This window comes from Polypterus senegalus, chromosome 17 (genome assembly GCF_016835505.1).
Source record: "Polypterus senegalus isolate Bchr_013 chromosome 17, ASM1683550v1, whole genome shotgun sequence".
Lineage (NCBI taxonomy): Eukaryota > Metazoa > Chordata > Cladistia > Polypteriformes > Polypteridae > Polypterus > Polypterus senegalus.
In genome coordinates, this window is record NC_053170.1 from 5,455,674 (window position 1) to 5,744,031 (window position 288,358).

The window sequence follows — 288,358 nt, forward strand, 5'->3', positions numbered from 1 at the left end:
TGAGGGAGGGTGTGGCCTACAGAGAGCAAACGAGGGAGAGCGTGGCCAAAGGAGCTCAAACGAGGGAGGGCGTGGTCTACGGAGAGCAAACGAGGGAGGGCGTGGCCTACGGAGAGCAAACGAGGGAGGGTGTGGCCTACAGAGAGCAAATGAGGAAGGGCGTGGCCTACAGAGCTCAAATGAGGGAGGGTGTGGCCTAAGGAGCTCAACACCCTGTATCAAGGTGTGCAGAATTATTAGGCTGCTTGTTATGCTCAGGTGTTTTGAGAGATTTAACTGACACAAAAAGTCAAAAATCATAAAAAGTCTTTCAGGGGGACGCAGCACTATTGAAATTGCTCAGATATTGGGGTCTGATCACAGAACCATCAAACGTTTTCTTGCAAATAGTCAACAGGGCCACAGGAAATGACTGCCAAAGATTTGAGAGAAGAATCAAAGGTGAAGTTAGCAGGAAGCCATTATCCTCCAGTGCTGTCATTTTCCAGAACTGCAACCTACATGGAGTGCCTAGAAGTACAAGGTATGACATGGCCAAGGTAAGGAGGGCTGAAACCCGACCACCACTGAACAAGTCACTTAAGTTGAAATGTCAAGTCTGGGCCATGAAGTATCTGAAGACAGATTTTTTTCAAAGGTGTTATGGACTGATGAGATGAGAGGGACTGAGAGGCCCATGGCTGGATCAGTAATGGGCACAGAGCTCCACTTTGACTCAGACACCAGTAAGATGAAGGTGGGGTACTGGTATGGTCTGGTAATATAAAGGATGAGCTAGTTGGACCTGTTCAGGTTTAAAATGGACTTAAAATCAACTCCCAAACCTACAGTTTTTAGAAGACAGCTTATTCAAGCAGGGGTAAAAGAAAAAGTCTGCATCTTTCTAGAAGACCATGATTTTGTATGCAGACTAACACTTCATCACATGCAAAGAACTCCACTGTGTGGTTACCCAGTAAAGGCCTTAAAGATAACATACAAACGACATGGCTGCCTTCCTCACCTGACCTAAAGCCCTTTTTAAATGGCAGATTTACAGGGAAGGAAAAAGAGAACATCACTCTGAACAGCGTCTGCACAAAAAGCTGTCAACAGATCAGGAAACTGACAGACTCCATGAATGGAAGGCTTATGACTGTTACTGAGCAGAAGGATGGCTGTACTGGGCGCTGTACACGTGGCGAGTTCTTTGTTTTCATCTGTTAACGGGAGAACAACAAACAAGTGAGATGGGAAAATTTAGGGTTTTCCTTTAGTTGCCTAATAATTGTGCACACATATGTATTCCCCTGCTGACGTTCACACTCACATTTCCTTTGTAAAACATTCAAGTTACAGGTTTATTAACATTTTGGATTGACCGATAGCACCGTCCATATTAAAATGAATCCTCAAAAATACAACTTGCTTAATAATTGTGCACACAGTGTAGAAGAGGTCCACCCACCACTGTGGTCTCCATTAACTGCTAACTAACCCTTCGTACTGTGTAGCATATGAAGGCCATGAGCCTGCAAGTAAAGCGGCGCGGGACGCCAGACCTGGCAAAGCGGCGCGGGACGCCAGACCTGGCAAAGCGGGCGCTGACGCCAGACCTGGCAAAGCGCGGACGCCAGACCTGGCAAAGCGGGCGGGACGCCAGACCTGGCAAAGCGGCGCGACGCCAGACCTGGCAAAGCGGCGCGGGACGCCAGACCTGGCAAAGCGGCGCGGGACGCCAGACCTGGCAAAGCGGCGCGGGACGCCAGACCTCAGGTATTTATAAAAGTCCTTGCATGTTCCACTCTGCACACAGCGCTGTAGCAGATCTAAAATGTTTCAGTACTCCATCCTCACTTTCCACACACCTAACATTAGCAGGGTAGGAGGAGTTTTGGTCTGACGCACTCGCGTCCCCAGGTCTTCCATCAGCTAATTTGAAACGTGCTCAGGAATTCGCCCAGAGGTTCCCCTTCTGTCAGCCACACGTCCGTCCAGAGATGGCGGCAGCACCCAAGTTGGGCCGCTGTATTCAAAAGGTGCAATGCCTTGCTGCTTCACTGAAGGTCCACTCCACCAGTCTAATGCCCGACCAGGCTGATCCCTCACCCTCGCAGCACTCGACTAATTCTCCGGTTGTACCAATCGTCACCAAATACCCAACTATGGATTTCAACTCTGAAAGGCCACAGTGAGGAACCTAACATTACAGCAGGTTTGGAAACAAATTGTGGATCATCTACCACCCACCTGCCTTGTGCCCGGTGTTGGCTGGGATTGGCTCCAGCAGACCCCTGTGACCCTGTAGTTAGGATCTAGCGGGTTGGGTGATGGATGGATGGATAGATCGATCTACCACCCAGCCTTTAGCTCTCTAATTTCTCGGATGTCCTCATTCTCGGCCAAAACGTGACTTATCAGTTGGAGTCGCCCATTTCGTGACGTTTTTTAGTTACTCCTAGACCTCTAAAACAAAATGGCTGCCATGGTTAAAAACCCACCAGCGTGTTGTGTTCTCCATTTCCAATATCCGGTTATCTACCCAATCCTATTTTTTTTTTTTTGAAGCCGTTTGTTCATCTGAGTGACAACAAGCAAAGCCGCGGTGGGTTTTCAGATTACGACCACATCAAGTGCATCCACAAACAACATTTTATTACCTTTGCCATTAATTTCCAATTAAACATTTGGGGTAAGGGGTGACCCCCCCCCCAAACCTACCACATGTCTCTTTATTTAACCACCCCACCCTTAGTGAGGTAATCTAACGACACCACATTTGAAATGCCCTGCAAAAACAAAAAAAAAACCCTAATGGGGGTCGGCCCTTTCAATCCCTCCTCCCCCCAGATGAGGTGCCCCATCATTATTAATATCCAATTAGTGTAAATAGAGACCCCCACCTGCTTCTCAGACCCCTTCTACTCACATTCTGAGCAAACAAACAGGCCAACGTGAAGTTTGCACAACCGAGTAGGAAGGGGCGGCCAACGTCACAGTAGCAGGGGCGGTTGTGAGCATTAAGGCCGGTGGTCCGACATATGGACCTGGTGGTCACCTCGTGAAGGATGTGCTCCCTCAGGGAGGAGCTGGCCAAGGGCTCAAGTGATGCAGCAGAGGCCAAACTGAACGACCAATGCATCGAAAATAACGAGAAAAGACGTCGAGTGATCGGAGGAGCATAATCAACAGGGAAATGTGAAACAGCAATAAATAAAAACGGAACGAGTGAAAACAAGATGGCAGGGCACTTCACAGCGTCAAACAAATGAGCTTATTCACAGTGATTGAAGGCCGTGACGAGCTACACAATGCGTTCTGAATTTTTTGTTTAAGTAACAAGGAAGAAAGTTGCAGGAACGTAGTTGGCGTCGAGCAGCCCTTCACCCAAAACATCCATCGAAACCTGCCAAGTGTCATGTGAATAAAAGTCCTAGGAAAACAACAAAAAAAATGGGTGACAAGACTGTGGCTGCAAAGTCTACGTTAAATCGAGGAAAACAAAGCAAGCAACAATGAAGACCACCCCCACCATGGGCCCCTGAGGTGGAGTCCCAAAATGCAGAGGACTCGCCTCATTACTTCGAAGGCGCACTGCTGGACATGTCCATGTTAGCGTTACTCCCACTTCTCCATCTACACTTCATGGTCTGCTTTCTTCACAAGTCTCGCATGCCTTCTGCTCACATGACTACTTTAGCTCCCATTTATAAAGGCAAATGATGTCCGTTCATTCAAGACATCTGTCCTGCAGCTTACTGGAAGAGGGGTCTCTTAATTCTTCAAATGGAGAAAGACGTGGATCTTCAGGATAGGATAGGCTGGTGCTCAGGTGACACACAACTGCAGTCAGACCCGAGGTTTGATCCTTTGAAGTGCTAGGTGGGCGACCACCAAACAAACGGCAGCCTCCGACTTTCCACATGCCCCTTTTCTCAATGAGAAGGTCGAACAGCATGTAGGGCTGACTAGATGAATAGGGAGAGGGTTGGACGACGGAGGAGCTCATCTGACTGATTTCAAATGGTACAACCTCCCACTGAAAGGGGGTTGGAGGAGATACAGGAAAACCCTGAGAACATCCAGAACTCCACTTGTCCACTGCACTTCTTATAAAGAGCACATCTGGGAAACTTGGGTCCTGAGGCGAATTAATCGGGGCAAGAAGGCAGAAGGTATACGACAGTCATCTTCTCGATTCAGCCTGCCCAGTAAGACGTCCATGAGCTCCTAAATATAACGACAGAAATGAGCAAAGTCACAGAATCAGGAAAGCAGTCGAGAGGCTGGAGACAGTCGAGCAAACAGACTTTCAACGATAACAAGCATGTAAGCATCATGGGGGACCTCTAAGTCTGAGAAGAAGAAGAAGTGCTTCAGGGTGGGACTGCAAAAGTAAAGAATCAGAGTTGCTTCTATCCGCTCAGCAATAAAACAACAAAGTGAGGTGGTCAGCTTGACAGCAGCACAACGTGCAAAACAAAAATGGACAGAACGGACATGGCCAGTCACTTGGCTTTACTTTTCACAGGTTTTGGAGCTCTCGCTCATAGTTCAGCTTCTGAAAGAAGGCTTTCCCAAACTCGTAAGTGCTGATCATAACCGCACAGGCCGGGGCCACTTTTATTACTCGGGGCATGAATCCTGGGGAAGGAGAGAAAAAAAAAAAAAAAAAAGTTAAAACACAAAGTTTTCCAGCCCGTCAACTGGGAAGACAAACACCTTGAATTTCCACAAGGAGGACTCCCAGGTCTTAACAAAACTTTACAATAAAAATCAAAACCTCACACACATTTTCATTTGAACTCGAGGCTCTTCAAAACAGCAACACAACACCCAGACATGAGCGTGAGCTGCAGCCTGTTAAGTATTACCAACGGGCCTCCCACCCGCCTCTCACTTTCATAGTCACTCGGTGACTTGTAATGCAATTTTCTTTGTCTTTAATGTTGTGGACCTCACCTCCTAATAAACCACTTGGTCTGACCCTACACCTGTCCAGCTGCTTTTCAATGTCTGAATCAAATTGAGATGGCCAGGAATTCTCTAAAGGAGAATTCACATCATGCAGGTTAGCTGCACTGGCGATCCTAAATTGTCCCTAGTGTGTGTGTGTGTGTGTGTGTGTGTGCCCTGCCCGGTGTTTGTTTCCTGCCTTGCACCCTGTGTTGGCTGGGATTGGCTCCAGCAGACCCCCGTGACCCTGTAGTTAGGATATAGCGGGTTGGATAATGAATAGATAACCCATTAAAATCCTTGCTTTATGTTCTTAAGTCTCTATTTTTATATAATATATTGGTCTGGGTGTGTAGGGGGCAAGTATAAAAAAAAAATTAAAGGAACACTTTGAAAACACATCAGATCTCAATGGGAAAAAGAAATCCTCCTGGATATCTATACTGATATAGACTGGGTAATGTGTTAGGAACGAAAGGATGCCACATCGTTTGATGGAAATGAAAATGATCAACCTACAGAGCCCTGAATTCAAAGACGCCCCAAAAATGATGTGGCAGGCTAGTCCATTTTGCCCAAATTGAATTGCAGCAACTCCAAATTGTACGCAGCACTTTGTATGGCCCCTGTGTTCTTGTATACATGCCTGACAACATCGGTGCATGCTTCTAATGAGATGACAGATGGTGTTGTGGGGGATTTCCTCCCAGATCTGGACCAGGGCATCACTGAGCTCCTGGACAGTCTGAGGTGCAACCTGGTGGCATTGGATGGACCAAAACATAATGTCCCAGAGGTGTTCTATTGGATTTAGGTCAGGAAAGTGTGGTGGCCAGTCAATGGTATCAATTCCTTCATCCTCCAGGAACTGCCTGCATACTCTCACCACATGAGGCCAGGAATTGTCGCGCACCAGGAGCCACTGTACCAGCATAGGGTCTGACAATGGGTCCAAGGATTTCATCCTGATACCTAATGGCAGCCAAGGTGCCTTTGTCAAGCCTGTAGCGGTCTGTGTGACCCTCCATGGATATGCCTCCCCAGACAATCATTAACCCACCACCAAACTGCTCATGCTGAATGATGTTACAGGCAGCATAATGTTCTCCATGGCTTCTCCAGACCCTTTCACTTCTGTCATGTGCTCAGGGTGAACCTGCTCTCATCTGTAAAAGCACAGGCACCAGTGGTGCATCTGCCAATTCTGGTATTCTATGGCGAATGCCAATCGAGCTGCATGCTGCTGGGCAGTGAGCTCAGGGCCCATTAGAGGACATGGGGCCCTTGGGTCACCCTCATGAAGTCTTTCTGGTTGTTTGGTCAGAGACATTCACACCAGTGGCCTGCTGGAGGTCATTTTGTAGGGCTCTGGCAGTGCTCATCCTGTTCCTCCTTGCCCAAAGGAGCAGATACTGGTCCTGCTGATGGGTTATGGACCTTCTATGGCCCTCTCCAGCTCTCCTAGAGTAACTGCTTGTCTCCTAGAATCTCCTCCATGCCCTTGAGACTGTGCAGGGAGACACAGCAAACCTTCTGGCAATGACACGTATTGATGTGCCATCCTGGAGAAGTTGGACTACCTGTGCAACCTCTGTAGGGTCCAGGTATCGCCTCATGCTACCAGTAGTGACACTGACTGTAGCCAAATGCAAAACTAGTGAAGAAACAGTCAGAAAAGATGAGGAGGGAAAAATGTCAGTGGCCTCCACCTGTTAAACCATTCCTGTTTTGGGGGTCATCTCATTGTTGCCCCTCTAGTGCATCTGTTGTTAATTTCATTAACAGTAAAGCAGCTGAAACTGATTAACAACCCCTCTGCTACTTAACTGACCAGATTAATATCCCAGAAGTTTCATTGACTTGATGCTATACTCTGATTAAAAAGTGTTCCTTTAATTCTTTTGAGCAGTATATACACAGGGGGTCCTCGGGTTACGACGTGTCGACATACGACGTTTCGAGTTTACAACACTCACTCCGATAAGAACATTCAAAAAACTGAGACGCGTGTGTTTCAGCTTACACGGTTAGCGTCGGACTTACAGACTACGTGGGCGAGCCAGTTTGGTTGCGCGCAGCGGAAGTACGCAGCGTACGAGTGATGGAATTGGCAAACTAGTTTGGTTGAGCGCTGAACAAGGGTCTCATTTGTGTTGCTTTGTTTGGCAACTTTTTGGACCCTCGAGTCTTCAGATGGTAGTGCTTCGAAGCAGAGGAAAGCCGTCACGATGGAAGTGAAACTGGACCTCATAAAGAGATCAGAAGGAATAAAAGGAATTTTTTTTTTTTTTTTTACACTCATTTTTTCTGTTACTACAGTACAGTATATTTATGTCCTTTTCTGTGGCTTGGTTGTGTTTTTATGTTCTAGATTACGATTTTGCAAATGTAATAGGATAGGTAAGTGACTTAGGCTAGGGTGTGTTTCGAGTTGCACCAAAATTCAGGTTACATCACCGTTGTAGGAACGGAACTGCGTCGTAACCCGAGGACCCCCTGTATAGTAATATGAAGAGAGCTGAAGAGTGGCCCGTATTTCTAATTTTCTAATCTGACAACCCAAGGCGAGGCTGCTGTGCAACACGACGCAACCCACCGAGCTGTACGTTCTTGTTTACTTGGGGAAGGGAAGTTTTGCGATTCCTCAACTGAATAAACCCCAGGCTTTCTGACTTGGGATGCCACGGGTTTATGGGCAGCCTCTCATGCAAGGACGATCAAATAAGAAAGGAGACCCTCTGAGCAAATCCTCACCAGTTTTATTGAAAGTGTCAAATGACAGTGACTTCTAGAATACCAATTTCATGCCACACCAACGTCAACTGGCAACTGAATTTGTCACCTGGATGGCACCATAGCATTAATAACTGGGTTTAACTCTTTCAGGGCTGATGTCGACTTTTGTCAAAAGGAGAAGTTGACGACGGTAAATCAACTGTAAACTGTGACACAGCCAACCGTTATGTTTTAGTTGGACTCTCGTTCCTAGAAGGAAAGTTAGCTTCGTTGGTTTTGACCGAGATTTCCTGCGCTCCCGTGAGTAGCAAAGCGCAAGCAACGGCACAAATAGCACCGACGTCTGGTGTCAGATCAAAGCGGACGTGTAAAGCAAAATACTCCGTGGACAACGCCTTGCCTGTTCTCTCTGAATTGGACTATGACTGATCGGACTCTGATTTTGATACAAGCGATCGAAAACAAATGCGAGGTTCCAGCTTCAGCTGACTGGTGCCCAGCTAATCGTGATACTGAGCAGGTTCAAGTAGCTGACACGCCTACGGCACTGTTCGCCAGGGAGGGCTGCCACTTAGCAATGATAAGAGGTAGAAACCAGACTGCAATAAACTGCGACAGAGAACGCTGCTGCTGCCCCAGCCACACGAAGACAACCTGGCAGCACGAGTGTCGAACGTTCTTGGCAAACTGGCAGCCACAGCATGCAGCAACAGACGTTTTATGTTGATTTCTATGTTAAACCATTGCTTTTCGGAAAACTTTTTTGTAGAAAATATTTAGCCCTCAAAGAGTTAAAGAGAAAAACTGCCTCTCAAAAGACAAGAGAGAATCTTTGAGGGTTTAATGAGCTACATGAATACATCTTTAGGATTCAATTACTGGACAACTTCTGACACTTCTACAGAGTCCAAGTATAGCTACCAGAGTTTCTTTATGGCTACAACACGAGCCAATAACATTAACTGTGGTGTATTTTGCACTTGATATTGAACATATTTAAAAGGTTGCCATTGTTTTTATATTAAAAAAAGAGGATATGTAAAGAAATGTAACTCATTCTAATGTAGCACAACAGCCACAGGAGGGGACATCGGTGTCACCACAGTCGCAGATTTATTATTTCTTTATGGTCTCTTAATCGCCTTTTTTGGGGCGCAGCGGTGGTGTGTTGAATAAACAGACCAGGCCACCCTGCTTCCTCTGGGGTTTTTCAAGGGATTTCTATGAGAGCCGACATTCTTTCTGATTTTATTCTGAACAAAACCAGTTCTGAAATAATCTGAAGGAGAAACTCTTAGCTGGTGATTTACTTTAATCCAACTCTCTCATAATCACACGGAAATGCAGTGCAAAAGTTAACGAATAGCAAGTACGGCATTTAAAACATCAGGAGACGACATCGCCAGCTCCTCCTGTCAAATCGCTTTGGTGGTTTTGGTGTGCATCTGTTTAGGAGAATAATGACAATGCAGCCAACCATAAGAGGGATGGGGTGATTAAACAAAGCCTTCTATATTTTCAAGCATTTACCAGTCTTTATGCCTGATCCTTACCAAAATAAAAGGATTTCAGAAATGAATTCAGTTTAAATTCGCCAACAGTACCTGCAAACAGGCCCCTGATCCCAGACTCTGTGCGGATTCTTTTCATTATGAGCCAAGTGGATGTAGGCTTCCTGGAAGACACTGACAAAAGGAAATGGACATAAAAGCATCAGCAGGTGTGGAGACTGGGGCTGTTATATAACAAAAGTTTCACTTATTTAGAAGCCCACAGATTCTATACATGGCATTAATAAGAGAACAGGGAACCAAGAATGGAGGAACAATAAGAGTAAAACAAACATATATACAGAATCAACAGAAACTAAAGAATGAAGGCAAGAAAAGTCCTGGCAGGAAAGCTGGCGCATGAGCAGTTTGGCTAGAATATACGCATTTGATGAGGATCTAAAAGCAACAGCCTGAAGGTACTGACAGCATCCTGGGACCCAAAACAGACTCACTAACTGCAACCCGCCTATAGGAGCCCATCAATAACGACAGACTGGCATCAAAATCAACCTTTTCTAGCCAAGTACGCCTCATGATATTTGCCCACATCTTTCACAAAAGCTCATAATATCTGTGAGATCTACAGCCACACGGGATTTCGGTCAAAAACTCCATTCAAGATCACGTAGCCTGTCACACAGCACAAGATGCACAGGAATGCTCTGAGGACCATGATCAAGGTGTTGCCCTCGCCACCAAGTTCCACAAGATCTCAATCCTACCAAGCATTTGTGGGATGTGTTGGAAAAACAAAGTTCAATCTGCAGTGTCTCCTCATAACTTACTAGAGTGAGAGGACATGTTGCTAATGTCTTGGTGCCAGATACCACAGGACACCTTCAAAGGTCTTGTACAGTCCATGCCTCAGCTGGTCCAAGTTGTTTTAGTGGCACATGGAGGAGCAACATTAGAAAGGTAGTCATAAAGATTTGGCTCATCTGTGTCTCTCTATAGATAAAATCCAATGTCTGTCTGTCTGCTTTTCACGAGAGAACTACGCTTATTTGCTTGAATATTCCGTTGATTTTGCGACTTCTCTCACTGCACTATGTATCATAGTTTGCTTGTGGTACCGATTTATTTGCGTGAATCGAGAGACACACACCTGGCCAAGCGGAGGGGGAAGACCTCCTCACGGGCCAGCTGCAGGGCGTACCTTACCTCCGCTTAGCTCGTGAACGAGGAAACTACTTAACAGATTTAGATCGGGTTTTTCTAGAATTTGCTCGAACATTCTGGTTGATTTTGCAACTTCTCTCATTGCGCTAAGTATCACAGTTTGCTTGCAGGAGCGATACACTCGTGCTAATCCGAGACGGAGGCTGCGGGCCGAGGGATGGGAAGCGTGACGCCAGGAGTAGGGAGATGGGCAGGGCCCTCCTCACTGTTCTTTTCAATTATACGCTGGCGGAGTCGCGGAGCATGGCTAGTACTGTATAAATGGAAATCTAAATGGTGCCCTTGCATAAAACATCTTGTGCTTCTCTAAAACGAACTACTATTTAGGTAACGCACACACGATCACTTAGAAATGACACGCCTGTTGCATCCTTGCTCTGCCACCCTTTTTCTCCGATGCTTCCTCTTTCCAGATACACACGATCCAAGATTCCGGATTTGCTTGACTATTTCACACAAAGCCCTGGGCTCAATTTGCCAGTCATCTCCTTTTTCAAAATATTGGCTCTGAAGTCGCTCAACTCACTATTTCCATAGTACTGGTTTGTGTGAGGAGTCCTCTGGCAAGTGGCTCACTTTTTAAATCTTTTGAGAATTTTCTCCACACTTAAACAACTCCACCAACGCCAGCTCAAAATTTGAATCATCAAATCAAGCAAGTCTGATTGCACCAACTTTTCGTAAATGTTAAAACATTAACAACGCTCCACCCACTACTCCACTGTCACATCTCTTAAGAATCAATTTGGTCTCCAACAATCCTAGCCAGCAACATATTTGCTCTGCCATGGGACTTGCCCCTACCACTCCCTATAAAACCTTTACTCTTAATGCCCTGGCACATTTATCCATATGCTGTGAGACCATCCAAAGAGATTTCTCTTTCAATATCGCCATTCCACCTCACACTTTTCCGCTTCTGGACCCAACTGCTTTACCTTCTTCTTATGGTCAAAATGAACTCTTACTTGGTAGGAAAACTCGCCTTAATCTCTCAATGGAAACCACCTAATTCTTTTCTTTCTAACTTCTGGGAACCCTTTGACAATTGAGGTTCACCCCCTTGTTTCCTTATATCGGCTAGGCACTGTACTGGAGAAAGGTTCTTTTTATGATTTATCTGTACCCCATTAGATATATCCGTTAACTCATTGTGACCAAACTTTCCTTACAAAAATAAGATGTTAAAATAGTTGGAAGAAAAGACAGAAGGAAGAGAACCCTTCAGATGATGCCCGTACCTTTCAGTGTCTCCATTTCCCCCAGCTCAATCTGCCTCTGGGTTTTCACTACATCAAATGGAAGAGTCATGATGGCTGCAATCTAGAAAGAAAAAGCAGAATCGAAGGTCATGGGAATGCTTCAGGTCCATCAATTTTACCCAGCGAGTCTGTATAAATCAAAAAAGCAACTTGGGTCCCCAGAGCCCAGCTATCAAACAGATCACAGAGGAGGTGCATTACGGGAGATGTCAAGATGAAGTAAGCAGCCCACTGTGATAAGAGGCACATGATTATTCTACCATCACATAATGAAGCCATCAATTAAAACGCATTTGTTCATCCAGCACACACTGCAGATTTGAGGTACTTCACTTCGCCAACTGAGCCATAGCTTTGCCTCCTCTACATATTCTGTATACAATGTATAATACAGTGGTCTCAAACTCCAGTCCTGGAGGGCAAGAGAGGCTGCAGGTTTTCATTCTAACCCTTTCCGTAATTAGTGACCCGTTTTTAATGCAAATTAAACTCTTTTGAATTCATTTTTAATTGACTTGCTCTTGAAGACTCAGACCCCTTAATTGTTTCCTTTTTCCTTAATTAATTAGCAGCCAAACAATAACGAGATACAAAATGAGCTAAAAAAACAACTGGTGTCCATCATACAATATCTGAAAATAAAGAAAGGTGAAGGTCTCAGGAATGTCGCTCTCCTCAGGTTCCCAAAAAAAAATGTAACAGAGCTCTTGGAAAGAGAAAATCAACAAATTTCCGAAAAGTCTGCTCATGCACCACGAGAGCAGCAACAAGCCTCGGAATTAAAGAACGGGTTTAAAAAACGACAAGAATCGGCACCTCATTAAGAAACCGGTTTTGGACTGCGGCCGTGACTTAGTTGGATTCCTATTGGCTCACTCACTTCACGTTTCATTTCTGTTTGGGTGTCATTAAAGAAAAGAAATGAAGCAATTCAGAGGAACGATGGACAAATTCAGGAAACAAATCTTAAAAAAAGAAGTCCTTTAACTCTTTTAGGGCGGATGTCGACTAAAGACAACACAAGGGGGTTGAGAGCGGATGTCGACTAAAATCCACATCCAGGGGCTGAGGTTGTAAAAAAAAAAACAGCTATAAACGTCCATAAAACATGCCATTGTGTTATAGGTAGACCCTCTTGACTAGGAGGACTGTTAGACTCTTTGACTTCACATTGAATCCTGGCATGTGCATGAGTAGCGTAAACAGTGTCTAGAATGGCATCAACATCTGGCAAGAGAGCAAACCGAATGTGCAAACTAAAATGCTCCTTGTGTACTTATTTACTGTGGATCATTGCTGAATCAGACTCTGACTTATTGAACTCCGATTTTGATGCAAGTGACCTGGAGATCGCAAATAAAAGTCAGGTACTTGCATCAGCTGATCAGTCCCCAGCTGATGGTTCAGTTGACGAACCTGCGGCAAAGTTCACCCTGGGAGAACCACCAGACATTGATCTGTGGGAGGCAAGCTGGCAACTGGTCTTCACCAAACGACATGGCGTTCTCTCTTTGAACTGCCTTTCCCGAGGTTTCTTCCATTTTTCCCTACAAGGTTTTTATTGGGAGTTTTTCCTTGTCTTCTCAGAGAGTCAAGGCTGGGGGGCTGTCAAAAGGCAGGGCCTGTTAAAGCCCATTGCGGCACTTCCTGTGTGATTTTGGGCTATACAAAAATAAACTGTATTGTATTGTATTGTTCTAGTGGACGCTACGGATTACCGGCCACCCAACTACGTCAAGCTGTTTATTTCCCAGAATGCGCTGTGCCTTTCAGCTTATGAACGATGATTCTTACGGAATGAGTATGTGAATTGACATATCGTAGGGGCTTATGGAACATAAAACAGTGACATTTGCCAAAAATAAGGATTTTATGCTGATTTACGGTAGGTATGTGTGTAACCACTGTTTGTGAGGTTTTTTTTTTTGAAAACAATATTCAGCCCTGGGACAAAAGAAAAACTAATTAGCCGTAAAAGACTTAAAATGAAAAGAAAAGGAGTTAATGAGCAGCAAAAACTGGTCACCAAATAAGAAAAGGATTGAATGAAAACCTTCAGCCACTGCGGCCCTCCAGGACTGGAGTTTGAGACCACTGGTCTAATACAGAACGTTACATCACGTGCTGTGCATCAGTCATTGTGAGATAACGGAAGTAAGTTTAGTTGGCCTGCTCTTTGCAAAATTGTTCTAATATTCTATATTAGCTTAAGCTTGCCTCATCATACATAAATCCTGTTTTTTTTCCCCCAATACTAAAATTCAACGGCTGTACATACCGCTCCAGAGATCGCTCCTGCTGTAAAACTCATCTTGAAAGTGGCTTCATGAACGCTGTACCTCTCGCACAGCTGGGCCTTCACCAGCTCATAGTTGAACCAGTACAGAGCTGCAAACAAAAACCAGAAAACAGAGATGGCAACGGGTACATAGCATGGTAGACAAATACACAACACGCCCTCAGCCATCAGGTGGGGGTGACCCAAGTACCTGAGAAGGGCACGTCCCTGAGTATTGTTGGTCCCCATCCCCGCCAGAGGGACAGCCAGCCGCCCTGTGCCACAGCCATCTGGATGCACGTGTGCAGCTCACGGTAAGACAGCTGTCTCGACTGCATTTTGGTACGGATGAGCTCCAGGGGGCTAATCACCGTCACTGCACCCACTGTGGAGAAGACAAATCAGGAGAGGATGAGAACAAGGCCATGGGAAAGAATAAGACAGACAGAACAGCACTAATTACAATGATTCATGCATATCTCCAAGTGATTAAAAGAGACTGAGACAACGTGGTAAGTTTAGATGCCAAACAAAGAAAAGAACTAACACTGAAACTGCAAGAATGAAGCCAATGGACCGTGAATGCCAGTCTGACATGAAGAGCTTAGTGGGCAGAGACCAACGACACAGTCTACATTAAAGCACCAATTACCATAATAATTAAAGCAGCTGCACATCCTACAAAGCATCTGAATGCAGCACAACACACACCACTATGGGGCGCTCAATCTCTACTCGTTTATTAGAGGGGGGCAAAGCCCAAGGACAGCACGGGGAAATATGGACTCAAGTTTATATCGCATTATAACACACACACCCAGCAGCACCAACGGCCAAGTGATCAACTGACAGTACATGCAGACTGGAAGAGAATGGCCACTGTTTTGGACTTTAATATTCAGTGGGTATAGAAAGAAATCACCTTTGGAAATATTCCCTTTTTTTTTTTTGCTTTGCACCCTTAAATGAAAACACACAAACAATATTTGTTCCCCACTTTACTTACTCAATGCAACATATAAAATCCAAATGAAAGATATCACAGCTACAGTTCAGAAAAATTATATATATAAAAAAAAAATCAAAAACAAGACCCACTGAGACTAATAAAGGATCACCCCCCCATGTCAATGTCATTTTGTTGACCCCCCTTTTGTTTTAATGACAGCCTGGAGTCAGTTGATTCTTCTCTATCAGCTTTGCCCACCTAGACTGAGCCCACTCAATATTTGCCCCCCACTCTCCTTTACAGTTTAACTGTCGGTCACATTGGCTGGTGAGTGTTGGTGGTCTGCTATCTTCAGATCTTTCCACAGATTTTCAGTGTGATTTCGGTCTGGGCTCTGACTGGCCACACCAGGACATTCACTTTTCTCCTCTTCAGCCGCTTTGTGTTCAATTTCGTCGTCATGTTGAAAGGTGAATATTCTGCCCATCTTCAACTTTCTGGCAGAGGGTAACAGGTTTTCCTCAAGAATTTGACTGTGTTTTGCCCCATCCATTTTTCCTTCTACCCTAACAACAGCCCCAGGCCTTTGGCAGAGAAACACCCCGCAACAACAGGATGCTGCCACCTTCATGCCTTGCTGTAGGTATGGTGTGTTGTAGATGGTGAGCTGCATTGGATTTCCGCCAGGTGTACCGTTTGGTATTGAGGCCAAATAATAAGACCTTTTCTCACTTGGCATCAGAATCTTCAAGGTGCATTCTGGCAAAGCTCAAACGAGTCTTAATGTGTCCTTTCTTGTGGCTTTTTCCTATCGACCCTCCCGAACAAGTCACAATTGTGGAACGCTTGTCAAATTGTCGTCACATCCACACCATTAATGACCACTCTGTGCCATAAAATCCTGTAACTCCGTCAAAGTGGCCACTGGCCTCTCGGTAGCCTCTCTTACCAGTTTTCTCCTTGCTCTTCCATCCAGTTTGGAGGATCCAGGGACGGTCCTTGTAGTACCAAAGACTTGCCACTTCTTTATGGTGGATTTTACTGAGCTCCTTGGGATTGATAAAGCCTTTGAGATTTTTTTGGTCTCCATCTCCTGCCTCATGTCTGTCCACAACTCCATCCCTGAGATCTTTTGAAAGTGTCTGGCCACCCATAGTCAGTTGTTTGCTGTCAGTTGCTCTACCAAGCAAGAGAATGAACCAGGAACAGCTTCACTAATCATACCAATTACAACTGATCACAGCTGGAAGGAAACCAGTAACCGCAATGGAAATGGTGGGCACTGACACCTGAGTGAGTTTGTGGTTCCTTTATTAATCTCAGGATTTCTTGTTTTTTCTTTATTTTTATTTTTAAATTCTAGTGAAATGTAGCTGTGATATCTTTCACTTGGATGTTATAGATTGCATTGAGTAAGTAAAGCTGGAACAAATATTGGTTTGTGTGTTTTCATGTGAGGCTGTAAAGCAAAAAAAATGGGAATATTTCTCAGGGGTGGGGAGCGATTCTTTTCTATACCCCACTGTGGCTGCTTCATAGCAATGGCTACAGTTCTCCCTGCACAGCAACTGCTGCTTCAAGCAAAGTAGTCTTGCAGGGCCAAACATGAATCGTGAACAAAAATTCACACCTGGGGGGACAGCCCGTTAAAATGTTTGTAGTGAAAAATGGCAAAAACTGCCACTGAAAATGTTATGCACACAGGATTGGTTCCCAAAAACATACCACGTTGCTCCAGTGCATACACCTTAGAAACATTCAGGGTTGCATCGTCTACGATATCTTTGTCCTTTTGACTACTGAATTACTAACAGGAGCAAAAAGGTAAGTGTTGTGGTCTGCGAATATGCTAGGTGTTAAAATGCTATATGACAGGTTTGCATTTCCAATTAGTAATGTTAACTTGCTTTATTCAATTAGATACCCGTTCGTATGCAGGAGTAGTGTCGGCGTCGTTACATCTCATGTTACTGTCTTACCAACTCTTTTGAAGGCAGCCATTCTCACCTCCTTTTGGATGGGGTGCGACACCCCATTTACTTTGAATGCATATTCCGAAAGCCAGTTTTTCACAAACAGAGTTGACAATTCTTTCGACACTTTTTCTTTTCATATAAACAATAAACCTTTACTGATAGAATATTCAACATAATGGGCTCCAGTATTCCCACAATCCTGTTCGGGATAAAGAGGTTTTAGAAACTAAACATCCAAACTTTGTACATATATACATCAGGACTACTTCTAACATCATCATCTTAATTTTGAACAACAGTGACCACATATTAATTACTTTTACCTCTAGTCCACTGATGTCTTTAAAATCAAAATGTATAATCTGATTTTACAGAAAGACTTATCCCTTGCAATGGGTTAGGTTTATTTTTAACACATGGGTTGTGTTCTTCACACAAGTGACAAATTATTTCTGTTTAATGGGAGTCTTTTTAGAAAACATTTCAGCTGTAGAAAGTTTACCGAGAACAGAAGCTTGCTCTCGGATGAGGTTAGCAAGCAGCACCAGTGCTTTTTGCCATTTAAAAAAATACTGCCCTTGCTTTCAGTGCTGCCTTCATGAGGTGTTGGATTGGTTTAGGAATGCAACTCTCAGGTAGACAAATTGTTCCCACTCACTTTTAAGCAAAATTTACTCATGGTTGTCTCCACACATATATATTATTATGTCGGATTCTGCAAGACTACAAGCAAAGAGACTAACTAGCTCCGTAAAAGCAGACCAGACAGTTGTCTTCATACTTGAGCTCTATACCTGTGCCAATCGCCCACGCAGGTGCCCACACACCACACTACTTTCTGTTGAAAGTGTCTTTTCTAAGCTGCTAACTCCAGTGGGAATATGGCAATCACTCACACCCTCAGTAGATTATCACTGAAACTCCGACACTCGTTTTGTTGGTTTAAAGTGGAATCTCCAGTTCAAAAGCTCAAACTGCTATAGAGTAGTTTCATAAAATGCTTTACAAAAAATATACATGTTTTCGAGATTGTGAGCATCTGAGCTTCAGAATTTGCCACACCCTTCCTACAGCACCTGCAAAATCAGACAGCATGCAGTCGGGGCCAGGAAAAAGGGGTGCACAATGTAATTGCTAAATTTGATGAGCCTAGCGATTTTCAGTTAGATAAATTGACAGGGTCCGACGGCAAGTTCAGCAAATGAATTTGGAGAAGTCAGATATACCCCACAAAGTCATGTAATGTGACATCAGTCTAGAGCAGGGGTCCTCAACCACAGTCCTGGAGGGCCGCAGTGGCTACGGGTTTTCATTCCAGCCAGCTTCCCAATTAGTCCTCAGTCCTTGCTGATAATGAAACTTGGTGTTTAACTATATGGCTTGTTAGCACTTTCATTTATCAAAGACAAATGTAATTACATTGTAGATCAGAGGTCCTCAATTACAGTCCTGGAGGGTCGCAGTGGCTGCAGGTTTCCACTTCAACCAATTTTTTTAATTAAAGCCCATTTACTTGCTACTAAAGCAATACATTTTTGGGCTTAATTTTAGTTTTCTTGCCTGTTAAAATTCAAAATTTAATTGTTATTCGTTTTGTTAATCAGACATTAGTTAATAATAAAATGCAGATAACCAATAAACCAGTAGCTCCCCAGCCAACATGCTTTCTTTGCACCATTAAAAGTGTCGGTTTAAAAAAAAATGTTTAGAAATAAATCAGAGAGGAATTGGAAGGAGCGTTAACTTTAATTCTGTTCTAGTCCACAAAACGCATGAATAATGCTCTCAGGTAAAGAAACTCTACAGCACAATTACAATTTCTCTTGGATGAATGAAAGCACTAACAAGGCATACAGTTAAATACTAAGTTTCATTATCACCAAGTACTGAGTTCTAATTGGAAAACAAGCTGGAAGAAAAACCTGCAGCCACTTCGGCCCTCCATGACCGTGATTGAGGTCCCCTGGTCAAGAAGCACAGACAAAATTGACATCAAATTGGAATACAGTGTACAACATCTCTTATTTAACCAGCCAACACACTCGCGTCACCAAAAGACACTGAATCAAGATTTGCACCTACATCGAGCAAGTGCTCCGGCCACCAGGGGTATCTGACTTCCTTGGTATCCCATTCCATATCGCAGGAAGTCACGCAGCTGGTCGTAGCAGGTGAAGTAGATGACTGTGGCTGGAACTGCCATAACCCTATACAGAAAAACAGCAAAGCCACGTTAGGTCTCCTGAACCACTGGCCCCCATTTCATATTAAATAGGAAATGGGAGTGCAGGGAAATCAAAAGCTGATTAAAAAAATATTTCAATGAGAAATGTAATGACAGCTTCATAGCACTAAAAAGAAATCTGTTCCATAACCCACATTTGGGCGTATATTCATTTGCCACACTGACCACCTTGAAGCCTCAGGACGAGACATGATGTAACAGTAGAATTACCAAAGCCTACAAAAAAACTTGTAGATCTGTCCCACCTTAAATCCCTTCGCACCTCTCCGTCAGCGTCTTTTGTCCTGTAAATGTGTCGATAAGCAGCAAGCAGCCTGCTATCAAATCCCCCACCTCCACACAGTTTTCTCAGCTCAAGTCTGTTTACCTGCGTGTCAGTTGCTTAGAGTTGTATAGAGTGAGAAGTCAAGCAAAATGACACCTTATATAAATACTACTGTTCCATGTCTACAACAATGTATGTAAACACATCGTTAAAACAAATGTTTATTATGTTTTAGTAATTAGTGACAAAATGTAGACATGAAGTGTATAATGTGTGAATCCTGAAGTCCAAATATCAAAGAAACACTTTCACAAAAGATACAAATATAACAGAACAAATCTGCTTCTATTCAAGAATATAACTGCTAAAAAAGAACCTGCGGTAGGGTGCGCCATTCACACCCATTTGCTACGACCGCTTCGGTGGCGCAACGGTATCAACTGCTGACTGGTAAACAAAACTTCATGGGTTTGACCCCAGCTGAGTCCATTCTGAGAAGTGAGCTGCTCTTATTCTTACTATCTTGGAATAAAAACATACATTTGATTCCAGTCGGTAACAGTCGGTGTAAATTTATGATACTTGTAAAGGTTAGCTTTTTGTTTTTTTTTTTTTCAGTCGCATTCACAATCCCAGCCCCACTCCCCCAGATCTGACTCTGCTGTTTTCACATAAAGAAGCGCTATAAGTGTTTGAGGGTTTTTTTGTTTTTCTAACTAGCTCAGTTACCCATCTAGAGCAAGCAGACTGCAACTTCAAAACTGTAGAAGAATTAACAGAATCTATTTTAATTTGTAGAACAAATGTTTTCTACTTTATAATGTATTCACTAGGTGGCTTCGCTCGGCTATCCCCAGGTTTGGTTAACCGGATATACAATTTAAACAGATTATTTTCATGAGAATTGTTACATATGCATTATTTTCACTTTTACTTTAAAACTTAAGTAAAAACAATATTCGGAATTAACTTTTCTTCAAGATCGCACTGAATTTTGATTCCGTGTTTGAACTTACATCGTGACAATGAAAACGTATAACTGCCTGTGAGTAAATATCGTTTCTCTAATAAATAAAATGACATTTTCGAATGGTTTGTCCATGCTGTCGTCTTCGCTTAGTTGTTAACGTGTCATGTAGTCTAGAACGTATAAAATTGTCCAGATAAAATTTATAAGAGCTGAGAGCACAGGAAGTGTGTCTGACAAAAGCGTTCACAAGACTGAGAGGTTAGATGATCGTGGTCTTGTTTGAAAATAGTTGTAAGTATGGCGTGACTTGAAAGAATCTCATGTTAAAAGTCTCTGTCTCATGGGACTGCATACTGCGCCAACGTTTTTAGAATCTTAATTCTCGCTGGCAATACGAATTAGACTATCTACAAGTCTCCGACTTAGTTTAAATCTGAACAACATATTCGATCTCTTTTCGCTGTTCCGTTATTTCACCGAGTAATAATTCCCGTTTGTTTGCGCTAATGCGATCTTTACTATCCTTTGAGACTTTAGAATTTTTACACTTACATTATCTCTAACCTGCTCTGCATGTGTACCGCGCCACATTTTTGATTTCTTTATGACATTCCACTTTGTCATCCACTCTGTCTTTTATTTCCAGCCCCAGACATGGTTAAATCTCCTGGCACAAAGACTCGTTTCACAGGACGTGAAAATGTCACTCTGAGAAAATCATGTCTCGTCTCCTTCCAAGATTTTTTTTAATATAAAGGTGAAATTTTTTTCATTTTCTGAAAATAACTCGTACATAAATAAGGGAGCATTTATTTGAGGGGAATAAATAAGACATTGACCGACTGCTTCTTTAAAAAAACTTTTTTTTTTTGTTCTTTTCATGGCGTGTATATAAGCAAAGACCTACCTTACTCATTCACAAGCAAAACAAAGCTGGCCATGACATAAGCAATCTGTTAAATCAATTAGTGTGTTAACATAAGCATCAACAACCCGATTTACAACAGAAACCCGGTTTCTAAAATGCCAGGTAACCTTTATTCTGATTAGAGAAATTGGGTTATTGGCTCCTGAGAAAACTGGTTAAGAAGAGGTAGATTTCCCTTCCTGATTTTGTGGCCACGTAAATCCATTACCGGGTTATTGTAAAGGATTTTGTAGTCTGCACATGTCCACTGCACTCAATCTGCTTGAGCATGTATTTGCTTTGCACACTCTTTCAGCAGCCATGGTTAGAAGTGTCCACAAAATATATTTCCAGAGGCAAATCTTTGGATAAATGTATTATTTCTTCTCCCAGCGGAAAGAAATCTGTCTCAGTATTTCAGAAATGACTAAACTTGTGTTGATGAGCTCAACGTACAGTGCTAAGCTCAACATCACCAGCTTGGGAGCGGAAGTACAACATGTTAAAAATAAATCGCGTTATGTAGTCTGATTACTTTTAAAATTAACGAGTAACCTAAGATAATAGTTAACCTTATTGAAGTAAAAATAGCACACATTATTAAAATTCCAGCAGCAGTGGGCGTAAAGCAAGAAGCATACGAGGTGTGGCAGAAAAGTAATGAGACTGGCAACACTGCAAGCGATCTGGCAACGCTGCGCTGTTGTCCTTGGTAGAGCACGTGTATCAGTACCCTCCCATAGTTTCAACTCCTTCCGTTAACTACGTGATTTTTTGTGACTGCTATTAGCAAAGTTGTGTTTTGGTTGTGCGTCACGCAAAATGGAACAGCGGAATTTGTAGCAACGTTGTGCCATTAAATTTTGTGCTAAGCTTGGAGAATTTTTATAAAGACTTCCTTGAAAGGTTCAGAAAAAGGGTCATTCACGCGAGACCAGACATTGCAGACAAATGGATGCTCCATCATGACAACGTCCCATGTCACACTGCCCTCTCCATAACAGAATTTTTGACGTCAAAAGGCATTCCTGTGGTTCCCCAGCCCCCTTATTCACCTGACCTCAATCCGTGTCCTCAAAGGACGTCATTTCTGGACTTTAGAAAACATCCAAAAGAGTGTAACGGACATGCTGAAGACCATACCGGTTGAAGACTTCCAGCGCTGCTACCAACAGTGGGAACAACGTCTCCATCGGTGTGTAGCTGCCCAAGGGAACTACTTTGAAGGGGATAACATTGATGTTTGAAAAAAATAAAAACTTTGGTAAAAAAAAATCAGTCTCATTACTTTTCTGCCACACCTCGTACATACCCAGTAACAGGGCTCAATTGCACAGCGCCAAGCACAAAAGAGTTTGCTGCGGCAACACAAACCTGTGAATAATGTGTCATAAGAAAAAATCACAGGTATCAAGCGTTACAATTATTTTTGAAATCACTGTGGTCAATGATGTTTAACTCTTTCCTGAGCAGTTTAATGACATTGGAACGTAAACGTGGATTACTAAGAAACTAGGTTTGTGCCTAAACTGGGTTATTTACCTTAACCCGATTATGTGTGTGCATGTAAATGCAATGAATGCCTACAAGTTTCAGTGTCTGACCTTGAGGAGTTTATGGTTATAGCAAAGCAGACATAAATAGCACATTGCAGACATTTATAAAGAAAAGGACAAAACTGCTGGGAATCCGAGGCACCCTTGGGATGTAAACAATTTCACCTGTTCTGTCGACTCTCAATATTTTCATTCTCTATTATTTGAAAACTAGCTGTGTAAGCCTGTGCTGTGAAAAGCCTAGGGTCCTACAAAGTATTGAAATCGTCAGGAAAAAAACTGAAATGTAGAGATGTCAGGTAATTGAAAGGAACCACTCTGGGCATCTCTACCCTAGGAGGTTTTGTTTTGTCAATGTGCTTGCATCGCTTGTGCATTAGAGGCGGGAGGAAAAGTAAAAGGGATACAGTTTTGCCGATGTGCTCGACACTCTTTTGTAATAACGGATAAGTGAGTGACTCTTCAGAGGTTTTGCTTCACCGATGTGCTCGCCTCACTTCTGTATTAGCAGCTAAGCGACTGTCTTCCTTCGAAGGTTAAGTTTTGCCAATGTGCTTGCCTCGCTTCGGTTGCGTCCTCAGAAGTGGAGCCCTTAACTCGACTCCACCTCTCACTTACGGGCCGGACAGACACACACACGTGCACAAACACTTCCACCCGTACACGTTTATATATAAGATGAATAGGAACTAGAAGTAGTAAATCATACTGGCTTTGTTCCCCAGAATGTAAATGGCTAGATCAGACAGAGTGACTCCTTTACTAAAATATTTAATTGTCAAAGTCTGTGAGCTCCACACACGGAGGTCATGCGTCTACAGCTTTATAAGCAGGCCTATTTTCAATTTATCCTTAAGCTTATATGAAAATCTGTTTTTTACCCAATCATGATTTGGGACTCGAAACTTAAGAATGTGTTATACAGAAAGATTTCTCGAAGAACGGAAAACAGTCTATACTCTGACCAGAACAAAGACGAATATATATACCAAATTTCATTTAAGTCGGTTGAGCCACTTGAGTGATGTCCAGACATTCACACATTCTGAATTTATTTTTCTATTCTTCATTATGTAAAGCACTTTGAGCTACTTTTTGTATGAAAATGTGCTATAGAAATAAATGTTCTTGTTGTTGCATTTGCGGAAACATTTAATATCCTGTTTAAGCTTTATCATTCTGGGGTATTGAGTGTTTGTTGCTTGATAAGGTGAAAAAATGAACGTAAGCGATTTTAGGTCAAGACTGCAACACAGTTCAATGTGTAACAAGTGAAGGGGTCTAAATTCTTTCTGGGGGGTACTGCATGTGCTTTCTAAATACCAATTTTTTTGTTTTAACAAAAGCCCGAAGTAACAATAATAGGTGGTCATCATGACACTCACAAGGTTGGTGGCAAGCCACTCCAGAGGGACCGCACTCCTTCATAGCGGGTGATCTTCACAAACGCATCCTTAAGGCAAAAAGAAACAAGAGCTTGAAACGGTTACCCCACATGCAGGTGCTAAACATGTCCCGCTTCTGGAAATTCACCTTGGGCAGTCACACTCACCACAGTGCCTCTGAAGTGATTGGGGGTCTTGTACCAGCTGGTGCACCCGCTGCCATTCTCACACACGTAAAGGTGGTCCATCAGCCCATTGCAGTACAGGAAACACTTCCCTATAAAAAACAAATCTTTGAATCATACAAAGCTCCAGCTGACAGATGCATGAGAAAGCTGATGACAACGACCTGGCAACACGGCTCTCCCACAATGCTCCACTCTGACCCATCAGCTTATTCTGATAAACAGTTTTGTTTGTTGCTGGGTACAGGTCAGGCTTAAGAAAGGCTCAAGAAGTCATCAAAATAAAATGAGCTGTGAAAATGTTAAGAGTGAGAAATGCGAGTGTGAGGATTAACTGTGGCAGCACGAGCTCAAGCTTAGAGATTAAGGTGTTGACTTTATTAATGAGGCCTGCAGGGACTCCAGCATGACGGTGTAACAAGCACTCCCGCTACAGGACTTTGAGACATCTGAGCTCTCAACAACTGATCCATCTTGCCATGTTTGATTATTAAATTATCCCAACATGCTTTACAAGCACAACCCATGGTGAACCTTAGCTGATTAAGAACCTTGTTCAGGGTCACACACCAAGTAACACCTCAACCAGAGAGGGCACTAAATGACCACAATACAAATACATGTCAGACATCTGTGACATTATCATCATACTAAGCTTTCCATGATTTCAGCCTTGCCTTGATTGCCAAAAACACCGTCAGAAATGGCAGACAGTAAGTTACGCTAACCCTACACACAAGCTGAGATAAATCCTTAACATAATCGACTACTACAACGAAAATGGGAACATTTGTTCCTGACACCAATGTAAAAATCAGTGTGTTATTTTAATACACTAAAGTAATTAATTTTGTTTATTGACAAAATTTCCAGTCACCTTGTAGTTGGCACAGAACAGAAATTCTTTTTAAATATGCCAGCTCAGTCGAGTCTAACAAGTTCGGTTTTCCACAATTTGCTCCAATCAAATGGCACAATTCCCATTTCAACTTCATAGTGGTGAGACGCTAATCATCAGGAGATGTTCAGGTGGTTGTGGTACTACATATGCAAATTATAAATTATGTGAAAAATTTCCCAAAAACATATTTTCCAATAACACAAACTGCTGAAAATAAAATATTTTGCTCTGTGACATCACACTGATTTATTAATATTTCGCAATCCCACTCTTCTGTACATCTGTTACCCACAAATCTGCTTATATTTAGATTATATCCCCACAGACTGTTTACAAGGTAACTCGTAAGTGGCGTCCACCTATAGGTCAACTACTAAATTAACTCTCACTTAGCGGTCAATGAGTTAAACTGATGAAAGACACGATGTTAGGACTTTTGATGAAAAGCTGGCAGAATCAATAAAAATGGATCTCTCTCTTAATAATGTGTGATGGGCCAGGCCACACTGCTGACTTTGGTTATTACTGTATATCCAGATGTTGTCTTTACCCAAGGTGACAATGCCAGGTATTTTGTTCTTTCCTAGAGATGGGGAATAGGAAAGCACAAGACTGATGGAGGGTAACACAGTGCAGAGGTTGAAACTGAACCGCAGCCTTGCGATTTCAGGTCCCCTAAGGTCTACTAACACCCCACACTGCCATACTTATTAACCAAATTATATAAGATGGTTGATTTTTCTAATCACCGTGCAACTCAATACGCTCAGCAGAGGATATTTACTCAGACACACAGGTATTCAAAATGGAGTGTGAAACGTTAAGGACTGGACCAGCCACTCTGTTCTAGCTGGGTGTTGTACCCTGTGGATCACAATCTCGAACCCAGTTAAGCTGAACTGCCCACATATATTCACACTAACCACTTTTTCAACAAGTTGGTTCTTACCACTTTTAAATGATATTATAAAAAAAAGAGACGTTCAGTATCTTTCAAGTCAAAATTGTTTTTTTTAATGATTATGGCAAACATTCATCTGCCAAGGGAAACTACGCTCTTAGGTGAAGCGTTTTTAATTAAAGTAAGAAAACATTGTTGAAAATGTCAGTCAGTCATTTTCCAACCCGCTCCTAACACAAGGTCACAGGGGTCTGCTGGAGCCAATCCCAGCCATAACAGGGCGCAAGGCAGGAATAAATCCCGGGCAGGGCACCAACCCACCAAGCTAAATTTAGGATCCCCAATGCACCTAACCTGCATGTCTTTGGACTGTGGGAGGAAACCCACGCAGACACGGGGAGAACATGCAAACTCCACACAGGGAGGACCTGGGAAGCGAACCCTTAAGGGTCTTCTTACTGCGAGGCAGCAGCGCTACCCACTGCGCCACCGTGCTGCCCTGTTGAGAATGCAAATATTAAAATTAAGAAAACGTTGAGAATGTAATGTTTAATGAGCAGAACAGTAGTCAAGTGGTGGAAGCATTTCAAAAATGACAAAAAGGAAGGAACTTTTCACTTGAAGAGGTACAACTACAAAGTCTAGAGAATGTGAAGGAAGGTACTTTAGAAGAGAAAAAGGTTTTATACACAAGGAAACTTTCAAAGGGGAACTCGCAGTACAGTTTCCAAACTTTTCAGTCAGAATGTTGGTTAAAAAGTACTTAAATATTTCAAGGCAGGTGTCGAGAGCAAGCAGTGAAAAGGCTCAAAATCATTTTAAACATTAACATGTGTCTGCAGTGGATTGTTTGGTTTTAACCAGTAGATGGCTGCAAAAAACAAGGCCTGCTCCGATCAGGTTTTCATTGAGGAAATACTGAGCACCAATTTCATGTTAACAGGATTGTACAACTCTGATTCACTTCTTTTTCATTTTTTTCACCTGCATAACCAGCTGTGCTAGAAGCCTTATGTTCTCTACAACAGTGCTATTTTTACAATTCAATTGCAGACCGCACAAATAACCTACATCATTTTTAGTGCCAAAATGAAACTCTGTAGGCTGACTGTTCAACCAACCCACTCAACTGCAACTCAAAAATCCTGTCCCGCCAAGCTGGCTGCCACTCAAGCATACCAGCCGAGGCCAAAACGTTTTCATCCACTTTGGCTAAAGACTTTCAAACTCCATGATTCCCCAACTATACACCTGTCATGTTATCATTAGATATTTTTGGCCTCGGCTGTAAACCTACTGTAACAGCCTTCTTCCTCCTCATAATTCCCGTTTAATTTACTGTATGTGATTATGATTAACATGTTCAGAGAGGGAGTTCTGCCCACTAATCTTGGTGGCAGAGAGTGGCAATATGTTGTATGTTGATTAGCACTTTCAAGTAAGTGTTTCACCGTACTCCGGACGTAGGGCAACAAGGACCCTATAAATACCAATGCCTCAGTCAGTGGTGGGTCGCACTAAATACAGTCCCTGACAAAAGTCTTGTCGCTTGTGTACAAATTGACCTGAAGTGCCGCTAAAATAGATTTCTAATCAAGATTTTGTTACAAGAAATGGCTCATTTCAATCCCATCAGCTTTTGTAATAATGTTTCAGTGCAAAACGAAACTGACAAAAAGTATTCTAATATTCACAGCTTGGTAAAGCCCATTGAGTCCATTTTTGGCAAGACGTAAGTCATATGAGCTTCACCTGTGACTAATAATGGATCAATTAGGTCTCAGGTGTGTATAACAAGAACCCCAGTACACTAGACCTTCACATCAACTGCAACTAGACCTCTGCAAACAGGCCTAAGATTCACCCTGAGACTAAAGTGTTGATTATCAAGAGGCTGATGTGGCAAACACCTTCAATGTGTCTCAGCGTCAAGTTCAGAGGTTAAAAAAAAGATTTGAAGAGACTGGAGACGTTTTTGACAAGCCCACGTCAGGAAGACCCCGCAAGACAACTGCTCAAGAGGACCGTTTGTTGGCTCGAAAATCCAAGGCAAGCCCATTTTCCACTGCAGCAGAGCTCCACGAGACCTGGTCACCTGAAGTCCCTGTGTCAACCAGAACAGTTTGTCGGATCCTGTCTCAAAATGGCCTCCATGGTCGAATCAGTGCCCATAAGCCAGCATTAAACAAAAGACAAACCGTGTGGCATTTGCCAAGGCCCAGAGCCTGCTAAAAGGATGGACGCTGGAAAAGTGGCACAAGGTGGATTTTTCAGATGAATCTTCTGTTGAATTACACCACAGTCACCGCAAATATTGCAGGAGACCTACTGGAACCCGCATGGAGCCGAGATTTACCCAGAAAACAGTGAAGTTTGGTGGAGGCAAAATCATGGTCTGGGGTTACATCCAGTATGGGGTATGCGAGGGATCTGCAGGGTGGAAGGCAACATCAATAGTCTAAAATCTTAGCTACCTCTTATATTCCCAACCATAAAAAAGGCCAAATTCGGCAGCAGGATGGTGCTCCATTGCATACTTCCATCTCCACATCAAAGTTCCTTAAAGCAAAGATGATCAAGATGCTCCAGGATTGGCCAGCCCAGTCACCAGACATGAACATCATTGAGCATATGTGGAGTAGGATGAAAGAGGAAGCATGGAAGACGAAACCAAAGAACATTGATGAACTCTGGGAGGCATGCAAGACTGTTGTCTTGGCTATTCCTGATGACTTCATCAATAAATTTGATGAATCCTTGCCAAACCGCATGGATGCTGTCCTTCAAGCTCATGGAAGTCATACAAGATATTAAATTTGGATCTCAGAGCACCACTACTTAATTTGCTGACATATTTTTGGATTTGCAGTAAAGTTGTTCATTTTCTGTATGGGCGACAAAACTTTTGTCTTGCCCAAATTTGACCTTTCTGTCTTGATTAAATGATAAATCTTTTTTCAGTGAAACTAATTTATTTCAGTGCATTAAACATCATTTGGGAGGGCTTTAGCTTTTCATAGGAGCGATTTCTAACACCAGTGGATTAATTAAAAGTCAGGTTAATAGCAGGAGTTTCTACAAAATAGAGAAGCGCCAAGACTTTTGTCAGGGACTGTACATTTATGCTTGACAAGAATGTGCTTAATATCAACAATAAAAATGCAGGAGGCTGCAGATGTTCCACTACTGCACATTCCCAAAAACGACATGAGTTACGTAAAGACAGGTAGGAGTGAATCATGTCCGGGCCAGAGTTGTGCTATTTTACAGCACCACTGCAATAACTTGCTAAATGTATGAATTCAGATGACTAACAAAACATTCCCAGGACAGAGGAGAGGATTTATGGGGCACATTCAAATAAAAGAACAAACTAAAAGCCACAAAGGAATACTTACACTTGGACTGCCGAATCACACTGCTCCATGGCACAGAGTCTACAGCCAAGGCTGCAACAAAGAAAAGCAGACAGCAGGGTGTGTGGCAGGGCAGTTAGTGGTCTGAAGCAGACAGCAAACACACAGATTCTATTCATTATTAAAGCTTTCCCACCAGCAAGGTTTTGTCCCCACATTCAAACAGATCCCCTACAATAAACTATATGAGAACACGACCGCCATTGACATAACAACCAACCTCCACACACACACACACATATAAGTAGCGCGTCTTTTGCTTCACATTCTCCAAAGCTCGCTGTTAAATTGTCAGCATAAGTGCTGAAGCTCCAAAAACGTGTGGAGGTTTTTGTTAACGTTGTCTTATATACTCACTTGACCTTCCCTCCACATTCCACGATCGAGCAGGTAAGCATCACTCAGTATAATTTCCTTAACTGCAATTGCTGGATCACATTGCCTTGAGGGTCTCGGATTACATGACTAGCAATAGCAGTCGATGACTGGCCACTCGGCTCCCTTGAGACTTATAAGCAGTTCCCAATTTTTGAAATATCACAAGCGTGTTGCATTTTGACAGCCAAGTGACGTGCTGCCCGACAGCCCGATGGGCTGACTGTAAGGTTTACCACGTGTGGGTACAACCTCATCCCACCTTCTTCCTTTATCTACAGTATTCTGATCCAGTACAAGAAACAGACGTCAGACAGAGGAGCCTCTCTTCCGTGTGGGTAGTCCAAAACACCACTTTAATGTGCTCTGACCGAGTTGCTGTGGAGGTCACACTACACGACTGGTGGTCGTTCAGTGTGCATGTTTGAACATCACTCGAAAGTGGAGGCTGTTCTGGAAGGAGTATCTGTAAACATTCACCCAAGGTGGTCCTTACACACAGACTCAACACAAGGACTTGCTGTGGGCATGACTTCCACTCATTGCGCTCATGCGGCATGCCAGCTCACAAAGTTCAGCTCCATGCAGCTTTCAGAAATTGTTTATGGCATGTGGGGTGAGGGTTAAATATGTGGGAATGTGAAGCAAATCAGCTGGTAAGTTGTTTAGCAGGAATGTCAGTGCATTACCACTACCCAGACCTCCCACCATCTCTCTCTTTAACGGCTACATGCAGAACAAGCATGCCCTGGAGTGGGCGACATACCTCTGTAGAACGGTGTCCTCTGTGCTTGCAGTCTTATCTTGACCACATCCAGTGGGGTAACTGCATAAAGAGAAAACAGGACCTCATCATGAAACTCAAAAAGCAGACAGGTGCCCTATTCAATATTAATTAAATGGGCCCATCGTATGCCTGTGGCAGTAGATGGGTCACTGGCTCACCACAGTGACACACCTCTAGGTCATGTGCTGTTCATGGTTACCAACTTTTTTTGGTAGGCATTTGAGTTAGATCAACAACACATCCCTAGTTAGTGTAATGGTTCCTTAAAGATCCTTTAATAATTTTAGTGATGTGTGGTTTATTTTGACTGGTGAATTAGTGCTGATCCCCTCACCACATTAATTGGATTTGACAATCCATAGTGCCAAAAGGCAATCGCCGTATTTGTCAAATTCCTTTTCGTTTGTAATAATGAAACCTGGAAATTAAAATCAATTAAAACTACATACAGAAATATTTACACACTGTTACCCGGAACATCAAAGTGTAAATGACATTTTAAAAAATTCTGAACAATGATTAAACTTTATTTCATGAAATACTCATTTGGATAGGATGGTGATCAGCCCCGTTAAAGCAACCTGTGTCAATTTGTTCAGATATAACCAATCACCTTCCAGGTAACACACCAGGCTAATTGATACCCATAATGGATCCACTGCAGGATAACGCTAATAGTATTTTCTGTTTGTGCTGAGTGCGTTTTGTTTTCATCGTCCCGTTTACTGTCCATTGTGTGCGTCAGTAAATGTTGTCCCCGCAAGTGCAGAGGGGAAGAATGATGGAGAGAGACCGCAGCCCCAAGATGGACATCACCTGTTTACACACTAGATACAACACAATACAATGTATTTCTGTATAGCCCAAAAATCACACAAGAAGTGCCGCAATGGGCTTTAACAGGCCCTACCACTTGACAGATCCCCTGCCTTGACTCTCTAGGAAGACAAGAAAAAAACTCCCAAAAAAAAAAAAAACACCCTTGTAGGGAAAAAATAGAAGAAACCTTGGGAAAGGCAGTTCAAAGAGAGACCCCCTAGGATGGGCATGCAGTGGGTGTCAAAAAGAAGGGGGTCAATACAATACAATACACAGACCACAAGTGATCCTCAATACAATCTAAAAATTTTACAAGTATGGAGCAGAATTTAACAGTAGATGATATCCCATAATATAATTTGGATTTGTTTGAAGTCCTGGAGACCTCAGCCATCAAGCTGCCTCCCTCATTTGGCCATTCCACAGCTGAAGCATTGCTTGGCCAGCCAATCCGATGAAAGGACCCCTCTACCCGACAATTCCTGCGATCCTCCATCAGAGATGACTTTACCTTAGGCAGGCAAAACAACTTGGCAGGTGGGCCGTGGCACCAAGTGCCACATTTGAGTACCGAGAAGAGAAACAGAGAACAGATACATCCAGGACATTTTACATTTAAAAAAAAGAGGAGCGAGAGGCGACAGACAACGCGAGAGATGAAGAGACGACAATTTAACCATCCATCTACAAACTTACCACTGCTATTTATTGCTTTATCCCACTGCCTGCTTTTTCAACTACCCATCCTACATCACAACAGCCAGAGCCCAGAAATCCCGAGGTTCAAATTCATTCCAACCATTGCCAGGACTTTTATGGTGAGGTCATTTTGTTGTCGGGAGGAAGCACAATATCGCCACAGCCAGTTTCAATACCGCCGGACTTTCTTTTGGGACACAGTTTTCAAACAACTGCTGTGTTTATCCAATCCATGTTTGTAGTTGTGTTGTGTGCTTTTGTTTATTGTTTAAGGGGCAAGGGAGGGTTTAATGTAAATATGTGTATTCTTATTTATATATAGTAATTAGTCACTGGTGTTTTTGGGATAAGTGGTGCTTTGCATGCACATATATATTTATTATTGAATATTTGTCTGTCTTTTCATTTTCCAATATATCAGTATTTAACTTTGCATATCTGTTTACTGTTTCTGGTTATTTCATCATGCTGGGAAAAATAAGACAACTTGTAATCCAAGGAATAAGTCTTGGTAGTGAAGTGGCCAGTCTGGGTCAGGGGTTGGCCGTTACAAAACCATGAATATTTTTAAACATTTTGCCACTCAATGGTAGCACAATATTCATGAGTGGAGTGCCAAAAAAGAAAAACACAATGGTGTAATAAATCAAAACCTGTAAATCCACTTTTACAACAAACTAAAACCGAACCATTAACTGAATCAAGTGATAGCAACGACAATGTGAATTGCTCAACAGACATTGCCATGAATAGTGAAACTGAAGCCAACGACACTGCGCAACAGAACGTCTGTGATACACCTGGTGAACTCAGTTGTGTTAAGATTCATTGTGGTGCAAGCAGCTGCATGCCAATAAGGCAAAACGATTGTGAACAAGTGGAAGGACTTTAGCGCCCGAAGCTCTGTTCACAATGTAACAGAATCAAGGGAAATGTGGAAAAGGCCGTTCCCGATCTTGTATTTGCTTGGCAACAGTAGGAGTGAGAGAGCAGCTGCACTTTCATCAGCTGAAGGTAGAGAGGCCAGTGAATCCATTGGAGTAGCGGAGTTTAAAACGGGCATTAAGACAGACAAAGATACACACCTGTGCATATAATTAATCCATCTGTTACTGATAAAAGTTCGTACAAATTCATTACACTGGTATCCTCCTGAAACTGTCAGAATTTTGAAATATACTAAAACATTATTTTTTATTTAAGCCATACCATCCAGTTTATACAATGGATAATCCTAGCTGGTTTTTAGAAGTCTGAACAAATAAGCAAAACCAAAATGGTGCGACTCACCAAAGAGGGATGTGAAGAGAGCCCCAGTGCCAGAAGCCAGCATCTGCTGCAATGGAGTGATGCCCCCTGACGAGTGCAGAGTCTGCTTTTCCACCATCCTGCCAACCTGAACAGACATAGAAAGACAACAAAGAAAAGGTCAATAACAACATGTAGTGAGGTCCCATTTTTTCCCCCCTTGTTTGGTACATTTCGGTTACATTATCAAATATTGACTGAGCAGATGTCTTGTCAGATTTTACTTTGTACCTTTACGCCTGCAGGTATGAAGAGGGGCTTTATGGGTAGTGTAGTTTTCTTTATGCACTATGCACGGTAGACCTGTATTGGGAAGATGCAGCAAAGACGTTCTAAATGCTGCTCCACCGTGGATCCGTTTTGAAAGACTTCGTGAACTCAAGTGTCAGGAACAGTGGGGAGCACCGACGCCATTCCTCTTTTGCGGGTCTCTGACGGCTACATGGAAATCCTGATGAGACGCTATTATTACAGCGTTAATCTTTTCAAGGAAGCCATTTTCCAAAAAAGGAATAAAAAATTTCCACTTCAGTCAACCTACGTCCAATCGCGTTCTAGACTTTCATTCCAGTTGCACTGAGGTATACAGAACTGCTCATATGAAACTGTCTTGTTTTCATTGTTTTATGCAATGCATAGGTTTGTCTTTTTTGTGTAACGTTGTTTTCTTGTGCTTGGGGTGTCTACTTAGATGAATGAAATGAAAAAGTGGTTACTATGTTGGGATTTTATTTTGGCCTAGGTTCCTTTAAAATGAAGAAGCAGGATCCTTAAGCAAATCTGTTGGTGACCTTGTCACCCCTTAAAATTCAGGGTTCACTGCAAACAAATGAGCACAAAACGCAGTGGCACGCGGTCATCTCCTCTGGCTTTACACAAAAACAAATCTAAAATTACTTCAGCTAGTACATTTCACTTACAAATGTGTTTAATATCGAAGAGTCACATTATTACTGCCATCATCAGCAGTCGCATCATGCATCTTGGTAGTGTCATTAATCATTTTCCAACCCGCTATATCCTAACACAGGGGCACGGGGGTCTGTTGGAGCCAATCCCGGGCAGGGCGCCAGCCCACCGCAGGGCACACACACATCCACAATTTAGGATCACCAATGCACCTCACCTGCATGTCTTTGGACTGTGGGAGGAAACCCTCAGGCACGGGGAGAGAACACGCAAACTCCACGCAGGGAGGACCCGGGAAGCAAACCCGGGTCTCCTAACTGTGAGGCAGCAGCGCTACCACTGCACCACCCACCGTGCTCCCCTCTTGGTAGTGTGATGTAGTAAACTTTACAACAAGACGTTTTGTGTTTATCCACACATCCACTCTCTGACACTTACCCCCAATCCCCTCCCGCCGCCAAGAGGTTACAGAGGCATTTCCAGGCCAGCTGAGAGATGTAATCTCTTCAAGGTATCCAAAGTTGATCCAAAGGTCTAACCTCCCCAAGAAGGCATCCTATTCAGATGCCCACACCAACTCAACTGGACTTATTTCGATGCAGAAGAACATCAGCTCTACAGCACTATAAGCTCCTCCCTCCGAATGCCCCAAAAAGGTGGAGCCCTGCAAAGAAAGTCAATTTCTGCCGCTTGAATTCACACACTAGCTCTTTCGGTCACTTCCCAAAGTTTGTGGCTATAGGCAAGGGCAGGAACGCTGATTAACCAGTAAATTGAAAGCTTTGCCTTTGGCTCATCTCCCTCTACACTACACGTAATTGGTACGGACTGCATGTTCTACCTGTCCGTCAAGAACAACACTGATATGCTTCAATTCCTCCGCTTGAGGCAGTAACTCGCCCCACACCCATTGAGGGTACTCCACCCTTTTCTGGCTGAGAAACAGGACCTCAAGAGATACTTACCCTAATCCTGACCGCTTCACACAATGCCAACACACATCTGAGGTCACAGCCCAATGACGCAGAGATGCTGCAATCCTGAGGGCATTCAACTGGACACCTTCTCATCCCTTGGCTGCTCCTAGAAATTCTGTCCATAAACATTATGAATAGAATCGGTGACGGTGGAAAGCTTTGGTGGAATCACATGCCCACTGGGAATGAGCCCGACTTAACAAACCAAGCTTTTATTCTAGTGTACGGGGACAGAACCACCCAGAACGGTAGGCTCGGGACCCCATACTCCCGATTCACCCACCACAGAAAACCCCCAAAAAACTTTGTTGAATGCTTTTTCCAGGTCCACAAATTGTTGTCCATACTCCCATGAACTCTCCAGGGTAAAAAGTCACTCTAGTATTCAGCAAACGGGATCAAATCCACAATGTCCCTTCTGAATCTGAGGCGCAACCAAAAGGCAGAACACCTTTTCTAAAACCCTCACACAGACCGTCCCAGGGGAGGCCAAGGAACACGGTCCCCTAAAGCTGAGACACACCCTAAGGCACCTTCCTCTTAGAGATAGGTGGGCCACAATAACTAAACCCACACTTGAGTGCAGCTCAAATAAACTTTTTCATAAAGTCTAATTAAGGACTTAATAACCTCGCCTGGCAAAATTGAAACTCATCGGTAGTCGGGTCTTTACCCACGGGGCAGGGCCGGGCACCAGCTTAAATGATTAATAATGTAGCTGTACCCCAATGAGCCCAAGAACAGCACGAGTGGGCTGCGGTTTGGGTGGCAGACAAAGGAAAGTGTCTGGGTGGACTCATCATTGGATTTGTGCTTATATGCACTTTCAGTATACACATATGTGCAAACACACGCGCACTTATCAACCCATCCATCTTTAACCTCTTTAGCAGTAGACCCAAGGGTCCCCTCGGGCTGTAAAATCAGAGCTAAAAGTGTTAGTCACGAGTGTCACTCGGGCAACAGTATAGATGCATCGCGCCTAAGCCCCGACAATTACTCGGGCTATAAAAATGCTAAGAGCATAAGTGCCGAGCGTTACTTGGACAATGGTGTATAGGTGTGTCTTGCAAGCATCAGGCCCAGGCGTTACCTGGGCAACGGTGTAGATGTGTCTTCCTTATAATGGCATCTCGTAAGAAATGCCTCTCATCAGCAATGGTGACAAAGTGAAAATAAACTGTTGCTTAAACCAAAAGTGATTCTGGTGAATCCAATTTTGACACTCAAATCACTCGAACATGTGCTGTTCATATTATTGTTAATCATTATTACTATTTGAATAACTACTATGCTTTCAACGCTTCTGACTTTGTACTTTTACTGTTTTGAGATTTCACAAAAATGTAATTTTTCAAGCCAAAGAAAAAGTTAACACTAAGGAGGTTAAAAACTCCATCCATCCATTTTCTAACCCGCTGAATCCAAACACAGGGTCACGGGGGTCTGCTGGAGCCAATCCCAGCCAACACAGGGCATAAGGCAGGAAACCAATCCAGGGCAGGGTGCCAACCCACCGCAGGACACACATTTAATCCAATTTGTAGTTGCAGGGGCTGGTGCCAAAAATGCTAACACTGGCAACTCCCATGATCACAAAGACGGTTATTCCAGGTAACGCTCATGTCCTGCGCTCCAGTTGTGTTGACAACTTCCCCAATTTATGAAACTTTGTTGCATGATTTGTGGTAAGTAATAATATTTTGGCCCAAAATCTTTTTCCGGTCCGCTGGAGTACTGCTGGTAAATGGTGCACCGTTCAAGACTGATGGGTATTTGTATGCGCTTCAAGTCAGACGGCAAGATTTTCTTCGTCCATCTATTTCTTATATTTCGGAACGTCTTACACCAGAGTTGGCGAACTCCAGGCCTAGAGAGCCACAGTGGCTGCAGGTTTTCATTCTTACCATCTTCTTAATTAGTGACCAGTTTTGCTGCGGGTGACGTCTTTTAATTAGCTTGACTCGGGCCCTATAGTTGTTTCTTTTTCTTTAATTAGCAGCCAAACAATAATGAGACATAAAACAAGCCACCACATGATCAGCGCCCCTGTGCCCATTACACAATACAGTAATCCCTCCTCGATCGCGGGGGTTGCGTTCCAGACCCCCCCGCGATAGGTGAAAATCCGCGAAGTAGAAACCATGTTTGTATGGTTATTTTTATATATTTTAAGCCCTTATAAACTCTCCCACCCTGTTAACATTATTAGAGCCCTCTAGACATGAAATAACACCCTTTAGTCAAACGTTTAAACTGTGCTCCGTGACAAGACAGAGATGACAGTTCTTTCTCACAATTAAAAGAAAGCAAATATATCTTATCTTCAAAGGAGCGCCATCAGGAGCAGAGAATGTCAGAGAGAGCGCTCTCTAAGTAAAGCAAACAATCAAAAAATCAATACGTGCTTTTAAGTATACAGAAGCACCGTGATAAAGCTGGCATTTTGGAGAGGAGCGTCCGTGTCCTCTGTGCAAACAGCCCCTCTGCTCACACCCCCTCCGTCAGGCAGAGAGAGTGAGAAAGACAGAGAGAAGCAAACAAGCACCGCGCGGGATGCATATATTATAGCATTGAGGAGTTTTAGTTAATATGTAATACATGCTCTGATTGGTTAGCTTCTAAGCCAACCGCCAATAGCATCCCTTGTATGAAATCAACTGGGCAATCAAACTGAGGAAGCATGTAACCTAAATTAAAAGACCCATTGTCCGCAGAAAGCGGTGAACCAGCGAAAAATCTGTGATATATATTTAGATGTGCTTACATTTAAAATCCGCGATAGAGTGAAGCCGCGAAAGTCGAAGCGCGATATAGCGAGGGATTACTGTATCTGAAATTAAAAAGAGACATGGTGGTCTCGGTAAGGTTGATCTCTCAGGTCACCAAAACCTTTTGACGGTGCTCTTAGAAAGAACAGGAAAACGACAAGTTTTCAGAACGAGAGCAGCAACAAGCCATGGAATTAAATAATGGGTTGGTTGGCTTCTCATTATTAGTTATTGGAGTGAAAATGGTTGGAGTCTGAAGCCCCAATTTAGCTGGTCATCTGTTAGCTCGTTTCACGTCTCATTTCTGCTTGTCTGTCATTTAATGAAGAAAGGAATCAATTCCAAGGGCTGAGCTCTTCTAACAGGGCTATTAAAGCGATGGGGGGAAAAGTTAACTACAAGTGAAAACTGGCCACTGATTAGGAAAAGGGTTAGAATGAAAACTTGTAGCCACAGCGGCCCGCCAGGCATGGAGTTCACCCCCCCTGTCTTACACCTTACACTCCAAATCGTAACCTTAGATCTTCAAATGAGGGTCTGCTTAGAATTCCAAGAGCTAAACTTAAAAGAAGCGGCGAGGCGGGTGGCCTTCTGCTGTTAGGCACCTAAAATCTGGAATAGCTGACCGATAGAAATTCACCAGGCTAATACGGTGGAGCACTTTAAAAAATTACTAAAAACTCATTACTTTAACATGGCTTATCTTATATTAGTTTAATCCTGATGCTCTGTATATTCAATTAATCATCATTATTATTCATGGTGGCTCCAAAATCCGTACTTACCCCTACTCTCTCTTCTGTTCTTTTTCCAGTTTTCTGTGGTGACAATCTGCGCCGCCACCACCACCTAATCAAAGCACCGTGATGTCCCTACATTGATGGATTAAAGGCCAGAAGTCCACATGACCGTCATCATCAAGTTCTTTCGTGTGAACCCTGAATACCATGGGCAGCAGTAGCTCAGTCGGTAGAGCAGGTGGTCCAGCAATCGGAGGGTCGCAGGTTCGATCCTGGCTCCCGGCATGAGAATGCAGCTGTTGTGTCCTTGGGCAAGACACTTAACCTACCTTGCCTGCTGGTGGTGGTGGTCGGAAGGATTGGTGGCGCCAGTGTTCGGCAGCCTCACTTCTGTCAGTGTGCCCCAGGGCAGCTGTGGCTACAAAGTAGCTTATCATCACCAGCATATGAATGTGTGTGTGAATGGGTGAATGACTGTTGTGTTGTAAAGCGCCTAGGGGGGTTCTTGAACTCTAGTTAGGCGCTATATCAAATACAGGCCATTTACCATTTACCATGAGGACTGATTGAGGTCATTTACGTTGGGTAGAAAGCCTAGATGGGGCTGGGTGGTCTCGTGGCCTGGAACCCCTGCAGATTGTATTTTTTTCTCCAGCTGACTGGAGTTTTTTTGTTTGTTTGTTTTTTCTGTCCTCCATAGACATCGGGCCTTACTTTTATGCTATGTTAATTAGTGTTCCCTAATTCTATTTTCTTATTTATTTTGTCTTTCTTCTCTTCATCTTGTAAAGCACTTTGAGCTCCATCGATTGTATGAAAATGTGCTCTAGAAATAAATATTGCTGTCAGTTACATCTGCCAAGAATAAAATGAATTTGAATTGAGTGTCCCTGCATCTAGCAGTTGCAAATAGCAGAGGGCCCTCAACCAAATTACTGGCCTGGAAATGCACTTCATCCCCTGCTGTAGACATTAAAAAGTTCAAACTGCTGCTCTTGATCTGTGCTATCTTTTATTATAAAAGAAACTTAACATGGGAGTGCAATTCCAGGTCTCCATTCTTCAACAGCTTGTGATGAGTCTCGAGCATGGGAAAGGTGCAATATACATAAAATGTATTATTATTTTTGTTATTAGAAAGTCAACTGCTTTCTAACAGAAAGGGGCGAGCGCACTGATCACAGTCCACAGCAGCCCAGTTTCTCCTTCACATTTGCCAAGGCACTCTGGCGTATAATTAACATGGACTTTGTAAGTCGCCTTTATGAACTGTAAAATGAGCCGTGCCCCATGCAGGCGGCAGAGCCCTCTGTGTATCCCTGCTTGGTCAGCGCTCTCCTTCCTTCGGAGGTGGGGGAAGAAAAGGCAAGAACATGCCTCTTCTCCAAATGCTGATAAGCGTTTATCAGTAACGTACGGCCCTGCACAGCCCAGGCGTGGTGGCTGCCACTCCTCTTCTCCATTCAAGAAGCCAAGAAAAAGCTTTTTAGGGCCTGCTATGTTGAAAGAAAATCGATGAGCGAGTGTTTTACAATATTAATAATGCACAATGGGCAGCTTGAGTAAGCTGAAGTGCAGGACAGCTCCACGTTTGAGGCCCCCCGGGGCTTTTCATTGGCATTCCCCTGCTGTATTATGGGACAGCCAGCTAGATGGGGCGCACAGTCGGCTAGGAGACTTTTCACCAAGGCGTCCATTACCGTCACACGACACTTTGCTTTAGTTGTGTGACTGTAGTACTCTTAAGCTTTTGCAAATGTCTTTAATTTTATTTTTATTTTTTTTTAAATGTGCAGCAGTACATAAAGTACAGCCTTGCTCCAAAGCACTGCCATTTTGTTTTAAGCTTTAGCTGTGTTATCAGTGTGCTCAAACCAGGGGTTGTCAAAGTCAGATCCTCTAGGGCTGGAGTGGCTGCACATTTTTCATTCCAGCTACAGTGGAACCTCAGTTCACGAACGTCTCTGATCACGTACAAATCGGGCGACGACCAGAAAGTTTTGCATCTGTTCACGACCGCACACGCTCAGGTGACGAACAAGCCAGTTTCCCTTCCTGGTTCGTATGCGCCGATGATTTCCGTACGTGTTCAGTTTCTCCCTGTACATTGTTCTCGGTGAGACGTGCGTGCATGCAAGGTTAGTTTTCTTGTTTGTTTATGGTTAGTTTTTGTATAAATTATAGATTTTTCAAATTTTCATTTTTTTCCCTGTGCTTAAAATTCATTAAAAAAAAAAATGTTTACAGCGAGCGGTTTGTAAGGCTGTAGCGTGAACTCTTGCAATGTTAGTTTTCTCTGTTATTCAATGTTTTTACATTTAGTTTAGCATTCTATGGTATAATTAACTATTTCTGTGCTTAAAAATCTTTAAAAATATATATATTTACATACAGCTCGTACGGTCCAGAACGGATTAATTGTATTTACATACAATCCTATTGGGGAAATAAGTTTGGATCACAACGAAATTGGGTTGAGACCAGAGTTTTGGAACGAATTACGGTCGTGAACTGAGGTACTTTTAAATTTTCAACGCTAATGGAACACGGTTTTGTGTTTTTTTTTTTTTTTTAACATGAGTTTTAAATCACTTATACGTTAAATAGTTCTTATACTAAAAAAATAAATAAATAAATAAATAAATAGCAGCCAGACCACGAGAGGCAAAATACAGTAAGCTTACAGATGGCCAGGCCAAGGCTTGATCCCATTTACATCTCATTAAGATATTTGGAAAGAAAGTAAAGATCACAGAACATTGGACCCTCTCCAGCTTACAAGACATCTGGATGGTGACCACAGTAAAGGAAATGGAAACCACAGCATAGACAAATCTCACTGGCCATCACAAGTGGCGTAGTATTTGTAGATGATGTCATTACGCATGTTAAAGTAATGTAGACTACAAAGAACAAAAGACTGCTCTGCCTTATCTTATGTAGTTTCTCAGTGTTCCAGTCCAATCTGTTATTGATGTCGACCCCTAAGGACTTGTAGCAGTGCACCCCTTTTACATCTACTCCTTGAACAGTGACAGGACCTTGAAGCCCTGTGGTGCAGTAAAAGTCAACTGGCAGCTCCTGGGTATTGTCCATTTTAAGTTGTATACAATTCTTTCTGCACCAAGAAACAAAAGTTCTCCACTGGACTCCTCGCCTCCATCTCATCCCCCTCATTGGCAACACCCATAAGTGCAGAATCAATTGAGAATTTTTGCAAGTGACACGACCTGCTGTTATATTTATAGTTTGTGGCGAGACCGGCCAGTTCCTTGACGTGCCCCCTCAGTGTTACTCATGTCCACATCAGAGGCGTACAGTAGTCCGAGTCTCACAGACTGGTCTGCTGGACACAAGGCCCACTACCTAGGACACCACAGGCTCAGCCACATGTATGTCTCAGCATCTCCCCTTAACAAGGATGGCCGGACCTCATGGTTCTTCTAGCTTTGTCCGGGAGAGAACGAGCCTTGTGGAGCACATAGGTATTTGCATCCTCCACTCGGTCTGATAGGCTAACTGCAGTGGATCCAGGAGGTCTACCATAAGAGTACCACAGGATTAAATTGCTCTAGTTGTGTAATGAGACGTCCTCCAGTGACAACATAATCAACTGCAGTCAAATTTGAAAACTCCTCCAACTAAAACTCCTGTAATGCGTCATCGGCTTTAGCTTACAATATCACATCTTTACTGTGACTTTTATAGAGTGACACTAATATTTACCTTTTACAAAGATCTTTACAAACTATTAATGTCATTCACCTTGAAATTGCTTTGTTACTTAAGCAGTTAGCTGCTATGGACTTCAGATTACTGAAACGGCATTTTCTCGTTAGCATTTAGTGCCTGTGACTTCTTTTTTCCAGTTGTCATTTAGATACAATTTACAGTTCAAGCTGCATAAAAGAGTGAAAATGAAAAATACGACAACTCTTTGCTGAAATCTAGTGGGGGAAATCACGTTGAATTGTCTTTTCAGTAAGAAAATGCCAGCTAATTACATGAGAAGTTGAACTCGAAGTGTCAGTTAAAGAGCAGACGCAGGTGTAACTGACAGCAGCAGCCACAGGCCGGCGTTAAAAGTGTTGTCGGTGAATCAGATGTATCAGAAGTTTTATGTAACTGCTTTTCTGTACACAATACTTGTACTTTTTTTAACCAATGGCTATTAATATTGGCAAGCAGTGTAGTGTAGTGTTTACGTTTAGGGCCTAGGACTTCAGACCCGAGGTTGTGGGATCAAATCCTATTACTGATACTGTCTGACCACAAGCGAGCAAGTCACTATAAACCGCCTGTGCTGCAAATTAAAGGAACCGTAACCAATTGTATCTCAAATGTTTTAACTCTGCTTGGAAAAAAGGGCATCAGTCAAATAAAAAGTAATAATTAAATCAGTAAGTCACTGGAGCTGCTTATTCTTGATTATGTTATTGCACAACTGTCCATTAGTAAAACATTCCTTCCACAGATCAATTCTTACTTTTCTTAGTGACTTAGCTGTTGTGGAAACACACACGCAGATGCAGTGCCATACCATACCACACACACACACAGGGCCGCCACCCCCATATCCCCCCCACACACACAAACAGGGCCATACTGTACATAAACACAGGGCCACACCCCCCCACACATAAAGAGGGCCACACACCCCCCACACACACACAAAGAGGGCCACACACCCCCCCACACACACAGGGCCATACTGTACACACACACACAAACAGGGCCACACACCCCCCACACACACACAAACAGGGCCACGCCACACCCCCCACACACGCACACACACACACAGGGCCATACTGTACACACACACCGGGCCACACCCCACAGGGCCATACTGTACACACACACAAACAGGGCCACACCCCCCACACACACACACACACAAACAGGGCCACACACCCCCCACACACACACACAAACAGGGCCACACCCCCACACACACACACAAACAGGGCCACACCCCCCCCACACACACACACAAACAGGGCCACACACCCCCCACCCCCACACACACACACAGGGCCATACTGTATACACACACACACACACACTTTTGAGCTTTCCTCCCAGTGACCTTCACTACAACAATCCCCACGAGGACTCGTACAGAAAAAATAAATAAATCAACATGGTTGACCTCGATTAACTACTAGAAAATCTCCCGCCCCAGAGGCGGCTTTGGTATTTTCTAGCACAAAATGTTAACTTGTTTGCTTATGTAACAGACAATTCTAGATTGCCCTGATAAAGGACTTTCACCCATCAAGTATCTGTAAATTATAGAAACTGAGAAAAGGTTTATAACTGCTGTCACCGTCCTGCTTCACTGACAGACTGAGGAGACCCCACACTATGTGATTCTTCAATTCCACCCGGGGGGGTAAACGTTAACATTATACAAAGTTATTGTCTGTCTGTTATACCTTCATTTTTATCACTCTTTAATATTGTTTAACATCAGTACGCTGCTGCTGGAGTATGTGAATTTCCCTTTGGGATTAATAAAGTGTCTGTCTGCCTATCTGTACTGCAAAAAAAAAAAGCTCTGAAAATTGTGCTTTTCTAATATGTAATACTCAAGTGACCCCAAAATGCCAATCTTCACCAACAGCTTCAGAGTTTAAATCGGTTTAAGAAGAATGGCATGTCGGGTGGGCAGGGGGTGGGGAACTGTGGGCCCAAGCAAGGGAAGAAGAAGAAGAAAAAAAAGAGAGATTATTAGGAGCACCCGCTAAACAAGTGCATTGTCGTAACCATCACATGATGAACCAACCAACTCGGGATCCCCGAGTGCAGCCATGCAACAGGCGATACCTCAGCACCACACAAATTCAGATGGAATGGATCCAGTGTGAGGTTTTTTTTTTTTTGGTGGCCGGAGTGCCAATTCTGCCACCAACCCCCAGGCTTTTCCCTGCAGGTTGGAGGGCCGACATGCAGGAGTGGATGCCTCAGAAACACGATCTGAAAATGAGATGGCAAACTGCATCACTGTGAGACCGCCCCAGAGAGGGGTGCGGATTATTTAAACACTCAAAATGAAGACAATGTGGGGTGGTTTGAACAGGTATAATCACTAGAAAGAGAACAGCTAAAAAGATCACCGCATACACCTATGCAAGGTCAGAGTGCGGGAGAAACACCTCAGTTAAAAAGCACACAGAGAGTAGTCAGGCCGACTCAAACCCTGATCGTCATAAATGCCAACACCATCAGGCCAGCTTTGGTAGAGCAGCCCTGACAGGACTCACTCTCATCAACCAGCATCTCCTTAATTTCTACACCTATTCTTGGCAAAGGAGGTGTCAACCTTCCTAACACATTCTTACTCTATTCTTAGTAAACTCCTAATTAGTCACTTGTCACTTTTGTCCTCTTGCATGTTAATCGCATTTACTCCGTGCTAAAAGCCAAAACCTAAAGCAACAAACAACTTCTAAAGTAAAATCAACAAACGCCAAGTAAACAAACCTGCCCGACAAGGTCACACAGAGGAGGAATGGATCCAGTGAAGTTGCATTTCAAAGGCTTTACCAAAAAGAAAGAAGAAACCTGAACTTGGGGATTCAACTACAAACAGATCAGAGCCAGGGTGGGAGCTGTCCTTCATGAGGTTTTTTGCTCTGCTGAGGCAGCGGGAGGTGTAAATGTCCATCAGTGAGGGGAGAGGGCAGCCGATGATCTTCTGTGCTGCCTTTACTACTCTCCGACGCCTCTCCCTGTCTGCCGTACCATACTGTGATACAATACGTCAGCAGGCACTCGATGGACAAGCGGTAGAAGGTCAGTAGCAGGTTGGAGTCCAGGTTGTGCTTTCTGAGGACCCTCAGGAAGTGTAACCGCTGCTGAGCCTTCTTGATGACTGCTGTGATGTTGTGGACCCAACACGCGAGTATCAGCACATGAAATAAACGGGCACTACACTTTTCAAGGACACACACCTACACATGTGCAAGTTTATTTTATAAAGAGAAAAGGGCTTCAGGTATAGTCTGGAATTTCACTCATAATCATCAACAGAAGGCACCTGTTAAAAGTAATTTGTTCAGGAGCAAAAACAGATCCACAAATACTAAACGTTCAGAAAGAATAATCTCCTAGTCATTTAGAGCCTGACTTCCCCTCTATTTCAATGGCTAACATTTTCTTTTTGTGGAGAATCTGTGAACCAATCAACTGGTCACCGTCCTGCTCCACTGACAGACTGAGGAGACCCCACACTATGCGACTCTTCAATTCCACCTGGGGTGGTAAATGTTAACATTATACAAAGATATTGTCTGTCTGTTATACCTTCATTGTTATTACTCTTTAATTTTGTTTTTTTTTTATCAATATGCTGCTGCTGCTGGAGTATGTGAATTTTCCCTTGGGATTAACAAAGTTTCTATCTATTAGTCAACCTGTGTGTTTACTTTCTGCAAGCTCTGTGTAACAGAAAAAAAAAAAATTACTCAGACCCCTTCACATCTCTCCCCCCCATATTCTTCTGTTTCAGCCTTGTGCTAAAATCACTTAGAACTCCACACCATGTACCACTCAATGCCCCAAAATGAGAAAGTAAAAACAAGGACGTTAGGAGTCCTTCTAATCTATTATTGCCTTGGTGAGGCAGACTAGGGAGACGAGACGTGATCTTCTCAGAAGACAATCTGAAGTCCTGCGAGAGACACTTCAACTTGCTCCCAGCTCTTAAAACAACAACAACAAGCGACAAGCAAAACACGCAGCTCGCAGCAGATGACCCGACCACTTCTTGCGTGCGTACAGCCACCTTAACCCTTCCCTCTTCACAACGCGAGCAGCAGAGACATGAAGTGGCAAAAAGGACAGCGGCTGTATAGGCTTTAAAATGATCGACGGGCAGCACGACAGCAGCTGCCCGCCCCCCTTCACAACGCGAGCACCGTTATACGTCCTGTGAGAAAGAGGTTTAACCACGCTCAGGGCCGGAAATAAGGAACAAGCATTGTTTTTACAACCTCACGTGAGACAAGGCAGTGAGCCATCATTTAAAACAAGTCCACGGACATCTAGCTGAGCAGTTGTTGGATTGCTTTGGGCAAACACGCATCCTGTGCTCCCAGCTCTTAAAACAATGACATGCGACAAGCAGAACAGGCAGCTCGCCAGCAGCAGAAAGCCAGCAGATGATCCGACGGCATCTCCTTAGCGTGCGTTCAGCCACCCCCTTCACAACGCGAGCAGCGTTATACGTCCTGCGAGAAAGAGATATAACCACACCCAGGGCCGGAAATAAAGGACAAGCACTGTTTTTACAAACTTTTTAAAGTAAAAGTGAAAATAATGCATATGTAACAAGTCCCTTGAAAATAATCTCTTTAAATTGTATATCTGGTAAACCAAACATGGGGGTGGGCGAGCGAAGCAAGCAGGGGGCGGAACCCTCTAGTTTATTAAAATTAGGCACACGCGTACGGGTGCCATTCTCATCCCTACCTCTTCATATCTTAAATCATTCTTGATGCAAATTATACTAGCCATGCTACAGGTAACAGCACATTTTTAAAAATGATTTTCTCTCTCTCTAGCCCTACGTGTACAGTCCTCTGGATTTGCGTGTGCTGGTGCTCCGTCACAAAAGCGTTCCCATAAAGCCCTCTTCTCAGATTCCATCATTACCTTGTTCACCTCAAGTCCAGGTCGAGATATATCATCTTCGAATGTGACTCAAACACCTTCCTCGTCCTCGTGCATCTTACGCTCGTACTTCCTCTTTCGACTGCATCACCAACGCTGGGCTGACCAGTCACACCAAAGCCAAACAGGCCAATCAGATTGCTTGGAGGATCCAGACATACAGAACTTAGCGTTTTATTATACAGTAGATAAAAACCTATCCTAATGAAACAAGTATTAGGCCTGTTGGCTCAGGTGCATCCCATTCTATGGATCACGGTTGAGATGTTTGGGATCCACTTGTGGTCAATTCAATGGATAGATTAGTAAAGGCACACACAAGGGGGGTTTAGGGTGCTTTCTGAAAGCACTCCAGTTTGCCTAGAATGGGATTTTATTCAGGGTAAAGAATTCAGAAATCTGAATACTAAAATAAATGAATGGCACAAGGGTGCAGTAGTTAGTGCTGCTGCCTCTCCAAGAGATTGGGTCTAAATGTATATGAAGTTTTACAAATTTTTTTGTGTAAAAAGTTTTTTTTTTGATCTCCCCCAACAACTGACACACCTGTTAGATTCACTGGTGACTTTGTATTCACCTGGTACGTATATGTAAGGGCCATGATGGACCGGCATCCTAAAATTGGCTGGTCCTTGCCTTGCATCGAATGTTATCAAGACCCCAATCCCCAGGGGTTCTAAACAGGATTCAAAAGGAAGGCGCCATAAGCTGCTTAATAGATTACCGCACATAGCTGGGCAAATTCTGAGCCAAATTATACACACAAGGTACTGTGGTACTCAGACGCACTTGCAAGACGAATAACAGCTTCTTTAGACGGTCAATGCCTGTCACTATGTGTGCACACACACACACACACACACATCATAGGCTCTGTTCCACATTCCTTCTCCATTGAAGGCTGTTTAATATAATGTCGATTTATGCAGACATTGTTCCTTGCTCTACATGCCCTCATGTAACCTCCCCCCCCAGTACTGTCATCTTGTCATATTTGTCTAAACATTACACCGTGGCACTGGAAAACAATTTTTTACCAGCACATTAACGTACCAACATGTGTACAGATGGAACAATAAAGCCCACCTGACTTCACATAACCTCCTCCAGATTCTTTACACTCTTTCATAGCTTCTTATATAAATAAGCTACCGTGGTTGTTCATTTGTCTGTCCAGGATTTTAAATCACCTGTAGCTCGCAAACCGTTTCACCCATTGACTTGAAATTTAGTACACATATACTATGTGACGTTTACTATCCGCTTTCAGGGTGATGATTTTTATTACGCTTTTTAATTTTATTGTGGAATCATCTCACAGTGGCGCACAGCCGTGCGGCACATGCATATGGGTGCCGTTCTCATTCCCTACCACCTCCGTTAATCATTCTTGAAGCAGATTGAAGACTTCAAGTGCCAGCTTAAGTGAAAAATGAAAGAAAACGTACTACATAATTGCAACACAAAAACTAACTTAATCAGTTTTAACGTGAAAAAGATGCCGACGAAAGAAGAGAAGCAGCGGGCCGCTAGGGTGGAGAACAGAAGAGCTACTCAGGAAGCAGCAAGCACATCAACCGCTGAGCGAACGAATGGTAAATAGAGACCGAGAAAGAGGAAGAAAACTAGGAACGCTCAAGTCAAGTGTATTCACTGCACGTCATCATGCATTGGTCTTTTTATATAATACGCTACTGTGGATGTTCATTGGTCTGTCCAGGATTTTAAATCACCTGTAGCTCGCAAACCGTTTTGAGCTATTGACTTGAAATTTGGTACAAATCTACTATTTGTTGTCTACGATCCGCTCTCGGGGTGACGATTAACCTCCAAGATTATTCCTTTATTTTTATTTTATTGCAGAATCAACTCTCAGCAGCGCGTAGCAGGGCGGCCGTGTGGCACATACGTACTAGCGCCGTTTTTATCGCTACTACCTTCGCCATCATGCCACCCCTACCTCTACATATCTTAAATCATTCTTGAAGCAGATTGAAGACTTAAGTGCCACCTTAAGTGAAAAATTAAAGAAAGCATACTAAGTAATTGCAACACAAACACTGACTTAATCAGTTTTAACTCAAACAAATGCTGACGAAAAAAGAAAAGCAGCAGGCTGCTAGGGGGGACGAAAGACAACCTCTGAGCAAACGAATATTAAACATACAGAGAAAGAGGATGAAGACTATGAATACTCAAGTCAAGTGGACTCACTGCACGTTATCGTTATAGCGCCGTTACTGGAATACATTTTATATATCTATCTCTAGCTAGATATAGAGATAGATATATCTATCTATATATAGACATAAATACAGATATATAAATATGGAAGTAAAGGTCTGTGATACGGTTTGCATATTTGCAGCTGGAGATCCACAAAGGGAGAATCTCTCATGTATCAAAAGTAGTTTTTTTATTCCTGAGCTTTCAACCCCTGCCAGAGGCCTTCATTAGAGGATAATGCTTAGACTTACAAGAATCAAAGGGAATATATAACAAAACTTACATGGCGGTGGGGCGGGGGTGGTGTTTGCTAAGTCAGTGTGATCGGGTTGTATTGGTTGTAAAGTTTTATTTATTATAATCATTTACTTCTTAAGTTGGTTTATGTCCAAATGTCTGTTGATGGTGTTCTCGGTTGACAATGTACAAGTAAAATTCAAGGCCAGTACTAAAAGTGCCAGAGAGCTGGCTGAATCTTGGCTATCAACCGAGAACGCCATCAACAGACACTTGGACATAAACCAACTTAAGAAGAAAATGATTATAATAAATAAAACTTTACAACCATTATAAAAGTATTCAGACCCCCTTCAATTTTTCATTCTGTTATATTGCAGCCATTTGCTCATTTCATCATTAATCATTTCAATTAATTTTTTCCCCTCATTAATGTACACACAGCACCCCATACTGACAGACAAAAAAAAAAAAAAAAAGAATTGCAGATTTATTAAAAAAAAAACTGAAATCTCACCTAGTCCTAAGTATTCAGAACCTTTGCTCAGTACTTAGTAGAAGCCCCCTTTTGAGCTCATACAGCCAGGAGTCTTCTTGGGAAAGATACAACAAGTTTTTCACACCTGGATTTGAGGATCCTCTGCCATTCCTCCTTGCAGATCCTCTCCAGTTCTGTCAGGTTGGATGGTAAACGTTGGTGGACAGCCATTTTTAGGTCTCTCCAGAGATGCTCAATTGGGTTTAAGTCAGGGCTCTGGCTGGGCCATTTAAGAACAGTCACAGAGTTGTTGTGAAGCCACTCCTTCGTTATTTTAGCTGTGTGCTTAGGGTCATTGTCTTGTTGGAAGGTCCCAGTCTGAGGTCCTTAGCACTCTGGAGAAGGTTTTTGTCCAGGATATTCCTGTACTTGGCCGCATTCATCTTTCCCTCGATTGCAACCAGTCGTCCTGTCCCTGCAGCTGAAAAACACCCCCACAGCATGATGCTGCCACCGCCATGCTTCACTGTGGGGACTGTATTGGACAAGTGAGGACCAGTGCCTGGTTGTCTCCACACATACCGCTTAGAATTAAAGCCAAAAAGTTCTATCTTGGTCTCATCAGACCAGAGAATCTTATTTCTCACCATCTCAGAGTCCTTCAGGTGTCTTTTAGCAAACTCCATGCGGGCTGTCATGTGTCTTGCATGGAGGAGAGGCTTCCGACAGGCCACTCTGCCATAAAGCCCTGACTGGTGGAGGGCTGCAGTGATGGTTGACTTTCTACAACTTTCTCCCATCTCCTGACTGCATCTCTGGAGCTCAGCCAAAGTGATCTTTGGGTTCTTCTTTACCTCTCTCAACCAAGGCTCTTCTCCCCGGGTAGCTCACCTTGGCCGGACGGCCAGTTCTAGGAAGGGTTCTGGTCATCCCAAACGTCTTCCATTTAAGGATTATGGAGGCCACTGTGCTCTTGGGAACCTTAAGTGCCGCAGAAATTTTTTTTGTAACCTTGGCCAGATCGGAGCCTTGCCACAATTCTGACTCTGAGCTCTTCAGGCAGTTCCTTTGACCTCCTGATTTTCATTTGCTCTGACGTGCATTGTGAGCTGTAAGGTCTTATATAGACAGACAGGTGTGTGGCTTTCCTAATCAAGTCCAATCAGTAGAATCAAACACAGCTGGACCCAAATGAAGGTGAGCTCAAGGATGATCAGAAGAAATGGAAAGCACCGGAGTTAAATATACGAGTGTCACAGCAAAGGGTCTGAATACTTAGGACCAGGTGAGATTTCAGTTTTTCTTTTAATAAATCTGCAACATTTTCAGAAATTCTTTTTTTTGTCTGTCAATATGGGGTGCTGTGTGTACATTAATGAGGGAAAAAATTAATTGAAATGATTTTAGGAAATGGCTGCAATATAACAAAGTGAAAAATTGAAGGGGGTCTGAATACTTTCCGTACCCACTGTGTGTGTATATAATATTATATATATATATATATTTTTTCAAGGCATTCGTAGTCTGAATCACAATCTGATTGTATGGGTGGTTACCTACCAGGTAGCGTTTGTGGTTGGTCAGCAAGTCGTCTAACGTCCACCATGGTGCCCTCTCATAGAATGGTCACTCTTATGAGGAAAAGACGATGCATCCTTCACAGTTTAGAGAGGGGGAGAGGTCGAGAGTATGCACTAATTATGTTGCTGCACCCACCACATGACGAACCACCTGGATTGAGATCCAAATGCAGCAATTCAAGGGGTGACACCTCAGTACCACACGGGATAGTGTGAGGTGTTTTTTTTAACAGTGGCTGGAGTGACCCCCGGGTTTTCCCTGCAAGTTGGAGGACCTGTTTACAGATTAACATCATACCCAGAACAGAGCAATTGCAGGTTAAGGGCCTTGCTCAGGGGCCCAACAGAGTAGAGTCGTCTTCTGGCATTTATGGCATTTGAACTGGGCAACCTTCCAATTACCAGCACAAATCCCTACTATCAGAGCCACCACTCAGCCCAGCTTTTCTATGCTGGTATCCTGAAGGTTGCCGGTTTGAATCCCCGTTACTGCCAAAAGAGATCCTACTCTGCTGGGCCCTTGAGCAAGGCCCTTAACATTCAATTGCTCCAGGGGTGTTGCACAATGGCTGAATCTGTGCTCTGACCCCAGGGGGCATGCGAAAACTAACAAATTCCTAATATGAGAAATTGTATAAGGCGAAATAAACAAAAAAAAAGGGAAAGCAGATGCATTTACACAGGATATGCATGGCTGTGAAAAATTAATTATTAACCGATTCTCATATACTGCAGCCGATGGCTATCAATGCACTATCACTGTTGCTCAAAAGTAGAGGCTTTTGGCTAAAAGGCGATTTTACATACCATGCACAACCCATTTTCATTAAAAACAGAATGTACTTCTAAAACATTAATGAGACTTTGAGATTCAAATAGCATGGAGACGAGTCCTCCCGAGGAAACGCAACTTCCCACTGCCTTGAGTTTTGTCCATTCTCAGTCATCAAAAATAAAAACGTCACACAAAATTAAAGAATCTGGGAACTGTAGTGTTGGACTCCAAACCCAATGATAAAAATATGTCTACACAAAAAAAAATGTAATAAATACAGTACGAGGCTCTTTTTGGGACATAATTAACAATACATACAATTCAAAACTCACAATTACATTTTATAATTAGACACATTTCACACTAAAACACACACCATATACTGAAATGCATACATACTACAAAGTAAACCGTACACATCTCTCTATTATAATAAAAAAAATCCTGAGATGACAAGATTTTTTAGCCTGGGACGAGACGTGATTTTCTCAGAGAGACACTCACGTTCCCGCGATGCAAGACTTTGTGCAAAGAGATTTAACCAGGCCTGGGGCCGGAAATAAAAGACAAAGAGTAGATGACCAAGCAGAATGTCGTAAAGAATTCAAAAACATTGGTGCAATAGAATTGCAAAGCAGGTTAAAGATAGTGGAAGTGCAAAAGTTCAAAACTCTCAAAAAAAATTAAAGATCGCATTAGATAGATAGATAGATAAGATAGATAAGATAGATAAGATAGATAAGATAGATAAGATAGATAAGATAGATAAGATAGATAGGAAAGGCACTATAGATGGACAGACAGACGGATAGATACTTTATTAATCCCAAGGGGAAATTCACATAATCCAGCAACAGTATACGGATACAAAAAACAATATTAAATTAAATAGTAATAAAAATGCATGTAAAAAGCAGACAATAACTTTGAGTAATGTTAGCATTTACTCCCCCTGGAGGAATTGAAGAGTCGCATAGTGTGGGGGAGGAACGATCTCCTCAGTCTGTTGTTGAAGCTACTCCTCTGCCCGGAGATGATCCTGTTCAGTGGATTCTTCATGATTGACAGGAGTTTGCTTAATGCCCGTCGCTCTGCCACAGATGTTAAACTGTCCAACTTTACGCCTACAATAGAGCCTGCCTTCTTAACAAGTTTGTCCAGGCGTGAGGCGTTCCTCTTCTTTATGCTGCCTCACCAGCACACCACAGCACAGAGGGCGCTCACCACAACCGTCTGATAGAACATCTGCAGCATCTTATCTCAAATGTTGAAGGACACCAACCTTCTAAGAAAATATAGTCTGCTCTGACCTTTCTTACACACAGAGCATCAGTATTGGCAGTCCAGTCCAATTTATCATCCAGCTGCACTGCCAGGTATTTATAGGTCTGCACCCTCTGCACAGTCACCTCTGATGATCACGGGGTCCATGAGGGGCCTGGGTCTCCTAAATTCCACCACCAGCTCCTTGGTTTTGCTGGTGTTAAGGTGTAAATGGTCTGAGTCGCACCATTTAACAAAGTCTTTGATTAGCTTCCTGTACTCCTCCTCCTGCCCACTCCTGATGCAGCCCACCACAACAGTGTCGTCAGCAAACTTTTGCACGTGGCAGGACTCCGAGTTGTATTGGAAGTCTGATGGATTACCGCAAACAAATGGAAATTACTCTGTGAAATAACGGAACAGTGAACAGAGATTGAATATATTGTTCGGATTTAAACTTTAAGTTGGAGACCTGTAGATCGTCTAATTCGAGTTGCCATCTGGGAAAAGTAGTGTTACCTCCCAACGAAGAGGCGAATCCGCGAGAAATAAGGGATTTGTTTGGTGAAAGTGAAATCCACATATGCGAGAGGCAGAGACACCAAGTGGTTGGCGTGCAAAGCGAGCTGGGGGCGAAACCCCCTAGTTTTATAACAACTTAAAAATATTGTAAGTGGGTGCTCACTTTCTTTGTGTAGCTAGTTTCAAAAATGCTTCACTCGGTGTCTGGACTATTTTTCAAAATTATTAGAAGCGTATTTTACAATAAAAATGCATTTGTCATGTAAACTGCCACTCTGCAAATGAATACGTTTACTTGAGGGCTCATTTATACAGCCAATAACTGAACTACATTTTAAAAATCTGAAAAAAGATAAAAAGGCCCGGGCCTTCCTAAGTGGCACACTTTATTCTCTTTTTAATCCCAAATTTATACTCCTGATATTGGCTTAGCAACCCCTTTTTGGACTTTGATGGTGAGAGCAAAATAAATTCTGGAGAAGACTTCACAAGTGTGCTCCACACCGTAAGGTATCATTCCTCGATTCCGAATTCTTCTTCGGTGCAGGTTACAGCTTGCAGCATCTTTTTTAACCTTTAATTACTTTTATTCAGCAATAAATGCACTGAAATGCTAGTCTACATCATAAATAACTTTTACAGCTACCTTTGCCTACATTGTAGGAATATACTTAAAATATACATTTACTGCACATAGTTTACAGTTAAAACCCATACGCACTTAAATGAAAAATAGACATTCCACAAATAAAACGGGGCGACAGTATACTGAACCCCATCATACTAAACGTGAGCAGAACCATAAACAAGGTGCTAATATTCAAGTCATAATTTAAAACGTGACTTTAAGTAACTTACAAGCCTATCCCTGCCTTTCATCCTATACTACCGACCGAACACACTCCATTCATCCATCCATCCAGTATCCAACATCCTAACAAGAGGGTCACGGGGGTCTGCTGGAGCCAACACAGGAAACAAACCACGGGCAGGGCCGCCAGCCCACCGCGGGGCGCTCACACACACACACACACTAGGGACAATGCACCCAACCTGCATCTCTTTGGACTGTGGGAGGAAACCCACGCACACAGCGCGGCAGCAGCGCTACCCACTGCGCCACCGAACGGCCTCTCGTCCGTCAAATCCAAAACCGCGACCACGAATTGGTTTAAGCGGGTTTTGAGAATGGAATGAGGAAAGTGGGATTGAAGCTCGCTTGTGTAATCTGTAAAATAATGAAGCAAGTGTTCTTCTTGGACAGACAATACAAGAGCGGAGTTTTTCTGGACAGTACAACATCGTGCCAGGAGAAGTGACTGCGCACACCTCAAAGCTCTGAAAAGTTAGAAGGTGCAAAATCGTACCCATAAAGTTTCAGCTTCCTCGATTTTTCAGCCCTTACCCAGATAGCCAGGCGTTGGCAATAAAGTAGTTTTTAAACCACATCAAAAGTCTTTTGCAATCAAAGTTCGTTAATTAAATACACGAAACCGAGCACTTCGCATTCTTAAAAAAATGAAGTGGTTAAAAATAGAAGTCACCTTTAAATATATCGTGTATAATTTTCACCACTGAGTATACACATCTCGATATTGTACGCGTGATTTATGTCCCTTAACAAATATAATAAATCACATCAAAGCCCCCGATCCCCATAATCTGACGTAACGCCCTCCCCGCTGCCTGTCACGTCGGAGCACGAGGCGTTAATGATACATTCTGCTCAGTTTCTGTTTATTAAGAGAGCGCTCTCCTCACCGCGTGCTGGAATGAAGTGCCGTGAAAGTTCTCACGCAAAATCCAATTATAAAAAGTTCACTTCGGCACTAGATTTGATTCGCGATAGCTGGATCAAATCGGGATTTGTGTAAACTGAGGTAGCAAGGCGGAACCCAGACGTACCTTTGAAACTGAAGGCACCAAAAACGTCGATTTTTGGCTACCATCAGCCCGGTGACTTTTACAAATACCCCAAACCCCCGCACTCTCCGCCTCACTTTCCGGACTTGCACGGTGCGAGATTCCGTCCGACTAACTCAAACCAGCTCGAGCACTGAACTGAAATGCAATTTACAGTTGAGGTCCAAAAAGAAGCCACACGCTTGTACTAGAATTTTACAAATAACACGCAAGGTGAAACACTTTTTACATGTGCATCTCTGTGTTTTAGCTCTACGGTATTTAGAGACACATGGCGGCTATGCCGGCAATTCAAATAATCTTTTAAAAAGTTATTGCAAACGGATACAATACGCACGTCCGAATTCATAACCAGGGGATGTTTATTTTAGGAAAATTAACATTTAAAAAATGAACAACACTGATAACTCCAGCTCACAAAAAACAATGAATTTGGTTTTGGAGTTCGGCTAACGTTCATCTTTCCATTAAAATACGGTACGGAGAACATGTTGGGTTCATCCGCTTCCAACTAATCAAGTGAACGTTAGATTCACAAAATGACATCCAGGGAACATTACAGAGTCAAACAACTGAAAATTCTGTAATGCAAGTAAGTTCAAAGACAGTACAGTGTTTCAGAAATATGAATGCGGGCAAAGATGATGTAACCTCGCAGTTGAGCGTGACCGGTGCATTCTATGGCGTTCGGTTGCGGTCTACTGCTTCATCCAACACGTTTTCGTTTTTGCTTAGATATCTTCATTGACAAAGAAAATTTCAATAACCTTGTCATTTATTGGTTTAAAAATACGACCAACAGCAGAAACAGTAACGTATTTAATATTGTCTTAAGGTGCTAATACACTCATAAGTTCACTCGCTAATCTTCGAAAAAAATGTAATACACAAAATTTTCAATCAAACGTTGACAAGCAGCCATGCGGGTCCCCACCACAACCCCAGAACGCGTGCGTTGTTTTCAAGTCTGACAGGGAGAAGGAACTAAATAAAAACAAATTACTAAGAGTGCTAACAAGCGGCTCCGCGTGGACTCGGTCCTCATGTGGCAATGCAGCGTTGGGTTCCCTCGACTCATTTCGAAAAACAACAGCAAGGTGGCTGTAAGCACAAACATACACGGGGAACTGGAGACAGCACAGGAGGTGGACAATGAAAAGGCCACTCTGACGGAGCAGACCTCGGTCCAGACACAAAGGCATTCTTACCTGCCCGCTGGCCCGTTTTAATGAAAGCTGCCTCTTGTGCTCTTCATCGAGCACCCCGACCACAGCGTGCTCAGGAGCCCGGGTCCCAGTACTGTTTTCCCATCTTGTTGCTGATCTCCCGTCTGCCTCCTCAGCTCTGCAATGCAAAACAAGGCGGTGCCGAGCCTAGAGTGCCTGGGCCTGGCCACGCCCATAACAACCCGCCCAAGCAAAAACTATCCCAGAGTTACAGTTGGGATCCCCGTTCTTCTTCTTCTTACTTATTCGTATGGTAGCATTTTTCATCAGATGCCTGTATTAGTAAGTATGTATCAAGTATGTATTATTTATAAGCTTATTAGTTTGCATATATTCTTAACGCGCTTTCCGTTAACGCTTAGCCGCTGCAGTGAGGGCCAACCACCAAATTACCAGGAGTTTCCTGAAGATTTCAGACACGTGACCAGATTTCGTAGGCTTTAAGGTGACCGGTCATGACTTAATGCTCTAAGAGTCCCTTAAAAACTGGTCAAAGACATGACGGGAGGAACAATGAGAAAGGCAGAAACCGGTCCTGGAAGTGGTGCCAGTCCAGCATCGAGCATACGCACCCCTCCTCCTTTAGTTAACGCTAATAATTTAAACTAGCAAATCAACCGACAAAACACAATTCTTTTGGTGCGGAGGAAAACTGGAACAACACCACGTAGGCAAACTATAAGCTTTCACCACCATCGCCACGACCAGACGCAGAAAATAACGACCTGGCTCTTTAATACAACTTAATGCCCGTGAGCATGCGCAGCAGCGTCCTACAGAGGCGGCGCATTTTATTGTCCACATCATTCTCTTTTCTGTTTCCATCTCATTTTCTATTAACTTGCTTTCAATCACAGTGAACTAAGACATAACAAGGTGACACATTGATAAGGGTTTTCATTGTTATAATATTAATATTTTTCATGAGCTTCTGGAAAGTTTTAATTTCCCGTTCTGGACAAATAAAGTCTATCTATCTATCCATCTATCTATCTTACATCAACAACTCCTACCACGTCAACTGGAATGGTCAGTGACAAGTCCACTTCTGACCATCAATGAGGAAGCTACACAAGGGAAAAGCTGTGGGATCAGATGGATTCACTCCTTGAGTTCTTAAGGCCTGTGCCAACCAACTTTATGGTGTCCTCTGTCGCCTGTTCAGTCTGTCACTAAGGCTCTGGAAAGTGCCACTGCTGTGGAAATCATCCTGCAATTTTCCTGTTCCAAAGAAGGCAAGGTGACTTTTCAGCTAATGACTACATCTCACATCATAAAGACCTTTGAGAGGTTGGTCCTGGACTATATGAGTCATCTTGTAGTAGACCACCAGGGCCCACTACAGTTTGCCTGTTGGACAAAGATTGGACTGGATGATGCAATTATCTTTCCAATCCACAAGGCTTATAATCACCTGGACAAAGCTGGTAACATGGTGAGGTTGATGTTCTTTGATTTCTCCAGTGCCTTCAATACTATACAGCCATTCCTGTTAAGGAGTACACTTAGAAATATACAGGTAGATGAGCCTATGGGGTGCTGGATAATGGACTGTCTGTCCAGCTGACCAAAGTTTGTGAGACTTGAGGACTGTGTTTCTGATACATATGTGAGCAACTCTGGTGCACCACAAGGACTAGTCCTGTCTGCCTTCCTCTTCAGTCTGTGCTATAAATAAACAGCAGGTCATGTCACTTGTAGAAATTCTCGGATGATTCTGCACTTATAGAGTGTGTTATACAAAGGAGAGGAGTCAGTTAGAAACATTTGTTTTTTGGTGCAAAGAGAATTATCTGCAATTTCACATCACCAAAACCAGAACTGCTTATTGACTTTCGACACACCAGAGGGCTTCAGTGTCCAGTCACTTTTCAAGGAGTGGATGTAGTGGTGGTCCACTCCTACAAGTGCTTGGGAGTCCACATTAATAAGAGGTTGGACCGGTCTCAGAATACAGTGGAACTGTAGAGGAAAGGACAGAGCAGGCTATTTTTCCTTAAGAAACTTTCTTTAATGTGGGAAGTGACATCCTTCACATTTTCTATAACTCATTGATGACCAGTGCGGTGTGCTGGGCTGGTAATATCACTTCAGGAATGGGCCACTGAATCAACAAGCTAATTAAAAAGACAGGCTCAGTTATGGCACATACTCTGAATCCCATGGAGGTCATAGCAAAGGACAGAGCTAAAACAAAACAGAGTGCCATTATGAACAATGCTGCACATCCCCTCTGTGACACAGCAACACTGAGGACCTTCAGTCAACAAATTATTCAGCAAAAGTGTGTTAAGGAACACGGCTGGGATCCTTTTCACCAACAGCAATATGCCTGTATTGTGTCTCACAGGGACTGGGACCACCAAGTCAGAACTTTTCTTTCTTTTGAATTTTTTGCTTTACACTCATTCAGGTGTGTGCTCAGAATGAAGTGTGTGTGTATTTATTTGAAGACCTTCTGTAAAAAGCCAAATTTTCCCCATGGGTATAACAAAAGTTCTATCTATCTATAATATAGTGCCTTTCACATCTATCTATCTATCTATCTATCTATCTATCTATCTATCTATCTATGGTATTCTGCCTCCTTTATTAAAATTAAGATCTATCTATCTATCTATTTATTATATAGTGCCTTTCACATCTATCTATCTGTTATATAGTGCCTTTCACATCTATCTATCTATCTATCTATCTATCTAATCCTGCCAACTATGCTAAAATATCTTTCTATTTATTATATAGTGCCTTTCACATCTATCTATCTATCTATCTATCTATCTATCTATCTATCTGTCTATCTATTATATAGTGCCTTTCACATCTATCTGTCTATCTATTATATAGTGCCTTTCACATCTATCTGTCTATCTATTATATAGTGCCTTTCACATCCATCTATCTATCTATCTATGGTATTCTGCCTCCTTTATTAAAATTAAGATCTATCTATCTATCTATCTATCTATCTATTAATTATATAGTGCCTTTCACATCTATCTATCTGTTATATAGTGCCTTTCACATCTATCTATCTATCTATCTATTTATTATATAGTGCCTTTCACATCTATCTATCTATCTATGGTATTCTGCCTCCTTTATTAAAATAAGATCTATCTATCTATCTATCTATCTATCTATCTATCTATTTATTATATAGTGCCTTTCACTCTATCTATCTATCTATTATATAGTGCCTTTCACATCTCTCTATCTATCTATCTGTTCTGCCTCCTTTATTAAAATTAAGATCTATCTATCTATTATATAGTGCCTTTTACTCTATCTATCTATCTTTCACATCTATCTATCTATCTATCTATGAGTGAGTCAGTGGTATTTGGCACTGCATTTAGAAGATTCACAGACTGCCGCAAAACACAAATGCCAGTCATTGGAAAAGCGGAGGAAATTGAGATATAAAAGACTTATAAAAGTGTGTCAAAGACTGCGTAGTCGGCTTGAGCCGCCACATCCTGGAGTTCAAGTCCGTTTCCAGGACATTTCTCGGGAGCCCTGAATCCACACTGACAGTACTACAGCCTTAAATTCAGACATGAGCTTGGCAGCCAAAAGGGCGAAAAGTGCATCTCAGAAATCCTACGTGGAAAACACCAAGGGCCGTCGTTTTGTTTCCACAGATGTCTCAGTTGCGCTGCTGCTGGGGGACCAGAAGGAATTATCTGCGCAGTGGAAGGCCATTGAGGACGCAGGGTAACAGAGTCAGCCCGCTTCGGGTTGCTAGGAAACGGCCGCTTTGTGAGGCTCTCTTGTTTACTTGGATGCCACAGTCTGAAGTCGGCATGAAGGCTGGCATGAGAAGGATCATTAGTGGAAAAAGAAAGAGAGAGGGAGAGACTGAGAGAGAGGGAACGCAAAGCCATTTAATGAGACGCTGCTACACCGCCGCTGATCTGCCGTCTCCAAGTAACCTGACTGGCTGGGTGGTGTGCACGGCTAAAAACAACATGTTTGGGGGGTCCAGGTAGTTGTCCATGCCTCAAAACAACTTGAACTGACCCTCAGACACAATCCATCCATCTTTGTACTCTAGGTGGCAGTAATCAGTGCCTAACGGAGAGACGTGAGTAAAAAGAAGAACCGGGATTCCTTGCCTGCTAAACTGGTTCCTGGTTTCTTTAAAGCAGGGGTGTCCAACTCTGGTCAATGTGGGCTGCAGTGGCTGCAGGTTTTCATTCTAACCATCTTCTTAATTAGTAAGACTTTTTGCTGCTGATTAACTTGTTTTGCCTTCATTTTAATTGACATGACGCAGACCCCTTAGTTCAGGGGTGTCCAGCTCCGGTCCTAGTGGGCTGCAGTGGCTGCAGGTTTTCATTCTAACCATCTTCTTAATTAGTAAGACGTTTTTGCAGCTGGTTAGCTTGTTTTGCCTTCATTTTAACGAGAGCCTTGTAAAACACCATATAGAATATCAGGGGTCTTTGACAACAACAATAACAACAAGATTTATTTCTAGAGCACATTTTCATACAAATAACGTAGCTCAAAGTGCTTTACATGATGAAGAAAGAGAAAAAAAGACAAAGTAAGAATTAAAATAAGAGAACACTGATTAACATAGAGTAAAAGTAAGGTCTGATGGCCAGGGAGGACAGAAAAAACAAAAAAAAAAAACTCCAGACAGCTGGAGAAAAAATAAAATCTGCAGGGGGTCCGAGACCATAAGACCACCCAGCCCCCTCTGGGCATTCTACCTAACATAAATGATCAGTCCTCATTGTATTCAGGGTTCTCATGTAAGTATAATTACAACACCACTAACAAAGAATTTTCTACCTGCCAGGTAGGATTCAAACCAATTTAAGACCCTGCCAGAGAGGCCCACCCATTGACTTAAGGCGATTTCTAACAATAGTCTTCAGTCTCTCTTCTCTCACCCACAAACTAGAAGACAAGCCCCACGATGGCCGGTCACGTCACCCTGAAGGTTCTGAAGCACAACATCACTGGAAGTTGGCGTTCATTTCTGGACTAACACCAGAAGCAAATGGTGCGCCACAGCAGAGAGCAAATCCAATGCTTAGCCTGTGAGACGGGCACTGGAGGACATCCCTGGCGGAGATGAGTTTTCTTTTCCAGCTCTTCTTTTACTTTTTTGTGGAAATGAAACAGGGTCCCACCTGGGTCTCTAACCTGAGATACTGCGCCTAATCAAATCATGATATTGGACTGGAGCCGCGTCTCGGGTTTGGGGTGCGAGAAACGTGGTTTCTATTAGAAACTTTGTTATCTCCATCCTCCAAAAGCATAAGATAAAAATGTCCTTTCGCTGCAAACTACATTGGGAAAATAACGTATAAAAAATATCATTTTGGAGTATTACTTTAAATCTCCGGTGGGGCTTAGGAATACCGAAGTACCTGGGACCACCAGGGAAAGCTCGAGGCCTGTGGATGACCGAAGCCACCCCCCGGGGTAGCTGACCCTACTTTGCGAGGCTCCTGCCCAACCTTGCAGTGTCCTGATTCTGGCATTAGTCCTGGGTCCGAAATAAAAGGGGGCACCACCATTCACTTGGGTAGAAAAGAGTCAGGGGGTGGAGGACAACATTCACCTGGAGGAAGAATGGAAGGAAAAGAAAAGGGAAGAAGAGAAAGGATTGCATTGTGTTGAAATAAAAGAAAAAAAAAAACAACAACAACATTTATTTCTAGAGCACATTTTCATACAAACAGTAGCTCAAAGTGCTTTACATAATAAAGAATAGAAAAATAAAAGACACAATAAGAAAACAAAATAAATCAACATTAATTAACATCGAATAAGAGTAAAGTTCAATGGCCGGGGGGACAGAAAAACCAAAAAATCTCCAGATGGCTGGAGAAAAAATAAAATCTGTAGGGATTCCAGACCACGAGACCACCCAGTCCCCTCTGGGCATTCTACCTAACATAAATGAAACAGTCCTCTTTGGATTTAGGGTTCTCACGGAAGGACTTGATGATGATGATGGTCACATAGAGTTCTGCCTTTTAATCCATCCATCATTGTTGGAGCCTCATGAAGCTTTGAGTAGGTGGAGGTGGCGCAGGCCACCACCACAAAGAAACCGGAAAAAGAAACAGAAAAGAGAGTAGGGGTCTCTATCCATCCATCCATCCATTTTCTAACCCGCTGAATCCGAATACAGGGTCATGGGGGTCTGCTGGAGCCAATCCCAGCCAACACAGGGCACAAGGCAGGAACCAATCCCGGGCAGGGTGCCAACCCACCGCAGGACTAGGGGTCTCTAATAACTAATAAAAACTAATAACATCGCTTAAATCCGGGACAGTCTGTGTGTCGTCATATCTGGCGTTTGGGGCTCAACAGCACCCCCTACTGTCCACAACGCACAATGGATACCATCATGAAAAATTCCCCTCCAACCCCTCCAGGAGGCGCAGTCTTGGAGCATTTTTAGCTGCAGGCTTATTCCACCAGGGTGTGCTAAGAAGCGACTATGGGGGTCTTTTCTGCCCACTGATATCAGTCAATTCAATGCTTCCACCTGATGTGGTCACGTTTAACTATTTATCAAAGGATTGGCCGCATATCTGTCCTTCCATCCATCCATCCATTTCCTAACCCGCTGAATCCGAACACAGGATCACGGGGGTCTGCTGGAGCCAATCCCAGCCAACACAGGGCAGGAACCAATCCCGGGCAGGACATATCTGTCCTTAGAGTCTGTATTCTTACTTTGTATGCTTCTGCTGCTGTATGCATTTGAATTTGCTCATGGGCTAAATAAAGTTTATCTAATCTAAATAAGAATTAAACAATTAAATCAAGTAGAAGGAAGAGTGTCCCACTGATCTGTGAAGATTTGGAAAATAAAAATCTGCGGCCAAAATGCACACCAGGACTAGAATGTGAGCCCCAGAAAGGTCTACAGCAGGGGTTCTCGACGTCGGTCCTGGGGACCCCCTGTGGCTGCTGGTTTTTGTTCCAACCAGAGTCCTAATCCGTGACAACACCTGATAACACTGATCTCATTTAATTAGCTGGTATTTTTTTTTTCTTTTATTCTACATTCAGAAAAGCACAGCAGCATGATTTTTACATTTATAAGACGTTTAGAAATATTTCTACTTTTGCTCTAGATTTAAATGCTTAACTCTCTTTTGTTGATTTCATTATACTTTGCCCTTTCTCTGTGCAGTTTTCCCCCTGTGTTGTATCTTAATAATAACAACTTAAAACGAGCAGATCAGACACGCTGGCAAACAACACGGAATAATCAAAGGCTGCAACTACTTTAGAGTCAGACCCACTAATTAGTAAATAATGGGTTAATTAAACAAGTAGAACATCTAGAATAGTAGAATGAAAATCAAGATGAAAATACTGTTAAAAAGAAAAAAAAAATACGTTATTCCTATATAACTGCTTGGTACATTTTAATATATTTTTTTTTAGCAAACTTAGTTTTCTAATTAATATATTGTTCCCTAAACACAGAACTTGGGAAATATCAGTTCACTTAATTAGCCCAGGAATTCAGTTAAAAACCTGCAGCGACGGGGGGTCCCCAGGACAGACGTTGAGAACCACTGGTCTACAGCTTCCTTTACCCATCTAAAGGTGTTTTAGGCCTTGTTCACACGGGCGTTAAAAATCGAGCGTTTTTTTTTACGTTCGTAGCGTCCGGTGAGCGCGGATCAAGCGCCGAGTGTTTTCTACACGTAGGAGTCAATGAGAGTGTTCACACGGGCTTTGGTGACGTGCGTTTGTCCGGCTGCGCGTTTATACGGCATCAAAAAAACGTCGCATGCAGCTTTTTCTTGGCGTTCAAAACCCAACGAACGCAAGGAAACCGCTTCTAGTTCGTTTTCTGCGCGTTTATTTTACGCTTCGGAGGACCGGATATATATAAGTTTACATGTTGTATATGAAAAAATATTAATATTTTTATGTTTTCATATACAACATATATTTTCATATTGCTTATTTTATTTTATTGTCTCGTGTAATTTGTAAACCATGAACCTATTAATTTATGTTCTAATATAATATTTGATAACGATTATGTAGGGGCAATCCATGGCGGGGGCATTTCAGTGCATAACACCGGTGTAAGCGCACACGCGACTACTGTTTCCTTACCTCAAAGTGACAAGTAGTCTCTCTTCGGGGCTAACACCAAGTCGCATATTGGTCGATCGGCGTGCAATGTGGCATTGCACCAGCTGTAGCAGACAATCAAAAGTGGAAACCGACATCCGACAGTAATTAAAAAACTTGCGCGGAAATTTTCGCATTTCTTCATAAAGCACAAAAAACTTCCTTTAACCCAGTGTTTCTCAAATAGTGGGGCGCGCCCCGTGGCTCCGTCAAGGAGGTCGCGTTTGACCTCGGGGAACATGCTTTTTTATTTTTCTTTTAAATTTTTTTTGAATTTAGAATGCACTTTAAATCTTTTCCGTTACATTTAATAAAGCTATTCTTTGTTGTAAATTGGTCCATATTTCTTTCTTTTTTTATTCTCTTATACGTTAATAAGGATACAGTGTTATGCAGAGGTGTACTTATAACAATTTTATAGACAAATGATACTATTTATAGTCGCGCGGGGGGCGCGAGATGTTTTCTTCTTCCTAGGGGGGCATGACAGAAAATAATTGAGAAGCACTGCTTTAACCCGACGTTGTGCAGTCAGAGGATGAACCCAGTAGCGGCGGCGATTTTTTCTCTCCCTACGTCGCCGTATTACGAGTATTTTTAAAACAAGAAGATTAATATCTAACATAGCAAAATGGTCCATATTAAAAGGAGGCACCTCAAATAAAACAAGGGCTTTCATATCCAGTTCCCGACACTGCCTCCACAGGTTAACACACAAACTACAATTTGGGCTGCAGGCTGGCGTTAGACTGAGACAAACGAACGCCGGTGTAGAAGTCAATCGATCGCCACCACAAAATGCAACATAAACGTCTAGGACGTTCAGAGCAAGTTCGTTTATCCAAAAACTTAACGCCCGTGTGAACAAGGCCTTAGCGAATTCGCGAGAAATACAAGAGGATCTGCAAAAATGTATAAAAAATGTCCAACAGAGGGCGTAAGAAATACACTAAATCCACACGATCGAGTTCACGTTAACCAGCAGAACACGGAAAACACCGTCTTCAAAAAGAAATCATTCAATCGCGATTAACGGCTAAAAATGTAGGTTCAAAAAATCGCCTCTCAGTACATCTGTTAAAATCAGAAGTCCGTAGCCTGATTTTCAAATAGTTTTTTTTTTCCCGAGATCGCATCTACTATAAATGTCAGCTACTCTTTCTCTTTTCTTTGGTTTACTTGCCTTCCTCACATTTTAAACCTGAACACACACCAATTCGGTGTATTATTACGGTGCGGGTTCAGCCTTTGCAATTATCTGGTGGGTGCCGTCTCTGATGACGTCATGCCGTGGCTCTCGTCGCACTTCGCATCCAAGGACGCTTTCTCGGTTGTCGCGTGTCGCCGCGCATGCGTCAATGCATCAGGGGTAAGAGGCCGGCTTGTTAAAAAGCCGTAGTTACCACAGCTTTGCCAGATAAATGTGAATCTAACTGTATAATTTTAAAAAAGCAGTTTACAGAGAGTGGAAAAACAGTTGGGAGAGTTGTAGAAAAGGAGGACATTTCTTTCAGGTTAAACCTTTAATAAGAGATAAGGATAAATTGAGTCCTGGAAGGGAAAGGGATGATATTATATATAATACAGTAAGGCTTGGACAGGTTGACCTGAATCAATACTATTTTTGTATTGGCAGGCATGAAAAAGGAAAATGTGAACAATGTGGGATTAAAGAAACATTATAGCATTACTTGGGTTGGTGCAAAAAATATGATTAAAAGTTGATTGAAAACATTGCTTAAAAGGGTCTCTCATTTTGCAATTTAAAATAAATAGCAATTACTATAACTGAAAACAGAAGTCTGTTTAAAGCCTTCATTAAGTATCTTAAAGACTTTCTAGAAGTTTGACAAATTGCAACAAAAATAGGTAATTGATGTTGAAACCTCCACCCAGTAGATGGCAGTATAGATGACCCACGAAATTTGCAGGGGGTTACGTTCCAAGAGCACCCGCGAATTATTAAAAACCACGAATTTTGGAAGTAGTCAATAAAATGCCTATAAATGCCTGTTTTTATTGTTTAAGCCCTAAATATGCCCCCAAAATACTTTACTTTCATTTCAAACTCAGCTTAATACACTACCCTAAAAAAAAAAGAATGTAAAGTTAAACCCGCCTACTGTCCAGTACTGTACTGCTGTGGTCTCCCACAGTGCTAGAATGTAAAATACAGATGTTACCGTTATGTACTGTAATTCATGCAAGCGTGATTTTTTTGGTATAAGTTGGGTAAATATGTAATAATTTAATAAAAATACAGTAAAATGTACGGGTATTTACCAATAATGAATGAGATTGATTGAAGATGATGATGATGATGAATTAGCTGTGCAGTACAATGAAGGTATTTAATGAAGATAATGACTGCACAGCAAAGGTGCAGGGTGTTTGGGCGACATCTTAGGGCTTTAAGAAGAACAAAATGAAAAACACGAGAACGTTCGGTGAAACAAACACGTGGTAAACTGTTATGATACGGGAATGCTGGGCTGCACCCGCTGGAAATGCATCACAGGGCAGCAGCCAATCAGCAACAAGGAGAAATGAATAAAGTTCTCGGATTGGCTACTTTCACCATCCCAAGCCACGTTTTCCTCTCCGGTTGCTTGGTGTTCTCTCTACAGTACAGTATTGCCACGAAAAAAGCCATCAAAAAATGTGCGCTTTCCGCTAACAATTATTAGTTAGGTTCTAAGGAAAAATCTGCAAATGACTGAGTCTGTGAACTCTGAACTGCGACTTCGTGGGGGGTCTACTGTAATGGATTATTGGATTTGATCCCAACCAGCCAATATTCGGAAGAAGAAGAAGAAAAAGAAGGGTTGCCAGAGGGTGCATTTTTTAGGCTAAATTGGACTATTTTTAAAAATAACAGCAAAAATTGTTGATTCGGTGGTCTTGAGCTATTTTTAAAAGTTATGTGTGGCTGCCCAAACAGCAAAACTCGAAATGGGGACTCGGATGTACTCTTGCATTTTGGTCTGTACTTATAATACTCGTATTGTACTGAGGATGACTTATGTTCTCTTCTGTGTATTGTGTTGTATTTACCCCCTATGTTTTTGACACCCACTGCACGCCCAACCTACCCGGAGATGGAGGATCGCAGGAATCGTGGGGTAGAGGGGTCCTTTCATCGGATTGGCTGGCCCAGCGCTGTTTCAGCTGTGCAATGGCCAATAGGGGGAGGCAGCTTGATGGCCGAGGTCTCCAGGGGCCTCATGTATAACGCCGTGCGTAGAACTCGCACTATAACATGGTGTAAGCACAAAAGCGAAATGTGCTTACACACAGAGAAATCCAGATGCAGGAATCTGTGCGTACTCCAACTTCCACGTTCTTTCGTTACATAAATCCCGACCAGCGTGAAAACTAACGCTCGTGCACGCGCATTATGTAACGCCCCAAATCCTCCCAGAATTACACCTATTTGAATATGCAAATCAATATAAATCGCCCTTAAGCGCAGCCTTCTGTGAAAAGACAATGGGAAAAGCACGGGGAAAATATAAGAATTTCAGCGAATACCAAGTGGAGGCAAAGGAAAAACATACTATTTGTTCAAATAAACCGTGGTATAATCAACAAAATGAAGTTGATCGAGTGACATAGCGTGTTGGAGAAACTTGAAAGCTCACATTCACAAAATCGCACAGTGCCGGAAATAAAAAAGAAGTCACATATCAAAGTCGCCGTGGAAAGCCGAGTTGTAAGCCCACCGTCTGAGTGTCATATGAAAGATTATTAGGGTACAGAGAAAAAAGGCACACAGTGGGGAAAAAGCACGAAATGTCAACTTTAATCTCGAATTTTCCACTTTAATCACGTAGTTTATTTTGTCATTTAGTAGAACAATATAAACTTCATCTTAAAATCGTTTAATTAACCAGTTTCTAAAATCACATCGTAATTAAAGTAGCACGTTAAATGCTTTGTTTTGTATTTGATCTTCTATGTGCTCTATGTGTGTGAATCACTACTTGCTTCTTAAACTGGCTCTCTTCCTCCAACTGGACACAGAGTCCATTACATTCGTGATATTACAGCTCTCTGAATAACTAAAATACTGAGATGTATACGTGATGTCATTTTCATGATGATAGGAGCTAAAGCACGTTATTAAACATGTGTTTCATGAGCCTCGTGCTCATGACAAGCATTTATCTTTTGTCGAAATTTGTCGCTGCGTTTTTAGCTGTGTTGTTATTTTCTCTTTCTGTTTTATATTCAATATATATTGGCGTAGCCGCCCTGCAGTCCTTGCTTTTTTTCCCCAAGTAACCGATCGCATACAATCAGCTCTGTAATAGAAGTTAAGCCATCTGTAAGCTTAGCGCCGATTCTTCAAAACGTTTAAGAACATTGAAATATCTTCGTAGTACATGTTTAATTATTCTATCCTTCACGACACTCCCAGTGAAGAATATAGATTATTTAAATGAAGTTAAAGTTTTATGTGTATAATTTAACAAACATATTTTGCTGCATTTCACCTTAAAAATGATATCGTCATCATATGTAAATACGCGCTTTATAAAGTGGCTCAGGTTGTGAGATATTATAACTGTAGTGCAAGTTTACAGTGGGGTGATTGTACTTATAAGTACAAACCGTTCTACAAGGAGCAATTGATTGAGTGCATTTAAAGTTCTTGGGATGAAACTGTTTCTGAACCGCGAGGTCCGTACAGGAAAGGCTTTAAAACATTTTGCAGTGGCAGAGACAGCGTGTGCTTAATGCCGTATACCGATAATTCTCTTTCCGATCAGCTGCTGCTGTGATTCACACTCAGATACAGTGATATAAATACTCTGAGTGGTGCAGTGAGAGTAATATGGAAAAAGATGATCCGCTGTGGCAACTCCTAACGGGAGGAGCTGAAAGAAGAAGAAGAAGGTGCAGTGAGAGTAACAACGCTAAAGCAGTTATGGTATTTGGAATACTATGGCTGTTCCCTGGACCATTATATTGTTACAAGTTAATTACAATCAGATGCATTACACTAATAAACAATATGCGGTTAGTTTCTGTGTATTTATAAAGCCGCGTCATGAAAATAATGAGTAATCACACAGGAACAGTAGCACTGCTTTGACGCTGGGTGCCGCCAGTCTGCAAAACCGAGCGGAGAACTTGCGTACGACAAGCATGAGGTACCGTGGAAAAGTGCGTGGCTTTACGCCAAGTGTAGGTTTTATACATCGCGATTTGAACGTGGAAAAGTTCTTACGCAACATTTCTGTGCGTACGCACCGTTTATACATGAGGCCCCAGGACTCTAAACAAATCCAAATCATCTACTGTTAAATTCTGCTCCGTACTTGTACATTTTTTAATTTTTATACTGTATTGAGGATTTGTTCTGTTCTGTGTATTGTATTGTATTGACCCCCTTCTTTTTGACACCCACTGCATGCCCAACCTACCTGCGAAGGGGTCTCTCTTTGAAACGACATTCCCAAGGTGGTTTCTTCCATTTTTTTCCCTACAAGGGTTTTTTTGGGGAGTCGTTTTCTTGCTTTCTTAGAGAGTCAAGGCTTTGTCAAAAGACAGCCCATTGTGACACTCCTTATGTGATTGTTGGGCTTTACAACAATAAATTGTAAATTGTATTGTATCTACATCCGTTTAGTAGTTCTCCCATGAAAAGTGGACAGACAGATAGAGAGACGTTGGATTTTGTATATTTAGAGACTAGCTGTCTCCCACGAGGACTTTAAAAATCAATTAAAGAAAAAATGTAATAATTTGTATTGAGAAGAATTGATATTGATAGCTTTCGGATCTTTTCCGGCTTTTTATATACAATATTTTTGGTTTTGCTATCAGAGGCGAGGATGTGGCTGTGATCTCTTTGGCAAAAATCTAAAATGTTGGGAAGGTATCTCTGGCCAAGCGGAAGGTTGGTACACTCAGACGTCAAGTGTTGGCACTGCATCTGATCGTGTTCGGCTCTGACGGGAGAGCGCCCCCCGCGTGGGGAGAAGAGCACGTGGCCGTGATATCTCTGCCAATGAGCGGGTACCCACTAAAACACACTTAAGCTCTGATTTCTCTTTTAAAAATGTCAAACGGTACTCCTTAACAATCGGAATTGATAATGTCTGCTGAACAAACAGGTATCACTAGCTAAGTGGAGGCGAGGTGCGCTCCAACACGTGGCGAGAGGTAGAGCGACTCGAACAGAGGCTGGCGTGTGAGTGAGGAGGGTCCCGCCCGCCCATCTCCCTACTCCTGAGGTCCCCCCTCCCTCTCCCCTCAGACGGCAGCCTCTCTGTCAGATTTGTGTCAAGACATTGCTGCCACAAGCCAACTCTGGTACTTAGCACGATGAGAGAAGTCGCAAAATCAACGGGAATGTTCAAGCAAATTCCAGAAAAAAAAATCCGATCTAATTGTGTTAAGTAGCTCTCTCGTGAAAAGTGGACAGACATAAAGACAGAAAGATGTTGGATTTTATATATAGAGATATACAGTGTCAGTCAATGCATATATTTTATTGTGGTTGGTTCGTTGGTTTACACCCAAATAACTTCTATAAAATAAAAGTCTGTTATATGAGATTCTGGTTCTTCTTATACATTTGAGCTGAGCCACCAGCCTTGACATGTCAGTCCATTCTGGTTGTTTTAGAGCACATCTGCTGATTTCTTAGTCATCTCTTAGTCATCCTTTAGTACATTTTGTCATTCACTTGACCTTTATCTCATTTCCTGATATGTCTGCAAAGGTTTCTGATATTTATTAACCCTTTATGTTGTTTCTTTAAGATTAATGCTATGCGACCCTAAAATTATTCTTCCACCGGTCCCAAAAGGGACCTTCACCAACTGAAGTGTACAATTGTCTCAAATGGCTTTGTCTGCTGTAGCGTTAACAGGACTTTTCAATGGAACTAAGGGGCCTTCCCCAAACCCTGCTATTATCCCTCTTCCTCCAAACTTTACAGTAGGCACTCTGCTCACTAGAAGGTGATGCTCTCCTGGCATCCACCCAGATTAGTCCATCATACTACCAGATAGTGAAGGGGAATTCATCACTTTGCACCACTCTGGCCAACATTTGGCGTTATACATAGTGATCTTAGACTCGGCCAAGGAAACCCATGTAGTGAAGTTCCTGATGCACAGTTTGTGTTCTGATGTTGCTTCCAGTGTGAGAGATGCCACAGATCAGATGATTGTCATGACCTTGGGGTTCCTAAGCACAAATGCACTGATGCAGCATGTTGCTGTATCCACCACAAGACGAATCACCTCAAGATCCCAAATTCAGACCCGAGCTCAGCCGTGCAATGGGTGACACCTCAGCAACACACTGGAACGGTGTAAGTTTTGTTTTGCAGTGGCTGGAGTGCCAGTCCTGCCACCAACCCCCAAATTTTCCCTGCAAGTTGGAGGACCTGCTTACAGGGCTGGATGCAGATTAACATCATACCCAGGACTGAGAAATTAAAGGTCCCCAAAAATACCCCAAAATGCCCACTGAAGAAGGAGAAAACCATACACCTTAGCTAGTAACAAAAGGGCAAACAGAAGGTATTTAAAAGTAAAAGATTTATTGATCAACGAGTAAAACAAAGTAATCAACTCAGGCCTCAGTGTATTCAGCGGTGATAACTTTTTGCAGTGCCGTATCTATTGGAACGTATTTTGTAATGCATGTGGTAATACATTTTCATTCCAACAGATGGCACATCACAAACTTTTGTGGTAATGCATTTTATTACCACAAATGTTTGTGGGGTGCAGTCTTTTGGAATGGAAATGGTGTTTTCCTTTATTTCTTTTCCTTTCTTTTTTTTACTTACCTTCGCACATTGTTTGTCTGCTATGTGTGCAGTAGCTTTAGTTTCATGAATTTCCCTTGGGATCAATAAATTATCTATCTATCTATCTATCTATCTATCTATCTATCTATCTATCTATTATATAGTGCCTTTCACTCTATCTATCTATCCATCTATCTATAATATAGTGCCTTTCACATCTATCTATTATATAGTGCCTTTCACTCTATCTATCTATCTATCTATCTATCTATCTATCTATCTATCTATCTATCTATCTATCTATCTATCTATCTATCTATCTATCTATTATATAGTGCCTTTAACTCTATCTATCTATCTATCTATCTATCTATCTATCTATCTATCTATCTATCTATCTATCTATTGTGGAACTGGCCCTGGACACAGATAGGCGGACATCGTTTGTTCACCCAACACACATTTATTTACAGGAAATATTTACAAATAGTATTCAGTGCACATTCCAGTGCCTCCAGCTCCGATCTCCCAAAGTCCAGGCCTCACAGTCTCTAGTGCCTTTCCTGGCCGCCGCCACTCCTCTCTCCGAGCTCCGTCCTCTTCCACCCGACTCTTGCTGATGACGGAAGGGAGGCAGCCCCTTAAATACCAGCCCAGATGGGCTCCAGCTGCTTCCCCGGCAATCCCCCATGGACACGCCCCATGTGGCAGAAGTGCCGGCTGCGCCCCTGGAAGCCCTCCGGGTGTCCCCAGTCCTCTTCCCCCCAGCACTTCTGGGTGTGGCAGAAGTGCTAAGGTCCAGGGTTCTTCAGGCACCCGGGCGCCGCCTGGTGGTGACCACGGGCCCCTACATGGTTGGGCTTCCATGCCCTCTACCCATGGCCCCCAACACAACCAGGGCGGTCGCCCCCTCATGGTCTGGAAGAGGCACAAGTCCTCCTCCGGTCCTCCTGGGTGTCCCCGCTGGGCTCCACCCCCAGCCACATGCCACACTATCTATCTATCTATTATATAGTGCCTTTCACATCTATCTGTCTATCTATTTATGTATCTATCTATCTAGACTGCTGTAACAGGATGCTCCCTCTTCATGAACAGAAATTACAGACACAATGAACAAGCTTCCTCCTACCTGGTTCCTGACTCAAAGACGTTCTTGTTTTGAACGCATTTCTTTTTTTAATATCCAATTTCCAATTTATTTCTTCCATATGGGGCAGGTTTGACTCTTCTCTCATGGCGTACATTCATTCTTTCTCTCCATTCATTTACTTCCAGTCTTCCTTTTACTTCACGCCATCTCCACATTTTTTGTTTTCTGTTTCTTTATTTTTCCCTCACTCTTTATATTTACACCAGACTCATCACCAGCCGACACCATAGGTGAAGAGTGTCAGTTAACGCACCGCGCTCGGCCGGCTATTGATCTCTCAGTAAGACTTCACATGCGTGCTAATCTATAATGGTGTCTTTCATGGTTAAAGGTAAGCACTAAATCATTAAAACCTGTTAAAATCTCTAATCAGTGACATAACGTGTCGCAGTGTACATTTTTCAATTAAACGCTAGCAACTTCTCACACATCTTTTGTTGATTGCTTTTGATTTGCTAATTTGGTTGTGACCTGTTCGCTGTTGGCTTTCTACTGTGACTTTGGCTTTGGTATTCCTCTGTTTTGTTCTTTACAAGTTTGAAGAAACACAAAGAGTTAGGCTCCATTGTGATCCCCGTATAATAGGTGTTGAAAAAATCACAAGCAGATTAAGTTTTTTGTCTTTGCAGACGGGAGTCTATCTTTAAATGACATCCAAGATGGCGGCAGAGCCGTTTTGTCAGTCGGGAGAACAGGAAGAAGTGGGTTTGTGTGGTCGGGAACCGGAAGTGGCGTCATTAGGGACGAGAGGGTCGATCACTGCTTCGGCAAAGGAAGGAAGAGAAAAGGCATTAGGCAGCAGCGCCAACCCTTGGTTGGGAGTGTAATTACATGTCTATGAGCCTTGAAGTTGCCGCGTAAGCACATGTGGGTGACACCGTTTTTGACATCGCTTGTTGCTTTTTTCCCAATCCTTTTAAGGACAAGCCTGTTGTTGTTTTTTTGATTTCCTCTGGATATGCATTATTTTGTTACTTTGGCCCTCTGCTCTTTATTCTTATTTCATTTTCTACTTCTTTGTGTCTTCTTCTTCTTCCCATTTTCAATTTTCTGAGTTCTTCTGAAGCCTCTTTTTCAGAATGACACCCTAACTTTTCCCCTTAGGCACCACGCTGTGTGCCCACTTATAGAATTCTGGGGGGATTCACAGTAAGCGTGGCATCTGCGTGAGTGCCTGCCGTTGTGTGAGAGTTTCTAAAGAGCAGAGTGTGTGTCTCACTGTCTGCACAGACGGCAAACTGACTTTTTAGATTCATATTCGCCGGCAGGTCATGCTGGGCTATCTTTATTTTTTTATGTTTTTATTTTTTTTTTTTTTCTTATTTCCTGCTGCTGGATGAAGCAAAGTCGTGCAGAATTTTCAGTACACTTGCAGAATGAAGAAGTGGTCATGGAGTCCGGTGGATTCCCACAGGTGTTTATCGCAGTTCCTCCACGTTGGAGTCACATCCTTTTTTTGGCAAGTCTTGTACTTCTGAAACACGCCTGTGCTTTATTTATTTATTTTGAATACTTTTAAATATTTACCAGATATGAACAATAAACCTGGTTTGTTAATCCAAATAACAATCCGCTGTTGTGCAACTAAAGAACTTTGACCGCCGTGCTGTGCATTTTCAATCAACATTATAAACTGTCAGAAGACTGTTGTCAATGTTCAGTGGAACCCAAAATGAAAGTGCCAAGAGGAAAGCCTAAATAATATTTAAAAAATAATGAAGGTTTTTATTGAAATATGTAAGGGAGGGATAAAGAGAAGAAACAGAAAAGTATCCAGTGGGCAAGAAAAACAAAATCAAGTTAGTCTGCCTCACTGCCCTCGACTGTACAGCCAGCAGGCTCACTGACTACACCACTTGACTACAAACTGTCTGGGCAGGCTGGGGGGCAGGCACTGGTACCACGCATTGTCGCACCCACCACATGACAACGGCTTGGCAGACACGCAGCCCAGTCCGTCCCTCCAGAAATGTCTGCCTATCTCCTACAGCCAGGTGTTATGCAGGCATCGGCCTGGTCCAGCCACTTGGGTTCTCAACAATGAACCAGATCACCCTCGGGTAATGGTGCCACACGGCCGTAGTGCCGTAACTGACGCTCCCTCACAATGCAGGTCATGTGCCTCATTCAGGTCCCCGTGAGCAACACAAAGTCAAACCAGCGGGACCCAAGGATTCTCCGGAGAGACACACATGAAGGAGTCGAGCCTCAGGTCACAGGATGGCGTCCATGTCTCACAAACAGGAAGCACCAGGACTCTCAAGACTTGGACCTTCGTCCTTGTGCAGATATCAGGAGCGCCACACACCCCTTTCCAGCGACCTCATGACCCCCTACCCCCAATGATCTTTCATTGACTTCACAGGAAGAGTCACCAGAGTCATGAATGTCACTGGCAAAGTAAGTAAGCCTCTCGACGAGGTCGACACTCTCTCTGCAGACAGACACACTGCTGTGCCCAAGAGGTCATTAAAGACCCGGCTCTTGGTTTTTATCAGGACTCCATGAACAGCACAAAGTCAAACCAGCGGTACCTAAGGACCCTCCAAAGAGACACACATGAAGGAGTCGAGTATTCATCTCAGGTCACTGGATAGCGTCCATGTCTCACAAACAAGGAGCACCAGGACTCTCAAGATCTGGACCTTTGTCCTTGTGCAGATATCAGGAGCACCACACACCCCTTTCCAGTGACCTCATGACCCTCATGCTCTCCCAATCCGTCCACTGACTTCATAGGAAGAGTCACCAGAGTCATGAATGTCACTGGCAAAGTAAGTAAACCTCTCAACGAGGTCGACACTCTCTCTGCAGACAGACACACTGCTGTGCCCAAGAGGTCATTAAAGACCCGGCTCTTGGTTTTTATCAGGACTCCATGAACAGCACAAAGTCAAACCAGCGGTACCTAAGGACCCTCCAAAGAGACACACATGAAGGAGTCGAGTATTCATCTCAGGTCACCTGATAGTGTCCATGTCTCACAAACAAGGAGCACCAGGACTCTAAAGACTTGGACCTTTGTCCTTTTGCAGAGACATCAGGAGCAACACACACCCCTTTCCAGTGACCTCATGACCCCCCCCATGCTCTTCCATTGACTTCACAGGAAGAATCACCGGAGTCATGAATGTCACTGCCAAAGTAAGTAAACCTCTCAACGAGGTCGACACTCTCTCCGCAGACAGACACACTGCTGTGCCCAAGAGGTCATTAAAGGCCTGGCCGTTGGTTTTTATCAGGACACTTGCAGGCCCAGACACTCAGACCCCTCACTCAGTCTCTCGAGACCCCCGATCAGAGCCTCCATTGACTCCATGAAGATCACAGCATCATCAGCAAAGTCGAGATCAGTGAGTCTCTATTCACCAACAGATGCCCTACAGCTGCTGTACCCCGCACGACCTTGCCCAACATCCAGTCCATGCAAGCATTGAAGAGAGTTGGAAATGGACAACACTCCTAGGGAAGGAGTGGAGGAGAAAAGATAGGAAAGGAACGATTTGTGCTTGGAGAATTGAAGATGAACCTGACAAGAAGGTATTTGCTTTAATTTAAAAAAACCCAGGTCTGTCTTTGGTCTTGTTATGTCAGGGATTTGGGGTCCTGAGATGCCCCCTATAGGCCATACCTTATGTTAAAAACCCCCCCACTCAGCTGGATCCATAGATCATTGAAATTCATGCAGGAATTCATACAAAAAATATCAGATATTGTTGATCACAACAGAATGGGACTGTTGGGCTCAGGGGCTCAACGACTGGTGGGGGCAACAGAGTGTAATTGCAGATCGCAGTACTTATGAGGTGTAAGAGTTGAATTTGAACCCTGGTCCAATGTGCACCTGGCATGTGTCTGAGTCTCCTTGTATCCTTCTGAGCTTATGCTTAAAAGCTGACGCTATTATTTTATTATTCACTATGATAAAATGTATTTCTTGTCCTTTATATAACCCCTTAAGAGAAGTGCTATATCAGGGACGTTCTTAGGCATACACGAACTACGCATCTGCGTAGGGCCCCGACCGTGAGGGGGGCCCCCAGCCTGGCCCCAACTTACAATTTAATTTTATTTTGTTGTCGGGCTGTGGGCCTGGGGCCTCTGTCATGCCCCTGGCACTGCAGCCATCTGTGCCAGTCCCTCACGTCGTGTGTCAAGATACACTCCTCATCATAAATTTTATCGTTCTTTTCCGGACGTTTTATTAGAACACCTTCCTGAGCTACGGGTTGGCTCTGCCCCTCCGGACTAACGACCCCCATCCAGGGCCTGCACATTTCTGAACTGCGTAGGGCCCACAAACTGCTAGAACGGACCTGGCTATATTTATGGCATAAGCTTTCATTTACAATACTGTTTCCTGTTTTGCACCAAGCTGGATCATAATCTATACTAATAAAAGGCAAAGCCCTTACTCACTGACTCACTCACTGACTCATCACTAATTCTCCAACTTCCCGTGTAGGTAGAAGGCTGACATTTGGCAGGCTCATTCCTTACAGCTTACTTACAAAAGTTAGGCAGGTTTCATTTTGAAATTCTACACGTAACAGTCATAACTGGAACCTATTTTTCTCCATATACTGTAATGGACTTCAGCTCATGGCCGTGGGGAGCGGAGTTGCGTCTGACATCATCACGCCTCCCACGTAATCACGTCAAATGACTGTGAACAGCTACTGCGGAAACAAAGCACGGTGTGAACCGTAAGTTTAAATTAAGTTTATAGACACACTAACGCTGCCGTTTGTCATGCCTACGACGAATGTGGTATTCGAGATACAAGTTTAATGAAAAGACACGAGGTATAAACGAGACTTTGGATCACTTTGTAACGGAGTTAAAATTGCTGTAGCAAGAAACTTTTAAGTGCTGGGTCTTAGCTAACATTAAGTAAACCCGTTGACATCGCGAGATCGCACGAGCACAGCTGAGAAGCTTCGATGCATGTACTCAGAGCGGCTCACGTCAAGTGACTTTGCAGGACTGGAAAAGATTAAATTAAGTTCATAGACACACTACCGCTAAATGTTCCCAGGCAATTTCCACAACTTAATACCAGGAATGCCTGTTGAACATCTTACATTGACGAGTACTGATTTGGGTGGTGAACACTTCAATGAATGAAACCTGTTATCTTTACAACGGTTGACAAACACGGAGTGTAACTTGAACACAACACATCCTCCAAATACAAACCTGATTGAAAGAAATAATGATAATGAAATCCTTGATGACAGCAACACTCATAATGGTCACAAAACTACTACTTTGACTTGACAATCATGTTACGTTATTTTTAAAATGTTTCCTTTTCTTAGCACAAGCACAGCTGAGAAGCTTCGATGCATGTACTCCATAACGCGTTAAAAAAAATAACGCATTTAATCACACTTTGCATTTCAAGCAAAAGGGAACTTTTGTCAGTGCATGATTTCCTGGTACACCGATTACATTGATGAACACATCAGAGCTACAAAAATGTTAGAGTCGGAATAAAGCGCATTGCTAGGACTGATTGGAGGAAAATTTCATTTCAAAAGACTACCTGATGGAAGCCTTGATAAAAGTGTGGTTTTGTGCAAACTGAAAAACAAACAAAATTAGATGCATTACAGAAAGAGGACTTTGTGGCTCTTACTGGGGATCATTGGACTTCCGTGACCGTTAGTAATTCTAATTACATCTAATTATAAAATGTTCAATGATCACACTGTCGTAGCCTAATGTACAAAATACTGTTGGCTAAGGTTACTCAGAGTTTAAAGGTGAAGCTGGTCAAATTAACTTATTTTTTAAGGAGAAAAACTGCACTTTATGTTGAAATTTTGGTTATTATTATTTAAAGACAATACCATTCTGAAAATGTACTTAAAGTAATTAAAATACCACTTTATTTTTAAGTCTGCCCAATTTTAGCCAGGGATGATATTTTTGTTTCTGGTTTGAATTGAAATGCAGTTTAAAAGCATTTTTTTTTCAGAAATTAAAAGAGCTTCAGTTTACAATATTCATGTCCATGTCTATTATTTGATTCTGTCGCCCACTAAAACCCTTTTAAATTAAAAAAAAACATTTTCATGTGTGATTACATACGATTAATCAAGATTAATTATTACACAGCCTCTAATTAATTAGATTAATTATTTTAATCGAGTCCCACCCCTAATATATATATGTGTTTGTGTGTATATATATATGTATATATATGTATATGTATATATATATTTATTTATATGTTTATATGTGTGTGTGTGTGTGTGTGTGGGGGGGGGTGTCTGTATTCATAATTTTCTTCCACAGAGGTCAGTCATGTAACGCCCCAACTCCATGAAGCTTCCTCAACGTCAGTCACGTAACACCCATCACATTAGACTACAGTTAACATTAGGGCCCCGTTACACTGGTAGTTAAGATTAGGGATGTGGGGAGGTTACCTGACTCAAAGAGTGTTTTGTGACTGACATTGTGGGCATCACCTGACCTATATCATACATATTGTGGGCTGCAGTTAGACCCTTCTCAGTGTGCGTGAGGGGGGAGCCCTCCCCTCATGAAAGTTAAACCAAATGAGTCCCAGAAGCTAAACCCAAGTGTGGTGGTAAGGACTTCAGGACCTGTGACAGGTCAGTCAGTATCCAACCCACTATATCCTAACACAGGGTCATGGAGGTCTGCTGGAGCCAATCCCAGCCAGCACAGGGTGCAAGGCAGGAACAAATCCCCGGGCAGGGCGACAGCCCACCACAGGGCGCACACAACCACACACCAAGCACATTTTAGGAGCACCCACTGGAAACCCACGCAGACACAGGGAGAACATGCAAACTCCACGTTGGGAAGATGCAGGAAGCGAACCCAGGTCTCCTTACTGCGAGGCAGCAGCGCTACCCACTGCGCCACCCACCGTGCTGCTCTCTTGGTAGTGTGATGTAGTAAATTTTACAACAAGACGTTCTGTGTTTATCCACCCATCCACTTTCAGACACTTACCTGGGTGTGGATTGCAGGGGCATCAGTCTAACCAAAGATCTCTCAGACATCCCTTTCACATATCCCCCCCACCACGAGGTTACACTGTGCCACCATTGTGACAGGTTAGTGTTTAGATAATGTCGCCAGTCTGGGGGTGGCCTGATTTATAAAGCTTGTGTATACACAAAAAGAGACTTGAAATGTGCGTACGTAACTCTCCATGCAATCGTCAGGATTTATAAAATTAAACTTGATGGGGGAGGACTTGTGTACATTTACTGTCTCTGAGCTCTGAACATTTCAAAGAAACTGGGAAATGATGACCCCCCCTCAATCAAGTAGGCAAATGTTGGCAAACCATCTGAATGACAAGTCACTCATAGAATATTTCATACCATTGATATTATACCGTTATTGTAACAAACATATCACACCTCAAATGTAATGAAGATGACGTCCAGACTGCATTTTAGCTCCCTTCTCAGAGGGTCAATGCTGCGTATTTGCACTGAAGAGCTTCTTTGGATATTTGTCAGTTTATATCGGCAACATGTTGTCACTTCTCAGAAATCTTGCTAACAGGTCGGGAATATCTCGGCCAAGTTTCACTCCGTCATGCCTGCAGTGCTGGAAGCCATTAACCGACTGGCGAGGTGTGACATCCATTTTTTTTACATGGTGTGACTGCACATATGTGAAGCACAACACATAAAAAACACAATTTGCAGCCGTGTCCGGTCCTCCTAACGTAATCGGAGAAGCTGACCGCACTCGTATTGCAATAAGGGCACCTACTGAGAATGGCTCTGCCTTTGTTAACTGTAAGCAAAGTAAATGACATTCTATTAACATGCAAGTTATCTGTAATGACAAAGATGAGTTGTTTGGTGGCCTGGTGGCCTGGGTCCACCTGTGATTCATTTCTTTTGAGGCAAAGTAGGTTAGGTAAGATGTGAAGATGCTGTATGTGATGAATTGCTTCTTAGTGAGGTATCTGGCTGACCCTTCTGTGTTTCACATGGCCTGTAATAGCAATCATGTCATTTCATATGCCAGGGTACCTGCTCACCAGCTGGCGCCTTATGCCCTTCCCAGACCCCCCAGATCATCAGAGGAGTGGTGCTGTAATGCTGCACATGATCTGTCTGAGCACAGCCAGACACTCTTAAATACAGGAGGCGGGGTCTCAAAGCGACAGGTGGCAGGCTGCATCTACCAGCCAATGAAGATCAGCGACAAAGTGATTGCATATGTATGAGGTTGATTAGCATGCTCTACAGGGCAGCGAGGCGCATTCACTTATTCTTATTTACAAGGTGATTGTTATTTATAAAGGGTACATTGCACAGTGTGGCATACCACGGCTGGGACGCCTCCACACTGAAAGGACCTGGGGAGGGAGCATATCCGGAGCATTACCTCCCCCGGAGCACTAGGTTGCAGACCCCCACTCCCCCCGGGTTGCAGCGGTGCCTCAGACCCCCACAGGGCCCCATGGGATTTGAAGCGTGCCACAGCCCTGTTGGGTTACGTGGGCGCCGCCAGGGGGTGCTGCAGCTGCTGGGCAGCTCTTCTGCCACACCCTGGAAAGTGCTGCCGGAAGTAGGTTAACGAGCACCTGGAGCACTTCCGGGTGCCTGATAAAAGGAGCCATCAGCCACTACTCCGGGTCGGGAGGAGGGAGACGAAATTTGCCCGGAGTAATGGAGGAAAACAAGAAGGAGAGAAAGAAGAAAAGAGCTTTGTGTTGTGCTTGGTGCCTGTGTTGTGCTTGTGGGAAACGGGGGAAGGCGTTTCCCACGAGGAAAAATAAAAATAAAAACGTGTGTGTGCTTGCATTTGTGCCTCTGCCTCTGTCTGTGTCGGGTTTGGGTGGCAGGAGCGCCCTCTGCAGGACACAGCAGGAATGTGCATACACCATGTGTTAGAAGCCTTATTTTTTTTTTTTTTTAATTTGGTGTGCGTGTTTTCCTGTGTTTTGCCATGTGCCTCGAATCCACACAAAGTTTTGTAAATGAGGACCCAGAGGTCTTTAAAGGCCCTTGTGAACACTGGGCACCTGGAATCATAAGGGCTTTCCTCGGTGAGGTAGGATCACAAATATTGTTCTTCTATATTTCTTCTCTTTTTGTGTTTTCTACTATATTTAGACCTGGTGACAGATGTTGGCCTGTTTTGGTTGGCTGGGTTGGGATATTAAACGGAGATAATGCTGATGGCTGCAGCGTTGGTGTTCATAGCTCTACAGCATCGGTCAGACACACCACACTGTCGACGTTTAGAGCGCAGCTTTCACTCTTCATTAACACCGAGAGCTGCATCGTTCTTTTGGTTTTAGTGAGGATGGTCTCACTTTGTAAAGACTAGAGATTGTAATCTCTTGCGGGTTAGGAAGGCAGCCAGAAGATGATTGCATTATTTCCCACTTCTTGCTATTGCGGTGTTTTACTACATTTGTGTTTTATTGAATACAGACAGTGCATAGCCGATTGTATTTGCTAGATCGCTCATTCCAACGCAAATTATTCGGGGGGGTATTTAATAGGGTGCATCATCTGTTTACCCTTCCAGTACAATACCAGTGCTTGCCATCTACAGAAGTTCTCAGGTGACTCCTCCATCATAGGCTTCATTAACATCAGAGACGAGTCCAAGCCCAGGAAGGTTGTGGTGGACTTTGTGTTGTGGTGCAGCTCAATGGCAGCAAGGCAACAGAGCTGGTGGTGGGCTTCATCATCCAGGGGGAGGACATTGAAGTGGTGCAGAGCTGCAAATACCAGGGGGGAGTCACATAAACAGCAAACTGGACTGGTCTGACAAAACACAGTGGGGTTGTACAAGAAGAACCACAGAAGACTGGACATCCTGAGAAGACTCAGGTCTTTTGATGTAGGCAGTAAGCTGCTGGAAAAGTTCCACCAGTCCATTAATAGCCAGTGTGGTGTTCTATGCTGTGGTCTCCTGAAGAAGCACCTTGAGTTCAAAGGATACACAATTCCTAAAGAAACTTATCAGGACAGCCTGCTTCATCACAGAGCTAATCCTGGACACACTGGAAGGTGTTGTAGAAAAGGGGATGATGGCAAAATTTGGATACCCTCAATCCCCTCCAGCAGGCTCTCTCGGAGCACTTTTAGCCACTGGCTTATTCTATGTGGTAAGAAGGGTCTCTGGGAGTTTTTTTGTGTCTACTGGTATCATACAATTCAATATTTTCTCCCAATGTCCCAGACTAAATATTTATACTCTTTAAGCTCATTTGAAAATTTATGCACAATGGACATGTATTATTTACTAATTAGCTGTGCTAACAATAGTGGCGGGCGGCTGGAGCCCTTACTTGGACGGGATGCCCTGAGTATGGAAGGACCCAAGGGAGAGAATATTTTCCCCGGAACCAACAGAGGGCAGCACCCTTGGCTTACAGAAGGGCACCTGGAATTGTACAGGGCCCTATTTGGCCACACCCAGAAATGCTTCCGAAAGAAGCTCATTGGGCACCTGGAGTCCTTCTGGGTGCCCTATAAAAAGAGCCAGTCACCAGCACTCAATGTCCGGAGTCAGGAGGAGGAAGACAAAGCTCTTGAGGAGGAGTGGAGGCGGAAGGACTAGCGGCAACAGAGACTGTGTTGTGCTGTGTGCCTCGTGTGCTGTAAATAAACCGTGTGCTGGGTTCTAAACCTGTCTCCTGCCTGTCTGTGTTGGGGTTAGGGCAGCTGTATGTGCCCTGTGTGTCACACCATCTAAGATGGCTTGTAACCTAAATAATCAATGCAGACCTCAGTGTTAATGTTTGCAGTGCACTATATAATGCATATGTCTCTGTCTCTCTGTTAAATGCCACTTGGTATGTGTTACTTTTACATGGCTTTCTCATAACTTAACCTTAATTTAATCCTGATACTCTGTATATTCAATTCATTATAATAACTATTCATGGTGGCTCTAAAATCTGTACTAACCCCTACTCTCTCTTCAGTTACTTTTCATGGTTTTCTGTGGTGGCAATCTGTGCCACCACCACCTAATCAAAGCACCATGATGTTCCTACATTGATGGATTAAAAGCCACAAGTCTACATGACCATCATCATCAAGTCCTTCCATGAGAACCCTAAATACAAAGAGGACTGTTTCATTTATGTTAGGTAGATTGCCCAGAGGGGACTGGGCGGTCTCATGGTCTGGAACTCCTTCAGATTTTATTTTTTCTCTCCGGCCGTCTGGAGTTTTTTTTTTTTTTTCTGTCCTCCCTGGCCATTGGATCCTACTCTTATTCTATGTTAATTAGCGTTGTCTTATTTTAATTCCTACTTTGTCTTTCATTTATCTTTTCTTCATCATGTAAAGCACTTTGAGCTACATTATTTGTATGAAAATGTGCTATATAAATAAATGTTGTTGTTGCACCATCTGTTGGAATGGAAAATGCAATGCATTCTATAACTATAAATATTTGTGATACATGATCTTTTGCAATGAAAAATGCTATAAATTTTATTACTATAAATACCTGTAATGCACCATTTCTTTGAATGACAAATTCAATACATATGTCTTTGTTATATGGACCTTGGATATTTTGAAATGTGTAGCGGAGGCGTCACTGAAGTAGATAAAGGTCCTTTCTAGGGCCACACCAGCTGTCTGGTGTAAGGTGGGATCAATCTATCTGTTATATAGTGCCTTTCATAACTATCTATTATACAGTGCCTATCTATCTATCTATTATATAGTGCCTTTCATAACTATCTATTAGATAGTGTCTTTCAAACCTGGCTATATATTTATCTATTATATAGTGCCTTTCATATCTATCTTTTATATAGTGCCTTTCATATCTATCTATCTATCTATCTATCTATCTATCTATCTATCTATCTATCTATCTATCATATAGTGCCTTTCATATCTATCTATCTATCTATCTATCTATCTATCTATCTATCTATCTATCTATCTATCTATCTATCTATCTATCTATCTATCTATCATATAGTGCCTTTCATATCTATCTATCTATCTATCATATAGTGCCTTTCATATCTATCTATCGAATAGTGTATCAGTTGGGTTGTCTCTGACCTCGGAAATTGTGAATTGTGTGGCAGAGGAGTCACTAAAGAAGATAAAGGTCCTTTCTAGGGCCACACCAGCTGTCTGGTGTAAGTTGGCTAATGTCTTCTTCTCGCATCCGGGTTGTTACGATATACTTTTTTTTAGTCAAATCCTTTCTCACTCTAATGTAACATCTACAGGAATGTGGTGGTTTCACAAGATACCGCGTGATCAACAGTCGTTCTTGCTTTCCTGTTGTTTTTGTTGTCCTGTTGTGTTCGGATATTACTCTTATTTATTTCTTCTTATTTCAGCAATAAATGTTGAAATTTCAGTCCGAAGATGAGAGACAAGCTTATTTTGTTTCGTCTATATATATAACGAATAACGGTTTTTAACCACCAGGTGCAGTGCCGGCTCTGTAATAAGGTCACTCCTGCCTGGACCCAAAACATGCAACTCCCTATCATTATTATTAATAAGAAAATGTTTTTGTATTACGGATAAACGACTTTAACATTACAATTCGGACTAGCCGCTGTTTACCGGTAACGCTTGTATAAACGCATGAGATTAAAAGTCAGCGAGTCTCAGACGTCAGTACGAATCACAGGATTGTTTCCGTCTCGTTTTGATTAGCAGTCAGTTACACCAATAGAAGTAGTGAAAGTTATTCTCATTCACCAATCTGGACTCGAGGGCGGTCCCAGACTGCCAGAGTGCTTCTTAGGGCTTCGCGGTGTTACTGTTTGGTTTGGCAGCACAGAGCAAAACAGGCGAACTGAGCGTGGAGGTAAGTTTTATTCAAGAATATACCTGTTTATGTTGTTGTATTTCTAACCCCTGTGTCGGGGTCACTGAAGTCTCGTAGGTAGCAGCGTGACGGCGTTTGCGTAAAACGTTTGTTTAAATTGTTTGTGGTTAAGATGAGGTTGAAACCCGCCGGTAAGTGGCCGGGAACTACTGCAGCGTATCCGTTTGTATCTATCAGACTCTTAACACTCCGTTTCTTGACATTAATGTTATCCGGAATATTTTTATTCACTTTGAGGAGTTGCCAGGCTCAGGTGTTGGTGCCAGTCCTTTCATGCTTTGTTTTGGTCTTCACTGACGGTAAAGTTGTGTTGGCAGCGCAGGGCGTCGGGTGTCTTTGTCGCCGACTGAGCTCACCTTCTTCTGTACTACATAGCCACATTCAGCACTCGGTGAGCCGACTATAAGAATATGAGAACCGACGGGACATTACAAGTAAAACATTGAGAAGAACCACTTTAAACCACTGATGTGTTACTTTGTAACTTGGAATTAGGTGAGAGCGGAGGCTGAGAGAAAAGGTATGCCAGGTGTCCGGGCCCGTTTCTGTTTCCTTTTAAACGTACTTATTTGACGTCTCCGCGAAGCAATCGCGTTTGGGTTCATTTTAAAGAAAACGTTTGATCCAAAAATACATCTTGGAAAAACGCCACTTCATCCCATTTTCCAGCCGAGTGTCATTGTGTACAAATTAGTTTCGATTTCTCGAAGTTAAGATGGCTGGCAGACTTCGGCACATGACTCTGGCAACTTCATTTATTGTCTCGTGAAATACTGTATCGATCTGATAAAAAAAAAAAGGCAGATCCTGATGCGTCATCCGCGTTCACTCCATGTTTTTTGTTTTCCTTTAAACTTCGGACTCGCTGTTTCTCAATTAAAACTTGATAAGGTGCCTGACAGGCTGGAGGTGGCGGGTGGGGTTGTGGCACCCGTAAAATCGCTCGAGACAAGGGGTGTACGGAGGTGGTCACGTGGGGCCCTGCTATCTGCTGGCCATGGCGACACCCAGTTTTTTAACTTAATGTTTATTTTGTCTCCTTGTTTAATGAGATGACTTGCTCAAGTTCTCATTCTGCAGTATCAGAATTAATAATCCAACTTTTACTTCTCTTTGAAATTTTGGGAGACAAGCAGTGTGGCTTCCAAACCCCAGACGCGAGTTTGAGATTTTGAGAATGAAATGAAAATATTAGAAATAAATAAGCAGGAGATGAAACACTTCGCCAACGGTACAATTCATATTACGATTCAGGCTTCATGATATATTTATCCCTGTGATATGAAATGTTCATAAAAGAAATGTACTCCATGTTTGCTAGCCGTTCATACATTAAAATAGTGTGTCATAAATTACAGTACACAAGGTTTAATGTACGTTTCTGTAAGCTTTTTGTTTTCATTGAAATGAAATGATCTTAATAAATAGACTTGAGACAAAACCTCGCAATGCGATTCCTACTGTGATTTAGAATTTGAACTATCCAGTTGCACAAATATAACAAGTTCTCATTCGGCAGTATCGGAATGAATAATTGGAACTTTTATTTTTCTTTGAAGTCTCTTTGAAATTTTGGCAGACAAGCAGTGTGGCTTCCAAACCCCAGACGCGAGTTTGAGATTTGAGAATGAAATGAAAATATTAGAAATAAATAAGCAGGAGACAAAACACTTCGCCAACGGTACAATTCATATTACGATTCAGGTTTCATGATACGTTTATCCCTCTGATCTGAAATGTTCATTAAAAAAAAAAAATAAAATGTACCCAGTGTTTGCTAGACGTTCATAAATGAAAAAGGTGCATAATAAATTTAAAATACGCAAGGTTTAACATATGTTTTTGTAATCTTTTTGTTTTCATTGAAGGGAAATAATCTTGATAAATAGGCTTGAGACAAAACCATCCATCCATCCATTTTCCAACCTGCTGAATCCGAACACAGGGTCACGGGGGTCTGCTGGAGCCAATCCCAGCCAACACAGGGCACAAGGCAGGAACCCACCGCAGGACGCACACAAACACACACTTAGGGCCAATTTAGAATCGCCAAACCTGCATGTCTTTGGACTGTGGGAGGAAACCCACGCAGACACGAGGAGAACATGCAAACTCCACGCAGGGAGGACCCGGGAAGCGAACCCTGGTCTCCTAACTGCGAGGCAGCAGCGCTACCCACTGCGCCACCCTGAGACAAAACCCCACAATAAAACAAAACATGAGCCTACAATACAATTGATATTGAGATTTAGAATTTGGACTATCCGGTTACAATTATAAAGTCCGCGACTTTGAGACTCTGGCAACACCTCTGCTCATCTTGTGATTGATTCTGTTATGAACATTTCATATAGGAATATTGTAATGTACTCCACGTTTAGTGTTACTGATCGCTAGACGTTGGTAAATTAAACATGCTGCATAATAAATTAAAATTGGTGCAGAAATCCACCAGGTTTAATGTACAGTTTTGTAAGCTTTTTCTTTTCCATTGAAATAAACGAATGTTAACTATTAGCATAAAATATTTGCACTGCAATGACTTAACCCGTGTCACATGTTGACTCTCAAGTGCAATTAAGAGTTTTAGTGTACAGTACTGTCCACGTGGTCATGTGATGCTCCATTTAAGTGAAAAGATCATTAAGGGGGTTCTTTGTAAACCGTTGTTCAGAACAGTAACACACAGACTACTAACACGTTTAAAGGCTTTGCGTCAATGCTCGGTGTGTAAATAAAGAAAGTATGGTATTTGTAACTGTCACCTTTTTTTTTTTTTTTGCTGCAAGAAAATCTGCCATGACAACACTCTCTTCAATGAAGTGTGCTTTTGTGGGGCTGCAGATGAGTCCTGATGGAGGTCAAATGTCAGAGCAGGGAATGATGGCACACCCAAATTGACCATGTTCCAGTAAAACATTCGAAAAACCAACATGGACTGCTTTTATTTTGCTTTGTTTGCTTTTTCTAAGAGCTGGAGGGCCGCAGTGGCAGCATGTTTTCATTCTAACCCTTTTCTGAATCGGTGACCAGTTTTCACTGCTAATTTTTCATCTTTTCTGTTCAGAAAAAAAAAAAGACATAAAACGAGCCAACAGATGACCGGTTAAATCCGGGCTTCAGTTAGTCTGGACCAGTGTTTCCCAAACTCGTTCCTGGGAGTCCACTGTGGCTGCAGGTTTTTGTTCCAACCATCATCTTAAGTAGTAAGGTGTTTTTGCTGCTGATTAACTTGTTTTGCCTTCATTTTAATTGACATGATTCTGACTCCTTTAGTTGTTTCTTTTTCCTTAATAAGGAGCCAAGTAATAATGAGATACAAAGAAAGGCGCCACGTGACCAGCTTAACCTGAAAAATAAAGAAAGGTGAGGGTCTCGGTCCTGTTGGTCTGCTTAGGTCATCATAACATCTTGACAGTGGTCTTAAAAAAAAAAAACAGAAAATCAACAGTCAGCTGTGGCACAATGAGAGCAGCAGCTACAAGTCCTGATATTCAATGATGGATTTAATTAAAAAAGGGCGGCATGGTGGCACAGTGGGTAGTGCTGCTCCTTGCATTTAGGAGACCTGGGTTCGCTTCCCGGGTCCTCCCTGTTCTCCCCGTATCTGAGTGGGTTTCCTCCCCCAGTTTAAAGACGTGCAGGTTAGGGGCATTGGCGATTCTAAATTGTCCCTAGTGTGTGTGTGTGTGTGTGTGTGCACCTGTGGTGAGCTGGCGCCCTGCCCAGGGTTTGTTTCTGCCTTGCACCCTGTGCTGGCTGGGATTGGCTCCAGTAGACCCCCATGATCCTGTAGTTGGGGTATAGCGGGGTCGGATGATGGATGGATGGATTTATTTAATTAGCAGCAAGAATTGGCTTCTCGTTAAGAGACTGGTTGGAGTGAAATTGGCTGGAGTTTGATGTTCCAGTTTAGCTGGTCATCTGTTGGCTCGTTTCACGTCTCATTTCTGTTTAATGAAGAAACTAATCAATTCAGAGGACAGAATCCTTAAAAACAGGGTTATTCAAATGAAGGGGAAAAGTTAATAAGCAGTGACAACTGCTCACTGATTAGGGAAAAGGGTGAGAATGAAAACCTGCAGCCACTGCGACCCACTAGGACCGGAGATGGACACCCCTGCTTTAAAGAAACCAGGAACCAACAACAACAACAACATTTATTTATATAGCACATTTTCATACAAACAGTAGCTCAAAGTGCTTTACATATTAAAGAATAGAAAAATGAAAGACATAATTATAAAAATAAATCAACATTAACATCGAATAAGAGTAAGGTTCAATGGCCAGGGGACAGAAAAACAAAAACTCCAGACGGCTGGAGAAAAATAAAATCTGTAGGGATTCCAGACCATTAGACTGCCCAGTCCCTCTGGGCAACCAGTTTAGATCTAGCTAGCTATCCATCTTTTATATAGTGCCTTTCATTCTATCTATCCATCTTTTATATAGTGCCTTTCATATCCATCTATTTATTATATAGTGCCTTTAATCTATCCATCTATAAGACATTTAGAAATATTCCTGGTTTTGCCATCGATTTAAATGCTTAACTCTCTTTTGTTGATTTCATTATATTTTGCCCTCTCTCTGTGCAGTTTTCCCCCTCAGTTGTATTTTATTAATGACCATTAAAAATGGAACACGGCATTATCAAAGGCTGCAACTACTTTAGAGTCAGATCAACTGGTTTGTAAATAATGAATTAATTAAACCGATAGACCACCTGGAAAAGTAGAATGAAAATATTAAGAAAAAAAAAATATTCCCATATAACTGCTTGGTACATTTTAATATATGTGTTTTTTTTGTGTTACCAAACTTATTTTTTCTAATTTCTGTATTGTTCCCAAAGCACAGAACTTGGGAAATAACACATCACTTAATTAGCCCAGGAGTCCAATTAAAAACAGACGCTGAATGGATTAAAAACCTGCAGCCAGTTTGGGAAGCACTGGTCTGGACTGGGGCTGTGGTCCTACCAGGGGTGGGCAATGTCGGTTCTGGAGAGCCGCAATGGCTACAGGTTTTCGTTCCAACCCGTTTGCATTAATTAGAAAGCAATCTCTTGCCAGTTGTAGACCTTATTTCATTTTATGGCTTGTTAGCCTGCAATGTAAGGTTATTATATAATAGATTTTTTTTTTTCCTTTCCAAGGACATCATCCAAATGATTTGAAGCCTAAAATGGATCGTTTTCAGTCTGTCAAATTTCCTATTAAGTGCTTTATTAAATCAAACCGAGCATGATGAACACAGAGATGTAAATGGAAACAAGTTAGATGGAGAACTGCTGGCTGCTTTGCCATTTACATCTTATTGCTAATAAGAAGCCATTAAAACACAGTGAATGCAGCCGTTTTAGATTGAAATGAGCAATTAAGGGTGGGGAACCTGAACAAAGCGAGACCACTAAAATGAAGCATCAAAAAACTGTCACTTAAGCAATAAGCGCTTCATCAGCAATAACTGACTTCTCATTAAGTAACAGGGTTGGAACAAAAACCTGCAGCCACTGCGGCTCTCAAGGCCTGACATTGTCCACCCCTGTCCTAGTCCATCAGATAGCTTTGGTTGGGAATGCAGGCTGATAAATCTGCAGGTCATTTCGGCTCACACGTCGGCCATCATGTCCACCTTGGCAGGTGTGTCCTATAAGTATAGTGAAGATTCTGGTGAAGTAAGGGGAGCAAGAGGACCGTTTAGACTCCGGCGTGGCTCGGCCTGTATTCTGTCAAACCACGCAACCTAACGGATTGTTTTTGTGCATGTGCGGCACACATTTCTACTAAAACAAGAGCCAATCAGTTTCTTTAATCAATAAATACAATACAATTAACTAAAACAAATCCTACTAAAATTATTTGTCGTTTAAGCCATTGGGAGCAAACGTATCCAATGCCTCAATCCAATGCCTTTCCCATTTTAATCTGTTTTGTTTTGTCCAGCACCCCAACTAATTTCACTCCAACCAGTTTCTTAATGAGAAGCCGATTGTTCTTGCTGTTAATTAAGCCCGTTATTTAATTCCATGGCTTTGTGTTGCTCTCATTCTGCCACTGCAGACATTTCTAAAACTGTTGATTTTCTATTTTTCCTAAGCACACCGTCAAAATGGTTTGGTGGAGTGAGAGATCAACCTTATCGTCACCTTTCCTTATTTTGAGATATTGTGTGATGGGCACAGGGGAGCTGCTCATGTTTCGTGTCTCGTTATTGTTTGGCTGCTAATTAAGGAAAAAGAGACAACTAAGGGGTCAGAGTCAAGTTAATTAAAACTAAAGAAAATGAAGTTAATTAGCAGCAATAACTGGTCTTTAAGTGGATGGTTAGAATGAAAACCTGCAGCCTTTGTGGCCCACCAGCCCCGGAGTTAGACACCCTTGTTTTAGAAAAATTACCAGTTAATAACAATGCGTATTCAAACACTGTAGCAACATTTCCACGGATTGAAGTTGAACAGTACTGTGTGTGCGGCTGATGTAATGAGACACAGAGTGCTAATAAACAGTATAATACTACAGCTTTCACTAAAGTTTGCATTGAACGTCGCCATTTTGGATTCATGTCATGATCTGAAGTCTGACCAACTCTGGCCTGCCAGAACAGTTTTAAGGTTTTGAGTAGGATATCCAACTCGTGGGGACGTTCCAGTTGAAAATTCTGACTTCCCAGTTCAAACAGAACGCAGCATAAACTCGCACTCTCTGAAGCACAGCTAGAAGTATATGAGCACATGCAGGAGTCGCACCACTGAGTCCTGAAAAGTTCTAGCATTCCTTGCGTTTATATAGTAAATGTGATGAAATATAATTTTAAAATGAACGCGTAATAAAATGAAACACTCCACTGAAGCACATTTTGCTGCAAACCGTTTGAAAATCGAGGAGGCGAAGCAGCCCCAGTGCTGAAGTCTGTTGCCCTTGAATAAACAGTGCAGAATGAAACCGGCCCACAGGTTGAAGTCAATGTAGACCCCATTTTTAATGTGTTAAATGTTTAACTGACTACAAAAAACACATTAACCTGTAAAAAAAAAAAAAAAAAATTACGTCACAGACTTATTTTTTTTGTATCCGTATACTGCTGCTGGATTATGTGAATTTCCCCTTGGGATTAATAAAGTATCTGTCTCTGTCTCTGTCTCTCTATCTATCTCTATCTATCTCTGTCTCTGTCTGTCTATCACTCTGTCTATCTCATCATACACAGTTTATAAGTTTATAGTTATTAATGTTTCCACAATTTAGAAAATGATACCTCTCGAAATTCTTTGTCTTGACATGCATGTCAGTCCTTTAAGCTGGACAGCCTATTGGCCGACACAGGCATCATGTGAGGGGTGCTGTTTAGGTAAGTTAGGGGGCACGTGCCCTGGACACTGAGTGGGGGACCTCGCCACCTCACCTCCCTGCTCCTTGATGTCTCGTCGTATTGGCTGCAGACTCCAGACCCCGACGGGCTCCAAAGCTACCTAAGCTGGCATATTAACCAGGGCTGTCTTAATGCATGGGTATGCTGGGCAGTTGCCTGGGGGGGCCCATGTTAATCTATGTGTGTTGTGACTTGCTGGGTGGTTGTGTAGGCAGGGGTCCCAGTGCACTAATTTACCCAGCGGCCTGTAATGCTGCTAAGGTGACGCCGATATGAACACCTGTGAGTGGGTGGAAACGAGATGGCGACTCTAGCCATGGGAAACTGGAAGTGCGTTTGTAATGCAGGCTGCAGAATCGGTACCATGAAAAATGAGTATTGGAGTAGTTTTAAAATGTTGAAGTTGAGGCTTATCAATATTGCACAATTTTTGACAACCCTGCTTGAGACCAATTAAGATTTTCTTCTTCTTCTATTCACTTCAGGATGCTAGCAGAGGAGTTTATGTGGCCACCGTTTGTTGTTTGACAAAAATCTCAGACAGCAACATTCAGAATCTGAGGTAACCTATTAGCAGTTTTTTCAGGAAGAAATTGGGGGGGGGAAAAAAATTAAAAATAAAACAGTAGACCAGCTATGCACTGATGAAGGCAACATATCTAAGCATTGAATGCAGAGAGGTTGTGCGGACTCCGACTGTGACTTTTCCATTCGTTTGAAGTTGAAACTGATCTTCCATTTTGCAACTCTAATAATTTTATTCTTGAGAGTTTTTGAAGATGGTGAGTTCTTAAATAACGCCGGCTTATTTCAGTGCCATATTTATAAAACGTGTAACATTAATTGCCTCTCTTGGACTTTAATTCCAAAGTAGAATCTTTTGGTTTACCCTTCCGGTGTTACGTGAGTGGCTTATAGTGTTATAGATTCACATGAAACATTTTGCCTCTGTAGCATTAAAGAATACATTTAAACTCTTGCTATAAAAATTCTGCTCTGCTTTGCTGCTTCTTAATTTTGTTTTTGCTGCCCTAAGAAGTTTCACTTCTCATTTGTCACAGTCGCATCACATTTTTAGTTGTTCACTGCTGTTTCATTTTTATATCTGACAAACTTAAAAAAAAAAAATTGGTTGAATTTAAATTCCGGGTTTGACGGAGACTCTAAATGGCGTCCGGCCATTAGCACTCGCACCAGTAGATTCACGCAGAGGTTTTGTCCTCTGGTCTTAATGTTGTTCAGCGGCCGCTTATCGTGTGTATCATGTGTGTTGTGTATGTACTTTTACCTCCCTATACTGTATTCTCTTTTGTGTGTTGTCCTTACCCCATTTTTAATACCCAGCACACCCATCTGGAAGGAGGGTCTCGCTCACTCCATTTTTTTTTTCCCCCTATGAGGTGGGAGAGTTTTTCCTTTTCTTCTTAGGAAGTCAAGGCTGTGCTGTCAAAAAAACAGGGACTGTTAAAGCCCATTGTGTGATTTGTGGGCTATACAATAAAGTTGTGGTGGGGTGTGTGTGTATATATCTTCTATAATACGCTACTCTGGCTGTTCGTTTGTCTGTCCAGGATTTTAAATCACCCGTAGCTTGTAAACTGTTTGACCGATTGACCTGAAATCTGGTACACATATACTACGTAACGTCTACTATCCACTTTTGGGGTGATGATTGACCTCCAAGGTTATTCCTCTTTTTATTTTTATTTTATTGTAGAATCAACTCTCTGCAGCGGGCAGGTGCCGTTCTCATCCCTACCACCTTCGCTGTCGTATCCCCTACATCTTCATATCTTAAATCATTCTTGACTTAAGTGAAAAATTAAGGAAAACATACTAAGTAATTGCATCACAAACACTGAATTAAATCGGGTTTAATGCGAAAAGATGCCAACGAAAGAAGAGAAGCAGCGGGCCGCTAGGGTGGAGAAAAGAAGAGCTGTTCAGGAAGCAGCAGGCGCATCAACCTCTGCGCAGACGAATGCTAAACATACAGAGCAAGAGGATGAAAACTAGAAATAATCAAGTCAAGTGTGTGCACTGCAGGTTATCGTTAGAGCAGTGCGCCATTACTGATCTTTATTCAAGAGGGGACCCAAAAATAACTGGAATTCTGTTGTTTTTAGGTTGTTACTCGTAGTACGTGGTTGGGCCGCTAGGGCGATCTGGTTACACTCCTCACAAGTCAGTCTGCCAAGTGCCATCAGTCTGGAAGGTTGTGCTTGTGTTCAGTGAATTTTTTTTGTAAAAGTAGTTTTGTGCAAGCGTCGTTTTTTTACGATGGCCGATTATCGTGAGCAGCGCGCGGCAGTAAAATTTTTGTTTTCTTCTTGAAAAAAGTGCTGCAGAAACTATTGTTATTGAAACGGTATGACAACCCTGAACCACCCACCCTACTCGCCGGATTTAGCTCCGGGTCATTTCTTTTTGTTCCCTCGGATGAAAAAGGACTTGAAAGGAAGGCGTTTTGCTGACGTCGAAGAGGTAAAACAAGAAACGACCAGAGCATTAATGGGGATTACTTCAGACGAATTTAAAAAATGTTTCGAACAATGGAACAAACGGTTAGATAAGTGTATTTCCGCCAATGGAGAGTACTTTGAAGGAGACTAATTGTAGTTTGTACAGAAAATTAAATTAAACCTGTTTTAAAAATATTTCCAAGTATTTTCGGGTCCCCCCTCGTATAATACGCTACCGTGGCTGTTCGTTTGTCTGTCCAGAATTTTAAATCACCCATTGCTCGCAAACTGTATGACCAATTGACCTGAAATTTGGTACACATATATTACGTGACGTCTCCTATCCGCTTTCGGGGTGATGATTGACCTCCAAGGTTATTCCTCTTTTTATTTTATTTTAAAGTAGAATCAACTCACGGCAGCGGCCATGCTGCGCATGCGTATGGGCACCATTCTCATTCCCTACCACCTTCACTGTCACGTCCTCTACCTCTTCATTTCTTAAATCATTCTGGAGGCAGATTGAAGACCTTAATGCCAGCCTGAGTGAAAATTTAAGAAAAACGAAACGTACCACGTACTTGCAACACAATATTGGACTTAATCAGTTTTAACGTGAAAAGATTCCCGACGAAAAAAAAGAGAAAAAGCGGGCCGCTAGGGTGGAAAAGAGAAGAGCTACTCCGGAAACAGCAAGCGTATCAACCTCTGAGCGAACAAATGGTAAACATACAGAGAAAGAGGATGAGAACTAGGAATGCTCAAGTCAAGTGGACTCACTGCATGGTATCGTGCAGTTGTGTGTTGTCCTTACCCCATTTTTAATACCCATTGCACACCCAGCCTGTCTGGAAAGAGGATCTCTCTCTGAATTGAGATTTTTCTTTTTTTTTTTTGGTGGGGGAAATTTTTCCTTGTTGTCTAAGGGAGTCGAAGCTTTGGGGGTGCTGTCAAAAAAAACGGGGACTGTTAAAGCCCATTGAGACATTCCTCGTGTGATTTTTGGGCTATACAATAAAGTTGTGGTGTCTGTCCGACTTGGAAGTGAGAGGTGGAGTTGGGGTAATGGTTCCACCTCAGGGGGATACACAAGTGAAGCCAGCACATCGGCAAAGCGAAACCTCCGAATAAAGACCAAGTTGCTTAGCCACTAATACAGAAGCAAAGCGGGCACATTGGCAAAATGGTATCCCTTTTACTTTTCCTCCCGTCGCTAAAAAACAAACGAGGTGAGCATGCTGGCAAGAGGAAACCTCCGAAGAAAGAGAGTCACTTAGCCGCTAATGCACAAACAATGCAAGCATGTCGACAACACAAAACCTCCTAGGAGAGAGACACCCAAAATAGTTCCTTTCAATTACCTGACATTTCTACATTTCAGTTTTTTTATGTGACAATTTCAATACTTTCTAGGACCCCGTTGTTTTTACAGCACGGGCTTACACAGCTAGTATTGCATACTGGTAGTCTTCCTTTTCTTTCTTTCTCTGTACGTTTATCGTTCGTCTGCTCAGAGGCTGATGCACTTGCTGCTTCCTTAGCAGCTCTTCTTTTCTCTGCCCTAGCTGCCCGCTGCTTCTCTTCTTTCACCGGGAATATTTTTGCTTTAAAACTGTTCAAGTCAGTGTTTGTGATGCAATTACTGAGTACTTTTTCCTTAATTGTTCACTTAAGCTGGCACTTAAGTCTTCAATCTGCCTCAAGAGTGATTTAAGATATGAAGAGGTAGAGGACGTGACAGCGAAGGTGGTAGGGATGAGAATGGCGTCTGTACGCATGCACCGCACTACCCCCCCTGCTGGCAGCTGCTGAGAGTTGATTCTACAATAAAATAAAATAAAAAGAGGAATAACCTTGGAGGTCAATCATCAACCCGAAAGCGGACAGTAGACGTCACGTAGTATATGTGTACTAACCACTTCCAGCCTCGCATGTCATGCAATCGATTACACAACCGTCACGGTATAGAGCAGATGTTTTTGGTGGTGTCTGATTCGCGACCTTGGTGGCCAAAGCCCCTTTGAAATGCCCCAGTTGTCGTAGAAAGGCTCTATTTCTGCCATGCCCCACGCTGATGTGTGACTTGTTGCCCCATCTTGCTGGAAGTCACCTTCTGTTATCTCACGATCATCCAGTTGATTCGGACATCGCTTAAACAAATTGGTGACCCAGTAGGTTCGCCCCATGAAGACTATGCTCTGCTCAATACTGTACACCACCATCCTGACTAAGTGAAGGGGTACGTGCGGGAGGCACCCACAAGTTGCAAACGGAGGTTAAACGTCACGACTGCTGTCCGGCGCCTACCTCATCGCTCCGACGCAGGGGCATCCCGGCTTGTTCAAAGCTCCATATATAGGGAGCACATTGCATGTTGCTTTGTCCTAGCGAGTGTTATTACAGAATATTCAGGGCATCTTTTCTCGATTGAATCTCCCTGTAAAATGTCATTGGTTATCCAGTCATTTTTCGGCATATGGGTAGAATTTCATCTGGTGTACGATTTCAACCAGTTTATTGCCCTCTCCTACTTCTGTTTGTGGTCTTTTCTCCTCTGTGTAGTATTGAGACTCAGAATATGAAGTTTTGGGGTCCTAAAAATTTGTTCCATTGCTATTTGGTCAAAGCAGACTTTGACTTCATTCCGAACATTGTGAATGATGATGAATATTTGAAGCTGAGGGTGATGCTGAGGACTTACAAAGTCAACACCTCAAACTCTAATGTTATGGTTATTGCCTAAGAAAACAGATTGATTTTGGCAGGTGGGTTTCTTGCCTCAAGTGAAGGAGCGGAGTTTTCGGATGGCAAGTGAGAGTGGAGGTCCTCTTTTGGCTGAGTGACGTGGCAGTGTAGCAGTAGCACTTGGTGAAAGTTCCACCAGTGGTGGTGAATCAGGAGTGGTGTCCTTGGGGGATTTCAGTTTGCTGGTGATTCTTTATCATCATCATCACCCTCACCAGTTGTCACAAGCTCTGTATAGACCTCAACAGAATGAAATTCTTGCTTCAGTTAACCAAAATATGGTTCCTGTTTATGGCTGCCTTTATCTGTACTGGGTGTGGAGCGGCACAATATTTCACAACAGTTTGAGTAGATCACCTGCTTCTCCAGATGAAGATGAGCCAGTTGGGCTGGTTTGGGTGGTAACGTCTCCGTCATTGAAGGTTTGTCAAGCAAAGCCCAGTGGGGGCAAAAAAAACGAGAACACATTGAGCTGACTGTATCATAATTCCTGTGTGTGGGCACTTGGGAGATCCCCCCAGAAGTCTGCAGAGACTGTTGCTAGGCGAAGACGGGCCTGGTGTGCGCCACCATGAACCTTCTGCAGGAATAGCAAATAGAGAAGTGAATTTGGTGGCCCTTGGAAATATTGATTTATTTGTCTGCGCTTGCACTTCCTTTAGCAGATTCGAAAGTGATCCACCTCATTTAGTTGCCTCTTAATTTTCAGAATTCCCCTGAACATTTCTGTTTGTTGTAAGTTTAACCAAGGTCACTAGAGCTGCAAAGTAGTTCCTTGTTCCTGATTTATGCACCCAAATTTCTGAGGCGGATAAATAGAACTTTATTTGTCCCTGGGAGAATTTTGTTTTTTAACAGAAGCTGTTTAAATAAATAAATACATAAGTAGTTAGATAAATATGCACACACACACACACACACACACACTTTTGTCTGAACAAAGAAGAAAACTTCTGACTTGGCAATTACAACAAGGCATTAAACAGACATATTGTTGTTACAAAGATATCCTAGTCATGTTTCTTGACACACTTCTGCTGAATGATTCGTTAGCTGAAAGGCCTGCATGTCGGTGTGTGAGAGAGAGGATGTGCAGCATTGTTCATAATGGCGCTCAGTTTTGTTTTAATTTGCTCTGTTTTGTTCCGACTGCCAGGGAGTCCGAGCCTGTCCTTTTCATTAACATGTTGATTCTGTGGGCCTCTCTTGATGTGATTTTACCAGCCCAGCACACCACAGTGGCCGTCACAGAGATGTAGAAGATGTGAAGGATGTCACTTCCTAGATAGATAGATAGATACTTTATTAATCCCAAGGGGAAATTCACATAATCCAGCAGCAGTATACTGATACAAAGAAACAATATTAAATTAAATAGTAATAAAAATGAAAAAAATTTTAATAAAATTAATGTTAGCATTTACTCCCCCGGGTAGAATTAAAGAGTCGCATAGTGTGGGGGAGGAACGATCGCCTCAGTCTGTCAGTGGAGCAGGACGGTGACAAAAGTCTGTCGCTGAAGCTGCTCCTCTGTCTGGAGATGATCCTGTTCAGTGGATTCTTCATGATTGACAGTAGTTTGCTTAGTGCCCGTCGCTCTGCCACAGATGTCAAACTGTCCAACTTTAATCCTACAATGGAGCCTGCCTTCTTAACAAGTTTGTCCAGGCGTGAGGCGTCTTTCATCTTTATGCTGCCACCCCAGCACACCACTGCGTAGAAGAGGGCACTCGCCACAACCGTCTGGTAGAACATCTGCGGCATCTTATTGCAGATGTTGAAGGACGCCAACCTTCTCAGAAAGTATAGTCTGCTCTGACCTTTCTTACATAGAGCATCAGTATTGGCAGTCCAGTCCAGTTTGTCATCCAGCTGCACTCCCAGGTATTTATAGGACCCTCTGTACCCTCTGCTCACAGTCACCTCTGATGATCACAGGGTCCATGAGGGGCCTAGGCCTCCTAAAATCCACCACCAGCTCCTTGGTCTTGCTGGTGTTAAGGTGTAAGTGGTTTGAGTCGCACCATTTAACAAAGTCTTTGATTAACTTTCTGTACTCTTCCTCCTGCCCACACCTGATGCAGCCCACAATAGCAGTGTCATCAGCGAACTTTTGCACGTGGCAGGACTCCGAGTCATATTGGAAGTCTGATGTATGTAGATTGAACAGGACCGGAGAAAGTCCAGTCCCTGCGGCGCCCCTGTATTGCTGAACACAATGTCAGACCTGCAGTTCCCAAGACGCACATTGAGGTCTGTCTGTAAGACAGCAGTGCCTTAAGGGTGGGGCCTGTTCTGCCTCTTCTTCTATAGTAGCTCACTGTGCAGAGAGCCAAGAACGGCCTTTGGGGGTATGGCAAGTGGGGCAACCGCCCCAGGCCCCGCGCTTAAGGGGGCCCTGCTTTTGAGGTCCATGTTTATATAAAACATTTTGAGATGCTTCTAAGAGGAACGGAGTGGTAGCTCTAAGGCTAGGGATTTGCACTGGTAATCGGAAGGATGCCAGTACGAATCCTGTAAATGGCAGACATGACTCTACTTCGTTGATCCCTTCAGCAAGGCCCTTAATTTGCAATTGCTCCATCCTGGGTATGATGTTACTCTGCATCCACCTCTAAATGTCGGCCCTCCAACCTGCTGGGAAAAACCTGGGGGTTGGTGGCAGAATTGGCACTCCGGCCACCATTTAAAACAAAAAAAAAAAAAAGCCTCACACTGGTTCCATTCCATCTGAACTTGTGTGGTGCCGAGGTGTCGCCCACTGCATGGCTACACTCGGGTCCCAGTCTGTGGTGGGTGCGGCAATGCACTGGATCAGCGTGTACTCCTAGCTTCTAAGAGGAACCCTTTCAAATCCCTCTTCAAGGTCTAATTCCGTACATGTACGTCTTTGAAAACATTCCATAGTCCACCTTCATCACCTGAATAGGGTCGCCAGTATAATGCCTTTCTAAAATAGGTATTGCCCATTAGTCGCTCGGTCGGCTTCTTCTATCTATAGAAAACGACATTGCAGATCCAGATTACATTACGAGATATCAACGACTTTTCCAATCATAAGGCAAGAAAAGTGGATTTTCGTGTCTGAAACCGGTAAGAGGTTTCATGATGATACTGCTACGTTAATTTCGGCTATATTCAATAAGGGCGTGCACAAAACGGCGAGCTTCAAAAGGACGACCTCAATTGAGCGCGGCGAATAAAGGCGTTCGTAGATAATTTAGTTCAAATGGCTCTGAATGATTTGAACAAAATTATCTACGAACGCCTTTATTCACTGCGCCCAATTGAGGTCGCCCTTTTGAAGCTCGCCTTTATTTACGCGCGACCTTATTGAAGGTTACCGTTAATTTCACACTTCCTGTCGAAACACTGAAACTCAACATTTTATATGTTAGGCCATAAACATGTCCGAATATTAATGCAGAAAAACATGGTAACTGGCTGACATGACATCACATCAATGTGAGTTATGACTGACATCCTGCATATCGAGACTACGAGTATATTTGCAATTTGGGTCCTTTTCTAAAAGAGGTCCTGCTAATTTCCGCATGAAACCGCATCGCAGTTCGCACTGTCATGAATTATGAATTGCTTTTTTTTAATAGATTACTAAGGGGTTTTGCCCCCCCTGTTTGCTTCGCTCGTCAACCCGCCTGCCTGTGCTACACGCCAGCAACTTTGTGTCTTTGCCGCTGTCGTGGGCAGGACTTTCCCAAATCTCTTTTCATAAAGTCCTGTCTTGCAGGGCTTAAAATGTAATCTCGTGGGATTTCACTTTCACCAAACAACAAATCTTTTAATTCTCGTGGATACACCTTTTCATTAAGACAAAACACTACTTTTCCCTGATGGCAACATGAATTAGATGATCTACAAGTTTTAAATCCAAACAATATATTTGATAACTTTTCGCTGTTCCGTTATTTCACTGAGTAATAATGTCCGTCCGTTTGCACTAATGCAATGTTTACTATAATTTTTTTGAGACTTTCGAATTTTTGTACTTTCATAATAACCTGCTCTGCATGTGTATCTTGTCAACGTTTTTAAACCTCTTTATGACGTCCTACTTTGTCATCTACTCTTTGTCTTTTATTTTCTGCGCTGGGCCTGGTTAAATGTCATGGCACAAAGTCTCATCTCGCGGGATGTAAAAATGTCTCTCTGGGAAAATCCTGTTGCGTTTGAAAGTTTTTTTTTTTTTATGTAACAGAGAGATGTCATTATATTTTGATAAAGTCCACGTGTTATCTTTCAAAAATTTAGCTGAATACTGTAATGAGAAAATCCGGTACATGTTAACATTTAGTTTTATTAAATACACAATATATAAGCCGTATACCACTGACTCAGTCATCACGAAATCTCCTGAACCGTGAGGATTTGGGACTTAAAATTTGGAGTGTAGGTTACCCTTGGCCCATAGGTGCTCGCTAAGAAACGATTTAAAAATTTTGTGGTCCAAGTGTGTTCGGTCTGTATGTCTGCCTGCTTTTCACAAGAAAATGACTTAATGGATTTAGATCTGGTTGTTTTCTATAATTTGCTTGAACTTTCCGGTTGATTTTGCGCAAAGTACCAGAGTTCGCTTGCAGTACTGATGTATTTATGCAAATCCAAGAGTGGCTGTGGCATCATTCACTTGCCAACCTCCGTTTTGAGGAGTTGGTCTATGTCTCGCCACATGTTGGAGCGCATCTTGCCTCTGCTTAGCTAGCGATACCTGTTTGTTCAGCAGACATTATCCTTTAGAGATTGTTAAGGAGTAGCATTTGACGTTTTTGAGAAAGAAATCGGAGCTCCATGTGTTTTAGAGAGTAGCTGCTGATTGCCACAGATATCACGGCCATGTGCTTTTCTCCTCACGCCGGGAACGCTCTCCCGTCAGCGCTGAGCACGATCAGATACAGTGCCAACGTCTATTGATTTTTAAAGTTTGTCCAGTTTCATTATGTGGGCAGCGCGACGGGGTCCAGCTAGTTTTCATACATGCTTATGATAAGAATATTCTCTTCTACACAGCGAAAGTCCACCTGTTCTTTGGTTTGGCTGATATTAAAGATGCAGACAATTCTCTTTGCACCAAGCAATAAAGTTCTCCACTTGACTCCTCTCCTCTCTCATCCCCCTTTTCAATACACCTCATAAGTGCAGAATCCTCTGGGAGTTTCTGTAAGTGACATGACCTGCCGTTCTATTTCTAGTCTGAGGTGTACAGAGTGAAGAGAACAGCAGACAGGCCTGTTCTGTGTGGTGGTGCACCAGTGTTGTTCACACAGTCCCCGAGTCTCCCAAACTACGGCCTACTCGACAAATAGTCCTTTATCCAGGACTCCATAGGCTCATCCACCTGCATGTGTCCGAGTTTACACCCCTTAATAGGGCGGGATGGATGGATGGTATTGAAAGTACTGGAGAAATCAAAGAACATCATCCTCACAGTGTTGCTAGCTTTGTCCAGCCTTGTGAAGGACGTACTGAAGGTAATTACGTCCTCCACTCCAATCTTTGTCTGATAGGCAAACTGCAGCATGTCCAGGTGGTCTACCACAAGAGGACTCCTGTAGTGCCGGATCAGCCTCTCAAAGGTCTTCATGATGCAAGACATAAGTGCCATTGGTGTGTAGTCTTTAGGTGAAGAGTCGGCTGCCTTCTTTGGAACAGTAACAGTGCAAGATTTTTTTCCCCCACAGCTCTGGCACTTTCTGAAGCCTTAAGGGACAGAGGACACCACAAAGTTGGTCAGCACAAGCCTTAAAAACCCGAGGACTGACTCTCTCTGGTCCTGTAGCTTGTCATGTATGTAGCTTCCTCAGATGTCTCCCTACTTGGTCTCCAGTAATGTACAATCCACACTGATGGTCAGAGGTGGACTTGTCACTCGCCATTCCACTTGATGTGGTAGGAGTTGTTGATGTAGTAGGGATGGTCTAGGGCAGGGGTTGCCAACTCGAGTCTTAGAGGACCACGTGGCTGCAGATTTTCATCCTAACCCTTTTTTTAATGAGTGCCCAGTTTGAGCTGCTAATTCACTTAACTTGTGAATTTATTTTATTTGCTTTTTTCAAGATTTGTTTCCCTGAATTTCTTCATCGTTCCTCTGAATTGCTTCATTTCCTTCCTTAAATGGCTCCCAAACAAAAATGAAATGTGAAGTGTTTAAGGCCAACAGAAGACCAACTAAGTCAGGGCCTCAAACTCCAACCAGTTGCACAATCAAGCGCCTTGCTAATTAAACCCATTCTTTAATTCCATGGCTTTTTGTTGCTCTCATTGTATAATAACAGACATTTCAGAAATTGTTGATTTTCTCTTTTCTAAGAGCACTGGGGACCTGAGCAGATCAACGTTCCTATACCCTTCATCTTTATTTATTTTCAGGTATTGTATGATGGACACCAGTTGTTTTGGCTCATTTTGTATCTCATGATTGATTGGTGCCAATTAAGGTAAAAGAAACTATTAAAGGGTCTGAGTCTTCAAGAACAAGTAAATTAAAATGAAAGGAAAAGAAGTTAATTAGCAGCAAAAACAGGACACTGATTAAGAAAAAGGTTAGAATGAAAACGTGCAGCCATGGTGGTCCACCAGAACCGGAGTTGGTGACCCCTGGTGTAGGGAGACTGGTCATTGGAAGAAGGTGAAGGTGGGAGAGAGAGAATCTGTTCAAATATTGGTTCAGGGCATTAGCTTTGTCCACAACCCCTCCTAGCACACGAACCCTGGATTGCTTGAGTCCAGTAGTTATACCTAGAAGATTAGTTTTTATAATAGATATTAGTATTCACAGATATGTGAGGGCGGTTGGTTAATCTATACTAATAAAAGGCAAAGCCTCTCTCTCTCTCTCTCTCTCTCTCTCTCTCTCTCTCTCTCTCTCTAACTTCCCGTGTAGGTAGAAGGCAGGCTCATTCCTTATAGCTTACTTACAAAAGGTTTCATTTCAAAATTCTACATGTAATGGTCAACAAACGTCCGCCATGTTGAACTTTCTTATTTATGGCCCCATCTTCATGAAATTTGGTAGGCGGCTTCCCTGCGCGAACTGAAACCGATGTAACTGTCTGCCGCCATATTGAACTTTCCAATAGTCTTTGTTACATATGGGCCCATCTTCAAGAAATTTGGTACGCGGGTTCCCAACGCTAACTGAATCCTACTTACGTACATATATACATCCATAGCCTGCGGCGTTGGGTCCCCCATTTCAACGCCTCCTACGTTGTTGGCTGCCTGCCTATATAAGGCTGTCTGTCGCTCCAGTCTCTTCATTCTCTTCCTTGCTTCACCACAGGATTCACGTCTCCCTGCTGATAACTACAGCCTTTTTATTTAATCCACGTCTTCTCCGCTGTTTTATTGTTCATTTATTACGATTATAGTTATTGTGTAGGTATTTTAGACTTACTTTACATTGTTCAGGTACCCATTTCCTTTATCATTCCAACTGTACCCCCATTAACATGTCTATCGAGGTGATCACCATCGATCAAAGAACTGTCACTTACCGAGTGGTTTCCATGCCCGGAGATGCCACCTACCTTTTCCATTCTCTTTGTTACATATTGCACGGCCATATCAGGCTCACTCTTGATATCCATTGTGTCTTATGTATTGAATGACTGGGACAGGTTCAAGGTGTGGACTGATGACGTACAGGAGATAATTAGACTACACAGGAGCACTAGAAGAGTGAAATGCTTAAGCCCTTCACCTATGGATCTGCATGTGAGTTGATGGCTGCTGCTGAATTGTTCGGTTGTCTCTTTCAAGTGTACCGAAATGGCCAAATATTTTACACCTTTCGACAACCGCCAATGCCTCTTAAACATCTTAGATTGACAGGTGACGATTTGAGTAGTGGACACTTTGATGTTTATGAATGTTTAAACTCTCAAAAGCTGGATGTGAAGTTATCAATGAAACCGGTTGTGTGCTTACAACGCTTGACAGATGCTGAATGTCACTTCAACACAAGTCCTACAAATACTGTCGTCATTGAAACAAACCATGAAACTCAAACCGATTATGACAGCAGCAATCCAAGCTGTGAGATTTGAGACAAGATTACTGTTCACATGGCCGACAGTACGTTACATGCTCAGAGTCAGCTCAGCGCACAGCTTGGTCATATTACAACCGGAGGGCCAAACTCACAATGTGGGATACAAAGAGATCCTTAACAAATAATTATTGGGATATTTACACTCAGTTTAAAAAGGTTTAATTTTCTTCTTAATAAAAATTTTAAGGCAGTACTTCGCCACTGCAAAGCGCGGGTATTTTGCTAGTCCATAAGAAAAAATATAATTGTGCGTTAATGTGAATTCCATTTTAAAAATCGCATGTAGTTTGCAAAGCTCTCATAGGCTGAAATTCCCGACAAATGGATGCCTTTACTTTGTAAGGGGAGCTGCTCTCTGACACGTGCTGACTTGAGAACTTGAAAGCAGAAGTTGCATCTTTAGGATGTGTCATGTGCCAGTGAGTCACAAGTACCGCGTCCTCAAACCTGGTTTGGATGATGCTTTGAATGATTCGTCTGAGAGTTTTAACTTGGATAGTCAGCAGTTTTAGGCAAGAGAGTATGAGAAAGCATTAACTGTAAGTATGCAATAGAGTGCAGAAGGAGTAAAGAAAAAAAAAAAGGTTTTATTTCTTGAGAGTGTGAAAAGTGATAAACAGTGTTTTACCTATGCAGGGTGTCTCAGGTTATGGTGGTCTCAAATTATGGCAAACCGAGCACACACAGCTCAATAAATGGTCTTTTCAGCTGCATTTCAATTAATTTTAAAATTAGTGACTAAAGCTGATGTCACATTAAGTGACAGGGTATGCCAGATATGCCTTTGCTGCAGCATGTCAAATTAAACGACTTAATATTGCAGCCCACTTCATGTTTGCTGACTTGAGCGCCCATCTTCCAGCACAGTTGTGCTCACTCCTTTTTCTGACAGCCAATGTCGTGTTGCCTGAAGAAGCTGGGGCTGCACCAGAGCTCTGTTAAGAGTGGTGGTGTGTTCTTGACGTGTTTTTTTTTTTTTTCTTCCCCCATCCCATTTTATTACCATATAAATTGGGTCTTGAAACCCGAAAAGTCAATCATTAAATCAGACCCTGACTTATGCGCCCGTTCAAAAATGTGACACTTACATTTTTTATTTATTTATTTATTTTTTTACATCTTCTTGCCTCCTCCAATCTCACACCAGTTTCTCAGACACATTGAATTTTGCTGCAGCAGCGCACCCACCAGTTTCTTTTGCCACTTCAACGACTTTTAATTTAAAACCAGCTTCCTATTTTCTTCTGATCGAACGCTTCATCGTAGATGAGGGATGTTCTTATGATAAAGGTTTATGAGGATGTGAGATACAAAAAACACAAATCCGTGCAAACGTCGCTTGGGAATAGTCCTGGTATTACTGTGTGGTCATGTAGGCACAATACATAGAGGAAAAAAAAAAAAAAGGCTGTGTGCTTCGTGGTTCCTCCCAGAAGGCCGTTAGTATATTGTAATCTCTTGGACCAGTAGTGTGAGTTTTCCACATTCGATTTATACGACTGACATTATAAAATACCAGAAATTATACGGCAAAATCAAGCCCTGACTTATTCACGAGAATGTACAGTACATAAAATACAAGACCACGGACAAACGTGCGGCTTTTAAACTAAAAAAAAGTGTCTTAGGAGTTTTTATAAAATGATCTTCAGCACCAGCCTGGCATGTTCTCCATCGGTAACCCATCACAAGGCTGTTGACTTGTACAGATACTTTGTAGAACAGTTCACATTCTTTTTATTTTATTTTATTTGTTGGAGCATAAGCAGTTCAACTGACCATCTTGGAGTCGCATGATGGCAGGAAGTGAATCGGCAGCCTTGCGGTTTACAGTCTTGTTCCTCTGCTACTATGCCGCGCTGCTTATTTGGTAAACTAATGAAAGTGGCAGGGAAATTAGCAGTGTGTTCAGATTTTAAAGCCAACAAAGATTCGACTGATTAAACTTTTATTTATTCATAAAACGCCATACGTTTGACACAGAAGTCTCTCAGCTTTTTCAGTGATACAAGGTTCTTGCATTTCATTCCGTATGTGGAAGAAAAAAGGCAAAAAGAGACAGCCTTGTATTCAGAAAAAAGGTACTGACGGAGTACACCTAGCAGCCAAGGACGCTCTCAAATGTTATTTATTTTTGAAATAAAAGAGGGTTCAGATTGCAGTTTGCAGCTGCATGATGCTACAGTCTGAAAGGCCATAGTGAGCTCACAAATCATTCAGTGCACCTTCAACACTGGGCAGGCTGCATGATGGACAAAAGTAATGTCAGGTTACTCGGAAAATATCCACATTTTCTTAATGAATTCAAACACCTTGATAGTGTACAGCTACATAATGACGTACTGTGTTTGGTTCTGCACACATTTTACTTTCCAACAACGGCAACAACATTTATTTCTGGAGCACATTTTCATTCAGATGGTGTCGCTCAAAGTGCTTTACATGATGAAGAAAGAGAAAAAAGACAAAATAATTAAAATTAGGGAGCACTAATTAACATAGAATAAAAGCAAGGTCTGCAGTGGAATGGCACCCTGCCCAACTTGCACCCAGTGTTGGCTGGGATTGACTCCAGCAGACCCCCCGTGACCCTGTACTTGGGATATAGCAGGTTGGAAGATGACTGACTGACTAAAAATAAATTTCAATGGCCAGGGAGGACAGAAAAAACAAAAAAAAAAATAAAACTCCAGGTGGTTAAGGAATAAAAAATAAAATCTGCAGGTGTTCCAGGCCCACCAGACCACCCAGCCCCCTCTAGGTATTCTACCTAACATCAGTGACCTCAATCAGTCCTCATGATATTCAGGGTTCTTATGGAAGAACTTGATGATGATGGTCATGTGGACTTCTGGCTTTTAATCCACCAATGTAGGGACATCACAGTGCTTTGATCAGGTGATTGTGGTGGCACAGATCGCCACCTCAGAAAACTGGAAAAAGAACAGAAGAGAAAGTAGGGGTTAGTACGGATTTTGGAGCCACCATAAAAAATAATAATTAATTGAATATACAGAGCATCAGGATAAAATGAAGATGAAACTCTAAGAAAGCCATGTTAATGTATTGAGTTTTTAGCAGTTGTTTAAAGTGCTCCACTGTATTAGCCTGGTTAATTCCTATTGGCAAGCCATTCCAGATTTTAGGTGAATAACAGCAGAAGGCCACCCGCCTCACCACTTTTAAGTTTAGCTCTTGGAATTCTAAGCAGACACTCATTTGAAGATCTAAGGTTACGATTTGGAGTGGTAAGGTGTAAGACATTCTGAGATATAAGATGGAGCAGATTATTCAAGGCTTTGTAAACTATAAGCAGTATCTTCAAGTCAATTCTAAATGACACAGGTAACCAGTGTAATGACGCCAAGACTGACGTGATGTGCTCGGATTTTCTTTTCCGAGTTAAGATTCTAGCGGCTGCATTCTGCACTCGTTGCAATTGATTGATGTCTTATTTTTTTTTTTTTTTTTAGTTGATCCTGAGAGGAGTGCGTTACAGTAATCTAGTCGACTGAAAACAAAGCGTGAACTAATTTATCGGCATCTTGCAATTTTATAAGAGGTCTAACTTTTCTTAAGTGGGGAAAAAAATACTGCCCTAGTGATCTGATTAATATGTGATTTAAAATTCAGGTCAGAGTCAATAGTTACCCCTAAATTCTTTACCTCGTCTTGACTTTTAATCCTAATGCATCAAATCTATATTACTAAACGAAGATTGTATATATGCACGGATGCCAGAGGCCAGCAGCACCTCAGCGCCCCAGAGTCGAACCCAGCCGCTTTCCAGAGTCAGTAGGTGGCTCCCAAACAACACAACCTGTAAACTAAACTTCAGGTCACAATAAAACCGCCGCTTGATTGCGAACGCCCAAACCACCGCATATACAACCTTCGTTTAGTAATGTTTGTATATATGCACGGATGGCAGAGGCCAGAAGCAAGCCGTGCCCAATACAGCCGCTGTCCGAACACGCACACCACTGCATATACAACCTGTTGTTGTTGACCAGATAAATAACCAAGTGATTGGATTGCTTCCTAAAGAAAGCCACATCTTTCTAAGTACTGACAGTGTTGATTCTGAACACGAAACTGAGCATCTTAATTTCCCCTTACAGTATTTAAACACTATTAACCCGACCAGATTACCACAACACAATCTTAAAGTAGGGACAATAGTCATGCTATTAGAAACCTTTATACTAAACAAGGTTTATGCAACGGCACATGGTTGGTCATGAGCAGCTTGAGAGAAAATGTTATTGAGGCACAAGTGCTTATGGGATCCCATACTGGCAACACTGTTTTGATTCCCAGAGTTGACCTTACAAGTTCTGACCTGGAATTACCTTTTAAACTTAAATGACGCCAATTTCCCATTAAGGCTACATTTGCCATGACGATCAACAAATCCCAAGGACAAACCATGGACAAAGTAGGGATTTCGCTATCTGAGCCTGTATTTGGCCATGGACAACTTTATGTTGCTTTTTCAAGAGTCCGGCGTTCCTGTGACATTAAAGTGAAGGTTTTAAATACTCCATACCAGGGAGAGCTAATTCAATGACAGGAAACCATCTTTACTAAAAATGTTGTTTATAAGGAAATTTTTGATGAACTATTTTGAATTTACCATTTTATGAATTTTTTGTTTCCAATTTACTTCATTTAAACCTTTGCATTCCGATATTTTGTTTTACTTATAAGTGCAGCAACTCAGACATTTTGGACTTAAATGATATAACAATTACATTTCAATTTTAGTTTTAATAAATTTGTTAATTTTTGTACAAATATATTTATTTAATAAAATGAAAACTTTCCCAGGATGCTCCCACCCTCCATTTTTCATCCCTCCAAAGATCAGAGGGAACAGAAAGTGCTTGCCATTCTTTGATTTGCGATTCTTTGGAAAATCGGGGGTTTACTTTTGTATTTTTAATAACCTCATTATAGCCATTAATACCAATCGCCTAAGATTTCTGTTTTCTCTCTATTTAGTGTGAGAAAATTACTACTCATCCATTCGGTAACACAAGTAAGACATTGTATCACTGAATCAAGAGAGTCGAGGTCGTCAGGCGCTATTGATAAATACAGCTGTGTGTCATCAGCATAGCTGTGGCAGCTAACGTTATGCCTTGAGATAATATGTCCTAACTCCATCCATCCATTATCCAAACCGTTATGTCCTAACTACAGGGTCACGGGGTCTTCTGGAGCCAATCCCAGCCAACACAGGCCGCAAGGCAGGAAACCAACCCCGGGCAGGGTGCCAGCACACCGCAGTGACTTAACTCCTTTATTTGATATTTTGACTTAATGTACTTCTGAAGGCTGCACACATCATTGAAGCTTGTCAGGTAAGGGGAAAGGTGAAACTGTGGCAATCGCGCGGACCAAGCTCTTATTTTATACAACTAGGGGGGCTTTGCCCCCTGCTCACTTCGCTTGCCAACCCCCATGTGGGCCCTACGCACTACTCTTTTTCCAGATCTGCTGCTTGTGACGAATTGCACTGTGCTTTTGGATAACACGAATATCAACTCTGTCTTTGATATCTCTGTCTTTTGAAACTATTATCACTAACAATTCATCACATGTTGGTTTATTATATTACTGTGCAAGTGTGATCTTTCAGATTCATATAGAAATCTAAGAAAACTTCTTTGGCCGTGTTTTTCAGATAAATTTCGTGTAAAGTGCAATATTTGTGGACATGTGGATTTGTATCCATTATTGGCTGTTGAATTTCTAATACGTCAGATCGTTTAACTCTTTTGATTCCATGTTGCATCGCTTCTCCGTGATCATAAATGTAAACCTGAGCGAATTGTGGTTTCTTTGAAATTAAACTTGTCATAGCTTTAATTGTTGCGGGACCACAGATTCTCATAGTGTATGGTCCTGAATCGTGTAAATCTACGTTTTGAACATTAAATGATGTGACGCGAACAGATTATTGTAGATTCGGATATTTTGCCTGTAGTGTTTGTGAATTCCACTTTCACCAAACAACCAATTTTTTATTTCTCGCGGATACGCCTCTTAATTGGTAAGAAACGCCACTTTTCCCTGATGGCAACACAAATTTGACAATCTACAAGTCTACGACTTAAAGTTTAAAGCCGAACAATATCTACATACTTCTGTCATATCACCCATGTCCATATATTCAATCTCTTTTGGCTGTTCCTTTATTTCACCGAGTAATAATTTCCGTCCGTTAGATGTAGAGGACAGGAAGATATGGAACAAGATTATCCGATGTGGCGCACTCTGACAGGAGAAGCCGAAAAAAGAAGAGGAGGAGCTAATGTGACCTTTACAATCATTTTTTTGAGCCTTTCGAATTTTAGTATTTTCAGAATCTCTAAACGTTTTTGGACCTCTTTACAACATTCTACTTTGTCTTCTACTCTTGGTCTTTTCTTCTTCTACTGTTTGTCTTTTATTTCCCTGCTAGGTTTTCAATTCATCTCTTGGCACAAAGTCTCATCTCGCAGGACTTGATATTACCTCTCTGAAAATGTCTCGTCTTTCTGAAAAAGTCTTGTCTCGTTTTATCTAATAGAGACACCCGGCCTCTACACTCTACATGGTGTGTGCTGCCCTTACTCTGACGATGTGTAAAGGTGTCGCCTTGTATTTACAGTATTATTAATTAAAGAACCATAACTTTACCATCATTCAGGTTGTCTCTTGCTTAGCTACTACTTGTGTTGTCCCGGTCCATGACTTGGTTGTGTGAATCTGGAACAAACCTCCCTTTTTATGTGAAGTTGTATATCTTAAGTTCTCTTACATTCATTACTTTTCTTTCTCTGCAGATGCCGCAGTTAGGTGTGCTGTTGCTTTGCCTGCTGGCCGTCTCCACGGCGCGCCGGTGTCCTGATGGTGGAAGGTGTGATGATGATGCCACTTGTTGTGCGAGCCCATCTGGAAAATATGGTTGCTGCCCGCTCCCAAATGTAAGTGACTCATTGTATGAAAGTCAGCCTCTCGTTTTCGTAAGTCAGGTAGGACTTCTTAGTAGCATACATACAAGTTTGTACGTTTTTCTAACTCATTTAATCCAGTTTAGATTTTTGAGTAACTGGAGCAGCTGCTATAGCGGTGGCTGAGTGCCAGGTCTGTGTACACTCGCTTACACTTTCCTCAACTGCCTATTACCATGCAAACACATCTTTGAAACATGGGAGGGAAAAACCAAGCAGAGCTATGAAAACTCCATACAGACAGCAGCTGGGCCTGGGGTTCTAACATAGGAGTTTGGAACCATGAGGCAGCAATGCTAATCTTTGCAACACTGTCTTGTTTGTGACCGCAGCAGTAAACTAGTTTTATTCATCTGCAGAGTGGAACTTCATAAGAAACATCAGAGGCTTTACAACGAAAGGAGACGATTCAGTCCATCAAGCCCGTTTGTTTAGCTAATACTGTAGCTGTCCCAATATCTTATCCAGGTTCTTCTTTAAAGGTGTTCCTTTGTTGGAATAAGGTCTTTTGTAATTGCAGCGTTTTAAGTAACCGAAAACTACCGTATTTACTCGTGTACCACGCGCCCTCGTGTAAGACGCGCACCCTAATTTTTACAAAGAAAATCATGAAAATTGTTTTGCCCCGTGTACGACGCGCGTTGTGATTGTATAGGAAGCGTTTAGGGAGAGAGCACGAGGCCAAGCAGAAGAAGTAAACATTACAGAATTACATTTCCTCGTGTATGACGCGCACCTGATTTTCTAATGCTAATTTTCGGGGAAAAAATGTGCACGTGGTACACGCGGAAATACGGTATATAGATATGATATTAAAAGGTGATACCTCTCCCATTGTGATACGGCAGTAAAAACCACATAAGAGGAAATAACTTGGCTTTCTTTAATGACGATTTATGCAGCATTACAGACGGGAAGCCATAGCAAGACATTACCAAGGCGGAATCTTGATCTGTACTGTCTGCCATTTTTTGTCACTGCGCTGGAAGGGTTCTCAGGACGGATGTCTATATTACCCATCCGTCGGCTTCAAAGTGTTTGGCTGTCCAAGCCTTTTATACTGGTTCCTCCACGTGCAGGCCCCAACATCGGCAAATAGTCCATTTCCAAACAAGGAAAAAAGATTTTGTGCTGACTTTTAACAGAGGGCAAAATAGTATACACCTGTCTTTAGGCTGACTATACGTTCCTCCAGCTGTCTTTGTTTATCTTGTCCTATACAAGATAGCAATTCTAAATGCTGAGAGCCCCTGTGTGCTAACTTTGGCCTGGCCTGTACATGTGAGTGGATTTATAAAATAAATTTTGTACAGAGCACAGTGACATTAAACTTGTATTCTGATTACAAAAGGCTGTCAAGGTTTCTGCTTTAACTCCATGTCTCAGTAGTTTTGTTTCAGAGTCCCACAACTCTTTGTGTAAAGAAGTGCATCCTGGCCTCAGTTTTAATTGACCTTCAATTTCCACTGATGTCAATTGAGTATGTGATTCACCCTTAAGCCTAAAGAATGTTGATGGATTTACTTTACCAATACCTGTGAGGATTTTATATACCTGGATTAGCTCCCCGCGCAGTTTACTTTGCTTGACTAAACACTTCTAATTTTCTGAGTCTGTCAGAGTAGGACATTCCTTAAGTCCTGTGATGCACTTGGTTGCTCTTCTCTGCAAAGCTTCAAATGTTGAAGTGTCTTACTTGTACTGTTGCGACCAAAGCTAGTAATCTCATTGTTTTCTTCTAATCTTTCCGGAAAGTTAGAATTGGCTGATGGTAATAACCACATTGAGTTGTTTTAGTGAAAAGTGTTCAAGCCACTATCCCCATCCCCAGAGGATTATTTTCTTGAGTTTTGACCATATTGAATGTGGAATTGTGTATTCTCACGAGATCTGTGAGACTTACCAAGTCAGTTGTAGACGCTAGGTGGCACTGTTGCCCCTTAACCCCAACAGACAGACACACACAGGACACAAGGTAAAAGCACTGAGAAGTATTTTAATTCTTTTTTTTTTTCTTCTATAAACAGGTCCTTAAGCACCAAAGCCGCACAATAAACGGGCAATGTGTGTATGTATGTATGTATATATATATATATATATGTATGTGTATGTGTATGTGTATGTGTATGTGTATGTATGTGTATGTGTATGTGTATGTGTATGTGTATGTGTATGTGTATGTGTATGTGTATGTGTATGTGTATGTGTATGTGTATGTGTATGTGTATGTGTATGTGTATGTGTATGTGTATGTGTATGTGTATGTGTATGTGTATATTCTTGACGGAGAATTAAAGTTCTTTAATCAGCCCAGAAGTACTTCAGTATGGGCTATAAGGGAAGCACGACTCCCCTAGTCCTTCCAGAGCACCCTCTGGTAGCACCCATCAGGGTTGAGATAGAGAACTCCAAGTCCCAGGATGCCCTGTGGGAATCTGGGGCACCGCTATACTCCAGGGAAGCTGCCATCTAGTGTCTTGGGGCAGGCAGTGTCCAAAAGTAGCTGCCTTCCCCCATCCTTCCATTCTCTGGGCATCCTGGGCTGGGTTGAGCTGTTTACTAGGTTGATCCTGCACGTTAAGATTACTATACACACATAGAGATCCTAGCCACAAAATTACATGAGTGATGCTCAACTGCCAGTCAGTTTGTAATATTCCACAAAATCACGAGTGGTCTCCCCTAGACTTTCTCGTGCACTCGGATATGGGGATGCAGTGATCCCTCCTCGATCGCGGGGGTTGCGTTCCAGAACCCCCCGCGAAAGGTGAAAATCTGCGAAGTAAAATCCATATGTTTATATGGTTATTTTTAGGTATTTTCAGCCCCTATAAACTCTCCCACACTCTATTATAAGCATTTCCAGCACAGTTATACAGCATAAACCCTTTATATTCTCTTAGATATTAGGTAAGATTTGTTGAAGTTATGCATGTCAGCACACTGTTTATATACAGTAAAACCTAAATGTTATTTTAAAGATATCGAGCATCTCCGATATCACATATGTTACAGCCATTACGATAGACTGGCCACCAGCAATAAATGCAAGAAAAATTGTATACAGTAAAATGTGTGTACAGTTACACTAAACGTACGCACATGTACTAAGTACATAGAAAATTAGTTATGGGTACTCCCCAACAATGACACAACAACTTGTCCGATAACGATGAGTTTAATTTTAACAAAGGAGAGCGTTACAGCTCATCTAAAGGAGCCTCTTCAGGCGACTGTGTAGCACCGCCGTTGTCATCTGGAGTTTCTTCTTCCACTGAAGGCGTACTAAGCGGTGTTTTGCGGGTAAGGAACATCGTGATGGGCAGTTGCTGGCGCTGCTTTTTCATTTGTGTAAGGAGGTTTTTATACACTTCCGTGGCGTCGTCAAGAGCATTTCTAAATTGCAAAGAACATATCATTTGCAGGTCCCATTCTTCAACCGATGTCCGGAGATCTTTTGCCATTCGTAGAATGGTCACGAAACGCTCGAGAGTTAGGCCGGCATAGTCTTCCTGTGCTGGGTCCTATTGTTCCTTATCTTCCACGCTCGCTGACTTGGTCATCTCAGCCAAATCTTCGTCGCTCAGCGTCTCGGAGTGGGCGTCGAGCAGCTCATTGATGAAACTTAACTCTTTACACAGCGAAACACGTTGATGCTGAATGAGCGAGACGAGACTTCTGAATTCTGCACTCTGTCGCTGAGCCAATCAGCACCCCGGAACTTAACTGCATGCTCTGACTGGGTAGCTTCTCAGCCATCCGCCAATAGCGTCCCTTGTATGAAATCAACTGGGCAAACCAACTGAGGAAGCATCTACCAGAAGTAAAAAGACCCATTGTCCGCAGAAACCCGCGAACCGGCAAAAAAATCTGCGATCTATATTTAAATATGCTTACTAATAAAATCCGCGATAGAGTGAAGCCGCGAAGCTCGATATAGTGAGGGATTACTGTAGATATTTGAGGAGTAAACTGCAAGACAACAATATTTTTATATTCTGTACATTAACGAACCATCGGCAACAAATCAAATAGATATATTGAACATTTATTATAAAAGTAAAGTTGAATAAACCAGACTCTGCAGCTGCATGAATAAAATGCAATTCTGTTGTTAAAACCCATCTGTTTAAAATGGCTTTTTCTCTATGATTACAGTGGCTTTGTTTTGTTTTAATTTGTATATTTTCTGATGTTTTAACTTTTGTTTATAATGTGCATTTTTTTATTTATTGTTTGTTCTGTGTCCTTGAGTGCTTAGAAAGGCACCTTTTTATATAAATGTATTATTAATAATAAAAGGTAAAGTACCATTTCCGGTTAATGGAAATACCCCAAAAGTTGATAAAAAAAAAAAAAAAAAAAAAAATCTACATTTTGTACCTAATGCTTGTATGCAAAATTTGGTTGACCGAAGTGAAAGCGTACTCAAGTTATCGTGTTCACATACAAACACCCACACAGACAGACAAAATGGTATTTTCGAACTCAGGAGGTCTAAAACATTGCGATTCATCGAAATTGAATTTTTAGAGGATTCCAATACTTTCCCTATCCTTCATATAGCCAGGGTGGTCTAAAACGTCAAGATTCAACAAAATCTCAACATCGAATCTTTGGACGATTGCAGTACTTCCCTAGTCTTTGTATAAGAGAAAGTAATAAGGACCTCTGTTAAATATAAATAAGTTCTATAACAGTGATGTCAAATGCCTGTCACTCTTAGTACTCATCACAGGGACTTGCTATCTCCATCTCTAAAAAACCAAACGGGTGTCCTTGCGGCACATGAAGGCCATCTTCCTGAACTAAGGGTGATTTACAGTCCGTGGAGTATAGCGGCAAGTTCTTAAAATAAAGAGGAAGTCATCATTCAGGTCAGCTGCTTCAGCCTCTTCCATCCTCAGATTTGCGTCCTCAAGCTACAGGAATTGTGTGGGACTTTCCATTTGTGGCTGGAGGGTGCATAAGATCATGCATTTGCTGTTAAAGTCGATAGCACTGTAAAGGACAGATGTAGTCTGCACAATTCAAATCACATTGTTAAACTTTCTACAAAGCCTTATATGTATGTTTCTTCTTTTTGAAATTTAGTTATAGAAGGGTTGCCAACACTCAAGCGTGTTCATCTCTTTGCTTGGCTGCACCCATGCCATTCTCGCACCTTTTGAGACGTCTTTGTTGGATAACAAGCTTTGATTCTCAGTTCCTGTAAACTTATCCTGCTGTACCCTGTAGCCATTATTTGAGCCTTGAAAGCTTTCAGTGTCTCATCTCTGCCATGGCAGGCCGTTGCTGTGTCCTCAGATTTTCAGTGAATTTCCTCTTGGGCATCATACTTGATATCTGAGCTTCTCATCCTCAGTCCTGGGTCACCACTATGGCTGCAGGTTTTCATTCCAGTGAGACACTCTTAAGTCTTATTGATTTAATGGTTTAACCAGGTGGCTTTTTTTTTTTTCTTCTCATTTTATATCCTGAAACTTGATGATGTGTGAAATTCATATTTACAAGAAGTTCAAAATTAAATTTCTGCAATATATAAAACCATTTTACAGTCTTTCCCTTTCAAAGATCCAAGAGGACAGTGGGAATCGGAACTTTCACTGAACCTCTCGGGAAAAGGAGTGGAAGGTAGCAATGCAGAGAATTCACTCAATCTCCTCATGTGTAAAGAATACAATTATTCAACTTAAAATTATGTCTAGCACATCTGTCTCGCTTAAAATTGTCCAAAATGTTTCCAGGGTGAAAGCCAATTTCTTTAAATACTGAACATTTTTTTTACCTTTTGTAATGAACGTTTTTTATGATAAACAGTGGTACCTTGAGATACGAGTGCCCCAACGTACAAGTTTTTTGAGATACGAGCTGTCACTAGGTTGATTTTTCTTTTTTTTTTGCCTTGAGTTACGGGCCAAAATTCGAAATACGAGCCATCAACGAGCTTGTCGCCACACATTCAGAGGAACTGACGACGGAGGAGTTGACGGAACTGCAGACACAGCAACATACGGAGGTTCTGCAGGAGATTGGTATCGCGGAGGAGGTTATCTCTTCAAGTGAGATAAAGGAATGTCGGCAATGTGTTAAAAAAAAAAAAAAAAAGTTTTGGACTTTATTGAAAACAAATACCCTGAAAAAGTTGCAACTGGTCGTGCAGCGGCGCTATTTAGTGACACTTGCCTAACTCATTTCAGAAACATTCTAAAGGGCAGGTAGAAACAAAGCTCCTTGGACAAGTTTCTATTAAAACGCCCTGCAAATGAAAGTGACGAAAGCGTGGCAAAAAAGAAAAAAAACTCGTGAAGAAGAAAATTAAGTTAAGCAAAAGTGAAGTGAAAGAAAAAACATCACAATTCGCTAATCCGCGCCGCCAACCTCTGTTTATTTCTCTTTTATGTATTAGGTTTTATTTTGTTTGTATACAATATTTGTTCATTATGAATACATGATTCTTATGTTGAAAACATTTAACAAAAAATTGGGCTGGTTTTTTGGGAGCTGGCATGAATTAATCTCATTTCAATTAATTTCAATGGGGAAAATTGATTTGAAATACAGGCATTTTGACTTACGAGTTCGGTCACGGAACGAATTAAACTCGTATTTCAAGGTATCACTGTACTGCCTTTCATTCCTCCAGTACAGTATATATATTATATAATTTGTGTGTCTATTCTTTGTCTATTACTGTTTTATACCGTGTCTATTATCTATCCCTGCTGTACTCAGTCATTCTACTAAACTTCATAAATCTTATTTTTTCCCCTCAATTAGGAAGTATCTTTGCCCTGCTTTACCTCTTGTTAGCTGGTCAGTTTTTATGCACAATTTCTGCCAAAATATTAAAGGAAGACTCCACCCAATTTTTTTTTTTTTTTTGTTACTTCCCTCACGTGTTTTGTAGTGACGACCAAAAAACATTTTTAATTTTCAAGGTTTTTTATGATCAATGCTGTACAATTGCAAACAGCGACTACCATCACATTTACCAGGCTGAAGTTACTCAAACCACTTATTTTTGCCTTAATGTGACACAAGTCTGTGTGGACACAGAAATTCAGTCTTTTAAAATCTTTCATGTGTGATCCTAGATTTGATTTGTTTCCGATTTGTGGCCATGCAACATGAATGACAACAGCCAGATTGGAATGTATGTATTTTTTTGCCTTTACGCATGGGCTGAGCTCTGTTGTCATCAGCCAGCACCATCAACGCTGAAAAATGATAATGGAGGGAGAACTACAGCTCGGATCCAGCAGCATCAATGGCTGTGAAAACAGCTAAGCTAACTGTCTGGCTTCTTCTCGTCTTCCCGACCCAATTATGTATAGGATGATAAACTGCCATTCTCCTGAGCAAAAGGTGATGCTTACATACAAATAGCTATTAGCATGTCCATTTTGTTGGTTTTAATACCATTAATAATGTCCTCTCACAAATGTGACCTATTTTGTAGTTGGTGATGCAGATGACTCGTGCACAAACGTGTGCCATTTTGGAGGTTGGTTGCGTTCACATTACAGTTGGATATTCAGAACATTCATACTTATGAATGAGAACCGTCAAGACCGGCAAATCCGATCTGAGCCAAAAATCTAAATTGAGCAATGAGGCTTGTAATGTGAATGCAGTGAATATGGAAAATGGCAAAAAATCTTTTGTTTTACTCTTGTCTCATAATCCACATGTAAGTTTATCCAGTCATATGCTCAATATGTGCAAAACATGTCATATTATTTGGTAAAATATTGTTAAATGGATACTTCGGGGGGAGGAGGGAATCAGTGTAAGTTATTAATAAAAAATGCAAATTGAAGACCGGACTCTTAACCACTGAATGAGGGGGAGAGATGGATCTTCAATTCAAAGACACATTCTTATGGGAATGTGTTTCTTGTTTATGAAGTGCATAGATATTTCCGGAAGTATCCATGTAACAGTTCTTCAGCAGAAAATACATGTGTTTTGCATGTTGTGAGTAAACGACTGGATAACCGGCCTATGGATTATGGTTATTCTTTAAGATTATCTAATTGACGGGCTATCTATTGATTTAATATTTATCACCTATTAGGAGAAAGTAGGGTGAATTGACACCTTTTATTGGCTAACTAAATAGATTACAAATGCAAGCTTTTGAGGCAGGGTGTCTATAAACCATAGATGAATTAACCCTGAGAGAACAATGAACTAATAAAATGTAGAGATAAGATAACCATCACTAGAGACAGTCCTGTAAGGTGGTTTTTTTTTTGGAAGTGTATTGTCTGTGAGAGAGGCCTCTGATGTAGTCAGCAGGTCAATCAGTCTGTTAGTCCACATATCTGGTCATAAAACTCTTGTCTCTATTCAGACCATTTTGTAGTATATTAAATTTAAGCATAATGCCTCGATGCATGCGCAGTAATCCAGGTAAGGAAATTCTAGAAAGTTGATTCTGTTCACCTGGACATTAGGGTTTTTTTTTTTTGATACGTTTCATCACTCATCCAAGTGACTTGGCCAGGACCCCACAGTCTATTTACATCTACAGGACAGTGGTCACTCTTTCAGTGATGAAGATGTGCACATCCTGGACAGGGAGGAATGCTGGTTTGAGCGAGGAGTCAAGAAGGTTGTTTACGTGAGAAAGGAACGACCATCTCTGAACAGAGGAGGGGGCCTAAGGGTACATCTCTCGCCATCTTACAATACGGTGATTGAAGCCATTCCCAAACTCTCTGTGAATGGTACTCATGGCCATTGATCAGTGGACAATTTGCATATCGTTGATCACATGGCCCATTGTTAGTCAATGGTGCTAGGTTCGGTCATTAGGCCAAGGTCCTGTTTATAAGGTTGGAGAAACCTGCAGTCAACTGAGACTGAAGCAGTCACTTGGATGAGTGATGAAACGGATCAGGGGGAAAAAAAAAAAAAACTACATCCAGATGAACAGAATCAACTTTCTAGAATTTACGCACAAGTTTGTATTCCCGTTCTCTCCGCTCCTGTTGGGTCTTGAAATTACCCATAAGCGCACTGACCCTCAGATCCTTTATGCTGTGGCCATTACTGTTAAATTGTGCTGCCATCAGAAGATCAACACTGTTCTGATTGATATGAAATTTATGTGAGTTCATTCGCTGGCGCAGTGTCTGACCCGTTTCCCCTATTAGGAAAACACCATTTTTCTTTTTTAATGGAAGTGTTTCATATTGTTTTCCATTGTACAGCATTGTTCACCTTTTGGTTTGTATAACAGTATATCTCTCTCTCTTTTTTTTTTTTTTATCTCTTCTTCATTATCATTTCTTGGTCATCACTACAAAGTGCACAGACATACGTCAGACCAATGAGGGAATAGAACACCTTCACACCTGCCACCCAAAACCATATGTTAAGGTAAAGCTTGGCAGGTAGGCAGCCTGGCTTTCCTGTGGGGGTTGAGAGAGAGACTTTAGCAGAGAAACACTCGCCAAACTGGTTTGAGGCGCTAATCCCAACCCTGTTGTAAAATTACCCTAAAAGGAGGGAAGGGTTTCTTAACCCATCAAACCATTGCTGCTGTTATAAATAATGTGACACTTGAATTCCATTGCTTTGTCTAAGTTACAATTAAAGACATACAAAATGTTTATCAACTTGTATGCAAAATTTCACATCACAACAATAGCGCAGCCTGTCTTGTCTTGAGTTATATCCTTGCATGTTTTGTGAAACGCTTTGTAACACCGAGGTCTGTGCAGGCAACTTATTACGTAATGCTTGATTGAAGTAGATTATGACGATCACCCTGATATGTTCTCCCTTTGAAAAACTGGTTTGGGTAGTCTTCCTAGAAGGGCAATCTTCCTCATCCTTAACACCTTGTGTACTCCTTATTTTAGGTAAAATTGCCTATTTTATAAAATACAAAGAAAAGTGAGCCCCCAGTTTGATCTGGAGATTTCTGGAATGGATTATTTCATTTAAAATGTGAATAAATGTGTTAATGTAATCCTTATTTCTGTATTTATTTATAAAGGCTGTTTGCTGTGAAGACCACATGCACTGCTGTTTTGAGGGTACGATCTGCGATCTGCAGCATTTAAAATGTATTAATAAAACCATCTCCCTGCCTTGGCTAAAGAAGCAGCCAGCCGTGTCCGAATTTCCTCAGGTAGGCCTGCAGGCATTGCTGTGTCTCAGTGGCTCCCTTGAAGTACCTGTGCTTTTCCTGAGCAACGTGCTATACGACATGTGGGCATTATGTGGGCATAGATCTTGCTTATATCTGCATGGTTCCCAGTCCTTGTTGCAGTGTTTTCTAATTATTGAGTGTTGATTCTATCTAATTTTATTTTTTTGTGATATTAATTGGAGGCCAGCTGCAGGTGACTACTATACAGGTCTTCGTAATGAAGATGAGTTACGTGGTAAGGTAGTTCAGCTCTCTAGTCATGGCGCTGGAGGGTGCCAAGTTGATTAGTACATGAAAGCAAGAGTCACACTGTACTGCGTACATCTGACAATACTGACCTTATGAACCTATGATTACAGTGGCATGCAAATGTTTGGGGCCCCCTTGCTTAAAAAGTCAGTTACTGTGATTAGCTTAGTGAGCAGAAGATGAACTGATCACCAAAAGGCATAAAGTTAAAGATGACACATTAATTTATATTTCCATTATTCATAGGTACAAAATACCAAAAAAAAAAAAAAAATGTAAAGGGCTTGAAGCAAACGTTTGTGTCCCTGACACGGCCAATACTTAGTAAGACAACCCCAACCTTTGGCAAGTAACGCAGCTTGTAAACAATTTTTATTCTTCTTTGGGGTCTTTTTGCCAATTTTTCCTTTTTAAAGGCTTCTAATTTTGCAAGATTCTTGGGCCCCTCTTGCATGCACTGCTCTTTTGAGAAGTCTTCACTGATTTTCAATCATGTTTAGGTCTGGTGGACAGTGAGGGCCATGGCAAAACCTTCAGTTGGTGCCTCTTGAGGTATTCAGTTGTAGATTTATTTTTATTTTTTTATGGTGTGTTTTGGATTATCTTGTCTGTCCTTACATTGATGGATTAAAGGCTAGAAATCCACGTGACTGTCACCATCAAGTTCTTTCATGTGAACCCTGAATACAATGAGGACTGATTGTGAGGTCATTTATGTTAGGTAGAATGCCTAGAGGGGGCTGGGTGGTCTTGTGGCCTAGGAACCCTTGCAGATTTTTTTTTTCTTTCTCCAGCCTTCTGGAGTTTGTTTTTTCTGTCCTCCCTGGCCATCGTACCTTACTTTTATTCTATGTTGGTGTTCCCTAATTCTATTTTCTTATTTATTTTGTTTTTTTCTCTTTTGTTATATATAGAGCTAGAAAGAGATATATAAAGAGATATACAGTGGTGTGAAAAACTATTTGCCCCCTTCCTGATTTCTTATTCTTCTGCATGTTTGTCACACAAAATGTTTCTGATCATCAAACACATTTAACCATTAGTCAAGTATAACACAAGTAAACACAAAATGCAGTTTTTAAATGATGGTTTTTATTATTTAGGGAGAAAAAATCCAAACCTACATGGCCCTGTGTGAAAAAGGCATTGCCCCCTTGTTCAAAAATCACCTAACTGTGGTGTATCACACCCGAGTTCAATTTCCGTAGCCACCCCCAGGCCTGATTACTGCCACACTTGTTTCAATCAAGAAATCACTTCAATAGGAGCTGCCTGACACAGAGAAGTAGACCAAAAGCACCTCAAAAGCTAGACATCATGCCAAGATCCAAAGAAATTCAGGAACAAATGAGAACAGAAGTAATTGAGATCTATCAGTCTGGTAAAGGTTATAAAGCCATTTCTAAAGCTTTGGGACTCCAGCGAACCACAGTGAGAGCCATTATCCACAAATGGCAAAAACATGGAACAGTGGTGAACCTTCCCAGGAGTGGCCGGCCGACCAAAATTACCCCAAGAGCGCAGAGATGACTCATCCGAGAGGTCACAAAAGACCCCAGGACAACGTCTAAAGAACTGCAGGCCTCACTTGCCTCAATTAAGGTCAGTGTTCACGACCCATAAGAAAGAGACTGGGCAAAAACGGCCTGCATGGCAGATTTCCAAGACGCAAACCACTGTTAAGCAAAAAGAACATTAGGGCTCGTCTCAATTTTGCTAAGAAACATCTCAATGATTGCCAAGACTTTTGGGAAAATACCTTGTGGACTGATGAGACAAAAGTTGAACTTTTTGGAAGGCAAATGTCCCGTTACATCTGGCGTAAAAGGAACACAGCATTTCAGAAAAAGAACATCATACCAACAGTAAAATATGGTGGTGGTAGTGTGATGGTCTGGGGTTGTTTTGCTGCTTCAGGACCTGGAAGGCTTGCTGTGATAGATGGAACCATGAATTCTACTGTCTACCAAAAAATCCTGAAGGAGAATGTCCGCCATCTGTTCGTCAACTCAAGCTGAAGCGATCTTGGGTGCTGCAACAGGACAATGACCCAAAACACACCAGCAAATCCACCTCTGAATGGCTGAAGAAAAACAAAATGAAGACTTTGGAGTGGCCTAGTCAAAGTCCTGACCTGAATCCAATTGAGATGCTATGGCATGACCTTAAAAAGGCGCTTCATGCTAGAAAACCCTCAAATAAAGCTGAATTACAACAATTCTGCAAAGATGAGTGGGCCAAAATTTCTCCAGAGCGCTGTAAAAGACTCATTACAAGTTATCGCAAACGCTTGATTGCAGTTATTGCTGCTAAGGGTGGCCCAACCAGTTATTAGGTTCAGGGGGCAATTACTTTTTCACACAGGGCCATGTAGGTTTGGATTTTTTTTCTCCCTAAATAATAAAAACCATCATTTAAAAACTGCATTGTGTTTACTTGTGTTATATTTGACTAATGGTTAAATGTGTTTGATGATCAGAAACATTTTGTGTGACAAACATGCAAAAGAATAAGAAATCAGGAAGGGGGCAAATAGTTTTTCACACCACTGTATATATAGAGAAGGAGAGATTATTGTTGTCGTAGAACCCATTCTCTTTTTAACGTTAACTTTTTTATAGATGATGGGATGTTTGCTTCCTGAATTTGCTGGTATTTATTTGAATCAATTGTTCTCTCTACCAATGACATGTTTCCTGTGTCACTGGCTGCAACACAAGCCCAAAGCCTGATTGATCCAATGCCATGCTTAATAGTTGGCGACATTTTATTTTACTGAAATTTTCCATACTGTTTTCTCCAAACATACCTTTGCATGTCGTGGCCAGAAAGTTCTATTTTGAGTTCATCAGTACGCAAGACTTGTTTCCAAAATGCATCAGGCTTGTTTAGATTTTTATTTGCTAACTTCAGGCACTGAAATTTGTAGCTTGGACACTTCTGCTGACTCTACCATGAAGGTCATATGTGTTCAGGTGTCGCTGCACAATAGTATGGTGCACCATCACTCCAGAGTTGGCTAAATCTTCCCAAATTCTTTTGCTATTTGCCTTCCATGTAACCCAACGAGCAGTTCTTTTTTTAGACCTCGACTTGTCCTCCACCGTTCCTGGTAACTGCCGTTTCTTAACATTGCAAACTGAGGAAATAACTACCTGAAAAAACTACTTGTTACCTTCTTGTGGCCGTCTCCTACTTTATCAGGATCAATTATTTTATTTTTCAGAGTGCTAGGGAGCTGCTTAGAGGAACCCATGGCTGCCGATTGTTAGGACAAGGTTTGAGAAGTTCGAGAATTTATACACCTTTGCACTGTGCATCTCTGAGGTTTCCTAACGATAACTCTAGACAAGCTAATGAAGCTCTGAGACTACCTTTGGTAAAGTTATCTGAGACCTGGTATATCTTGGCGTACCCAAACTTGGTGTTGCTTTTCCTTTTTTTTTTCCATCTGTACAGTAGTACTATGCACTAATCTTGCATAAAAGTGTCATCTTTAACTTTATGCCTTTTGGTGATCAGTTCATTTTCTGCTCATTTAACTATTCATAGTAACAGACATTTTAAGTAGGGGTGCCCAGAATTTGCTTGCCACAGTAAGTTTGGTGGTAATTAAGACTGATGCAAAACTTGCCCTGCACATCCTTACACTTTTTCACAGTGAACAAACATGCATTCTTTTCATTACGGTGGTTGGACAATCTCGTTGTGCTCTGTGCAATGAGTTAGTGGTATTATGACACAAAGTTATTGCGACTTATTCATATTTAAATAAAGGGTACCAACTGAGCCTAACAAGGCAGGTGTGGCTACATTTCTCCTGACGTCAAGCAATTTTCATTTGTTAAGGTCTCTCATTAAATAACAAATTCTCACAGCTCTTTCTAAGAGGATGTACTGGAAGTTAAGAACATTAGAACAGTCTAGATGAGAATGGGCCATTCAGTCCCACGATGCCCGCCAGTCCTATCCACTTAATTTGTCTAAAATAACATCAAGTGGAGTTTTGAAAGTCCCTAAAGTCTTACATGTCTACAACACTACTTGGTTGCTTATTCCAGGTGTCTGTGGTTCTCTGTGTAAAGAAAAACTTCCTAATGTTTGTGTCAAATTTCCCCTTCACAAGTTTCCAACTGTGTGTCCCGTGTTCTGGATGAACTCATTTTAAAGTCACCGTCTCGATCCACTGGACTGATTCACTTCATCATTTTAAACACTTCACTCAGGTCTCCTCTTAATCATCTTTTTCTTAAACTGTAAAGGCTCAGCTCTGTTAATCTTTCCTCATCACTCATCCCCTGTCGCCCCTGAATCAGCCTTGTCGCTCTACTTTGGACCTTTTCTTGTGCTGTTATGTCCTTTTTGTAGCCTGGAGACCAAAACTGCAAACAAGACTCCAAATGAGGCCTCATAAGTCTGTTATAATAAAAAGAAGAGCAGTTCTACATTGTGAATATAAGCTGTGATTTTTGGATGGATTTATTACAGTTTTAACATTAATTTTAAACCTCACAATTATTTGTTTGATGTAATTTGTCTGCAACCATTCAAAGCTGTTTAGAACTTCAAGGTAGACTGTAATGGACACACAGAGTCAATGAAGTCCACTCCATATGTGTCTCCTGCCTGGAGTTGACCCTCTTACAAGTCTACTTTTGTCTTGAGTGTAAATGAATAATAAACTTGGTGATTGATTGGTCGGAGTGTAGAGGATATCTGCAAGTGACATGCTTATTAAAATATATCTGGGATTGATTTAGAGGTTTGACTTTTTTTTTTTTAAATGTTTTACAATTTTTTTTTCTCAAATCAGGAAGTAAACTCCTTCCCAATGGTAGAAACGGGGACTGCCAATAATGTGATTCAGATTGTGTGTCCTGACAAAACTTCGTGCCCCTTGGAATACTCTTGTGCTGCCACCAACAAGGGCACCTATGGATGCTGCCCACTTCCTCAGGTAACAGCCAACTACCTTCTTCTGCTGGAGTATGTGAATTATCCCTTGGGGAGTAATAAAGTATTGATCTGGTGATCTATCACCTTTTACATATCTATCTATCTATCATCCATCCATTATCCAACCCGCTATATACCAACTACAGGGTAACGGCGGGTGGGGGGGGTCTGCTGGATCCATTCCCAGCCAACACAGGGTGCAAGGCAGGAAACAAGCCCTGGGCAGGGCGCCAGCCCACCGCAGATATGTCTATCATATATAGTGCCTTTTTACATCTATCCTCAAACTTGAAGAGTGGAACATGCTGGAAAGCCATTTTAATTTTCATGTTGTGTATTTGAAGAAACAAGATTAACACTTGGCATGCAGAAAGTTTTACGTAAATGAAACATTTGTTACGTGAACAGAGTCCATCAAACTCGAGTTGGTTTATTGCCGCTGCCTTCTTCCGGCTGCTCCCGTTAGTTTTTGCCACAGCAGATCATCATCTTCCATATCTTTCTGTCCTCATCCTCTTGCTCTGTCACTCCCATCACCTGCATGTCCTTTCTCACCACATCCATAAACCTTCTCTTAGGCCTTCCTTTATTCCTCTTGCCTGGCAGCTCTATCCTTCACATCCTTTTCCCAATATACTCAGCATCTCTTCTCTGCACAGGTCCAAACCAGAGTTGGTTTATTGCCATTCTAGAATAAACAAGCCACACCCTCTGTTTAGCAGTTTAAGTCAGGAAGCAATCTATTGATGCTCATGGCCTTGTGGAGAGCAGCAGCAGTGCAAAATTTGAGGGCTACGAGGAGGCATCCCCATCACAGAAATTTGTCCCAGCAGAATATGCAGTTTGGCTTGGCTTTAGGGTTACCTAATTGTCAGGCTCTCTATTGATTGATAATTCTCATTTATTAGGGCAATATGATTATTATTGTATGTTTGGTAATGCTCATTTTTGTATCTCTTCATCAAAGGGTTATTGGAGCAGAAACGTTTAAGTCTGGGGACCCTTTCTACTTTCAACATGTGAGGGAGACACCTTTATCTAAGACAACTTCTGATACATTACAACTATTTACTGGCAGGTTAAGTCGCACAATCCTTTAAGGATGGGCAATGAACTGGCAGCCTTGTTGTTGTAGTTTAGTGCCCTATAAACCTATTATGAGTTGGGTTAGTTCCTGCCATTCATCAGTTTCTGCCAGGGTAAGCTTGGACTCCTAACATATTTTAAAAAATTGACGGATGAGCAGGTGGTGATGGCATGAGTGCAGACAGTATTCAGGTTGGATTTCCTCCTCCAGACTGTTGGTAGAATTTACAGGGTTACCGATTACATCTTGCCTGAAGGGGTCTGAGTTGCCTCGAAAGCTTGCATGTTGTAATCTTTTTAGTTAGCCAATAAAATGTGCCATTTTGCTTGACTTTTCACTACAAGGTAACCACCTAAAGCTACGGCAGATTTAAATTGCTCTAATTTAAAATGCTTAATAAAACACACATTCTTATGTGAAATAGTTATTTATATTATGACAGAAACAAAGGATCACAAACTGAAAAGTCCTCCTGTGCCTGTGACAAAGTCTTTGTCTCCCTTTAGCCCTCAGATTTTTCACATTTGGCAGTTGCCCCGTTTCAGCCTGTCCAGCCGCCAGTCATTTTTTGGGTATTCCAACCAGTTTCTGGCACTTGGCATGATATTCCAAAAGAGCAAAAACATCAAACGGTTTTCCTGAAGGTGTCCATATTGGTTTTGCAAATGTTTTACTAGAATGAGGTCAAGTCGGGTGAGACGTCCCATTCAACTCCCGACATCAGCTTCCAAGGTAAATGAAGCACATCATTAAATCACTTCTGTCTTCATTAAAGAATATGTGTGCAAATAAGAGCAATCGCAGTCAGATCTGAATACGTGTTACACCATACAAAATTGAATGGGACGAGAAACACTAGTGTTTCCATAAAAAAAAATACAGCAAAAAAGCCTACAAGGGTATCTTAACATTTTATTTCAGTTTTTTTGTACATTTATGTTATTTAGGAGATACTGAGCCAGAATGAGCAATATAATCATTCTAATATCCTTTTTGAATAAAAAAAAAATGTCACTATCTTTAAAGCGGTCTTTTTCTTTTTATTGCTAAATGTAGTTTGTTTTTCATATCAGTGCCTCTCCCCTCTGTAGGGCGTCTCCTGTGGCGATGGGCAGCATTGCTGCCCCAGTGGCTACACGTGTAGCAAGGATGGAAGTTCTTGTATGCAGCATGGAGGTAGGTGTTCACAGTGAATGAGACATTTGGGGGTTAAAGTAATTGGTTTTTGGAATATCCTAATTGCCCCTTTGTATTCCCTTTGCATTTCCTCTTGAAGTTGGGGTTATTTTTGAGTGAAGTCTGCATATTTCAAGGTGGCATTTTAAAACAACACACTTGATTCTGTAGTTGCCTGTCAGTACTGAATGCATATTGTGAAAAAGAGACCAAAGAGACAGATTAAGGGTTGGGGAACTGTAGCTGAACTGAATACAGTACACCCCCAGAATTCATGGGGTTTATGTTTCTAGAGCCACCCACGAATTGTGAAAAACCGCGACTTTTGGATGTGGTTAAAAAATGCCTATGAATGCCTATTATTGTTTAAACTCTAAATACAGTGTGCCCCCATAGCACTTTAATTTCATTGCAAACTCAGCTTAATACATTACCTAAAAACAGAATGTAAAGGTAAACCCGTCTACTGTACAGTACCGTACTGCTATGTCTCCCGCGGTGCTAGAATGTAAAATACCGATGTTACCGCTATACGCACTTTAATTCACGCAATCGCGTTTTCTTTGGTATGCGCTGTCGTTTTCTTTGTTATAATTAGAGTAAATACATGATGATTTCAATTAATTAAAATACAGTAAAATGTACGGGTACTCGCCAATGGTGAATGATATTGATGATGATAATGATGAAGTAGCTGTGCAGTACGATGGAGAGGATTTATAACTCCTCGGTTGGTGCCTGGAGTCGTATCTTTGGACGGGTGGTCTTCTGGTGAGGTTTTCGTGCTGGCTTTTCTTTATAGGTTTCAGGAACATTGTGACGGGAAGTTGCTACATTGTCTCCTGTAGTGAACTGCTGGTACAATTTCCGTGCTTTCTCACGGATGATGTTGCTGTTCAAGGGGATGTTGTTCTTCCTGCAGTCGGTGGTCCACATCTGCTGGATTCACAGTTAGCACAACCCTGTCTTGATGTCTCCATCTGTGATTCTTATCTGGTACGTTTTGCACAGTGGAGTCCATGCTAAATGGCTGTATAGAGCCATCTGCTCGGCCTGAGACCACAAAGAACTCCAGAGGGTGGTGAAGGCAGAACAAAATGTTGCTGGCGAGCACCTCCCATCTGTTTTACATAACACATCCACCATTGCTATTTTAGTGGCCTTTTGTCTGGTTCACACTTGGACAAATTTGTATGTGGCAGCCACATTGAAAGTTGTTCTTCAATACTGTCCTTCCGTGGAAGGGTTGGTGGCAAGTGGGTCCTGTCTCCAAGCCTCATGGTCTTCTGTTGTAATTATTTGATCCCCTGCTGAATTTGTTAGTTTGCTCACTTACAAAGAAATGAACAGTCTCTAATTTTATGATATTTTCATTTTAATGGAGAGACAGAATATCAACCAAAATCCAAAAAAATACATTACGTAAAAGTTATAAATTGATTTGCATGTCATTGAGTGAAGTATTTGATCCCCTACAACCCAGCTCCCACAGATTGGCTGTGTACCGACGTTGCTCACAGATTATAATCAATCAGTCAATCACAGATACTCCGGATCTCAACTTCTGATGTGTATGAAGCACTCCTGTCCACAGAATACATTCCAACTTCTCCACCACCATGGGCAACACCAAAGAGCTGTCAAAGGATCTCGGGAACAAGGCCTGCACAAGGCTGGAATGGGCTACAAGACCATCAGCAAGAAGCTTGGTGAGAAGGTGACAACTGTTGGTGCGATTATTCGGAAATGGAAGAAATATAAAATGACCATCAATCACCTTCGGTCTGGAGCTCCATGCAAGATCTTACCTCATGGGATGCGGATGATCATGAGAAAGGTGAGGGATCAGCCCAAAACTACACAGGAGGAGCTTGTTAATGATCTTAAGGCAGTTGGGACCACCACAGTCACCAAGAACACCATTGGTAACACACTATGCCGTAATGGATTGAAATCTTGCAGATTCTACAAGGTCCTCCTGCTAAAGAAGGCACATGTACAGGCACCTGTTAAGTTTGCCAGTGAACATCTGGGCCTGTACAAGCCGAGGGCGACTGATAGTCATTTTATATGTCTTCCATTTCTGAATAATCACACCAACATTTGTCCCCTTCTCACCAAGCTTCTTGCTGATGGTCTTGTAGCCCATTCCAGCCTTGTGCAGGTCTTGTTCTTGACGGAATGGAAAAAATTGATTCTGTGGACTGGTGTGCTTTCTACACATAAGTTGAGTTCAGGAGTATCTGTGATTGATTGGCTGTGTGCCACAATCAATTAATCGGTGGGAGCCAGAATTCTGACGGGGTGGTAGGGGATTGAATCCTTATTTCACTCCATGACATGCAAATCAATTTATAACTTTTATGTAAAGTGTTCTTTTTTTCTTTATTTTTGGCTGATATTCTGGCTGTTTCTATTAAAATGAGACTACCATGAAAATTAGAGACTATTCATTTCTTTGTACCTGAGCAAACAAATAATAATTATCCCCCCTACTGCAAATAGTGTCATCTCCTCAGCAAGCTACCATGGAAAGTAATTTTTTTTTCTTGTTTTTTTAGAAAGCTCAATGTTTGGGGCCATTGTTTGTCCTGACAGTGAGGTTGAATGCCCTGATGATGCAACTTGCTGTAAACTGCCTGATGACTCCTGGGGTTGCTGTCCAATGGTTGAGGTACCATGCTTTTTATTGATTTGCTTCTCATATTTGTTTCATTTTTTTGAATTTTCCATTTACTTTGAAATGGCCTTTTTCCTTTTTCTTAGGCTGTGTGCTGTGAGGACAAGCTACACTGTTGTCCATCTGGCTCCAAGTGTGATGTTGCTCACTCAAAATGTTTGACGGCTGATGGAAAGTATACTCCCATGTGGAGCAAGTTTGCTGCTAGGCCGAGAGCCTCCTGGGAAAACGAGGAAGGTATTTATTTGGCCTGACATTGTTTCCATTCTTTCTATACAAGTGCAAAGCTTGGTGATAATTGCAGTCATTAACAGGCGCTTTCCCATATCTGGAATGTTTTGGGGGTTGATGTCACGTAATAGTGAGGGGAGGATGTGACAATGCAGGTTCTGCTCCATGCTCCCATCTTGCTTCTGGGAGCTCTGAACCGAACAAAAGTGGCCTTTTTGACTTGAGCTGTGGACCCACTACACCACAGAGGGTAATAAAACAATGCACGAGGGAAGTTCAAAAATTTTCCACACTTTTATATTTTAGGCATTAAAAAGGTGGTACGACGCTGGGAAAATTGCATTACAAAGGAAAGGTATCTATGTAGAAAAGTGACGTAATAATTTTTTAATTTTTAATAAATAGAGTTTAAGTTAAAAAAAAAAAAAAAAGTGCAGAAACTTTTTGAACATCCCTCGTAGAAAGAGGGCTTTTGAATATGCATTCCAATTTGGACATCCAGCATATTTTTTGTTTTTTTAGAAACTCTCTCGGTATACCATTTTTGAGAGCAGTTTTAGAGATTGTCAGATTAATGTGGAAAAATATACAATGAGGATCAAAGACACATTTTAACAATTCTTAATAACAGTAAATGTCTGGCCTTTGTATATTAATGTTTACTAATATTACTGAACAGTAGAAAGTTTCAGAAAATGTTCAGTTTCCTTAGGCCTCCCTAACAAATTAATACAGAAATGGGCTGAATGTAGAAGTAGATCTGTGCTTAGAGTTACCAAAAGCTGACGTAAATTAGACTTCATCACTTTAATAGGGATGGCTGGATGTTACTGAAGGCACTGGAAAAATCAAGAGACGTTCATTCTCACAGGTGTAGTCCAAGACCCCTTCTTGAAGGTCTGCCAGTCTGTAATTATTAGGAGAAGATTGGCATGAGAGCTTTAGATTTTGGGGCCCTTATGTTAGATTGACTGTTTAGCATAAATGAGATTTTTTGAAAACTGTGTTTCTGAGCAGTCATGCCAGTCCTTTAGTAGTGGTGTCACATCAGCAGAGCAGAATGAAGTTCTTACTTGCGTGTTCAACCAGCATGTAGCTTAGTGTATCCAGCAGGGGCATAAGCTCTCTAACAATATCTTTTTTTTTTTTTGAAATTGCAGCGTTACTAAGCCAAAAATTAATCTACTGATCCTATCGAGCTGTGTATTATATAGTGCCTTTCACATGTCTGTCTGTTCATCGATCCGTCCATCCAAGAATATTATACCCTTCCTTAGTGGTACAGCAGTGAGACATCATCCACACAGGTGGCCTTTCACAACAGGTGTAGTCCCAAGACTACCTTCTCGAAGGTCTTCATGAGGTGGGATGTAAGAGCTGTTGGTCTGTAGTTATCAGGTGAAGAGGTACCCACCTTACAATCCAGGATTGCAGTGCACACTTTCTGGTGCCACAGTGTCAAACTGAAAAGGTAGCAGAGGGCACCCCAAAGTTGGCCAACACATGCCACATAACACCAAAAAAGGCTTCTGTTTTAGGACCCTGTTACGTAGCAGTAAATGACTCGTACATGCAAAATTAGTAACCCCTATAGCGAGGGACTCCTACTTCAGTCCTGGAGGGCTTCTGGGGCTACAGGTTTTCATTCTAACCATTGTCTTAATTAGTGAGCAGTTTTTGCTTGTGATTAACAAATTGACTTGCTATTTAGGACTCGTACCTCTTATGTTTTTTTTTTTTTTCCCTTAATTATAATCCAAACAATAATAATATAATAAAACGAGCCAACACCTGACCAAACTAATGAGTGTCCATCCTACAGTATCTGAAAATTAAAGGTGAAGGTGTCCATAATGTGGATCTGCTCAGGTCCACAAAACATTTTGATGGTGTCTTTTGGAAATGTCTGCTGTGGCAGACTGAGAGCAGCAACACGCCATGGAGTTAAATAATGGATTTAATTAACAACAAGAATCTGATTCTGATTAAGAAATTGTTTGGAATTTGAGGCCCTGACTTAGCTGGTCATCTGTTGGCTCGCTTCACCTCACATCTCATTTTCAATTGGCTGCCATTTAAGGGAAAAATTAAAAACAAAACAGTCAAAGGGAAAGGAAATCAATTAACAGTAGAAACTGACCACTAGTTAAGAACAGGGTGAGAATGAAGACCTGCAGTCTCAGTAGCACTCCAGGACGAGAGCTGGGAACCCCTACCGTATAATAGTATCGTCCCTGGCACTTTTTAAACTTAGTAAAACAAAGTTTATGTACATTTCAGCAGTTGACTATTATATGCCCCTACCAGTAGGTACTGCACTACTTTGGGAGTGGACATGTGAATTTAAAAAAAGCGCAAGCAAAGCCTTGTCAGAATCTGCAGTTTGTAACCTGCTTAACCCAGGCCAGGGTTGATGTGGTAGGGGTGAAGCCTATCCCAGGTAGCATAGCATGTAAGGCAGGAACAAACCCCTGGACAAGGTTCCAGTTCATCACATGATGAACAGACGCACACACGTGGGCCAATTTTACGTTGTCAATTCATCTAGCTTGCATGTCTTTGGACAGTGGGAGGAAACCCATGCAGGGAGGACCTGGGACACGAAACCTGGTCTCCCTACTGCGAGGCAGCAGAGCTACCATCTGCTTTATTAAAAGTACTAAATCATTTTTATCTCTTAAACAACATGAGATGCAAATATACTTGGAGAAGGCCACATCCTCCTTCCATTTCTTTTCAAAGTTCTTTTAAAAAAGGCATTGCTGTTATTTCATACATTTGTCTTTCAAGTTATGTTTTTGTCCAATGCTCTTTTGATTTTGTACTCTTTTGAGTAGAACAGCTTCTTTTGATTGTTTAACTAGACTAGTATTATCCCATGCTCCATCTTTAAAACCTTCAGAGTGTTGCTTTGTTAAAAAAAAAAAAAAAGTAAATTTCCTAATATGCTTTAAGCACAAAATGCATACTACTTTTGATTAAATTCTACTTACTACATTCAGTCAAATTTTATAGGTTTTCTTAAGTGGCTTATTTAATTTTCTGTGCAGTACAGTTTGTGATCCTTTTAGAAGAATTAAGTACCATGCTGAAGGGTGAAATAGTGCTACCTACCATTGAGGAGACAAACTGTAATTTTCACTTTTCTTGATTCTTAAACATTACACCACTGCCACCCAGTGGTTTCTTCAGCCATCCTCATACAGTCCATTGTTATGGGCACAAATCAATATAATAAGCTTGGAATAGGATTTTTGATTCATTGTGTGCACACACTCATGTTGGATAATTTAGAATTAAATCAAGAAATCTGAATGATGGTATTCCAGATCTGTGATGGTAAACTTGTGTTTGTTTTTTTTTATTTTTATTTTTATTTAGATCAAGATGATTTGAAGAACACTAACCGTGATAAAGTTCATCTTGTTGAAGATGGTAATGTATCCGCATGCTGAAGTGTAGCTTAATGCTGTTTTGTACTCAAGCAGCATGATAGCTTTAGATTTTGGGGATCTTATGGTAGATAGACTATTTAGAACATAAATTAGATTTGAAAGCTGCATTTTTGAGCAGCTTTGCCAGTCCTTTAGTAGTGTTGTCACATCAACAGACTAGAATGAAGTTCTTTCTTGTGTGTTCAACCAGCATATAGCATGGTGTATCCAGCAGGGGGCATAAGCTCTCTTACAGTTTCTGTTCTTTTTGAAATTAGTATTACTAAACCAAATGTCAATTTACTGATCTGTTGATCAGTGTATTATATAGTGCCTTTCACATCTGTCTGTCCATCCACCTACCAACCAAGAATATTCTACCGTTCCTTAGTGCAAAGGCAGTAACTCTGAGATGAAAACATTGTTGTCCGCATATTGATTTTGAAAAATTTTACACCGGATGCCCTTACCGACGTAACCCTCCCTATTTATCCGGGCTTGGGACCTGCACAAAGAAACGCACTGGTTTGTGCATCCCCTGTGACTGGGTTTGTAACTCTGAGATGAAGAAAGAAAAAAAAAATCTAAGGATTAGATATACTTCGTTAAATTTAATACTGGGTTATGCTCTGTAAATAGAATCATACTTGACAATTTAAAAAGGTTTGGGGCAGCCACCCGTATATTATCCCTGGCTGCAAAAAGGTTTTGAAAGGAACAGAGATGTTCACAAGACAGAGTCCAAGACAGAACTGAACTTGAATTGCAGAGATGGTGGTTTTAAATCGTCAGACTGGAAGTGACGTAAGGGAACCGGAAATTACCATCTTCTGACGTCAGTCGAGGGACTGGAACCGGAAAGTGGCGTCTTCAAGGTCGAGTCACATGGGTTTTCCCACGGTTGGTCTGTAGAGGTAACAGAATATTTAGTGCACCCCGCCACCCCCTGGCCTGGCATGGAGTTAGCCGCACTTGGTCCATACAGGGTGGTCCAGATCTAATTATGCAGATCCAGATCATCTGGATGACTTTGATTTATGTGGGGACGATTCCAGTTCGGCGCAAAGACGATTCTTCATGTCATCAGTTCACACACTTCTCAATGGTCCAGGATTTTTTGGGTGATTTTCTATGTAATAAACTTAAGTTATAGTGTAATGAAAATTGCATAATTAGATTTGGACCACCCAATACAATGCCCTCTTACTCGCACGTGCGTGACAGCTGTTATAATAATTTGAAGGAAGCTTCTAGCAAAGCTTGATGCAGCAGTGGGTTTCCTGGCAGTCTCCTCTGTCCACGTCCAGAGAGTGGGATGCATTTTCTTAGACGTGGGCACGTCTTCATCCATCTGTAGGTCAGCTTATATTTTCATTGCAGTTGCTGGAGCTTTTGTGCTTTTCTCACAGCATCTTTGGCTCCAAAATAAGAGTGTGCACTTACCAAACATGGGATTCAATCTTTGCTATCATGGTTCAGTTTTAAATAGCACACAGTAACTGCTGGCCATATGTTAGAACATAAGAAATCTGACAAAATAGAGGAGACTATTCGGTCCGTCAAGCCTGTTTGTTTAATTAATAGCTAAGCTGTCCCCATATCTCGTTCAGATTCTTCTTAAAACTCCATGTCTCAGTAGTTTGTTCCAGAGTCTCACAACTCTTTGTGTCAAGTAATGCTTCTTGGCTTCAGTTTCAATACACTTCCCCTTACTAACTGACTTTCACCTAACAAGGGAACAACAGCTCTCTTTTAATAGCCTATCTGAGCTGCTCCATTCATCTCTTCTTATCTTTGTTCTCATCTCATTTGTGAAATTTCTTATGTGAAGGCAAGAAATGGTGAATTGGTGATCATCCATATTTAACTGATCTGGTCTGTTCATTGCTATCCAGCTGGCAGCCCACACTTGGTGTCCTTTCCTTGTCCTCAAATCTTTTCCACACCCATTCTCGGTACACCCCCTAGCATCAGTCCATATAAGACACATTAATCCAAACCTGATTCAGTCCTATAAGTGGGGAGTATCACTATGGCACACGTAACAAAAGCAAACACCAGTAAACCATAGCTATTTATGTCCAGCATCAACAAAGAGGAGGTGAGGTACTGTATGTGTAAAATAAAAGTAGAGCTGATATTCCATTGTCTGTTTTTATTTATTTTGTTTTGTTTACATGGTACAATTATTTTTGATTGGTTGATAACAATTGATTTTGTCTTTCAGTGATTTGCCCTGATGGGAAATCCAAATGCCCAAGTGAAACCACCTGCTGCTTGCTTCTCAATGGCACCTATGGCTGCTGCCCAATGCCTAACGTAAGTTATGTAGCATCTGCACAAGTGTTGGGAGGAATACCGGTTCATACCAAATACCTTTTTTTATTTTTATGATATGGATTTTTCTTATACCGCAACACGGGTTTAAATAGCTTAATTAACGTTTGGAAGCCTACGAAAAAACTCATAATCCCAGGCCACCTTCAATTCCTTCGCACCTCTCCATCAGTGTCTTTTGTTTTGTAAATGTCAGTCAGTTACTTGTTTAATAGCCAGATTGAATGCTATTTACCTTGATTTATTTACTTCCTACAGCCTATAGTCACAAGTAGACTGCAGAGCGTCCTATGTTTGATTGACACAGGCATGCTGACAAAGTACATGTGCAGTGCTACTTAAGTACGCAAATGACTTTAACTGCAGGTGGAAGCTGCTGTCGCACTTTTACGCAACTGTTAAGTATAAGTAACATATAAATGTTTTTCACATAAAGACCATCTCAAACAGAACTTTGCACGATACCTTGGCGAGCTCGGCATGCCCTGCTGTTTCGTTGAAGAACATGCATGTGACAGACTGACTTGCAGGATGATGCTGGACCTCTTGCTGCTTCCAAACCGTGCCATCTTTCACCTTTTATGTCTGGTCCAGCTGAGTTGTTGTGAGTGGGCGTTTGTGTCTTCTGTTCTTTCTCCGATGTAGAACCTTCATCTGAGTTCACCTCTGTTATAGCACGTCTTTATGTGAAAACTAGCAGTGTCAAATCGGGAGGAGTATGAACGTGACACTGAGAATAAAACTGAATAAAAAACAATACTCTAACCTTTACATGTAAGGTTACACCGGCTGTTGCTGAATCAAATCAAATGTATGTTTTTATTGTATAACTAGGCTGACCCGCCTTTTAAGGCGACTGACTTTTAAGTTGACCACTTCTTAAGGCAATTCAATATGTAGATCAATTTGATATTTTATACAAACTCATTAATTTGGTTATATTGCATTTGAGCGGTATTACTTTAATACTCATAGTTTGTTGTTTTTGTGATGAAATTTAAACTTTTTTCTATATTGAGGTCACCCTTTTGAACCCCCCTCATATTTACTACGCGGTGAGGCATTTGTACTCCATCAACATTAATTATTTCCAGAGACATAATTCTGTTTATTTTTCCAGCGCATCACGCACAAAAGCAAGGGAGCGATGGGAGCACCAGAACTCTGCTCCCATCATGTCGCTTCGTACCGCAAGCTACAAGTAGTAAGTCTGTGATAAGCGGAATACCGCTACGCTTTCCACTCACGGGACAGAAGGACAATCCCGACCGCTTTTATGTAGTAAGAAAAAAGAAGAGGATATCGCACAGTCTGGAGTAGAAAATCATCTTTTACCTGGAACAACGATATTACAAATCCCATCGTGCATTGCAAAATGGACGGGGCATGTGTGAAACTCCGCGCCTGCGTAGCACTCACGGGACGGAAGGACAATCCTGACCGCTTTTATATCGAAGCATAGTAACAAGAGCAGCTCAGTACTCAAAACGTTAATTCTGGGAAGCGCACAGAATGGAACCTGTGACATCTTGATTACAAGTCATCAGTTCCTATCGCCGGACCACCCAAGCCGTCGTGTCCGTGTTGTACTCTAGCCAGATTTCTTTTTCTTCGGTTATAGTGTTGAATAAAATGGCACTTGTTTTGTTATGTGTGTACCTTTTGTGAAAGTATTTGATATTTGGACTTCAGTCTTCACACTTTATACATTTCACGTCAAAATTTTGTCATTAGTGCTATAGCGTGAAAAATGTATGTTTTAACTATGTGTTAACATTTCTCGCATTTCCCGTCATCCAACATTTACATAGATCGTTGTAGACACGGAACACACATGAAATGCATGTGTTCCAAATGCATTAAAGCTAAAGAGCTTTGAGCTGGGAGAGCTTTTTACCCGAGTTAAGCTATGGCAATGGGGATGGGACGGCAGGCTGCTTGCTGCTTGTGCCGAGCGACACATTTACAAAACAAAAGATGCTAATAGAGAAGTGCGAAGGAATTTAAGGTGGTTCAGAATTGAGTTTTTTTTTTGGTAGGCTTTCGGGACTCTAGTGTTTAATAATAATGTTTGCCTTTCTGAGGCAATGCTGTTCTACAGTGACGAATGTGGTCCTGTTTGAGCTTTGAACTTGATATCATCACACTTGAGAGTTCTGTGTAGTCAATCCTTGGACTGCTTACTTAAAGAAGCCCACTACAGTACTTGGACCACTGACAACAGTCCTTCAGTCATCTCTGTTCTTGTGACTCCACGAATAGCCCAGTTGTTTTAATGTCTGCCTCCCAGTCTCGACACCAGTTACTCAATGGTCATTCTGTTTTCCTCTTGCCCGGAGGATTTCAGGCAAGGGCTTGCCCGGTGATATTTGTTACGGGCTTGCCCAGTGTATGGCCAATCCATCTCCAGTATCTTTCTTCCTCACTACTTTTGTCAATATACATGTTGACCAGAATTAGACCAAATATTCCCTTCAGGTTTTTTTTTTCCTTTGTATTAGTGAACATAAATATCGCAGTGGGTTAGGAATAAGCGCAGGCCACTTAATAATGCTGACAAAAGCTCTGCTTCGAGAGATAAGGGAGTTAAACTAAAGTGACACATCCTTTTTTTTTTTTTTTTTTTTAAATTCTGTACGGTTGTCTTAATGAGGTTGTGTACATTTCTTGTTACAGGCCGTGTGCTGTCTGGACCACATACACTGCTGTCCTGCAGACACTAAATGTGATCTGGCACACACTACGTGTGTTTCTGCTAACGGGGAGACACCACTAAGGAAGAAGATTCCAGCACTAACAAGGGGAGATGAGGACAAAGGTGAAATTCTACTATCCAGTCCTTGGAATGTGTGTTGCTGCCATTCCCTGACAGTAACAAGTGTTTGGTGTTCTTTTTGTGCAGTTTTTAATGTCCCATGTGATGATGTGACTGCCTGTCCCGACAGTACCACCTGCTGCAAAAACCAAAAAGGACAATGGGCCTGTTGTCCTCTACCAAAGGTAATTGTTCATGCATCTTTTTTGGGGTTGACTATCACTTTGTACTTTATTCTGGGATTAGGAGGGGCTTGTGGAGGTGTGGGATAATTTAATGAATAAAAAAAGGTTAGATAGAAATTTATTTTCCCTGGGGGAAATTTGGCTTTTGATAGGCAGATAGATATAAACACACGCACTCTCTCTCTGTGGTCTGAACACACACCAGACTGAGTGAAAAAGAACAGAAAATTAACACTAGAATTACCAGAGCCTACGAAAAAACTCGTAGATCCATCCCACCTTAAATCTCTTCGCGCCTTTCCGTCAACGTCTTTTGTCCTGTATATGTGTCGATAAACAGCAAGCAGCCTGCTGTCGCATGGCACAGTTTTCTCATTAGCTGCTGCCCAATGCCTAACATAAGTTATGTAGCATCTGCACAAGTGTTGGGAGGAATACCGGTTCATACCAAATACCTTTTTTTTATTTTTGTTATGATAGGGGTTTTTCTTAAACCGCAACACCGGTTTAAATAGCCTAAATAACGTTTGAAATGTGGCACAGCTGGAAACTGTTCAACACTAGAATTACCAGAGCCTGCGAAAAAAAACTCGTAGATCCGTCCCACCTTAATTCCATCAGCGTATTTTGTCCTTTAAAAGTGTTGATAAGCAGCAAGCATCCTGCTATCACAGCACAGTTTTCTCAGCTCAAGTCTGTTTATCTGCGTGTCAGTTGCTTAGAGTTGTATAGAGTGAGAAGTCCAAGCAAAGTTGCACCTTTTATAAATACTATATCGTTATTTGGAACACTTGCATTTCATGTGTGTTCTTTGTCTACAACGATATATGTAAACACATCGTTAAAACAGAAACGTTTTTCATGTTTTAGTAATAATTGACAAAATGTAGACATGAAGTGTATAATGTACGAACACTGAAGTCCAAATATCAAAGAAATACTTTCACAAAAGGTACAAATAAAACAGAACAAGTGCGCTTTTTTTTTAAAATATAACTGCAGAAAAAGAACGCACGTTAGGGTGCGACATCGACATGCATTTGCTACGACAGCTTTGGTGGCGCAATGGTATCAACTGTTGACTGGTAATCAAAACTTCATGGGTTCGATCCCGGACGAGTCCGTTTTGAGAAGTGAGCTGTTCGTATTCTTACTATTTTTAGAATAAAAACATACATTTGATTCCAGTCTGTAACAGCCGGTGTAATTTATGATACTTGTAAAGGTTAGCTTTGTTTTTTTTATTCAGTTTTATTCTCTCAGTTGCGTTCACGATCCCACCCTCCGATCTGACACGGCTATTTTCACATAAAGACACGCTATAACAGAGGTGAACTCTGATGATGACGACGGTTCTACAGCGGAGCAAGAATGCATGTCACATTTTTGCCGTCACTGTACTTTTGTTTATGTACATGGGAAGCTCTGCAGTCTACTTGTGATTTTACGCTGTAGGAAGTAAATAAATAAAGGTAAATAACATTCAATCTGGCTCTTACATACAAAGTACAGTGACGGCAGCTTCCACCTTCAGCTATAGACTCTTCAGTACGCGAGTGACTCTCCACGCTAGTGTTTAGATCTGGACGGTGTATGTGCCCCCAAGTCTAACTGCATTCTCGTACGATTGCTTGCGTACTAAAGTGTCAGCAGGCACTTTTTGTGGCATTACACATTTTTTGAGCATGCCCGTGTCGATCAAACACAGGAAGCTCTGCAGTCTACTTGTGAATTTACGCTCTAGTAAGTAAGTAAATAACTCAAGGTAAATCACATTTGATCTGGCTTATCAACATATTAACATATAAATGTTAATGTTTTGGGCTATGTGGCGGTGGGGGGATGTGATAGCAGGCTGCTTGCTGCTTATCGACATATTTACAGGACAAAAGACGCTGATGGAGAGGTGAGAAGAGATTTAAGGTGGGACAGATCTACAAGTTTTTTCGTAGGCTCTGGTAATCCTAGTGTTAAAAGGAAAGAAAAGCTTCTGACTTGGCAGTCACAGTTTAAGGCACCATACAGCCATATTGCTTTTGGTATTAAAGAGCCCCCGTCATGTTTCCTGAAACGCTGCTTCTAAATAATTTGTTGGTGGACAGTCCTCAATGTTAGTGTGTCCAAGAGAGAGGATGTAGTGGCACTCCAGTTGTTCTCATTCCCTCCTTTGCTACTATCCTCCAGGGTTTCCAGAGTGAGCTCCAGTACTGATCCTGCCCGTTTTAATTAGCTTATTAATTCTGTAGGCTTCTCTTTGGAAGGGATGATGTAGTGGTGCTACATGAATGGGGACATCTTAAATGTGTTTTGTGCTGAGTCGTGTCTACTGTCTCGTTTTATATAGTTTAGTGTGTCTGTTTAAATGTTGTCCCCCTGGAAACAACAAAGGGGGAAGGAGAACGCTGTAGAGCCGTGACCCCTCGAGGTAATTGTCCCTGTCAATCACATCCATTCCATCTAGGCCATTGCTATGTAAATAAAGAGAATGAAAAGAAATTGAGGATCAGTTACACCCTTTTCACGCTTGTTGCTCTCGATTGGCAAACATTCAACTGCTTCACCATCACTACGCAAACCCCAGGTTTCAGGATCATACCGACACGCAGAGGAGAGCACGTTTAGACTGTCTTTTTTTTGTCGTTTGGGGAAGTGATTTGGAAGAAGTACGGCTTGTCTAGTTTTAACGTTCCCTCAGGTTGACAGGCCAGGTGTCTTGGCGGTGTAGTTGCCGGTCCAGCCGTTACAACGTTACCAGCCCTGTACACCACACGGTTGCAGAAGATGTTAAGGATGTCACTATCCACATTAAAGGTAATGCAGTCCCCTACGTAAAGAGGCTTCACTGCCCATTATTGTATAGTTCCTCTATGTTAAGAGAACAGTCCAACCTACCACTGATGTGGAACCTGAAGGACTCGCAAGAATGCACCAACTCCACATCCACTCCCTGTATAGTGACTGGACATAGAGGCTCTTTGTTGTGGTGAAAGTCAATAACCAGTTTCTTGGTTTTGCTAATGTTAAGTTGCAGAATAGTTTTTTCTTACCCAAGAAACAAACTTTTCCACCAGACTCCTCATCTGTCTTGCCTCCTACCCTTGCCAACACACCCCATAGCTGCAGAATTATCAGAAAATATCTGAACGTGACCTGACTTGGTGGTGTACTTGTAGTCCAAGGTATGCAGAGTGATGAGAAAATGAAAATGGACTGTTTCATGTGGCATGGCATCCTAAATTCATTGACGGTGATTACGCCGGATTACACCTTTTGTTGGCTAACTATGCAAGCTTTCGAGGCAACTCCGATCCCTTCTCCAGGCAAGATGTAATTATAATTACAATTACATTGTGCCTGACGAAGTGGCTTTAAAAACCGGCATACTGTAATCTTTTTAGTTAGCCAATAAAAGGCGTCTTTTTTGCTTGACTTCTCATTACATCCATAATGGCTAACATGGTACGACACCCTAGTCCTAAACCTGATTACACGTAACTTTTTTTAATTAAGAATTCCAAATCCCATCTTGCTGTAGGCTGTATGCTGCGACGACCACTTGCATTGCTGTCCTGAAGGAACCACTTGTGACCCGACCACTTCACAATGCAATTCAAAAGCCGTTTATGTTCCCTGGTTGAAGAAACTGCCAGCTAAGAATATTGCTGTGAATGAAGTCAAATGCGACGACACAAAGAGCTGTCCAGATGGCAACACCTGCTGCAAAAAGAGCACTGGAGCCTGGGGCTGCTGTCCATTGCCTGATGTGAGTATCCCAAGGAAAGATATGCTCGCTGGGGGTTTCACACTGATATTGTAACTCTTGGAGTCTTTTTTTAATTTTACTGTTTTGATGTGAACTTGCCTTCTTTTCAAAGCTTTATGCTAATTTAATCAATTTTAAAAGAAAGATCTAAAAGAAACCTTGGAAGCAGGAGGTAAGTGTATTTTCAAAAACGGGTTCATTACCTTGTAGGCTTTGCTAAGTGTTCAATCATTTCGCACGCACCTTGGGGTCAGTGAAATTTTGTCATTGGTTGAGTGACTGCGAACACAGGCCTTCAATGCATAATTGGAAGTGCAGCAGTCAATGGGTTATTTGTCTAGTTGGTTAGTAGAAAAGTGATGAGCCACTCAGAACATTTCAACTCAAGGGACTTTATTTTGATATACTTTGTTAATCCCTGAAGGCAAATTTGTCTTTTCACATGACCTTTGGGGGTCAGGGTGCACCATGTACGGTGGAAGTGAGAATTTGATTTTTTCTGATTTCAAATAATATAAAACATCAGTTACCCTCTGACTTAAAAGAGGAGAGTTAGGATTCTTCCAGTTTAGCAAAATAAGTCTGCGTGCCAATAGTGTAGTGAAGGCAATCACAGTTTGTTTGTCCTTCCCCACTTTAAGCCCATCTGGAAGAACACCAAACACAGCTGTTAGTGGATTAGGATTGTGACACCAAGGCCGTCTGAAAGGCACTTAACATCACTATGGACAAAAATTTTTAATTTGGTGCAGGCCCAAAACATGTGACCTAGTGAGGCTGGAACTTGATTGCAGCGTTCGCAGGTTGGCTTTCACCCTGGAAACATTTTGGATAATTTCAAGTGAGACAGATGTGCACGATATATAATTTTGAGTTGAATAATTTTATGCTTTTTGCAGATTTGCAGTCCTACCCCACACTGCGACTCTTCAATTCCACTCAGGGTGGGGTAAACGTTAACATTATACAAAGTTATTGTCTGTTATACCTGCATTTTTATCACTCTTTAATATTTTTTACATTTTTTTTTTATCAGAATGCTGCTGCTGGAGTATGCAAATTTCCCCTTGGGATTACTAAAGTATCTATCGATGTATCGATCTATCATATAGTGCCTTTCATATCGATCTCTGTATCTCTCTTGCGAGCTTGAATGAATTCCTTCCACTCCTTTTCTGATATGTCAAGTGATAGATCTTTTTCCCATTTTCCTCTTGGATCTTTAAAACGGAGGGACTGTAAAATCATTTTATATATTGCAGAAATGCTGTCTGAGTCCTTGAGACTGAGCAATAATTTTTCCCCAGCATAGAGGAAGCTGAGAGATGGGAAAAATCAGGCAAGTTCTGTTTGACAAAGTTTCTGATTTGAAGATGGTGAAAAAAATGTGTTGCTGGAAAATAAAATTTGGAATGTAATTATTCGTAAGATACAAAGATGTTGTCTATATAAAGATCTCTAAGCAAGTTAATTCCAAATCTTTTCCAGATATTAAAAACTGCATATGTTTGTGAAGGTTGAAAAAGGTGGTTCTCATGCAGAGGTGCCACAGATAAGATTCTCCATCTTAAAATGCTTTCTACATTGGTTCCATATTCTGAGTGAGTGAAGCACAATTGGGTTATCAGTATATTGCCAATAACTTGCCTTTATTGGGGCACAAAGCAGGGACTATAGAGAAGTACTGCAGGATTTTATTTCTATTGTGGACCAGGCCTGTGTCTGTTCATCTATTTGTGTCCAGGTTTTTATAGCTTGTATGTTTGCTGCCCAGTAATAAAACTGAAAGTTTGGTAGAGCCATGCCACCTTCTGTCTTAGGTCTTTGTAGAGTCGCTCATTGGATATGTGGATGTTATAGGTTCCAAATAAATGAGGTTATGGTTGAATCTAATTGCTTAAAAAATTATTTATTGATAATACATCAACAAAACTAAATTCAAATCCACCCCGAACCTTGAGAAAGAGAGGAAGGCCAACATTGTGAGCCTCTAAGCAAGGATTTGATTCTTTCCAATTTCAAATAGAATAGAACATCGGTTACCCTCTGACTTGAAAGAGGTGGGCTAGGATTCTTCCAGTTGGGCAACATAAGCCAGTGTGCCAATAGTAAAGTGAAAGCAATTCCAGTTTTTGTCCTTCTCCACTTTAAGCCCATCAAACACGGCTGTTAATGGATTAGGAGTGATTGTGACACCAAGGCTGTCTGTTTTTAGTCCAGAATGTTGTTAATTTGGTGCAGGCCCAGTACATGTGGCCCAGTGAGGCTGGAGCTTGATTGCAACGTTTGCAGGTTGGCATTTGCCCCCAAAAACATTTTGGACAAGTTTAAGTGAGACAGATGCGCTCGATAAAAGATTTTGAGTTATAATAATTGAATGTTTTGCACATATGGAGCTCAAGTGAATTCTGTGCATGGCTGCCTTACACTCCGTTTCTGAAATGTTGAGTAAGAGATCCTTTTCCCACTGTACTGTGGGATCTTTGAAAGGGATGGACTTTAGACAGCATTTCTCTAATATATAAAAAGATTCTGAGTCCCCAAGATTGATCAATATATCTTCTGGAATAGAAAATCGGTAGGAGTTGAAGAAAATTGGGCAGATTTCGTTTAGCAAAGTTTCTAATTTGGAGATAATAGAAGAATTGTATTGTTCTGAAGAGTTGATTGGTGCTGTCTGGCGAAATTCACCAATACGTTTTTTTTGCAATGAATATGCTGTATTCAGCAAACAAGGTCATCAGTGAATATTTTCCTGTAAATTTGCCCTGTGGCTGGATTAGCTGAGCATGTCTTCCCCTGTGCCCCATGATACTTTTGTGAGGCCAGCGTGATACCACAGAACTGATGAAGCCATTAGCAGAACTTTAATGCATGTATAATGTAAGATCATTGCGGAGCTACTTCAGGCACATCACCACCCAATGAGCACCCCAGACTTCCACCCTGAATTTTATTTTTATTTTTTTAGTTCATTTCAGGGGTACATTAGCTGACCATCATGAGAATATTATGAGTACTGCCACTAGACATGGAACACTGATCTCTGTGGGCTTGCTGCACATGGCTGGATGGCTAATTTGTGTGCATAGTTAGTCTTGTGTCCAGCTGCAAGGCACGCCGTAAAGGAGCACCCCTTCTCCCCGAGAAAGAGAAAATAACATGCAACCCTATGATATATTAACAATAGCAAAAGATTTATTACTCTTTTTACTAGACATTTCTATCATCTTCATCCATCCATTATCCAACCCACTATATCAAAACTACGGGGTCACGGGGGGTCTGCTGGAGCCAATCCCAGCCAGCGCAAGGCAGGAAACAAACCCCAGGCAGGGCGCCAGCCAACCACAGGGAGCGCGCGCACACACACACACACACACACACACACACTAGGGACAATTTATAATCGGCAATGCACCTAACCTGCATGTCTTTGAACTGTGGGAGGAAACCCACGCAGATACGGGGAGAACATGCAAACTCCATGCAGGGAGGACCCAGGAAGCGAACCCGGGTCTCCTAACTGTGAGGCATCTGCGCCACCGTGCTGCCCATTTCTATCATCATCATGGGGTAAAATGCAAAACTTTTGCACAGAAAGTCAGAAATAAAAAAGATATTCACGTGCTGCAAGCTCAAATAGTGGAATGAGACTGTCCCGTACTGCAGCTTTGTTTCATGTCAATGTGTTCCCCAAGATTCAATCTCTGTAGGAGCAATCTTTTTTTTTTTTTTTTAGTTACAACTAATTTGTAGCCATTTGTTGTATTTTGTTTGTGATTATCCTTCTGAGTCTTTTGTTGTTTGAGGCACGGTGGGGCAGTGGATTACACTCCTACTTGACAGCTCAGATCACATTTTTGCCGCAATAATTAGTCCAACATAGTTAGCTGATGCTTGGCCCAGCTCTTAAAACACCACTGCACCATTATAAGTCACTCAAAAGTAGTTCAGTTCCTCATTCCCCATTTGCGAAGTTCACAAAATGCTTTGGAAGTTAAAGTTTCCGTGATTTTGTCTAACTTGCTGCAAAGCGAACTCTGCAGGGTGTGCTCAGCACTAATAGTGATCTTCCAGTCGGTCAGCCACCAATTTGGATTGGACGATTTTCACTTCAAATAACTTGATCGGTAAATTAGCCTGCTCTTATCTGCTTTTCTGAGCTCTGTGGTAATTTTAGTTGTGGTGCTCCTTCACGCAAGGTATTACTGACTTGAGGAGTCTCGCGTGTCATTTTGCTGCCAGAGAGTGAAGATCGGAATTTAGGCTTTTCCATTGAAGCAAGTGGGTTGATAAACTGAGAAGAGGGAGTCTGAGGAGACGTCCTGTGCATGGAGAGGAACGGCAGTCTAGCTGAAGTTGGTAGTTAAGATAAAGGCCTGTCTTCGGCAGATGTTAAAAGAGAATACATTCAGACCTTTTTAAATTGCAGGACAAAATTAACAGACCCTCGTTGATTGAGTGTGGATAGTGGGCAAGCTGGGGTTTTAGTACAGCAGCTCACATTTTTAATTGAAAGTTAAACCGATGAAGAATTTACCTTTGGTGTTTAGTAAACAGTTGGTTTTAACAGCTTACCGCCGATTTTAACGTTAAACTTTTTGAAGTTTTGTTGACCACGAACTCGGACATGTAATTATGGCAAGCATTTTATGTTGGTTTATTGGAAGTAATATTATAGATAGATCTTTTGTGTACATTTTTATTAGTTGAAACAAAAAAAGTGAATCTGAAGGGGATTTTATTTGTTTTAGAATACTCAAGACGAGAACAGGCCATTCAGCCCAACAAAGCTTGCCAGTCCTATCCACTTGTTTCTTCCAAAAAAACATCAAGTCGAGTTTTGAAAGACCCTAACGTCCCACTGTCTACCAGACTACTTGGTCGCTTATTCCAAGTGTCTATTCTTTGTGTAAAGAAAAACTTCATGTTTGTGCAAAATTTCCCCATCACAAGTTCCCGACTGGGTCCCCGTGTTCTTGATGAACTCATTTTAAAGTCACCGTCTCGATCCACTGCACTAATTCCCTTTATCATTTTAGATACCTAGATACTTTATTAATCCCAAGGGGAAATTCACATACTTCAGCATACTGATAAGAACAATATTAAATTAAAGAGTGATAACAATGCTGGTATAACAGACAATCACTTTGTATAATGTTAACGTTTACCCAGCCGGGTGGAATTGAAGAGTCGCATAGTGTGGGGTCTCCTCTCAGTCTGTCAGTGGAGCAGGATGGTGACAGCAGTCTGTCGCTGAAGCTGCTCTTCTGTCTGGAGATGATCCTGTTCAGTGGATGCAGTGGATTCTCCATGATTGACAGGAGTCTGCTCAGTGCCCGTCGCTCTGCCACGGATGTCAAACTGTCCAGCTCTGTGCCCACAATAGAGCCTGCCTTCCTCACCAGTTTGTCCCTCTTCTTTATGCTGCCTCCCCAGCACACCACCGCGTAGAAGAGGGCGCTCGCCACAACCGTCTGATAGAACATCTGCAGCATCTTATTGTAGATGTTGATGGACGCCAGCCTTCTAATGAAGTATAGTCACTTTAAACACTTCACTCAGGTCTCCTCTTAATCTCCTTAACACTCGGCTCTTTTAATCTTCCCTCATAACTCATCCCCTGTAGCCCTGAATCAGCCTAGTCACTCTTCTCTGGACCTTCTCTTGTTCTGTTATGTCCTCTGGACCTTCTCTTGTGCTGTTATGTCCTTTTTGTAGCCTGGAGACCAAAACTGCACACAGGACTCCAGATGAGGCCTCACCAGTGTGTTATAAAGCTTGAGCAGAACCTCCTGTGACTTGTACTCCACACGTCAAGATGCTATATAACCTGACAGTTCTGTTAGCCTTCATAATGGTTTCTGAACCCTGTCGGGACGTCAATAGCTTAGAGTCCACTATGACTCCTAAATCCACATCATAAGGTGTACACTCAATTTTCTGACTGCTCATTGTGTATTCAGAAAAATTTGTATTTAAGTATTTGAACTATAAATCTACAGATTTTTTTTTTGTGTAACATTCGAGATGTGCAGTTGAATTGTAAAAATACCCCTTCAGTAAAGAACATAAGGGACCGATTAGCCATCCATCCATCCATTATCCAACCCGCTATATCCTAACACAGGGTCACGGGGGTCTGCTGGAGCCAATCCCAGCCAACACAGGGCACAAGGCAGGAAACAAACCCGGGCAGGGCGCCAGCCACCCGCAGGCCGATTTAGCTATTAGCTAAACAAATGGGCTTGATGGACTGAATGGTCTCCTCTCGTTTGCCCAATTTCTTACATTCTTATGTTCTGAGGCTTTTACACAGATTGTAATGCAAGACCTTAGCGTAAATAAATAAATAAAAAATTTAAAAAGAGAAAACAAATCAGAATCCGTATTAAAATCGGCCAATTCTAGTCACATGAAATTGGTGATAAGTTACGGCCCTAAATGAACTCCGATCCGAGTGTCACAAGTTCTAAACTATGTCGTGTCCATGTGCTATGGGATGGAGAACAAATGCGTGGGAAATATCCCATGAGTGTCCTTCAAAGTGGTATCTCCGTGTGGTAATGTTGACCACTTACTACAGTAATATAAACAAAAAAAATATATAATTCGTTGGATACTGTTTGGAGTGATGCAGTACACTCATCAAGCATTTTAGTTTGCTTTTTATCTTTTGTAAAACCCTAGGGCTTATCTGTAATTGCTGTTTATGCGGACCAAGCTGCCAATAAACTGTGAGCTTGCATTCCTCTCAAAATTCCAGCCAGTAATTCTAATGAACACAAGTGATAACTTCCACAATTTCCATATCACGTGAACACAACGATTTTTCTAAAATGGTTGAACATCTAATGGGTGTGAAGGTGGGGAGGATTTATGACGTCCATCTCCCTTCAGTCTCAATATGTCGTGTGACGTGCTGCTTGCTTTTTCGTCAGGCTGTCTGCTGTGACGACCACGAGCACTGCTGTCCTGAAGGATATACCTGTGACACAGCAACCGGTATGTGTCTGTCTTCAAATAGTAATGTGCAAATAAAGCTCCTAGCACCAACATTAAGTGAGACCGCTAAAGGTGAGGATTTATTGTTTTTTGTATTTTTTTTTTCTTCATTTTAAAACTACTTTCAAATAACCTTTTATTTCTCTTTATTAGTTCGTAATGTGCCATGTGATGACACAGCTGCCTGTCCAGACAACACGACCTGCTGCAAGACTGCTAACGGAAGCTGGGCCTGCTGCCCATTGCCTAAGGTAGCTCATCCTGCTGCTTCTGTCAGCAGTTATGTCCTCAATAAATACCAGCGACTCACTAACATTGGCAGCTATGCATGATCAGGCCGTAACACGGCCTCCACCATGTTTCACAGATGATGTGGTGTTCATGAGCTGTTTCTTTTTCTTCTCCATACCCTTCTCTATCCTTCATTCCTTATTAATTTGATTTGTCTAAAGAAAACTGTTCAAAAACTGGACTGGTTTTTTAGACATTTTCTAGCAAACTCTAATCTGTCGTTCCTGTGCTTGAGGTTCTAGCAGTGGTTTACACCTTGTGGTAAGCCCTGTTGTCTTAACTTTCATGACGTCTTCGACTTTGGCAATGACAGGCCTACCTCCCAGAGAGTGTTTTTGGTTTGGCTAAATGTCATGGATTGGTTTTTCTTCACCAAGGACAGAATTCTGTAATCATCCAGCAAAGTTGTCTTCCATGGTTGTCCAGGCCTTCTGGTGTTGCTGAACTCACCAGTGTGTCCCTTCTCTTTAAGAATCGACCAAATGGTTGATTTGACCACTCCAAGTGTTTCTGCCATCTCTCTGATGGGTTTGTTTTGTTTTCTCTGTCTAATGATCCCCAGCTTTTACTTTCATGGACAGCTCTTTTGGGCCTCATATTGAGAGTTCACAGTGACAGCTTCCAAATGCAAATTCCACACTTGGGATCAACTGTAGACCTTCTACCCGCGTAATAGTTAATGAAATGAGGAACCTGCTGATACCTGACTATCGAACAGCTTGGCAGTCAAAAGTCCATATACAGTGGTACCTCGGTATACGTCCGCTTTGGAATAAGTCCAACTTGGTTTACGTCCTGTTTGGACGTTTTGGACCCGAAAAAGTTTGCTTGTTATACGACCTTTGTTTGTAGTACAACTCGCGTGCTAGAACACCGCGTGCTACCCTTATTTACCTCTCTCGAGAAAAAGCCACGACTGCTTACGAGCATCAGTACGGCAGTTGCTAGCATTCGGTGAACAACCCGCGCTATAACTTTATGTGAATTTTCACGTGATTTTGTGTTTTTCGCCTAAATTTGAATCGATTGTTGAAAAGTATGAAGGTGGCATGCGTATCCGGGACATGGCTGCTGCATACCGTATGCCGAGAACGACGGTATCTACGATTGTGAAAAACAAAGACGTTATTAAAAAGTAAAGTGAGGTTACATTTTCATTTATTTCTTCTGATTGCTTTTGTATTTATGTATTTTAGTACTAAGCAGTGTTTATTTTATACAACCCCATCAATGTATAATTTTCTAATAACAATAGGATTTTTTTTTTCCATTAATCATTTTCCCTTTATTTCTTATGGGAAAAATTCATTTGATTTACATTCTGTTTGGTATGTCAAAGGATCTGGAACGGATTAAGGACGTATACCGAGGTACCACTGTACTTTTGAGCCCCTGAACTGGGGGTTGGGGAGACCATGGGTAAAAATGGCTGTCATTCCTAAATTGCTCATACAATGTTTCTGTTAAACCGTTTGAATTAATGCTGAAAGCTCACGCTTCAATCCTGTGTAATTATTTCTTCTTTTCAAATCCATTATGGAGTCGTATAGAGCCAAAATTATGAAAGTTGTCACTGTAAAAATACTTGTGGAGCCAAGTGTATCTTTCATTTTCACAGTGCACGTTCTCTTTGTACTCGTATCTCATATAGCAACCTTTATTATCATTGTACTGCAACTTTGCAAAATGGAAGTTACAGTAATGTGTACTTGGCGAGTAACTGTGTGAAGTGGCCTGATCCACCTACTAAATGCATACGGATGTGCTGTTAAAGTGGGCTTGTGTTCAAATGGATGTGGCTCTGGCTGCCTGACATCTTTCCTGTCTGTCTGCTCACGAGTGATGTTGCCTCTTCGTCTTTCTGTCCTGCTTTAAGGCCGTATGCTGCAGTGACCATGAGCACTGCTGTCCGGAGGGCACCATCTGTGATGTTACCACTCTGACATGCAACCCGCCGGAGTTGAAGATGGAACAGGTTTCTGATGACGCTGCATTCAGCACTTCTGTGGGGCCCTGTAACTGCTCAGTGGGAATGACTTGCTGCTGGATGAAGAAGGTCTGGAGCTGCTGCCCGCTGCTAGGGGTAAGAGGCTCAGTGGATAAAATGACAACCATGGCAGACAGTGTGGATTAGCGGCTATGATTCATTGGCCTGCTGCTTACAAAGATAAAGCGTAAATGCCTGGAGTACAGTCTGACCGTGTAAGTAAAGTAAACCATAACACTGTCTCTGGTACATGACGACTTCTGACTGGAATATCATATAGTAGCTTTGATAAACGAGGTTAAGGTTGTAGTGGATATTAGTTGTCATAGTCGTCCTGTCAACTCACTGGAAGGAGATTTACTTCTGAGCCGGATCGGTTCATGACTGACCATCGGCTTGTTCACAAATCTCTCAACTGAGGTGCTCTGTGATATGCGTCCACAGCAGTTCACTATCACCCTAGGACCCTGCCACGACAAAACAAAGGGTATAGAAACAAGTCATTGAAAATTTAAATGAAAAGGTTCAAAGCTTTTAGAATTTATCAAGTACAAAAAAGATAGTGGGTCAAAATCAACCTTTGACATGTAGGATGAAATGTGGATGTGCGAGTGGGAATGATCCTACCCCCTTTGTGACCTCAAACTGGCAGTGCAGGATTTACGTATAAGCTACACAAGCTATAGCTTAGGGCCCTCGCCTTCTTGGGGGCCCCCAAAACAAATTTTCCGAGTGAGCAATTGTCATATATACTTGTAAAGGGCCCCATGTCTCAAATAGCTTAGGGCCTTATCAAGTCTAAATCCGGCACTGCATACTGGATAAGTCAATCTTGAAAAGTTATGAAAGGGAGTGGGATAGAAAAATGTAGAGCCAACCTAGGCAGAACATGTCACACACACGAGCTAATAAACCGTATAATACTACAGCTCTCACTAAAGTTTGCAGTGTATGTCGCCATTATGGGACTGACGTCATGATCTGAAGTCAGATAAACAGACTTGACAGAGCAGGCCAGAGTTTCCAAGCTGGTAATTCAAATTAAGTGACCGTTCCAGTTGGACATTCCATTCAACATCTTGCCTGAAGAAGGGGCCCCGAGTTGCCTCGAACGCTTGTATATTGTAATCTTTTTAGTTGGCCGATTTAAAAGGTGTCATTTTGCTTGAACTTCTCACTACAGCTAGGAACTCAAATTCCAAGCTCCCACTCCAAAATGCAGCATATACAGCAGGGAAAATAAGTATTGGACATTTTTCTCAGTAAATATATTTGTAATGGGGCAATTGACATGAACTTTTCATCAGATGTCGGTAACAACCCAAGTAATCCACACATACAAATAAGTCCATAAATCATGTATAATGACACAGGGAATGAGTATTGAACACACTTACTGAAATGAATTTAATACTTGGTAGAAAAGCCTCTGTTGGTAATGACAGCCTCAAGGTGCCTGCTGTATGGAGAAACTCCTCGCATGCATTGCTCAGGTGTTAAATATATATATTTTTTAATCATTCTTCCACATAATCAGTCTTCAAATCTTGAAGGTTCTGGGGGCCATTTCTGTAAACTCTGATCTTCAGTTTTTTCCATAGATTTTCAATTGGATTCAAGTTGGGTGATTGACTGGGCCATTCTAGCAGCTTCATTTTCTTTATTCTCTGAAACCAGTCAAAAGTTTCTTTGGCTGTGTGTTTGGGATCCTTGTCTTGCTGAAATGCCCCCCCCGTTTCATCTTCAGAAGATTCTTATCAAGAATGTCCCGCTACATCTCTCCATTCAGCCTTCCTTCAGTTATATGAAGTCTGCCAGTACCATATGCTGAAAAACAGCCTCACACCGTGATGTTCCCACATTCCAAACATGGCGTGTATAATGACATCAAGTCAAGTCAAGTTGGGGAGCATGCACTGGTACAGTGCATTGCTGCACCCACTACACAACAAAACATCTTGGGATCCCGAGTTTGTAACACCCCAGGCAGACATGCAGTCCAGCCCCACCCTCCAGAATGATGACATATTATATAGGCAGAGTGGTGGCTCTGAGGCTAGGGATCTGAACTGGCAATCGGAAGTTTGCTGGTTTGAATCCCATAAATGCCAAAAGGGACTCTCTGCTCTGTTGGGCCCTTGAGCAAGGCCCTTAACCTGCAATTGCTGAGCGCTTTGAAAAGTGCCATATAAATGCAAAGAATTTATTTTATTTATTTCAATATAATGACATCCAAAGAGTTCAATTTTTGGTCTCCTCTGACCGGACTCTAGTCTCCCAGTATTTCATTGGCTTGTCCAAATGTTGTGCAGCAAACTTCAAATGAGCTTCAACGTGCCTGTTCTTCACTAGTGGAGTCCTGCGTGGTAAGCGTCCTACAGAGAGGCCATGGCCCTTGTATGCATTACTTACTGGACCTGCTAATTCCAGGTCTTTCTGACGAGCGAGTGGTCCTTGGCTCTTGAACAACTCTTCTGATTATTCTTTTGGCTCCTCTGTCAGAAATCTTGCAAGGAGCACCTGCTTGTGGCCCGGTTTACGGTGACATGTTCTTTCCACTTCCGGCTTATGGCCCCCACAGTGCTCACTGGAACATTCAGAAGTTTAGAAATTACGTCCGTCACCGATGCCATCAGTATGTTTGGCAACGATGAGGTCTTGAGAGAGCTCTTTGCTTTTACTCATCATGAGATGCTTCTTGTGCGACACCTTGGGAATGAGAAACCTTTTTATAGGCCATCAATTAGGACTAAAGCAGCTGATATTCATTTGCACTGATAAGGGGGCAGGATTGTTTTCTAAATACGGACAGATTTCAGCTGGTTTCTTGACTTTTCATGCCTTTTTGCACCTCCTTTTCTTCATGTGTTCAATACTTACTCCCTGTGTCATTCCACTTAATTTATGGACTTTATTTGTTTTGATTTCTTTGTATGTGTGGATTACTTGGGTTGTTACCGACCTCTGGTGAACATGTCATGACAATAGCCCCATTAGAAATATATTTACTGAGAAAAACATTGACTCGTTCAGTACTTTTATTTCCCCGCTGTATTCAGGTTCAAGTGTGAGCTGCATTTCTAGAACAACTCATTCCCAGGGAGCCTGTGCCCCCTGCTGGACTCAGAGTGCAATATGAAGACTGGCCTGGCGTTCTGTTTGCGTCGAACATTGCTGCCCACGTTTTTGTGTGCACCAAGATTAATTCTGGTTGTTGAAAGCAATCAAATAAATGGATCCACCATCACGTCATTGAAAGCCACAGCTTTGTTACTTCTTAAAAGTGTAGAACTAGAAACACAAGATATTAAGTGCCTGGTGTAGAGCCGTCGTGAAATAATGTGATATTTGCTGAATTAACTGGAGCTGCTGGACAATTGCAGGCCCGATTCTTCTGCATTTTGAAGAAGTTGAGGGTTTAAGCAAAATAAACTTAACTTCTTATTTCCTTTTGCTTTTAGGCAGTCTGTTGTTCTGATGGGAAGCACTGCTGTCCCTCCGGTTACGTGTGTGACATGACTCATAATGCGTGCAAGAAGAGGGAGATAGTTGTGCCATGGCTGGAAAAGCTGCCCGCTAAGAGCGAGAATCCCAACAATGTAGCCAGTTCCCTGGATATCAGATGTGATGATGAAACAAGCTGTGCGGCTGGCAGCACTTGCTGTCGGCTTCCTACTGGGAAATGGGGCTGCTGCCCGCTGGTGAAGGTAAGGCATGGCACATTCGCTAGGATAAGAACAGTTGCAATTGTGATCATCTCAATGTGGATTCCTGTTCAATCAGCCTGCTCTATACTTTTTAACAAATTTGTCTCTGACCTGTTTGGAGTGCTCCTTGACCTTCCATGGCGATTGCTTAGTGGTGTTGGAGAGTTTGGGGGACCTTTCGGAGCAGGTCTATTCATACAGACATCATGTGACCCAACATTTAATTATATGATTTTTAAAGTTAATTGGTTGAACCAGTTCTTATTTAGGGGTTTCATAGTAAAAGATATGAATGCACATGCACTCCCAACTTTTCAGTTTTTACATAAGATATAGATAGAGAGAGAGAGAGAGAGAGAGAATAGGAGGCTTCACTCGCCAATCCCCAGGCAGGCACTAGCCTCTTTGCATTTCTGCCGCTCAGTCGCTCAGTTGTAGATATTCTTCGTGACATTGTAAGTTGATATTTTCATCTGCCGCACCATCACCACCAACTGTTTCAGCAAAGTCTACTGATACGCATTTGACGTGTAACCGATCGACAATTTTCTCGTTAATTCATCTGAATTAATCGTTTCTCAGTGCTAGGATTGCCCATGTACTCATTTCTTCTGTTGATAACCCTTTGGGATAAAATTCTTCAATAAGATTTGGACACAAGTCGTCTTTTATTGTGAACTTAAAGTGAGGAAAACTTAAAAACATATAAGGGCTGGAAGAGCAGGAGCCGAGTCTGACAAAAGCATTCACACCAATGAGAGGTGAGAGGACCACGGGCATGGGCCATGAACCAGAAATGGTGAATAGGTGGGGGGTACTTGAAAAAAAAATCTCATGGCAAAAGTCTCGTCTTGCAGGACTTGAAATAATCTCTTAGTAAAAGTCTTGTCTTGTCTCAGGATTTTCTTTTATAATAGAGAGAGATCTATAAAGCTATAGGGAGATGTCTGTAATGATGTCCGCTTTTCACGAGAGAAGTACTTAACCGATTTAGATTTTTTTTTTTCTTTTATAATTTGCTTTAAACGTTCGGATTAATTTTGCAACTTCTCTCATTGAGCTAAGTATTATAGTTTGCTTGTGGTACTGATTTTTATTTGTCTCAAACCCAAGAGAGAGGCTTTGGGCTGAGAAGTTGGGGAGGTGTGGTGGCGATGTGCCCTACTCACTCACTCACTCGCCCCCCAGCCTCCGTTGGAGTCGCTCTACCTCTCACCCCTTGTTGGAGCGTACGTAAATATACCTTACATTTTAATGGGTTATAATAAAAAGTAGAGTTTCATGAAATGAATAGGTAAAAACAAATCAAAATTCAAAACTGACAAAGCCAGCCTTAATAGTACACCCTCATCCCCGTGCCATTTATTGTCATTAATAAACACTGCGTATTTGACTGGGGACTTGTGTGTGTGTCGCCTTTTTGGCTGAGTGCCACCTGTCTTGTGAGAATAAACACAGATGTCTGCATGAGAACTGAACACAAAATGATATGAAAAGACAAATGCATGTAAGGTGAGGAACAGTAAAGGATTTGGGTAAAACCCTCAAGGAGCAGTTGTGGAAATGGAGGACCCTCAAAACCACCCAGAATCTTCTAAGGCTTGGCTGTCCTCCAAACCCAGCAACTGAGTGAGAAGAAAACCGGATAGGGAATCAAGAGGCCTTGATTTGTTCACATTTTGAGACAGGAGTACCTCGGACACCTGTCAACATATTCTCCGGTACTGTGCCATTCTGGATTGTATGGTAAACTGTCAAGGAAAGGCTTTCACAAATAAAGGATGTAGCAACTGGGGGACGAGTAATGTGAGAAAGATGAAACTGGAATTTTTTTTTTTTTTGACTATAATGCTAAGTGCTTGGTTTTCACTTCCAAGACCCAACTCCACATTGAAATGTCACGGTGGAGGTATCCGCATTATGTTGTGTGGTTGCTTCTCGTCGGTCGGGGATTGGTATGCCTGTCCAAATGGACAGAAGTAAAATAAAGCAAACAAAGTTCATCCAATCTGGAAAAGATCTGAAAATGCATAAAGTAGCAAATTATGAACAAATTCACCAGAAAAGCTGCATAAATTCCTTTTCATTCGCTGGTAGAAACTGGATGCGAGTATCCACACTGTACACTCCAATCAGAAAATGTTGAATACAGAAATGCAGGATTATTTGACGGGTAGCAAAATGTGACCAAACATCTGCAGCCTCTTCTCATTTTCATCTTATACCTTGAAGGAATTGGGCGAGGGTGTCAATATTTCCACTTTTTGCTGAATTTTATAAATTTTTTTTTAATATGGTAATTGTTATAACATTGAAGCATTTGATTGCAATCGAGTGTTTGTGATCCAAACACCAACTCTTGTGCTGTGCTTTTCTCTGCAGGCAGTTTGCTGTTCAGATGGCCAGCATTGTTGCCCACAGGGATACCACTGCAACATTCAGGTGGGCACTTGTGAGAAAGAAAGCAACGTGGCACCCCTGGTCACTCAGAAGGTTCCCATTACCCAGACCCCCAAGCAAGATGTGAAATGCGATGCAAGACATTACTGCCCAGAAGGACAGAAGTGCTGCATGAGCAAAACTTCCAATGAAACCTGGGAGTGCTGCCCTTATGCCAAGGTGAGGTACCTTTGGAGATTACCGGTGAGGGTAGGTAGAGATGGCTGGAGTTAACAACTGACCCTTGATTTGGAAACAAAATGGGTACCTGAAGTATACATTCATGGAAAGGCAAGAAAAATACAAAGTTAGGTTAAATGTGTGAAAACATAAAAACAAAACTGGCATAAATTCCTTACGCCATTAGAGGACCCCCATAATGTTAGTGAAAGAGCACAGCCAGGAGTATGATACTCGCAGGAATTCATGGAAGTCGTTACTTTGGAGTGGAATTATTTAATAAAATGTTAAAATAGGTGCAGTGGCCTGCAATGCTGCCTCATTGATCCAGCATTCTGGGTTTGAATCTTTGCACGTTGTCCCCATGTCCATGTGGGTTCCTCCCACCTCTGCAAAGATGTGCAAGTTAGGTTAACTGGTCATTTCAAATCGGCCCCTCACAGGAAATTCTCTTTGCGTATGACCTGTGGAGAAAATTTGAAGGCCCAACTGCAACCTTACGGATTATCAGGGCCACAGAGCCACCACTTTTTGCCATAAGATGGACTGTGAGATGTTAGGGTGGCCAGACATCTGTTATATCACTTTTATCTACAGAGGTGGAGAGCATGTGCCGATTACAGCGCGTTGCTGCATCCACCACACGACAAACCACCCGGATTGAGATCAAAGTGTAGCCGTGCAACGGGTGACACCTCAGCACCACACTGAAGAGCGTGAGGTTTTTTTTATTTATACAGTGGCTGAAGTGACAATCCTGCCACCGACCCCCAGGTTTTCCCCGCAAGTTGTAGGACCTGCTCGCAGATTAACGTCATAGCGAGGAAGGAGCAATTGCAGGTTAAGGGTCTTGTTCAAGGGCCCAGCGGAGTAGAGTCACTTCTGTTGTTTTTTTTTTTACGGGATTCGAAGCAGCTGTACAAAACCCTAGCCTTGGAGCCACCACTCCATCCAGATACTGTTTAAATACAATACAATACAATTTATTTGTTGTTTAGCCCAAAATCGCACAAGAAGTGCCGCAGTGTGCTTTGACAGCCCCTGTCTTTTGACAGCCCCCACGCCCCACCCACCGCCTTGACTCTCTAAGACACGGGTGTCGAACTCCAGTCCTGGAGGGCCGCAGTGGCTGCAGGTTTTCATTCTTGCCATCTTCTTAATTAGTGACCAGTTCTTTCTGCTAATTACTTCTTATAATTAACTTGACTCTGGCCCCTTAGTTGTTTGTTTTTCTTTAATTAGCAGCCAAACAATAATGAGACACAAAACAAGATGCTACCTGACTGACTCACCTGTGCCCATCGCACAATATCTGAAAATAAAGAAAGGTGAAGGTCTCAGTAAGGCTGGTCTCTCAGGTCACTGATGGCGTTTTTAGAAAAAATAGAAAATCAACAGTTTTGGAAATGTCTGATGTGGCAGAATGAGAGCAGCAACAAGCCATGGGATTAAAGAAGGAGTTTAATTAACATCAAAAACTGGCTTCTAATTAAGAAACTGGTTGGAGTGAAAGTGGTTGGACTTTGGGGATTCAATTTAGCTGGCCATCTATTGGCTCGTTTCACATTTCATTTTTGTTTGGCTGTCATTTAATGCAGAAAGGAATCAATTCAGAGGGCTGAACTCTTCTAACAGGGCTATTAAAGTGATGGGGAAAAAGTTAATTAGCAGTGAAAACTGGTCACTGATTAGGAAACGGGTTAGAATGAAAACCAGCAGCCCTCCAGGCCTGGAGTTAGACACCCCAGCTGTAAGAAGACAAAGAAAAATTCCCTTGTCGGGACAAAAAATGGAAGAATCCTTGGGGAAAGGAAGTTCAAAGAGAGACCCCTTTTCAGGTAGGTTGGGTGTGCAGTGGGTGTCAAAAAGAAGGGGGTCAATACAATACACAGAACACAACACAATCCTCAATGCAATATAAATATTACAAGTACAGAGTAGAATTCAACAGTAGATGAGATCACATAATACGATTTGGATTTTAAATGAAGATCAAATCTTTATGTTTCCTTGGGTGGGATGCACTTTTTCACCTGACCGTAGCTAAGGGAGCCAGCTGGTGAGGCAGTGTTCTAATGCTTTGTGTTGCTCCACCATTTTCATTTGACACTACGTTAGAACAACCCGACCATAGAGCTAAGCCTTTCCTTTTGGGTCTCAGAGGGTCCATCCCTGATTTCTCTTCCTTTTTTTTTTATTCTTCTTTATTCATTTTTTTTTTTTTTTTGTAGGGTGTTTGCTGTGATTCTCAATTCTGTTGCCCTGAAGGATACATGTGTTTCAATTTACTTCGAGTGTGCGTCAAGTTTCATGACAAGAAATGGGACGTCCTGCCCGGCCACAAAAAGAGGCTGACCACTTGGGTTTAGTTCATCTTTTTACTTTTCCACCTTCCTCTTAAGATCAGTGTGTGTGTGTGTGTGTGTGTGTGTGTGTGTGTGTGTTTTTATGCATTACCTACTGGGCAATCCCCTTTTTAGGTGGTACAACTGCTGTGTGCCTCTGCTATGTTGGAAGCAGCCAGGGTGGCTCGAAATGCAAGCGCAAAACGATGGCTTTACATCCTAAACCAAACTTGGCACTTATCCTTACCCTTTTACAAAACTAAGTCCATCTTAACATTCCCCCGAGTTTATATAATTAAATGTTGTCAAATTTGATATTGAACACGTCCCACCACCAGCCCCATCCGATTCATTAACTTATGCAGCACTGCTCTCTGCCCTCCTTTTATCTCCTTATCTTAACTACATTAAACACGGAAGCGGCATATTTTTATAACGTAGCACATTGATGGCTGCCATTGACACTCCAGTAATGTTTCAGTGTGACCTTGGGTTTTTTATTTTTGTAATAGGAGTGATGTCTCCTCATAAGGTTTGAGCAGCGGTTAGTCCTTCAGTGCTGTTGAACAATGCACTTTTTCCTTCTATACAAAGCGATGTCAATTTTGGTAAGATCCAGGAGAGGTTTTAACCGCCCTGAAGTGCTGATCCTCGGAGTTTTGTCATTTTTTTGCACAGTCCACAAGGCACCTGTTCTTGGGGGGTTTTAACTCTCTTTCTCCTTCCATGCGGGTACAAATTGCACTATTACATCCCTCGTGACTTGTCATTTTTGGGAATTTCATTTTGCCCCCTTTGATTGAATCGGTGGTGATGAGGGAGACTTTTCTGTGAATCATATGTAGCCCTGCTAAGCTTGTTTTGCTTAAAGTGACTGGGATGTGTGGGCAGTGGTTTGCCACATAACTCCTCTATCTTCACTCTCATTTAATATTTCAATAAAAATGGGATGTCTGCATGTGGTTTTTTTTTTTTTTCACTCCATTTCATTCTGTCTGTTCAGCAGTATTCAGCAAATCTGTTGAACCCTTGACCTGACTGACAATTGCAAACGTGTCTGCTTGTTCTGACTGGGAATCGCACCGCTGAGATTCATTTTACTGGCCCAGGGACCACAAAAGAGGCCCTCGCGTAGGCAGAGCTAGACCTCTGCAGGCCATGCCACTAATCAAACCTCTGCTTTTTGTAGGACTGAGTTGAAAAATCATCAATACTTGTGACCCTCTGAGAACAATTTCAAATAAAAATGATTTTTTTTTTTCTATTAGTCAGTTTTTTGTGCAATTTTTTTTCCATACCAAAATTTTATTCAGTTTTATATTAAAGTAATGAGGTTATGGGTGTTCATCCATGTGTCTAGCAGGGGGTGGCAAGTTCAACACTAGAATGGAATAACCCTGATCTCGCTGCTTTGGTGTGATTGTTGGCGACAGATGGGCTGGTTTGAGTAGGTCTGGGATGTTCACACACAGAGAAGCCAAAAAAAACATCCACTGAGTGGCAGTTCTGTGGATGGAAATGGCTTTCTGTTGAGAAAGGTCAGGGTCAAGCTGGGAGAAAGTCTACAATAACTCCGATAACCATTCTGTGCAACTGGGGTGAGCCGAGAAGCATCAGTGAATGCACAGCCCCTTTGAGGTGGTTGGGTTACAACAGCAAAAGACCACATCAGGGTCCACTCTGGTCAGCTAAAGCACTGTTAACGGAGTCCGCGGTGGGCACAGACTCGCCAAAACTGGAAAAATGTAGTCTGGTCTGAGGTATCTCGATTTCTGCTGTGGCCCCAGCAGGATCATCCCATGCAGCCCACCCTGCCTTGTGCCAACACAGCTTGGTGATGTGATGTGATGGCTTGGGCAATGTTTTCTTTGCACGCTTTGGGCCGCCTTAATACCCTGACCTATTTTATGGCTGTTGACCGTGTGCATCCCTTCGTGGCCACCGTGTAGCCCTCTTCTAGAGTCAAGGTTCTTTAGTTATACAGGACAACACGCCGTGAAATGCATGCTGATCCGCTCATCAAAGTTGTGCAAAGTTAAAAGAATATCAGTGAGATTAACAAAAAAAAATGTCCTAGATTGAAAGAATACAATAAATAAGTAAAATTAAGTGAATACAGTAGAATTAAGCGTTAAGGTGCAATAGTGCCTCGATTATTGTGCAAAACCAAAGTTAGACAGGTACATAGTTAAATGACAGACCAATTCCAAAACACGGTCAGGGTAGATGGCATACTAGTCTAAGTATGTGCAGGGTCATGGAGGAGATGGCATGTTCTGATTTAACGGTCTTATGCCTTGAGGATAGAAACTCCTCCTGAGTCTCTCTGTCCTGGCCGGGATCCTACAAAACCTTTTGCCTGATTTTAACAGATGAAACGGGCTATTGCTATATGGCAGAAGGTGGCATGGCTCTACCCAACTTGCAGTTTTATTACTGGGAAGCAAACATACAAGCTATAAAAACCTGGGCACAAAGAGATGAACATACACAGGCTTGGTCCGCAATAGAAATAAAATCCTGCAGTGCTTCTTTATATTCCCTGCTTTGTGCCCCAATAAATGCAAGTTATCGGCAATAACAACATTTTATTTTTATTTATATAGCACATTTTCATACAAACAGTAGCTCAAAGTGCTTTACATATTAAAGAATAGAAAAATGAAAGACACAATTATAAAACAAAATAAATCAACATTAACATCGAATAAGAGTAAGGTTCAATGGCCAATATACAAATAACCCAACTGTGCGTCACTCACTCAGAATATGGAACCAATGTAGAAAGCATTTTAAGATGGAGAATCTTTTATCTGTGGCACCTCTCCAAAAGAACTACCTCTTTCAACTCCCGCAAACATATGCAGTTTTAAATATCTGGAAAAGATTTTGGGATTAAATTGCTTAGAGATCTTTATATAGACAACATCTTTGCATCCTATGAGCAATTACATTCCAAATGTAATTTTCCGGCCACACATTTCTTTCAGTATCTTCAAATTAGGAACTTTGTTAAACAGAACCTGCCCAATTTTCCTCATCTTGCATCTTCCTCCATGCCGAAAAAAAAAATATCGCTCAATTTCAAGGAATTAGACACCATCTCTGCAATATATAAAATTATTTTGCAGTTCCTCCCTTTTAAAGATCCAAGAGGACACTGGGAAAAGATCTCTTAATCAATATATCAGAAAAGGAGTGGAAAGTAGCAATGCAGAGACTTCACTCGAGCTCCATATGCGCAAAGCATACGATTATTCAACTCAAAATTATATATCGAGCACATCTGTCTCGACTAAAGCTGTCCAAAATGTTTCCAGGGCGAGATCCAACCTGCAGTCGGGCTCCAGCCTCACAGGGCCTGCACCAAATCAACATCATTTTGCCTTTCTGACGGCCAGGGTCTCACAATCCCTCCTAACCCATTAACAGCTGTGTTTGGGGTTCTTCCAGATGGGCTTAAAGTGGAGAAGGACAAACAAACTGTGATTGCATTCACTACACTTCTGGCACGCAGACTTATTTTGCTAAACTGGAAGAATCCTAACTCTTCTCCTTTAAGTCAGTGGGAAACCGATGTTTTATACTATTTGAAATTGGAAAAAAATCAAATATTCAGTTAGAAAATCTGTACAGAATTTTTTCAGAACCTGGCAGGATCTAATCAATAATATTTTAGAATAAAATAAATTTCTTTTTAACTATTAAACTCGTCAATTTAGGTATGTTTACAAACCTTACGTTTTACTCCGTTGGCCATGCTCTCTCTCCGGGGTGGGAGGCGACTTGTTTTCAATCCTATTTTTTTTTTTAATATATTTTATTTGTATGGAATGATTACAATAAAATTAATAATATTTTAATATAAAAAAAAAACAGGCTGAGATGAGAAGAGTCTTTGACTTCTTCCAGTGATTAAGCCAGTGTGGCGATGCGCCATGTTAAAAGTCCTCTCCAGCTCTGAACACGACAGTAAGTTCAGTGTTCTTCAGTGCCTTTCCCATGCAGCAAATCTGAATCCCAACAGCACCCAAATCGCCAGAAACCTGGGGCAGAATTACTTAAAGGAACGTTTCCAACATCCACGCCACAAATGATTGAGGCTGTTTTGAGAGCAAAATGGGGGTCCGGCTCCATAGTGTGGAGCTAAGAATGTGTGCATGGAGAGTATTTTATGAGCACAGTGTGCCCGGTGTGAATATACAGTGGGGGGAATTAAGTATTTGATCCCCAGGTGAATTTGTACGTTTGCTCAGTGTCGAATTTTTATGGTAGTTTCATTTTAATGGAGAGAGAATATCAACCAAAAATCCAGAAAAAACATGACGTAAAAGTTATAAAGTGATTTGCATGTCATTGACAGAAGTACGTACAGTATTTGATCCCCTACAACCCAGCCAGGATTCTACCTCACAGATTACAATCAATCAATCAATTCCAGATACTCCTGATCTCACCTCGCCGTGTGTATAAAGCCGTCCTGTCCACAGAATCCATTTCTTCCATTCCAATCTCTCCACCACCATGGGCAACACCAAAGAGCTGTCAAGGGATGTCTGGGACAAGGCCGGAATGGACTACAAGACCACCAGCAAGAAGCTTGGTTTAAAGGTGAGGACTGTTGGTGCGATTATTCGGAAATGGAAGAAATATAAAATGACCATCAGTCTCCCTCGGTCCGGAGCTCCATGCAAGATCTTGCCTCAAGGCGTGAGGAGGAGGAGGAGGATGATGGGAAAGGTGAGGGATCAGCCCAAAACTACACAGGAGGGGATTGTTAATGATCTGAATGACCACCACAGTCCGCAAGAACATCAGTGGTAACGCACTATGCCATAATGGATTGAAATCTTGAAGTGCCCGCAAGGTCCCCCTGCTCAAGGGGGTACACATACGGGCCCAGACGTTCACTAGCAAACTTGAGACAGGCTTAGATAATTGCCTGAAAAGCCAATCCAAAAGATGAGTGTCTGTGTGCGCTCATCCCTGTCATTCCTAAAGATGGCACGTTACAAACATTTGTTGAAATAAAATGCATTTATCATTCTAACAGATGGTACACGACAAATATTAACAGTGCTTTCACAAATCTCATGCAACAGAGACATGGTGGACTGCAAACATCCTCACCGAAGTCTTCAATGATTACTTGCGATTTCAACCTGTCTTAGAGGGGTTATCAAAATAAAGTGTTAGGGTCAAAACCTCCGAGGCATTGTGATAGTCTCAAGTTGCAGGAATGTTGCTGTGTGTCTTTTTATTAAGAAGGGCTGCTATGAGGAGACATGTACACCCGTTTGTTTTCACAGGCGTTCTCCAATACTACCCTGATATCAGGCACTGTGTTGTCCCGTTTCTGCCATGATTTCAAAAGCACAACTTAAAATTTTATGAGCTCCAAATCTTGGAGACAAAACTTAACTTTGAGTCCTGGTGCTTGTGAGGATAGGCAAAGATTTGGGTGCCCCCCCCCCGGGGGACAGGATGACCACATGACACTTGGATTAGATTTATAAGGTTGGTGAAACAGTCCTAATCAGTTATCATCACTGAGATCTACGTGCATCGTAGTGAAGATGCCAACCAGAAATGCAAAAAGAGAGCCCAACTGGAAGACCGAACATCTGCCAATACCAGGTTGTATGGTGCTACATTTTACTTAAACCTTGGCATACGAGATTAGTTAACATCAGTATTATAAATTAAACTGGTAGCAATGTCAGGAGACCAGGGTTCATGTTAGGGCTGACAGATCAAAGGGCTCAATTTGGTTGGAAGGCCAACTCTAGAAACACTTGTGGTTGTTCCAAACTACTTCTACTTAAGAACTAAGGAGGGCACCGTGCTCTTGAGGACCTCAATGTTGCCGACATTAGCCTTTCAATGATCCATACCCCCACCCCCATCCCTTCAACCTCACAGCTTGGGTTTTGCTCACCTGCGTGCCTTTCCTAAAAAGAGTCCAAGCAATTCACTTGGTTGGAGTCCACCGGTGCACAAAGTGCAGAAACATCTCTCTGTCCAATAGACTGGGATACACCTGTGCCAAATTTGGAGTGTTACAGTAAAGATTAGAACAATCGAGACAGAGAACAGTTTTTGAATTTAAGATGGGACTCTTGACCAACAAATGAGGGGGGGAGTGGTGGGACTTCAGAATCACAGGAAGGACTTTTACTACTTGAGTTACTGGTTGATGTATAGGCTGATAATTCAGGAATTAACGATTTAACAACATTTTAGCCAACAAAAATATACAGTACATTTGCTAGCTGAAAACAAAAGACAAGATTAAGAGACACAAGAAATGTTTTTTTCCTTTGTTTTACGTGGACTTTTTCACAACACTTGTCACCCATCAATCCTGTTTATGAGAATCTCTCCTGTACTTTCCAAGAGAACAGGATTGTTTTTCTTGCCCCACATGAGGTTAGCCATTAAACAAAAAAATGTGGGTGGGGTATTCCTTTAATATTAAAACAACCAAATTAACAATACAAACTAATGATAAAAAAAAATATATATTACTTGGATACCCTAGTCAGGCACTCTAATGGTGTATGGTCATTGGTATAAAGGAGCCCCAGTGGCATTTCTTGAGACAATAGGTGCAGAATTGTTCAGCAAATGACCATCAGTTTGAACTTCAGTCTCTCCTCCACTTCTTACAGCAAATCCAGAGGGCTTCCTCTAACAGAGCCTGCCTGTTTAAACTCGCTTGTTGATTTGGTAGCATCTCTTGAAGCCGTGTTACCGGCCCAGCACACCATAGTGTCCATGACAGGGTTACAGAATACATAAAGCATGGCATTACTCACATTAAAAGAATGCAGTCTCCTAAGGGGGTGGGTATTAAAAAAAAAAAGTTGCTGTGTTATGAGGACTACAGTCCAACGTTAGCCTGACCTCAATCCAATAGAACATTATGTTTTGGTCCATCCAATGCCACCAGGTTGCACCTCAGACTGTCCAGGAGCTCAGTGATGCCCTAGTACAGATCTAGGAGAAGTTGCCAATTGATGTTAATTAACTGTACTGCTTTAATTTTAATTTATCTTGCCATATAAGGCTCAGGCCCCTTAATTATCAGGCAGTCACTTACTATTCCACTTAGTCCTGAACAGGGTCATGGTGCCAGGGCTGGAGTGGTTGGGGGTCTGCTGGAGTCTATCCCAACTAGCACTGGGTGCAAGGCAGGAACAAACCCTGGACATGGCACAAGTCCATCTCAGGGTGAACACAAACACCCCAACCACACCCTGGCAATTTACCTAACCTGCATGTCTTTGGATTGTGGGAGGAAACCCACACAGACCCGGGGTGAACCCTGGCCTCCTTACTACCAGGCAGCAGCCCTTGGCGCTGGGCTAACGTTCATGGAAAAATTAAGCACTTCAGAGAATTGAGTCTTAAAAGAACAACGCAATTACAATAAAGGAAAACAAGTCAGTTAACTGCAGAAATTGGTCACCGATTAAAAAAGGGGCAGTTACTGCGACCTCTCATTGCTGGAATTGGACACCCGTGGTCCCCCAAACTTGATTTCATTGCAGAACATTAATAAACTTTGTTCCTTTGAGATACAAGATGGGAGAGCAATAAGCCATCAACTGTATGTGTGTCTCTCTCTCTCTTCGGTAAATTTAAAACGGTAGTGTAATTAAATGTATTATTTAATCTTAAGTTAGCAGTAAATCTTACGTTTCCAATTAGTTTACTTTCACTTCAATACGAAGGCGACGTACAGCGCAGTCGAACTCGGCGGGTGTTAAAAAGCGGGAGTGACGTCATCGCCCCGCCCAAACATGAGTGATTACAGTTTCCCGGGCTTGTCACTCCGCCCCGCAGGGAGTTTAAAAAAAAGGTAATATCACGTGACATAGAGTCCCTTACGCCGGAAGTCAAGGGGCGGGAGTAAAAACAAAAATGTAAAAAAAAAAAAAGCGTCCGAGTGGCGCGCGAGTCGCCGCGCGTCTCCTGTGTGTCCAAATGGTCGCCTAGCGTGTCGGCCCCGTGTCTTCGTCTCTTACAGATCCTTCACTCCGCTCGCCTTTCTCTTCTCGACAATAGGTCTCTTATCCGCCCAAAGAGGGAGCATGCCTCGGAGAAAGGTACGCTTGGTTGCCATTGCATTTCGCGACGCGTCTTTTTTTTTTTTTAAATCGGTTTGGTGTTGTTCGGTGTCATTTCATTTCCTTTGAAAATGGTTGCAGATGTAAGCTTGACTTGGAATGAAACGATCAAATATTATGGGAGAAACGGGGAAGGTTATCGTACATTTCCAAGTACATTTTACAAGGACGGCATTTGCATTTTTCAAAGCATTAACATTCGCAGAAGTCCCCATGCATCTTTGTTTGAGGAGAATGGGTGGGCTGTGCTCCCACTCCCATTTGACTCCGCTACATGCTTGTTTTCTCCGCGGCTGTAGAATATGCGAGAAGCCGAGGCTGCAGCTCAGGCCTGGACTTTGCAAAACAAGTCGCGCTGGCTATTGGAGGACAGACGACTTTGGTCGATTCTCATTGGCTGAGACGTCTTGTCCATCTAATTGCTCACCTCCTTCTTGCCTCACTTGTGTTGCCGTGGCTCTGCGATTGGCGCCTGTGGATGGGGGCGTGGTAACGTAATAGGGAGGTGGACTGTTAAACGGCGGCGGTGTGTACCTCCGTGTGTGCAAACTGATTGGACTGATGTGGTGTCGCTCATAGATTGACCTGTTTGTTCCCGCCTATGGTGGTGTTTCTTAGCCAATGACTGGCCAATTTGTGTTCCCCCAGGTGCCCTTGCGGAATTCTACGGAAGATGCTTTCTACTTGTGTGTTTGTTTTGTTTTAGTTTAGTTCAGTTCTTGCGCTGCAGACATTCAGGATATAAAGGCAGCGCGTTTGCTGTTATTTTTCGCTTGCCGAACTTAGATTCGTGTATGTAATGATCAACTCGCTGCAGAAGGTAAATATTCCTGCCTGGGCCCGTGTTTTAAATATTATTGGTTCAAGTGTTGTTTATTGTGACCGTAAGTTCGTGTTCATGACCATAATCGATTGTTGTTACGATCGATAACTAATATCGACATAAGCTGTGATAGTTAATAACTTTGGTGTTATGTTTGGCTAGTAGTATCCAAGAAACTGAGGTGTAAACCACGGTTGCCGGTTGAATTGTCAAGTCCAGTAAAATGGCATTATTGTCATACCATCAATACAGCATACGGTAGCAGGAAATACCGCTCTCCAAAACCACGGTGTGGCATATTTATAAACACAGGACAAGATCAATGCAAGTGAAGAACTATAATTAAATTTATAAATAATTGATTGTTAAGTATAGATAAAAGCAAGTTGACATAAATCACAACTAAAATTAAAATCAACAGTAGTAACAAATGTGACAAAAATAATGCATATAAATAAACTAATAGCTGATCTGAACGGAGAGGGGCAGCACAGAGTTGAGTCCGAGGGGTAGAAGATCGTATAACAACATTTATTTATACTGCACTTCTTCATGCAAATAACGTAGCTCAGAGTGGTTTACAAATATCAACGAGAAAGTTAACAAGAAACAAAAATAAGATTACAGAAGAAGAATAACTGATAAGTAATAAAGGAAGAAATGCATATGATCCTATAAAACATAGATACATGAATAGTTCGAAAAAATGAGATTACAGAAGAAGAATAATTGGTAAGTAATAAAGGAAAAAATGCATATGATCTTATAAAACATAGATACATAAATAGTTGAAAAGTCTGTAAAGATGAGTTTGGTAATAATTTCATATGGCTGGGAGGACAGAAAAAACAAACTGCAGTTAAACTGGGGGAAAAAAAATCTGGACTTGCTCCATGGCCAAAAGAATTCCCAGCCCCCAGTGGGCATTCTTTCTTACATATATATGCTTAAAGGCCTTCCTTATTGTTTCCAATCTTCCTCTGAGAAGAGTTGATACAGCCAGTCTTGGGGACAGCTGCAAGGTCTGGCAGAACTGGTGTGGATGCTACAGAAACGTCTGCCAGTTTCAAGTGGGACAAGGTTTGAGTTTGCAGATGCAGCACTTAGTGAAGATGTATTTAATGGAAGGCAGAGAGGTCCCAGTGATCTTTTCTGCTGTGTGCAGTAGGTCCTTGTGGTCAGAGACGCTGCAGTTCTTAAACCAGACGGTGATGCAGCTGGTCAGAATGCTCATGATGGTATCCCTGCAAAAAAAGGGGCGAAAATAAGGTCAGGTAGTCTTGCTTTCCTCAGCTGCTGTAGTGGAGACATTGCTGCACCTTCTTGGCTATGGAGGTGGTGTTTATTGGCCCTGTTGCAGACAAAGGAATTTGGTGCTGTTGACCAGTTGAGGCAAACATGCTCTAAGTTTTATGGTTTGATACCAGACAGTGGCGATTTGTCACATGTTGATTGATTTTGCAAAAAAGAGTTTCATTCTACTGCATTGTAACAATAAGTGTATATACAGGGTGATTCAAAAAGATTCATCTGATTTCAAAGCGTCATGTTTTTACAACCGTGAGGCGCCTAGAAACCAATCACATATCAATTGAAAGAGGGGGTTCATAGAGTTTCTGACTGTCACCAGAAGCAGGATGGAGTGCCACCTCATTGGTACCAGGAAGTTCAAGCGTTTCTCAACAACAAGCTCCCTCATCACTGGATTGGCTGTAAAGGAGCCCTGATTTGGCACTTAACTTCTGGCCCCCAAGATCACCAGATCTCACGTTGTGTGACTTTTTTTTTTTTTTGTGAGGGTACGTTAAGGATTCTCCCAACAACACTGGATGATCTCCGAAATCGCATTTGCGTTCAGTCGAGTATGGGATGAATTTGACTATCGCGTGGATGTTGTCAGGACAGCTGGAGGAGGTCATATTGGGCGCTTGTAAGATTACATAATAAAGTTTATGCTCACCTAAACTATTTACAATTTACTGCATTGTTTTGTAGTGATTTACAAGTGAAATAAATCCTTTTGAAATTGGATGGATCTTTTTGAATCACCTTGTATTTCATAAAAGACATTTTTTGGATTAAATTAATATGCATGATTACACGTCAGAAGGCATTTTAAGGGGTTACATGTTAATAATGTATGGTGTTGATTTTTTAGAATTGGGGTAAGAATAAAAGATTAAGCTGCTTGGCACAAATTTCACTTTAATTATTTTGTGGATGAAGTGAGAGAGTTTTGTTTGGACCCATTTCCTTCTCTTTGGCTGTTCATTTATTCAGATTTCTTCTGAGATTTACCACTGCCAGGTTGTGCTGACGTCTTCAGCTATTCACAAGACGAACCTCCTTAACTCTTTTTGCTTCTTTTCAAGCGGAATGCCGGAAGCAGTTCTGATGGGACTGAAGATTCTGACTTCTCTGCTGACTTGGAGCACACTGACAGTTCAGAAAGTGACGTAAACACCCGGAAAAAGACTCGTCTTACTCGAGCCTCTGTGCGTCTCAGCCAGAGCTCACAAGGTTAGGGATATTGAAGATATACTTTTTATTTATCTGCTATTGGTAATTTCTCTTTGTTTCATGGTGAGGTATGGGTGGACACAATAAAAGATGCTAAATTCCTATTTGATTTTGTAGAAATGGTTATAGTTAAACAGTTGTATTTATTCTGATTGGAATATTGTTTAGGAATTCCTATTGGGCAATTTAGTTTCTTTGCAAATGTTATTCAGAGCCACTGTTTCATGACTGGGGCAGCACAAAGTTTTGATTTGACTGTGGTATTATTACAAAAAAAAAAAAACAACAATATTTTCCAGAGCTTAGGTATTTTGCAGACTAATTTTAGCATGTTACATTTAATTTTAACATTTTGATAGACTACTGCTGTCTTAATTTACTGAATACACATTTCCATTGTAAGGTCACTGAGAACTGAGCTTGAGGCAGGAACTAACCTTGGATGAGCCGTCGGTCTCTCAGAGCCACAGTTATTCATTTTGGGGCAAATTAAGGTCATGTTTTGTATGATTTGCAGTGCTTTCATGTGCCATTTTACACCATTGGGGCAACATGCTTTGATTACAGGTAACAAAACTGTGACATTTTTTCCTCACTGAGTATTAGATCCCTTTTTAAACCCTTAGAGGAATTGCAGAAAAAAGATTTGTATACCGTACATTTATTTATGTGGCTCATCAAGTTGCACATTTCTAAATTTAACTGTCCTGCAGTACATTGAATTCTATACCAATGTCTGAATTTGATGGCATCAAGAGGAGTTTTTTCACTTTTTAATTTTATTAGCAGAGGACCAAATCTTTCTGTCTTTCTAAGCATCCGGTGTCCATTTTCATTTGCTCTCTCTGTAGAAAGGCAGACAGTGATGTTGAAGGCGCAAAATTTGGTGTTTTTTTGGTGTTCTTAGAAGGAAGTCTCAACTCATCCAACAATCAAAGGGGAAATTCTACCACTCCTGTCCATTTTGAAGAACAGGACTATTAATTGGCAGCATTTGAGAGTGTAGGCCTTGGGTATGCAGCTTTGACACTTTAGAATAGAAGGTTTAACTGAACAAGAGACGATAGCTGGAAGATAGCATATCTGATTCAAATGAATGCTTGTGCAATGAAAAAATCAGTTAGAAAGCTATAAGTCAGAATGTGTACCATCCCAAAGAAATGCTTTGAGGACCTTTGAGTTTATACCTGTGGATTGTGGTCATCAGTCCAGTCCCTCTCTTTGTCTCCGGTACTCTATGGATTGATGTTCATTTTAAAGGAGTTTTAATGCATTGTTCACTTTTGTATGTAGTCAGAGTCCAATTATTTGATAAAATATAACGTTGCTAATTTAAACACATTTGCTAAATCATGCATTGTAAGAAATGGCAGTGTAGAATAGGCATGGAAAATATTGTGTAGCAGCCACAAAGCTGTAAAAGCCCCACTGCAGACTGACAAACAGCAATGTGAAAAGCACCACTGTACCCGGTGTGTGGTGGTGGTGTCTTTCTTTCATGTTGCTAATTTATTATCTTGTTTTGGCTGTGAATACATCTGTTAGGAACGTTAAGTGCCAACAACCTGTGCTTAATTGTAGATGGAAATATTAAGTTTAATTAGGAGCATAAATCGGCAAAAAAATCTGTTTGCTTACAATCCTTTTATTGATATGTCCAGTTTTTTCACATAAGTAAGTGTCTCATGAGCAGGAGTCGGCAACCTTAATGGAAGTGGTTTTCAAACTTTGTCCTGTGGACCCCTTGCATCTTCAAGGTGTTTGTTTCTTCTTTCAGTTCATGCAGTTAACACACATCATTTAAGTGGCCAATGTCTCCAGCTCCCTTTCTGCCTCATCATAAATATTGTGCAGTATGAACTTTATGTAAAGATGTATGTATTTTGGTGACAAGTTGCTGCTTTCTTTGCTCTTTTCTTTGTACCGCGGCTGAAGGCCCACAGCAGAGAGTGGCCTCCGCTTAAAATGTTTGTTAGGATGAAAACTTGAAGCAACGTGGGGGTCCTCAGAACAGAGTTTAAAAACCAGTGCTTTACCCACTCAGTCCTCTGATTAGTACATTGCTCATATGGTGCTATTAGTTGAGGGTCCTTGAGTTTTTTGTATTTAATAAAGTTTCTTTGTGACATATACTGAAAGTTCAAAAATATATTTGTACGTCGTTTTAGATATGCTTTTCCTAGCAATTAAAATTTGATGCTGTTGTTTCCATATTCAATGTTTGGATGTAGAACATTCTGTTAATGCGTTAAAAATGTTACAAAAGCTTATTCCTGATCTTTGAAGGAAGTAGGAATCATGATATACAACATTTGTGGCCATTCTACGTTTTACTTACGCCCATATTTAGTGTCATAGAGTTTATTATTTTCCTTTGGGTAAAGGCTGGGTATCTGCCTCAAGAGGAGCAGTTCATCTGCCTAGGGGATTTGCTCATAAGTGGGGTTAGAGGTGATTGAGAGTTGCACTAATTTTATTTTTTCCAACTCCAGTCCTAGAGAGCTACTGTGGCTGCAAGTTTTCTTTTTAACTTTTCTTAATTAGTGACTGGTTTTTGCTGCTAATTAACTATTTTCCCTTATTTTAATATTATATATTATATAACCTCAGATAAGTGGAAGTGGATGGATGGGTGGATCCTTTATTTTAATTTACGTTTCTTGAGACTCTGACTGCAGAATTGATTTTTTCCTTAAACGGCACCTAAACATAAATTTAATGTAAAATGAGCCAACAGATGACCAACCAAGTTGAGGCCTCAATCTCTAACCAACTTCACTTCATTCAGTTTCTTAATTTGAAGCCAATTCTCGTTGCTAATTAAACCCGTTATTTAATTCCATGGTGCTCATTCTGCCATGGCAGACTTTTCCAAAACTGTTGATTTTCTTTTTTTTAAGGGTGCTGTCAAAATGTTTTGTGGACCTGAGCCGATCAACATTACTGAGGCCTTCACCTTTCTTTATTTCCAGTTATTGTTTGATGGACACAGGTTGTTGTTTATGTTTTGGCTCATTTTGTTTCTTAATATTGTTTGGTTGCTAATTACGGAAAAAATAAATAATTAAGGGGGTCGAGTCTTAAAGTTGTGCATCAATTAAAATTAGGCAAAGAGTTAATTAGCAGCAAAATCTGTTCACTAATTAAGAACAGGGTTAAAATTAACCCTACAGCCACAGTAGCTCTCCAGGGGCCTCATGTATAAATGGTGCATACACACAAAAATGTTGCGTAATCCTGTTTCCACGCTCAAATCGCAATGTATAAAACCTAAACTTGGCGTAAAGCCATGCACATTTTCACGCTCGCTAAAACCCTGACGTTTTTCCTTTGCTTCCACTTGGTATTTTGTGAAATTCTACTATTTACCCCCGTGCTTTTGCCATTGCCTTTTCACAAAATGCTGAGCTTAAGGGCTGTTTATATTGATTTGCATATTCAAAGAGGCATAATTCTGGGAGGAATTTGGGGAGTGTCCGCAGGCGCGTGCATATGCGTTAGTTTTCATGAAGACCGGGATTTATGGAGCAGAAGAACGTGGAAGTTGGCGAACGCACAGATTTGTACATCTGGATTTTTTTGCGCATACGAATATTTCCGCTTTTGTCTTTGCGCCATGTTTTAGTGTGAATTCTACACACGGCGTTATGTATGAGGCCCCAGGACTGGAGATGGAGACACCTGGTCTAACTACTAGAGTTTTGCAGACATTGTACTGGACCATGGTATTGAAGCAGGAGCTTAGTTATACAAAGCTTTTGGTTTAATTAGCAATCTGCATGGTTAGTGACTGAAAGATTGATATCACGATTGCAAGTAGCCAAAATGTGGTTACTGTGCAGGGTTGGTGTGCTTAATCTGTGACCAGTTGTGGAGTTTGGCAGTACAGTGGAACCTTGTTTTACATCTGCTGATTCTCCAGATGAGACAGTTTTTGGTGATTTTGGGATGTAGTTTAGATATCTAATGTGTGCCCGACATTGTCTGCCCCCTCTCCACTAATACATTTATCTGAAGTGGTTTTAAAATCTTCTGTAGAGTGCAGCTGCTTACAAATTTGTAAAATTTCAATACAGACTGATGATGTGAATTTTTTTTAAAAGGAAAGTCCGTGATGAGGACTGGACTGCCTACCTTGTGATTTACATTCCAGACAGCTCGGACATTAGAGAAGCTTACACTTACATTTAATGTTAAAATTACAGTGAAAGCTCTTTGGACTCTTCATAGCCCAGGCTTAGTTTGTGGATCAGTCTTATTTTATGTACAGGTGTAATGTTGAAATTATATTTGTCTTCACTGTGCAAATACTGGCTGGTAAAGTGTCTTGCTCAAGGTCACAAAATGACCCAATGGTGGGGATCAAATTGGCATCCCTTTTGACTTACTGAACAATAAAGCCTACTAAAATCTTGCTTTGCCAGTTGTGTAAACTGCCTTAGTAGTGGGCAGTACAGCCAAAAACCAACATCATGTCATAATTAAGAATTCTAATATTTTAGAACAATTGTGAGAACAGGCCATTCATCCCCAAAAGCTTGTCCATCCTGTTCATAAAGGTTCTCCAAAATACTATTAAATGACGTGTTAAAGCTCCCTAAAGTTGTGCTCTCTATCACGCTGCTAGGCCATTTGATCCACATGTCTGTGGTTCTCTTTGTGAAGAAAAAAATAACTTTTGTGCGTAATTTACCCTTAAAGTAGTTACCCAAAAATGTTTATTTTTTTAATGTTACTGCCCCCATGCATTTTGTAGAGATCACTGACAAAAATATTAATCTCATGTTTTCATGGAGAGCAAAGATTAAGAGTTTATGATGTAATATACACCAGTGCTGACCGATGCTGCACAAAGGCAAATTATATGAAAAGTAGCCATGAGAAGAAAAAAAATCTCATTTTACTTGTGTTGTATGATCCACATGTTGGTTATCCCGTTATTTGCTGACAGCATACAAAACAACATTTTTTGCTAAATTATTGGTAATTAGATGTTTCTGGAAAAATCAGCACACTTCATAAAGAAGAAACACATTTACAAGATGCATAGCTTGTGAACTGAAGATTGGACACTTGGTTAATGAGTGAGGGAAAGAGGCAGATCTTCAGTTCAAAAGCTCAGCATTATGTGACTTGCACTTCCCATTTATGATGTGTGCTGATTTTTCCAGACATATGTATTACAGTATTTTAGCACAAAATGCATGCGTTTAGTATATTGTGTTAGCCATTATGGATGTAGTGAGAAGTTAAGCAAAATGACACCTTTTATTGGCTAACTAAAAAGACTACAATATGTGCGCTTTCAAGGCAACTCTGGCCTCTTCTTTAGGCGAGATGTTCAGTTAGCCAATTACAGATATAATTTGTGCATATTGTGAGCAAAATACTGGATAACTGGTACTGTATGTGGGTTATGTGAAGTGAGTAACATTGAATTTTTTTTTTTCTGGAAGTTTTTCATGTTATTTGCCTTTGTAGAGCATTGATTACCCTTAACATGTATCTTATATATAAATGCCTACGCATGTGTGTCTGTCTGTCTGTCCGACACGGAAGTGAGTGGTGGAGTCAGGGGTAATGGCTCTACCTCCAAGGAAACAAACTCGCTTAGCTGCTAATACACAAGCGAGACGAGCACGTCGGCAAAAAGAAACCTCAAAAGAAAGACTCGCTTGCTTAGCCGCAAATACAGAAGTGAGACAAACGTATCTGCAAAATGATATCCCTTTTACTTTTCCTCCTGATGCTAATAACACAAGCGATGCGAGCATGTCGGCAAAATGAATCCTCATAGGAGAGAGACGTCCAGAGTAGTTCCTTTCAATTACCTGACATCTCCCCATTTCAGTTTTTTTCTTACGATTTCAATAGTTTCTAGGACCCCAGGCTTTTTTCAGCATGGACTTAAACAGCTAGTTCTATCATAAACTATTTTGTCTTCAGTTCTCTAAGAAAACATGAGATTATAATTTTTTGTCAATCATCACTACAAACTGCTTGGGGTAAACAACATAAAACATTTGACTTTGGAATGGGCATTTTTTTTAGCCACCTTCCTAATTAGTAACCAATCACTGCTGCTAATAAAACAGACATCTATGGCCTTAATATTAACTGACTTAATTTTTAAGATTCAAAGCCTTTACATTTTTTTTTCTTTCTCTTTTTCTTAACTAACAGCTAAGGTTAATGGTATACAAAGTGCGGTGATCAGCTAATTCAGTGGTCTCAGACTCTGGTTCTCATGGATCACCAATTTCAAACCAACCAATTCTGCCAATTGTTGCTGTTAATAAAACATACTATTTAATTCTGTTGCGTACTAGTGTTCTGCCACATCAGACATTTCCAATACCGTTGATTTTCTTCTGAGATCACTATCGGAATGTTTTCTGGACCAGAGCAGATCACCATTTCTCATAGCTTTGCATTTTCTTTTCACTTATTTTATTGAAACAGATATTGCTTGATGAACATATCGATTTAAATGGGATTAAAATAGCTGGTCATCTGTTAGCTTGCTTTACATGTTATTATTGTTGGGATGCTGGTTAAGGAAAAAAGAAACAGAAACAAATATTTAAATGTAAAGAGGAAGTCAGTTAAAATTAAGACATTAAATTTTATTTTGGTAGTAATTTGTTACTAATTAAGAAAGGGGCTAGAAAGAAATCCTGAATGCAATGCAGCCATTGAGGATCTGAGTTTGAAACCCCCATTGTATGAGGGGGGAGTCAAGCTAAAGTTAGAAAGTGTGATTTTTTTTTTTTTTTTAGAAAATGGAATGACTCTTAACAAAACTGAGAATGTAATTTCTCATTGTAGTCTCCATTCTTCTCAATACACTTGCACCACCTGCCAGGAAGTGCCTGGATTCCAGCAGAATAAAAGGTTTTGTCTTGTCCTCTCCACCGCTTCTGTACCTGAGTTATTGTCAAACATTACATGCCGAGGGGTACTGCAGTCACTAGTGCAAGATACTGTCAATTGCTGGAGACCAATGTGAAGCCTGCTGTTCGATCCAAGCGACAAGGTCTGCTTTCTCAAGGAGTCCTTTTGATGCAAGACAATACCTGCCTGCCCACACACTGCTAAGAACACCAAGGCTTGTCTGGAGAAACAGAAGTTTGAGGTATTGCCACATCCTCCTTATTCACCAGGATTGGTCCCAGGTGATTTCCACCTTTTTTGGACCGCTAAAAAAAAAATCTGAGTGGTCGTCGATTCAAGACGGGTGACGACATGAAGAAAGAGGTGCACAGGTGGTGGCAAGGACAAGACAAAACCTTTTATTCTGCTGGAATCCCAGCACTTCCAGGCAGGTGGTGTAAGTGTGTTGAGAAGAATGGAGACTATACATTGAGAATATACAGTGTTTTTATCTACATTATCAGCTTTGTTAAAGTTTGTTCCATTTTATAATAAATCCTATTTTTTAACTTTAGCCTGACTCCCCCTCATACATGTAAAGCAAAACACATGGCTGTAGAGTCAGTGTTGGAGTCGGAAGCAACTATTGGGTTACTGAAGTCGAATTCAGAGTAGCAAAAATGTACTAACTCGGACTGAATGTAAAATGTAATGTGTTAAAATTTCCAATTTCACATGTTCTGATTCTATTGAACTAGGCTGATAAAAATATAGCTTCTTTTTTAATTTTGTAAGTTTAGTCTTGTGCTTAATGTTACTCTTTGTGAGCCATAACAACATTGCTGCAGCCTTTAAACAAGAACTTTAACAGGTTAGAGTGCTAAAAATATGGCCTGATGATTCATGCTGTCAGTGATGAAGCATCTTGTATATTGTGTGTTTTCAATCAGCATTGTAAATACAAGGTGAGACACAAAAATAACCAAACTGGGCTTGGTGCTTTCCTGGAAAACCGTTTGGAGGTTGGCCGGACGTGAATCATAGAACTACTGTATATACTCACGTTTAAGTTCTCCCGTGGATAAGTCGGGGCTTGATAATGTGTAATTTCTGGTATTTTATAATGTCGGTCGCATAAGTCGGACATGGAAAACTTGTGCTATTGGTCCAAGAAGATTGTGATGATATGCTAACGCCCACCTGAGAGAGTAGCCACGGAGCACACGGCGTTTTTTGTTTCTATGTATTGTACCTACGTGACCACACGATAATACCCAAACTATTCTGAAGCGACATTTGCACTGTTTTGTGTTTGTTTTTTTTTTTTTTGTATCTTGCACCCTCATACACCTTTATAATAAGAGCATCCCTTATCTACAATGGAGCGTTCGATCAGAACAAAATATGAAGCTGGTTTTAAATTAAAAGTCGTTGAAGTGGTGAAAGAAATTGGTAACTATGCTGCTGCAACAAAATTGCGATACGTCTGAAAAACTGGTGTGAGATTGGAGGAAGCAAAAAAAATAAGTGTTGCATTTTTCAATGGGCGTATATGTCGGGCCTGATTTTATGATCGATTTTTTTTGGGTTTCAAGACCTGACTTATATGTGAGTATATACGGTATATCCCCTCCTACACACCCTCTTAAACCATTGACCGGCTATGTATGTCCTGTGAATAGCGCAGTCAGTATTTGCACAACAATCGCTACACGAGTTGCTGCGATAATGTCAGGTGAAAAAAATCAAACGGTGAATCAACATCAAATTTCTCTCAAATTTTTTTTTTTTCTTTTTCTCTCTGTAAAGCAGTTTTTGATGAACAAAAACACTCCTGTCCTCGATCATCCTCACTATTCGCCCAATTTAGCTCCCTGTTATTTATTTATTTATTTTTTACTTGTTCCCGAAAATCAAAAGTGACCTGAAGGGAACATTTTTGTCTTCACTTCATCCACTGAAGAAAAATATGGCAAGCCTGTTGAAGAGCCTCAAACAAGAAGACTTCCAGCACAGTTTCAGTCAATGGAAGATACGTATGGAGCGGTGTAGAGATCGGGAGGTGGAGGATATAGAAGGTGACAATGTTTAGGATGCTGTAATTCATCAATAAATATATTTTTTTTCCTACCAATCCAGTTATTTTTGTGTCTCACCTCGTATATTCATCTAATTACAAATAGATGAATCGGAAGTTGGAGTCAAAGGTTTTGTGTACCAAATTCACAGCCCTGCCAACACGTTCAGTTCTCAGTAAGCTACAGTCGGTTGATAGCAGAACAAAAGCACTGTGTCATGTTTAGAATATGAGCCTGCCACTCTTAATGCTGAACTCGGTATTGACAGAGAGCTTCATAGACGTTAAGTTCTGAAGGTGTGCCATGGGTTGCCGACCCTTGCATTTTAGTTTCTGGTTCATTTTTATTATTTTTATGTCCTTAGTGAAGTGATAATGCAATGAAAAGCTCTGTCGGATGTTTGTAAAATGTAAAGGCTTTCTTTTTAGATTCCAGTCCAGTTCAGAATGTCCAGTCCATTGGTTCAGATGATGCCTCCTATTCCACCAGGCGGGTGACACGTAGCCAGCAGCAGGGGGCGCCAGTCACCCCCAAGAAATACCCGCTGCGCCAGACACGTTCCTCTGGATCAGAAACTGAGCAAGCCATCGACTTCTCTGACCGGGGTAGGAGACGGAGCTTCAGTGTGCTTTTAGGGAGACAGTTGTACATCTCATTGACATCCACCTTCTTTAATCTGCATACTGAACTTCCTTGCTCTTTAATCCCAGAACTCAGTTCTTCAAACCAAGTCAAATGTGCAAAAAGAATAATGTTTGCATTTTAATAAATGAAAAACGCAAAGGGGCAGATGCCTTTGCTAGGCTGGTGAAAGTGGCCCTTGCCTGTCCTCTCATCTGTGACACTGCAACTTTTTATTTAGGTCTATTTTTTAAGAACACATTTCCTCCTGTGTAGAGTAGGTGGAGGCTTGATTTAATGTGCGTGTGAGACCGTTAAATGGTCATGTAAAGCATGAATTGTGAAGACTACAGGAGGAATATATTTTAGAAGTTTCCTGTTTTCACTTTCAATGTCAAGTTGTAAACTGCTAGTCAGCCAAGGTTTTGGGTCATTCTGTGCCCCACCCTATAATTGAAGCTTCACTCATGGCCAGTATAAGGTCAGTGGCATCCCTATTTCATGCCAGACACAGTTGTTAGGATTGTTTGGAAATGCGGCTTGACATGGATAGCAGACTTCATCCAAGGCTAAATACTGTTATCCAATGAATAAAAAGTTAGGAAGAATTTCAAGCAACTTGTCCCTCTTTGTTCAGACAGACTGTTGAAATAATATTCTCAGCCTTTGTGTCACTTCCTGTCCAGTGGGTTATCACATGCACATGTGTAGAGTTTCCCTAGCTGTGACGATATTCACTGGTTTTGGTCATCTTCATTTCCTGTTGGCCGCAGACTCACACTGTTGTTCATTTGCGCTGAAGTGCTTAGTTTTACGTCCTTTTTCCCTGTTTTCCCTTGTGCCATTTTTTTTTTCCAGTTGGCCCACATTCCCAGTTCTGCCATCTGCAGTTTTTGGATTTGTTAGTGCAGATATGCCAGCCATCCTAAATTAGTCTGATTTCTGTTTTTTTGAAGCAAAATTATTCTCTATTCTAGAACTGAGTTCTTTATTCTGTCTTTTTAAATAGTTAATTTTGCTTTTGCTGTCCTCTCTAGTGCTTCTGCTTTGCTAAATCTTGTTTATGATGGTGAGATCTGGCCAGTTACACTGATAATATTTATTTTTAACAGACCAATGATCTTGTGTGTGTCTGTTTGTGTCTATTACTTTTATTTTTGAGCGAGTGGCATTCGTGTGACTGCTTTTATCCTTATTAAGGGGATTACTGCTGTTGGGGGTGGCCCAATGCTCCTATATTTACATTTACCATAATGCAAAATGTTAGTTTAAATTAATGCATCATTCTTCTTTTATATTTTGCTTTTGCTATTAAAATTCCCTGTTTGTATATTCAAATATTTTGGTCCCAGGCTTGGGAATTAACCTGGTTTAAGTTGGGCAAAAATGAGAGTTTTATTTAAAGTACTCTTTTGCTTGATGCTGCTGTCCAAAACTCTGACATGGGGTTGGTGGTAGGGATATGTTATTAAGTATTTTTCAAACAGTCCTCTGAGAAACTAAAGACATCATTTTTAGAGATCATGGGAGTTTTTTTGAAATTGGTAAGTCGTCTTCTTCTTGTAACTGCACTCGATTTTCACTGTGACATCTAGGCATATGCACAACACTATTCTTTAATAATTGATAAAGAACGCTTGGTGTGCTCCCTCCTGAAGTAGTGTGAAGCAAAACAGAGTTAGTTCTTCTGTATTAAAGCTGAGGGAGTAGCAGTAGATGTCATTAGATGACCTGCCCTTGTGGGTGCCCAAGACCAGAATGATGGGAATTATGAGATGCAGCTGACTAAATCAAGATAATAGGCACACTGTGTTTTATGTGATGCAATTTGTATTTTAAATCAAAAACTACAACATGAACCTGATATACATCTGTGGATAGTAATGTTTTATAAAGAGGACTAAAAAACATTCAAAGCTGATTTCAACTTGCTATGAATCATAACTCTGTGTTGGCATCAGAGCCTAAAAGCAGAACTGCTTTGTCATATTATGGACGTGAACTAATGTCTACTGGCAAACATTAAATGCTATTAAATTCTTTTACTCAGTTTTACATGTAGTTGTAAGTCATTCTGTTTTTCTCTACCAAATTCTCAGACAAAGCAGCTTAGCGTTATCATATCATTTGTTTTTCATTTTTTATTGTTTGCACACACGCACAAGTGTGTAATTCTGAGTTAAATGATATTTGGCATTGTGAAAATGACTTGGCTCTTTAGAAGACCCTAAGGTTTCAATTTACCAAAAATGAAATGTAGCATAATTGGATCAGTTCAGATGTACGCGTATAGAACCCAATGAAAATCTTATTTGCAGGCTTGTCCAAAATGCAGCACACTGTAAACTACAAAAGCACAGAATATAAAAGTAGGTCATGTGTGGTCCCTGGTGGGCATTGAGCTCTACAGTCCATGGACTGGAAGCTTCATTTGTGAAGCATTCATTATTGGTGGTAATACATTTTTTATTTATCTAGTGCCTTTCCCATGCTCAAAGTGTTTCTCAGATATTCAAAAAGAGTTCACAGTTTTTGTAAGCTTATATGTAGGAATATAAATATACAGTGGATTCATTGGCATGAAATCAGTTTTCAATTTAGCAACCTTTCTAAAACATTTTGGCATTCTGGGCTATTGAGGGTAGATTTATGAGCAAAATGGCAAATGTAGACTTCTTTTTAAACAAACACAACACAGTATAATGTGTAGAAAGTGAAGGGGTCTGAATACAAGTAAGAATTTGTTTTACTGTTAAGTCAAATGTGTTGCAAATTTCCTTCTGAAACATCTTTTATGCAGTTTGGAGCAGGTTGAAATGCTAGCTAGTAAGCCATGTTTATAATCTGTTAATTGTCGGGCCAGCAACTGAGAACAGCTACTCTTACACCGCTGATGTTCAAGTTTTACTCAAGTCTAATCCATCTTTGACTATTACTTGCATTGTATGAGTCAAAAATGTTACCCACGCTTGATTCTTTTGGGTTAGATAATAAACGACCAAGGTCTGTTGTGCATTATGATGAACACATGCGGCCACTCTTTACCCACGAGTTCCCATGTCTACAAGTCAGCAATTAGCTTCTTGACAATGCTGTCAGCTCCACATTTGACTGTAAAATTGCATGTTTGTGGGTCCATTGGTTTCACCTGCTATTCTTCATTTGTTTATCATGCACATTATTGTGATATGAACCCCGTTAGTCAGTGTGGTCTAAAAGTCAGTTGTAAATGTGAGGCTTATTAGCTTTGAAAAGCCGGTTTTCAACCTTTGTGTCTTGTTGGTAAAACAAGTGGCTCAAAATTAGCGAGTAACTACCAAATATATATGTCATCAACCACACTGATCAGATAACCCGTCTTATTCTATCATTGTTCATGCCTTCTGTCCGATTTCCTCTGATCATCTGTCATCAGGTTCTTATTGCTAGAGCTGGCAAGTGTGGTAGGTGCTGATTTTAGACATGCCATTTCAGTTTTGCATATGCTACTTTTTGTGAGCTCAGCTTAATATTAAATGAACGCAGTCTCTTGTGAACTTCAGCACCTTTTAACTTGGAATACACCAAAACTGAGCGTTATTTAGCACACTTCATTTTTTTGATTTTGTTCTGCATCAGGATGTAAAACTTTCTGAAGTGCAGCTTTAATACTGTCCTCGTGTGTCTGCTTAAACAAACATCTTATGTCACAGTAAGTCAATATCAAGAACTAAAATCCATCAAAGCACACTTACCAGTGCAAGTTTAAGTCCATGGTACGACATATGATTATTTGGTTTCACCATAAGCTAATCAAGCAATGGATAAGTGTTAATGTGCGTGCCTATTGCATGAAAAAATACACACTTGTGCTGTTGTGGGATCACAAACCTACAGGACGGGGATTTGAATGTCTCTGTTGAAATGATAGACAAAAACTAATAATAATGTTAAATGGTCAGTTATTTATCTTTTTACATTTTGATTGGAAAAGATTTCATAGAACATCCCCATCTGGATGTGCATTTGTTATGTTATAGGTCTTTCAGTTATAAATGAGGAGAAATGAAGGATATGTGCCTTAGGCCAAAGGGCACTATGTAAGAAAATGAATGATTAAAATAATATACTTTATTGAAGTGAAAGTCTCCAAGAGGGGAATAATATACATACACCTTAGCCCAGCAAGGGAAGGACAAGCTGCCAGCACTAATTTCTTTACAGATGACACCAAGAGAAAAGGTTAGGAGCCCCTACTTTTCTATAGAAAGCCAACGTTTCACAATGAGTAGTGTTTTATATTTCACTCTCTTTTGATGTAGTCTAGCCATTAGCGACCCAGCTTAGTTCAATTCAGCGTTAAAATACCAAGAGTCTATACCAAAAGCAGGGACCAGACCTGGATAGGGTGCTGGTCTTCTCTACGATGATATCATGCACACCCCACACAAGTTCAATTTAGTGCTAATAAGCACAAATTTTCAGATCTTGCAGAAAAACGGGAGTACCCACAAAATAACACATGGGGACAGAGGAGGAAGGTGCAAAATCTACACTGCAGGTTCTTGAGTTGTGAGCGCTGAATCGTTATTTCCTCTGATGCTTCCAGGGTGCGAATTTGACTACTGTACCTGTCATTCACAGTTCTACCATATAATATATCTTGTATGACTTGCATTACAATATTGTACAACAAGAAGATATTGATAATATTGGTCAAGTAGCTTGGGCACCCCTGCTATATAAATACTCTCTTCTCCCAAGAAAATGAAACAAAAACTGCTATTCTCTTAGATGCTTGTTGTTGTGTGGTGTTACTCCTTATTACCAGTAGCCATCCTGGGGTTTGGATAAGCAGTAAAGTTTGCCGGAATGGTGTGATAACATGAATAATTGTCCAGCTCATTCATACTGCTCAAGAGGCAACCATATTTAAATAACCTCTCTTAAATAGAACTGCAAAATTTAATAAAAACAAATGGATGAAACAGATGTGACCTACAGAGCCACTGTTAACACCAGCAGCGTGATGGCTGCTGTGCTACTCAGTGTTGTTTTCAGTTTAAGACATCTGTGAATCTATCAGCTCATGATGACAAGGAAGAAAAATATAAAACAGCAGATTGAGACCGTTGCTTCCAGTCAGTTTTTACTGTCATGCATGTATGTAGGAGCTTCTAGACACCATAGAGGAGCTAGGACTAGTGGGAGTGATGTAAAACCGTGCTTTGACAATTGCAGAATGTCGTGGGTAATGTTCACTTATATCAACACCCGTCTGCCAGGCCCTCTCAAAAAATATACAAGCTTGAGGCGCGCCACTAGTAGTGGTGGCTCTGAATTGAAGGATCTGCACTGCTATATGGAAGGTTGCCCATTCAAATCCTGTTACTGCCGGAAGGGATTCTACTTTGTTGGGGCCTTGAGATAGAGCTTTAATCTTAAAAATCTTAACCTTATTCACATGCTGGCAAGGATTAGTAAGTAATAGGCACCATATAGTGGACCTGTTGAACTAATGGGATGTTTTATGTGTTTGCAAGGCTCCTTGGGATCTAACCCACACAAACTGTTAGGCAGCCTTTATAAATAAGCATTCTTTATTTTAGAATCAGTGTGAAACATAAGAATTAACTGTTACATAAAAGCTCTGGCAAAGATGTAGTGCTTGGATTCCTGTATTTTCATGTATATTTGTCTGACGGACTTTTGCTTTGCCGCAGATTTGAAAAATGCAGTGGACCATGATGAGTCTCCCCCACGCACTCCAACTGGCAACGCTCCTTCCTCAGAGTCTGATATTGACATCTCCAGCCCTAATGCCTCCCATGATGAAAGTCTGGCTAAGGACCTGTCTATGAAGGATTCTGAAAGCGAGTTGTCCCATCGGCCTAAGCGTCGCCGCTTCCATGAAAGCTACAACTTCAACATGAAATGTCCGACGCCAGGCTGCAACTCATTAGGTAACACTATGGCTGACTATGCTACTCTGGTTTTGCTGGAGTTCCAAATTTATTTATTTTTCTTTTCTTTTTAAAGCTTGATTGAGCTTTATGTCATTATTATCCAATGTCTTGTTTAGAATGACTTTGTATTTTGTGCTCTTTGTCTCCACTTCTTCCTTATGCTATTTAGCCACTTCTCATGCTTGTACAGATTCTACTGTGTAAAACTTTCTTCATAAAATTTACTTTGAGGTGTTTCAACCTCTCAGCTGATAAATGTTTGTTTTATGTCCATTCTCTGCCTGTTATACAAGATTAAGTTGGCTCATCAAAGCCTTTTGGCTTGCATTCAAATGCAAAACTATTTGAGTATACTGTACAGTCTGAACTGTAGTACATGATATGTTTCATTCAAGCTGATGGTCACTTCAGCCACAACAAGAAAATAACTATAACTTATTAGTTGGCTTTTAATTTTTTTTAATAATAATCAATTGGTATTGATTCTTATTTTTTGTTTCTAATATTAATAGGCCACCTGACTGGGAAGCATGAAAGGCATTTCTCCATATCTGGTTGCCCACTCTACCATAATTTATCTGCAGATGAATGCAAGGTAAAGAAAAAATCAAATACAGTATGTTCTTTTGGTGCCTGGTTGTATTTGTTGTATGTTTGTTTCATGCACAATTCTGTTGTCTTTAATACCTAACCGTATTAAAATGGAAGAATGTTTTTGCTTGAATTATGGCAGAAAGATTAAATAATTTTGTAATTCTGTTTTAATTTCATCACAGGAATTCTGACCTTTCACCACTTCTCCCTATTGACAATGCCAAGAATAATAGAATTAATAACATGCCCTATTTCTCACCATTCTGTGTGGCTTACTTAACCAATGAAGGTGTTCCTGTTGTGTCAGATAGATGGCAGCATATTTGTAGTTTTTCAGATTTTGTCTATAGACAGTGCCATGCAGCTTTTCATAGTATGAAAAAATACAACACGAAATATAAACAGAGAAACATACTACAACATACAGTATATTTGTGTATGCAGTTTCATTTAAGTCCAAGTGCCAACTTACTCTCTCATCCACATTTTAAAATGGATCAGTCTGTAGGCAAATTAATTCTGTCAATTGTGATATCATGGATGCATCAAAAAGGGAAAGACAATGGGAACTTGGTTTTGATTTGCTCATATTACTTCAGCCTCTTAAAAACAAATATAACACAACCTCTACAACAGAGCCTACTAGAATATCCCACCAGAAAATAAGACTTCAGCCTTGATTTCATTGCTAAACTTGGGTTGCATTTCATATTAATTATTTGAGATGATCTTTGTACTGTTGTATGAACAAACATATGTTAATAAGAGTTTTTTATCATTAGATTATTTACTTACTGCATATGTAGTATAAGAAAAGGTATTCTAATGGGTTAAAATTCCAACAGGTTTTCCTTTTGTTTAAAGCAACTCTTGTTTTAAATGGGATCAACTACCCACAGTTGAAATTGTCACTCCTGTTACAATCGTCAAAAGGTAGAACGTCAACCAGAAATGTCCTTAAAGGTTGCCTTTAAGGGATAGTGTTGTAAACAAGAAATGCAGAAAAATTAAAGTTAATTTAAAGTATTTTCCAATGCTTCAATTTTTTATCTGCTGTGAATCACACAGACAGCCAAATTTTAGGTGTAAATTTGTCACATGTACAAAGTACAGTAAATTCTTACTTGTATGTCTGGTTATCATATCATACAACATGTTGGCATGAATTATTTTATTCATTTATTTGAGGTGTGACAATTTATTTCCCTGAACAGCTGTGTAATGTCACCCATCTGGGTAAAATTAGTGGTTTATTTTTTTAAAATGTTTTCCTTTTTTTTTTTTTTTTAAATCACAAAGGGATTGTCTGTCAAATTCTTTCGACAGGAACAAAATAGTCCACCATCAATTCTATTTAAAAGTCCCTAAAAAAGGTTACAGGATTCTTTTAGAAGGAAAAGACCTGAACTATGGCCTGACAAGTGTAATCTCGTCATAACAGTGCCCCAAGCCACAATGTGCTCAGTGTTCGGGACATCCTGACTAAGAAATCAGTTACCAAATACCGATCATCCACCCTGTTCACCTGACTTCGCTCCTGGTGATTTCTGGCTCTTTCTGAGCATAACAATTGCCATGAAAGGACAAAAGATTTTCAGACATTTCTGGCATCCAGCATAATGTGAGAACTCAAGGGTAATTCTAGTGACTTTGTCTAACTCAATGCGTAGCTGCAGACGGAGATTACTTCAAAGGTGACAATAGCCACTAGTGCACAGATATGCACAAATGTTTTCCTGCATGTTCATTCCGTGAATTAAATTGTCACACCTCATATTTATGTAGTGTCTGTGTGAGTATAAAATGAGGTCTGCCATGAAGCTAAAGCGAATTAATTTCATTACAGACCTCTTGTGTATCATATATGTATGTATGTGAGCATTGGTACAATATATACACATTTGAAATGTTAGTAGTTGGGAGTAAATTTAAAGCATGTGTTTGGTTTTTTGTTTCTTTTGGAGTTAGCAGCTGTTTTTGTACAGTGCAAGGAATCTACAAATCACCTGAGAGTATCTCACCTGTCCACATTTTCTAATAACCTTATTCACAGTTTCTTGGAGCCATTGGCTCTTTGTACAACATTTACTCGTGTCAAGTGCACAGCAATGTTAGTTTCAATCATGTAGGCCTGCTGACAAGAGTGATTAAGGTATGGAGAAAGCTGTCGGGCCAAATTTGTCGTGTTCTGTCCTGCACTGATCAATGCTACTTGGATACTGGAAGAGAAATACTCTGAAACTGAATTTGCTTTGTTAATGAAAGTTTATTACTATTTTGTCGTACATACAAAAAAATTAGTGTTCTTGTTAAAACTGAGTGGATACATTGAGGGGAAAATTATATCCTAGTTTTATCTTTAAAATAGTACAACTGTTTTATACATGCATGTACTTTGTTTAAATTATGAAAATTATATGCTGAAAATATTTTAATAAAAGCATTCTAAAATGATGATAAAGTTGTTAGCCCTATATCTGTATGAAGTTTCTGCATTTTCTGCCTGTTAGGGTTTTTCTTTCACGTTCTAAAGATGTCCGTGGTTCGTTAAGTTAGGCAGTTCTTAATTGGCCTTGTGTGGTTCTGTGCATAAATTGGCCTTTTGAATATTTTTCGTGGATATTAAAGAAAACTATTTGTAATTAATGATGACCTAGTATCGTTACCTCTTGAATCTAGGGTTTTGGGTTCAGAACACTCCCCTTGTTTGTGTCTAGCATGTACACACTTTTTTGTGAAATTTTCTTACCTGTTTATCTAGTTTTCCTCTAACGCTCTAAAGACATGCATGATAAGTTAATAGGAAGTTGGAAATTGGCCCTGTCAGGGTTTATGGTTGAGTGTTTCCCTTGATGGTTTAACACCCTGTCTGTTCTTAATGCCTACTCTCTCTGTTTTTGGGATTGGCTCCCCAGTTGCAGTTGAATTGGGCTTGAGAATGTCACATAGTAATAATCTATTCAGAGCAAGACACAGTTTTTAAAATCTAATTTAGAGTTAATTAGGAAAGAGCTTCTCCTGCTAACACTGAGTGCAAGGAGAGGAAACATCCCTGCAGAGAAGCCCTGGATTTGTATCACAATCGGGCCAATTTAGAGTTGTTGGATACCCTTGCATGCAGGTGTCTTTTTTTTTTTTTAAATATTGGAGGAGGACCTTCAATCAATGGGGTGGGAATGTGCTAACTCGACAAAACAGTCACCCAGGCCATGCCTAGCATTTGAACCCAGGGCCCTGGAGGCATGTTGACCTTTATATAATTCCTTGTTTGTTTTTTAAATGTGTAGAATATAAAAAATATTTTGAGTTTTTGCCCGTTATTCATTTTATTACAATCTATATCTCTCAAAGTTTTATATACACTATGAAGAGAAAAAAAAAATAGATATTAATGTATTTTTATATCAATCGTGTTCCTGTTAAATAAATTAGCATTGAATAACACATTATTGTAATCATCAAACTCATGACCCTTCCATTCAAATTCGATTGTTGGGAGTTTGGCGATTTCAACTAGATTTGTGAGATGTTTAGGAAAGATTGACACCTCTGTCAGTGTCCAGGGGAAAAAAATACTTTTTACCAAAAGAAGAAAGAAATTGTGCATTTTTTTTTAAACTCTTTGGCTGATGATAATTATTTTCTTGATCTGGGACAAAAATGTAAGGTATTCTATGTTTTTGGGCCAGTAAGACTTTATGCACCCAATATACATGAATGAAAGGTTATAGTTTCCATGCAACTCAAGCTAACATTTGTAGGATGTTCCTTCCAAATCTTTCAGCATCATTGAGTTTAACCAATAAAACCCTCCAGGTATTACAAAAGATGGCATCTGTTTGTTAAGTAACCCAAGATTCAGCATATAATATAGGAGAGCAGACTTAACCTGCTGTATAAGAGTTCATTGTTATTGGATGTAATTTACCGTTAGCTCTCCTAGGACACCTTTGAAAAATTGTACAGAAGCTGCAGGTAGAAAGTGTCAGGGTGAAGAGATGAGAACCAAGTAGATACTGAAAAATAAAAGCGGTAAAAGAATATCCAATCCGTGCACCTGAAGACTCAAATCCTTAATCCTTCCCGAAGCCCCAGCATTCTTGTACGGCCTCTTTGTTTTTGTTTTTATTTTTTTTTTGGTTTGTTTTTTTTGTTTTTCTCCGCATCTGTTTAGTGTTTTGCACTAGTTTTCTGCAGATGGGGACTTTTTTTTCTCTCTCTCACCTGCTGAGGATACGGAAAAAAATCTACAAGACTGACATAGTCAAATAATCTGTGTCTGCAGGTGAGGGCTCAGCATCGTGACAAGCAGGTTGAGGAGCGGACTCTTTCCCACCGACAAGATGAAAACAACCGGCATGCCACCCGGCACCAGGTACGAGCCAATCACAGGCTGCTGGGTTAGAATACCATAGCCTGCTAATGGACTGGCTGAAGTCTATACTAATAAATGCGTTTAATGGTTTGGCTAAGCCATATGTCGGGCTTTCCTTGCTCATTTGTGTAGGCCTTTTTTTGTGCATGTGTTGCCTTAAGGCTGAATTGTTGCTCTTGCCTAAAATCTGATTGGCTTTGTTTAGCAATACATAAAGAAAACACTTCTGCTCCTTATGCCTCTTGGAGAAAGAAGTTGGTGGTGTGCACCACTTTGACTCCGTGACTTACTTTGATCTTTCACTGGCTTTTGCTCTCTGCCCTGCCACTTTTCTTTTAGCTACTTGTGCTACACGTCTCTAATATGAATTGCTCGATCGTGTTTTCCCCAATATTCTCTTCCTGCACCACATAACCTCATGTTCTCCTGTCACATATGGCTTCATGTTTCTGAACATTTCAAAAGTAACAATGTAAAGTGTGGATGGCCAGTCCTCTGCACCAGGGTTACCTTGGGTTGCATAGAAACTGAAAGCTTGTGTGCTTGTCCTGCGTTGTCCTAAACTAATTCATGGTAAAGTCATTAAAATACCTTCATTGTTACCATTCCATTCTAACAGTACAAGATTAGAAAATATACTATACTAATGTTTACTGATGTCCATGTGTTTTTAGGTGGTGCTATGGTGGAGGGTGTTTCTGTATGTTTGAGGGTTGTGGGTATGTGCTTTCTAAAGTAAACAGGCATTTGTTGAGCAGTTGTGTGTCAGATGTCCGCTGGCTTGTGTGTGTACAAGTGAGGCTAGACATGAGTTCAAAAGTCTCATATTTCCCTTATAAATGGTGTTTTAGTGTAGCATTGAATGCATGCTCAGTGGTCTGTTTCTTGTGCTGAAGCAGGCCTCTTTCCTTAACTATTATTGCTGATTTTTAACCTTTGTTTTTCTTTATGTTTGGAGCTTTGATATGCAACAGGAAAATGGCCATGCAGTCATCCATTTCTTTTCCCCTTTATCACTGTAAAAATGTGTTTTTGTTTTTTTTTTCTGCCTTCCTTTCAGGCTCCAACTGAGCGGCAGATTAGGTATAAAGAGAAAGTGACAGAGATGCGAAAGAAAAGGGATTCCGGATTATTGAAAGAACAGAAAGATAAATACATGGTAAGGGTGATGAATACATTTAAGAATTGAAAAATGGCAACAACTTCTCTGCCTCTCTCCATCCCGCTTAAGAATACATTTTCTGCTTGATGTTTACGTGTCACACGGAACAAATCTGGAGAGGTTACAACAAACGTTTGTAGTCTGACTAACCTTGCCTGGTTTGTTTTTGCACAGGAGCACAGGCAGACCTATGGAAATACACGAGAGCCTCTCCTAGAGAATATCACTAGTGATTATGACCTGGAGCTCTTTCGCAAAGCCCAGGCACGTGCTTCCGAAGATCTTGTAAGTTTCTTCCCTTTTTAAATTTGCTTTTTTTTTTCTTTTTCGATGCACAGACATAATTTTGCAACAACACATTCACTCAGCCCAGTCTGGTCTTGCTACGTATAGTCTATAAAAATATTTAACACTAGAACTTTTGAAGCATTCGAAAAATCTTTTAATCCCGGGCCACCTTATATTTCTTCACACGTTAGTTCTGAACAGACATCAACCACAGCACTGACTGTGGTCATCGCTGCTCTTGTGAAAAGAATGGAGATAAACGGCATCAGCTCAGAGAGGGAGAGGCAAGTTTGTTGTACCACGTGAACATCACTGACAGGATAAACTGAATAATAATAAAAAGCACTAACTTTTACAAGTAGCCAAAATTTACATTAGGTGTTACATTTGATTCAAGTCTGTATGATTTTTTTTTTAAATATTATAGTAATAATAATAGCAGCTTACTGCTTAAAACGCAGATCCCCTATTCTCGAACCCGCAACCATCTGGTTATAAGGCAGCAGTTCTTAACTCTGCACTACCTAGGAATACACCTCAACTTTCTGTCGATTAACATTTCAGCTTGGGTTTTCAACTCATTAACAGCAACATGTAAATTGAATGATTTTTTTTTCTTTGGTTATATTTTTGAATAAACGCTCATGTGTTTAGTTGATATTTGGACTAAAGTCTTCACACATTGGTCGATTTCGTTGCCTGCGCAGTGTAGTGTCCCTCGGGCGGTTTCACTGCCCGCCCACCACACACAGCTGCCCCGTTTGTTCTCGGTGGGCGGCTGGTAATGCTGCAAGCGCTGGCTGGAGGGAGGTGATTTCGCTGCTTGCGCAGTGTAGTGTCCCTCGGACGGCTCCCGGCGTCAAGCGGTTTCACTGCCCAGCCACCACACACGGCTGCCCTGTTTGTTCGTTCTCTGTGTGTGGCTGGTAATCCTGCAAGCGGTGACCCGGTTGTGGCTGAACGGAGGCCATTGAGGGTGAATGGGGCGGCGGGGGGTAGCATTGTAGTGTGCATCGGATGGCTGCCTATTGAATGGGGGCAATTCGCTACCTGCCTTTGGCCGCACCGTGTTCTCAGTGGTGGGACGCTGCAGGTAGCATACTGTAGTGAAGGTGACTGTGAGGTGGGCTGGTGATGAACCACCTGTCGATGCACCCATTCATTCTCAATTGCAAGCCTGCTTGTACTGTTACGTACATAGCAGGAAGTTGTCTCTTGTCAGTACATCAGACGTGTTGACGACAGGTGCCTTCCTGCTATGATAGCGTGTACAGTGCTGTGCAGAAGAGCTCATCTTAATCTTTTGTCTTCACCCTTCAACTCTGTCTCTGAAACAGAAATCTGATGCAAGTGCTGGAGATACAGTAAAGAAGAGAAAAACTATCACCATTGAAAATAATGTAGAAATAATAAAAAGGTCAGAGAGAGGTGAAACTCCATCATTCATTGGCAGAGCACTTGCTTACAGTCGGTCAATAATAGCATTTATTACATGTATGTACCTGTTCCAACTTACATGCAAATAAATTCAACTTAAGTACAAACCTGCCTGTATTAGTATAACATGGTATGTGTTCACCATTTCTTGCCTCCCATCCTACATTTACACAGATCGTTGTAGACATGGAACACACATGAAATGTATCTAAGGTGGCCCAGGATTACAAGTTTTTTCGTAGGCTTCAGGGATTCTAGTGTTAAGTACTTAATACCATTGGCATTACAGTGAAACATGAGTAAGAGTTAAGCTTGTTTTTATTGTGCTAGCACAGGAAAACCAAAAACTCCAAACAAGGCAGTTTCAAAGGTATAAGCAGTCAAGTCGGTGGCAGTAAAGGGGGTTTACTGTTAAAATTTCTTCTTCTTCGATGAAAACTTAGACTGGCCACTTTACTGACAGACTGAACTTTCATGCTTTCCTTAGTGTGAATTTTTTTTTGTAATTTGCAAAATCCAAATCAAATTATTGTAATTAAGCTGGGATATTGCAATGCCATGCCCCGTACTACTATGTTTAACGGCTTATGGTATGCCTCTGCTTTTTTTTTTTTTGTCTGACTGCTTGTAATCTAGCTGTCATTCATGGTAGTCTGCACTTGAATCACTTGGATGAACAAGTAATATTAGAACTTCATTTTTATTTTATATGCGAGCTTTGTATTTTGCACAAATTTTGCATCTCAGCCTTCAGTGGCTAGAGGAGCTACAGTTTCTATATATTACAAAAATGAGCTTTTGTACTCTTCAAGTTCTTTTCTGAATAATCCATCACAAAAAGCTTTATTGGGTGAACTTCCCATTTTGAAAGTAGGTGTCCCAACTTTCATTGATTACTTGCTAACCTTCTGTATGAATAAGTAGCGATGCGTGAAGCAATTGTGGTGCTGGGAAATATTGCTATCAAAACAGTAAGAAACAAGTAATTAACAAAGGATGAAAGACAGATCATTATACCCCTTAAAATTGTAGGTTTTACCTTTAGAGAACCTACAGGATGACCTGATGGAGGCCAAGGCAAATGTTTCAGCGACTACTATTGCACAAACACTGAACAAACGAGGATTTAATAGCTGGATTCCAAGAGGCACTCCACTCTTGACCACAACAAACATCAAAAGTTGATTGGAATATGCCAGGAGGAATGCCAGGGTAGACCTGCAGAGTTTTGGGAGACGGTTCTGTGGACTGATGAAACTAAACTGAAAATATTTTGACATGTGTCCAATGTGAGAAAGGCCAGGTTTATGACCAAAAGAATGGTATCCCTGTGCTCAACCATGGATGATGTGTGGGTCATTGGTGAAATGGTGATGGTTTTCTGTTGCATGAACTGGCAGTCTTGACAGTGTAAGTGCTGTCATGGATTCCTTGAAATTCTAAGCCATTTTAAATAAGCATGTGATGGCTTCTGTTGGGGAATTTATCCTTGGTGACCATTATCCCACGATCACCTCCAAGTTAAGAGAAGAATCGATCCTGGAATGTCCTGGAGTGACTGTCTCAGTCCCCGGATTTAAATCCCATACAGAATCTTTGGTTGGGTTTAAAGGGAGTTGCAGCAAGGAAGCCATCAAACATCAATGAGCTAAATGCTTTTGCTTTTTGGTGGAATCCTCCAGATTTACTTAAAAGTATACATACAAGTGTAGTTAGTGCACCATTTGCCTAGCAGCAGTGTCCCCAAGCGCAGGTGTTGCATAGTGTTAAGTATATCCCCAGCTTAAAGGATGCTCCAGAATGTACTGAAGTTGTGGGCCGATTATTAATGCACATAGACATTTGTGAAAAGAATTAACATTTTTCATTTGAACTCAATGTTAAGTCAATTTATATTCTAAAAATAACTCAAGCATCAATAAGTTTTGATTGTTGTTTAGCCCTCTTGCTGTATGTTTTACTTAAGAGTATAGTGATGTGAGTCGAAGTTCTGTCTTTTGAGGTGAAAGGGTGAATATTTCCGATTGCAATTGTATATATAATTTAAACAATTAAGTTTTTAATTCATGAATGTTATATAGTAGACATCTGTCATTTGAAGTCATCCAAAATTCAAAATGTTTTCTTACCAAAGTCAGATAAAGACAAAGGTTTATATTTGACTCATTAAAATTGTGCTTGTTTAGGTATCGATTGATTTTGGTCAGAAGTTTATGTTGAACAATTTGTGTATTTGAGTAAGTGTTTGTTTTCTCTTTTTTCTTCTTTTCTAAGGAGAAACTACGGCTACAGGGTCAGATTACTGAAGGAAGCAATATGATTAAAACCATTGTGTTCGGCCGCTATGAGTTGGACACATGGTACCATTCACCGTACCCAGAAGAGTATGCTCGGCTTGGACGTCTTTACATGTGTGAATTCTGCCTCAAATACATGAAAAGCCAGACGATCCTCCGGCGCCACATGGTAAGTGAGTTTCTGGTAAAGGAGGGCTTGAGGTCCTCTTTTTTTTTTTGGAGTTTAAAGTTTTTTCTTGAAAAGACCTGAGCTGAATGTGGCTTCACCAAAGAACTTTTTTATTGTTACAAGGTACTTATTATTTTTTCTTTGGCTGATGCCTTTATCTAAGGTAGCTTACGTGAATTCCTTGTTGTTTATAGTGGCCTGAAAACACCTTTATAGGCAGCTCTTTTTTTAAAGAGTTGCACACATTTCTCTGTTTGAGCTGAAATGTGTTTTGTTCAGAGTTAAACATTTTTTCTACAAATGCAAATTTAGTGGACACTAGTGTTGGTTTTGATCTTTCATGTAAATTAGGCATTTTAGACAACATCTTAAAAGCTGCCAATGTTTCTAGCAGTTGGCTGGTTCTTGGACTCATGTCTTTTTTTTCTCTCTTATACCCAGGCAAAATGTGTTTGGAAACATCCCCCTGGAGATGAGATTTATCGGAAAGGGGCCATATCTGTGTTTGAGGTGGACGGGAAAAAAAACAAGGTAGAGATGCACTTCAGTCTATTTATAGTAGATGTGAGACAGAAAAGTGGGGCTATATTTGGTGTAAGGAAATGACAATAAACTGAAATACAGATATCGTGAAAGCTTTCATTTATGTAGTCAAGATTTTATCTGCACAGATTCACAGGTTGCTGTACCATTTTGGCACAGGTGGTGGCAGCACAAAACTGCTCAACAGTTAATCTTCTTTTTTGTTCTTCTGTGTATAAGTAGAAATATATTTTGTGTTTTATAGATATATTGCCAAAACCTTTGCCTGTTAGCTAAACTTTTTCTGGATCACAAGACTCTGTATTATGATGTGGAGCCTTTTCTATTTTACGTCATGACTGAAGCAGACAACACAGGCTGCCATCTCGTCGGTTATTTTTCCAAGGTAAATTGTTTAGCATGTGCTTAATGTGTCTATTTTGCTTCCTTATATTAGATCTGTATTGACCGTATATTTTGGAGATTTTATGCCTAGCGAAACCTGCCCGTCAGATGTTTTGTAGAGTTAGTGTTTTGCAAATTGATTACCTGCAATTAATTTGTTCCTTCTTCTTAGGAAAAGAATTCTTTTTTGAACTACAATGTGTCCTGCATCCTGACTATGCCTCAGTATATGAGGCAGGGGTACGGAAAGATGCTGATTGATTTTAGTAAGTACTTTTTTTGGCTCTGCTTCCTGTAACCAGGTCATAAAGACATGAACTGGGTGACAGTCAGTTTATGATTTTTTTTTTTCCCCATAAAGCACATAAATATCAATCGAATGTTAATTTTCCGACTTGAGCACTGTAAACCTACCCCGTTGCTTTATATATTGTACAATTATTGTAACTGTTGTTTTCTTTCTTCCTCAGTATAGATGGGGTGAAAGGGGTAACAAACATTTAGTAATAGTAGCATTAAGTAAAATGTGTTGAATTTGTTCTTCAGTTCCTTGTTCTTATGCTATAAAATGCATACACTGTTAAATGTGTATTTAAGATTCATATTAATTGTTAAAAGGAGGTATTGTGCATCTACTAAAAGGAAAAATGAGAACTTTTGTTTTTTTAAGCTAAAAATGAAAAAAAAAATTGAAGACTCCAACATTTCAGCCATAAAGCCTTCAGCATTTTTTCCCTTTAAATATTTGCTTTGTGTTTGTATTGAAAATTTTCACTGAGTAAACTGCACAAAGTCTTCACTTTATGAGAAGGCCATATTTTTTTATACTTAACCTAGGTGAAGAGGTAATGTAATTGTGCAGAAGGACACAGTTTTGCTGTTCTGCAGTTGACGGTGGTATCTGTGTTTGTCATAATGACATAAAGGGTTTCTCTCAGTAGGCCTTTTTCTAGAGTTAACAGAGCCCCATTTTTTGCTCTTGACGGTCTCTTTCAGGTTATTTACTTTCCAAGGTTGAAGAGAAGGTTGGCTCACCAGAAAGGCCGCTCTCTGATTTGGGTCTGATAAGCTATCGGAGCTACTGGAAAGAGGTGCTGCTAAGGTATCTGCACAACTTCCAGGGCAAAGAAATCTCCATCAAAGGTAAACCGAATTTTTTTTTTTGCCTGACTGATGACATGAATGGAACCCCTCACTAACTGCTGATTTAATCTGCGCTGGAAAAGAAATGCTACTTCTTATAGTCTTGCGTCAAGCTTAACATCATAATTTGATAAAGCAGTAGTTGAGATTAACTGTAGTGTGTCCCCAGGTCTATATTTTAATTACCCTTGTCATCTTGATAGTTTATAAGTGATGGCCTTAACAAAGTCAATAAGTTTTTCAGACTACCCAGATGAGCGCATAAAAGCTTGTCTTAGGATACAGCAGTTACAGTAATAGGTGCTGAGAAGTTTGCAACGTTAACTTAAATTTATATAAATAAAGATTAGCTACCTTGCCCATTCTTATTACTGACTCATTATTCGGTTGTTGCCTATGGAGTCTTGCCTTCACTTCATAATTATGAACAGCACGTGAAGAAGGTGGTGACCCTGTGCCCTACTCCTTATTAGGCATGGGTTTCATCTCCTGGCATTTGTGATGAGCAATCTCATAATCTCTTTGTACTGCAGTGCTAAATTCATGCTGCTCATTCATCAGTCTTCTGACCGGTCCTATTCAAAGGAGTGACATAACAAAGAAGTGAAACCTCAGATATAAACTTCAAAGGAGTGACAACCAACCATCCAAGTGGTAGGTGAGGCGACAACAATTTTTTTGGCGAGCATACTTTCAGTTGTGTGTGGTAGGTGACACATTATGTCACTCCAATAAAATCCCACTCCTTTAATACGGTATTTATGTCTCTCCTTTATGTCACTCCTATGAAGTGTCACTCCTTTGATACAGACCCCTTCTGACATAAAGTGCATCCAGAAAGTATTCACAGCTCATCCCTTTTTCCACATTTTGTTATGTTACAGCCTTATTCCAAAATGGATTACATTCATTTTATTCCTCAGATTTCTACACACAACACCCTATAATGATGTGAAAAAAAGTTTACTTGAGATTTTTCCAAATGTATTAAAAATAAAAAATCTGAGAAATCATCTGAATGATGCCATGGCAGCCATTCTTGCGCCTGTACACTCTGTTCACATTTGTTTTTAGGTAGTGAAGAGGTAAGAGAGGTAGTTAGCCAATAATGGAGAGGGGATGATTAAGTGGGTCAGAATGCACAGGAATTAATCAGGAAACACCCAGCTCTTTTTCGAAATATGCAGAGGGATATTTTCTGATCGCAGAAAGTGAGGGCTGTAATTTTACATCTCATTGGAGAGATGGTGCCAATTTCTATAGTACATTGTCCGCATCCCTGCACTGGGGGATTAGGACCCACTAACAGACCACAGGGTTTGCATCACCCTGGACCAAAGCGGCTGGTGTGATGCCTGATATTTCTGCTGTAAAGCACTATATAAACAGAAGCAGATTTTGTATTTTGTTATTAATATTTATTTAATTAGCCACTCTTTTGTGTGCTTTTTGCATTTGTCTTTTTTATATTAGTTTTGCCTCCCGCCTTTTTCCCTTTCCCCCCCCCTCCTCTTTCATGGAATAATAATAAATGCAGCTGTTGTTAAAATGTATATTTAACATATTTACATTCATCTTGTTTACAAGAGGCACAGAGATAGTGTCTAGTCTGCATTTATTTCTAAGCACATCTCAGTTCTTTTTATTCTGTGTGGTGCCAAGTACTCCAATCCTTTTTCTTTTTTTACTAATTACCCTTAACTCCATCTTGAAAGTTCTTTCCATACACCCTCTTCTTCCTGATTTGCTGCTCATATTTTGTCAGGATTATACACTTCTTGTTGGCAAACAAACGCAGCAGGAAATCTGTCTTCAAGGCAAACAAAAGCAGCCATTGATTAAAGCTTTTTTAATTGGCTGAAATGAGCAACAGACGTCCCTCTTCCCAGTGTCTACTTGATTTTCATCTTTGCCACAGTATTTGCAATTACTGTCATGTTTTCCGTGTTTTTAATCTGTCACTTGTTTCATAATCCTGGAAAAAAAAAAATTCATTTTTAATTTATGCACTCTGGCATCATAGCTACTAAGTAAATAGAAACACACACACACACATGCACTTAAAGAGTCACTGGGCAGGAATTCAGTAATTTAGTAATGATTTGAGAAGTGAATGAATTGAATTGAAAAGTGCAGAATTTGTCAATGAATTCTCTCCATTTGTATTAGATTAAGGTGCAAGTTTGCAGTCTTGAGTATTTTTGATTGATTTACAGCGATGAGAGATGTATCCTCCAAAACACAAATATGAAAACCCAGTCAGTGCAGTCTGCACCCCTTTTTAGTAAAAGTCTTATGTTTGCACTTCCTGTCTGAGTTTTTCCCAGTCCAGTACCATTTGCTTTGTTAAAGGTTATAACAGTAGTTTGTGAAAAAGAGAGCAGGTCTTGTACCATAAATTCTTCAAACATAAACTATTATGTCGATCAGATTGTGGTTGCAAAGCTTCATTGGATCTTTAACCAATTTAAATACATGTATACATCCAGTATCTTGCCAATGGTGTTAACTTTAAGAAATTAGAACATTAGAACACTCTTGACGAGAACAGGACATTCAGCCCAACAAAGCTTGCCAGTCCTATCCACTTGTTTCCTCCAAGAAAACATCAAGTCGAGTTTTGAAAGTCTCTGTCTTACTGTCTACCACACTACTTGGTAGCTTATTCCAAGTGTCTATCGTTCTTTGTGTAAAGAAAAACTTCCTAATGTTTGTGTAAAATTTACCCTTAACAAGTTTCCAACTGTGTCCCCGTGTTCTTGATGAACTCCTTTTAAAATACAAGTCTCGATCCACTGGACTAATTCCCTTCATAATTTTAAACACTTCAATCATATCACCTCTTAATCTTCTTTTGCTTAAACTGTAAAGGCTCAGCTCTTTTAATCTTTCCTCATAATTCAACCCCTGTAGCCCTGTAATCAACCTAGTCGCTCTTCTCTGGACCTTTTCTAGCTCTGCTATGTCCTTTTTGTAGCCTGGAGACCAGAACTGCACACAGGACTAAAGATGAGGCCTCACCAGTGTGTTATAAAGGTTGAGCATAACCTCCTGTGACTTGTACTTCACAGATTGTGCTATATAACCTAACATTCTGTTAGTCTTCTTAATGGCTTCTGAACACTGTTGGGAAGTTGATAGCTTAGAGTCCACTATGACTCCTAAATCTTTCTCATAAGGTGTACTCTCTATTTTCCGACCGCCCATTGTGTATTCAAACCTAATATTTTTACTTCCTATGTGTAATACTTTACATTTACTGACATTAAATTTCATCTGCCACAAATCTGCCCAAGCCTGTATGCTATCCAAGTCCTTCTGTAATGATATAACAGATTCCAAATTATCTGCTAATCCATCGATCTTGGTAACATCTGCAAACTTAACCAGCTTGTTACTTTTATTCCTATCTAAATCATTTATATATATTAAAAATAGCGGCCCTAGCACTGACCCCTGTGGAACACCACTCTTAACATCAGCCAGTTCTGATGAGGTTCCTCGAACCATCACCCTCTCCAGTAATGAAGTTGATGCTGCCAGCAGAGGACAACCCTTTTCTGGAAAACTGCCTTGGGTATAATGCCCGTGTTTTAATCCAGGTGCAAAAAAGATATGTACAAGGTGGAGTCGAGCTAAAGTTAGAAGATGGAGTAAACCTGATTAAAACTGATGCTGTCATTTGTCAGTGTAGTCCCCACCCTTCTCAATGCCTGGAAGTGCCTGGATTCCTGCAGAGTAAAAAATAAAAGGTTTTTGTCTTGTCCTCGCCACCACTCGTGCACCCGAGTTATTGTCGAACACTAATGCCAAGGAGTACTGCAGTCACTGGTGCAAGTTACTGTGACTTGCTGGAGATCAATGTGAAACCTGCTATTTGATCCAAGTGGCGGGGACTGCTGTCTCAAGGAGTTGTTTTGCTGCAAGACAATGACACACTGCTAAGAACAACAAGGCTTGTCTGGAGAAACTGAAGTTTGAGGTATTGCCACATTCTCCTTATTCGCCAGATTTGGCACCATGTGATTTCCACCATTTTCACCCATCCATCCATTTTCTAACCCGCTGAATCCGAATACAGAGTCACGGGGTCTGCTGGAGCCAATCCCAGCCAACACAGGAACCAAGGCAGGAACCAATCCAGGGCAGGGTGCCAACCCACCACAGGACACACACAAACACACCCACACACCAAGCACACACTAGGGCCAATTTAGAATCGCCAATCCACCTAACCTGCATGTCTTTGGATTGTGGGAGGAAACCGAGCGCCGGAGGAAACCCACGCAGACACGGGAGAACATGCAAACTCCACGCAGGGAGGACCGGGGAAGCTACCACTGCGCCACCGTGCCGCCCGATTACCACCATTTTGGACCACTAAAATAACATCTGGGTGGTTGTCAATTCAAGACAGATGATGACGTGAAGAAAGCGATGTATGAGTGGTTGTGAGGACAAGACAAAATCTTTTATTCTGCTGGAATCCAGGTACTTCCAGGCAGGTGGCACAAGTGCATTGAGAAGGATGGAGACAACATTGAGGAATGACATTATCAGTTTTGTTAAATAAGCTTTTTCCATTTTCTAAAGAATCTCATTTTCTAACATTAGCTTGACTCCCCCTCGTAGAAAAATATTTTAATACAAGAAAAATCTGGCTGCTTGGTTGATGCCACTGCAGCACTGTTCCCAAGTCCTGTGTTTGAATCCTGAGGTTTGTGCAGCTATTTTGTTGTTTCTGAATTATTTTGTTATCCTATGTCATTTGAAAGCCATGTGATTATTAGTGGGAAGGGTTACTGTTTCAGTGTAGGTAGGTCATAGCCAATATGTTTTCATGTATGTAATATAGGTTGGTCTCAGATTATGGCAATTCAGAAAATATGAACAAGCACTAAAAAACCCCAAGTTTTTATTTCAGCTAAATCTCAATTTTCTTCCATCATCTTCCATTTTTTACTTATGAACAAAGTGAGGTAGACTTGATGCAGTTGAATGTATAGGATCCATCAAGAATATTGAGGAATAGTAAAGCACACTATGGACTTTCTCACCATTTTCATTCATTTTGTGCTTGGTGCACAGGTGTTGCTGTAATCGGCAGCAAACTCATCACAGGGTATGCAGCTCAATCGACAGCTGTATGTTTTGCTGAAGGGTAGAAACCAGTGTTTGCTGAGTGCAATGTCAGAGAGTATAGCTGCTGGCAGGAAGAGGTGACACTCTTTTGATATCCCTTTCCACAGATAACACATCTCTGCTGAGGGATCAATTGTTAAATGTTTTTGTGTCATCATTGTGCCTTTTCGAACTCTGTGACCCAATGTCATCAAAAACTTTTGGGATTTTAGGCACAAGGTCATCATACTGTTTATAGCTGTGGTTTATTTTAGTTTAAAACACAAACAGTTTAACATCCAGCAATATTACTTAACTGTCATTTCATTAATAAATATTTTTCTGTAAAATAAATAAAGAATTGTGCATTTACGTTACAAGACATTTTCAGAGCAAGTTCTCACTTGCAAACAAAACTGGGTTTAAACCCATATTTAATTGTGGCTGCAAAATTTACTTTTTATACTGGAAGGGTACACATGATCACACACACATGGTGCAGAACAGTTTTGTGAATATCCATAAAATTGCCACATGCACACTCTTATCCATACCATTAATTTGGTTCTAGAGAGAGTCAAGCATTTTCTCCCACTTTTGCAGGTGGTGTGGATTTGGAGCCATAAATCCATCCAGTCTTAATAAACAAGTGAAGTTGCCGTCAAGCTGAAGAAGGAGTCCTAATGGACCCTTTTGTCCTGTGGGACTCTGGAGGCAGCTAATAGGTACCGGCAGGCCAAGTGGAATGCGGCTTCGGTGGTTGCTGAGGCAAAAACTCGGGCATGGGAGGAGTTTGGGGAGGCCATGGAGAACGACTTTCTGACGGCTTCGAGGAGATTCTGGTCCACCGTCCGGTGTCTCAGGAGGGGGAAGCAGTGTAGTGTCAACATTGTATATGGTGGGGATGTTGCGCTGCTGACCTCAACTTGGGACGTTTTGGGTCGGTGGGGGTAGTACTTCAAAGACCTCCTCAATCCCACTAACATGCCTTCCAATGAGGAAGCAGAGCCTGGGGAGGTGGGCTCCCCATCTCTGGGACTGAGGTCAAAAAACTCCTTGGTGGCAGGACCCCGGGGGTGGATGAGATGCGCTCGGAGTTCCTCAAGACTCTGGATGTTGTAGGACTGTCTTGGTTGACACGTCTCTGCAACATTGCATGGACATCAGGGACAGTGCCTCTGGATTGGCAGTCCGGGGTGGTGGTCCCCCTCTTTAAGAAGGGGGACCGGAGTTTGTGTTCCAACTACAGAGGGATCACACTCCTCAGCCTCCCTGGAAAAGTCTATTCGGGGGTTCTGGAGAGGAGGGTCCGTCGGATAGTCAAACCTCCGTTTCAGGAGGAACAGTGTGGTTTTCGTCCTGGTCGCAGAACAGTGGACCAGCTGTACACCCTTAGCAGAGTCCTGGAGGGTGCATGGGAGTTTGCCCAACCAGTTTACATGTGTTTTGTGGACTTGGAAAAGGCGTTTGACCGTGTCCCTCAGGGGAATCCTGTGGGGGTGCTCCGGGAGTTTGGGGTACCGGACCCCCTGATAAGAGCTGTTCAGTCCCTTTACAGCCGGTGTCAGAGCTTGGTCCGCATTCCCGGCAGTAAGTCGAACCCGTTTCCAGTGAGAGTTGCAATCTGCCTGGGCTGCTCTTTGTCACCGATTCTGTTCATAACTTTTATGGACAGAAATTCTAGGCGCAGCCAGGGTGTTGAGGGGGTCCTGTTTGATGGACTCAGAATTGGGTCACTCCTTTTTGCAGATGATGTTATCCTGTTTGCTTCATCAGGCCGTGATCTTCAGCTCTCTCTGAATCGGTTCGCAGCTGAGTATGAAGCGGCTGGGATGAGAATCAGCACCTCCAAATCTGAGACCATGGTCCTCAGCCGGAAAAGGGTGGAGTGCCCGCTCAGGGTTGGGGGAGAGATCCTGCCCCAAGTAGAGGAGTTCAAATATCTCTGGGTCTTGAGAGGGAAGAATGGAGCGTGAGATCGACAGGCGGATCGGTGCAGCATCTGCAGTGATGCGGGCTCTGCATCGGTCTGTCGTGGTGAAAAAAGAGCTGAGCTGTAAGGCAAAGCTCTCAGTTTACCAGTTGATCTACGTTCCTACCCTCACCTATGGTCATGAGCTATGGGTAGTGACCGAAAGAACGAGATCGCGAATACAAGCGGCTGAAATGAGTTTCCTCCTCAGGGTGTCTGGGCTTTTATCTTAAAGATAGGGTGAGAAGCTCAGTCATCCAGGAGGGGCTCAGAGTAGAGCCATTGCCTCCTCCGCATCGAGAGGAGTCAGATGAGGTGGCTCAGGCATCTGATCAGGATGCCTCCTGGACGCCTCCTTGGGAAGACCCAGGACATGCTGGAGGGACTATGTCTCCCGGCTGGCCTGGGAACGCCTCGGGATTCCCCCGGAAGAGCTAGATGATGTGGCCGGGGAGAGGGAAGTCTGGGCCTCTCTGCTCAAGCTGCTGCCTCCGCGACCCGACCTCGGATAAGCTGAAGAGGATGGATGGATGGAAGTTGTACTCCTGTACTGGCTATACTGTATCTTTACCATTGTGTTGTCTCACATATTTTCAAATTCTAACCCAATGATATAGACCAGGGGCCCTCAAACTCGATCCTGGGGGACCCACTGTGGCTGCAGGTTTTTGTTCCAACCAATTTCTGTTTTACATTGGACTGTTAGCCTAATTAAGTGAGTCATTCTTTCTCAGTTTCTGTGTTTTGGAGTCAATGTAGAAATTACAAACTAAGTTTGGTAGATTTTTATTAATATGTAATAAGCAGTTATATGGGGAATATATAGTTTTTTTTTCTTAGTCATTAACAGTATTTTCAACCTAATTTTCATTCTGTTTTTCGAGGTGTTCTGGTTATTTAATTGATTAAATACTAATTAGCAGGTCTGACACTGAAGTCGTTGCTGCTGTCATCATCCCGGCTGTCTGCTGTGCTGGTTGTTAATTATCACTATTACGGTTAAATGAAGGGAGCAAACTACACAGGAAAAGGGGAAAATAATAGGAAAACAACAAAACAGAGTTAAGCATTTGTAGTTTTAGAAAAAATAGAAATATTTCTAAATATCTTATAAATGTAAAAACCGTACTGTTGTGTTTTTCTGAATGCAGAATAATGAAAAGAGTAAAAAAAAGACCAGCTAATTATATGTGATCAGTTGTTATTGATTGTTATCACCGATTGTGAATTTGCTTGGAACTAAAACCTGCAGCCGCAGTGGGTCCCCAGGATCGATCTAGATATAGAGGCATTTCCTGAAAAAGTCAGAAAGTTATGCATAAGGTGTATATTTGCTAGGCCACACCCCTCCTAATTTTTATAAGACTTCATCTGAGACCGAAACGTAACTGAGTAAAAGGAAGGGAGTGACCTTTAAAAGCTTACAGTATGTTCTACCAAAATATAGAAAGTTATAGTTATCAAGTCAGGAGCACAGGATGTAGAATACCAATCAGATTACTTAAGTGAACTGTGATGATAAACTTGGATGATGTAGGTTCTGGAGATACCTGTTTTAAATGTGTGAGTGAAGTGCAATGATATTTTATGACATAAAAAAGACACATTTTCAGAATGAGAAATTAAAATGTTTGTGTTCCTCTTGTGTAGAGATTAGCCAGGAGACAGCTGTAAATCCTGTGGACATTGTCAGCACGCTGCAGTCACTTCAGATGTTGAAATATTGGAAAGGAAAGCACCTGGTTTTAAAACGACAGGTAAGTTTTTAATACTTGGAATATTTGTTACCTACTTGTTGTAGGATATATGATGAGATCAAAGAGTTCCCTGATCATGCCAGCACATATCTCACATCATTACTTTTGAGTATGAACAAAACAATATTGAACTGTGTTAACACATTTTTATTGTCTAACACAGCCTTGCGTCCAGAAGAATGCGAAGAATGGCACCCCTTGGTTTACAGTGCATTCTGTATGGATGTTGTAGCTGCGTCTTTTCTAGGTTCCCAAAATAGCGCAGCTGCTAAGTTAAATGCATAACTAAAAAATTCCACAGTCCAATGAAGTTCATTTTAAAAACGTTTAGTGAAATTTAAAGTACAAAATCATACAAATTCAAAACAAAATGATTGCACACACAGAAATAAAGGCAAATGGGGAAGGATGTTTCTTTTCTGTTTAATTGCAATCTTTGGTTTTTCATATTAAACTTTAGTTGCTTTCTGTACTTAAAAGTTGTGTTACTTTTCTGTGACAAACTTACATAGGCTTCACTTCAATACATTCATTACATTCTTTATGGTTTGAAACTGTTTTACCTTCATGCTTTACAAACTGCAAGGCAGATCATAGCCTGAACTAGTCTCTAGTCAGAATGACTAAAAAAAATTAGAATATTCAATTTACAATTTAGCTTATAGGAGATATAATATTCCTGTCTTGCTATATGGTTGTGAGACATGGATGTTATCCAGTGATCTGAGACAAAGACTGGACTCCTTTGGTGCTGCGTCTCTTCATGGAATCCTTGGGAACTGCTGGTTTGACTTTGTGTTGCTCACAGAGTCCCGAATGAGGCACATTACCTGCTTTGTGAGGAAGCGTCAGTTACAGCACTACCTTCATGAAGTGTGATTCCTCCGTGGGTGATCCAGCTCGCAGGACCGACCCGAGTGGCTTGACCAGGCCAAGGGGATGCCCGTGTAACACCTGGCTGCCGCATATATTGTAGAGGATCATTTCTGGAGGGCGGGACTGGACCGCATGTCTGCCTGGGGGGGGTTGCCAACCAGAATCTAAGAGCTGTTTCATTGTATGGTGAGTGAGGCAATGCACTGTAGCAGTGCAGGCTCTCCAACCTGACTTGAGGTATAATAGAACCTTCTATTGACTATGCACTAATATATAGAAAAATGTTTTAACATAACTAGGAAAATATTTATCAGTTTAACATTAACTAACAAATGAATCTTACTTATGGTATATTCATCTTTAATGTTATGGCTGATTGATGTGCATTTTAAGTGTATACACATGTTTAAATGTGTGTGTGTTTGCCAACCAGTATACATGTTTTAATACCCAACATTTGTTCAAACTTAGGGAAAATGTATAATTTGAGGTCTGTTCTTCAAGGGAAACAAATTAAACATTAAAAAGGTTTCAAGATAAGGAACATAAACAACTGCATAAAGTATTTAGCTGTATGGTAGTTTAATTTGAAGCCACAAGATAAACTACCTTTTGTGGGGACATATTTGTACTTCAAACATTCTACTTACTACTTTTGCTATATGCAGAAAATAATTAAAAATAAGCATACCTTTGTGCTTTACGGTATATGTGAGTCCTGTTAGTTGTTTGCTTTCAAAACCAAAAGGTGACTTTTAACGAACTGAGATGGCTTTGCATTGAGAGACTACTGAGTTTTTGTTGGTGTCATTTTTATCCCCACTTTTTTTGTGAATGCCAAGTGCAGGAACTGTTCATTTACAATAACTGCTCATGCACGCCATAGTCTAGCCTCCTTGTGGCACACACTTCACCATACCTGTACAGTCTGGGGTAGGACCCATCTCATTCCATTGAAATGGTGGTATCACTAAAGGAACATAATTGGTCAAAACCAAAACTGTGGATGTTATAGCCGCATTTTGCTAGTGTAAAGTCTGTAAAGTCAGTGCCGATAGATTCCCATCTAACCCTTTCCCTAACCAAAGTGCAATTTGTGCTCGCAGTTCTAACATGAATAATTGCTACACGTCTGAGCAGTGTTAAGTTGCAAAATATTCCTTTTGGAAAAAATAGGGCATCATTGCCATTGTTGATTTTAGGAGACCACTAATAATTAGTTTTTTCTTCAATTTTTATTGTTAGTGTTTTTGTGGATATGACCAATTGTGTTTTTAATCATAGTAGAACCACAGGAGAAACTCTCAGCTCTTGAAAAATCTGACTTTGTGCAGGGTTAAACAATGTTCCTCTTTAAGGAGTACATTTCGGAGAGATGTCCCTCAGGAGAAGCAGGTCGCTTTAACTCAGTTTTAAGCTTTGTTTTTTTCTCTCCCTTTCTTAATCCAGGATTTAATAGATGAATGGCTGGCCAAAGAGGCAAAAAGAGGGAGCACCAATAAAGCAATCGATCCAAGCTCCTTGAAATGGACCCCACCCAAAGGCACATAGACCATCTTCACAAAGTCGTCAGCAATCATTTCTCATGAAATCTCCTCACTAGCAAAATGTGTCAAGTCATTGTGGTGACCAATGCTGCTGGCCTTAAATCTGATTCAGAGGGTGGAGTACTGTGGCAAGTTGGAACGTTTATTTTTTATTTTTAATACATATTCTTTGTTTCTTCATTCAGTTCTAACATCAAGTGGCCAGTAGTTGTTGCCGTATGAACTGTCTCCTGCTAGTATTGCTTCTTGCCTCACAGTAGAGTTTCATGAACTGGAAATTTCCAAACACGAGTCTGGGCTTTGATTCACCCTCCATATTGGGAGGCTGGCGTGCATATTCAGTTCCTAAGTACTTGTGCTGGTTTTCGACTGCTCCACCTGTGCACATCTGTGAATGTCGACAGACTCTGAGCCAAGAGAATGCTGACAGTTTGAAGGCTGGACTTGACGTCTGTGTTCCAACAGTTAGGTGGTCAAATACTGTATGCCCCACATCCACCCTGTCTGTTGCTCTGGTACAGAAAGAGGGTATAAATGACTTTCACAGAGTATTCGCTGGCTGTATTCCACTTAACTGTAATATTCTTGTTTTCAGTGCATCTCCCCACTCTTTTATTGGGTCCCAAACAACACGATCACCAGTTCAATTAATCAAGCTGGACTTTACCTGTTATCCCACATGTTGGTTCAGTATAAGTGGCAGGTTGACCTTGCCTTTTCATTTAGTATCTGTAGCAGAATATTTTACAGAAAATGGCCTTTGTGAAGGAAAGTATAATGAAAGGTTTGTCTGGCAGTGACTTTCCAATTCAGTCAAGCACTTTTTCTGTAGTTGTTTTTTTTTTTTTTAACCCCTCCTTGAACTTTTAAAATATTTTCCTACAATATCATAAAGCATTGTCATATTGGCGTTCTAACTGGATAATGTACAAAATTTATAGTTAGTCTATGATTAAAAATGGATACACTTGTAAACATGAGGGATGTCAAAGTTTCAGCTGACTTGTGGCCATGCAACCTAATCAGTAGGAAATACTTAAATCCTATTGGTTAACGTTGTCTGATTATTACAAAGAACTTTAAAACATTTTAGTGGGCAATATCTTGGTAGTAGACAGCATTTGCTCTGTGGCACACTTGTCAAGGTTATCAAGTGCCAAAACCCAAGTGTACATTACAGGACACACAGGCCTTCACTGGGCTTTTCAAAGTGCAAATCGCCCCACTCATCCCAGTGGGTATGCGTTGTTGAACGTACATTGCTTTTTTTTTTCCCCCTCCACACAATTGACATTGGTGACAATTACACCAAAAATAGCCAGCAGCCTGCCTTTGTGCTCTTTTTTCTTTTTTTATAAACTGAATTTTGTTTGAGAGTTGAAATGCTTATTTTGCCCAGCCTGTTTTCCTGTAAGCTCTTAAAGTTGTGCCTGTCACGTGGCTTAATCCGTGTCTCAAGTCATTTCCCTGTTAATTGATTGTTCCAGCTTGGCTGATGTGTTTAAATGCACCTTATTTTTTTGTACCTGGTGGGGTGGACAGATGGCGGCAGGGGGGTTGGGAATGGGACTGAAGCCTTGTCGCACTCGATTGAGAAAGTTCATGGTACCATTGTAAACTGTTGTCTTTGACTCCTGTACCTGCTTTCTCATGAATAATAAAAAAAAAGAACCAAAATTTGGCACACACGCCTCAAGCATTTTTTTACTTCCTTATTTCACATGTGCCCACTGCATAATCCATGTTTCCGTAATGGGATTCCCTGTAATGGTTAATACTGGCTGTAAAACTGTAATGTTTGCTGTTTCAATGAAAAACAAAGAGGTGTTTTTTTTTTTTTTTTTGGGGGGTGGGGGAGCAACTAAGGTAAACTAGGATTTTGTGTATAATTTTAGAACTGGACTTGTTACAAATCAGAACCTTTACAGGGCGAGCAAAGATGATGGAAATGTGTCAGTGATTGAGTATAGTGGGGGGGTACTTGCTCATTGGTAATGTGTTCTTTTTTTTTTTTTTAAGAAATGTAGGACATACTTGACAAAAGAAATGCAGTACAAATGAATATATATAGAATTTAATTATGGTATATATATATATGTATGTCTTTTATCTGTCTCTTACTTCTGGTTGTAGGGTATAATCTGCTGGAAACACTTCTGGGTCAAATGTTAAATCCTTGAAAGTAGGGATTGTGAATCCTGGCTGATTCCCCCTGGTGGCCCCCTTGAAACCCAAAAAGGCTGCCCTGTGGGACTACAGGTCCCAGCATGCCCTTCGGGTGTCCATGTGGGAATGAGATTCCTAACCCAGGGATGCTGCCATCTAGTAAATTGGAGGAGAAAATAATTGCCTATATGCCTATTATCATCTCCCCCAGTCTTTCCATTGCCTTGACATCCTGGTTGGGATGCCAGTCTGTTTGCCATCTTTTTCACACTTGTGTATTCTTTCTTCCCCAAGGTGTGGCATACACTCTTCCTGTTACTCAAACATTGGTGAATTTGCAAAAGACGCGCTCCTGTTGTATCCCTGTCCAAATTCTAATCAGAAACTTCCTCCCTTGTGTTCCTATGGCTTTCCCACTGATAAAATACAAAGAAAAGCAAATAAATTCAAGCCATCAAAAGAGGCAAAGGACTAAATTTCATTGTATAGCATGGCAGCACATATCTTTTTGTCTGAGACTTGATAATAATATTGAACTGAAATATCGCGTTGCCTCAACTATTCGGAGCCTTTGCTGCAACTTGGAAACAGTTGACTACAGCACTAATTTCTGCTTTTTCTGACAAGCAAATGTTTACTCTTACTTGGGTCACTTTCCAGAATGTTCTCCCTACTTTTTCTTAATATGGCGGTTGGATACTTCACACAACTTCAAGGGGGTCTGGTCACCCCTGTCCTGCTCTATGGGTGCACATTTTAAAATTTACTCTAAATGAAAACGGCTGCCTCCATTTAAGAATGTGTGCAATACGCTTCCATAACGTTCAAATGAGATTAAAGATGACAGGTGGCCTGTTGATCTCTGACTTCTCCCCCACTAAAGGTTTGGCAGCCATCAGTTGGAAATTAAACAAAACTTGGAATGTTGAGCTTTCTTTTTTTTACGAGAGTCAATGTTTAATCTGGTGCGTAAAAACTGTTCACCGAGGGTTGACGATGGCGTCTCCCGTCCCCATACAATCCTTCACTTTTCTGTTGCTCGGCTGCCGTTCAAAGCATCTCAACACAGCGTATCTGAGCAGCGTTGTCTGCCGCAGTTTTATCCTCGTTGATAAATCCGGCTAAGCCAGCCCTTCAAACAGAGGACAACACTCATAAAAAAAAAAAAAGAGAATCTTGTGAAGGAAAAGCGACATTCTGATGACATGTGACATCTCAGCTTCTCTCGCCACACCTGTCACCTAGCCACGTAGGCCTTAACCCTTAAAATGCTACCTCAGTGCTATGCCTTACAAGTCTTTTTAGGGGCCCTGGACGTAAACCTGCTTTGTACAGATTGTCTGTCTCGACTTGTAGTACCGATGATCCTAATTTTTTAGGATGTTTGTTTGTTCACAGCCCTTAAAAAAAAACAACCAAAAATGGACGCTTCTTCCTTAGGGGGACTGCGCTTGTTTAACGTGGGAAGTGACATCCTTCACATCTTCTACAACTCCGTGATCAGTGTGGTGTTCTGGGCCGATAACATCACTTCAAGAGAGGACGGACCACCGAACCAACACGCTAATTCAAAAGGCAGCCTCGGTGATGGGGATGCCTTCTGGACCTGCTGGTGGTGGTAGTGGAGGAGGAGAAGGAAGACAGGCCATTATCAACAATGCTCGACATCCTCTCTCTGACACACTGACTCTTCACGGCTAATGAATTACACGGCACAAGTGTGTGAAGAAACACAACAGGGGGTCTTTATGCCACCAGCAGTACATCTGCATAGATCCTCACTGGGACTTTCTTTTTTAAATTTTCTTTCTTTTTAGTCATTATGGGGTGTGTGTGTGTTTATTTAACTACCATTTATGGGGGGGGCGCATGTGCTAATGGCAGCAGGTTGCTGCTCCCACCACATCACCCAGAGTGGGACCCTTGTGCAGCCATGCAACGGCTGACACCTCAGCACTATATTGGAATGGTGTGACTGTTTTAACAGTGGCTGGAGTGCCAGTCCTGAGCTTCTATAAAAACAATATTAAAAAAAGAAAAGAAAAGCCAAATTTCCCCCTGGGGACAAATAAAGTTCTCTTGATGTCACTGAATGATTCTGAGAGCAAAAAGACTTTCCATGGCTTTAGTGGCTGGCATGGGCAGGGTCATGGTGTCCAGCAGCTTTGTTGACAATGTTGTGATCTTCATGGAGTCAATGGAGGCTGTGATCGGGGGTCTCGAGAGACTGAGTGAGGGGTCTAAGTGTCTGGGCTTGCGAGGGTCCTGATAAAACCCAACAGCCAGGCCTTTAATAGCCTCTTGGGCACCGCAGCAGTGTGTCTGTCTGCAGAGAGAGTGTCGACCTCGTTGAGAGGTTTACTTACCGCGGCAGTGACATTCATGTGACTTTTCCTATGAAGTCACTAGACGGATTGGGGAGCATAGTGGGTCATGAGGTCACTTGAAAGGGGTGTGTGGCGCTCCTGATATCTCTGCAAAAGGACGAAGGTCCAAGTCTTTAAGAGTCCTGGTGCTCCCTGTTTGTGAGACATGGACGCTATCCGGTGACCTGAGAGGAAGACTCGACTCCTTCATGTGTGTCTCTTCAGAGGGTCCTTGGGTCCTGCTGGTTTGACTTTGTGTTGCTCATGGAGTCCCGAATGAATCACATGACCTGCATTGCGAGGAAGCGTCAGTTACGGCACTACGGCCATGTGACGCCATGCACCGTGGGTGATCCGGCTCTTTCTCGAGGATCCAAGGGGCTGGACCAGGCCAAGGGGACGCCCATGTAACACATGGCTATGGCAGAGGGCGGCTCATTTCTGGAGGATGGGACTGGACTGCATGTCTGTCTTATGCCAATAGGGATCCCATGCTGTGTTCGTCATGTTGTGGGTGCGGCCGCACGCTGTACCAGTGCCCACTTCCTGACCAGACCTGCCAGTCCCTGGATCTCGCCTCTTTGGGAGCATCTCCAGGATTAGGAGGACAGCACTGTTCATGGAGAGACTGGGTAGTCGTCCAGTTGGCAGCAGGCACCCAGTGCCAAAACATTACGTACAGCATGAGTTCCTGAACAAGTCGTCTTAACATCTTGTGTAATCTGTGACCAGATGAGTTCATGCTGTACTGGAAGCACAACACACCACCATTTTGTTTCAAATTAACTTATTATTGTATAGCACCTTTCATCGAGTGCAGGCCCAGAGGGCTGTGGCCAGTGTGCATGTAAAATACACTTGTGGAGCCTACAAATGACTGATCACCCAATGCATAGGAATGAAGATACAGATGTGTGTCTTTGTGTCCGCCGAGTGAGAGTGCCATGATGGATGGACGGGTGTCCCAGCCTGGATGAAGTTTTGGCTTCTTTTGTGGGAGACCACAATGGAAGAGCAGGGGGAGGTCTGTTGCAAAAAGTTATATTCCCACCCACCCCCAACCTCCCATACACATGGGGTTATCCAGAAGGCAGACTAGGAATTGTAGTTCCATGTGAGACCCTTTTGAGTACCACCAGGGGGAGCTGCTGGGGATAATCACAACCACTTCAGTAGACCTCACCCAGAAGTGCTCCCAGTGTGCAAAGCTGTGGTGCCCGAAGGACTCCCATGTCTGCCATAAAAGAAGTCCAAGTCGGGAGGAGTATGGATGAGGCTTCGGGAGAGGTGCTGAAGGAGGAGAGAAGTTCATTGTTATATTGTGTTATGGCTGAGGAGAACTTGGAGAACAGTACAGATGTAAAGAAACAAAGAAGATCTTGTGTTTGAACCCTGGACCGTGTTGTGTAGTTATCTCTGGGTCTGTTTGGGGCACTACTATGACCCCTGGTGGTCTTAAGGGACACTACAAAAATGGCGGTGCTGAGCAACCCAAAAGAAACTGAAATGTTACATTTAAATTCCCCATCCTGCCAAACTACTTTACATTTAAAATATATATATATATATATATATATATATATATATATATATATATATATATATATATATATATACAAACAAGATTGAAGTGGGATGTTAGTGAAGTGGGATGTTAGTGAAATTATTGGGTGGGCCCTTACACTGCGCAGGTCACCTGAACTTTAATTGTTGATTATGCAGATAGCAGTGGCCTTGTGATTTGTAAGTCACTTTGGATAAACGCGTCTGAAGGGGTCCGCCGTGTAACCCCTCGCTCTTCTGGTGGGATTTCGGGCTCACTTTTCTCAAGCGCTCCTGCTGGCTTCTCTTAAGTAGTCATTTCAATCAGGGTGGCGTGAGCGATGCGGATGGGAGTTCAGATTACTGCGCAACGAGATAAATGGCTGCCTTTCAGCGAGTAATAGCGGCTGGCAATTCCAACACAACTGGATACAAGACAAGTCAAGAAAGAAATGAGACTCAAATGATTCCTTAAAAATGATAATAGTCCAAAACAAAGCGGAGGAAGTGAAAGACAATCAGTTAAAAACTGAAAGAGAAGAAGAAGCCCTCTGCAGGCTGAATTGTAATCCTTGGACGTGCGCTCTTCTAACGAGCCGTTCTCGTTTGCCATGCTGGCGCGTCGGATCACATTGCATTTTTCTTGTGATTTTGCCAGGGCTTCTCAGCTAGCAGCTGTCACATTGATTGATCACTTATTTTAGTTTTACTTTTTTATTTATTTTTTTTCCCCCTGCTGAAAAGCTGCTGGCGCAGTTCGCACGTGTTTCGAAAAAAGAGAACATGAGCACGACGAGTGCACTTCAGCCGGCTCCGCCATTCACATCTGTGATGGACTGACAAAGAGAAAATCGTCTTTGTGACGAGCATCACGGACTTGAGCGGCAGAAATCCAGATGGAAACGGATTAGCATACGTTATGAGATGGAGTGACAAAAAAAGAAAAGAAAAAGAGGCTCAGAAAGGCAGAAGACAAAACTAAGAAAGTGCCATTCAGTGCTTTTACAATAGGAGAGAAGTTCAGAAAGCCACTTAGGAAAAAGTTTTAAAAAACAAAGGCTCTGCGGTGGCGTATAACACCTTGGCAGCAACTTGATTCGAATCCTCACTTCACGACGTTGGCTGGCAGGCTGAGAACAAAATGTCGGCTCTCGGACTTTCTGATCATTTGGAGGACAGGCGGTGAGCGACAGATGTGTGGGACACGCGGGCATTCCTGGCATCAAGCCGCTCTGTACGGAAACAGCTGTGGGGCTGCAGAAAACGGGCATCAGGACGGCGTCAACACCAACTTGTCCTCTGCTGATTGTCTTTAACTGCTAAATAAAAGCTAACCAACCCGCAGCGTAACATACGCCGCATAATCAGGCCGGTTTTTTAATGATTTTTAAGCACAGGGTGAAAATTAACATTTGAAAAATCGGTAATGTAAGAAATCAGCAAGAAAAGCAACATTGTAACAATGCACGGAACGAACCAACACACAATCGTCTGTGACTGAGAACTGGCGGACCGCCATCGTGCCCTCTCGTCCAGTATACACTGCCTGCTCATGTGCCCACCTCCCACTCGTCACTCGAGTCGTTGTCGTCTTTGCACAGTCCAGATGCAACTCACGTAGACGTTTCATTGCTCTGTGCGGTTTTGGCTGCTTTTCTATATATAATCCACCAAGACACCCGACCACGGTTGTAGCGAGGTGGGAGGGCGGTGTGTACAAAGGGTAGGGGCGTAATGGCTCACCCACGCCTCTCTGCGCCGGGAAGACACACGCTCAATCTCATGCATAATTATTTATCGAATTCTAAACACTTCTGGAAAGACATGACGCATGTTTGTCGCGGATGCGAATCGCTGTATGTAGCGTGTAAAACAGTTTGCTATGGTGCACGCGGTCGTGCGTCGTAACCGAAAACTCAGTTTTTAAAGACTGCTTACTTCATTGTGTTTTAACCTCAGTTGTAAAGGATTGTTTTAAGGATCCCATGGGATACACCTCGCAAACCAGTTTACACGCTGCATATGGCGATTCACCTCCGTGAGAAACACGCCTCTATGATCAGTCAACGTGGCCTCTACGACAGACGATATAAATGACGCCGTCTTTCCTGTGTCTTCGTGTCCAAGTTAGTGGGCGTGGTTCTGCGAGTTGTCGTCGTATCCAATGGTCTTAGAGTTGGTGGATTTGGCTCCTTCCTGCGTGCTTTTAATGGGTGTCTTGCCTTAGTGAATTATATATATAAATACGAGAGCTGCAAGGAAATGAGCTTCAAATGGCGACCTCAATTAAATCTATAAGAGCAGGTCCGCTCATTGGGAGCCACCCTCACGTGATTCTGTACTGCTGGCGTGTGTGTGTGCTTGGGGGAAACGAGACCAAAGAGAGGGGCAGAAGTGTGAGAGTGGTCTGCTGCTCAACAACCAATTATAGAGTGCGTTACATGTCTATCTATCTATCTATCTATCTATCTATCTATCTATCTATCTATCTATCTATCTATCATATAGTGTCTTTCATTTCTATCTATCTATCTATCTATCTATCTATCTATCTATCTATCTATCTATCATATAGTGTCTTTCATTTCTATCTATCTATCTATCTATCTATCTATCTATCTATCTATCATATAGTGTCTTTCATTTCTATCTATCTATCTATCTATCTATCTATCTATCTATCTATCTATCTATCTATCTATCTATCATATAGTGTCTTTCATTTCTATCTATCTATCTATCTATCTATCTATCTATCTATCTATCTATATAGTGCCTTTCATTTCTATCTATCTATCTATTGTAACAAATGGCTGGCAGGGATGCCCACATGACTCTACTTTCCCCAAGATGTTAGATGGCAGCTTCCCTGCAGTGCAGCAGTGCCCCGGATTCCTGCAGGGCACCATGGTACATGTAGTTTAATACCACAGCCCTTCTGGGTACCACTGGTGTTGCCAGGGGATGCTGCCTCACCCATAGCCCAGAAGTAGTAAAGTTGTATGTAAGTCTGTTTGTAAAGTTTTGGCTAACTTGACCCTAACTCATTATTCACAAAGAGATGTTTTATTTGAATTTTATCTGCAGTTCTGCCCATGAAGTCCACTCATCAAAGTGCAACAATAAATAAATAAAATGAAAAAGAAAACTAAATTTAGTGCTGTGCTGATGAGGATAGAGCAGCAGAAACTTTGCTTCGAATCACAGAAAATTGCAGGGAAGTAGCAGAGAAGTTCACAGGCGGCGTCATCAGTTAGAGCACTCGACTCCAGGCCAGTGTCCGAGGTTCAAATCCACTCAAGTCTGGGTTAGGGGTCTGACATACAGTGGTGTGAAAAACTATTTGCCCCCTTCCTGATTTCTTATTCTTTTGCATGTTTGTCACACAAAATGTTTCTGATCATCAAACACATTTAACCATTAGTCAAATATAACACAAGTAAACACAAAATGCAGTTTTTAAATGATGGTTTTATTATTTAGGAGAAAAAATCCAAACCTACATGGCCCTGTGTGAAAAAGTAATTGCCCCCTGAACCTAATAACTGGTTGGGCCACCCTTAGCAGCAATAACTGCAATCAAGCGTTTATAACTTGCAATGAGTCTTTTACAGCGCTCTGGAGGAATTTTGGCCCACTCATCTTTGCAGAATTGTTGTAATTCAGCTTTATTTGAGGGTTTTCTAGCATGAAGCGCCTTTTAAGGTCATGCCATAGCATCTCAATTGGATTCAGGTCAGGACTTTGACTAGGCCACTCCAAAGTCTTCATTTTGTTTTTCTTCAGCCATTCAGAGGTGGATTTGCTGGTGTGTTTTGGGTCATTGTCCTGTTGCAGCACCCAAGATCGCTTCAGCTTGAGTTGACGAACAGATGGCCGGACATTCTCCTTCAGGATTTTTGGTAGACAGTAGAATTCATGGTTCCATCTATCACAGCAAGCCTTCCAGGTCCTGAAGCAGCAAAACAACCCCAGACCATCACACTACCACCACCATATTTTACTGTTGGTATGATGTGCTTTTTCTGAAATGCTGTGTTCCTTTTACGCCAGATGTAACGGGACATTTGCCTTCAAAAAGTTCAACTTTTGTCTCATCAGTCCACAAGGTATTTTCCCAAAAGTCTTGGCAATCATTGAGATGTTTCTTAGCAAAATTGACACGAGCCCTAATGTTCTTTTTGCTTAACAGTGGTTTGCGTCTTAGAAATCTGCCATGCAGGCCATTTTTGCCCAGTCTCTTTCTTATGGTGGAGTCGTGAACACTGACCTTAATTGAGGCAGGTGAGGCCTGTAGTTCTTTAGACGTTGTCCTGGGGTCTTTGTGACCTCTCGGATGAGTCGTCTCTGCGCTCTTGGGGTAATTTTGGTCGGCCGGCCACTCCTGGGAAGGTTCACCACTGTTCCATGTTTTTGCCATTTGTGGATAATGGCTCTCACTGTGGTTCACTGGAGTCCCAAAGCTTTAGAAATGGCTTTATAACCTTTACCAGACTGATAGATCTCAATTACTTCTGTTCTCATTTGTTCCTGAATTTCTTTGGATCTTGGCATGATGTCTAGCTTTTGAGGTGCTTTTGGTCTACTTCTCTGTGTCAGGCAGCTCCTATTGAAGTGATTTCTTGATTGAAACAGGTGTGGCAGTAATCAGGAAATTGAACTCAGGTGTGATACACCACAGTTAGGTGATTTTTTAACAAGGGGCAATTACTTTTTCACACAGGGCCATGTAGGTTTGGATTTTTTTTTCTCCCTAAATAATAAAAACCATCATTTAAAAACTGCATTTTGTGTTTATTTGTGTTATATTTGACTAATGATTAAATGTGTTTGATGCTCAGAAACATTTTGTGTGACAAACATGCAAAAGAATAAGAAATCAGGAAGGGGGCAAATAGTTTTTCACACCACTGTAAGTAGGACTGCATGGATTACATTTGTCATTCCAACAGATGGCACATTACTATTTTATTACCACAATGCCATGTACTGTACCTTATTACTGCATGCATCACAATATACACTCCAACAGTTGGTGCACTGCCAGTATAAATGCTAATGTCTACGTAATACAATGTATATGCCTCTGTTATTTGCTGTTTGGTATGAAATTCTTAAAAGGGGTGTTACTGTTTGTCTTGCACCATCTGTTGGAATGACAAATGCAATGTATGTTTCTCTGTTTTATGCCATTTAATATGGAATTTGTAAATAGCGGTGTTAATATTTGTGAAATGTGCCATCTGTTGGAATTACCAATGCAATTCATTTTATGACTACACACATCACAGAATACATTGCAATAGATGTTGCACTGCAAACATTAACGTTGAGGTCTACCTTGGTATTTTAGTGTTCAATCAGTCTTAGATGGGTAGCACAGCTAGTCCACTATAATATAAAGTTAAGTCCAGTTGCTAGGTTATTGTCATTCCAACAGATGGCGCATCACAAACATTAGCAGTGTTTTTACAATTCCCATACCAAATGGCATATAACAGAATCATATGCATTGCATTTGTTATTTCATCAGATGGTTCATCAGAAACATTTGTAGTAATAAAGTACATTGCATTTGTCATTCCAACGGCTGGTGCATTAAAAACATTAAGACTACTTTTATGAATCCCATAACAATTGCCTTTGAACAGACTTGCATTGCATTGCTGGGATTTGAACATTTTTTGGAAAAGACGACCATCTCAGGAACACTTCATCAAGTGGCCAGAGAGAAGTGACTCTTGTGTAAAAAGCATTTAAAGGACTCTGAGAGCACAAAGAGAAAGAAAGAGTCGCTGATCTGATCTGTGACAAAAAGTGACCTCTTTAGGCAGAACTGCAAGCACAATGTCTGGAAAAGATCTGGCACAGCTCATCACTCCCTATGGTCAAGCTTGGCAATTCAGGGACAAGAAGACTGGCAAGAATTGAGGGAAGGATGAATGCAGCCAAATACGGAGAGGTCTGTGCCCACCACCTCAGACTGGAGTGACGGTCCACCTGCGAGCATGAAAATGACCTGAAGCATTCAGTAGAGCCAGGAGAAAGACGGACTGTCCTTGAGTGGCCAGAACACATGTGGAGAGACCTGCAGGTGGCACTTCACAGATACATCCCATCAGATCGAACAGAGCTGGAGAGGATCTGCGAGGAAGAATGGGATGAACTGCTCAAATTCAGGTGTGCAAAGCTTGTAGAGACGTAATTAGGAAGACTCAAAGCTGCCAAAGGGGCTTCAACAAAGTACAGAATTAAGGGTCCGAATACTTCTAGGAATCTTTACTCAATTTGCAACCTTCTCTGTAGCCTTGATGTCACTTTGTCCATCCATCCATTATCCAACCCACTATATCCTAACTGCTGGAGCCAACACAGGGCACAAGGCAGGAAACAAACACTGGGCAGGGCGCCAGCCCACCGCAGTCTGAACAAGTCCTTTCTTGTAGTTCTATTGTTTGTTATACAATTCTTATTGGATAGAGCCATTCCTATCTATGTATGGACTATATAGTGCCTTTCACATCTATGTATCTCTCACTCTTTCTGTGCATCAAGTAGAAAAAATAAAAATAAACCCCTGACACAGTTTTATTTATGTATTTTAATATCTGTTATATAGCATCTTTCATATTTATCTTTTCCTCAGTATATTGCCTTTCATATCTATCTATTATATTGTGCCTTCCATTTCTTTCTATCTATCTATCTATCTATCTATTATATAGTGCCTTTCATATCTATCTATCTATCTATCTATCTATCTATCTATCTATTATATAGTGCCTTTCATATCTATCTATCTATCTATCTATCTATCTATCTATCTATCTATCTATCTATTATATAGTGCCTTTCACATATCTATCTATCTATCTATCTATCTATCTATCTATCTATCTATCTATCTATCTATTATATAGTGCCTTTCACATATCTATCTATCTATCTATCTACTATATACAGTCCCTGACAAAAGTCTTGTCGCTTGTGTACAAATTGACCTGAAGTGCCGCTAAAATAGATTTCTAATCAAGATTTTGTTACAAGAAATGGCTCATTTTAATCCCATCAGCTTTTGTAATAATGTTTCAGTGCAAAACGAAACTGACAAAAAGTATTCTAATATTCACAGCTTGGTAAAGCCCATTGAGTCCATTTTTGGCAAGACGTAAGTCATATGAGCTTCACCTGTGACTAATAATGGATCACTGAGGTCTCAGGTGTGTATAACAAGAACCCCAGTACACTAGACCTTCACATCAACTGCAACTAGAGCTCTGCAAACAGGCCTAAGATTCACCCTGAGACTAAAGTGTTGATTATCAAGAGGCTGATGTGGCAAACACCTTCAATGTGTCTCAGCGTCAAGTTCAGAGGTTAAAAAAAAGATCTGAAGAGACTGGAGACGTTTTGACAAGCCCACGTCAGGAAGACCCCGCAAGACAACTGCTCAAGAGGACCGTTTGTTGGCTCGAAAATCCAAGGCCAGCAGAGCTCCACGAGACCTGGTCACCTGAAGTCCCTGTGTTAACCAGAAAACCAGAACTGTTTGTCGGATTCTGTCTCGAAATGGCCTCCATGGTCGAATCAGTGCCCATAAGCCAGCATTAAACAAAAGACAAACTGTGTGGCATTTGCCAAGGCCCACAGCCTGCTAAAAGGATGGACGCTGGAAAAGTGGCACAAGGTGGATTTTTCAGATGAATCTTCTGTTGAATTACACCACAGTCACCGCAAATATTGCAGGAGACCTACTGGAACCCGCATGGAGCCGAGATTTACCCAGAAAACAGTGAAGTTTGGTGGAGGCAAAATCATGGTCTGGGGTTACATCCAGTATGGGGTATGCGAGGGATCTGCAGGGTGGAAGGCAACATCAATAGTCTAAAATCTTAGCTACCTCTTATATTCCCAACCATAAAAAAGGCCAAATTCGGCAGCAGGATGGTGCTCCATTGCATACTTCCATCTCCACGTCAAAGAAGATCAAGATGCTCCAGGATTGGCCAGCCCAGTCACCAGACATGAACATCATTGAGCATATGTGGGGTAGGATGAAAGAGGAAGCATGGAAGACGAAACCAAAGAACATTGATGAACTCTGGGAGGCATGCAAGACTGTTTTCTTTGCTATTCCTGATGACTTCATCAATAAATTTGATGAATCCTTGCCAAACCACATGGATGCTGTTCTTCAAGCTCATGGAAGTCATACAAGATATTAAATTTGGATCTCACAGCACCACTACTGAATTTGCTGACATATTTTTGGATTTGCAGTAAAGTTGTTCATTTTCTGTATGGGTGACAAAACTTTTGTCTTGCCCAAATTTGACCTTTCTGTCTTGATTAAATGATAAATCTTTTTTCTGTGAAACTAATTTATTTCAGTGCATTAAACATCATTTGGGAGGGCTTTAGTTTCATAGGAGCGATTTCTAACACCAGTGGATTAATTAAAAGTCAGGTTAATAGCAGGAGTTTCTACAAAATAGAGAAGCGACAAGACTTGTGTCAGGGACTGTAGTGTCTTCACATCTATCTATCTATCTATCTATCTATCTATCTATCTATCTATCTATCTATTATATAGTGCCTTTCATTTCTATCTATCTATCTATCTATCTATCTATCTATCTATCTATCTATCTATCTATCTATCTATCATGTAGTGCCTTTCATTTCTATCTATCTATCTATCTATCTATCTATCTATCTATCTATCTATCTATCTATCTATCATGTAGTGCCTTTCACATCTATCTATCTATCTATCTATTATATAGTTCTTTATCTATCTATCTATCTATCTATCTATCTATCTATCTATCATTCTATCTATCTAACTATCTATCTATTATATAGTTCTTTATCTATCTATCTATCTATCTAATCTATCTATCTATCTATCTATCTATCTATCTATCATGTAGTGCCTTTCATTTCTATCTATCTATCTATCTATCTATCTATCTATCTATCTATCTATCTATCTATCTATCATGTAGTGCCTTTCATTTCTATCTATCTATCTATCTATCTATCTATCTATCTATCTATCTATCTATCTATCTATCTATCTATCATTATAATAGTATTATATAGTGCCTTTCATATCTATCTATCAGTATAATAGTACACTGTGTGCACAATTATTAGGCAAGTGAGTATTTTGACCATATCATCATTTTTCATGCGTATATTCCAACTCCAAGCTGTATTAACTTGAATGCTTATTGGATTTCAGCACGTCAGGTGATGTGTATTTGTGTAATGAGGGAGGGTGTGGCCTAAGGAGATCAACACCCTATATCAAGGTGTGCAGAATTATTAGGCAGCTAGTTTTCCTCAGGTAAAATGGGCCAAAAAAGAGATTTAACTGACTCTGAAAAGTCAGAAATTGTAAAACGTCTTTCAGAGGGATGCAGCACTTTTGGAATTGCTAAGATATTGGTGTGTGATCACAGAACCATCAAACATTTTGTTGCAAATAGTCAACAGGGTCGCAAGAAACGTGTTGAGAACAAAAGACGCAAATTAGCTGCCAAAGATTTGAGAAGAATCAAACGTGAAGCTACCAGGAACCCATTATCCTCCAGTACTTTCATATTCCAGAGCTGCAACCTACCTGGAGTGCCCAGAAGTACAAGGTGTTCAGTGCTCAAAGACATGGCCAAGGTAAGGAGGGCTGAAACCCAACCACCACTGAACAAGAAACAGAAGTTGAAACGTCAAAACTGGGCCAAGAAATATCTGAAGACAGATTTTTTTCAAAGGTTTTATGGACCGATGAGATGAGAGTGACTCTTGATGGACCAGATGGATGGACCTGTGGATCAGTAATGGCACAGAGCTCCACTCCAACGTGGAGGTGGGGTACTGGTATGAGCTGGTATTTTTAAAGATGAGCTAGTTGGACCTTTTTGCATTGAAGATGAACTCAAAATCAACTCCCAAACCTACTGCCAGTTTTTCGAAGACACTTTCTTCAAACAGTGATACAGGAAGAAGACCATGATTTTTATGCAGGCCAATGCTCCATCACTTGCATCGAAGTTCTCCACTGCGTGGCCAGCCAGTAAAGGCCTTAAAGATGAAGGAATAATGACATGGCCCCCTTCCTCATCTGACCTAAACCCTATCGAGAACTTGTGGGCACTTCTTAAACGCTAGATTTACGGGGAGAAAAACAATACACCTCTCTGAAGAATGTCTGGGAGGCTGTAGTCACTGCTCCACAAAAAGCTGATCGTCAACAGATCAAGAAACTGACAGACTCCATGAATGGAAAGGCTTATGACTGTTATTGGAAAGAAGGGGGCTATATTGGTCATTGATTGACTGATTGATTTATTTTGAAATGTCAGAGATGTTTATTTGTAAATTTTGAGGTGTTTGTTTATTATTCTCACTATAACAGATGAAAAGAAACAAGTGAGATGGGAACATGTTCATTTTTCCTTTAGTTGCATAATAAATCTGCACACTAATAGTTGCCTAATAATTGTGCGACGTATGTATTCCCCTGATGATGTTCACACTTACATTTCCGTTGTGAAACATTCAGGTTTCAGGTTTATTAACATTTTGGATTGACTGATAGCACTGTGTTTGTTCCATATTAAAATTAATCCTCAAAAATACAACTTGCCTAATAATTCTGCACTCCCTGTATTATATAGTGCCTTTCATATCTCTCTATCATTATAATAGTATTATATAGTGCCTTTCATATATATCTATCTATCTATCTAACTATCATTATAATAGTATTATATAGTGCCTTTCACATCTATCTTATACAGTCCTTTTCAATTTTATGTATCTACCAATTTTATACTACCTTTCAATTCTTTCCAACTATCTGTTATATAGTGTGTTTCCAATGTATCTATCCTTTATATAGTGCCTTGCAATCTCCTCGATCAATTATATAGTGCAGCTGTGGGGGCTGCAGAAAACGGGCATCGGGACGGCGTCAACAGCAACATGTCCTCCACTGATCGTCTTTACCTGCTTAATCCAAATACGAGAGCTGCAAGGAAATGAACTTCAAATGGCGACCTCCATTAAAGCTACAAGAGCAGGTCCAGTCATTGGCAGCCACCCTCACGTGATTTTGTACTTCTGGGGTGGGGTGGGGGCATAGGGGCAATGAGACCAAAGAGGGGGCAGAAGTGTGAGAGTGGTCTGCTGCTCAACAACCAATTATACAGTGCGTTACATGTCTATTATCTATCTATTATATAGTGCCTTTCATAGCTATCTGTCTGTCTATGTGTGTGTTATATGGAGATAAAAAGAAACCTCTGGTGGCACACTATTTTTGTATGTTGTTATTTTTCGTTATATAGCATCTTTCACAGCTATCTTTTATACAGTATGGAGCCTTTCAGATCTATCTATCAATCTAGTGCATTTCTTGTCTCTCCATCTATCTATCTTTTTTGTGTTAAATAGGAAAAATAAAAAATATCCCCCGGCGACACTTTATTCTTTGTGTGTTGTTGGTTTAAATCGGCACCTCTTTGCGTTTGCCTTCTTTTTATTGTTTCACATCGATTGATTCAATACGTGAACCGCAAAAGCCACAAAAGTTGACAAGCCATAAGCACAATAAAGAAAGGCCTACATATAGATCGTGTAACCAGTGATTCCAGTTTATTCCAGTTTGGTGTTTGAACTCTTGCATTAAACGCCAACATGAAGGCCGCTCGTCCCGTGTCCGCCTCCGCCTCGCCGTCTCCACCACTTTACAGCGCCATGTCCTCTCAGACTCGTTGATTTTAAGTGCTTTTTACATGAGTGTCCCACTGGCTAACAGGAGGAAATTAAAAGAAGGGAAAACAGGTTGGGTGAGGACTCGGGGGGTCAGGGTCTGTTGCGGTCGTTTTTATTTACGTCGTCTGCCGTAGGGTTGAGTTCTGTCCCATTCTTCTGACATTTCTAAAACAGAAATCACAAATACAAATGTCAGTCAGTCGTTCTCAAGCCGCACTCAAAATGTTTAACCTGTGAAGCGGTGGCGCTCACCACCCCTACCCGCCACCCGCACTTGCTGCCCCATTGAACAAAACGGAGATTAGGAAACGACTGCAATAAAAAAACGAACATCCGCACTAAAACCACATCTGAATTTGAGAATTTTGCTATCATTTCAAACGTTTTACGTCCACATTTTAACCGAAACACCAAACCCGCATCGCCTTCTTACTCGGGGAGCACAGTTGGTCAGCCGAGGAAGACGTAAAGAGAAAGGCTTAAAACGCTAACAAAAAACACACCTGAAGAAACCGATCAGCCGAAGTGTCCGAACGGTTTGTAAAGGCGTCACGCGCGTGCGCACGGAGCCTTAGGGCTTAGGTGACGGTAATCCTTTGCCGTGCCAGCAGGTGGCACTGTGGACTAACGACTTCTCTCCTTCCCCTTCTGGCCGAAAGAATGACTGACGCCGTTCCATCCAACGTCACTTCTTGGGTTCCGTCCACCTGGACCCGCCTGTTTCTCCCGGGATACCTGAAATCTGGAGGAGCCACCATCTTGAGCCGTCTACCTGAGACAGCAGTCCGTTGTTTTCACACCTTTAATTGTAATTATCCGGGGTTGGCCGCAAGGTGTCCACCATCTATTGTCCTGTTTTTTACTTACTCGTATACGAAGTATATGGGAAAGTATTGGAATCGTCCAAAGAATGCATTTCGAGATTTGATGAAATCGCAACTTTTTAGACCTCCCCGAGTCCGAAAATGGCATTTTTGGAATTATATCTGTGTGTGTCTGCGTGTGAACACGATAACCTGAGTACGCTTTCACTTTGGTCAATGAAATTTTGCATACAAGTATTACGTACAAAACGTAGATTTCTATTGAATTTTGCGCTATTTCCACTAACCGGAAGTGGTCCTTTGCCTTTTATTCATGCAGCTATAGAGTCCGATTTATTCAACTTTACTTTCGTAATAATTGTTCAATTAATTATAAATTGGATTTGTTGTTGATGGTTCTTTAATGTACATCTCTCTATTATTAAAGAAAATTGAGACAAGCAAAATCGCTCCTGCAAGCAAACTATGAAACATAGCGCGATGAGAGAAGTTGCAAAATGAACCGGAACGTTCAAGCAAATTATTAGAAACAAACCCGTTCAAGTAGTTCTCTCGTGAAAAGCAGACAGACATACAGACAGTGGATTTTATTATCTCTCTCTCTCTCTCTCCCTGTATCACTACAGATATCTCTCTGTTATAAAATAAAATCTGGAGACGTGATGAGACCAGACATTGGCCAAGAGATGTTTTCAAGTCCCGCCCTCCTCTCAGCCACGCCCTCTCGCGGTCCTCTCACCTCTCATTGGTGTGAATGCTTTTGTCAGTCAACGTTCCTGCGCTCTCAGCTCTTAAACATTTTTACGTTTTCCTCACTTTAAGTTTATAATTAAAGAAGACTTATCATGTCCAAATCTTATTGAAGATGTTCATCCCGAAGTGTTATCAACAGAAGAAATGAGTACACGGGCAATCCTAGCAGCGAGAAATGAGGAACGAGTCAAACGAATGAACTTGAAAATTGTCGATCGGTTACACGGCACATTGGTTAAATGCGTATCAGTAGACTCTGCTGAAACAGTTGGTGGTGATGGTGCGGAAGATGAAAACATCAACTTATAAGATCACAAAGAATATCGACAACCGTTAACACCGTCTGGTCTTCCACCGGCCGAATTCCTGTTGACAGAAGGACGCCTCGTAATGTAATTGTGTAATTGATGTCTGAGTGATTGGGCTATGCAGTAAGACAAGATTAGTTGGACTGAAAATTGGTCGAACAACTCTGACAGGTAAAATTGTAACAGGTGACTAGAAAGGTAATGGAGTCCATCTAACATGAGACACCAAAGGAGATCTCGTATTAAAACGTTTACAGTTTCCCGTTAGAATCGCTTTTCCAAAGACAATTACCAAATTTTTTTTTTACGAAAAAGTTGTTTTATTTAATGGAGAGAAAGGGGTGTTGCACCGTGTTAGCCATTATGAATATAGAGAGAAGCCGAGCAAAACGACCCCTTTAATTGGCTAACTAAAAAAATTACAATATGCAAGCTGTCGAGGCAAATCAGGCTCCTTCTTCAGGCGAGATCCTGAGTTGTCTCGAAAGCTTGCATATTGTAATTTTTTTAGTTAGCCGATTAAAGGGGTCGTTTTGCTCGGCTTTTCTCTACATTCATAGAGAGAAAGAAATGAAATTAAATTTTGGGAAGTTATACATTACGTTGTCACAATGAAAGTCCAAACACAGAATCCAAATTCAATGCGATAGACGAAAAGTGAACTCAAAAATGTGTTTACAGTAAAAGTGTAAGTTTGAAAATCATCTGCGTGTTAATTTTCAAAGCCAAATAGAAGAAAATCGTATAACACAATGAATACCTTGAGTGCAACATGAAACATAATTTACATTCAATTTATTACATTTTACTATTTTTTACCCGCTGTAATGTAAAATAGTTAGTTCTACTATGCATATGTAACAATTCTCTTGAAAATAACAGTCAGTTATTATCCAACCTGCTATATCCTAACTACAGGGTCACAGGGGTCTGCTGGAGCCAATCCCAGCCAGCACAGGGTGCAAGGCAGGAACAAATCCACAGGCAGGGTGCCAGCCCACTGCAGGGCACTCACTAGGGACAATTTAGGGTCACCAATCCACCTAACCTGCATGTCTTGGACTGTGGGAGGAAACCCACGCAGACACGGGGAGGACATGCAAACTCCACGCAGGGAGGACCAGGGAAGCAAACTTTACTGTGAGGCAGCAGCAGCGCTACCCACTGCGCCACCGTGCCGCCCCATAAAAATAGCAATCTGTTTAAATTGTACATCCGCTTCCCCACACGCGAGTGGCAGATATGTGTAGTGCCCACCCAGGGGTTGGCGAGCAGCCCCCTAGTAATATAAAACAAGAATCCTGGTCTTGCGGTTTACTCCTCAAATCTCCATCCCCTTATCAGAGAATACGAGGGCGTCGAGGGGAGACCCTTCCTAATTTTTTCTTTTCCAAAGGTCACGAATGATGATCAGGTAGGCAAAGCCACAGAGAATGTCCAGTAGACTGGCAGTCGTCCCAAGATAAATATGTTGAAGTGTTCAAGCTGAGTAAGACATACTGGGATCAGCCATTAGGCGTGGAGACAGTCAAGGTGACGTGGCGCAGGTGTAAAGGTGGCTGACATCAAGCACAGGACACGTCCATCCTACAGTTTAGAAGCAGCAAGATGGGAACTAAAGAACACTCTGAGGTGGGTCAATGAGGAGCTAAGAAGAGGAGCATGAAAAGAATTAAAAAATGAATGAATAAAACAGAGAAGGCCGGTGACTTCGGCGTAAACCGTAGGGCATCAGAGAGCAACGGTTAAAAAGGATATTAGGGGGGCTAAAGGACAGCTGGAGAGAAATATCGCAGATAAGATGAAAGTCGACTTCAGGAGATTCTTTCAATAATTTAATTGTACTGGGGTCTTCACCCCCTGCTCGCTTTGCTCGCCCACCTACTCTACCACCCCCCAAAGCCCCACCCGGCCTTCAATCCATGCCAGCCACGCTCACGTTGTGAGGAGGGGGGGGGGCAGAACACACCCCAAGGAGACGCGGTCGCTCCTCCGACACCCCCTCTTAAACGGTGACACAATAGGAAACATGTCCGATTTTTATTTTACCTCCTCTTTGCTCGATCAGCTGCTGGCTTGCTGCTGCCATGCTGTGTCACGTGATCTTCATCCCACGCGGCGCACTTCTCTCATACCACCCGTGCCCAAACATCCGATCTCTTCTCGCTTTTACCTTTTAGCCTATCGCACTGAATTTGGATTCCGTGTTTGGACTTTCATCGTGACAACGCAACTAACTGCCCGTGAGTGAATCTCGTTTCTTTCTGTCTACACGAACTGTGTCTGACAACAGCATTCACACAAATGAGAGAGGACTGAACCGTGGGCGTGGCTGTAAGTGTTGTACATGTGGGCGGGACTTTTCCAAATCGCTTTGCATAAGGAGGGGCTTGAAATTTAGCCCCTCAAATAGCTTGAGAAACGCTGGACTTAAAGTTTAAATTCAAACAATATAGTTGATCTCTCTTCGCTGTTCCGCTATTAATTTCCGTTTGTTTGCGCTCATGCGATCTTTACTATCATTCAAGTTTTCGTACTTCCATTATCTCCATCCTGCTCTGCACGTGAATCGTGACGACGTTTCTGAATTCTTTACAAAGTTCTGCTGCTCTTTGTCTTTTACTTCCGTGGTTACATCTCTTCTCGCGGGATGTGGAAGAGTCTCTCTGGGTAAATCACGTCTCGTCTCTCGATTTCTTTTTATAATATAGAGACGTTAATGGGCTGGGGGGTCAAGAATGCTATAAACAATAAAGCGGGGTTAAAATACCCAGACAGCGAAACAGCACTCTTGCGGTGTATACGTATGAAGAAGAAGTCAATAACAGGGACCGCTAAGGACATACGGAGTGATTTGTCAGTTGTAGAGAGAGAAGAGCAGCTGAGATTAAAAAGGCTCAAATGTCACAAAGCGCCAGGAGCCGATTCCATTTGTCACAGAGCGCTTAAGGGGGGCTAGTGAGTGCAGACAGGACCTCTTGGCACACATTTTTCAAAAATCTCTGCACCCTGGAGATGTTCCTAAAGACTGGAGTAGGGAATCCATTCCCGGGGATGACACAGTGCACGGGCATCTCACATGTGAATGGTTTTAGAACGAGCAACACTTCTTTTACTAAAACTACTGCAATATGTTGACAGCAATAAGAGACTAACCTTATCTACAAGCAGTTCATGCTGCCATATAAGTGCGCGTATCTAGTTAAGTCGCGGTAATAAGAGCGTAGAAAGCACAACGTGTCCAGCGAGCGGTCGTCCAGGCGAGAGCGCACCCTCGTGGCAGAGTACGCCAGCCTCTGAAGTAGGCGGCACAGTCATCAGATACTGATACGCTTGTTCTAAACAACGCCCGCGCTTGCCGTTGCTCTGAATCACCGCCATTTCAGCTTTTACTGGGGCATCCAGTTTCTGGTCATCATTCTGCGATGGCAAGTTTCTTGGCACAGATAACGCGGATGCAACAGACCGACGCATTGCAATTTCAGGTTGCCGTTCCAAGCTGTTGTTGCCTGACAGACGTCAATGAAGTCGTGACTCCTCCCAGTCCACTGGGCCCAGTCTTAGTGGGAGCCGGGAGACTGACGAGTGCTGCTGGTCTGTTGTTGACTGAATTAAATCGGCAACACACTACACCGGGGGCCAAAAAACGGTGCCACTTAATTATATTCAATTATAACTCTGTTATTTCTTGATCGGTTTTTACACTTTTACATGCTATATATGCGAGCTTGGCCGTTCTCGGGAATTACAGCAGTTTCATTCCTGATTACTGGGAACCCGGGAATGGATTCCCTAGACTGGAGGATAGCGAATCGGATCCCATTATATAAGGAGGGTAACCAGGCAGATTCAGGGCACTCAGGGCCGGATTACGACAAAATTGGGCCCGATGCTGCAACGTAAGAAAGTCCGCGCACTCAGACCGACCAAGGAGCCTGAATTGCTTGCGACGCAACCAGCCAGCCTTTATTGAACGTGAATAATAATAATGACGCAGTATCGTAACAACTCGAGATTAACATCAACATTCAATAGCAACTGTCTGAAAAGTGCACTTAATGCAGAAAACCTAACAATGAAATACACAACATTTCACAATTCTCTTACGAAACAGAGTAAGAAAAAATGAATTTGAAGAGACATTGGGTCAGAGTGACTCAGTTCAGGCTCTTGAGGGTAAAAATTTGTCTACGATTTAAATTTCATAATAGACCAGAATCCTGTCGAGGATTTAAAAAAATTCTAAACATCCATGCCGGGCCGGCTTTTAGTTTTACCTTTACAGATAACCATTTAACGGGCGGCACGGTGGCGCAGTGGTAGCGCTGCTGCCTCGCAGTTAGGAGATCCTGGTTCGCTTCCCGGGTCCTCCCTGCGTGGAGTTTGCATGTTCTCCCGTGGTTGCGTGGGTTTCCTCCCACAGTCCAAAAACATGCAGGTTAGGTGGATTGGCGATTCTAAATTGGCCCTAGTGTGTGCTTGGTGTGTTTGTGTGTGTCCTGCGGTGGGTTGGCGCCCTGCCCAGGATTGGTTCCTGCCTTGTGCCCTGTGTTGGCTGGGATTGGCTCCAGCAGACCCCCGTGACCCTGTATTCGGATTCAGCGGGTTAGAAAATGGATGGATGGATGGAAAACCATTTAAATAGCCATCGATTTTACTGTACAACGAACTTTCAAGGTGAAAATTTTACTACGTGGCACTTACCGAGCAATAATAAAGTGGCAAGAATCCCTAAGATATTGCAAAAAAACGCAGCTAAATTACTAAGTAAACTGTTTAATGTAAAATTGATAGCATTAACTTGAAATCTTCAGTTAACAATAAACACAACGACGTTATTGTTACGTCACAGCGCAAAGAACAACAGTAACTGTATAATAAGTAACGCTGTGTCTAGGCGTCCGAAAGTCGGACTCCAAATTTCATTCTAAAAATTATTTTGAGGTTAATATAGCAAAGGAAAACTGTTCAGCTTCTGGAAAATTCTCGTCTTCTTTTCATCTGGGCCTGTATCAAAATTGGGCCTAATGCTGCACCATCAACAGCACCCACCTTAATCCGGCCCTGAGGTCACTCCAGGCCAGTAAGCTGAACGCGCATCACAAGTTAATTCAGTGGAAGAATTATTAAGGAAAAGATCGAGCAGCACATGTCAAGAACGTTACAGGATAGTCAACGTGGGTTCAGACGCTGAAGGTCGTGTTTCAATAATATGCTTGAATTTACGAGGAACCGACAAATAAAAAGCAGGTGACATTAATAATTTCGATTTTTCAGAAGGCTTTTGAGACGGTCTGACGTGAGAGGTGGGTGACCAAACTGAAAGAAGTGGGAATTTGGGTCTGTGTGAGGGTACAACGTGGGCTCAGACACGGGAAGAAGAGGGTTAATGGGGAGAGGGACCTTCACTGAGTTGGGTGATGTTAATAGAGGAGTCCAGCAGGAGGCAGTGCTGAGGCTTAACAAACATGAACAACCTGACAAGAACATCAATCAGTAGAGCTGGGCAAGTCTTGTGGATCACAACAAACTAGCAGGAAGGATCGTCGAAAGTGTTACCGAGGGACAGGCTGGGGCAGAACTGTAGACCATGAAATTTAAAGGAAATAAATGTGAAGAATTAGATGTAGGGTGTGAATACACAATGGGAGCTCTGAAGTTTAAAAGAACATCTAATGAGAAGGACACGGCAGTCATACTGGACTCGTCACTGACGACATCATGACGGTGTTCAGAAGCCATTAAGAAGGCTAACAGACTGTCAGGTTATATAGCGCCTTGACGTGTGGAGTGCAAGTCACAGGAGGTTCTGCTCAAGCTACCAAGACAGGTGGATTAGCAGATAATTTGGAATCCGTTATATCATCACAGAAGGACTTGGACAGCAGACAGGCTTGGGCAGATTTGTGGACGATGAGTCAGTAAATGTAAAGAATTACAGATAGGAAGTAAAAATGTGAGGTTTGAAATTTGAGACCACATCTTATGAGAAGAGACCACATCTTATGAGAAGGATTTAGCAGTCATAGTGGACTCTAAGCTATCGACTTCCCGACAGTGTTCAGAAGCCATTAAGAAGGCTAACAGACTGTCAGGTTATATAGCGCCTTGATGTGTGGAGTTCAAGTCACAGGAGGTTCTGCTCCAGCTTTATAACACACTGGGGAGGCCTTCATCTGGAGTCCTGGGTGCAGTTTGGGTCTCCAGGCTACAAAAAGGACATAACAGCACAAGAGAAGGTCCAGAGAAGAGCGACTGGGCTGATTCAGGGCTACATGAAGATGAGTTAGAGCTGAGCCTTCACAGTTTAAGAAAAAGAAGATGAAGAGGAGGCCTGACTGAAGTGTTTAAAATGATGAAGGGAAATAGTTCAGTTTAGAAGACCCAAACAAACAAAAAAAAAAAACTTTTTTGCCGTTCAGGAGCGCGCTTTCGAGAAGATTTGTTTCCGGTGGTCAAAAAAGTAATTTCAGTGTGTGTAGGTGGACGATCCAAATGAATGCAAAGTAAGACACGCTCTCAAAATGTCCTCGTGTCAGTGGGGACGAAAAGACAAAGTGTGAGATCAGACATACCTCCACTTGATGACCTTCTGCCCATCAGACCTACAAACATCTCCCCTTTATGTCCTGCAGAAGAAAAAAAAAAACACAAGGACTGTTTACAATGTGGAGTTCTGATAAAATGAAGAAGAAGAGACAAAAAGAAAGAGAGCAGCAAATGCAAAGCAATTGGAAGGGCCATTGGAATGAGATAGGTGGAGAGATAGGAAAGGCGCTATATAACAGATAGGCCAACAGAGAGAGACATGGAAGACATTATATGATAAAGGGACATGAAAGGCACTATATGATAGACAGATGTGACAGGCACTTTATAACAGATAATCATGAAAGTTGCTTTATAAAATAGGTAGAAATTGACTTTCTCTTTTTCATTCATTTTTCACTTTGGCTCCCCAGTTTTGTTCATTTCGTTTGGTTTTGTTCGTTTGTCCTTCACTTGCTTTGTTTAAAGTCTTATTGTTTTCCTTACGCTTTGAATTATTTAGGTGTCATCTCTTCAGATGTCTTTATGTTCTGTGTGCTTTGTGGGCGGAACCCAAAGAGGCGGGGCCACTCCTTGCCTCACTGCTATAGGACCTCCCCCCAGCCTATATAAAGCAGCAGTCCAGCCAATCAGACGGCCAATACGTTGAGGGGAGTTTCTTGGAGAACGGTGGCCTGCTGTGTTTCATTCTTGGATGTTTCCATTTTTTTTCCCTTTTGCTCCGCCTTTTGATTATTCTTACTGGACTGTGTTTCGGGGATTGTTATTCTAGGAGATCTAGGAAGAATATATTATAAAGTAATTGGGAATTGGGAGGAAAGACATAGTGAAAATGCCGAAAATAAAAGCGTAATCCGGAAATTTACCGAATAGCAACCGAAGCCAACTTGACGGTCAGAAAACTCTAAAACAAAAAAAAAGAGAGAGAGAGAGAATCGAAAACTAAGATCCTTCGAAGAAAAGCGAAAGTGCGAATGACAAAGAGGGTTTAGGAATCCACAAACTCCAATCAGGATGTCACCGTCTCATGGGACTCTTAATTCTTAGCGAGACATTAGCCAGAGGTCATGACCCTTGAGGACACACCCCCAGAAACCCTAGAGCTGCTCTAACAACCAGTGAACAACACTGTGCCAATGGTAACTAATGACAATGGCAGCGGTAACGGTAAACTTACAATAGCAAAAACAAGAAGTACGTTTCAAATGAAGAAAGTAACGACGGACTCATCGTCTACAGAAACAGAAAACCCCCATTTAGGGTGCCAGGTCTCAAAATTTAAGCAAGGGCAGCGCAGATAAAACAAGCAGTCGACAAAGAAAACAAGGATCGGTTTGCTTACGGATTGTCTTTTTTCGACTCTTCTACACTTTTTGTTCTTATTTATCTCTTTTCATTAATGAAGTTTCTTTATAAAAATGTTCACTGCCTTCTGTTACCAAGCCGGGGTTTAAATGTTTTCCTCTCTCTTGTTGGGCATTATTAACATAACTTGAGACTTTATTACTAGTTTTGGAACTGAAATGCCTCTCCTCATTTTTCTGGGCCTGCTGTGCCCGATGCTTGCAGGTTTGACTCTGGCAGGGCCAGCTCTACCAGTTAGGCGAACTGGGTGGTCACCTGGGATAGAGAAATTTGGATGGTGGTATTTTTTTCAGCAATTCAGACCTACGGCCGTCTGATTCTATTATTTTAGATTATTTTCACATACTGGTGATGTTTAGTCTTAAAATGTGATGACCTTCACTATCCATCAATAACTCAAGAACAACAACGATAATCATAATAATATCAGTAATCTTCCTATTGTAGCCAGGGCTGGCACCACCATTAAGGCAAATTTGGCATTCACCTAGGGTGCAGATCATAAGTGGGGGGGAACCCAGCAGCACGGGTTAGCTACCGAACAGTCGGCTGGCACACTAATAAGCCTGGTCTAGGGTGCAAAATAATTGGCACTAACTGTGGCACAGAAAATAAAATTAAATGATCAAAACGGCAACAGGACTGCATTTCTTGAACGCATTGCCAAAACCCGATTTCAATCACTCTGTAATCATCGCCCAAATAGGCTTACATTAAAATGTGTGTCAGAAGTCGACAAAAATCACACCTCTGTTGTTCATCACCATTGTGGCACACTAAAGCAGTTCTCCATAGTCTGCATGTCACTGGATACGCCCCCTCTGAGGCTGTGCATTGATTGGATCACTAATTTGCCTTATTTGCATACATGAGGATAAATTAAGTAGGGATTGTGGGCAAAGATTCATATTAAAAGGTAATCATTATATTGAAATTTGTGATTACATTAAGTTTGCCAGTTTGTTATATTCATTTAAATTGCAATGCAATGTTATGGAGCTATTGTTATAAATTCATAATTAATAAGACACCATTATCAAAAAATGCATGAAGTGCTAGAGGTTTAAATAGAGCTGTCTAATAGCTGAAGACAGAGTGTGCCTTATATTTATTTCTCTTCTGGTTAGTCCTGCTTCTTCTTCTTCAAACCTGGTCCCCCCCCCCACACAGTATTTCTTGATTCCTTTTCGTCCTCTTCCAAACCCTTCCCCACGCCTCCCATACACCCCGTTGCCTCTTTTTTCAATTCCTATCCGTCCTTCGGACTACTGTGCGCCTCTCTCATGACCCCATTGGTGTCACGTCACCGCCCGATATCTAGCCTGACCGCGTGACCTTTCACTTCCGCCATAGCCTGCTACAGGAAGGCATAGACATAGAATTACTAAACGCTGCATGACCAGCAGCATCATATTGCTAGTGGCACTGCTGTGGAGTGAAGTGACACAGCCAGCTCTGGACTCAAGCTTTCCCACTGTCCTGCTCAGAGATAAAGGGGGTTTGTAAAATGGATGGGTGAGTGGATGTTTGGTAACGTATACATATTTTAAAGTTACTTTTTACCTCGCCTCCTTTCCAGTGTGGTCAGTTCTCAGAGCAACCCCTCAGCCTTTTAATGCTGTCATGACAGTCATTCTCCAAAATCCTTCACATAATGGAGGACCTACATTTTTGGGGCCCTGAAGCTTCCACTATGATGAGGGTCCCATCCCAATGGGCACTGAGGTCTGGGTAACCACAGTTATCTTCTTCAATGACGTTGATCCACGACAGATCATCACAAATTGATTAACAACTGTAACCCAGCGTTTCTCAACCTTTAAGTATCTGCGACCCGAGTTTTCATAAAAGTTTTAATCGCGCCCCCCTAACGTTTTTTGAAACCCTAATAAAATGTATTCCTAGATTTTTTGCTGCCGATACACCGCTACAAATTTTATTATACCTACTTAACTTTTATCGACATTTATCTAACTCTATATTTATTTTTCTAGTATCAGAATGTAGTTTAATTTGTTTTGGTTTCAATTGAAGTATTTTTCAGATTTTCGATCCTTGGTTTCTTTTTTTCACATCTTTGCCCCCTCTTTTTTGTTACTTTGCGCCCCACAGGTTGATAAAAAATCTTGGGACTTTTCTATTATTGCACTGCCCCGGTTACTTAATTTTTGGATTTTAAATTATTAGAGTGGCCTACCCCAACCACAAATACCAACCTTAAAGTTTATGGGGGTGGAGGATAGGTACCTATATATGCCTAATGTCCCTTTTGGGTGCTTAATCTTAAAAACGATAATACGATTTGTGCCACGATAATAGAAAAGTATCATATGGATTACCTCTAATGTCAAAGTCTCTGCTGCAAATAACATCCATCCATTATACAACCCGCTATATCCTACTACTGGGTCACGGGGGTCTGCTGGAGCCAATCCCAGCCAACACAGGGTACAAGGCAGGAAACAAACCCCGGGCAGGGCGCCACACACCCACCCACACACAATTTAGCATCGCCAATGCACCAAACCTGCATGTCTTTGGACTGTGGGAGGAAACCCACGAAGACACGAGGAGATCATGCAAACTCCACGCAGGGCGTATCCGGGTCTCCTAATTGCGAGGCAGCGGCGCTACCACTGCAAATAACAATTTCTTATATTTTATAGTTTTTGAATTATGTGGGGATGAACATAAAAGTCGCTTCTGGGCCCCTCTACAGTAGGATTAGGATTCATTAGTTTTATAGTTCATAGTTTCTCCTCGCCGCTCCGTCCAGTTTTAGCCCCCCTGCTAAGCTGCTGTCCTTTCTTTTGCTCTGCACCTCATTTCAGATATGCTGTGACCTATGATGGGGCTTACCTGGGCTGGGGGGCACAGTTTGCATTTTAGTCCTCGTCACAAGTCTGCGTTAAATAAAAACCAGTAGGTGACAGGACCCCCTCTAGCCAGAGGCTAATGATGGACCCCCTTCCCCACTAGCCGTGTGGTTAACAGAAGTCAGGCACTGTAAGACATGCAGACAAAATCTCATGTAGACAGAACTGAAATACTTACTTTTGCGCCCCAAGGGTACGGTTTGTGGAGAACCTGAAATGAATAAAGGAATTTGGTAAGTTAAGTTACTGCAAAGAGCTTTGCGGTTTACATGGCAGCAGTAATGCTCTGCGCAAGCGCACAAAATCTTTTGCAAAGGTTCACACCAACCAATATTCGCTTTTAAATTCAGGTAGGAAAAAAAACACAAAACATTTTTACTATACGGTCGATCTGTCAATGGACTCTCTGAAGTCGCGCTTTTATTTACACCGCAAGTAAAGCGAGCGCGCACAGTGGGAGAACTGAAGAAACCGTGCACGTACCGCGAGCGCGAGCGCGCAGAGGACAAACTCACGTGACGTGTAGCCGTCAACCACCGCGCCATTGGCTCACCGGTTCAAGCGGAGTAAAGCAGTACGGGAGGGTGCTGTCCTGTCAGTTTCGCCATTTATGCTGTCATCTACTCCGACTTTGGATGTTTGGGTTTTTTTTTAACTGCAGAAATGCCAATTTCAGACAATGGGCCAGCCATTTACATAGCACTACACGATCGTGAGAAGACGGAGCCATATCAAGTCCATTAAGAAAATCATCATCATTATCGTTATCACTGTTACCCTCATCAGGAATGTCAATTTCGGAAAAGGATATGAAATACTAACAACTACAATGTATCGCTTGTATTGCCCAAAATCACGCAAGGAATGAGCTTTAACAGGCCCTGTTTTTGAAAGCCCCCCCAGCCTTGACTTCCTAAGAAGACAAGATCCCCCACCAAAAAAAAGACCCTTGTAAAGAACAAAATTGAAAAAGGGAGTAAGGCAATTAAGAGAGAGACCTCCTTGGCAAAATAATTAAACAAAGGCATCACCTAAATAATAATAATAATAATAATAATAATAATAATAATAATAATAATAATAATACAGTATCCAGTCAAAACCCACCCACCCAGAGCTGGAAAGTTCTGTACTTGAACACTATAAACACGTACGAGGACACGTCTAAGCACTGCGCCACCTTGCCGCACACTCTTCAAAACGGTGGTGCCAGAGCGGTCCTGCAGAGCGATGGCACAGGAGAATCATTTTAGGTTCCCAATTAATCCGTCCACATGAAGGGTCCAGGAAGAACATTTTATTGGTTTGGATTCGTACAGGCTACAGTAGATAACCATGAACAGATTGTAACAGATTAGTGAAATACATAACGATTTTACAAAGGACTCGCATTGCATACAATGACACCTGCAGTTTAGGTTTCCCAATCCGTTATGTCCTTCCCGCTAGCCTATCATACACTGAAGAGTTCAGTTTTGCTCTTCATATCAGAAGTACAAAAAAAAAACTTCATATGCAAAGAACTCTTCGCAGAATAAAAAGACGCTTGTCAAATTGTTCAAGGAACCACACAACCCAGTAAACAACCATAGAATCCCATCAAAGATCCAGGATTTTTAAGATGGTTGGAATGCCAGTGCATCGCATTAAAGAGATATCGAATCATTTTATCAATTCAGGAGAGCAGAAGTTCTCAAATGCAGAGATGGAGATCTGTTCAGGGAAAAATGGATTTGATTGGAGACGCTAAATTGGATTCGAATGGCCCAATCACGTTCAACTTTTTGTTTTCCTTAAACAGTCTTAAAATATAACATTTTGCCCATCCCTATTGTTTCAGTGCAACGGATGAGGAGTCTGGCGAGGATTATGGGAGCCCTTTTGAACGCTTAACCGAATCTTAAAGAACTCTTAACGCAATTAGTATAAAGAGCAGGGAAGCAGCAACCCCCGGACACGGCACAGTGCTTTGGTCGGCTGTCTTCAATTCTACCGTCGTTTAAGTTGGCAATTCATTTATTTAACGAACATTCTTATTTCCGAAGAAACTCACCAAAAGTGCATAACCCAATAGACGTAATGGCACCCCTGCAGCAGAGGGACGATCTTTATTTCACGAGACGAAGAAATTCAGATTTATTTGTGACAAGTGAAAACGTTTCGGGTGAAACAGAGCACGAAATCGTGAGAAACGTTCAAAGGCGAAACGTCCGCTTCTTATTCAGTGCCGTGCGTGCGTGCAACGCGCTTAAAAAGTAAAGGACGATCTTACGGTGACATTTTAATGGAACGGCTTGTGATAGCTTTCTCTGCAAAAAGCGCCATCTGTTATATCGCGCCTTTCACTTATTTATCGTTATAAAAAATTATATATTGCTTTTTATTTCAATCTATTTATTGTTATAATAAAATTATATAGCGCCTTTCACATATAATAATAATAATAATAATAATAATAATAATAATAATAATAATAATAATAATAATAATAATAATAATAATAATATAGCAGTTTTTCTATCTATCTACCTATCAGGTCAGGTTGGGGAGCAGGCACTAGTACAGCGCGTTGCCGCAACTACCATACTACGAAAACAGCTTGGGGTCCTGGTTGGAAACCCCCCAAGCAGACATGCGGTCCAGTCCCATCCTCCGGAAATGACCCTCTATTTGCCGCAGCCAGATGTCCAGGATCTCCCTATGGTATTCGAGCCACATGGTCGTAGTGCCGTACTGACGCTCCATTACAATGCAGGTCATGTGCCTCATTCAGAACTCCGTGAGCAACACAAAGTCAAACCAGTGGGACCCAAGGACCCTCTGAAGAGACACACACGGAGTCAGTTTTTATCTCAGGTCCCTGGATGGCAGCCATGTCTCACAAACAGGAAGCACAAGGGCTCTAAAGACTTGGACCTTCGTCCTCTTGTAAAAATCTCAGGAGCGCCACACATCCCTTTCCAGCGACCTCATGACCTCCCATGCTCTCCCAATCTGTTTAGTGACAACATAGGAAGAGTCACCAGAGACATGAATGTCACCGCCGAGGTAAGTAAACCTCTCGACGAGGTCGACACTCTCTCCGCAGACAGACACATTGCTGATGGCCGTGCCCATGAGGTCATTAAAGGCCTGGATGTTAGTTTTTATGAGGAGAATCGAATGCCCAGACATTCAGACCATTGTCATAATAATATAACTTAGAGCCTTTCATATATATCTATCATTACAAATGTATTATATAGCGCTTTAAAAACGATCGATCTAACAATTATTACAATAGTATTATATGACGTCTTTCCAATCCATTCTAATAATATTATATAGCACCTTTCAGATCTGTATACCTATCATTATAATAATATATAGCACTTTTTATATCGATCTATGCATATTTCTAGCGCCATGCTATCCTTCTCCTGCATCATGCTTTGCGACTCTTCCTTACATTGAAAGAAATTCATAGCGGGTTTTATAAGAAGTTTTCTAGTCGAAAAAACAAACGTTTCTAACGGCTTCTCGATCAACACCGAGTGTTTCTAGCGGCCAGTTTGCTCGTCTGATTGCGGATCCTAATCGGTTCGACGTTAAGCGTTATGGGTTTGCGATCGCTGAAGTCGCGGTCAGGATGAGAGCGGGGAGCGAATTAAGAAAATGTTTTCCTAGTCGTTTACTTGTAAACAGGAGCTTTCTGACATTCATTAACATTTATTTTTAACCACACATGATAGAAATTCTGTTTTAGTTTTTTGCCGAAAGATCAGCAGAAGCGATCGTCCGTCACTCCATTTAACACTTTTAAACATAACGGTCCCAAAACGGCAACGTCTGGTTCCTCGTTTTCTTGGCAAACAATAATTTAATTCTGGAAAGGGTTCTTTGCTTTCGAAGCAGGTTCTTTGGACTTTGTGACGGTTCCTGATGTGTGGATAAAACACAAGTCTTTATTGAATTGTAGACAGAATACAAACGGATCAAGAACACCTGAACTGAACCTGAGACGTTTTAACACCGCGGATCCAATGTGGCCTCACAACCTTCTTATCATCCATTCATGGTTATTTAGGGAGTCTGTTAAGGGTCTGAAGGGTCTCCCTCGTATAAGCCTCACGCCTCTTGTGTAATTGGGGGCCCTAGGTGTCCAGGTGATGATAAATGACGCCACCTCGTGCCACCGCCAGTCTCGCCCGATGGATTGGTTCTTCTGGTGCCAAAATGGTTTCCGTGTGGCATCGCTGTGAACGACACAGTTAGCACCTTCATTTTTAAGAGTTGTCTTGGCCACTTCATACATAAAATAAATCTTGGCGCCCACCTCCATCCAAACTGCCGACTCCCCTCATTGTGCCCAATAAGCGTAAGAAGACCCCCTCATTTATTGAATTTTCTAAGTGATGCGATCTGTTGGGTTTTGTAGATCTGGGACTTGTGCCTCGCCAATATTTTGCTTTGTTGTAACTGTAAATATTGTCCCCTTGTCCTGTCACACTTGTTCCCAAACGGACCTCATGTGGTGTCATCTTTTGTAAAAGAGTCCGCTAAGCAAATAAATGAAATGTAAAATAACATGCCGATCCCTATGCGACATCTCACGACACAAACGGGGCACGGGGACATTGTATGGCAGATACCCCATCAGCGACACGAGCTGTGCTCATCAAGTAAGTCATGACTTCATCTCTTTATAGTTAAACGCACCTTTTAGCACCTTATGTGCCATTTCATTTTAGGAGACTCACTCTCCTTTCTGTCATAGGACGTTTGTCACGAAACGTGCTGTAAGTGCAGAAATTATTTTTTGACATCCTAAGAGTTTACGATTTTAATCAAATTCTGCTGGGCGGTCTCTATGTGTTTCCAGAAGTGTCAGTAAGCCACGAAGGACTGAAATGAGAACGATGAGGCGCGCGCCCATTCACAGATTTAGCGCCCCCAGGTTTCAAATGCACGCGCCTGGCCGGGGTTTGCTCGTTCTCCGCGTGCCCATGCTGGTTCTTTAAAGGCGTTTTACTGGGTTGCAACGGCTCCATTGCTTCATTGCTTTTCTGGGGAGGCTTCTTTGCGTATCACATTTGGTTCTTTGGGCGTAAAATATGGACAACGCAGTAATCTTTAATGTATACGGTCTATAGCAGGGTAACAGATCACGATGTCCAGAACTTCTGTACTCAGATAAAGACCTTTTTAAAATCAGAAACCCATACTTATTTCACAAATATGCTATCATCTATATTTATGGAGCCACAGACCTAAATAAATTAAGGTGTTTTCTGGAACCTTCAGGCGGATGGTTCTTTTGTGAGCCTAAAATGGTTCATCCAGGGCATCTCTCTGAAACGCTATACTCTGGTATCTTCATTTTTAAGAGAGTGGATCTTAATTAAGGGCACACGCGCGCGCGCGCAGAGGTGACAACAGAGCTTAAGAGAAAAGCGACAAGCCATGAAGTGAGACCTGAGGTACCTGACCGCCGCCCCATGAGTCCGTAGAACTGATGAGACTTCGATCTTTTGATAAGTTCTGCAAACTGCTGTGCGATGTTGTTGTCTGGCACTTCATCCTGCAAAATGAAGAAGAAGAATCGGCATGAAAGGAAATGACATCCAGGAGTAATGCACGCTTCATCATCCCGATTGTGCGGTTAGTTTTCATCCTGATACGTTAAGGCACGAAAAACAACCTGACGATTACATCGCTGCAGGCTCTGCGGTCAATGAATAAAAAAAGAACAATACAATATCGATTATTACGTAATACTATTATGATACTAAATAGATCCGTCGCTTATTCTAAATCACCTATTCGTAACCTAAAGTGAAAAAAAGACGAAATGCCGCACAACCGCAGTGATGAGGAGCACACCGAGTTTACCGGAGCGCAGCTGCGGCCCCGTTCTGAAGCAAAATTAGTCAGTCAGTCAGTCATCATCCAACCCGCTATATCCTAACTACAGGGTCGCGGGGGTCTGCTGGAGCCAATCCCAGCCAACACAGGGCGCAAGGCAGGAAACAAACCCCGGGCAGGGCACCAGCCCACCGCACGAAGCAAAATTAATTTCTTCATATTTCATCTTTAGTGATAAAAAGAAGTCTACGGGAAGAGTGCAAATAAATGATTATACAGCCCTTTCTCGGAGCCTGTTGCCTTTCTTGCAGCTTGGTTTGACATTTTCTTAACTTGACGTTTATTTCCTTTCTGGAGTTGACAAGTCTTTATTCTTCCACGAACGATAAAAGCTAGACATCTAGCCAAGTTTGATAAAATGCTGACTTACCGTCTCTTAAACTCCAACTTTCCGGAGCTCTAAACTCCATGTGTTGCAGTAAAGCCGCTTTAGCTGTCACCGAGTCGATCGGTCGTGGGAGCGTCACTTCTAAAAAAAGGCGCAGGACGCGAACCCATCACGGAATCCGCGCCTGCAGTGACTTGTACTCAGTCGGTGAAGCGGGAACTCCGTCCTGGCAAGTCTACGTTTTGCTCTTTGGAATACGGGGAGTGTTTCCAGTGTTTGAAATCAGTCATCACTCACCGGTACCCGCAGCGCCGGCACTTCCATTTTTTTTACTCTTTGAAGGCTGGTCATTGCTTTTTAATCTGTATTTATCTTTTTTATTACTTTACCTTTTTATCTCTCTTTTCTTTAAGGGTCTGAACTGGCACTGTTCACGAACTCTCAGTACTTTAATGTCACTCGTGTTAACCTGGAATTGTAGCGAGGGGCTTTCCTACCTGTAACTTCTCTCCGTCTCCTAGCTCGGGGGACCCCCGCCAGTCACCTAACTAAAATCTCTCCGTCTTCTAATTTATATGAAATATGGACCCCCGCCCAGTCTCCTAAATTATAGACAGAATCCTTCCCGATCTCATCACTCAGTCTCCTATAGCTTGAAGGGGATCCCCGCCCCGTTCCTTATCTAAAATCTACCCGTCACCTAACTTGTATAAGGACCCCCGCGGTCTCCTAAAAGATGAACGTTAAGAAGGAGACCCCCGTTCGCACTGTAAAAAAAAAAAAATCCAGCAAAAAACGTTACATCAACGGTATATTTTCAACACAGTAAACAAACTGTAATAAAATGAGCAGTTAAAATAATGATGTTAAATGTACAAATTCAGGCGAATTTTACATGTAAGTAGTATTTTAGTTGACAATATCAATGAATTGTTTCCATGTACAAGATTGTTTTATAATTGCTGCATTGTCGTTGACTCCTAATGGTACAGAATTCTACGTTTGCATAAACGGAGCGGCACCCCTTTGATGTCCCCCACAAAACTACATTGTGAGATACAAAAACTTAATGATGGTTAGCAAAATTCTTTTTCTGTGTCTTCAGTTTTTTTTTTGTACGAGGGGAATCCCTGTCCGGTCTCCACATCTCTCTGTCTCCTAAATTATACATGGACCTCCGCCTGGTCGTCTATCAAATTTCTTTTAGCTTCTAACGTGAAGAAGGCAAAACTCCAGGAGCGCCGCTAATCATTTTTTCCCACTTCATCCACTGCTGTTACCGGAGAGATCAATCGACCTAAAGACACTCTAAGGAATCCTGAACGAGAAACACAATATGGGGACCAAGCCGCCCGTATAGAGAGGTCCGTTATCTGTGATGCAGCCGGCGCAACAGGATTGGAATTTTTAAAGCGGTTTATTGAATTAATTCCTTCTTTTTACAACACCCAGCAATGGCGCACAGTGGAACTGACCGTTTCAGATCATTACATGTGAAATTGAGATTTAATGTAGTTAATGATATAAACACAGCTGGTACTATTTGTCCGCGGAGAGAGTTTTTCTTGATCAATAATCGAACCATACGAATAAGAAGAAGAGCATACAACTCCTGACTACTTTTGCATACTGAAGGAGTTTCGTGAACCCCCGCCAGCTCAAGCGAGTGAGTGCAGAACAATCCATCCCGTGTATTTATTTATTCATGTCTGATATTTTTTCTGAATAGGTGATCAGTTTACCTCCCTTGTTTCAGAAGCGTTCAGAGTCGCCACGTTTGCTCCTGCGCATTCCTTGACTTGCCGCACTCGTCCGTCAGGCACCGGCGCTGTCCACGGTGCTGAATCGCTGAGGCGTCGTGCCGCTGGGCACACAGGTGAGTTGAATTGACGTAGCTAAATTGGCCGTCCATGCTCGTGCCTGTGTGTGTGTGTTTTCGCTCTGGAGTGGACTGGCTCCCTGTCCAGGTGTTGTTCCTGCCAATTGCACACGATGATTACTGGGGTAGACTCCAGCAACCCCGACACCCAGCCCCGCATATACGGCGTAAAAACGGATGGGTGGAATTCTATTTATCTTAAGAGCTCTTAACCTTACAGGACACTTGCCCCTTTCTTGGTAATCTCTGGTCTACCACGACCTAGTTTATGAGACTTTAAAAACGATATGCGAATTCCAGCGCCTTAAATAAGACAGCGCGTTAAGTGCGACATTTAGAGTACAGCGATGGTGCCTCGCGTAACAGCGTATGTAAAAAAAAAAAATAATAATAATAAATAAAATAAAACACTTAAACACCTTTTAAGTAAACCAACAAGACACAGAAAGGTGAATAAATCTTCTTTTGATTTTACCTGCCAGGTTTCAGCCGACCAATACTGCCCTTCTTGGTCCGGAGAAGCTTCTTCGTCACAATAAACTTGTGCAAAAAGAACTACAGCTAAGATGACAAATCTTATTGTTTCCATTTCTATCCGGCTACAGAAAGGTCCTCTAATAAACTAAATGTCTTAAAGATATGTTGGCAATGAAAAATAATAATAAAAAAATAGTAAAAACTAGAGAACCCTCGCTATTTGCTGCCTATCACTCTTTCAGCCCGCGTTCCAAGTTGACTCGGCAGGCGCCTCTCGCTGTCTGATCTTGTGCCGAAACGCCCTCAGGTCTTTATAAGCGCTAAGAAGCGCCGCCCCTTTATTGACCTGAAGACGAGCCTAAGAATAAACCGTTCACGGTGTGACTCACAGATTCACGCGTTAATACTTTGACGTACTGAGCAAAACCGTAGTAGTGATTGATTGGGAATAAAAATGCCATCTGATCGCTTTCCCAAAGATCCCAGGTGCTCTCCGCTGTTTCCGCCTCTTGTCCTAAAACCAAATTACATGGGGGATTAGCTGTGCCGTCATTTATCTTGTCTTTGAAGTATGGATTTGTTTTTAAAATGTTTACAATTTGTTTTTATATTGTTAGTTTGCCCAACGATACGACGCTCTAGATTATTTAAAGTAATAAATGATCGTTTTGCGCAAAATGCAGACGTGCGGGTAAACGGAGGGCTCGTTCCTGATGGACTGTTGGGTGATACCAACGCAACTGTTAGGCGTTTACAAATTGGGCAGATTTCACAGGGTGTGCTTCTTCCCAGGAATAAGAGATAAATAATAAATGAAAAAAAAAAAAAAAAAGTTTACAAAGAAAACCTATGTACTGTACTGTATACATATATAAATACATATACTGTACATTCATACACAGGTATAACTAGATAAATGTATACGTATTTTTTATTTCAAAAGAGAATATTATTTAAGTTTTAATCATCATAAAACGTATATGATTAGTTAGATGCACGTTTCGACAGTTTTAGCATGAAATAAATGTAACCTTGCAGCACTATTCATGTATTAAAGTTGAGCTTAAGTTTAGCTTTGGCACTTCGGAATAATCTTTAAATTGGCACCAATGCAAATGGGTCACATCAGAACATCACCTTCCAAGCTCACCAGAGGTATGTACTTCTCCCGGACAGAAGGGGACACTGTAGTTAACAGTATCATCTCTTTCCTCATCCACAGTGTCAAAAAAAAATGCCCCCATGAGGGCAACTTCCTCTATTTCTTCCGGTCAAAGTCCTATAAAAGCTGACTGCTCCAGAAGATGGGGTCTCACTTGGACCAGAGCTGAGTGCAGAATGGAGCTCCACCAAGCCAGATCCTCTCTATTGAGCAGCACTGACCTCTTCTCAATGGCAGCCTTGCTTTCACTTCAATGTGAGCTCATTTCTTTTTCTGAGAAATAGCAGCAAACGGGGTGATCTGGCTGGCACCCTAACACTTTTTGGACTTTCACATCATCCCAAGATCACCATGTATATCACTGCAGCGGGCTTATTTTCCATCTGGACAAAGTTGGTAGCCCATTGAGGACGATCAGATTTGATTTCGACAGAGTCTTCAGTACCACCCAGCCCACCATGTTAAGGGGTGATTCCCGGTGGGTGAGCCTATGGGTTCCTGGATAAAGGACTATTTGTTGGCCAGAACACAGTTTATGAGATTCAAGGACTGTGTGAACAACACTGGAGAACCACAAAGAACAGTACTGTCACCTTCTCTTCACTCTGTACACCTGCAACTAGAAATATAACCACAGGACAGGTCAGCGCAGACCAGGCCAGGTCAGGTTGGGGAGAGGGCACTGGTAAAACAGATTGCCGCACCCACCACATGATGAAACAGCTCAGGATCCTGCATGGTTGGCAACCCCAGGCAGGCATGGAGTCCAGTCCCACCCTCTGGAAATGACCCTCTATCTGCCATAGCCAGTTGTTATTAGGGCATCCCCTTGGTCTGTTCAAGCCAATGGGGTTCTCAACAATGAGCCGGATCACCCTCAGGTAATCACACCACATGGCCATAGTGCTGTAACTGACGCTTCCTCGCCATGCAGGTTATGTGCCTCACTCGGGACTCCATTAGCAAGTCAAACCAGCAGGACCCAAGGATTCCCCCAATCTTCATCTCAGGTCACTCGATAGTGTCCATGATTTGCAACGATATAGCAAGACAGAAAGCACAAGGACTCTAAAGACTTGGACCTTCATCCTTTTGCAAAAATATCAGGAGTGCCACACACCCCTTTCCAGTGACCTCATGACCACCCATACTCTCCCAATCCATCTACTGACTGCATAGGGAGAGTCACCAGAGTCACATGAATGTCACTGCTGAGGAAAGTAAACCTCTCGACGAGGTCGACACTCTCTTTGCAGACAGACACACCGCTGTGCCCATGAGAGCTCACTAAAGTCCTGGCTCTTGGTTTTTATCAGGACCCCCACAAGCCCAAACACTCAGACTCCTCGTTCAGTCTCTCAAGACCCCCGATCTGAGCCTCCATTGACTCCATGAAGATTACGGCATCCTTAGCAAATTCAAGATCAGTGAATCTTTCTTCACCAACAGATGCCCCCCAGCCACTGGACCCCACCACCCTGCCCAACACCCAGTCCATACAAGCATTGAACAGAGCAGGAGCAGACCCCTGAATCAACTGGGAAAAACAACGAGGTTCTGCCTCCACTCTGCACAGCACTCCCAGTACCAGCGTACAGACCAGCCATGGTATTCCGTAACTTTGGGGGGATCCAGCAAAGTCTCAGAATGTCCCACCGGACATCTCGATCAACTGAGTCGATTACTTGCAGAAATTCTCTGATGATTTGGCTCTAATGGGTTTATCGATAAGGGGGATGAGACAGAGGAGAGGATCAGGTGGAGAAGATTAAGAATTGTCTGCAACCTAACCTCAGCAAAACCAGTGAACTGCATGGCGACTTTCATCACACCAAAGAGCCACCATGTCCGGTGACAATTCAGGGAGTAGATGTGCTGATACAAGTACACTCTTAAAAAGGCCGGCTTTTTTTTTTTTTTTATTAATTTTATTATAATCAATACATAGTAATCAAGTTTTTACAAAAAAAAAAGAATTATGCTAAGAACAGATCGATCCCCACCCTTGAGAGAGAGAGCAAGCCAAATGGTGTAAAATTTAAGGCTTGTAAAAAATCAACAAATTCTCTGTGCTTTATAAACTCATTTCAAAATATTACTGATTAGATCCTGGCATGTTTTGAAAAAAGTCTGCACAGATCCTCTAACTGAGTATTTGATTTTTTCCAATTTCAAATAGTATAACACATCAATTTCCCACTGACTTAAAGAGGAGAGTTTGGGTTCTTCCAGTTTATCAGAATAAGTCTGCGTGCCAACAGTGTAGTGAATGCAATCACAATTTGTTTGTCTTTCTCCACTTTAAGACCCTCTGGAAGAACCCCAAACACAGCTGTTAATGGGTTAGGAGGGATTGTGAGTCCAAGACTGTCTGAGAGGTAATTAAAAATTTTTGTCCAGAATAATGTTAATTTGGAGCAGGCCCAGAACATGTGACCTAGTGAGGCTGGGGCTTGGTTGCAACGTTCGCAGGTTGGATCATGCCCTGGAAACATTTTGAGAGTTTTAGTCGAGACAGATGTGCTCGATATATAATTTTGAGTTGTATAATTGTATGCTTTGCATATGGAGCTTGAGTGAATTCTCTGCATTGCTACTTTCCACTCCTTTTCTGATATATTAATTGAGAGGTCATTTTCCCAGTGTCCTCTTGGATCTTTGAAAGGAAGGGATTGTAAAAGGATTTTATATATTGTAGAGATGGAGTCTAACTCCTTGAAATTGAGCAATACTTTTTCCAGCGTGGATGAGGGTGCAAGATGAGGAAAATCTGGAAGGTTCTGTTTAACAAAGTTCCTGATTTGAAGATAGTGAAAGAAATTTGTAGCTGGAATGTTAAATTTGGACTGTAATTGTTCATAGGATGCAAAGACGTTGTCTATATAAAGATCTCTAACAAGTTAAGTCCAAATTTTTCCAGATATTAAAACTGCATATGTTTGTGAGGGTTGAAAGAGGTGGTTCTTTTGCAGGGGTGCCACAGAAAGAAGCTTCTCCGTCTTAAAATGCTTTCTACATTGGTTCCAGATTCTAAGTGAGTGGAGCACAATTGGGTTATTAGTGTATTGCCGATAACGTGTGTTTATTGGAGCACAAAGCAAGGAATACAAAGAAGTACTGCAGGATTTTACTTCTATTGCGGTCCATGCCTGTGTATGTTCTTCTATTTGTGTCCAGGTTCTTATCGCCTGTATATTTGCCGCCCAGTAATAAAACTGGAAGTTAGGTAGAGCCATGCCACCTTCTGCCTTTTGTCTTTGTAGGGTCGCTCTTTTGATGCGTGGATGTTTAGAATTCCAAATAAATGAGGTTATTGTTGAATCTAATTGCTTAAAGAACGATTTATTAATGTATATTGGTATGTTTTGAAATAAAAAAAGGAGCTTAGGAAGAATATTCATCTTAACAGTGTTAATTCTTCCAGCTAGTGTGAGATGAAGGGTTGACCATCTATGCAAGTCTTGTTTAATTTTTTCCATGCAGACGACGAAATTTTGTTGATATAGAACTTTATGTTTACTTGTGATGTTTACCCCGAGGTATTTAAACTGTTCTGCAATGATAAAAGGAAGGGTGTCTAATCTAATATTATATGCTTGCGAATTCACTGGAAAGAGTACACTTTTATTCAGATTAATTCTGAGACCAGAGAGCTTTTGAAATTCTGTGAGTGCTGCTAAGACTGCAGGCACAGAATTTTCTGGGTCCGATATATACAGTACCATGTCATCTGCATATAATGAGATTTTCTGTTCCAGTCCTTCTCTGCTAATCCCCTTTATCTGATCAGTATTTCGACAATGTATTGCCAGTGGTTCAATGGCAATTGCAAACAGCAGTGGTGACAAAGGGCATCCTTGTCTTGTGCCACGTTCTAGTTTAAAGTAGTCTGAGCAAATGTTATTGATGCAAACTGAGGCTTAAAAAAAAGGCCGGCTCTTTAACGGCTCTTCCTTGTGTTGAGCGTTTCCTCAAACATTGCTTAACTGAAGACCTTTTCATTCTGTGAATGGCTCTTCTCTTATGAAACTGTTTTCTGAGAAGGTTATTAATATGTGGATAAAACAGAAGTCATTAATGTTTTGTAGGCTGCCTAGCAAAAATACAAGAAATGAAGAAAAGCTGAGCTTCACCTGTGTTACTGTATGCAGTGAGAGTCCTCCTGAAATTCGGAACCCAATGCTATTTCATAAATCTGTTAGTATCTACAAATGGCTATTTGGCTGTTTATGGAACTTGTAATGGATCAAAATAAATAAAGGCTCTAATTGGAAACTTGAAACTGGTTCCCTTATGACATCGCCGTGACGAACAACTCCAGCATCTTAATAATTAAAAGTGACTCGGAGGTCCACCTCAACGACAGGTTGGACTGCTCTTGTAACACAGAAGAGAAGAAAGGACGGAGCAGACTCTTTCCTTATGGACACCACACTCCATTGACGTGGGTAGTGAAACACTTCACATCTTCTTCAACTCTGTGGTGGTTGCTGGGCTGGCAACATCACTTCAGGAGAGGACCACCGAATTACCTCCCTGGAAGTAGAAGTGGAGGAGAGGATGAATCAAAATTGAGTGCCATTACGACCAATACTATATATACGTACATCCTCTGACTGTGACACCCCAACACTGATGACTTTGAGCCAACAAGTAGAAAGCGCAAGTAACGAACAACACGGCACAGTGCTTCAGTCGGCTGTCTTTAAATCTACCGTTGATTTTATTGGCAATTCATTTATTTAACGAACCTTCTTATATCCAAAGAAACTCACCAAAAGTACATAAACCTGTAGAAGTAATGGCAGCTCGTAGCCCCTGCAGCAGAGGGACGATCCTTCTTTCACAAGACCAAAAAAATTCAGTTTTATTTGTGGTATGTGAAAAAGTTTCGGGTGAAATGGATCATGAAATCGCGAGAAATGTTCACACGCGAAACGTCCGCTTCTGATTCAGTACCATGCGTGTAACGCGCTTAAAGAGCAATGAATGATCTTACGGTGACATTTTAATGGAACGGCTTGTGATTGCCTTTACTGCATAAATCGGCAACTCTGATATAGTGCCTTTCACTTATCTATCTATCATTTTTAAAATATTACATGGGGGGGGTAGCAGGTGGTCTTTCTCACTTGTGGTCTCTGTTTTGGGGAGGGACTGGGAGGGAACTAGTGGTGCTGGGACAGGTGAGTGACAAATCAGTTGTCAACTTTTCTCCAAGGATTCAAATTTCTGGGAATGATAAGAATTGTCTGCAACACTTACTTTATCAATCACCTTATAATAAGCCACGTTTTATAAGAAGTATATTTACACACAAGAGGATGCAGACAAAAATAACTTCAGTTGCTAATAACACGGTCATGCAAGGAAATCCACGTGTGACGCTAAAGCAACTGCTCAGGCATGCAGAAGCTGTGAGAGGGGCTGCCCCCTAGTGGTTCTCGGTTCTACTACAAATAACAGGATAACCCAAAAGTCTTCGAACCCCACACTACAGGCTCTGGGAGTCAAATAAAACATGTCAGGCTGGCCCTTTCACCATTTAACAATTCCTTACATCAGTCTACCATTGTCAGATGGGCATACCATAGCCCGATGCCCACAAAGGTGTGTGCCAATCAAATAATTTCCACCAGGTCTTAGGTGGAAGTAGCAAATCCTAAAAAATGTCATTTTACTCTCTCCACCAAAAATATCCCAGCCTCAGCATGGCATACCCTCACCACAGGGGCTCAGCTGCAGGAGTGGAACAAAAAATGTCTACCAGCGCCACCCTGTGTGCAACCTCAGTAACAAATGGCTATAAAAAGAGACAAGGACAGCAGCAGAGAGGCTTCTTCTTCTTCTTCTGCCAGGCAAGGTGAGGCTCTGGTGGTCTCCTCTGGCCAGGCTTTCAAATTTGGAATTTACAACAAAATCAGTGAATGGGTGGGAATGGGAAGAAGAGGAGGAGGTGGAGGAATGGACCACCTTGTAATTCTGTCACCTGCAATCCAGAAATCTGTGCACTGATGTGATCTGCTGTCATTTTTGGTTGTAAGTATATATGTAAGAATAAAGCTAATTGGAGCACACTGTCCATTCAGTATGTCCATTCTACACCCCCTTTCACATCTGCAAAGTTTTGTGGGTGTCTGAAAAACAAACACAAAAATGACTTCAAAGGACTGGGGCTAGGGGGCTACCCTGTTTGATCTTGGCTTTGGTTGTTGCTTCGTCAACTGGACCAGAAGAGTAGGATGCGGGGCCTGAGCATTGTCACAACTTGTCTGATTGGTTGGTATTAGGTTTGGGTCTGTTGACAGGTGTGTGACTCCTCATGTACCTTAACAGCAAGATCCCAAAAGAGACAACTGTCACGCTATACTAGTGTGCCTTCTATATCTATTCATTATATATCTGCTTATTATAAAATGGCCCATCCAGCCATTTATTATCTATAAAGTCCCTTTCATCCCAATTTATCTATCCTCTTTCATTCTATCTACATTTACCTATTTGGTTAGTGTCTTTATCCAAGGCAACTTATATTTATGATACAATTGGTCACATTTCTTTTTGGCTTTCCAATTGGAGCACAGAAGGGTCAAGTTTATCTATCTATCTATCTATCTATCTATCTATCTATCTATCTATCTATCTATCTATCTATCTATCTATCTATCTATCTATCTATCTATCTATCTATCTATCTATCGTGCTTCAATAAAAATCCAAATTACCCCCTGCGGACAAATGAAGTTCCGTATATCCGCGAGACGATACGGGGGGCGCACCGGATATTTAACGGCGCTGCCGATTTAATAAGAGGCTTAGAAAGCGTCAGACGGTAATCACTGGCGCAGGTCACACCCTGAATGCTGCGCACTTTTGTATTTGCGATGCAGTATTGAAATTCTACCAACTGATGTCCGGAGGTAATGAGGATGAGTCCCGTGCATGCATGAAAGTGTGGCCTTGGTTGTAAACGAGACGAAGGTGGCGTGAAAAGGATCTCGCGATGTGGAGTAAGAAGTGCTGTGTGCTGAGCGTGAAGTCCCAAATCCAAATGTCACAGAGACATGGACGCTGTTTTAACATGAGCGTTCCCCATCTCATCTACACAAGTGAAGTTTGTGTTGAAGGTTTTTCAAGTTCGTTCAGCGAAAGCAGACTAATGGAGTCTCTGATATATAAGATAAATGTGGGAGTTTTAAATATCTGGGAGATGCACAACATACAATGGCTTTGAGGAGGCGAGGAGACGAATCATTAGTTTCATGCGAGTCCTAATACGAAATTAAGCCGAACAGAGTGCTTCACGATGCTTGCGCACGCCTTTAATGTCTTCCATAGATGACTGAATAGTTTGAAAACGGCGTATCCGAGCGGAAGACGTGTATTTGAAGAGCGCGTCGTCTTCTAACGAGCCACCGTGGATTGATTTTGCGCTCGACGGGGGGTGGCGTCGCGCTGAGGGGTTTTCTTGGCGCGGTGGTCCGGGGGTGACAGCGAGCAGCACGTTGCCTTCCAAGTTATGGATTGGTTTTCTAATGGGAAGCCCGCATGGGTAAAGTCCGTTAAATAATTCACTGAAAAACCCACAAACTTCAGGCGGGAGAAAGAGAGAGAGAAAAATAAAGGAAGGGAGAGAGAGAGAGGGAGAGAGAGAGAGAGAGAGAGAGAGAGAGAGAGAGAGAGAGAGAGTGTGAGAGAGAGAGAGAGAGAGAGAGAGAGAGAGAGTGTGTGTGAGAGAGAGAGAGGGAGAGAGAGAGAGAGAGAGAGAGAGAGAGACTCACAATTGACTTCGAATTTATTTAAAGACGCGTCGGGCGATGTAAACTCCGCACCCGGCAAACTCATCGTTCTACAAAGAGGGGCACAAACTCGCGAGACCACAAAGTTATCGTTTTTTATTATTTCACAAATCCTTTTATTTTCACCTTTGATGTCCTTGGAATGGTTCTTCTTCTTTTTTTGAACCCTTATCAGGGCGTATCTTCTTGAACCATTTTTTTCTCACTTTTATACGATCTCTCAGTAAACCTGCAGCACGCACTTAGCAAATTCATCGGACCACTCGATTAATATCGGCCATCCAGGACCCCCTTTTGTATTCAAAAGAGTCTCAATTCCTCGTTTCCATGGATTCCACAAGATGTTGGAAACATTATCATTTGAGATGCTGGATCATGTTGACACAATGGCATCATGAGAATTTTGCAGATTTATCTGCAGTACCTTCATGTTGCCAGTCTCTGGGTCTACCATTTCCTTAAGGAGCTCCGAAGGCCGCTGAAGAACTTCCAACTCATCGCTGTGTTCATGAAACCAGCTTGCTTCATGACATGGTGCATTATCAAAGTGGTGGCCATTAGAAGATGGGTAGATTAAAGCCATAAAGGGAAGCACATGGCCTGCAATGAAACCTCAGATAGTCCATGGTATTCAATCAATGACTGATTAGCCCAAAGTGTGCCTGGAAACACCACCCCATTTTGCCAGCCTGGATACTGATACAAGGCAGGTTGGGTTATTGGAGTCAAACTGCTGGTGCCTCAGCATCTGTGTGCCTCAGCAGAAATCGAGATTTATCAGACCGGGCTACATTTCTCCTGTCCTCAGCTGTGTGGGTTTGGTGACCCTGTGCCAACTACATGGAACCTGGCATGGTCTTCTGCCCATACACCTCAAGGTGTTCATTCTGAGATGCTTTTCTGCTCACCCGAGTTAACGTGGACTTTCTGTCTGCTCGGACCACACTCTTCAAAATGAAGCTGTCTGAGGGGTTCTTCAGAGTGCTGCCATGGGGAACCATTTTTGGATTCCCCAAAGATCTATCGACATGAAGGTTCCAGAAAGAACTTTTATTTATTTAGATCTGCAGCTGGATCCATGCAGTTTATAGAGGGCAACAGATTTATGAAAAACAAATGGGTCATAGGTTTAAAGATATGTCCGGGAACACAAGCTAAGTCCAAATTTTCTTAATCTGTTGGTGTCCTGTATCCCACTATACATTAAAAAATATTGTTTTTCACATATTAGAAAGTTTTCCACATCGCAAAGTACCTTGCAAAGAACTCATCCCAGAATAAAATGATACTTGGTGAAGCAATGGTGCTACGAGGAGACACAAAACCCAGTGCAAGAACCATAAAGTGCCAGTAAAGGACCAGTGGCACTCTGGCCATCCTCCTATGACCCTCTCTCATCTGTCCGCATGCCGGTCACTGGCACCATTCTGGGTAAACTCCAGAGACATCTTGTGCATGAAAATCCCAAAAGATCACCAGTTACCAAAATACTCAACAATCCTGCTGCCTTCCAAATCACCGAGGTCCTGTCTGGGGCCAACGTCACCATTAAGGCACAGATCATAATGGAGGGGGCGACTTAGCCCCATGGGTTAGCTACCAAACAGTCGGTTGGCACACTTACAGTATAAGCTTGGCCTAAGGTGCAAAATAACCCAGCACCGGCCCTGGACACATCATATCCCCATTCTGGTGCTTGATGTGAACATGAACTGAAGCTCCTGGTCTGTTTCTGTAGGCTTGTATGCCTTATGCTGCTGCCACTTGATTGGCTGATTAGATAGTCACATGGGTAAACAGGTGTCCAGGTGTTCCTAATTATTTGTTTGGTTCAGGGGTGGGCAAATTCGATCCTGGAGGGCCGCAGTGACTGCAGGTTTTTGTTCCAACCCAATTGCTTAATAAGAAGCCCTAATTGCTCGTTAGGATTTTGAACCTTTAGTGCTTATTTTAGGCTTAACCTGCTGTATTCTCAGTTTTGAATTGCTCCTTATTAGCTCTAAGATTCAAATGACAAAAGAATCCAGCAGTCCTCAATTGAGCTGGTTTCCATTTACACCTGTGGGTATTTATCATGCACTATTTGGTTTAATTAAATTAATAAATAAGCAACTGGGTTGGAACAAGAACCTGCAGCCACCGCGGCCCTCCAGGACTGACTTGGCCCACCCCTGGTTTAGTTAGTGCATCACTCAGAATCGTTTTTGAAAACTCATTCATTTCCTTTTAAAACGATAAGCAGGCCCACCCTCCCTTTGTCACCTCTGACTGGTTGTTCTCATAGATCTGAGGAAGACGAGAAGGAGCCTGCGCCGAAATTGTGCTGCCACCGCCAGTTTGCAGGGTTGAAACTCATTGCCATGGAGTAATAGCCTCAGATTACAGTATCCAGAAGCTGCCGTCTGATTGCATGGCCCACAAAAATTGCTGATATCTTCTTGGGGAATTTTGCAATTTTCTGTTTCCTGAAGACAAAGGAAGACACACACAAAAAAAAAAAAAAAATATCAGCAGTCGGCCATAAGTAGAAAGAAACAATGAACTGCTTGTCCCTTACACATCGATTGAGTCGTGGAAGGACACACCGCTAATATCTGAATCTGTTTGGAGAGACTGGGCAGGAGGAGAAGCACAGATTGTTGGAAGAGGAGAAGAAACAAAAAGGAAACCCATAATGAAAGCAATTACCTATAGAGCAAGCAGTAAATTAACGATTTTAATAAAACAGTACACTGGAAAATGTGAGACGTTCTGGGGATCCACTGCAGTAGGCAGCAATAAAGTTCAATCAATTCTAAAAATGTCACTGGGGTCTGTGTCTTTAATCAGGGCTCAATATAGCGCCTTCACAACGTCTTCAGAGCCTTTCACATTTTGCTTTGTTGCAGCCTTCTTCTAAAATTATTTCAATTAATGTTTTCCCTCAGGAAGCAACACAGAATACCCCAGAAGGGCAAAGTGAACATGGGATTTTAGAAATTTTAACACATTTATTAAAAAGTAGCTGTGCTGCTCATGCAAGATGACTTGAAATCAATGTTAACATTTGCAGTGCACAATCTATTGGAATGTTTTTTGTAATGCATGTAAAAATAAAATATATTGCATTTGTAATTCCAACAGATGGTGCATCGCAAATATTTGTAGTAGTAAAATGATGTGATGATGCGCCATCAGTTGGAATAAGACACACAATGTGTTTTGATACTATAAATGTTTGTGATGCACCATCTGTTGGAATGACAAATAAAATGTGTATGGCTCTGTTGTATGCCATTTAATAAGGGATTCATAACAGTAGTGTTAATGTTTGTGATGCACCACCTGTTGGAATGACAAATGCAGTGTCTATGTTTCTGTTATATACCATATAGAAGAGAGAGAGAAGCTGGGAGCATGCACTGATACAGCACATTTCTGCACCCACCACATAATGAACCTCCTCAGGATCCCAAATTAGGAATTTAGTGCAGCCGTGCAAATTGTAACACCTCAGCACCACAAGAGTTTGAATGGGATGGAAGAGTGTGAGGTTTTTCTACAGTGGTTGGAGTACCAATCCTGCCAACGACCCCCAAGTTTCCCCTGTAAGCCGGAGGACCTCCTTGCAAGGGTGGATGCAGATTATTGACTTACCCAGGATGAAGCAATTGCAGGTTAAGAGCCTTCCTTACTCAAGGGTCCAATGGAGTAGAGTCATTTCTGGCATTTGCAGGATTCATCCATCCATTTTCCAACCCGCTGAATCCGAACACAGGGTCACGGGGGTCTGCTGGAGCCAATCCCAGCCAACACAGGGTGCAAGGCAGGAAACAAACCCCAGGCAGGGCGCCAGCCCACCACAAAGCACAATTAAGGATCGCCAGTGCACCTGACCTGCATGTCTTTGGGCTGTGGGAGGAAACCCACGCAGACACGGGAAGAACATGCAAACTCCATGCGGGGAGGACCAGGTAAGTGAACCTGGGTCTCCTAACTGCGAGGCAGCAGTGCTACCCACTGACACTTAATAAATGCAGTGGTAAACGTTTGTGGTGCACCATCTGTTGGAATGACAAATACAATGCATATGTCTATGTTATATACATATAGCATGGGATTTATAAAAGCAGGGTTAATGTTTGTGATGCTCCCTCTGTTGGAATGACAAATGCAATGCATTTTATTACTATAAATGTCTGTTATGCAGCATCTATTGAAATGACAAATACAAAGCATATGTCTCTTTTATATGCCATTTATTATGGGATTTATAAGAGCAGGGTTAATGTTTGTTCCTCACCATCTGTTGGAATGACAAATGCAATGCATATATTTCTGTTAAACAGTATGGGATTCATAAAAGCAGCATTAATGATCGTGATGCACCATCTATTGGAATGACAACTGGAATGCATGTTATTATTTCAATGTTTTGTGATGTGCCATCTGTTGGTATGTCAGAGACGCACGAATACACAGACACACGGACATTTGTCCTTTAATTAATGTGAATTAGTCTCATATACACTTTATATTACCACTATTATCACTCTCGTGTTTTTTTTTTTTTTCTTTTTATATGCTATATCTTGTACAGCCCTGAGTTTTGTTTTCATTGTTATCAGAGCTCTGCTGTTATGCATTTATGTTATCCCTTCTCTGTCATTTTGTCACATGGTTTCTTTGGCATAATTTCTGGTCTCTCTGTCCTATTCTGGGCTTGGGGTTTGCTCAAGGGCGACCCTCCAGTCAGCACAAGTTGATGGTCACACTGGGGGAATCAGCAATGGACGGGGGGGTCCACTTACATCTGCACCTTCATACCGGGTACATTTTTAATCGCTAAATGAGCAAATTTAAACGTGTTTAGTATGCTGGAGGAAAAAAAGACATCCACGGGCACCATACAGTCAGGGACCTCCAGGAGATAGACGGAAGCCACCGCGCTAACCGCTGCGTCACTGAGTGATGCTTTTTCGTTAACTAGCTTATATAGCGCCTTTTACGGTGAGCGGTTACATTTCACCTCTCAAAAAGTCCGTCAGTTGACGCAGTGCTTTTCGTATTCTTTACCAGCTCACCTGTTTATTCCCAGTTGCATTTTCTGGTCCGTATGAAACGATACTATTCAATCAAGTCGGAATTTATTTGTTGTTTAAAATAATGCAGGGATACATAGAAAGCACTACGCGCAGCATGAGCACCGATAGCGATCACTTTGTAAGTTTCTGAACAGCCCGCTGCAGTAAATAAGCAGTACATATTTTAGCTTACTTTGTGGAGGGGCCTTGAATAAAACAGTTTTACCCTTTTCCCGTAATGAGGAAATATTACACTTTTATTGAGAAAACTTTAACATTTTTATACAGCTCCATTCAAAAAGTCAGTTATCTCAAAATACCTATACTATTTGCTTCCCTTCGTTCCATAAAGAAAATTATTAGAATATTAATATTAATATTAGATTTAATCAGTAAATCTTTATGATGTGAAGCGTTTTTCACGGCGAGCCTTTTCATTGCCGTCAGAGCGCCCGCTATCAGCCCACGCATGCGCACCGAGTGCCGTCAGCTGCGCCGGTTATTGTGAGCCCTAAATTGACGCCGATTGCTACCATAAGTTAGGCTGCTGACAGATGAAGGCACTGAGATGGCGGCTCCTGCTCCGTCACCCGTGACACATTAATTGTGAACATATGTCTCTAATGCCGCGAAGTCCGTGTAGATCAATAAATGAGTTTAAGTCTGAGATCAGCAGCCCGCTCAATGGCTTTTTTATTGGTGTGGGGAATTTTTGAGTCTTTTATTTGTTTATTTGATTATTTATTTCTCATTGCGTATGAACTTCTTTTTAAAGCTGCCTGAAGTGCTGCAGGAATGAGCAGAAAGTGCACGCGTAGCAAGCATGCAGGCAGAGCAGTGCTGATGGATTTGTAAAGCATTAGGTGACAGAGATGTGACATGTTAGGTGACCCCTCAGGTATAGCATGTTAGTCACCCAGGAATACAATATAAGGTAACCAAGTAATAACATGTAATGTGACACAGGTGTGACAGGTGATCGGGCTGTAACATGGTACAGGACTGGGGTGTGATATATTAGGTGACCCAAGTGTAAGGTGACAAGTGTGTGACATGCAAGGCAATCATATTGGATGACCTAGGTGTAATACTTTAAGTGACAGGGATGTGACATATTATAGGTGACCCCAGGTGTAACATGTTAGTAGACCCATGCATACCATGTAAGGCGATGAAGGAATTACATATTAGGTAAGACAGATGTGACATGTTAGGTGACACTGGTGTCTCATGTTAGTTGAAGGCCAATGTGTGACATTTAAGGTGTGACCTGCAGGTTTGACATATTAGGTGACCTGGGTGTAACACTTTACGTTTTCAGGATGTGAAATGTTAGGTGACAGGGTATTGATATTTTAGGTGACCCAAGTGTAACATGTTAGGTGACACGTGTAAGGTGATCTGTCAAATATAACATTTCACCTAGGTGTAACATGTTAAGTGACAGAGATGTGACATGTTAGGCAACCCCTTAGGTATAACATATTAGGTGACCTAGGTGTAACATGATAAGTGACAGGGATGTTACAGGTTAGGTGATCCAACGTGCCACATATTAGGTGACAGAGATGTGACACGTTTGGTGACCCCTTAGGTATAACATATTAGGTGACCTAGATGTAACATGTTAAGTGGCAGAAATGTGTCACTTAAGATGACCAAGGAGTAACATAAGATGATTTAGGTGTGACATGTTAGATGACGAGGTTTAACAAGGTAAATTGATAGGAGTATGATATGTTAAGTGACCTGAGTGGTGGCACAGGTTTGTCATGTTAGGTGAGCCAGAAGTGACATGCAAGATGACATGTGTGTAAAATTTCAGATAATCCTTTTGATTAGATAGGATGTTCATTCCATTGAAAGTTCAGGTCGGAGCACCTTGCCTACAGTGGGAGCCATTACACTAAACTTTAAACTCGACTGAGTGGACCCCGTCATGCAGTGAGTGGCGAGGATTAAACTGGCATCCTCATTGGCTGCAGTGCACGCCTTTACTCTCTAGGCCACGCCTCCAGGTGGCTATGGTATCACGCTTCCCAGAAGGTCTGCTTCATCACAGTAATGGTGGCTGAAAGCTCTGCTATCTGCTGAAACTGAATAAAACAAAACAAATGAGTAAGTAAGTAAATAAATAAATAAATAAATAAATAAATAAATAAATAAATACCAAACAACAACAACCCCCCCAAATACACAGCAGAATTTATATATAAAAAAAGAAAACTTCTGACTTGGCTAAAGATGAGGGAGCAGTCCCAGGGAGGTGCTATGAAGGTGCACTGCCATTGGTACGAAGGCCCCCAGTCGGGTTTCTTGTCACACGTCTGCTGAGTAGTTTGTTGGCTGAAAGTCCTCAGTGTGAGTTTGTCACAGAGAGGATGTGCAGCATTGTTCATAATGGCCATCAATCCTGTCTTGATTCTCTCTTCCACCACTACCTCCAGCGGGTCCAGAAGGCACCCCGTAACTGAGCCTGCCTTCTTAATCAGCTTAGTGTTTTAGTGGGCCTCTATGGAAGTGATGTCATAAGCCCAGCATATCATAGTGGCCATCACACAGTTGTAGAAGATGTGAAGTGTGTCATTAAAGGAAGATGAGCCTGCTCTGCCCTTTCTACTATTCCGCCTCTCTGTTATGGGGCAAAGTCCAACCTGTCATTGATGTGGACCCCCCCAAGTACTTGTAGGAGTGAACCACCTCTGCTTACCTTCCCTGAATAGTGACCAGGCATACTGGCTTTTTGGTGTGGTGAAAGTCAATGAGTAGTTTCTTGGTTTTGTTGATGTTGAATCAAAAGTCGGGTCTTAAGCTTTTGATGAAAATCAAGGTCAAGGCTCTGACTCCAGCATTTCACGTGCATTTGCATGACAGACAGATGGACCTTAACATTTTTTACACAGAGGTTCATTGAGGTCCCTCATGTTGCTTCTGGTTCTCTTCCACAGATTTGCTGAAGGTCAGGATGGCACATCGTGGTCATAATCAATGCCCATGGGCTGTCATCTCGTTTTTGCCGGAACACACACATCTACATCCTTTTATTTTGTATTCAATGTTTATCCCAAACTTTAGATGTGCCCGTCATAAGCATTTAGATGGCATCAACAGTGCCCCTTGCCTAAACCCTTCCTGCAGTTGGCACTTGTAATGCTGGTTAGGATTAGGGTTAGGGTTAGGGCCTCTAATTTAATGGAGTGACACTTTTGGGACTTCTCATCATGCAGAAGAACTGACCTCAGCTGAGTTTAATCTCCTCCTTTAAACAGCTTTAAGTGCGAAAACAATAAAAATGGCACAAGTAAGAAAAATAAGCTGGCATTAAGAGTCAGTGGGAGATCGAGAAGTTGAACGATTCTTAAGTTTCAAATGACTTGACAGACAATCAGATGTTCGAGTGAAACGCCAGGCGCCGGATACAGCATGTACCGTACCGTCAGTCAGCGCTCACCCACACATTAAGTACAAAGCGTGTGGATGATGAGGTGCCCTCACAAAGGGCACTCTCATTGCTCGAGAGGTGAAATTGAAATTGGCCTTCAACTCCTTCAATATCTCAGACTCTCTCGACTCCACTGTCTCTCCAGAGACATCTTGGCTTTCATTTCCATAGGAAGGTCAAGTCGGGCTAATGGCGCTCCTGCCACTTCAACATTGGCATTCAGCTCCAGATGTACGTTTGCACCACACTTTGCTGGAATTTTGCTTATGGGCTTCCCAGTTAGCGGCACTCCTAAACTGGGGCTTGAACGGGTGTAACAAATCCACCGAGAGCTTGAATGGTCCATTCATTGTGGTCCTTGCATTGACAGCACGATGGAAAATGAAAGGATGTATGGGCAGGACTGTCTTAACGTTTGGACACAGTGGGCACTGGCCGGGGGCACCAGGAGCACAGTGACCCACAATGTTTCTGACGCCTATGTATATTTCTGTTTTGTTATCAAAACAGGGGCCCCCAGTGCACTACTTTGCCCAGGGAGCCTGTGATGCTGTTAAGATGGTCCTATGTATGGGTTATTGCATAGATGGATGGATGGGCTGGTGCACTGGACCATACATGGATGGATGGAGGGTCAGTTGAAAGAATGAATGGAATGATACCTGGAGGGGTGGATGGATTTGAGGTGAATCGTGTGAGGGAATTGGTGACCAGATGGTTAAAGCAATTTGGATTTTGGTTTATGAGTGGATGTGTGGATGACAGGGTTAGGCTTAGGGTTAGGGTTAGGATAGACGTGTGGCTTGATGAAATTGTACGTGAAAGAATGGATGGATAGATGGATGCATGGATGGGTGGAGTGACAGTTGAAAGGATAGTAGAAATAATGGATGGATTTGTACTTGTTAATGGAAGAATTCATGAAGGGGAAGATGAATTTGAGACCAACTCATACCATCCATACACCGTATTGCAGCCAACAGTGGTATGAAATAATGGGACCTTGGTGCAACATCAATTAGTTTGTATTCAGATATGAATGATAATTGGGTGTGGGCATGACAGGATGGATTGATAGACATTTGGCCAGTCCTTCCATGTCCTCTTTAATCCCGGCTAGGTAAGGTGCTATGCACATGTCCGGTCAGGACGCCTGTCCATCTGTCTGGGGCTTCTTCATCGAGTAAGGAACCAACTTCTTCTCTGGCTGGGATGTACGTCTATCCATTAGGGAAGCCTTGTCCATGTGCGACATCCTTCCCTTTCCCAACGTGGATGCCATTCTGTCCAGTCGGGGCCTCCACGTAAGAAATCTTCATGACTTTTTGCTGAGATGCCCGTCCATGCAGTGTGCCAATTACACAACTATTAATAAAAATAATAGTAATACTGCCTGTACAGTAAAACCACCAGAGACACACTTGAGGGCAGGGGGCAGCACAGAGCTCAGAGTCAAGACAGCCATTGAGTAGAAGCTGTTGCAGAACCTGTCAGAACTGGTTTTTCTGCTGAAGAAGCGTCTGCCAGATTGAAGTGGGACAACGAGACCATGAGATGGGTGGGAGTGGTCCTTCACAATGTTGTAGGCTTTACAAAGATGTCTTTAATAGAGGGTAGGGAGCTCCTAATGACCTTTCCAGCGTATTTGCGGAGTTCTGTTGTGCGACCCCCACAGTCTCTGCAGTTCCCAAACCAGACGGTGATGACGTTGGTCAGAACTCTCTCCGGGGTGAGAACGAGGGGAATGGCAGGCTTGCCTTCTTCAGAAGTGGAGACATTGCTGAGAATTCTTGGCTATGAGGTTCAAGGAATTTGGTGCTCTTGACCAGTTCCACCACAAAGCCCCTGATGTACAGAGGGAAGTGAACAGCATGGGCCTTCCTGAAAGCAGCAGTCAGCTCTTTTGTCTTTTTCCACATTGTGGCACTTGCACCGGTCTGCCAATCAGCGTATCTCTATTCTGTTAGCTGCCTCACCCCCATTGCTGAAGTGCTGGATGAATGGATTGATGGAAGTGGATCATTTATGAATAAGTGGATCAGTTCACAGTGCTACTTTGAGTTAAAACTGCATCTCCCAGCAGTCCCTGCAGGGGCTGTTGGGGTCAAAGGTGGCCAGAGGGGTTTAAAAGAGAGGGCAGGTATCCACGCTAAAAGAGGAAAAAGGTGTTTTTTTTGTTGTTGTTGTAGTTTGTGTTTCATTTACCTGTCGGACTGCCTTCTGGCAATTAAGCCATATTTAGTCTTTGTGTCCTAGATTGTATTCGTTGTTGTGGTCTGGACTGTCTGTCTACCTGTGTGCTGAGGACTGATTGTGGATTCACGGCTTTCCCGCAAGTAGAGGAGCGCTCCTGAACCATCCATCCGTCTTCACCCGTGTCTACCGGTAGGACAGTATTTTCATTCCCTTGCAACAGGGATGCACAATGCGTCGGTCGCGAACGACTGTTAGATCACAAAGGTAGTGCAGGTAGATCGCGTTGCATTGAAACAATTTTTTTTTTAAACGTTAGTCTATCACATAACCTCCCCACGGCATCTGATTGACATGCAGACACACTTCTAACACATACTGGTCATCCCGCACACACGATCAAACGAGCTACTGCAAAACTCCGGCTGTGATCTAGTTAGCCTTCCAATTTATATCGACTAAAAAATGGATTTTATGGGTATGGGCTGGATGTGGAATTGGGAGAGGAATTTTTTTTTTCCTCACCATGTCACAATCGAAGTGCGTTTGTCTGCCGTCCGAGGTTCAATCCCCAATGAGGGGTGCAGTGGAGTGTGTACGCCTGGTGAGTCCAAAATAGGGCGAAACACGTGTCGTGTACTCTTTGTGTTATTTGACAGTTAACTATGTAACATTCTATGATCTGCTTCTCGCAGCTGAGAGGGCACCCGTGGCGGATGTTTGCCGAATTGCAGACCAACCACAAGCGTTACCTGGTAGGTAACCACCCATACAATCAGATTGTGATTCAGACTTCGAATAATATATATATATATATATATATATATATATATATATATATATATATATATATATATATATATATAATTTTTAATGTGGGCACCCCTGCCTTACAACATACACATCTCTGGACTTACTCTCGTCATCTCTCATTACATCCGGTGTGGTATTCCATGGACTTTGCTGTGTGGAGTTGTGTCTTTGTGTTTAATGTAATATCGACGTAGGGGTAACTGGGGTGGTATTATTGTTTTCATTTATATTATTTGACTAGCAGGAGTACCCAGCGTTGCCCGGGAATGCATAACCGGTGAATTTCCCAAGTAAAAAAACGGAACAAAGAAATTGAACAGAATTTGTCTGATTGACATTTTATTGTAAGTTCCTCCACTCTGGATTCTGTCTGCTGTGCCGTTTCAGATGCCCTTGAAATAGACTTTGTTGTGGCATCTGAAGTGGACCTTCCAATTCCACGTCGTTTTTTCAGTGGCACGGGTATATTAGCGAAAAGCAGGACACTTATAATGTGTTACATGGTATTACGTATGGAATAAGCACCACAGTGAGATGAATTTACGTTATTTAAAATGCGTCGGAAAGCGAACAAACAGCACCAGTCAGTCAGAAAGAGCAACACTGAAATCGTACTGTCAGTCGTAAACCGAGCAAATAGCACCACCAATACGGAAAGCCAGTGAGAGAGAGTAGCACTGAGACCATACTGGGAAAAATGGTGGGGAGGGGTGCTCTGTTTGTAAGGAGCGTCTGTGTTGAACCGTGATCTAACGGACGTTGGCGATGGTAACTACAGAGAGAAGTGACATACAACCGGTGCTGCGTTTGGGGAAAATGGTGGGGGAAGGATGCTGTCTTTTTAAGGCGAGTCGCTGTTCAAACGTGCTGCCATATAACGGACGTTGGCAAATGAAATACAGCACTATCAGTGAGTGTGGAAGTGTGACGTGCGGAAACGCGGGTGTGTCAGCCGGTCACGTGCACTGGGTCGTTCACATTTTACATCCATACGGCAGTTCCTCTTCACCCGATCAAAGCAGTCGGCCTTGTCATACTTGGACACTTCCGCCATCTGTTGGCAATTGAAAGAAACAGCGGCGCACAGAGACCAAAGCTGCTGCTAGATATAGTGCGGCGGCGGCGGCCATTTTGTCGATGATAAGTATGGGGACGTGTGCCGAATGTTGTGTCGATGAGAAGGTGCCCTGCGGTTCACCAGGAACATTTTTCCGAACCAAACATACCCCATGACCTTCTCCTGGTCACAAAGGAGCCCCATCTCTAGTTTGGTGCCAATCGGACACCTGGTGCAGATTTGCATGGCGGACAAACAAACATACACACATACATACGTGGACTCTGCTTTATATATTAGATTTCATTATGTTCTTTAATAGTTGTTAGTTCCCAGTGTGCTTTATTTTGTCTCTGTTTGTGAGTGTTTGTGGGAGCGTCCCTGGGATCCTCTATAAAAATAAATAAATCACCGTCATTTTGACGGTGTGAATCTTAAAGGCACCGGACCGCTACACCCTTACAGTCTGCACAACACAAGAGCTTCTCAAGGTGACCCCCCTTATACCCCTGTAAGTAGATTGTAAAATTGTTCCAGCACATTAAAGGTGACAAAGTGGACGAGGACCCCCGCCTCCCAAAGATGGCACAATGTTCTCTAAAACCCACTGGAAGAAAAAGTGAGAGCCATACAGGGCAGACCGAGCAGCCACTGTTGATCCTATAGAGATGCACAGAAGAAGGTCATTAGAGAGAGAAGACGGAGTTGATGTTGTTTTGGGGGTTTGAAAATCAGCCCCCTGGGGTCTTGTTTCCATAATATCCCCGTGGACGTGCCCAGCCAGTGGTTGCCTGCCTGCTGTCTTCTCATTAGCTTCCAAAAGCACTTTAACAAACACTCGGCGATTTCCCTGCGAGCTCCTTAATGTGGCGAGCTGATTTGCATTTGTTCATTTGCTGATTTCGCTCCTCACCAGGACACTTTGTTTAGAAGAAAAGGGATGACAGGACAAATCGTTTTGGCTTCGTCTATGGCTCATTTTATGGCGGGGTAGCTGTAGCACGGTGTACCCCCTTCACCCCTGGATGCCCCTAGTTGATTTTTTAACCTATTGCCAAAGATATCACTTAATGTCTGTCGCCCAGTTGTCCACCGAATGGATGGATTGAAAAATGATGGAAAAATACAAAGTACTAAAAAAATCAGGAGTGGTCTTCTTGGACCTTCTCGTATACTCAGATATGGGGATGGATATTTGAGGAGTAAACAGCAAAACAATGATTATGTTTTTATATTATGTACATCAAAGAACCGTCAACAACAAATCAAATCAAAATTAAAAAAAAACTAAAAAAGTATTTTAAATAAAAAAAATTAATATTTATTCCTGTTAAATTGTGTTTATAGTATCTTCCATGAGAACCCTGAATACAATGAGGACTGATCATTTATGTTAGGTAGAATGCCTAGAGGGGGCTGGGTGGTCTTATGGTCTCGGACCCCCTGCAGATTTTATTTTTTCTCCAGCCATCTAGAATTTTTTTTGTTTTTTCTGTCCTCCCTGGCCCTTGGACCTTACTCTTATTGTATGTTAATTAGTGTTCTCTTATTTTAATTCTTACTTTGTCTTTTTTTCTCTTTCTTCATTATGTAAAGCACTTTGAGCTCATTATTTGTATGAAAATGTGCTCTAGAAATAAATCTTGTTGTTGTTGTTGTAAATCAAAATTAACCCTTTTGGCCCTGACATCCTCTTACAAGTACATAAATATCCAGCCATTTTGTAAAGCACAGGACCATTTGCAGCCATCGGAACCGGGCGTGTGCTGCTATTAGTGCAGACTGGAGAGACTGGCATACGAAGTGAAACGAGTAGTATTGAAGCTATTTGGCAGCTATTGTATAATAATTGTGCAAAATTAGTTTGTTTAATTTTTGTGCTTAGACACCCCAAAGGTAGAATATCCATCCATTATCCAACCTGCTATATCCCAACTACAGGGTCACGGGGGTCTGCTGGAGCCAATCCCAGCCAACACAGGGTGCAAGGCAGGAAACAAACCCCAGGCAGGGCGCCAGCCCACCACAAAGCACAATTAAGGATCGCCAGTGCACCTGACCTGCATGTCTTTGGACTGTGGGAGGAAACCAATGCAGACACGGGAAGAACATGCAAACTCCATGCGGGGAGGACCAGGTAAGTGAACCCAGGACTCCTAACTGCGAGGCAGCAGTGCTACCCACTGCCACACCGTGCCGCCCAGCTAGAATATCTCAAAAAATAATTGTTCTCATAAAAGCAGAAAATCCAGGGCAGAAAGGGTATTGAATAATTATTTAAAAAGTAAAGTTGAATAAATCATACTCTGTAGAGAGAGAGAGAGGTTAAGAGCCGGCGCTGAAACTGCGCTTTGCCGCGCCCACCCCATGACGAAACAACTCAGGATCCCAGATTGGGACCCGAGTGTAGTGTAATGGGTGACACCTCATCCATCCATCCATCCTCTTCCGCTTATCCGAGGTCTGAGAAAGAATGACTCACTTAATTAGGCTAACAGTCCAATGTAAAACAGAAATTGGTTGGAACAAAAACCTGCAGCCACAGTGGGTCCCCCAGGATCGAGTTTGAGGGCCCCTGGTCTATATCATTGGGTTAGAATTTGAAAATATGTGAGACAACACAATGGTAAAGATACAGTATAGCCAGTACAGGAGTACAACTTCCATCCATCCATCCATCCTCTTCAGCTTATCCGAGGTCGGGTCGGAGGCAGCAGCTTAAGCAGAGAGGCCCAGACTTCCCTCTCCCCGGCCACTTCTTCTAGCTCTTCCGGGGGAATCCCGAAGCGTTCCAGGCCAGCTGAGAGACATAATCCCTTCAGCTTGTCCTGGGTCTTCCCCGGGGCCTCCTCCTGGTTGGACGTGCCCAAAACACTTCTCCAGGGAGGCATCCTGATCAGATATCTGTGCCACCTCATCTGACTCCTCTCGATGCGGAGGAGCAGCAGCTCTACTCTGAGCTTCTCACCTTATCTTTAAGGGAAAGCCCAGACACCCTGCGGAGGAAACTCATTTCAGCCGCTTGTATTTGCGATCTCGTTCTTTCGGTCACTACCCATAGCTCATGACCATAGGTGAGGGTAGGAGCGTAGATCGACTGGTAAACTGAGAGCTTTGTCTTACGGCTCAGCTCTTTTTTCACCACGACAGACCGATGCAGAGCCCGCATCACTGTGGATGCCGCACCGATCCGCCTGTCGATCTCACGCTCCTTTCTTCCCTCACTCGTGAACAAGACCCCGAAATACTTGAACTCCTCCACTTGGCGCAGGATCTCGCTCCCAACCCTGAGAGGGCAGTCCACCCTTTTCCGGCTGATGGCCACGGTCTCGGATTTGGAGGTGCTGATTCCCATCCCAGCCGCTTCACACTCAGCTGCGAACCGATCCAGCAAGAGTTGAAGATCAGGGCCTGATGAAGCAAACAGGACAACATCATCTGCAAAAACCAGTGACCCGATCCTGAGTCCACCAAACCGGACCCTCTCAATGCCCTGGCTGCGCCTAGAAATTCTGCCCATAAAAGTTATGAACAGAATTGGTGAGAAAGGGCAGCCCTGGCAGATTCCAATTCTCATTGGAAACGGGTTTGACTTACTGCCGGCAATGCGGACCAAACTCTGACACCGGTTGGACTGGACTGAACTGCCCTTATCTGGGGGTCCAGTACCCCATATGCCTTTTCCAAGTCCACAAAACACATGTGGACTGGTTGGGCAAACTCCCATGTAGGGAGTGTAGAGCTGGTCTACTGTTCCGCGACCAGCACGAAAACCTCACTGTTCCTCCTGAATCCGAGGTTTGACTATCTGATGGGTCCTCCTCTCCTGGACCCCCGAATAGACTTTTCCAGGGTGGCTGAGGAGTGTGATAGCTCTGCAGTTGGAACACACCCTCCGGTCCCTCATCATAAAGAGAGGGACCACCAACCCGCTCTACCAATCCAGAGGCACTGTCCCCAATGTCCATGCGAGGTTGCAGAGGCGTGTCAACCAAGACATCCATTGTAGGATGTTGTAGGTGACACCTCAGCACCACACTAGCTCAGATGGAATGGAACCAGTGGGAGGGTTTTATAATTGCCGGAGTGCAAATTCTGCCACCAACCCCCAGGTTTTTCTCTGCAGGTTTCAGGGCCGACATACAGGATTGGATGCAGATGAACGTCATACCCAGGACGGGGGCTCAGTAGCTGCATGAATAAAAAAATCGCCATGATAATTTTGTTTTGGTGAAAAATTCCGGTCAATTACCACTTTCAGTAAGCGGAAGTATGTCAAATGTTTGATGAGACTTTAGTAATGGGTGTAATGTTTGGATACAAAATATCATTTACGTAAAGCAAAAACGTTCTCAAATATGAATGTATTACCATTTGAACCTCAAACGGAAAATTGCAATTATCTCGAAAACAGATCGTTTTTGGAAAAAAAAATGCTTAGAATGAGGTGCACCATAATCCATCCATCTATTATCCATCCCGCTATATCCCAACTACAGGGTCACGGGGGTCTGCTGGAGCCAATCCCAGCCAACACAGGGCGCAAGGCAGGAAACAAACCCTGGGAAGGATGCCAGCCCATCACAGGGCGCACACACACCAAGCACACACTAGGGACAGTTTAGAATTGTCAATGCACCTAACCTGTATGTGTCTGGAGCACCCGGAGGAAACCCACACAGACACGGGGAGAACATGCAAACTCCACGCAGGAAGGACCCGGGAATCTTCTAACTGCGCGGCAGCAGCGCTACCCACTGCGCTACCGTGCCGCCCACGTTACCATAATATGATGCGAAATTATCAAGTTTGTAATATTTTTGGGGAAACGTTCCAGGTAAAGTTTCACTTCCGGATAGCGTAAATAGCTCAAAAGTTGATAGAAATCTGCACCCAAGTGAAAGGGTACTCAACTTATCATGTCTATACACACACACACAGACACAAAGACGTAATTCAAAAAATGGTATTTTGGGACTCAGGGAGGTCTAAAACGTCAAGATTCATAAAAATGTCGAAATCAAATTTTTGGACGATTCCAATACTTTCCCTACTTTTTTCTACGAGAAAGTAAAAACGAATGAGGGAAGTGCGACGGGATTAGTGAAGCTCGGCTCGAGCAGTCTGTCTAGTCTGTGATACCCCGCCGCCAGAAAGACAAAAGGTGACTAGAAGTGTGTCCAGACACGCGTGCAAGAGGTGGGCAACAGAGCGTCCCTGATAATCATTTTTCATCACTGGTGCTGCCACTACTGCCAAAAGGTCGCCTAACGCTAACGCTTCAGGGCGGGCGCGGTGTAATAAAATATGAGACGCAGAGCCAGGTGGCTGGTGATCACGCACGCCCTCTGGTGGCTGTCAGTGCAGAACGAGACAGGATCTGAATACTTTCTGTAAAAATATATTATTATCGCTCTATTATAATAATAAAAAAAAAAAATTGGGGTCCAGACGTGATCTTCTCGGAAAGGCACTTTGACGTCCCGCGAGATTAGACTTTACAACCTTTGGAAGCAAGACCCATGGGACGGTGACTTTTGCACGTCACGCCCTACTTACAAACAATTTAAAACAAGATCACGGACATCTAAACCTCGGTTGTTGGAATGCTTTTGTAAGACACACGTCATGTGCTCCCAGCTCTTAAAAATGTTATCCGTTCTAGATGGCACATCATCAACTAAGCGAAGAAGAAAAAGCAGCGCGTCTAAAAGAGACACAAAAATGACGGAGGGAAAAGAAGGCAAAAAAGAATGCAAAAAAGAACAATAATAATCTATGTACAAATTCCCAAAAAAAAATGAAAGTAGTAATCATCCCGGACCAAGTGGAACTGAAAACCTCAAAGGTCCAATCGGGATCAGAAATAACTGACTTCATAAAGACGTTCAAAAAAGTCAGCGCGATACACATGCAGAGCAAGATCAAGAATTTGAAAAAACAAACAAACAAAAAAAAAAAAAAGATAATAAAGATCGCATTAGCACAAACAAGGGGAAATTCTTACATTATTGACCAGAAAATCTGAGTGTCTGTGGTCCCGCAACAATTAAAGCTACGGCAAGTTTAATTTCGAAGAAACCACAATTCGGTCAGGTGTGTATTTATGATCACGGAGAAGCGATGCAACACAGAATCGAAAGAGTAGGTAACAATTCCCATGAATTTAAATGTATCCGGTTAACCAAACCCAGGGCTGGGCGTGCGAAGCGATCAGTGGGCGGAGTCCCCTAGTTATTATTATTATTATTGTTGCTGTTTAATAAAGCTTATGGGTGTGTTGTCTGTTTATTCGGTTATTGACTTTTGCGCGTGTCGATTTCTTCATTTTGTCCACACCTTTCATTTACTTCAGGTGATGTTTTAGATGGCGCGTCATTATTCCGAGCTACACGAGCTCACTTTGAATTTTTCATCTCTGATCGGACTTCGCACCTATAGTTGCTTTTGTGGGGGGCAGCGGGAAGTCGTCTGCAGAGGACAAAGAGCTGATCCTGACCACAAACATCCGTCAGCAGAGTATCAAATATTCATGACCCTGCAGTCCACTTTTGACCATTTGCTGAAGGGGTCCGTTTCCACAAGTACTGCATCCATCACTCGTCCTCGCCCTTCTCCCACCCTGCCGTTTGTGTCCCCTTAGTACATTTGGCACTTTCCAAAACAAAGTCCCGCCCTGCCCCAATTCTTATTTTCTTTTTCCTAAGTTGTTTTCATTATTAAAAATGTTCACTCTCTCCACATGCAGACTTGCAGACCCTTGCAGACCTGATTTCAGAAAGGTTTCGGTGACAAGCATGTGCAGGAGAGCCACCAGGGTCCATGCAGTGGGGTGTTTCTAAAGGAGTTGCTGGTATCAGGGTTGTTGTCCCTTTTGGGTTTTCTGGTCTGATGGCCATTCTTTTGGGTTTTCTTTGGCACACTTGGTGTTTCCGGTCCATTTGGCACCCTGTGGGATTGGTGGTCTGTCTTAGGGTTCCAGGAGATCGATAATTACTTTCAGGAGTTTGGGAGATTTCTGGGAGACGCGGGGTGTCTGCAGATATCTTGTCTCCCTTAGACGTGTCTGCTGAACTCCTGCCAGTGTCATTTATTCTGTCTCGGTGCTCTCTGGCCATTAAACTCTTACTTTTTTTTTTTTTTGCTGGAAGGCCCCTGAGCTTGTCAGTGTAGACAATTGGATGATCGTCCTTTTACAGTTTAATTTAACCTCGAATTGTCTGCGTCGAAGATCAATAGGGCATTAAGTAAATCAATGGAAAGCTGTGTGGACGACATCAGCACAGGCTTTCTGCTGCCCCGTGATGGCTGCTTTCCTCCACTTGTTTCATTTTGTGGTTTCATTGTGGTTCCTTCTCCCAGTTTCTTCTTTTGGGATTCGGTTATCCTCTATTGTCTGTCCTTTGCCTCAGGTTTGGATTGGGTGGGCTGTGACTGTCTTCCCTTTTCCTTCTTTTGTTTCTTGTTGGCATGACAAATTTAATTCAGTAAATTATGAGGGCATTATGGGCGACCAAGAAGCTGCCCAAAAAGGGGGAACTGGAGAAAAGGAGTCTGGGAAACATCAGCTCCTTCTGGGAAAAGTGCTTTATTTAGATTTACTCTGCCATTTTATGCCTTGTTATGTTCTCTATGATCCTATAAAGGAATGGCACCCTGTCCAGAGTTGGCTCCTTCTTCACCCTCAGTTCAAACAGGTCTCAGTGACCCGGACAAGAACACATTAGGCTTAGGAAATGGGTAGCAGATGGGGGATGAATTACTTTATGCATTTTTAATTTTGGGCTTCTAGTTATTGGTCTGTCAGCGAACTGGCAAAAAATGCAAAATGAATCAATTTAAAATGAAATGTAACAATAAAGTGTGCAGAAAGTCAAGTGGTCTGAATATTTTCTGAATTCATATATATATGAAATCTAAGTAATCGACACAGACCTCAGCATTAGCGCTTGCTGCACATCATCAATTGGAATGTATGTTGTGATGCATGTAGTAATAAGACACGTTGCATTTTTCATTCCGACAAATGGTGCATCACAAGCGTATGTAGTAATAAAATTCATTACCACAAATGTTTGTGATACACCATCTGTTGGAATGACAAATGCAATGTATGTGTCTCTGTTTGATGCTATTTGGTATGGAATTTGTAAAAGTGTTTTTAATGTTTGTTATGTGCCATCTGTTGGAGTGACAAATGCAATTTATTTTGTTACTACCAATATTTGTGATACCCTGTCTCTTGGAATGACAAATGCAATGCATATGTCTATGTTATGTGCCATTTGGTATGGAGTTTGTAAAAGTGGTGTTAATTTGTGTTATGTGACATTTGTTAGGATGACAAATGCGAAGTATTTCATTACTACAAATTTTATTATACGTCATTTGTTGGAATGACATATATATGTATCTCTGTTAGATGCCATTTGGTATGGAGTTTGTTAAAGTGGTGTTAATTTTTGTTATGTGCCATCTGTTGAGAAGACAAATGTGATATATTTTATGACTACACATGTTTGTGACACGCCATCTGTTAGAATGATAGAAACAAAGCAACTGGACAGACACACAGATATACAAACATTTTATTATCATTTTATAAAAGTGGTATATATAGATAGTTAAAGAGGGCACAAAAATAAAGAGTTGAAATGCCACCTTGGTGGCTCCATATAAATGGGTGAAAAATAAACAAAGCAAACATGCAATAAATGAAGAGTAATCTTTTCAGACTGGAGTTCTCAATTGACAAAGATGGACATGGAATTGATGTCAGAGATGGAGTGGATATCAGTCTTTCATTCTGCAGAGGAAGGAGTCTCCCATTCGCAACATGCATGAAAAAATACTGTATTTATATATATATATATATATATATATATATATATATATATATATATATATATATATCTGCGGTGGTTGGCACCCTGCCCGGGATTGGTTCCTGCCTTGTGCCCTGTGTTGGCTGGTATTGGCTCCAGCAGACCCCCGTGACCCTGTGTTCAGATTCAGCGGGTTGGAAAATGGATGGATGGATATATATATACAGTGGTGTGAAAAACTATTTGCCCCCTTCCTGATTTCTTATTCTTTTGCATGTTTGTCACACAAAATGTTTCTGATCATCAAACACATTTAACCATTAGTCAAATATAACACAAGTAAACACAAAATGCAGTTTTAAATGATGGTTTTATTATTTAGGGAGAAAAAAAAAATCCAAACCTACATGGCCCTGTGTGAAAAAGTAATTGCCCCCTGAACCTAATAACTGGTTGGGCCACCCTTAGCAGCAATAACTTCAATCAAGTGTTTGCGATAACTTGCAATGAGTCTTTTACTGCGCTCTGGAGGAACTTTGGCCCACTCATCTTTGCAGAATTGTTGTAATTCAGCTTTATTTGAGGGTTTTCTAGCATGAAGCGCCTTTTTAAGGTCATGCCATAGCATCTCAATTGGATTCAGGTCAGGACTTTGACTAGGCCACTCCAAAGTCTTCATTTTGTTTTCTTCAGCCATTCAGAGGTGGATTTGCTGGTGTGTTTTGGGTCATTGTCCTGTTGCAGCACCCAAGATCGCTTCAGCTTGAGTTGACGAACAGATGGCCGGACATTCTCCTTCAGGATTTTTTGGTAGACAGTAGAATTCATGGTTCCATCTATCACAGCAAGCCTTTCAGGTCCTGAAGCAGCAAAACAACCCCAGACCATCACACTACCACCACCATATTTTACTGTTGGTATGATGTTCTTTTTCTGAAATGCTGTGTTCTTTTCGCCAGATGTAACGGGACATTTGCCTTCCAAAAGTTCAACTTTTGTCTCATCAGTCCACAAGGTATTTTCCCAAAAGTCTTGGCAATCATTGAGATGTTTCTTAGCAAAATTGAGACGAGCCCTAATGTTCTTTTTGCTTAACAGTGGGTTGCGTCTTGGAAATCTGCCATGCAGGCCGTTTTGCCCAGTCTCTTTCTTATTGGGGAGTCGTGAACACTGAAATTAATTGAGGCAAGTGAGGCCTGCAGTTCTTTAGACGTTGTCCTGGGGTCTTTGTGACCTCTCGGATGAGTCGTCTCTGCGCTCTTGGGGTAATTTTGGTCGGCCGGCCACTCCTGAGAAGGTTCACCACTGTTCCATGTTTTTGCCATTTGTGGATAATGGCTCTCACTGTGGTTCGCTGGAGTCCCAAAGCTTTAGAAATGGCTTTATAACCTTTACCAGACTGATAGATCTCAATTACTTCTGTTCTCATTTGTTCCTGAATTTCTTTGGATCTTGGCATGATGTCTAGCTTTTGAGGTGCTTTTGGTCTACTTCTCTGTGTCAGGCAGCTCCTATTTAAGGGATTTCTTGATTGAAACACGTGTGGCAGTAATCAGGAAATTAAACTAAGGTGTGATACACCACAGTTAGGTGATTTTTGAACAAGGGGGCAATTACCTTTTCACACAGGGCCATGTAGGTTTGGATTTTTTTTTCTCCCTAAATAATAAAAACCATCATTTAAAAACTGCATTTTGTGTTTACTTGTGTTGTATTTAACTAATGGTTAAATGTGT

General features: G+C 41.8%; 4 protein-coding genes across 13 annotated transcripts; 2 read left to right on the forward strand and 2 right to left on the reverse strand.

The window, feature by feature from the left end:
* Nucleotides 1-2,610: 2,610 nt before the first annotated feature.
* On the reverse strand, nt 2,611-58,257 carry slc25a39 (solute carrier family 25 member 39). 2 transcript variants are annotated; one of them, XM_039740836.1, is made up of 12 exons: nt 57,873-58,253; nt 33,570-33,675; nt 30,741-30,800; nt 29,582-29,632; nt 24,364-24,473; nt 24,197-24,264; nt 18,951-19,075; nt 14,155-14,328; nt 13,944-14,053; nt 11,645-11,726; nt 9,276-9,356; nt 2,611-4,623 (listed from the first exon to the last, which is right to left on the reverse strand). In XM_039740836.1, the coding sequence occupies exons 2-12, from the start codon at nt 33,664-33,666 to the stop codon at nt 4,505-4,507; spliced, it is 1,077 nt and encodes a 358-aa protein (XP_039596770.1). In that variant the 5' UTR covers nt 33,667-33,675; nt 57,873-58,253; the 3' UTR covers nt 2,611-4,504. The 2 variants fall into 2 exon arrangements, with proteins under 2 accessions (XP_039596770.1, XP_039596771.1); XM_039740837.1 differs by lacking the exon at nt 29,582-29,632 and having other exon boundaries at nt 57,873-58,257.
* A 29,434-nt stretch (nt 58,258-87,691) lies between these two features.
* On the forward strand, nt 87,692-167,760 carry LOC120518143 (progranulin-like). Of its 3 annotated transcripts, XM_039740762.1 has the most exons (18): nt 87,692-87,775; nt 115,285-115,425; nt 125,465-125,599; nt 130,683-130,826; nt 133,004-133,088; nt 135,650-135,762; nt 135,855-136,005; nt 139,381-139,434; nt 141,661-141,752; nt 144,447-144,588; nt 144,673-144,770; nt 148,306-148,533; nt 155,481-155,616; nt 155,698-155,795; nt 157,712-157,918; nt 161,284-161,529; nt 163,912-164,148; nt 166,380-167,760. In XM_039740762.1, the coding sequence occupies exons 2-18, from the start codon at nt 115,285-115,287 to the stop codon at nt 166,515-166,517; spliced, it is 2,445 nt and encodes an 814-aa protein (XP_039596696.1). In that variant the 5' UTR covers nt 87,692-87,775; the 3' UTR covers nt 166,518-167,760. The 3 variants fall into 3 exon arrangements, with proteins under 3 accessions (XP_039596696.1, XP_039596695.1, XP_039596697.1); XM_039740761.1 differs by having other exon boundaries at nt 144,447-144,770; XM_039740763.1 differs by lacking the exon at nt 125,465-125,599 and having other exon boundaries at nt 144,447-144,770.
* A 6,657-nt stretch (nt 167,761-174,417) lies between these two features.
* kat7b (K(lysine) acetyltransferase 7b) lies at nt 174,418-218,818 on the forward strand. 6 transcript variants are annotated; one of them, XM_039739227.1, is made up of 15 exons: nt 174,418-174,604; nt 177,821-177,968; nt 187,348-187,524; nt 193,243-193,482; nt 193,998-194,080; nt 198,365-198,454; nt 199,515-199,613; nt 199,791-199,901; nt 203,616-203,807; nt 204,249-204,338; nt 204,595-204,735; nt 204,907-205,000; nt 205,731-205,877; nt 214,621-214,727; nt 217,053-218,818. In XM_039739227.1, exons 1-15 carry the CDS (start codon nt 174,590-174,592, stop codon nt 217,152-217,154), a joined length of 1,836 nt encoding a protein of 611 aa, XP_039595161.1. In that variant the 5' UTR covers nt 174,418-174,589; the 3' UTR covers nt 217,155-218,818. The 6 variants fall into 6 exon arrangements, with proteins under 6 accessions (XP_039595161.1, XP_039595163.1, XP_039595165.1 ...); XM_039739226.1 differs by lacking the exon at nt 174,418-174,604 and adding an exon at nt 175,320-175,445; XM_039739229.1 differs by lacking the exon at nt 198,365-198,454.
* A 16,045-nt stretch (nt 218,819-234,863) lies between these two features.
* LOC120517881 (protachykinin) lies at nt 234,864-256,562 on the reverse strand. Of its 2 annotated transcripts, none has more exons than XM_039740392.1 (5): nt 256,267-256,562; nt 253,135-253,240; nt 247,859-247,891; nt 243,466-243,519; nt 234,864-235,170 (listed from the first exon to the last, which is right to left on the reverse strand). In XM_039740392.1, the coding sequence occupies exons 1-5, from the start codon at nt 256,378-256,380 to the stop codon at nt 235,118-235,120; spliced, it is 360 nt and encodes a 119-aa protein (XP_039596326.1). In that variant the 5' UTR covers nt 256,381-256,562; the 3' UTR covers nt 234,864-235,117. The 2 variants fall into 2 exon arrangements, with proteins under 2 accessions (XP_039596326.1, XP_039596327.1); XM_039740393.1 differs by having other exon boundaries at nt 253,144-253,240; nt 256,267-256,561.
* Between the last annotated feature and the right edge of the window lie 31,796 nt (nt 256,563-288,358).

Excerpts from the sequence above, each read along its gene's own strand:
- kat7b (XM_039739226.1), top strand. The coding sequence starts at position 175,425 with ATGATCAACTCGCTGCAGAAG. Across the intron at positions 199,902-203,615 it reads CACGTGCTTCCGAAGATCTT|GAGAAACTACGGCTACAGGG; the intron begins GTAAGTTTCTTC and ends TTCTTTTCTAAG. Across the intron at positions 214,728-217,052 it reads ACCTGGTTTTAAAACGACAG|GATTTAATAGATGAATGGCT; the intron begins GTAAGTTTTTAA and ends TTCTTAATCCAG.
- LOC120517881 (XM_039740392.1), bottom strand. The coding sequence starts at position 256,380 with ATGGAAACAATAAGATTTGTCATCTTAGCTGTAGTTCTTTTTGCACAA. Across the intron at positions 253,241-256,266 it reads GGTCGGCTGAAACCTGGCAG|GATGAAGTGCCAGACAACAA; the intron begins GTAAAATCAAAA and ends TTCATTTTGCAG. Across the intron at positions 235,171-243,465 it reads CAGAAGGTCATCAAGTGGAG|AAATGTCAGAAGAATGGGAC; the intron begins GTATGTCTGATC and ends TTTCTGTTTTAG.
- LOC120518143 (XM_039740761.1), top strand. The coding sequence starts at position 115,285 with ATGCCGCAGTTAGGTGTGCTGTTGCTTTGCCTGCTGGCCGTCTCCACG. Across the intron at positions 155,617-155,697 it reads ATTAAGTGAGACCGCTAAAG|TTCGTAATGTGCCATGTGAT; the intron begins GTGAGGATTTAT and ends TCTCTTTATTAG. Across the intron at positions 164,149-166,379 it reads AGTGCTGCCCTTATGCCAAG|GGTGTTTGCTGTGATTCTCA; the intron begins GTGAGGTACCTT and ends TTTTTTTTGTAG.
- slc25a39 (XM_039740836.1), bottom strand. The coding sequence starts at position 33,666 with ATGGTGGAAAAGCAGACTCTGCACTCGTCAGGGGGCATCACTCCATTG. Across the intron at positions 30,801-33,569 it reads TCTCTTCACATCCCTCTTTG|TTACCCCACTGGATGTGGTC; the intron begins GTGAGTCGCACC and ends CTCTTTATGCAG. Across the intron at positions 24,474-29,581 it reads TGTGATTCGGCAGTCCAAGT|GGAAGTGTTTCCTGTACTGC; the intron begins GTAAGTATTCCT and ends TGTTTTTTATAG.